Source organism: Drosophila elegans, unplaced genomic scaffold, assembly GCF_018152505.1.
Source record: "Drosophila elegans isolate 14027-0461.03 unplaced genomic scaffold, ASM1815250v1 contig_476, whole genome shotgun sequence".
NCBI lineage: Eukaryota > Metazoa > Arthropoda > Insecta > Diptera > Drosophilidae > Drosophila > Drosophila elegans.
The window spans coordinates 22508563-22761474 of record NW_024545863.1 but is presented as its reverse complement, the minus strand read 5'-3'; the positions used below and the strand labels follow the sequence as shown (position 1 = coordinate 22761474).

The 252912-nt window shown below is 42.1% G+C and overlaps 32 protein-coding genes and 1 long non-coding RNA gene across 78 annotated transcripts in view; 17 read left to right on the top strand and 16 right to left on the bottom strand.

Annotated features, from left to right (window-relative positions):
* Positions 1-42141: 42141 nt before the first annotated feature.
* Positions 42142-54874, bottom strand: LOC108147207 (arrestin domain-containing protein 17). The gene is made up of 3 exons (XM_017273563.2): positions 54347-54874; positions 44222-45595; positions 42142-43596 (listed from the first exon to the last, which is right to left on the bottom strand). Exons 1-3 carry the CDS (start codon positions 54459-54461, stop codon positions 43538-43540), a joined length of 1548 nt encoding a protein of 515 aa, XP_017129052.1. The 5' UTR covers positions 54462-54874; the 3' UTR covers positions 42142-43537.
* LOC108147206 (tetratricopeptide repeat protein 14 homolog) lies at positions 46284-50351 on the top strand. Of its 2 annotated transcripts, XM_017273562.2 has the most exons (8): positions 46284-46980; positions 47047-47258; positions 47433-47644; positions 47711-47929; positions 48029-48495; positions 48574-48871; positions 48954-48962; positions 49115-50351. In XM_017273562.2, exons 1-8 carry the CDS (start codon positions 46713-46715, stop codon positions 50250-50252), a joined length of 2823 nt encoding a protein of 940 aa, XP_017129051.2. In that variant the 5' UTR covers positions 46284-46712; the 3' UTR covers positions 50253-50351. The 2 variants fall into 2 exon arrangements, with proteins under 2 accessions (XP_017129051.2, XP_041565043.1); XM_041709109.1 differs by lacking the exon at positions 48954-48962 and having other exon boundaries at positions 46291-46980.
* LOC108147208 (GTP:AMP phosphotransferase AK3, mitochondrial) lies at positions 47867-53110 on the top strand. 3 transcript variants are annotated; one of them, XM_017273566.2, is made up of 2 exons: positions 47867-47929; positions 52105-53110. In XM_017273566.2, the coding sequence occupies exon 2, from the start codon at positions 52137-52139 to the stop codon at positions 52785-52787; it is 651 nt and encodes a 216-aa protein (XP_017129055.1). In that variant the 5' UTR covers positions 47867-47929; positions 52105-52136; the 3' UTR covers positions 52788-53110. The 3 variants fall into 3 exon arrangements, with proteins under 3 accessions (XP_017129055.1, XP_017129054.1, XP_017129053.1); XM_017273565.2 differs by lacking the exon at positions 47867-47929 and adding an exon at positions 51001-51364; XM_017273564.2 differs by lacking the exon at positions 47867-47929 and adding an exon at positions 51002-51522.
* Positions 54875-55759: 885 nt separating the features above from the next.
* On the top strand, positions 55760-58295 carry LOC108147313 (arrestin domain-containing protein 2). The gene is made up of 4 exons (XM_017273736.2): positions 55760-56028; positions 56674-57041; positions 57098-57632; positions 57696-58295. Exons 1-4 carry the CDS (start codon positions 55914-55916, stop codon positions 58055-58057), a joined length of 1380 nt encoding a protein of 459 aa, XP_017129225.1. The 5' UTR covers positions 55760-55913; the 3' UTR covers positions 58058-58295.
* Positions 58296-58552: 257 nt separating this feature from the next.
* On the top strand, positions 58553-61279 carry LOC108147220 (mitochondrial thiamine pyrophosphate carrier). Of its 3 annotated transcripts, none has more exons than XM_017273598.2 (3): positions 58553-58815; positions 58907-59162; positions 59746-61279. In XM_017273598.2, the coding sequence occupies exon 3, from the start codon at positions 59847-59849 to the stop codon at positions 60843-60845; it is 999 nt and encodes a 332-aa protein (XP_017129087.1). In that variant the 5' UTR covers positions 58553-58815; positions 58907-59162; positions 59746-59846; the 3' UTR covers positions 60846-61279. The 3 variants fall into 3 exon arrangements, with proteins under 3 accessions (XP_017129087.1, XP_017129088.1, XP_017129089.1); XM_017273599.2 differs by having other exon boundaries at positions 58904-59162; XM_017273600.2 differs by having other exon boundaries at positions 58868-59162.
* A 31-nt stretch (positions 61280-61310) lies between these two features.
* LOC108147222 lies at positions 61311-63416 on the top strand. The gene is given in 3 exon segments (XM_017273601.2): positions 61311-62334; positions 62336-62634; positions 63325-63416. Coding segments are annotated over 2 exon segments (861 nt in total). The 5' UTR covers positions 61311-61753; the 3' UTR covers positions 62616-62634; positions 63325-63416.
* On the bottom strand, positions 63401-65570 carry LOC108147219 (sorbitol dehydrogenase). The gene is made up of 6 exons (XM_017273597.2): positions 65434-65570; positions 65338-65371; positions 64139-64608; positions 63851-64069; positions 63670-63791; positions 63401-63610 (listed from the first exon to the last, which is right to left on the bottom strand). Exons 1-6 carry the CDS (start codon positions 65485-65487, stop codon positions 63427-63429), a joined length of 1083 nt encoding a protein of 360 aa, XP_017129086.1. The 5' UTR covers positions 65488-65570; the 3' UTR covers positions 63401-63426.
* An 843-nt stretch (positions 65571-66413) lies between these two features.
* Positions 66414-69860, bottom strand: LOC108147094 (transmembrane protein 169). The gene is made up of 2 exons (XM_041709584.1): positions 69055-69860; positions 66414-68553 (listed from the first exon to the last, which is right to left on the bottom strand). Exons 1-2 carry the CDS (start codon positions 69199-69201, stop codon positions 67393-67395), a joined length of 1308 nt encoding a protein of 435 aa, XP_041565518.1. The 5' UTR covers positions 69202-69860; the 3' UTR covers positions 66414-67392.
* Positions 69861-72265: 2405 nt separating this feature from the next.
* On the bottom strand, positions 72266-79187 carry LOC108147309. The gene is made up of 4 exons (XM_017273733.2): positions 78904-79187; positions 75168-75401; positions 74150-74531; positions 72266-73346 (listed from the first exon to the last, which is right to left on the bottom strand). Exons 1-4 carry the CDS (start codon positions 78942-78944, stop codon positions 72960-72962), a joined length of 1044 nt encoding a protein of 347 aa, XP_017129222.1. The 5' UTR covers positions 78945-79187; the 3' UTR covers positions 72266-72959.
* LOC108147308 lies at positions 76905-79018 on the top strand. The gene is made up of 4 exons (XM_017273732.2): positions 76905-77108; positions 77171-78118; positions 78577-78687; positions 78757-79018. The coding sequence occupies exons 1-4, from the start codon at positions 77011-77013 to the stop codon at positions 78866-78868; spliced, it is 1269 nt and encodes a 422-aa protein (XP_017129221.1). The 5' UTR covers positions 76905-77010; the 3' UTR covers positions 78869-79018.
* A 4117-nt stretch (positions 79188-83304) lies between the features above and the next one.
* LOC108147303 (E3 ubiquitin-protein ligase RING1) lies at positions 83305-84901 on the top strand. Its single transcript, XM_017273727.2, has 2 exons — positions 83305-84677; positions 84731-84901. The coding sequence occupies exons 1-2, from the start codon at positions 83418-83420 to the stop codon at positions 84773-84775; spliced, it is 1305 nt and encodes a 434-aa protein (XP_017129216.1). The 5' UTR covers positions 83305-83417; the 3' UTR covers positions 84776-84901.
* On the bottom strand, positions 84821-85672 carry LOC108147304. The gene is made up of 2 exons (XM_017273728.2): positions 85565-85672; positions 84821-85503 (listed from the first exon to the last, which is right to left on the bottom strand). The coding sequence occupies exons 1-2, from the start codon at positions 85583-85585 to the stop codon at positions 85048-85050; spliced, it is 477 nt and encodes a 158-aa protein (XP_017129217.1). The 5' UTR covers positions 85586-85672; the 3' UTR covers positions 84821-85047.
* A 242-nt stretch (positions 85673-85914) lies between these two features.
* Positions 85915-86942, bottom strand: LOC108147120. Its single transcript, XM_017273412.2, has 2 exons — positions 86780-86942; positions 85915-86720 (listed from the first exon to the last, which is right to left on the bottom strand). Exons 1-2 carry the CDS (start codon positions 86846-86848, stop codon positions 86268-86270), a joined length of 522 nt encoding a protein of 173 aa, XP_017128901.1. The 5' UTR covers positions 86849-86942; the 3' UTR covers positions 85915-86267.
* Positions 86631-87058, top strand: LOC121467573. Its single transcript, XR_005977631.1, has 2 exons — positions 86631-86713; positions 86855-87058. It is a non-coding gene; the product is annotated as an uncharacterized LOC121467573 (long non-coding RNA).
* A 177-nt stretch (positions 87059-87235) lies between these two features.
* Positions 87236-88730, bottom strand: LOC108147307 (hydroxysteroid dehydrogenase-like protein 2). The gene has a single exon (XM_017273731.2). It carries the CDS (start codon positions 88565-88567, stop codon positions 87326-87328), a length of 1242 nt encoding a protein of 413 aa, XP_017129220.1. The 5' UTR covers positions 88568-88730; the 3' UTR covers positions 87236-87325.
* Positions 88731-89326: 596 nt separating this feature from the next.
* Positions 89327-106070, bottom strand: LOC108147217 (protein unc-80 homolog). 15 transcript variants are annotated; one of them, XM_017273592.2, is made up of 31 exons: positions 106017-106070; positions 105005-105259; positions 104360-104386; positions 104042-104062; positions 103655-103987; positions 103297-103596; positions 103101-103238; positions 102725-103038; positions 102473-102672; positions 102232-102413; positions 101939-102051; positions 101728-101745; positions 101317-101461; positions 100743-101178; positions 100463-100660; positions 99785-100127; positions 99014-99119; positions 98326-98955; positions 97036-97768; positions 96593-96730; positions 96231-96529; positions 95994-96172; positions 95361-95934; positions 94711-95268; positions 94347-94650; positions 93338-94287; positions 91633-93096; positions 90741-90909; positions 90622-90678; positions 90017-90564; positions 89327-89751 (listed from the first exon to the last, which is right to left on the bottom strand). In XM_017273592.2, exons 2-31 carry the CDS (start codon positions 105248-105250, stop codon positions 89518-89520), a joined length of 9957 nt encoding a protein of 3318 aa, XP_017129081.1. In that variant the 5' UTR covers positions 105251-105259; positions 106017-106070; the 3' UTR covers positions 89327-89517. The 15 variants fall into 15 exon arrangements, with proteins under 15 accessions (XP_017129081.1, XP_017129082.1, XP_017129071.1 ...); XM_017273593.2 differs by having other exon boundaries at positions 90622-90669; XM_017273582.2 differs by having other exon boundaries at positions 90017-90678.
* A 2310-nt stretch (positions 106071-108380) lies between these two features.
* Positions 108381-110823, top strand: LOC108147298 (myosin light chain alkali). 2 transcript variants are annotated; one of them, XM_017273720.2, is made up of 6 exons: positions 108382-108481; positions 108624-108651; positions 109652-109957; positions 110023-110109; positions 110453-110499; positions 110621-110823. In XM_017273720.2, the coding sequence occupies exons 1-5, from the start codon at positions 108479-108481 to the stop codon at positions 110494-110496; spliced, it is 468 nt and encodes a 155-aa protein (XP_017129209.1). In that variant the 5' UTR covers positions 108382-108478; the 3' UTR covers positions 110497-110499; positions 110621-110823. The 2 variants fall into 2 exon arrangements, with proteins under 2 accessions (XP_017129210.1, XP_017129209.1); XM_017273721.2 differs by lacking the exon at positions 110453-110499 and having other exon boundaries at positions 108381-108481.
* Positions 110824-111873: 1050 nt separating this feature from the next.
* On the top strand, positions 111874-130480 carry LOC108147156 (microtubule-associated protein tau). 18 transcript variants are annotated; one of them, XM_041709365.1, is made up of 10 exons: positions 118847-119023; positions 119849-119954; positions 121310-122000; positions 122575-122618; positions 123660-123849; positions 124378-124580; positions 125197-125382; positions 126178-126195; positions 126598-126756; positions 130053-130480. In XM_041709365.1, exons 2-10 carry the CDS (start codon positions 119937-119939, stop codon positions 130236-130238), a joined length of 1695 nt encoding a protein of 564 aa, XP_041565299.1. In that variant the 5' UTR covers positions 118847-119023; positions 119849-119936; the 3' UTR covers positions 130239-130480. The 18 variants fall into 18 exon arrangements, with proteins under 18 accessions (XP_041565302.1, XP_041565300.1, XP_041565304.1 ...); XM_041709366.1 differs by lacking the exons at positions 118847-119023; positions 119849-119954; positions 121310-122000 and adding an exon at positions 111875-112520; XM_017273476.2 differs by lacking the exons at positions 118847-119023; positions 119849-119954; positions 121310-122000; positions 130053-130480 and adding exons at positions 111876-112520; positions 128898-129725.
* LOC108147161 (40S ribosomal protein S10b) lies at positions 116045-116692 on the bottom strand. The gene has a single exon (XM_017273484.2). It carries the CDS (start codon positions 116609-116611, stop codon positions 116126-116128), a length of 486 nt encoding a protein of 161 aa, XP_017128973.1. The 5' UTR covers positions 116612-116692; the 3' UTR covers positions 116045-116125.
* Positions 130481-130489: 9 nt separating the features above from the next.
* Positions 130490-133687, bottom strand: LOC108147159 (ras-related C3 botulinum toxin substrate 1). Of its 2 annotated transcripts, none has more exons than XM_017273481.1 (5): positions 133451-133687; positions 132302-132457; positions 132001-132233; positions 131767-131927; positions 130490-131705 (listed from the first exon to the last, which is right to left on the bottom strand). In XM_017273481.1, exons 2-5 carry the CDS (start codon positions 132415-132417, stop codon positions 131628-131630), a joined length of 588 nt encoding a protein of 195 aa, XP_017128970.1. In that variant the 5' UTR covers positions 132418-132457; positions 133451-133687; the 3' UTR covers positions 130490-131627. The 2 variants fall into 2 exon arrangements, with proteins under 2 accessions (XP_017128970.1, XP_017128971.1); XM_017273482.1 differs by having other exon boundaries at positions 133460-133687.
* A 311-nt stretch (positions 133688-133998) lies between these two features.
* LOC108147158 (probable enoyl-CoA hydratase) lies at positions 133999-135173 on the top strand. Its single transcript, XM_017273480.1, has 2 exons — positions 133999-134904; positions 134976-135173. Exons 1-2 carry the CDS (start codon positions 134031-134033, stop codon positions 135080-135082), a joined length of 981 nt encoding a protein of 326 aa, XP_017128969.1. The 5' UTR covers positions 133999-134030; the 3' UTR covers positions 135083-135173.
* A 725-nt stretch (positions 135174-135898) lies between these two features.
* Positions 135899-165657, bottom strand: LOC108147154 (tubby-related protein 4). Of its 4 annotated transcripts, none has more exons than XM_017273468.2 (11): positions 165126-165657; positions 157025-157220; positions 141492-141656; positions 140971-141430; positions 140384-140901; positions 139620-139848; positions 139291-139562; positions 137294-139228; positions 136899-137234; positions 136216-136407; positions 135899-136151 (listed from the first exon to the last, which is right to left on the bottom strand). In XM_017273468.2, the coding sequence occupies exons 2-11, from the start codon at positions 157118-157120 to the stop codon at positions 136035-136037; spliced, it is 4320 nt and encodes a 1439-aa protein (XP_017128957.1). In that variant the 5' UTR covers positions 157121-157220; positions 165126-165657; the 3' UTR covers positions 135899-136034. The 4 variants fall into 4 exon arrangements, with proteins under 4 accessions (XP_017128957.1, XP_017128958.1, XP_017128956.1 ...); XM_017273469.2 differs by having other exon boundaries at positions 137294-139225; positions 165126-165656; XM_017273467.2 differs by lacking the exons at positions 157025-157220; positions 165126-165657 and adding an exon at positions 142485-142687 and having other exon boundaries at positions 137294-139225.
* LOC108147157 lies at positions 145153-148239 on the top strand. Its single transcript, XM_017273479.2, has 4 exons — positions 145153-145514; positions 146756-147197; positions 147248-147375; positions 147630-148239. Exons 1-4 carry the CDS (start codon positions 145281-145283, stop codon positions 148110-148112), a joined length of 1287 nt encoding a protein of 428 aa, XP_017128968.1. The 5' UTR covers positions 145153-145280; the 3' UTR covers positions 148113-148239.
* A 454-nt stretch (positions 165658-166111) lies between the features above and the next one.
* On the top strand, positions 166112-176508 carry LOC108147223 (attractin-like protein 1). Its single transcript, XM_017273603.2, has 8 exons — positions 166112-166720; positions 170055-170291; positions 170363-170520; positions 170582-170729; positions 171133-173965; positions 174028-174114; positions 174668-174749; positions 174813-176508. Exons 1-8 carry the CDS (start codon positions 166452-166454, stop codon positions 174968-174970), a joined length of 3972 nt encoding a protein of 1323 aa, XP_017129092.1. The 5' UTR covers positions 166112-166451; the 3' UTR covers positions 174971-176508.
* Positions 176509-178296: 1788 nt separating this feature from the next.
* LOC108147265 lies at positions 178297-189533 on the top strand. Its single transcript, XM_017273670.2, has 6 exons — positions 178297-178636; positions 180969-181117; positions 183695-184770; positions 185145-185583; positions 185649-187304; positions 187984-189533. Exons 2-6 carry the CDS (start codon positions 181021-181023, stop codon positions 189297-189299), a joined length of 4584 nt encoding a protein of 1527 aa, XP_017129159.1. The 5' UTR covers positions 178297-178636; positions 180969-181020; the 3' UTR covers positions 189300-189533.
* A 441-nt stretch (positions 189534-189974) lies between these two features.
* LOC108147268 (G-protein-signaling modulator 2) lies at positions 189975-193900 on the bottom strand. The gene is made up of 2 exons (XM_017273673.2): positions 192352-193900; positions 189975-191765 (listed from the first exon to the last, which is right to left on the bottom strand). Exons 1-2 carry the CDS (start codon positions 193630-193632, stop codon positions 191076-191078), a joined length of 1971 nt encoding a protein of 656 aa, XP_017129162.1. The 5' UTR covers positions 193633-193900; the 3' UTR covers positions 189975-191075.
* Positions 193901-194682: 782 nt separating this feature from the next.
* Positions 194683-213166, top strand: LOC108147185 (serine/threonine-protein phosphatase 2A 56 kDa regulatory subunit epsilon isoform). 3 transcript variants are annotated; one of them, XM_017273531.2, is made up of 10 exons: positions 195539-195795; positions 196402-196540; positions 209621-209885; positions 209953-210743; positions 210822-211021; positions 211093-211287; positions 211349-211539; positions 211610-211943; positions 212074-212303; positions 212366-213166. In XM_017273531.2, the coding sequence occupies exons 4-10, from the start codon at positions 210605-210607 to the stop codon at positions 212649-212651; spliced, it is 1575 nt and encodes a 524-aa protein (XP_017129020.1). In that variant the 5' UTR covers positions 195539-195795; positions 196402-196540; positions 209621-209885; positions 209953-210604; the 3' UTR covers positions 212652-213166. The 3 variants fall into 3 exon arrangements, with proteins under 3 accessions (XP_017129018.1, XP_017129020.1, XP_017129019.1); XM_017273529.2 differs by lacking the exons at positions 195539-195795; positions 196402-196540 and adding an exon at positions 194683-195215; XM_017273530.2 differs by lacking the exon at positions 195539-195795 and having other exon boundaries at positions 195985-196540.
* Positions 213167-218370: 5204 nt separating this feature from the next.
* LOC108147103 (solute carrier family 25 member 45) lies at positions 218371-220870 on the top strand. 2 transcript variants are annotated; one of them, XM_017273391.2, is made up of 5 exons: positions 218371-218527; positions 218815-218927; positions 219263-219503; positions 219563-219677; positions 220394-220870. In XM_017273391.2, the coding sequence occupies exons 1-5, from the start codon at positions 218482-218484 to the stop codon at positions 220788-220790; spliced, it is 912 nt and encodes a 303-aa protein (XP_017128880.1). In that variant the 5' UTR covers positions 218371-218481; the 3' UTR covers positions 220791-220870. The 2 variants fall into 2 exon arrangements, with proteins under 2 accessions (XP_017128880.1, XP_017128881.1); XM_017273392.1 differs by lacking the exon at positions 218371-218527 and having other exon boundaries at positions 218819-218927; positions 219280-219503.
* Positions 220871-222121: 1251 nt separating this feature from the next.
* Positions 222122-233289, top strand: LOC108147260 (kinesin-like protein Klp98A). Of its 2 annotated transcripts, XM_017273657.2 has the most exons (12): positions 222122-222876; positions 225839-226062; positions 228592-228905; positions 228969-229138; positions 229391-229826; positions 229894-230625; positions 230689-230862; positions 231029-231151; positions 231254-231367; positions 231427-232471; positions 232702-232877; positions 232941-233289. In XM_017273657.2, the coding sequence occupies exons 1-12, from the start codon at positions 222830-222832 to the stop codon at positions 233181-233183; spliced, it is 3798 nt and encodes a 1265-aa protein (XP_017129146.1). In that variant the 5' UTR covers positions 222122-222829; the 3' UTR covers positions 233184-233289. The 2 variants fall into 2 exon arrangements, with proteins under 2 accessions (XP_017129146.1, XP_017129147.1); XM_017273658.2 differs by lacking the exon at positions 231029-231151.
* A 1234-nt stretch (positions 233290-234523) lies between these two features.
* Positions 234524-235934, bottom strand: LOC108147092 (putative gustatory receptor 98d). Its single transcript, XM_017273380.1, has 4 exons — positions 235061-235934; positions 234930-235006; positions 234703-234870; positions 234524-234646 (listed from the first exon to the last, which is right to left on the bottom strand). Exons 1-4 carry the CDS (start codon positions 235932-235934, stop codon positions 234524-234526), a joined length of 1242 nt encoding a protein of 413 aa, XP_017128869.1.
* Positions 235935-236322: 388 nt separating this feature from the next.
* LOC108147148 (putative gustatory receptor 98c) lies at positions 236323-237658 on the bottom strand. Its single transcript, XM_017273440.1, has 4 exons — positions 236788-237658; positions 236657-236733; positions 236428-236595; positions 236323-236376 (listed from the first exon to the last, which is right to left on the bottom strand). Exons 1-4 carry the CDS (start codon positions 237656-237658, stop codon positions 236323-236325), a joined length of 1170 nt encoding a protein of 389 aa, XP_017128929.1.
* A 468-nt stretch (positions 237659-238126) lies between these two features.
* LOC108147091 (putative gustatory receptor 98b) lies at positions 238127-239531 on the bottom strand. Its single transcript, XM_017273379.1, has 4 exons — positions 238658-239531; positions 238513-238589; positions 238284-238451; positions 238127-238228 (listed from the first exon to the last, which is right to left on the bottom strand). Exons 1-4 carry the CDS (start codon positions 239529-239531, stop codon positions 238127-238129), a joined length of 1221 nt encoding a protein of 406 aa, XP_017128868.1.
* Positions 239532-249556: 10025 nt separating this feature from the next.
* The window catches only part of LOC108147317 (mediator of RNA polymerase II transcription subunit 15), a 4323-nt gene continuing 967 nt past the window's right edge, over positions 249557-252912 (bottom strand). Inside the window, exons 3-4 of the mRNA XM_017273744.2 lie at positions 252855-252912; positions 249557-252229 (exon numbers count right to left, since the gene is read on the bottom strand). The exon at positions 252855-252912 is cut by the window's right edge and continues 105 nt beyond it. Coding sequence (XP_017129233.1) covers positions 249899-252229; positions 252855-252912 — 2389 coding nt within the window. The 3' untranslated portion in view covers positions 249557-249898. The remainder of the gene's footprint in view (positions 252230-252854) is intronic.

Sequence of the window (252912 nt, the reverse complement as noted above, 5' to 3'; positions counted from 1 at the left end):
CAGACTGGGCAGAGGACGACGGACGAAGGTCGCAGGACGACAGTGCTGCATTTGTAGCTGGGCTCTGGTTTTGACTTTTTTCGTTGCAGTTGGTTTTAATTATGACCAGGCAAATGCTCTCGCCGCCACAGTTGTCCACTGCGGCCGGCCAATGATGTTAATTGGATAGCATGTTGGCTGGGCTGGCCAAAAGAGACGGCCGAAATCCCAAAGAAATTACTGCGGTTGATATACTTTCTGCGGTAATCAGGTGAATATACTGCAGGCAAGGAACATTTTTGTGATTTTGTTTATTAGAAATTTAAAATGACCTTACATATAACAAGAACTATGGGTGTTATACCCTTGCAGGGGTTATTATAATTTCTGTCAGAAGTTGGCAACGCAGTAAGAGAGACATTTCCGAGATTCGACCGTCTGTTCAACCGTTACTGAGCAAACTTGTCTGGTACATTGGATTTTTTAACCATGACCAAAGCAAAGTGATTACTGAACCCTAGTTATTTTCTAGTTTTTTTCCTCCCTTCGATTTCTCAACACCTCTAAACTGTTAGTTGATTTAATTGCGAGGGAATCGAAACTTATTTTCTTTAACCTCGATTTCCCCTGATCGCTGGCCGTCCATCAACGGCCATTCTGCCCCATGGGTACGGTCAAAGTTCAGCCCACGCATAATTAGCAGCTGGCATCAGGGCCACAGTTGGCCAGTTGGCGAGATGGCCAGTTCGGCATCATTAGCAGCCGCAAACGGGGGTCAGCTATTATTATGGCATCAATTTGTGGGCCAGCGTCGGCAGAGAAGAAAAATTAAATGCAACTTTCCCCAGCGACTTGCTGGCAACAATCTAATAACAACATTTTGCCACATGTGGGTCCGTTGCTCCGTCCGTCGTAATTACACGACACTTGACGCCAAGCAATTTGTTAGCGAAAACTGTCGCAACAATAAAAACTACCAGGAATCGAGTCAACAAGGACTCGGAATTAAATAAAACTTAATGACAGTGCGCCGCCGAGCGAGCAAAGAAAAGACAATGGCACGGCGAAGGCCCCGAGGTCCCAAACTAAGACACCAACTCCCCCAGAGCCGGCAGCTCAACTCCAGGCCCCTGGACAGCTGGTGGAGGCCATCGTTACCCCAGTTCCCCCGACCAGGAGTCAAATAAGTTGACAGCCCAGTCGAGACCCGATTGTCAACAGACAGACCCCCAATCGCGTCAAAAGCAGCCCGCAGGCAAAACTGGCCAAAACGGGCAGGGAATCACTATCAGCTCGCAGGGAGCTTTGATTACATGATTAATTTCATTTACTAAAGCCCTGATGACACTTGCTTAAATTTTCACCAGCTAACTGTATGTATTTGTGGAAGTAGAGCGGCAAAAATATAATTTTTTATTTTTTTGTGCAACTTTGTCACAATTAAATCCCTAAAAATGTCAAGTTATTTAGATTTTAGTGCTTTAACATATCTTTGACACGTTAAGTGCCGTCTAACTAAATCCTGTTATCTTATTTTTCAATTGTTTAGTGTACATTTCTGGAATGCTTTCCGTTCGTACAGTAGTTCTGTCTTGCTGAATAATTCCAGCCAAGTTTTGAGCCTGTTTCATTTGGCCTTAAGGACAGACCCATCAGTCTTTGGATTTGTTTTACTCTTGGTTTTTGGGATATTTTTGAAGTTGAACCATAATATCAGCAGAATCTAGAATCTGTAGGAAATAAATATTGTTCTCTTAAATGCAAAAAAACAAAACAATTGAAAAGTGGAATAAAAATGTTTTTTACATTTTTTTAAAGTAAAAAAGTTATAAAAATATTGTTCTTTCTGCAATTTTATTACCTTGTTTTTTAGGGTATCCAAAATAATTTAGTTTTAAGTTGGACAACTAATCCCAAATCCTGATAATTCCAAGCCAGTTGTCAACAAGCCCAAAAGTCAAAAAAGCTTAAATTCCTATTTGTTTTTGTGCTCATTACACTTCTGTGGCGTTCACTGTGATTGACGCTTAATTCACACATGTGGAATGAAATGTAACCCATCCAGACTATCACTAATATTGTATTTCAGTTTTTGCCAAGTGCCCTGGTAGCTGTATTTTTTTTTAGCCATTTTTTCGTTGGCATGCTGTGTTTTTGCTGTTCGTGACGTTGATGAGTTGTTGCTGTCTAAGTGTCAGGAGACGCGGCAAACTTTAAACTACATGCCAACGCCCCGCAGTGAATTGTTGAACGAGTGTGTTCATGGAGCCGAGAGAGCTGTTGGCACAATAATTTTTGCACCCCCGCCAATAGGGGGTTAAATGCATATGAGGAGCGGTGGCAGTACCAACTAATCTAGGATCTAAGCCCACTTTGACAGCACTTCCGCTTCGCCCAATCCACTCGACGGATACAAAGGTGTTTGAGGGCTTTGTCTGAGCGGCGATCGTCTAGACTTTGGCAGTTTTATTTTTCGACCACAACTTACACCTACACCAACGAAAATGTCATCATAACTTATTGACCTACGTTTTTAACATTATCATTCTTAAACGACTTCTTTTTCATACCAATCAACACTTTAAGACATTTTTTTTAACACAAAATAATAGAATACCGATATAAATTACATTTATATTTAAAAAAAACAACTTCTGAACTACCAATCAAGGGATTTGATTGCTTTTATTCGTTGGGACACAAATCAATTAACTTTATTTTTCACAAAAATATAAATGTCAAGCCGGCAGACCCAAAATATTTTTCTCTCTTTCTAAACTTAGTTACGATTATAAAAAATTATTTTTAAAATTATGAAATTTAAGTTGTCTTAAGCTTTTAACTGAACTATCTATTCTTAAATTACATGTTACATTATGGAGTAGGCATACAATTTTTTCTCTGTGCACATTCTCCAATGACAATCCGTGCCAGAAGCCTCAAGTGCGACATAACACCTCGACACTCGTTCCCTGTCAGCGACCAAGTGATAGTGAAATGGAGTGTTGGCCCGGCTATGGGGTATTTTAGGGGATGGCAGACAATAAACTAACACAAAACCCCAAACAAGCAGGCATTCATCATACGAAGGAACTGTCAGCCGCAGGACATTCCAAACTGAGTTTCATTCGCTTTCAAGCCCACATTTTTTCGGGGGGTTAAAAGTGCATTTTGTAAATTGCCAAGTGATTGACACCAACAGCAACAGGAAGTGCGATGTAGGGGGTGGCAATCGAAAGGGTGGCAGGAAAAGGGTCTGGCTATGGGATTAACGGTAGGGGAGAGGCGATAAGCTAAGAGCAGGCCGCACTTAAACTGAACTCAAGCGGCCACTTTGTTGCTCTCGGTCCACTGTCAAGTGTGAAACCGAACAGCCTACGCCTACGAGCAGCAGGAGCAACTTGGCCATCTTGGCCCAACCCCTGAGCTATGTCCTTCTCCCTGCTTGTTGCTGTGAGTGATTGCATTGAGATTAGGCAGGGCAGCAACAGCAGCAGCAACGTCCATTGCAACACGGCAGCTACATCAACAGCAGCAGCAACAGCAGCAACTGGCACTGCAGGAGGGTATCAACTTTCCAATTCCTCATGCAGATAACGTTGCACTTTTGCAAATTCGTGCAGCTGCCTGTTCCTGATCAGAGAGTTCAAGAACCCTTGTTGTCTTTAAAAATGCATTGACTGGGCTCTCTGCTCTGGGTGGGCAACACAGTTTCGATTTCAAATTGGTACACCTTTTTAAAATCAATGGTTAAATATACATAGTTTAAAATGATTTTTTACGAAAACATTTAAACTGGAACATAGTCTGGCACTCCCTAATTCTTGTATATCAGCAAAACTGAATTTTAATCTACCTAAAACTTTTTACAATAAGTTCTGCAGGGTTATGGTAAACAGAACTGGATTAAATCGCATCATGTATGGTACTTTTAGGCCTTGATTTCTAGAACTATAAGGACAGCCCACTCAAGCTCCGCCAAAGACAAGGTGCATTGAACTGCTCGAGTTGAGTTCAGGGCAGGGGTCATTCAATTTGCTCATGCCTTGCATCGAGCCAACTTCATCTCATCCGGACGGAGCTGAGCTGGGCTGCCGGGCAACTGGGTCAACTGTACTCCATTCCATCGACGCGTCTCTGGCTGGCGATGGCAATCACGTCATACCGGCCATCCTGATAACCCTCAGCAGGTGTGCCAATTCTCGCTTATATGCTGCTCAACCCGCTTTACCGCACCGCATCGCATCGCCGATTTAAGGTCCTTGCAAAAATATATAATCAAATATTTATTATAATGGCAAAAGCTGCTCTGAAAAGGGCGAGTACAGAAATGACGACCGAGAATGGCTGAAAGAAATGCGCAGGGGGAAGACGTTGGGTGTGGGGGTGAAGGAAGCTGGGGAAGTAATGTAAGTATAATGAATACTTTCACTTGGTCGCCGAGGTTTCCGCTTCCGCTGCACATGGCGTATGAGCAATGTGACAAATGAAGCAGCACTCATTGAATTATTACAAAAGCCACTCCCACTGCCATTTTTTCTTTTGGGTTCCCTTCCCTTCTCTTATTTTATTTTTGTTGGCAAGAGCGCGAGTTGTCAAGACAGAAACTGGTTACTGAATGTAACTGAAACTGTAACTGTGGCACGTTGTCAAATGAAAAATGAACGCGACAATTATCGTAATTGGCCCGTCCAAAGCAGCCACAAGGCTTTGGTTGCCAAAAAATTCAAGAACACTCTAATATATATAAATATATATATATACATATCTGTATAACTTATAAGTAATAAGCTTTAAAGTCCTTTCCAACGGAAACTAATTAAGTAAGTGGCAAGCTCTGCTCGGTTATTTATGACTTTGATGCGCATATACGCATATATAGATATAGATCGGGCCGTGGGCCAAAACGAATCAGCTATCCAAAATTAACATCAAAGCTGACCACAGGCAAAACCAACTTAAGCAGTGTGGCAAAGCTCCAGCAAACGAAACATTCTTAAAAATGGGAAACTAAAAACTTGACATCCTTCGGGCCAAAGTCGCCTAAAGTACAATACTCCGGCTTTCTTGGCCAGCACTCAGTTGCCAATCCGACTCCCTCCTTCGCCTCCGCCTCCGTTACCGCCTTTTAGCTTCCAGTTGGCACTCTGGCCATGGCATTATATTGTTATTTTATGCACAGACTTTCGAGGGACGGGCGTCTAAGGCTATTTGCCAACTGAAGATACGTTGCAAGCTGCATTCGGGGCTGCCATTAGATGGACCGAATTATTGGACAAAAGCAACCGCAAAAACAAAAGCCAGCTAAAATCTGAAAGTACGGCTAAAATCTAAGAGATTTGTGACCATTTTTGTGCCCTATACTAGCACATGAAATCTCCCGAAGCCTAAAAAGTTAATATGGGCTTTTAAACTAAAAGAGGAAACTATTTTATCATATTTAATTAAATATTTAATATTGTCTTGTGAATTAGTCACATTGCACATTTTTCTGTTAAAAATATAAGAGCAAATGACATTTTAAATAAAAGCTTTTATAGTTTTAGTAATATTTAGTAATATATGGTACATTATTTTATTATCTTATTATACAAATTACTAACAAATTATATTTGTTACTTAATCTATTTCCTTAAAATAATTTTAGATGTCTTGAATTTCTTACTTATTTGATATACTTGTTTGTGCCATCCAACTTTTTTGTGTAGGGTATGCAAAGCCGGCAGAAAAACCAAACTAAAATCCTTTTTGGCTCACTACTGTCAAGGTAACTCTCAGACCCATTCTTGGTCCAATTCCTCGTCCCCAAAGCCACTCACCCACTAACCCACCACCCCCAGGGCGATTGTGCAGTGGTGCAGCTGTTGCAAATTTTTATGGCGCGCGGACACGTTGTGGGCGGTCCAAAATGGGAGGTGGGTGGCATCACTAAAGCTGCGACAACTTTTGCCTTGGCACATAAAAGTACCGCCCTCTTTCTTTATAGAAAGAATAACAGCAACAACAGCAACACCAACAACATCAAAAACAACAGTGACGACAGCGGCAGAAATTGTTAGTTTAAATCGCATATAACTTTAATGCTTTTACCTTTATGTACTGCACTTTTACTACCCAGCGAGCAACAACATCAGCGAAAACTATTGCAGACAATCTTTTTTCGTACTTATTTTTTGTTGCTGCCAAGAAATTCCATTTTGAGTTGGGCAGTTGCCCCGTCGTCGCTCCGCAGTAAGCAGCTTAATTGAAAAATTCTAGAGTTCCTCACTCCGGCATCATAATTGAAAATATTTCTGTGCTGCGGTTGTGGGGCTGAAGAAAAAGTTGAATCCGGGAATCCAAAGCTAAAGCCAAAGACAGAAATGTCAGGACTAAAGCTGAATCTGCAGGTGAAGCCTAAGCTGTCGCAGAGCATTTCTGTTTATATTGTATGGTCATTGGATTTTGCAATGGCTTCAACTCAGTTGGCCTCAAAGGCAAAGGTTTTTTCCTTTGCTTCTTTATGGAGGGAGTGATATTTGGCAGAGACTTTCGGTTTATATATTCATCGACGGAAATTAAAACTTTATTAAACCATTTGAGAGAATTCGTTATTTAGAATATATTTGTTTGCTCAGCAAATAGTTTAAAAGCCAACTTATCCGTGAAACAATTGGAAAAGTCTGGCAGACATTTAACACATGCACCTGCAACTGGAATCTACGTACTCTTAAAACTTTTTCTCTTCAAATCCAAAGGCGAGGGGTTTGTTGGGTGGGCAGAAAATCCCCATATAATTGCTATCCATTTAAGGAACAACAATTTTTCTTTGCCTTTCTTGTTTTTCATATTTATGACTCCGGTCGGGAGCAAAGTCGACCACAAACAAGTTTTAATGCACAACTTTTTAGATTTCCGTCATAATTTCTTGGCCCGCCTGATAAAGATTTCTTCATGTGCATATGTGTGTGTGGGTGTGTGTGTCTATTTGTGTTTGTGAGTGAGCGTGTGAGTGAGCGAGAGGGAAGGCCAGCATTACCACTCTAAAGCACGGCGCATAAAGCATATACTTTAGCCGACAATAAACTCAACTTTATGCACTTTCAATCCCGCCAACTTGTATGCACAGATTTGACTGCCATTCTGCCAAGGAGAATGCGAACGTTAGAGCTTGCCATCTCATTCGCTCTCCGCCCATTCCTATCTGGCCCTCTCGCTTCCGCCTTCTTGGCCGCAGCTTAATGCCCCAGCACAGGATTTTCTTTCTTCATACTCTTCTTAAAGGAGAAGCTGAAGGACTAGGCATGCGTTTTACACAATAAACGTTAACTATACAAATCACCACTATCAAAGATGAACTTTAATCTCATTTCAGCAGAGTGCCTTTACAAAAAAAACAAATATATGTAACAAATTTAAATGCATAAATCGTTTTGTTCTAAAAAAATGTTTTCTAGTTTTAAATAAGCGAATGATATCAAATTTTCTGTTGCCCCTAAATAATGTTATTCATGACACAATGTAAACTCAAATATAAATATTAAGCAAACATAAAAAGGAATTTCTTAATATTATTGAAATTAACATTTTATATTATATATTATAAAACAAGTGTATTAACCCAGCCGCCAGGTTCTTCATAACGAATCCTTCTTGTTTCAAAACCTAATGGAGTTTCCTCTTGCACACACACACGCGCGCAATAAGACCTAACACATGCAAAGTTTTCGTTTTCGTGACGATAAGCAGCACGAGTCGGCGGCTTCCTGGCCAGCAAAATTTATGCATGCCACATAATTTGGCCACTATTATTTCTTTTGCCTCCATGTTATCCTCGACAAGGAAAAAGGGAAGACCCGTTAAATGGAAAACGCAAAACTTATACTAAATTCGAGGGCAATTCAATTAGATGTCGGGCTTTAAAGAAATGGAACTCGCAGCGGGCAAACAAATCACCAAAACAAAATCAAATAACTATAATTCACCTGGGGCTTTATCGCGATTGAGTTGCCAGCGGGAGGCTGGCTGGCAGGCTGACTGCCTGGCTGACTGGCTGGCCAGGAAATGCTTCTGCCTGAGTCGAGAGCACTCCGTCTGATTAATTTATAGAATGTCGCGCGAGTTGAAAAAATATGTGAGCGACTATAAAGAGGAGTCGGCGAAACAATAAGTAGTAAGTGCGAAAGAAAACGGGCCAACGGGATTGAAATTGAGATGGCCATGGAGATGTGGCAGGAAACAGCACTGATGAAGGACAATGGGCGCTGGAGCATCTGCTGCATCCTGCTTTTGCCTCCCAGGAGATGCTCAAGTTGTGATAAACTAATAAAGCGACAAACATTTGCAGGGCAGCAGGATATTTGCTTTTTACAAGGCGGCGTCCATAAAAATTCAAATTGAAAATGAAAAAACTGGAATTTGGAGCGGCCGGCTGATCAAGCCTTCAAGATAACAGCCCGGACCCAAGGAGCTACCCTCATCAGGAGAGGGCCAGTTGTCACAGCCAGCCCACTCAGGTGCTGGATAGCCACCTTGGGGCGTGCAATTTAAACGCCAGTCGCCAGGTAGTTTTTCCTAGCTGGGTAAATATTTAAGGACTGGCGGTGAAAAAGAAAATATATGCTATATATATATATATATATTTTATAAATATATATATATATATATATATATATATATATATATATATTTATATATATATATATATATATATATATATATATATATATATATATATTTATAAAAAAAGAACGGAGCACACGGAAGACGAAGCCTGCGAAAAAGGTGCAAAGTGTCGCCCTCAGCGCTCGGCAATCTGTTTTGCATTAATTCATAAGCCGCTTGCCACCAAAGGGCCAAGGTTTTTCCGCTTCCTGATTTCCCGCTTTTCCAAGCGGCCAAGGAGCCTGTCAATATTTTTTCATGCGGGAGGGTTTTCCTGCGTAACTCTCACTTGCAGTTGGCATAACTTTAATGCCCCACAAGCAACAGCAAAAGCGACGCCGCGCCTGTTTGTACATCATTTGGCTTGCATTAAGCTCTCCAAGCGCCGCGTCCTTGGTCCAAACCGTGTCCTTGTCATCCCATGCCCACTATCTTCACTTTCCCCACTTTCGCCACTCTCCCCACCATCCACATCATCATCTTGCGGCGGTTTCAGCCATTTTAAGTGCAGTCTGCGTGGGCGTGGGGGATTGGCGTAAAAGTTTACTTAGGCTCAATGCTTTTTAAGTAAGTAGCTGCCCGCCAGTTGTTGCTGATTCTGCTGACGGGTGTAGGGCTTTTAGTTGGCCATATTATTTCTGCTTTGCCCCCATCACGCCTGCCGTTTTCTTTATGGCTGATGCTGGGTTGTAGTCTTAATGCCCGGGGCCAACTAGGCGTATGCGTAATATGTTAAGCAGTCGAACAAGTAACTGCGAACTTTGCATTAGCCTTCGGACCACGAATTTTGATTACCCCCTCCCCCGTCCAAAAAACGTAGATTTTGGCCTTTTCTCCTTGTTATTTTATCATTAGTTCCACTATTATGGCGTTATCCCTCGGCACTGTTTGATTTCGAATTTTGGCTTGAAAATGGTTTTAAAAGACATGAATGAAAATGCCAAGTCAATGTAAAGTCAGACATTTGTTTGTTTTTTCTTTTTATAGTACACCTTATTTTTTTAATTTTTTTTCCTTTCGATTTTAGATTAAAACACAACCAGTTCTCATGTATGTTGTAAATACATTTTAAGGGCATACAACATTTAAATTCATATACATTGAATTAAAAGTCGGCCAAGAGAGAAGCAACAATGAATTGGTTAACATCCTTTTTGGTAACATCCTGTTTCTTTATTACTTAACTGCCACACTAATCGCCACGTGTCATCGCTCACAGCTCGCTCATCACTTTTGGTTGGGCCGACGGAACGTCCCAGACTCGCCCGCCGACCACGTCTTTAAGCTCATCCATGGGAAAATCGAAGCTAAGTCAAAATCCAATGTCAAAAACCAGTCATCAAAATTGCTTACATGGCACATTTCTCTTACGGCTGTCTTTAACAGCAACTTATTGTCAATTTGGCGATAGCACACGCACACACATACTCGCATACTCCTGCTGGGGCCACGCACACACTGACACAAACCCAAACTCGACAAGAGGGGCAACAACTGGCTCATCACTTGAGCGGATGTGTTGGCAAATGCAGTGATTTTCAATCTCAATGCGACATTTTGATTATTTCCATGTTAGCGTGTGTGCAAGCAGGAAAAAAATGATGATGCCAAGCAGCAGTAGCAGCGGCAAAGGCAGAAGAAAGCCCAGAATGAGATGGCTCACACACACTACAGCATAGCTCACACACATACTCACTAACACATGCAGCAAGTGTCAGGACTCGAATCGGCGCACGTTTGTCGCACCGGAAACGCCGCTTGTGCAAGACGGAAATTACTTTATGTTACACACAATGTCATCGATGCCGCATAAGCAGACAGCACCAGCAGCCGCAGACTGAGCGAGAATGGGAATCGGGTCGAGGCTTGCAGCAGTACCATAAAAAAAAAATATTATTAATTTTAGCTAAGCATCTATTGATTTTAAACGAATTTTTCCCAAAACAACGAATTTTCCTTAGAGTTTTTGCGGGCGAAACTAAAAAACTAACTCTTTTATAAAGTTTAATATGATACTTTTATATTATTTTTTCGCAGAAGTTTCAAGATTGATAATAGATGACAAATACGTTGTTATTCTGCCAAAATCGATAAAAAAGTTACGTTTTTAATGAAGAGTTCAACATTCCTTATTTTATTTTATCAGAATCATGTATTCTAGCAAGAATTCACGTTTTCTTTGAAATTTTTTTAGGAATTAAAGAAGGTTTGAGCTTACACATTTTAACCATGCTTCGGTTTTGGCTAAAAAGGATTTTGAATGACCAAGGATACCGTGTTTTTTTACAATAACAATCTTCGAAAAATAAGGTTTAGTTTTCGCAACAATTTTTTCTCAGTGCTGGTGCAAAAAAGAGAGACATTTTACCCGTTTCTTTTCCAATTGCAAATTGTGGAGGCTGGGGGTAATGCGGTCTGTAGAAGCTCGACTGCACATCGGCCATTCACTAAAGCACAGCGCGTACAGTCAATCCACAAAAGGGTTCGTCCATCGCGAATGCAAGGCACGCGGCAACTGCTCGCTCGCCCCGCTGAGTGCGTGAGGGTCTCAAATGAATTTAATTAGAAAATTGTGCACAACTTCGGCGAGGCATCCACATCCACATGGCGCCCTCCCGAGATCTCAACTTGGCCAAACAAGCGCGCAACTTGTGGCCAAAAAGGAAGCAAAAAAAAACTTTACTCAGCCCAAGCCACAGGGGAAAAGCCAAAAACTAAGCGAAAAGGAGCGAGGAGAGGGAAAAAAATGATAACCGCATTGGGTATTTTTCTTAATTTGCGCAATAGTTTCCAGAAGAGTGTACGCCAACTTTGGGCCGAGGGTCAGGACTTTTAATTAAATTTCACTTGAAACTGTATTAATTGATAATAATATATATATTATATATTCTTATGAAGTTTAAGCAATAACTTCAGCCTGAATATTCATATTTTGTGGTTTTTGTACACATTTGTAAAATGCATAAAATTTTAATTTAATATTTTGTCAGTGCTTTAAAAAGCCTGTTTTTCAATTCAATTGATACAGCGTATAATAAAAATGTGTTCGCTTTAAATGCAGTATACATATATATACGTTTGCTTAGCCCACGAAAGCAAAACTCAGGCCACGCTCATAAATGCTTCCGATTGTCTCGCACGTTTTGCCCGAGGCGAAAAGTTTGCTTTGATTACAAAATAAATCAGCAGCAATGTGACTTTATAATGCTGTATTGTTGCATTGTTGTTTGCATTCCCACACCCACACAAGAACGCACACACAAAAAACATCGGAGCACACGAACACTTATGCAAATGGAAAGGGGAAAAAAACAGTATATTTGAGGGTGGGGGCGAGAAAGTTGGCGTTGGTTATTTTTTGAACAAATTGATGTTGTGTTTGACAGTTGAAACTTGCAACAAAAACGATGTTAAATAAATAAATACACCCCCGCAAAAAAAACCGTTAGCGAAAAAGCAACGTAAATGTTGGAAAACTTGCTCAGTTAAATGTAAAAGTTGTATTTTTGTTCGCAAATGAATTCCTGCACTTGTAAGGAGTGGGTCTAAACGGGTTCTAAGCCCCCTAAGAGAAGGTGTTGGTTACCATTTGCTGGCCAATATCTCTGACCAAAGTAACAAAGGTTGCCAAATAAGCCAAAGTTGGTTGCAGAACTTGGTTGGCCCTGATAGGGATACATTTTTGTGCACATATCCACTTTGGAGGTGAAGTTGTCTGGTAAACTTTCCCTCCACACAAACCTAATAAAACATTCAGAATGTGTGCGTCATGCGAGCAAAATTTTATGAGCTATGGACAAGCAGTTTTTTGAAAGTTTGAGTTGAAATTTTATGCGAGAAATTTATGATGCCAATGCTGCCATTAATTAAAATATTTTTTTAAGAGTAAATGGCACAAATTTTATACAATTCGATATAATTAGTTATTTAAAGAAGTTGCCAAATAAAAAATGAATTGATCTTAACTTTATCAGCCGTAAAAAAAAACGAAAACTATTTATTTGGACATACAATTTGCCAGCCTATTTGCAGCGCGTGTTTTTCCCAAATGACGTTCACTTCTCTGACAACAAGTAGATATAAAATCCAGCTAAATTAACTAATTTTTTAGCTTAACCCCAAGCCACTGACCAGAGCGGAAGCAGCATCCTTCGAGGGGTGCCACTGGAGTCGACAAAGTTGCCAAAGCGTGAAATTGCAACATCAAAATAGCTTCGACCAGAGCAAAGCCTGGCTATGGAAAAACGAAAAAAAAAATAACAATGTCAAGCTGGGAGCACTAAAACTATAATACAATTTACTAAAAATAACACAAAAGGCTTGGGCGTGTGTGTGTGTGCACAAAAGAGCACTAAATACACACATTCCAGCCCCTGTTATTCCCTCCCCCCTCGCCACGCACACAGATGCCAGAGAGTGTCATATGTAAATTCTCCCCTGACGCCATTGACAAAGACACTTGACTGCACCCCATTCTATCAGAACAGAAAAAAGCAAAGCAAAAAGGAGCAGCAACAGCAATCCCCCAAAGAGTCGCCACTATAAAGTCGATATATACATTTAGGCTCTGGGCAGGGAGCCTCTATAAATTGTAGCATACTTTCGAGCAGACCCGAAACTCTAAAACGCACACACACCAACACACTTGAGTCCCTGGCAAACAAGAAAAAACTTATCTTGTGGACTATCGTGGGCCTGTGTTGGTTTTGCTTCTGCAATGACCCTAATAACTGTCTACGGGCATGTTAAGTGTCAGTGCCGACATGTCCTGTCATGTCTGCACTGGGCCTCTGACCCTCCGCAGGTCCTTCGTCTGCTGGTTTGCTTGTTTTTGTGTATCTGTGTGTGTTTGCGGGTGGGGGCATAATATTGTCTATATTTCTTGTCAGCAAATAAAGCGACAAATAAATAAAGCTGCTAAAAACTGGGACCAATGAAAAATAAGCCAAACAGCCACATGAACACTGCCGATTGCTTAAAGTCGTATTTTTAAACATACTATACGGGTTATATATCCTAATTAAATTATATTTTATTGAAAGGAAAGTAATAAGGCTATTTAAGTTGGAATATCTTTAAGGCTTGCAATTTAAACTTTAAGACAAAAACAAGGGGTTGTTAGATAAACCTTGAAAACAAAATTAGAATCAATAAAAGGTTCAACAGATAACTGCTTACAAAGACATCAAAATATTTAATGTAACTTTACAACTTACTTACATAGACAATAGTAATATCTTAAATTATATATAAGGATATATATATATTATAAACAAAATTGATACATCAAGTGTATACTGGATCAAATACCCTCTAAAAGGGTATGGAAAGAATCCTCCGCTGGGTAAAAAATGTCAAATTGCGCCTAAAAGCAGACCGCAATATTTCGTGGGCTGGAAAAGCGGTGGAAGGGAAAAAGAAAAACTATTGCCTGGCGATCTGCGGTTCTCCCCGTCTCACTCTACCGCTGAGTCTATTCGTCTTTGTCGCACTCCCACGGCCGTGCTTTTCGGTCCGGTTCAGTTGGTTGTTTTTTGTGTTGCTTTTGTGTTTGGCTTGCTCGTTGAACTTTTTCCATTTACTTTGGTTCATGCATTTTTCAAAGCACAAACGGCAAATTGTTTCTTCCCCCGACCCCAAACCGCCTGCCACGCCCACCAAACCCCATATCCCTTGGCCCCGCCCATCGCTGCCTTAAGTGTTATTTATCTTTTGCTCCCACGACAGTACTCTAGTTCGCTCTGAAGCCATGTGTCCCCCGAAACTGGAAAGTCAGCGGTGCTGGCGTTCAGAAAAGGGGTTTTCCGAAAGGGTAAAGAGTAGGAGGATCGGAAACTCGACTGGACCATTGTCCACTTGGCCAAATATTAACTTTGGCCTTTTTGCATTCGTCCCATACCCGTCACCGTAAAATAATTGTCAAAGTTTCCCCAGCCTTTTGTCTTTTTGCTACTCGTATTATTTTTATTCTTCGGAGGATGGCCCCTAATTGTGTTTGCCCTAGTAGGCAATGAAAAGTTAATTGCGAGAAAGGTGAGAGCATAGCTGCATTGCTGCCAGCCCAATGGATTGCATAAAAGTCGAATTCGATGCATTGCCGTTTGTGGCAACCGCAATTGTGCAGAGCTCGCTGTTTAGGGTCTGGAATGCACGGAAAAATATTTATTCTTAAAAATATAATGTTCAAACGTTTGAATTGCAGTTAAATATAGCTGGATTTTGAACAAAAGTTTCTCAGTTGTCACTCCTTTCATTTCTATTTGTCTCTGGATAATTTAGTCTCATCACTAATTTTACTACTATGTGTAATCGTAAATTAAAATACAGTTAAAGAAAGTGGTCAGATAAAATACCTATTTTACCAAGGAAATTTCCATTTAAGGTTGTTCATTCAATGATTGTCCATTTATTCCCGAAGTGTAAGGATGGTTGTTGGGAACCGCATACAGGTTGTGAATCCCAATGCGCCTTGCATTTGCATCGCACAAAACATTTCAATTTCGCTTTTCCTTTTTCCCAGCTCCACTCTGCCCCACCAATTTCCACTCGCATCCCGGTTCGTTTTGTTTGATTTTTAGCGAAAGCCTTATTTAGCTTAGCGCCCCGGTCGCAGTCTCTGTCGCTTTCTGGAAGTTGCATTATTTTAGTGCGAAATAGCCAAAAATGGCGTCTCTAGTCGTGATTTTCAACGCGTATTTCCTATATTTCATGCCGACGTTTCAGGAAGAAAAGTTTTGTCAGCTCCAAATTAATGGCAATCGGTTTAGGAGTGCGTAAACAACTAAAAATTAAATATTTCATTTCAAATGCAATCCGGGTGGAAATGATAGTTATCTGAAAGTAATTGCAGATAATTGAGCAGAATCATAAAATATTTTCTGGTAGCAAAATAACATTCATTGCAAAGGAAATTATTTTTTTTTTTTTGAATGTTATTATTAAATGCTGTGGAGAGAAGTAAACTATTTACTCTAATATATTTTAATTGTTTTATCATAATTGTTTAATTGTTTTATCAATCAACAAAAAAAATAATATTAAGGAGTTTAAAATAAAACTGAAAGTTACTGAAATATGGAATAAATGGAATGGAAATAAATTAAATAAAAAATATTTCGGGAGAAATACAAAACAAAACAAACAAAAATGTAAAAAGTGCGATGCCCTTTTTTTAAGTATTTTTAAATGAATTAATCCATAAAATTGTACCATTTTTTTACCGAGTCTAATAAAAAACAATATCATTCCAATTGCATTTGAGGTAGCTTAGGAGGTGTTTTATTTCAATTCCAATCCAGATTTGAGCGCAACAAAACATTTTCACTTGATTGGCTTCACCGAAGGTAACTTTAAACCTGGTCAAAGAGTGTTCATCTTAATCCGACTGTTTGTGGATAGGGTATTGATATCTAGGTACTGCAACCCTTAGCCCAGAGCATTTACCATTAGGCCTTATGGCCAAAAAGCAGGCTCATATAAAAAGCAAATTACCAACTGCATAACCGAAGCGAGAGGAAAAATAGAGCCAGCAGAAGCCACAAGAAAAATCCAATAAATTTTATTACAACAATGTCATAAAACTTGCTATACCCGTGATAAATATATATATTCTCATGCATGTGGATTTTACAAATATATTGCGTGGCTCACGAATGGAATAGAATGCGAAATATTTTGTAATTTATGCGAAAATACGCATATTTAAGTCAAATGTAAATATTTAAGTTGCATATGAAATTTGAACGTTCTGCATGTCTCCGATAGAGTCAAACATAAATACTGAAAGAGTGGGGGAAAGCGTTTGGTTGAGAGTGCAAGATGGGTTGCTATAAAATTCTAAAACCACAAAAAAGTATCAAAAACGAGCGATAAAAACATATACAAATCCGCATGCATATGTAGGTATGATGGCAGGTTGTAAAACATAGCGATGCGTGATATTTGTATTTATTTTACATATTCCCCGTACCCTTGTCTCTCGCTCTCTTCCTCTCTCTTTCTAGCCAACCAAACCCACAAAGCGCAAACTTAAAAAAGGACGAAATATAATGTCATGTGTGTGGGTAAGGAAGCCAGGCATAAAACATACACACAACCACACACAGAGTTATTCGGAAACACACACTTATAGCAAAAAGTCACAAGGCTACACTTTTGCTAACCTTTGTTTGTCTTTACAGTGTGTGTGCGTGTATAGTACATGTATGCCTATGTTGCGTATGCGTGATTTCGCGCAGAGGTAAGTGTGTGTTGCCTACCCATATGTTTGGTTTATTGGCTAAAACCGTATCGGTGTTTTTATTCAAATACAAAACTTTACTTGTTTTTCTATCACTTGTAATTCAGCATTTCAAATTTTTGACCTCCGTTGTCTCTTTCCGGTGTACTATTCGTTAAGTCTACAATTCGGCCGCAAAAATACTTATTTCAGGCTGCGAAAAAATACTATTACATTAATAGCTCTGATGAATTCAATTTTTATGCTTCGTATGATAGTAGAAATAATAAAATATTAATAAATTGTATTCGAAGACGCCCTCGTTAAGGTGTCATAGAAATGTTTTCAAACTAAATTTTTTTTGGAAATTGTATTGATGTACATAAATATATAAATATTCCAATCGAATTTGATTGAGAGAGAAAGACACACCCCTCAACAATATGTATGCAGTGTATTATGAATTAAATAATTTAAATATAATTTGTTATTTTTAACAAACCCTATGATTAAAAAGGGCAACACATTATTATTCACAGAAAATAGTATCCTGAGCCACATTATGTTTTATTTTTCTACCAAGCTTCTTTTGTTTACCCAAATAAATCCAAATATTTTCAGGATAACAGAAAACATTGCATAGTGTAGACATCCTGGGCCAGTATTTTACATAAACCGACTGCTGATGTCAGTTTAATGCACTTTAGCATATGCCCATGTCTGATGGATGACATTTGGTTCGGTTGACAGCTTCGTTTGTGGGGCTCAACGAAATCATCATTTGTTCAGGATGCTCTGGGGATGCCCCCATAATGGCATCCTTTCAAGCTTCACTGTTGGGTTGGGTTTTGTTCGATTTGGTGCGGCACAAAGCTTAAGTAATTGCTGTTTAGCTGCGTTTATGGGGCGGGTCTAATAAAGACTTCACATCCGAGACATCCGACCTAAAAACAGAAAGCAGGCCCCGGGACCGCCGAACACACAGTTTGTGCAATAGGTTTTAGGGGGTTTCAAGGGGTTTCCATGGAATGGGGGGCTGGGGGCACCCATTGGGCTTGCAATGAAAATAAAGCGTGACCACAGCATCATTTGAAGCTCAAGCGCTGAGCGCCTGCCAAACGTTGTTCAAGAGCCTAACCCAAGCACACACGCACACCCTTTCAGTGTCGTGCGTCTGTGTGCGCATTTCAATAAATCGTACGCTTCTACAATAACACAAAAGCATGCGGCCAAAAGTAGGCAGCCTGCATAGGTTATGCACTGCACAAAATTAAAAAAAAAATTAAAGGTAAAAAAATTGTAGGACTTTGATTTATTTTAATTTAAAATAGAAAAAAGCATTTGAATTGACATATGTTATGTTTATGTTACATTTAATCTTGTCTATAACGAATAAATGGTCTAATAATAGTTAAACTAATTAAAGTGTTTTAATTAATTAATTAAATGCAAAGCAGAACAGCTTAAAAATGTGATAACATTTGCTCATGAAATTATTACAATATTTTCTTCAGTGAATGTGGGGTTGAGATAGGTTTTAGCGCTTTTGGATAGATGGCCGAAACGTGCAGGTAACATGATTTTGAGCGAGCGTTTAAAGGTGCTTGTGCCAGCGGGACTCCCTTCCCTTCCCCATCCCCTTTACTGTCGCTGGGGTCGGTGTTCATAGTCCGAAAATGCAGTTTGCATTTGGCAGCTTAAAGCGATTTTCATAGCAATAACATGGCCCAAAATGCAACTCTGTCAGTGCGTGTTGCGATCCCTCGGTGGGTGTGGTGGTGTGTGTGTGTGTGCCTGTAGCGTGCAAATATGCAGCACGCCCTTCTGCAGTCGGCAACTAACAGGCACAGTTCACGACAGACGGCAACTGAAACACACAGATGGATGGATAGTTAGCCCAACGGTTGGGATATAGATGAAGCCCAGAGATAGATGGGATCCATATTTAGTTGGGCATGGCTGGCATGCATATTGAGTTCATTCGTTCAATCAATATTTAGCCATTGAAATCGCGATTTACGCGCATATTGCGCCAATAACAAATGAAAAGCGCACGGTTCGCGTTTCCATCAACTGCTCCCATCCCCGTCAACAAATTTTCCCATTACCCGCCCCCCCTTTGCTGCGTGAAGATTTATCGATAGCGAAGCGCAGCTTGCGGATCTAGCTACCGATGAGTTTTCCATTTATTCGCTTTCCGTGTTCATTTTTCTTTTATTTGCATGCGGCAAACTGTTTGGCCAGAACCAAATATTTTTTTTCTAGCGATTGTCAGCAATTGAAATTCATAAATCCAATAGACCGAACAATGAGGACTAAGAATATGAATTGTCTGACAATGGCAATTGAAAATTGATAATTAGCAGGGAGGAATCTAGATTCAATTTTAAAACATTTTCTCCTTAAACCTACATAAAACTATTTAGTATTCGAAAAATATTATTAACCTAAAATTGTAATTTCTTGAAATCTAAAAGCAGATATCACTTAAAAATTTAATTTTATAATTTTAATTTCTTATGTTATTCATTCACCATTGTTACAACGTTTAAAATATGATTCATGCATTTGCTCTGCCTTAATACCATTTTTGAAACCAAATTACCGCACATAATTAAAAAAAAATATCTTTCAACTATCAACAAAAATGTATATGGCTATTTTGAACTAATAACTCAATTAATAACTCATTTTGCACCCCGAATGAAACTGCAGCAACTGCACCAGCAACAAAAACTAGCACACAGTCGATGTAATTTGAGCAAAAACAAAAAAATCACTGTTCACACCCCTTTGAAAACTAAAAAAAAACATAGTAGGCGCCCATCATTTAGCCTAGCGAACTTTTATAAAAAGCAAATTAAATGACTTGACAAGCCCACGAAAACCGGACCAAAAGGGAATTAAAAAAAAAATTGTCTGCAATTTGATTACACACAAAAAAAAATGCAGGGACAACAACAAGGACCAGGGGGGAAAGGAAGAGAGGAAGAAGGTTGGGGCTACTGCAGCGACAACATTGTAATTCAATTTCAGGCGCAGGAAGTGCTCAAAAGCAACAAGAACAACAAAAGCCAAAGGGAAGGTAACTAAAAAAAAGTGGTAGCTGCTAATGAAAGTAACGATGTCCGAGATACGGGGAGAAAGTGGAAAAAAAATTGGGAAAAGGCATTGCAATGTATGGCAGGATCACAGAGAAACAGAAAAGCGCAATCGCTCCAAGGGAATTTTACAGAAATTTTAAATTCATTAAAAACGGTCCAGCCAAGCCAAAGATATAGTGAAAATTATAAGAAAAAACTTAAGAAAGACAGATCATGCCAATTGAAAATGTCATTGAACTAAAGCCGGCAGGAAATAAAAGGTAATCAACTAGCCGGCGGTGTATTTAAAGAGCTTAAAAAGCAAACAAATGTTTTAAGTTTGAAAAAATCCTGGTCAACGCTCTTTGCAGAATGATGTTCATACATATTTCTTTGCTTAATACAACTTTATTTGGCTTAGCCCAGTGTACTAAATCTAAATCTAATATCTGAAAGCAAATAAAATTTCTTATAGCCTTAAATTCTTCATTTAATATGATTTTACTTGAATCACTGAGCTTTATTTAACCTTAATTATGCGCAACTGTGAAGTGTCGTTTTGCGCTGTTATTGCTCAAGTGAACTGCAAACAGGCTGTTAAATTTCTTTGCGCAGCTTCCTGCCAAACAGTTGGCTTTTTGACAAACCACCAAATGCCATATGTGCTAAGGCGTCGAAGACGATGAGGATGGGATCCTGAAGAGCTTATGTGCCAGGTGCGGTTTATACGGGGTGCAAAACAACCGACGGGAAGCGGAAATGCGCATTTACACGTAACATTAACTGCTGTCAGCGCGTCGGCCGAAGAACTGAGAACTGAGTGCTGGGAACCAGAAATCGCGAACCACACCCACACACAACAAAGCAAACAAAACCCAGAAAAACAAAAACGCAAAATCAACAAGCAAACTGAAACCAACAGAACAGAAGTTGGGCAGACGGATGCCATATTCCATATGGTAATGGTAAAAGCATTAAGGTGTACGCAGCACCAACCGATCCCGGCCACTATTACTCCTCCTACCATGTACACATGTGAGGCGACGATTTGCGGTGACTATGCCAATGAGATGAAGATGGCTATAGCGCTGAAATTGACGTTGACGCTCGCGATGACTCCTTCAATATTTGCATAAGTCCCTCAAAGCACCGCGCACTTTGGCAGCCAAACATCCATAGCCCAAATGCCTTGCGCCTCATTTGGAGGTACGAGAGATTCTGGGTGGAAATTATCGGTTGATTCAGGGTGCGAATCAGTTGGTTGTGCTATGTAAATGCGGCTGTTTCTTATTCGAAATCGAAGTATTACCATTTCAGTACCTCAATCCAATCCATTACATGTTATTTCATAGCTGATTTATTTGTGGTTGATGAATGAAAAATGTTTCAGGTGTTAGTAATATATTTAATTTAATTAAGATTGTTTTTATATAATAATATCCAGTAAAATGAAAACAATTTATTTGAATAAACACCCAACTAAGAAGCATTTAATCGGACTGAAGGATTCTTACCCAGGCTTTAATTCTATGGTCGGTTCGTCGTTCTTTTCCCCAAGCGCAACTTGTATCCCACACATACATCTCATCGTAAACTCGTACTCTCAGCTGGGATTTTTTTATAAAGTTCCAGGGAAGGGAAAAAATGGAAACGGAGTTTTCGTCCCCTTACATTTTTCAGTTTATCAGCTTTTCCTTTGGTTGATTCGTTCGCAGCTCGGTTGCGTGGTTCGTTCGCCTTTTGCTCATTACAAAGCCAGCTAGACGGGCTATTAATCATGAGCTTATTGAGGCATAAACGCGTTGAGCCACAGTGCCCACGTCTTTTACGGTTTCGCCGCTTTGGAGCTGCTCTTTGCCTTCGCGATTGCTTGTGCTTTTGCTTTTGCCTTTGTCCGCTTGCTTAGCTGCAGTGCTTTAATAAATATTCATTTGATTTAAAAGCTGCAGCAACGTTTAGTAATTGTAGCGCCCACCTGTTTGAAGCCTCAAACTCAAAAGACAAAGGAGTGAGAGTAAAGGAGATACAGGATGCAGAGGAGGACACATCCACTTTGGCAAATTTACATAGCGCCCAAAGCAATGCGACGGTGTGAGTTGGCCCCTGAAACTGGCATTGTCGTGTTGAATATCCCCAAGAAATTCGCTTTTTATCCCAGTCTACACGGACAAAAAGATTTTGCATCTAATATTTAAGATGCTTGTTCAAAATGTTTGCTTTTAACTATTTTAATTGATTAATATCCTAATAGAATCATCTAATTGATCAAACTTTATTACTTGTTTCTGAAAATTTATTTATTTTCTCCTCTATTTTCTCTTCTTTTTGGTTAGAGATGAAAAGGGTTATGCTCTAGAGTCTTATTTTATAATTAGAAATAAGTAAAACAATTTGGCATTGATGGTTGCAGCGATCTGTTAAAAAAAATTGGTTATTGATAGCAGAAAGGAATTCTTCGACATTTTTGTGATCGGAAAACTTTTGTTGGCGTGTGGAAATGGAAAAACGAAAAGAGGAGCCGTTAAAGTATCGCATGACAGCAAGTAGCAAAGCACTCACTCCCACATATGCAGTAGCAATCACTCATGCCGACAGCCTCCGGTCACAAGTAGGCGTGGCAACACAAGGAAGCCGATTCGGGAGCTAGATCTGAATCTTTGGCTGACAAGGTTCGGTGCTTGATAAGTGCCCCCGTTGGGTGCTTTTAACATAAACGCCATGCATTTATGTTTATTCAGGTTTCAGTCGGGGGTGCGTTGGTATGGGTACGTGTGTTTGTGTCAGTGCGAGTGCTTGCATTGGTGTGAGGGTGTGGCAGTGCAAACACACTACCTACTTACGCACACAAACAAACAAGCGTTTGCCATTGTAATGATTTATCGACAATTGTTAGTCCTCGAATCCTGTCGCCAAAGGTAAACGCAAGTCGGCGCTTACCATTAGCAAACCTCACACCCACAAAAAGCACACACAGGAGCATTAAGAAAACCTCAACACCACTCAAGCATTATCATACTAAAGAGCAACAAAAACATATCAAGAAAAAGAGTTTTATTTTAACAAATGAATTTGATTGTTGGGAAAAACAAATCAAGAAGATTATGAGTTAAGAGAGGCAATATTATGACAAATTTCTTTAAACGTTTGGTTAACTTTTTAAAGGCCTACAATGTCTGCAACTAAACTCAAACCAAAACATATGTAAAGATAAAAGAAAAATTAGCTTAATAGTATTTCTGCAGTACATATGCAAATAAATATTTATGTTATTTAAAATGTTTTTACAAACAATTAAATTATCAATATCAATATAAAAACATTCAAAGATTTTTGATCAATAAATATCAGTATTTCAAGTAAAAGAAATATTAGTATAAAGCAGTAATTCATCCACTATTATAAACATTACTCGAGACTGATAAGCTACTTTCATATATTTATAGGAACATAAGAAGAATTCCACTTTATGTCTGTATCCGCCCTCAAAAGAGAACATCTACTTAACGCTTTATATTATCCATTTTGCACTTTTTTATGAACACATAATACGCTGGCGCATAAATCATTAAAACTTGCCACATTACGCATACGCCGCGTTGCAGCAGCCAGCATAAAGTGTCTATAAAAACGCTTAAAATGTGTGAACACAAAAGCTTCAAACTCATGAGGCGAAACTTTGGCATATAAAAATCCTTGTCTTCCCAACTTGGGTGGAGTGTATGTGCGGGCTGCCCGCTAATAGACACCTTTGTAAGGGAAAGTGGGCGGTAAGCAGACTTTGGCTGGGTCTTAATTTTCAATATTTTGTTGCACACTAAAAACTTTTACCCCTCTTTCACACACACAGCAAAAACTTTGCGTGCATAATAACATAATTAATTAATGTGGTGCAAGAGAGCATATACTGGGGGGAAAAAGTGGATGGAGGTATGGGGGAAAAATCTATAGCCTTCTTTAAGACAAGCACTTTAAAATCTGCGGCCATGGGACTTTATATTTATATGACCAGCACTCGCAATTAGTGTGGCCGGCAAAGAGCTTCTTGCTGTCAGGCCTCAGTAAATTTATCGCTTGTTATGTTTAAACTAAAAAAATATAAGCGAGCAGCGAAATTGAAGAGCGGGAAAAGAAGAGAAATATCGCTAGCTGGCCACAGCCATTAATGGCCATTTTGTTAAATATTTTGCGAGCAGACAAAAATATTTGCCAACCCCAAGAAAGCCAAGAAAAGCGAGGTGCTGTGATCTCGAAGGTCCGTGTAAATGGCAGGAATGGCGGGTTGTGGCATGTGTGTGCCGGCTAGATGCTGCCTTTGTATAACTGAGCCATGGTTTAAAGCTGGCCGAACATTATTGCGCCACATTAATCACCGGCAGCGGAAATTTCTGCCTGCCAGGCACTGAAAGCAAAAGTGTTTTACTGGACTCTTTCGAGTGGCAAGTGGAAAATGGCTGTGGAGTCGGGGGAATATAGAGATAGACTAAAAGCATGCCAGCAGCATCTGGGCCAAATGCCAGCACACAAAATTAAAAAGGAATTAAATAAAATTAGCAAAAATGTGCGGCGAATTGATAATAATATTTAATGGCAAGTCAATTTGTTCCGGCCACCGAAACGCACGCACAATTGCGCTGCACACCCACAATTGCCTAAACAACGATTTGCATATGTGTGGCTTTTTTTCCCCGGCATTACGGGTCAAAATAACCCAACTGAACTCAGCTGAACCCCGTTGCAATGTTTGCTTTCAATAATTATGCATGAATTATGCATGGCAAAAGCAAATAGCGATAGGAAACTTCCAGGCGGGGAAAAGGGAAAAATAAAGTGAATTCAATGATACACATAAACTAAGAGAAAGAGTTTGAGATAAGGCTACTTACATTTATATTCCGCTTAAAAGAAAATAATATAATAATATTCTTATTAGCATTCTTTCGAAATATGTTTTTTGAGCTACTTTGTAGACACAGTTGAAATAATGCTAAATCATATTTAAGTATTTCTAAGCCCTAGTAAAATAAACCCAAATTAGTAAAACGACATACAAAGTTTTTTTGGATGGTCGAGAGTTTATAGGGAATTTCTAGATTTTTAACAAATAACAGTTTGAGTCTTAAAATATAATTTCAATCGCTATTTTCAGTGCATTCCAAATTTTCATGATGGTAATGAAATCACTATAAGTTTCATTAAAGGTCCATGATTTTGCCAAAACCCAAAATATGCATTGGCATTGCAACTAGCCCCACTAACACCATCTTTCTAACCGTAGCTGAAAAGAACTAAATTGCTGACCCCCTCATCCGAATAAAATCGTGAACCACACAGGTGCATACCGATGAGCGAATTTTGTTGTGCAATATTATTATGATTATAAAATGCTTGCCAAATAATTTACATTTTGGATTATTTTTGGTGGCCCGTACTCAAACTATGCAATGGAAGCGAAAAAATTTCTCTGCGAAACTTGTTTGCCGATCATTTGGCGTCCATAAAAATTGGGCAAATGTTAACTGTAAATAATCCCACTAAATATATACACGCATAAGTAGGCGGACATGAGCAGTCTGTTGTTATGCTATTGGAAATTCGGTTGGGCAGCTCATTGAATTTAATTGTATAAATGAACAATTGGCCCAGCTCAAGTGGATGTTGCTATGATATGACCCGACACCGACCCAAACCAAAGGTTTCGTAAATTTAATTCAATTTATTATAGTTTATATGGGCATGCACAATGCACGTTATATAGGCATTTGATTTGTCTGTTTGGCGAGCGCTTTGCAATGTGGCAGATAATTAATTTGATTTCGTTTTGTATTACATGTGTAAGCATAATTTTATTTTGAGTGGGCTAAAGCTACAACAAGCTCTCGCAAAGTGTTCTGTGATTGAAGAATCCAATAATACAATTTCAATTTAATGCTCTAAAGCATTATTAAGTTATAGAACTTACAGAAACAATAACAAGAACACTCTCTGTCATAAGTAAAGCATTTAAACTAACGCGTATCGTTGGGATACTGAATAAATTAAAATTTAATTTAAAAATCTATCTTAAATGGCCTTAACTTTTAATTTAAAGATTTTTTAACAAAAATTCAATAAAATCCGCTAATCACAAAGCCAAAAGTCCAATATAAATTGCAAGTTCAGCTGAGCTTGCAATAAAAAGGTTGAAAATATTTATTTTCGCTTTTGAGTATGATGTCGGGCGCCATAATCCCCAGAGCCATTCCTTCCAATCGAATGATAATACTGCAAAATAAATAAAATGGTTAGCTGCAAATCTACACCAACTTTTTTCAGGCCCCCAATGACATTGAAAACGAAAGACCTACTGAAAAACTAACCAGGGCAATGCGAATTCTTTTTGCACACAGCACTGTAAATCAAAAGTGTGTCTGCATCGAGGCGTAGCACACATTTATACATAAATTGTATTTACATTCCTATATCCATGCTAAAAAAAATGGCCAACGCTTGTTGCACTCGTAAGCTGCATATTTATGTATTTATTTGCTGCCAGCAAACAAAGAGCGATTTATTCGTCCTTTTTCGCCTTGCTTTGTGTGAGATTTCATGCGCAGGCATTAAATATTTGGAGATCGGCAAAAAATGGTTGAGTGTCAAGGCTCATTATTGATTATGTATTACTAGCAAAAACAAAAGAGGATTTAACTTGGTCGTCACCCAGCCTTGCTGATGATACCAAACCTTTTTTAATGGTTTATTTATAGTGAGTTGATAAGCTAATATTAATTAATACGGCTTTATTTTTCATATTCATACAATTTAAATTGTGTGGCTAATTGCGGCTAATATTTTATTTATTTAATAGTGTGTCGCTCAACTATAAGCACCTATAGTAAATATAACGAGAGAATAAAAGCCTGTATAAATACATTCTTTTCAAAGAACGTCTAGTTATAATTAAAATAAAATGGTAAATGTTTTGGTGATTTCAAATCTAGAATTTCACAAGATATAAATATTTTACTTAGCCGAAAGCTGCTGAGAGCTAAAAGCTTTTAGCCGAAACTAGTTCAATTTACTGCACCTGCTGCTAGGTTCATTCTTACCCGATATTGTAGCTTTGATTCAATCGGCATACGAGAAACGCGTTAAATGGGAATGTTGTTATTCAATTGCTTGTTGAATGCAGTGACGCGTGAGTAGCTGAGTACGGTGGGCGGTTCGGCGCCACTTGAAATGAGTGGCATGTCGTCCTGGTTTCTGGTAGCGTGCCATGGCTACCGGAGAAAGGCTGAGCCGTAGACGTAGTCGTGATCCGCTGCCCCGCACCCGAACTCGAGACCCGTAATTGTAGCTCGAGCGACATGTTTACGGCGGTGCGTGCAGTCAGCTCGATGCATGTTTATTTCCCACTGCAATTGAATGCTGCATTGAACGTATATATATTATATATGTTACACAGATGCGCTTATACACTAACAAAAAAATCAAGAAATAGATACGCAATGGTATCAATAACTATGGGATTGAGTTTTAATGAAGGCAGCTCTTTAACTTAATAGCATACCTTAAATCAAAATTTGCAACCTTTTTGAATTTATCATAATGCTTAAGTTAAACGGAGAGTTTTTACTAAATCAAGACTATTTAACGCGAAATAAATATAAACATAGTTATAATATGTTTCCGAATTTTTGAAGCTTAAAAATTATTTTACCTTATTCAAGTTCGAGGTTTAAAATATATTTTGAATTATACACGTTCTCAAGAGGCTAATTTTTTAATAGAATATTTTTCCTTAGTGTTTGTGTGGGTACGTTCATACGGGTCATATAATCCCCCATTTTTTACGGCCATTTTATTCCATCAGTCGGAGAAACAAACAGACGTGTTTTTCATAATGCATTTTTAATATAGATACCCTCTGACGACTGTGATTTCGCATTTCTCTTTGCATTTCTTTTTAAAATTCATTTCAATTTCGGTGGGCCTTTTTTACAGCTATTTGTTTACGGTATTTATTTATAAACAATCAGTTGGCCCCATTGAGTCGTAATATACTTTCTTTGCATTGCGCTGGCAAGTGAAAAAAAAATCATTCAAAAGTTTATGGCAACCCCGTATCACTGCAGTTGATTTATGTCCTGTGGGGTGGTAGCCTCTGTTTGATAAGAGCAATATTCGTGCTCGTGGTTTTCTGGAATTGCATTCATTACGCCCACAAAGCCGTTTCAATCATTCACCTATGGAATATTGGATTTGCCTGATTGTGAACGTATCTGCTGTGTTTGTCTCCACAAGGGGATTTAAACTAACTCGACCACAAAGCGACGGCTTTAAATGACCTTTAGCGAAGGCCTAACTGCCCCTCCCCACCACCGAGGACATTAATAATTTTCGCTATTTGCTAACAATATCAAGTGGCAAGTCATTATTCATGGCGAAAAGCACAGCACAATACAGAACAGAACTGAACAGAGCAAAGCGGAGCGAGAAACTAATGACTATGAACAGCCTTGGTCATGGATATTTAGATGGGTGGTTTCGGGCCAGTTCATGCAGAAAATTATATGCATTAAACCCGTGATTATGTTGTCCAGACTGGCTTGCCATTATTGTAACTAGAGAAAAGAAGAAAGCAAGCCAGAAACACAAGAAAGGAAGGCCAACTGCTCACAAATCCAAACGATGAATGCCCTTTTAAAATTTTGAAAACAGTTTTGCATTTAAAAATATGTTATTTCAATGCTTTACAATTCTTTTAAGAAAATTACAAAGTCTGTAAATATATAAATACACACAACTTTTCAAAGAAACTTGTATTAAGTTTATTTTGAATTAATTTTTTTGTTAATATTTAATATATAATATTAATATAAATTAATATTTATATTATAATCAGCGTGTGGATCAAAGATACAAAATTCATGATTACACAGTATAAGGGTATTGTTAACGTGACCATTGTTTGGGGCAATGCAAGTCACCACTGTGGGCGTGGTCTGAACTTGCTCAGGCTTAAGTGAGCCAAATAAGGTCGCCACTTTAATGCGACAAGCGCAGCAGCACAAAAGTTGACCTAAAAAAGGGAGTAAAAAATTCCAAGCGTTGCAGACCAGGCTCAGTTGCTTTATGGAAAGTCATTTTGGTAAAGTTTTGCACGACTCCACCCCGTAACCGTCCATGAGCCTGTCTCTTTTTCTGTGGCTGAGGCAATTATAACACGTCCATATGTTCAAAGTGCCACTAAGAGCTGTGGCTGCTGGGAGCTGGGAGCTAGGTGCATTTACCTTTGCACCCTGCGCTGCGGGTTGCAACTTGCAGCCCGTTAATGTGTTGCACTTAAAATTTATACGCCCAAAAAGGAGCTGGCAGACAACTTTAACTTGTTGTTTTTTCCATCCCTTTCATGGGTGTTGAGGGGGGCAGGTTTTAAAGTACCGTGCACAAACCGCAGGACTTCACACGGGCAATGTGCGCACCGTTTGCCAAACTCGGAGGACATAGCTGCGGTCGACCGCCACAGGTGCAATATATAATTCAACCGCAATTTTAATTATGTTGGTAGAAGCAGGCAGCAGCAGCATAATGGAAAAGGTCTTAAGGGACCACATTGCGTATGCGGAATCTTTAAATTCAATATTTACCAATGTTACTTCTTATACATTTGAGCTGCCATTGTTGAACATTTTATAAATAAATAACCAAATTCTTGTTTTCAGAACAAGCTTAAATAAGTCGAAAGCGTCAGTTGGCAAATGGTCTACATGACGTATGCGCAATCTTTTTAAGTTTATTTTTATTTTAAATAATTTCTTATGCTTGGAAATGTTTTGAGCGCAATTTTAATGATTTTGGCTTTCTCCGGGATTACTATGCACTTGTACAATGTTTAAATTCAATGTTTGCCTACGTAACTCTTGATACTTTCTGAAAACAATGAACTGATTTGTATTCACCTTGCAGGTGAATTTATTGACCTGCACTAAATGGCAGCCAAAGATTTATAGAACTGCATTAAATTTCCATTAACGTTAAAACTAAGCAAATATGTTAGCCGCCTGCCTTTAACGAGGCCCGCTGGAAGCAGCCCTTTGACTGGCAAGGGTAAACAGACACGGACACAGACGGAACTTAGATGCAGATACTAATGCAGTGGCAGTTGCAGATACAGATACAGATACGGATACAGTTGCAGTGGCAAAACAAACTCAAACAATGCACAAAAGCTGAAGAGCAGAGGAGACGGGAGCAGTAAATGAACATGGAATTGTGTGCATCATGGATTCGTTTTTGGCAGTGTGTTTAAAATGTTAATTTGCTTGTTTAACTTCGGTTTGGCTGCTGCATTGTGCAGTCAAATTGGGAAAAACGTAGTTAGATCTGCGCCTCTTCAGCTTCTTTGAGCTGCTCTTAAGCCTCTATTTTATTCCAAGCTTAATGTATTATTTATTTCCTTGCCTAATAAATTGGCAACTATTTATTTTGGATTTCTTTGAATGACTTAATTTAATGCGCTCCAATTTATTTCGTCTGCAACTTGTTTCCAAACTGCACTTTGCCTAATAATAAATGTGACTTGAAAGGTGAAAGAGCCTGCAAGAGCTTTTAGAATTCTTGTCCGCTTAAATTATATTAAAGCTGTTCAAACAAACTGCATAATTTATGATACTTTTTCGGGCCAAAAACTTCACTGACGGGCTTTGTATTTGTGCTTGCATGTATTATAATTAAGAATAATGCGTGAACAAAATTGAAAAATTGAAAACATTTCCTCAGTGATGCGAAAATTGATTTGTAGCCACGACGATTATCTGATACCCTTCTCTCGTGTTAAGCAATCGGATAATCAAACTGAACGAATAAGCGTTGGGCAGGACATTCCACATTTACCAAATCAGAAATCTCCAATTAAATCAATCTAGATGCAGTTGATGCAGCAAATTTTACGCATATCTATTTGATAAAAAATAAAGCCAACAACGGAAACAGGAAAAACAAACACATATGCATGCAAAAAAAAAAGTAAACATACGCAAAAACTGAAGGCTTAAAAAACGTTGCGGCTGAAACGGAATGAAATAATAATGGCCCAAAATAGCTACATAATAAAATTGAAATTAATTAATTAAAAACAAGAACGCGAGATGGCCAACAACAAAGAGGGCACAGCCAGTCAGGGCTGGCACAGAATAAACAATGGCAATTATCATTATCATCAGCATAAATGTAAATTACACTTTTGTGTTTTGGCCAGAAGTAAAAATGGCAAACAACCAAAGGCAAGCCAGGCACGAAGACGGTCCCAAAAAAGTATGCTATAAAACCATGCACTTTACAATTGCACTCAGACGTAGCGAAAATGCGATGGTGGTGGGAAAGTGGGTGGCAGACAATACATAACTGTGAATTTAGATTACTTATGATTATTACGACGGCCGTGTTCCATGCCAAAAACCGTAAAGTTCTCCTTGGCCCGTGCATGTGCAATGAACTATTCCAACAAAGTGCACCTACCGATGGCTCCTTAACGATCTGCTGCTTAGCATACCTCGCTTACGATCGTAAAAAAACAGGCCGGTCGTGTTTTACCGTCGAGTGATCTTTTATTGCCCCACATAAAGCAGCAACACTCGTTCCCCAAATAAGTTAACACTAATGCCCTCCGCAGTTAGGCTAACCTCGCTGGAGTTTATTTCATTTTAAGCATTTCTTACTTTTGATCTAATTGGCACGATAGCGTTGCGAATTGCTGTAAGCTAACTATAGTGTAAGCTTATCAAAAATACTCTTCTAGCGATCCATTTTTCCGGTTAGCAAACAATTGCTGAATATAACATAAGAGCTTAATAATGAAGAACACAATCCGTTACTTCGGTTTATCTATTAAACCAACTGAACAATTCATTGACTGTTTTGTTTGACCTCTGTAAATGTGAAAATAAAATGGAAAAGACTTACAAAGCATATAGAAATTGCAATAATAATTAAAATTTTATTTTCAGTGACAAGTTCATCATATAGCTATTAAAGTCGATTATTCATTTGAATAAACAAACATTCAATGTTGACTTCCCCTTCTCAATCAGCTTCCAAAATTATACCAATTAGATACATTTTGTATATCCACATGAAGCCACACTGTTATAAACGCGAAGAAGGACCTGTAAAAAAAACGTTCTTCCTCCGATATTTATTATTGAAATGTAATTGAGCCGTCCAGTCTCGGGAGCGTCGTTAAGCCAGTCTATACTTATAATTAGCTGCGGTAACTGCTGATGGCCAGTGCCACACCTCCTCCCCCGCCCCCGCCTTCGACCAGCTGCTGCTGTTGGTATCTTCTGGCTGCAGTTTGGGCCGTGGTCAATGTTAAGTTTAATTTAATTGCCCAACAAAAGGCCCAAAGCAACAGCAGGAGATACCCAAACACCCGCCCACTCACCCATTTATCATTATTCATGTGGACCGCACACATTGCCTTATTACCAACACCCACACATTTGTCGACGTTGTTTGTTGCCACATTCGCATCCGAGGGAATATGTGTAAGCCATGTTGTGTTGGCCCGCCACTTCATGTTTGTTCTTCCTCCCCAGCATCCAATCATTCATACACGTTAATAATTGTAAAACGCACACAGAGATACGCGAGTGAGCTTTATTACCACTGCCCTTCGTTTTTGGAGTTTGTCGGCTTAAACGTAACCACACATTTGGGGAAATTATTGTTAATAAGCAGCTGCGTTTGTGCCATTTAAGTTTGCCCCCTTTTAGCCGCAAAAATTCCCAACTGATTCCAATCCGTGTCCCATTTCAATCGATGCCCTTGCCATCGATAAAGTGCAATCCCAAAATCCAATAACGTTTTAAATTGTTCAGTGAGGGCTGACATACCTACTAAAAAAAAAGGCCAAAACGTTGCTGGAATAAGCATTATTTACGAAGAAACTTATATTGATCTCGATTTTAAGAAAAAATTATAATTAAAGTTATTTGTTTATTTTATAAAATATTTATTTAAGTTAAGGAGAAATAATAATTTGATTATGATTAAACTAAACTGCTTTAAAATTCAATTAAATCAAAAGAAAAAAAATCTGTAAAACAAAATACAATCGTTTTGAGAAGCGGTCTAGTTTCCATAATTTAAATACCATTTTTGAAGGGCCCATTATACACATACACATCCCATTCTATCGCATATTGTAGGCAGAGCAAGTCTCGGCAGATGCGTTGTAACTACAATTGAAATATCAAAATGATAATTAGCATAATAATATTGCACTCCAACAAGGGGCACGCACACTCTCACATCCACAGTCACGGCTGCATACAATAGATGCAGAAATAAATGCAAAATGGAAGGGGAAAATGGCACAGAGAGAAAGGAGAAATGTAGAGAAATTTATTACCGCCAACACACGTTGAAGTCCCATAAAGCGCTTTCCCACACTCATACTCACACACACATATACACAATCACTAACGCACACAGATGAAAATCCCCCCTCACGCATAAAACACATTAGCGTTTTGGAATCAACTCATGGGAGCCATGGAAAATAGAGAATTCTCTTGCCGCGAAACTCTTTGGCACAAATTTGAATTTTATTTGCTACTTCCGTGGCTATATTGTTTGACTACTGGCAGGTGGGTGCCACGCCCACTCTATCACCGCCCACCTTAGGCTACGTGGCGATGAATTTCCATATGCATTATTGCCAGCCCAGCGGCATTTCTGCTTTTGCCATTGCCAACTAAAAGTTTTAAATAAGTCAGTCAACTAATGTGCCACAAATTGGCATTAAAATAAGGTAGAACGCACTGAGAAGAAGCCAAAAAACAACTTATGCCAAGAAAATTAAATATGTATTGTTTGGGGCTTTAAGAATAAATATATACCAAGTGTGTTGGGGATTTGGTAGAGATAAGCTCAACTGAATATTTAGTAAATTATCTGAAACACAAATACTCTTCCTCATTTGGGATTTTGAATAAATACCCACATAAACTGACGCGTTCTTAATTGGAAACTTGAAGCAGTTTTATTAAGTTTCTTATCAACCAAGATGAATCCGTGGTTCAACAATGTTCAAAATGTAACCTTTCCAATAAATTGTAGAAATTATACCATTTATCCGTCTAATTCTTTTCGTTGAAATTTCAAATAATCTGAAATTCAAAGCCTTTGTTTCACATCATTTAATGTACAACCTACAATCTATTTAATTGAATGCTCATAAAAAGTACGACAAATTGGGATATTTATACTTCATAACCATTAAAGCAGACGATTGAATGTGAGCATGTGAGAAACAAACTCTAGAAATCTGGAAAGTTTATAAACAAAAATTGTCTAAATTTAGCAGTCATCCTGTTCGAAAACAACTCACGCCATCTGCAAACAACCTGGCCAAATCTGCACTAAATTAAAAAATCGCAGCTTTGTGGAGATTTTTTAATTAAATCCCTGCATATTTGCCTTGTTCATGCATCTGCAGCTAAAGCTCAACTAGAAAACAAAATAAAATAAATTCCAGTTGCAGGCGCGGGGACATTTGGTTTATGGAAATATTTATATGTTTGCCTATATATTTTTATTTCCGTTTTTCAATTTAATAATTGAATTACAATAGATTTGTATGGAGGCATGCAAGCGGGGATTTTAGCATACCCTCGTACATTTATATTTTTAGAGAATAATTTGCATGGCCTGAGCTCTGGATTCGGCTGACAAATTGCTAATTGAAAGAGCCAGGCAACTTTACACGAACGAGGCGTGGCAGCCGCTTCACACACACGCCCCCACACAACATAAACTACTGACGCAAGTACACATAGAACAAATTACTTAAGACTAGAATTGACAATTCAAGGCCAATATAATTTTATTTGAACTTAAACTAATGTTGTGAAACTAAATAATAATAAAAAAATAATATGAATATTATTATATTATTAATAGAAACACAAAAATAAATATCACTGAACTTTAAAATAAGTCTTTTTTATGTGTAAAAATGGTTTGAACTACCAATAACTAAATAGTTATTTAAACAGTAACTCGAAAATACCTTCTTAAAGAGTTAAGCTAGAATATGCAAACTAAATATCAATGAGTATAAGAAAAAATATATAAAGCAGTTAGAAGTGAGAAATATAAATTATTTTAGACGTTCAATGTCAAATCAAAATGTTGTTTTTGTTTAGTGCATAGTTTGCTCCGAATACGCAGTGACCTGTGCGAGTCGCGTTTGTTTGTCCTATTGCAGAACATGTGAGCTTGTGAGCTGCGAGCGCCTAACTCGCAGCGACTCTGTCCTGGACATCGGGATTTGGATTTGATTGTATGGTATGGATTGGAGGGAATGGGAGTGGGAGTGGGATTGGGATTGGATGGTAGGCAAACGGCCTCGGCAAGCTGCCACCCATCCACTCGACACCATCCCCTCAGCAGATGAGCTGATGCAGTGGGTGCCGCCCCTTGGTTCACTGATTTATATGCAAAACGCGACGAGCGGCGAAAAACAGTTTTTCAATTAAATTCGTTTGAGTTGTCGTCGCTGGATTTCAATTCGAAGGCTGTCGTATAATTTATTAGCATTAACATTAACCCCGCCACGACTTGAGCCCACTCCTTGGCACTCGACCCCCGGCCACCGCAGCCTCATCAAATGCGGCTCAATCCAATAACAGAATGTGAAAAGAGAAAAAATGTGACAAATTTGCTTTTCACTTTGCAAAATTAAAAACGCTCACATATAAATATACTCCCACGGAAATAAAGTAAAGCGAAAACAAAAAAAAAGAGGCAAAGAAATTGAAGGAATATTTTTTCATTCATCATCGCAAAATTTGCTTGATGAAGCCAGCGGCAACAGTCGTTTTAGGTGCTCCATTTTATTATTCTTCTTGAGGGTACAGCCATTCCAAAATGAACTTCACAATGCCTTGCTGCTACTAGATTGACTTTAATTTTGTAATATAATTTTCATTTCGTATAAAAATTATTCCGAATTCTATTATCTGTTATAAAACATAAAAGTATTGGTTTTTATCATGAGAAATGAGAATGAGAATTGGTTTTTATCATGCACGCATTTACTATCTTTAAAGATTATTTCTATTTCACTTTTTGTCTTTAAAAAATACTTTAACTCAAGACGGGATAAACGCTGATCGATACATATATTAGGGCATTTAGTTTTCTCGTTCAGCCACTGTGACTTGGCAAACTTGAATCCCAGCCATTCGATATTGATTTACTTAAAAGGCAATATCAGTTTGCAAAGCAGCAACCCTAAGCCTGACCAGCCAACAGAACCCCCAGAAAACCCAAGAAATCCAACAATTGCTCCGCCTCCTTGGAAACATATCGAAAAATGCGAAAATTGTACAATGAAAATTGAAGTGAAATTAAACTAAAGCCCTGGGGCGATAACGACTGGCTTGTCACCCTCAGATTCCCATCCTCATCTCCAGCCCCTCTCCAACCCCCGTCGCCTACCCCCATGTAGAAAGCTACCCCCCTTTACGAACAGACTCGACTTGTTGGCATTCATTTAGCTCTGTGGCCGGCACAACTTTGAGACACTTAAGCGTCGTTGGCCACGCTGACAATGTCTGAATGTTCGAGGGCCAAGAATGTGATGGCCAGGCTTTATGCCTGGTCCTCCAACTTTCCCCTATTCCCCTTCGTCCACCCACACCCCTCGCATACTTTCTAATGAGACAAAAATTGCGATTTGAATGCAAATAACTGCAGGGCTGCTCCAGACGGACAACAATTACATGGCTTCATTGGGCAGAGAGAGTCGAGTAGATAAAGACTGCACTGAAAAACACTCATTTTTAAGCTTAACACATTTTATTTGATGTCATAGATATGATATCTTATACATAGAAATCTAAAAACTGTCAAATTTGCAAAAGGAGTAAAAAATTGGCACTTATAATCATGTTCTCAAACAACTTATTCAGATTAGAATTATTTTATTAGAATTATTTTTTCTTGCTTTATCAGAAAATGTCTTTTTTTTCAGTGTGGATCTTTTCGGAATTCATTTCGTATTGGTGTGAGTGGTCGAAGCTTTTGTCAAGGGCATTAAAATTTGACAAAATGAAATGAACGAAATATTTGGTGTTGGTTTCGAGTTCGGCTACGTCGTGGGCTGGCATTTTAATGAAGTTCTTAAAACTGACGACCACAGAAGGGGGAAACACCGCAGGGGCCAGGTGGGCAACGTCTATTTGCATTTAATTAAATGCCAATAATTGAATCAATGTGCACACGGAATGTGAAAAATCCTTGGCATTGTCATGGCAGACTAATCAACTGCTCCAGTCGGTTAACTTTCGCCCAGCACTGTGAATATTTGTATTTTATTAATTTGGATATTTGCCCAGCAAGGACAGTCTGAACTGGCAACAGCCACAGGAATGCGGCAAGCAAGTCCTTAGACCCACTGGTTTGAGTGGTGGAAATCTATTTGTCCCAGGCTGACATACCGGAACATTCCTATATAATTTGATTTACTTGTTTTTTACATTTCTCGAGACTTACCTTAGTTTCTCGTCCTGTGGCTGAGAAGAAATTCCTAGTTAACCAATTTAGTTGCCGGAAATTTTGCTTAACAAATTTAACGAAATTTAATAAAAAATTTCTACAACATAGTTTGGGTGGGCAAATATTTCTTTTGTGCGTTGACCAAACAAATTAAATGAACTGACATTAAAAGGTATTTGAGCAATATTTTTTTAGCACTGCACCAAACTAAATACTTTTGTTTAATGTTAGGCTTAACATATAACTTTTGTAACATATATTTTATCAATCAAATGAAAAGAAAAACAAACAAATTATTTATTGGCTTTGAAATGCAGTGATTTTCCTTTTATTTTTTTTAAGATAAATATTTTGTTCTCAGTGCCAAATTGATTTTAATTCCATTTCGTTTCCATTTCCTCGTTAAATTTTGCTGGTCAAATCAAATTTTAGCCTGCTATTAATTATATGCATATGTTTTTATTTACTTTTATTACCATTTTCCGTAGTTTTTCCTGTCATAAAAACCAATCAAATATTTATTGCGTTTTTTGCTGCTTTGGCATGATCATGGGGTATGAGATTGGGTTTGTTAGCTTCTTTTGATTTGATTAAATGTTAACATTTTGCACAAGTTAAGTGCACTAAATTCGAACTGGATTGCGGGGAAAAGGAGGCATTTATTACATAAATATTGCAATTGCTTTTTTGCTGAAAATTGTTTTCAGCAAATATCTTTAATTCAATTGAGCGTATAAAATCAACCCTGTCACAGATTAAAGTGTTAATGCATACAAATGTTTTACTTATTTGCATACATTTTCGTTCGCACTGTTTTTATACGTGTTTCTGGTTTAGCGAACAATTTGAATTGAGCCACAGATAGTTTCTGGCATTACAATGCTAAACTGATTATCCAATAGCGAAAACGGTTCGGCCATCATTATAAATTCAATTTAACCAATCAAATGCTCGTAATTTGATTATGTTGATTTTTGCACATTAATTGCATATTTATTGACTGAGCGCACACACAGCTACCAAAATGCACAAAAAGTTTAGCTTTTGTTTATTTGCCGTGTTACATCATCAAAGAAAATGTTTTGCTAGTTCGCGGCCAAAGGTGTTTTAGTTGTCAATTAAAAGACAATGGGGAAATTGATTGAAAGCTTTTAGAGGAGTTGGCAGAACGAAGCTGCTAAAATCTATTCCAGTATTTTTTAGTAACTTCAAAACAATTCAGAAGTTTCGCTTGTTTAGTTCATCTGAAAAGTACAAAAACATGGCAGCCAAACCACAGAATACTCCATGCTTTTTCACACTCAAATGGACTTAATTGCCAAAGTGCTAGTGGACTTGCTTGCATAACAACGACTGCTGCTTAAACGCTCATAAATTGCTCCGCAGCAATGTTCTTTGTTGTGGCCTCCGGCCAATGGAAATTGGCTGAGTTAGCTTAGCTGCTGTGCTCTTAAGGATTTCCTTCTTGGCCACTTCTAGCTCGCCAGCATATCAAATTATATGCACACACACCGCAAGCCTTTGCTGTGGCTTCTTTTGCCAATCGGTCAGTGGAAAAAAAACAATCCGCCCCTCCTCCGGCGGCATCAATCAGCGGGAGCAGCTCAAGTTTAGCTGGAAAAGTCGACTCCACCTCCACTGCCAAATTCCTTTGCCTCTGCCCGCCAGCTGCAGTTCATCTCCAGCACCGCAGTGGGAATTCGATCGCAAGCTGTGCCCGTCCGCAGTTTGTGCGAACGTGACGCAATAACGAAATTAACAAAAATTGCAACATATTGTGTGGTGGCGTACGATTTGAGTGCGATGGACAGTGGGAGAGGGGGGCTGCAATCAAATTGCACAGAAAAATGAACAGCACGTGAAGGCCAACAACTGTGTCAAATTGATATTATAACGAAATCAAGCTGTGGCTACTTCGATGGTACATAAATGCGAGTGGGTTCAGAAAGTACACTCCAGTAAATGTTTATTACCCCATGGAAAATCTTCAAAATAATAATAATAAGCTTTAAGATCTATTTTAAACTCAGACGCCATGAGAAGCTAATAATTTATAAGATTGTACAACTTAACTAAAGTCAAAAAATCTTTTAACAAACAGTTAATTTTTTAATAACCAAATATCAATACATTTTTACAAAAAAAATATATAATTTTAATTTAAAAATCACTAAACGTTCTTATGTATATTTTTAAACTAAAATCTAAAAAAAATGGGTATATAGCGTTAAGTATTTTGGTAGCTTTAAATTAATTTTATTTCACAAACACTTTGTGGTGATTGTACTGCTCCTTAATATACATACAAATTAATCGCAATTATCGCATGACTAGCTTTCCTTCGAGGGAATCCTCCCAAAAAAAACACAGCATAAAACTTCAACTCCTCGAATCCGTCACAGCTTGCTGCCAGGCAACAAAAAAAACTTAAGGAAGCGGCCAGACCAGCTACCACCAAACAAAATATAGTACGGAGTGGAGTGGGGCCGAGAAGGTCACAGTCTTTGGCAACAGTTGCCCCAAAACGAACGCAGAGCTCGTTTCGGGACCATTCACACAAGTAGGCCAAAATCAGCGTGGACGAGGAGCATAAGCCAGCAAACAGTACCCACTGTGACCACTACGGACAGGAAGTCGCACATGTGAGCAAAAGCCAGAAATTGGAGCGACCATTGAATATGATAGAAATAGAAATGGAAATAGAAATAGGTACGTGCGACAATTTCAACGCTTGATTAAATTTCAGTCAGAGTCGAGAGAAGAAGGTTGCGGCGAGAAAAGGTAAAGGAGCAAAAGTGCCACAAGTGTGGGCCAACTTGAAAGACAATCAGGCAGCAATTTAAAACCATTTTCACTGTGGCCAGAACACCCATCCACATCCACACCACCGAAAGCCCCATGAAAGTCGGATGGCACCTGCTGTGCGGCAGTAGCAGTAACTTCTGCTTGATTAGTTTTGATTTGGTTATTTGGCATTAGGCCATGTGCCAGCCTTTTTTAACGTGCTCTTTGGGCTGCCTTCGATTTCCTCTTTTTCTGTCTCCTTGGACAGTGGAATAAACTAATTCCCAGTCACTCGGTGACGCAGATGGCTTGGTGTTTGGACATGTGTGCTTGAGTTTTAATAAAAACTCAATCATTGGGCGACTTACAATGTGTGTCGAAAGTTTTCTGTGGGTCGTAGGGTATCGATATTGCTCGATTGAAAAAAATGGGCCAAGAAATGAGCTATAACATTGTTATTAAAAAATTGTATTTCCCAGCAAAATAATTATAAAAATAAACAAAATCGTAAGTCTTCAAAATATTAATTTTTGCATATAATTCTTTATAAATCTTTTTCTACCAAAATTTAATTGGAGTTTTTATAAATATAGTCAAATTCAAAAAGGTTTTTTTTAAAAAATGGTTACTAATAAATAATATATACATATACTTTTTACTTTTCTTTGCTTACCCAAATTTGATTAAGTTCTTAACCCTCCACAGCATTCACCTTCTTATATCTAAGCACATAAAAATATATATACACAATCTTAAATTACTGCCATTTACGTACGTGTCTATCAATCTGTATCCGTGTTAGAGCTGCGCCAATGGCACACACATGGCGAATACTTAATATCAGTTGGTGGCACGTTCAATGCCGAAAAGCAAAGCCTCAAATTGCACTACTCACGCTTTCGAAATGGTCAACAAATCATTAGCCTTTCACCCCCACTGCAAAGTCAAATAGAAGTTAAACCCAACAGCGATTAAGACATTTAAGTACACAGAAACTGGGGTGAGTTGAGTTCACTTCTAGCACCTCTATAATTTAACGAAATGGAAATGGGGGAGTGAATCGCGCAAATAATAAGGGCCGCGATCGTTTGTCGCGCGTGCTGAAGTCTGCAGAATGCGACAGGCACTACACTTCCGCTAAATGTCGCTATTATTTAACAATTTTGTTTATGTATGCCTTTCATGCGGGCAGCGGCAGCCCGCCATCGCAATGTGGAGTATAATTTATGGTTACTCTGATTCCCCCCGAGGGCCGCTGGGCAAACTAAATTGTCGCCCTCAGCAGCGGCGACTGGAAAAATATGAAAGAAAACAATTACAGCTGACTTAACACTTCCGTTGCTTGTTACAAAAGCCGCACACGTTCACCCTTCACCTCCTGACCACTTTTGCACCATCCCGTCCACTTTCCACCTGCCCAACTGGGCAAATGTAGACACAGGTAGCTGCGTGGGCGACAGCAACGCACTTCCTTTCAAGCATTGAAATTGTAATTTAACACGTACAAGAAGTGTGCTTTTTGAGGGGTTGCTAACTTGTAAAAAGCATGGAGGAGGTAGTAACATGACCTGCTTTAACAGTAGTTTGAATCCCATTTTACCTACAAACATATAGGTTTTACTTAAACACTACGGATTTATAAAGAAGTAATTAAGATAAAGCCCAACAAATTATTTGATTCGGTTTATTCGAAATTGGCGAAATTTATCGTATAAGTCATTGGAAATCGTAATAACACTTTGGAAAAGAAGCAAAATAAGACCACAATTAGGTTTCTTGGTTAAAACTTGGCCAAAAAAAATTTTTGAAAATACCTGGCAATGTTCCTTATCCCGAATTTAATCCTCATAATAGTCTTTCTTTTGGTATTTATATAAACATTTTATTCAGTTATTCCATTATGTAAATTATATTTAAATTTAGTCAACTTGCACTAAATTCGAAAAAAACTAAAAAATTGGTATCCAAAAATAGTGATTTGTAAAGCACCTTAACGAAATCGTTTGATCGTACATAATATGCATTTGTGCGCTTAAAACTAAAAGTTGACATTGCTTCCGAACGATGACTTGTTTATACAATGTGTGTATAAAAATTGTTTATCGGTACATTTGTATTCAACAACGATAACCATTCGATTTACTCATCATACAGAGGCACTAAAGCTTATTGATCAATGATTCTTCTGGCTTGAAAGAACCAATCTATCTTTCAAAATATTTGATTCGTGCTTAAGTACTTAAATGCTAAACATATTATGAAGTGTGAAAAATAAATAGTGTTGTAAGACCTGTTTTGGTATAGAATTTCATTGAGACTAAATCTTTGGAAATGGGGACGTGAACAAATAAGAGATGAAAGATAAATAGGCGGGTTACAAATATGTTTCGAGTTATGGTGAGTAGTGAGATAAATACTCATGAGTCTTTGAGATTTAAAACAAATTTCATTCCTAGAAATGCACATAGTTTGGCTATCTGGGTAAGGGCGGCATTTAAATTATACTCGATATTCAAGACAGACTTTTCAAAGTTAATAATAATAAATTCATTAGACTGAAGAAAATTAATTAATAAGAAAAAATTCGTTTTTATCTAATATAGAATTGGTTCGTATATAATTGGTATTCATATTTGTAGTAGCTTGGTTTCCTTATTGGTTGGTTGTCAATTGGTGGACAAGGCAAATACGCTTACAAGTGGTCATAAGCATTTAACGTTAACTATTAAATTTTTAAATATTTTATTCCAAATATTTAACTCAATCATAAGCAAACGTGTTCTTTTATTATTTTTTTAAAGCTATTTGTGCTTTTGTAGAAAACATTTAAGAACGGACAATGGTGATATGAATTTGTATTGATTAATTTAAAAAGGTGATATATGTATGTGTATTCATACATTTAAAGAAAAAAAAGGTTGTACAACCAGTTGTACATAATTTCCAGAAAGTATTGCACAACTTTTTGAGTTTCAGAACTTGTACCAAAGAAACTATTTGCCTTGTCCAAACCTAACTTTAAAATTAGGTCAAACGAAGACATTAATTTAAATGTGCGTCAAAATATAACTTTCGCATGGAAGATTAAAGCGGAAGAAAACCATATATTAAAGTGTGCGTTTGAGTTGTGCACAAATTGCTTAATATTTGTGTTCGAAGCGAAGGCGGTCTAAGTCATATTTGATATTGTGATACTCTATAACACTATAAAGTAAACCTGAAGCTCTATGTCTAGGCAAAGCTTGGACGTAACTGGGTGGCTGCTCAGGACTGTCTCTCGCACTCCTTACTTTGGAGTTCCCGGAGGTGCGTTGGCCAGGCCGAAGAGCTCTTCATAGGAAGGTGCTGAAATACAGAGATAAGAGCTTGCTAGAAATATTGTTTACCACTTGTTAATTAATAATTAGGTGTATAAAACGAAAATAACCAATGGTCCGGAGCAGACAATATTATTCTAAACACCCTCGTTAAGCATGGGAAAATCGGAGCCTTATTAAAACCGATGATATACAAATAACGTAACTCTAAATTTTTAATTTAATTATAATATTGTAGATATCTAGACCGTCACAAATGAAATGTATGTTTTAATGACATAGCTAGCTATGTATTTGCAATAAAAGAATAGGGATCACATTCCATTTTTGGCACATAAAATCTTTGTACCAGACTCTTAGATTTTCCAATTCTACACTAACCAACAATTTAATAAATATATGGAATAAACGAACTGAACTCGGAGCGTTATTTTCTTACGTCTACTTCATAAAAAATATATAAGGAATTTTAGACAATTCAAACTGCAATTAGAAGCCAATTCTAGTATATTAAATGAATATATTATATAATGTAATACCTTTTGACTGTTGCAGTAAGTTTAGGCTATATGCTTGTATCACAGGGAAACCACAAATAAATAAATATAAATAATAAACCAGGTGGGTAAAATGGAGTTGTCATCGTAACTTACGCAGCTCATGAGCTCCAGGCGCCTGGCGAGGCTGCAGAAACGAAGCTGAGGCCGAGGTGGATGGAAGTTGGCTGTATCCCGGTGCTCCTGCTCCTCCTGGCGGAGCAGATACTCCAGTGGGTGGCGGTGTCAAGGCAAGGAGCGAGTACTGCGGCGACTCCGGCAGCGGGTAGGTGGGAAGGTGCGGCGGCGGATACGACTGCACCATCAATGGACTTGACGAGTAGGGCATGTAGGGCACGTTGGAGCTGCGCAAGCTGGCTCTGGCCGAGGGACTGCCGTACTGCGAGGACTGCGAGCCCGAGGTGTAGGAGAGCTCCATGTTCGCGGCACCAGCGCCGACGGCGGGACTCAGTGTGGCCGCCGAGGAGTCAGAGGTTATCGAGTTGATGGAGCTGCACTCGCTAAACTGCGAGGAGTGGGACGGCGAGCCAATGGAGGAGTCTAGCGAGGGGTAGACGGGCAGGGCAGGCTCGAAGGGATTGCCGGAGCCCGCATCCGGGCCGGGTGGACCATCGTCTGGCCGCGGTGGCGGCGGCGGACGCAGTGAACTCAGCCTGTTGCAAGTGTCCTGAGAGTAGACTTTGAACGGAAGATTTAGTATCAAGTTCTTGAAGAATCCCCGCAGCACCGCCTCCACGCGCAACTCGTAGACGATGGTGATGACGCCGCTCATCTGCTCATCCGTGGGCTGAGCCCCTTCGGGCAGCAGCAGCTCGTGGGCAAAGCTCCGCTCGGTCTTCTTCTGCACCGAACCCGTCTCCTTGGTGGCCACCGCAATGCACTCCACCTTTTGCACCCGCAGCGGCACATGGCTGTAGTAGGTGACGTACTGGAGGACACTGAAGCGCAGCTTCTCCACTGCGGTTGTGCTGTTGTTGATCACAGTGGCGCAGATCCGCAGCGGCTCGCCCCGCACCGCAAAGTCCTCCGGCAGAAGGGCGAGCAAGGTGATCGGCCGTGTGCCGAACAAACTGATCGTCTTGGTCACCTGCTTCTCCAGTGAACTGGGCACACTGCGCTGCGACGGCTGCAGCGGCATGTTCTTCACCACGGTGAACGGAATGGTGTGCCGCTCGTCGAAGGTCCAGGGTCGCTGGATGAGCACGCGCATCTTGTACTTGATGCCGCCATAGCTGCCCTTGAAGCTCGAAGGAAGCTGGCGACCCAGCGCCACCTCGAAGATGAACGTGTGCTCCCCGGGCGAGAGTTCCAGGCCACGCGGCTCGAAATCCGGCAGTGGTGTCTCACTGTGTTCGTACACCTCCTTGCTCGTGTAGAACAGGCTGCGGGAGTACTCGTTGTTGTTCGAGTTCTTGCGCAGGATCTCCATCCACTTGCACTTGCCCTTGCCGGTGACCTGCACCTTGATCGCTGCAACGAGGCGGGAGTTAAAGAGAATTAAAATAGAGTTTAAATTAACGTAAGGTAAGATTTAAGATTTCGCCCAAAAACAAAATATTTGATCAATACTCACTGGTGTTTTTAAAGTCATTTTAAAAGGCAGCCGCTCAATTAGCCACTCTAGACAAGGATATATTTCCTTAGGAGATGGCGTGAACCCGTTTTCAGCCGAGGATGTCAACTAAATCTCTTAGCTGCTTGAGGTTGAGAGCAGCTCGTTGCTCACGATATATCTTAATTCTATTAGGTTATTAGCATATTATGACGACGTGCGACATCTATGGGTTGCATACAGAACCAACAACTTCTACATGTCATTACCGATTAGATCTGAAAACCTGCCAATAGCGGAGACAGCAACCGCGACAATCGATAAGTTATTAGCCTATTATGACGGCGTGCGACACCTTTGGGTGGAACCAACAACTTCTACATGCATTTTACAGAATGACTTTACATCCATTGTAATTTATCGCTTAACTGAAATAGTGTGACCAGTTTGTCATTACACATTAGATATGAAAACATGCAAGTAGCGGAGACACCAACCGCGTCAATCGATAGCTACCGGCTACTTCGATAACATCGATGTTAATATCGGGGTTTTTCCTAACATATATGTTCCTAACATTTCTAAGTAGAGTATAGTTTTGCTAACATTTATCTAACATAGGCAGCGCTGGGGCGGAGGAAGAGCAGAGTAGAGATGGAAAAACATCGATGCTGCACCGCTAAACATTGATGGAACCGATGTTTTGAAAACATCGATGTCTATATCGGTGTTTTTCCACCTCTACTTAGCAGCCCAACAAGAAAATTAATTTCTTTTCAATTAAACTAATTTAATTCTATATTGCTTTGCAAAACAAAACATAAGTGTGCGGTAATTAAGGAATATAGCACGGGTCTTCTGTGTTCCTAGTTCGACGACCACCAAAAGCGAGTTTGCGTTGTCAAACATACCCCAGACCGGTGCCGACATTTCCTTGCCTGATTAAAGTGTGGGGCTTTTTCCACCCGTTCTCTTTGCCCTGTAAAGAGACCTTAACTTGAGATGGTGTAAAGCGGAATTGGCGTCGCTGCAAACATGAATTTCGAGTACATTGGCCATGCGCTGGGCTTCCACGGCCAGCCGCTGCAAAAGATCTGGGACGATGAGCGGGGCATTGACGATTTGAGGCTGATGGGCCTCACCCAGGTGAACTATGGGGTCTACCAGGAGCGCCAGAAGTTCTTCACCTTCCAGGAGCGGGCCAAGCGGCTCAAGATGCACCAGTTTCTGGCGCGGAAGGCCACCGATCTGTACGATCGCAGTCTGGTGGCCAACGTTATGGAGGATTCGGTGCTGGCCCAAGGTTAGGTTACCGGCATGAGTATATATGGGGAGTGGGGCTAACCTCTTTTTTTTAACCTCGTTTTAGGCAACACCTATATGCCGCAGCTGCCGCCCTTCGAGTTCTTTCTCAATGTAAAGGACAAACGCAAGGGTTGGGCCCACCGCCTGGCTGCCCTGAAGCAAGGCGACGTCATCTACACCCAGGTGACACGGCTGGCCAATGGCAACCGGCTGATGGTGAAGCCACTCTGCACCGCTGAGCCCAAGCACGCCTACCTGGCCGACATGCCCATCAAGGTAAAAGCAGGTCCCTCTAAAACCAAACAGACTATACAGACTATATTGATAATACCGGTATAGCACTTTAAACTGTCTCTTATTGAGCAACACACCTACATCAAAATATACCAATATACCAACTTTAAACCTAAGAAAATGTAACTATAAAAGCTAATCTTTGCACCATTGTAGGCCATGATTCTACAGGACTATTGGGGTCCACTGCCCTTGGACAAACAGGGCAATGCGCGCACCTTTGCCCTCAATGACATCCTGCGCTGCGAGATCAACATCATATCTGCGGATACCGAGCGTCTCACTCTAAACATGATTGGCATGTTCAACAAATCGCCGGAATTGAAGTTTGGTTTATGCGACCTTAACGAGTTGCCCAAGTATTATCGGTAATACGGGGAGTTATCGAGGGAAAACCAGCTTCGAACCCTACTTAACCAACGCTTTTCCTTTAGTAAAATCCACAATCTTGAACATCCTTCTGTGAAACACTACGAGGATGAGCTAAACGCTGCCCTGAAGTTCGAAAACCCCAACTACGATTTGCTGTTTCAGCTAAATGGCTTGCAGCCCAATGAGAATCTTTCGCTAATGGGCCATTTGAAGGGCGGATTCCCGGAGGCGGAGAACGCAGCAGAGCTGCGCCAGAAGCAGGCATCCCAATGGGCCTTCCGGTAAGTTTTAATTCAGACTTCAGACTTTAGAGTGTATTCCATTCCATCATTCACACACCCTATTGCACCCAACACCTTCGTTGCTTGGCCGGTGATCAGCTCCGTGGCTGATGGCATCGAACACTTTAAGAACGGCCAACAGGTCGAGGCCTTTCAGTGCCTGAACAAAGCTCTGAACATTGATCCGCGCAATGTTGAGGGTCTGGTGGCCCGCGGTGCCCTCTACGCGAACCGCGGAAACTTCCTCAAGGGGCTGCAAGACTTCGAGAAGGCCCTGCACCTCAACAAGTACCACGTGAACGCGCGCAAGTATATGGGCGAAACGCTGGTGGCCCTGGGTCGCAGCTATGAGGAGGAGAACCGCATTCCCGAGGCGGTCAAGGCATACAGCGACTGTCTGAATCTGCTGCCACAGCACGAGGAGGCGCGTCAGTCCTTGGACGCACTGCAGCGAAGTGGTGACGGTAAGAATAGACTAAGCACCGAGCTTATCAACCTGACCGGTAACCACTCGTCGGACGAATCCAGCTCATCCAGTGCCAGTGAAAGTGAAAGCGAGGATCAGGGTGAGTACATGTCCACTGATTCAGGGTTTATCCCTCTGCGTTCCACCTCTTCAATCGATAACCTATTCCCCATTGTAGCTGGCAAGGCTAAGAGCAACATCAGTCAGCCCTTCTATGCCCAAAACCAGATTCAACCACCGGGGGAGGAAAAGTTGGCCGTCATCGATGCCCAGAAGGCCAATGAATTCCGTCTGGATGACGATGAGACCATGTCCAGTGTGCGGAAGCTCCTACGCGAGGCCAGCAAGCACAAGAAGGCCAAGAAGAAGGGCAAGAAAAAAAAGGACAAGAAGGAGAGGAGAAGGTCCAAGACCAAGTCTGTGGACGAGGATCCCATGGAACTGCTCAAGAAGATGGATTTTCAGGAGGCCTTCAGGTGAGTGTTGCAGCAAAAGATGCTTCCTTGCACAAAAAATATACATTTTCTTGAGATCTCCATGCTTAACCCACTGTGATAGGCAAGACAAGTATGTACCGGGAATTTAGCTTAACACCAAAGCTGTGTTTGCATCTCACATGAAATTAAACAAATTAAAATGTTCAATTTAATTGTGGGGTATAAGTACAGTTAAATCTATGAAAATACGGATTTATTATCCCTGCTTTGTGTTGCTTTTAGGCTTATGAACAGCGCAAGTAACGAGACGGAACTTAAGGCCAAGATCAAAACCTATTTACAAGGAGCCAGCAAAGGAGGAGACTCACCGCCACCTGCTCCGCCGCCGATGAAAAAAACACCAGCTCCATCGAAAAGATCTAACTTTGACACCATGGGACCCAGCACATCGCGTCATGCGGCCGCCGCTTCTGGATTGGGATTCGAACATCCTCTGGCGGCGCCCAAATACCATGAGCAAAAGAAACCGCCGGAGCCGGCGCCCAAGCTCTCTTTTCAGATCAAGAAGCGACCGCTGCAGATGGACAAGCTGGGAATGCTTCGTCTGGCGGCGCCAGCGGAACCCTTGAGAGTTGGTCGGAGCAGCAGCTCGCGCAGCCGGAGTCGGAGTAGAAGTCGCTCGCGAAGTCGCTCGCACCATCGTCGTCGTGGCAGGAATTCGCGCTCGCGGCACCGGAGCAGCCGGCGGCGTGGGTCGCGTTCCGACTCCCGATCCAGGTCGAGAAGCAGGTCGCGATCGCGCCGCCGCCGCAGCTTTTCGCGTTCGCGCAGTTTCTCGCCACGCCGCTATGGCAACCGATTTGTGGTTAGGCGCTACGACAGCCGACGAGATCGCCGTTCGCGATCATTCCATCGCCGCAGGACGCCATCGCCCTTCGTGCCGAGGCGTTCGCCCTCGCCCTTTAAGTCCCGCCGGACGCCCTCTCCGTTTGTGCCGCGACGCACGCCTTCGCCTGCTACCCGCAATCGCCGCTCGCGCAGTCGCTCCCGTTCACGTTCACGTTCCCGCAGCCTGAGTCCGCGCCGCCACCAATCCCGCTACCCACCGAGGGGTAGGGGCCGTGGGCGTGGCTCTGCCGTGCCTAACCGCAGCAAGTACTCCTGGTATAACCATGATACACGCAGCGTTTCCCGCGTTGTGGACACACCAAATGGCAAAGAGGAGAATAACCCATCGACTGCTCCGTCGGAGAAAAGCGTTACAAATGAGGGAAAAGGCAGTGGAAAAGCCGTGGTCGATGCCAAGTCTAGCGCCGAGCAAGTGGACCCAATGATCAAGGAGCGCAAAGAAGGCCTTGTGGAGGCCACCCAGGAGGTCAGGACTAAAATCTTCGACGCCCACACGTACTACGAGTGTTAAGTTTCCTTTTAGCTGATAACATACATTTGATTTTGATATGCTAACTTGTAAGATCGAATGTGTTCTCCAAACACTAAATAAATAAGCTTTCGAAGCGAATTTCAACTTGCATGCATAAATCAATGTAAGCTATGCTGTTTTTTGTACATTTTTTAAAACACAACTCTAAATCGAAAATTTAGATTTTTTTACGGTTTTTTTGTTTTTTTTTTTTTCATTTGGTGAGAATGTTGATGTCTTAAGATTGGTAAGTCTTAAAAAATGTCACTTTAATATTTTACAGGTTGACTTTTTTCTCTGACAATTTATCACTTGTTTTTAGGGGGTACATTTCTTCAGGCAGGCAAGTCGAAATCAATATCAGCAGGATATCAAAACATACTGGAAACAAAATAAAACAAAGCACACAACCTCGGGCCGAAATTAAAAAAAAAAGCTAAAGAAATTGTTATATATATTCAATAACTTGTTTTTAATTTATTTTTAGATCGCCTGTACATTTTACATTGCAGCCGAATAGAATAAAATAATAATAATTTTAAATGTTTTTTCAAGAAAGAAAAATCCAACTATTTTGTATCATTTTTACGTACGGTTCAGGTCTCACCTCTTAATTTAAATTCTATTGATTTATTCTTTAAAAAAATCGTAGCTCATAATTATAACACATGTGAGTAATACTTTTTAAAATAAATAAATCGCTAGCTTTTGAAAAAGCTATCAATGTTGTTGCATAAACCTAAAATAGTTTTAAATTTCAGATACCACACGCTTTGCATATGGAAGATTCTAAATTAAAGTCCAAACTGCAGTTATTCACAATAGACGCGCAGTGAGAGAGAGAAAGCCCCAAAAGTGGGGAGCGCAACTGCCGTGCGAGCAAGAGAGACAGCGGGTGTATCCCCCTTAATTGCCATTTACACTGCACTTTCTGTGCAGAGAGGTAACTCAAAAGAGAAGGCAAACAACCGGCTGTCAGTTGGGGAATTCAAGAAAGAGAGAAAAAGAGAGAGAGGGAAGCCTGGGAGCTAAACAACAAGAGCCAAATATTCACGACAAGATAATGACTTGTTTCATTTGATATTCGCCAGCCGGCAGCAGCAGAACAACAAGTAAAAACATTAGCCGCCGCAGCTGCGGACACTAAATTAGAATACTAACGGCGACAAGTTATCGCACAATTAGTACGCGGGCGAGAATTGTTGCGGAGATACGGCGGACACCCGAAATTTTCCCAAAAAACCGAAGTGCCGCCTAAGTGTTAATTAAGGTGGTTTTACAAGCTGCTAATTTTTACATAACAAAAGACAGAGCCAGTAAAAGTGCAAGGCCAAGTGAACTGCAGAAATGCAGAAGTGCTCAGAAAACACAACACGCGCCACATTGAAACTTATTCTATAATTTTCCGTGTGGACTTTGGACGATAAGCGCGCGACAACAAAAATATCTGGTTATTTGAAGACAAAGAACATAAGGCTGAAAAGCCACGCTTGCCTCCTATGTTTGTTGTTGCCGCTCTCGGGATTGTGTGCGCTACACTCGTTGCCATGTGGCATATTGATTTGCGGGCACAAAAGCTGACAAGTGTTATAAATTTAATATTTGTGTGTTTGGATTTATTGGTTCGAAAACTATAACCTTAAGCGGTTGTGTATCAAACAATTTTAGCGTGCTTGATAATCTTATCTCGCCAATACAGATAGTCGATTGAGGTTAACAACTGAATTTGTATTAAGACTTTTGTATTTTAACCCTAAACAAAAACCTTTAAATATTTATGTTTTTATATAATTTTGTGGTTAAGTTTGTTAAGTTGGGCATAATTGTATAAATCTTAACTTGTATCTTCCAGCTCACAAAACAAAGAGGAAATAGAGCTAAGGCATGTATACGAAAATTTTTCGCACTGTGATAATCGGAGCCCCCGGCTCTGGCAAGGGAACGATTTCGGAGTTGATTGTCAAAACCTATGGCTGCCTTCACATCTCCACCGGCGACATCCTGCGCCAGAACATTGTGAAGAACACGGATCTTGGCAAAAAGGCAAAGCAATACATCGCCGACGGACAACTGGTGCCGGATGAGATCGTAACTAAGACGGTGCTGGCGCGGATAACCGAGGTGGGCAACAAGTCTTACATCCTAGACGGATTCCCGCGAAACATTGCCCAGGCCGAGGCTCTGGCCGCCCGCGAACAGATCGATGCCGTGATCACGCTGAACATTCCACACGATGTGATCATCGACCGGGTCAAAAACCGCTGGATTCACGCGCCCTCTGGCCGTGTATACAACATAGGGTTCCACGATCCCAAAGTGCCTGGCAAAGACGATGTAACGGGTGAATCGCTAACGCAGCGCGAGGACGACAAACCCGATGTGGTGGCCAAGCGGCTGCAGTTGTACGATGAACTGATGAAGCCAGTGATAGCCTGGTACGAAAAGAAGGGACTGGTCGCAACCTTCAAGGGCAATAAGACTAAGGAGATCTGGCCGCGAGTGGAGCTCTTCCTAAGGGATCGTATGAACATGTGATGGGACAGCCCGAAACTCTCCCCATTGTGCACAAACTAACAATAAACTGCTGTGTTCGATTAAGTGGATAACATATTAAAATTTATATTCATATGAGTACGTATGTAATATGTATGTTTGTAGGCCGTGTCCGAGGAGAAAAAGTTTGATTAATGTAAGTGTGAAGCCTTACGATGTGACAGCTGTCGTCATATATTCCCACACAAAGCATTCCCGTCATGAAAATAATGTCTTGCAGCTCTCCCCTTTTTTTTGTATTTTTGTACTTGTAGTCTGTGCTCTGATAATAAATAGCGTTTGTTATAATTGCGCTGATAACGTAACGGCCGACTTTGACTTTGGGGCAGTTAACGGACCACCGTCCATCTATTTTTAGCTTAGTGCGTGAAGTCTACATGTATGGCTTCACCTGATTGTCACCCAAATGCCCCTCGTTTCATAGCGTAGCGCAAAAGTACTTGAAAGATGCGGGATAGTGTGGCGCTCCCTTTAATCTACTCCCGCTCTTGCGCTCTCTCCAACGCACACATGCAACGGACCAGCTGCTGGCCAATTCTCACGCACACCTGCACAATGGCAAATCACAACAGAGAGGTGCTGGTACTACAGTGGAGGGTCATATAATTGGGAATTGGCAGATGGATAAAAAATAAGGTAATCGGTAAGAACAGAACTTTATTATTAAATTGGGGTAGCCCCAAGTGGAATTAGTACCCTATTGGAATTTATTATTAATATTATGTGTGTTTAAATTGTTAATGCTAACGATTATTAAATATTACAAAATTTAAAAAAAATCATCGTCTGTTTTCTGGCCTTTGCTGTGCTGAGAGTGTTCTCTCCCCTCTCTTTCGTTTAGACCTGACTTTGCGCTTGGCCCCATATTATGGCATTTTCGGAACGACAACATAGTGGGCCTCTCCTCACACATGCCATGCCCCCACCCTCTGGTCTTCTCGCTCTCACCCGTGCGATGCGTTTGGCATTTCCTGAAACAAATGCCAGCGCTCGTGAAGAACGAAAGCATATTCAATTGGGATTGCATTGGGGCGGCAATTGAATGCTTATCGATGAATGAAAGGCGAGTGCAGAAGGCAATTGTAGGAATTTGCGGGCAAGAATCTCAGTATCGTGGAGGGTGGGTAAGGGGGCCCCATAAAATGGCCGCTCTGCTTTGTTAACTGATGGAGTTCTTTGTTTCAGCGAATGGGGCCGCAACGAAAGTCCAGTTGGCTATTGGGCAAACAATGAGTTAAAACCCGCTGACAATACAGAAAAAACAACTGCACGCCTTGAGATTGTTGTTAGATAGAAATAAAATCTATTTCTGTTTACATTGGTAATACAAGCACAGGTTTAGGTCAATAATTGTAGGAATGATTTTAATATATCTTGATACACATGTATCATATGTAAAACCATAAAATTAATCATTAAAAAATAACAATCATTTCTTTCTGTGTTTTGAGGCGGTCTGAGTCACGGATGATGCAAGCCGGGCTTTGAAATGGCATTTCCAGGCAAATACGAAAGCCCTGGGTTTGGAATGCACAACTTACCGCGTATTTTAGTGCGCTTGTTTACATTCATCCAAATCTCGCCGCGAATTATGTCGCCAGCGAAGTAAACCCGATCCGCGCTGTCCAGCGTGATTCGCAACCGCTCGCTCTCCATTCCGATTCCGCTGATGATGATGATGATGATTCCTCCGATTTGCCCGCTCTCATCAAACACTTATCCAAAAATAATTTCGTCATCAAAATGCCGCCACATAGAATAGTTGAAATACTGCACCGCTAACTTAAAATATATGCAGACTAGTATAACACAACCACCCGCACTCGGTTAACAATACGATTTACTACAATGACCGCGCCGAGTGGGAGCTTTTTTCGCGCTGGCCAATTCTTCGGCAATCTCTCTAATCTATTTAACTGCAATGGCCCACAACTGTTTGTCGCACACCCTGGCCAATTTAATTCGACTGCTGCCGAACGCTGGCGGGTTGAATAATTAAATTTCTTATTAATTTACGAGATCCCGAGAGTTACGCTTTTGTTGTAGTTGCAGCTCTTTCGATAACTCAGAGAGCGGAGGACCGATAGCAGAAACAGCTGTTGCGCGGAGCTGCCATATTGCCGATGACCAGGCGAAGCGCGTATTTTGCAAAATTTGAATTTGATTGTTGGAAATATATGCCGCTTTAAGGGATGTAAGGCTTTAAAGGCCAAAAAAGGACTACTTTCGTGGTTTCTTAAATATATATATATATATAGATCATCTGTTTTTTTTTCAAAACTTGCTTGTTTTGAAACAATTTCTTTAAATTTCGATTTATACGTATAATTTTATAAAAATTGAAGCTATGGCAGCTAAATGAAATCGTTTTAAAATTAATAAAACTAATGCTTTAAAGAATAAACAAAAAAAAAATGTGCCATTTATTTTTGTTAATTTTCTGATTACTCCCACGGTAGCTATATGCTATAAGCGATATTAATGATGATATTTAAATGAATTAATGAAATGATTAACTTTACGCAAGTGATACAATTAGATGAAGTAAAAACCATATAGATATGCAGTTATCATTTTGATTGATTTAATATTTGCTTAGTAAGTTCTTGTTTTCAGATCTTCATTTCTCGGAGCAAAGAACAGAAAATTAACATTGTTTGTGTCTGCACGGTATACATTAATATGTAAATATATATAAATATATATATTAAAAACAAAAAAAAAAGTGTGCATATTCTAGATAGTGGTTTGATGTTTGATAATGAATGAATGAACAGTATTTGATTCTTTTTAACTAGACGGTTGTAAGAAGCAACACGCAAACATTATGTTATTTGTTATTTTTATTATGTGAGCCTCCCCCTGTTGGCCCCACTTCCTCCTTCTCAGTTACTCTCGCACACGGAAAATCACTTCCAAGTTCGCCAGTGGCTTTTGAGAATTCAGTATTAAGCCAGAGCTGCTCGCGTTCGGTGCTCGCGAGCTGAATTTCCGCTGACCCCCGAACCCAACCACTCCCAACTATTATATCAACAATACAAACCAACAAAGGAACTTGATATCCCGACACCGCCTGACACCGTCGCCAAGGAGCAAATTCTGGAGAAGATGAGCAGCAAGGTGACCTTTGCCTTCGACAGCAACCCCCTGGGGGTCTATCAAGCCGGTCAGCTAATCTCCGGCACTGCGGAACTGGTCACCGAGCGTCCAAAAACCATTCGATGTAGGTGAAAGACACGAGGAAGACGCAGTATTCTAATAGGCCCAATACCATTACGTCATGTCTATACATCCACCATTCAAACTCAGACGCCCATACCCATCCACTTTCGTTGCGTAGTCGCGTCGTCATTAATATTGTTGGTGTACTGTTGTCCGATGCTTTTGTTACTGTTGCCGGTAGATCTGTTTGGGCGAAATGTATTGTGTATATAGTATAATATTATATACAACACACACGTGGCCGCTTGACTGGCTTCGGATATCTGATAGCGATATAAAACTAGTTTTATTTTGAAATTGCGTCCAATAGAAATAGAGATAGATAGAGATAGAATAATTAAGCTAAAAATCATCATGGCTTCAATGTGTTTGAACACATTTTCAAGAAAATTTAATTTTATGAAAGCTGCAAGGGTATATAAACTTCGGCTTTCCGAAATTTGCTTTCTTTCTTGTTTTGTTATGGTAATGATTAAATTTTTTTCGGAATTATTGTTAGTGAATGAACGAAAAGGCTTTGTGTGACTGCCGATCCATTTTCCAATACAATACTACATCCGAGTATATAAAAGGCCTTAGGTCAACTACAATTAAAGTAAATGCATAATTGAATTACATACCCGTAGTACAGATAAATTAATTGCAGCGATCTTTATAACCATAAACGGTTACGGCGAGACGCGATGGCAAGAGAGCGAGGAGCGGGTGGGCGAGGACGGGAAGCCAACCAAGACACTGGTGACATACACCACCACCGAGGTCTACTATAGCACTGACCAGCCGGTGTACGGGCAAGCCGGCGGATCCCAGCTGGAGCTGCCCATGGGCAAGTACGTCTTTCCCTTCCGGACCACTATACCGCCCAATGCGCCCACTTCCTTTAATGGAGCCCACGGTCAGATCAAGCATGAGGTCACCCTGACCATCGATCGCGCCGTGCGCTACAACAATACCTTCAAGCAGTGCTTTTCGGTGATCCTGCCACACGATCTGAACAAGCGTCAGGAGTATAAGGTGGGTAACCCTGTTCCTTTAAGGTTGGATACCCTAATAAAGAAAATATTTTCTAGGAACCCTTAAAGCGTCTGGAGTCAAAGAGCTTTTGGTGGGGCTCGATCTTCGGTGCCCACAAACCTATGATCATGGACGTAAGCACCTCGTACTCAGCCTACGTGCCCGGTCAAAAGATCCACTTCCATCTGGTGCTGGACAACCAGTCGGATGTGCAATGCATGGATGTGAAGGTGCGTCTGCTCAAGAACGTTTCGTATCGGGCCAACTCCTCCGGGGCAAAGGAGCAGCTCAAGGTCACCGAAACCAGGGTGGCGGACAAACATTGCGGTGAGGTGCTGAAGCACAACAAGGCCAAGTTCGACGAGTTCCTGATGGTGCCACCGACCACTCCATCCACACAAAGCGAAAAGGATCCTATTCGGGTCGGCTACACACTCCGTTTTATTGCCAAGACCTTCAAGTTGCATGGAGGCGGGGATCTGGTTGTGGACTTTCCACTAACCATTGGCACAGTGCCGCTGATGGGAAGTGCCGATGATAAGGGTCCAGAGGAGGCGGAGAAATCCTCGCCCAGTGGAAACTCTCATCCAGGTGAGCTTTAATTAAAAACAAGGGACGTGAAAGGGTTGGTAAAAGGTTGTGTCTCCCGCCTAGGTTCTCCCAACTTCCAGGAAGACGTTAGTGACGAACAGTTCGAGTCCAATAGCTTTAAGCCACGATATCCCGTCTACCCCTTCGACGGAAAGCCGGGAACAAATGGAGCCATTGGGGCAGCTAATGCCCCCAGTCTCTATCCCAATGTGGTGGGCGCACCACATGCCACTCCTGTTAAATTTACACCGAATCCTGTGACGACAGCCTCACAGAAATCCCCACCATATCCGACCAATACTCCTGCCGCTGCTGCTGCTCCAGGTGGCAATTTCGAGGTGCTTGGGTTCAGCATACCACCTGACTATAAGCCCACGCCCAGTGCTCCAGCAGATGCTCAATCCGGCGGAATTGGCTGGAAATAGGGACCACTGATAAACCGTTTTGTATTTTACTTTTTAAGCCATTTTAATAAACATAAAAGCGCGCCTAAGTGGCAACGCCATGTTCGTGTCAGCTGCGGATAAATCGCTGTTTAGCTGTTTTATATATAGCTTTTTAAAGCCAAATCTGGCTTTTAATTAATAGTCTATGATTAAAATACATTTAAATTTATTTAAATAAATATGCATTATGCACTAGAGCATAAATTAAGTGTTGCGGGACCAGGGATAATAATAATTTTTGTGATCAGATTTATTAAACAATGACTGCTAAAATCATAAAATGATAAGCAATTTATTTAAAACATTGTGTGGATGAGGGCATTAATAGAATTGATATATCATAATCTCGAAGTCAGCTATTCAAAAGGGGTACTTAGCCTTTTCTGGCTATTGTGGCTAGCTGCTCCATATAACCGATAGTTGTCACTGTATGGAAAGCTCATCTCCAACGACCCAAACAGCTGACTGCGTGCACTTGGCGACGTAACTTGGTTTGTTGTTGTGGTTGGAGTAGAGCAGAGCTCGGCTTGGGAAAACCAGTTTGTGGAAGTGGAAGTGGCCAGGTTGGGCAGCGGATCGCCGCACAACTGCAACGGCATCTCGGCGGCTATTACAATCCCAAACCCCTGGCAAAAAGAAAGTTTTGACGCAATCCACGGGCCGCTGCCTGTAATGAAGAAGCGTCGCAGCCACAGTAACTGCTGCACTCTTCCCGCGAACGGACGCATCGGCTCCAGGTGAGTTCCGACCGCCTCCCGACCTACAGGCAATCATCAACCGAATCTCAAGCGTGTTCCCCCCGCCTTTGTCTCTTTATCTGGCCAGCAGCATCGGTATTTTGGGGCTGGACAACGGTCAGCGGACAACGCACAACGGACAACGAGACATCGAACAACAAAAGCGGTAAAAAGTGAAATCGCTGATAAACCCGAATACCCACCAGACTTTTGTCAATCAATGAATGGCCATTTGAACCTGGAGTCTATTTCGAGAGCTCTGCGAATTTGCCGCGCACTTGGGCATAACAGAGATAATAGTAAAGTAATAGCAAAGGCATCCCCACGCTCCGTTGAGCATGACACTTGTAAGTTCCCCATCATGAAAATGCACTCCTACTATTTCCTAATTCCTGACTACGCATTTTGACACATCAATTTGGCCATCAAGTTGATGAATGCGTAAACAATTCGGAGTTAGCGCCCGGCCGCACCTCTAAAGCACTTTGAATGAAAGCTACAGTCGGGCTTCCCTAACTGAGATTTTCTAAAAATCAAACATATTTGGTCTTACACCTATTTTTAACTACTTTTTTTATGTCAAACAATTTTTGAATCAGCTATATTTTAGTAGCTTTTAGAAATCATTATGAGTAATTATATTCAAAAACATTTAATTATAAATTATTGACCTGACTATAGCTTTTCAAATTCAACGAGAATATATTTATATTATATTGCTATGGAATTTCACAATTATTCACACCTTTGTTCGAACTATTAGGTAGAGGGGAACCCTTCATTTTAAAAAATACAAAGCGTCTCATAAATAACTAATTAATTCTTATTTAAAGTAATTCTGACATTGAATGCCGCAGTTAGTGTTTGCATTTACTGAATTTCGACTGTAATAACGTTGTCTCCGCCTGTCTGGGTTTCTGTGTTTTACAGAAATACCATTGAAGAGTTGGCAGTCGTAGCAATAAAAGTGAAATCCGCACGAGCAAACATACGCACACGAAAAGCAAAACCAAAGCAGCTCCGACGCAGACATGGCGGTAACCACAGGCTCGAGCAGCGAGGCAACCGCAGCCACAGCTCCCGTCCCGCGGCGCAGGCACAGTACGCGGGAGCAGCTTCATCAAATGCTGGCCGGTGGACTGTCGGCGGCCATCACTCGGTCTACCTGCCAACCGCTGGACGTGCTCAAGATCCGTTTCCAGCTGCAGGTGGAACCGCTGGGCAAAAGTCGTTTTAGGGAGGGAGCAGGAGCTTTTACCTCCAAGTACACATCCATCGGTCAGGCGGTGAAGACAATCTATCGGGAGGAGGGGCTGTTGGCCTTCTGGAAGGGCCACAATCCCGCCCAGGTGCTGAGCATCATGTACGGCATCTGCCAGTTCTGGACGTACGAACAGCTGAGCCTGATGGCCAAGCAGACCAATTACCTGGCGGATCACCAGCATCTGTCTAACTTCCTATGTGGAGCTGCGGCCGGAGGAGCAGCGGTGATCATTTCCACGCCGTTGGATGTGATTCGCACTCGGCTGATCGCCCAGGACACTAGTAAAGGATACAGGAACGCAACGAGGGCTGTGTCGGCGATTGTGCGGCACGAGGGCCCACGCGGCATGTACCGCGGTCTGTCCTCCGCCCTGCTGCAAATCACGCCGCTTATGGGCACCAACTTCATGGCCTATCGCCTATTCAGCGACTGGGCTTGTGCTTTCCTGGAGGTCAGCGATCGCAGCCAACTGCCCACGTGGACGCTGCTTGGACTGGGCGCCTCATCGGGCATGCTGTCCAAGACGATCGTGTACCCCTTCGATCTGATCAAGAAACGGCTACAGATCCAGGGATTCGAGTCGAACCGCCAGACCTTCGGACAGACGCTGCAGTGCCACGGAGTCTGGGATTGCATGCGGTTGACCGTGCGCCAGGAGGGCGTGAGGGGCTTGTACAAGGGCGTGGCCCCCACACTCCTCAAGTCAAGCATGACGACAGCCCTGTACTTTAGCATTTACGATAAGCTCAAGCAGGTGCGATTCTAGGTCAGGTTTGGAGTCGGGGTTAATGGCGGCTCAAACCCATTGTGGCACCCGAGGCCCTTGTGCGCCGATTCAGAATCTGCACTGTATTTTCTATTTTTATATATATATTTACCGCAGTGCGTAAATAATATTAAGGCATAGGCTAGCTGTTGATTAGTTTTCGGTTATGCGTACGGGGTTCTGTTTATCTAAGCGCTTTAAACACACACAAAAACAATTAGCACACATGTTAAGTTATATATAAATGTTAGTTTGTAATCCGTTATCCGAGCAGAAGCGTTTCGCTTTTCAGCCAAACTCAAATCATTATTTATGATTATCTTTTGTTAAATTTCCAAACGAAAATGACAGGGCTGTAGCCCCATTACTCGTTAAATTATTTTTATTACACTTAAATATTCAGGGACTTTAATAAAAACTGACTACATCACCGAGTTTAGTTAGTTTTTTTTTTAATAATGGAAGTTTTATGTTTTTGTGGTAAGACATGAATTGCATGTATTTTATTTTATGGCTCATGAATGTATAAACTTTCAATTGGTTTAGTTTAACTCTTAACTTAAACGGAATAAGTCAAATCTGAAATAGTGTTGACTTTAGATTGTTAGAGACTACTAGTTTGAATTTGACTTTAAATTTATCAATACCCGCTTGGTTTAAGTTAATTAAATCAACAGAAATATAGAATATTAATTTGAACAATTGTTTTCTGGTCGCATTCCTACGAAATGTTAAAGTTTTTCTTTGTAGACACCTATGTTAAATTTCAAACCGTAAACAATGTTAAGGAAAGCTCACATTTCTGAGCTTTTTGTGTTGTGAAATTTACCGGGTATCGGCCGTGTATAAAAAGAATTGTATCTCTTTCAAAACAACAAGATAGTTGATAACTGCGATATCTTGAAGAAATGACTCTTGTGAGGACCCTTAGCATTGACAATAACTTCATTCCGTGGCTGTTGTGGAGACCAGCGAGAAAGGCGGGGGAATCACCGCCGGATAATTTCACATTCGATGGGCCACAGGTGGTGGCGTTTCATTTCGCGGCCAATTGGCACGGTGATAACCTGAACAAGTGGAAATCTCTTATCGATGAGGTGGCACAGCAGTTCGCCGGTCGGGTTCTCTTCGGCCTGAGAGACATTTCCAGCATAGCGCAGTTCAATAGTAATTTAAATCCGGAAGACTTTGGCAGCTACAGGAAGGGATTGCCCCCGCGGATCTATGGCAAGGATTGCGAGGGCCGAGTCTACGAAATGCACAAGCTGGTCAGCGCGAAGTACTTGAGAGAATTTTGCGACCAGCTGCTGAAGGAGCAACTCTTCCAGGCCGTGGTCGTGGGCCCCACTGCTGCACAGGATTCAGCGCCAAGGAACTACTTCGAACTCCGGGAGCAGTGCAGCGGCGACATGCTGGTAATGCTCTACGACCCTGCCTGCTACTACTGGCCCATCCAGCAGCGGAAGCTGCGCAAACTGGTCCGCCTTCTCCAGCGAGGATCTGCCCATTATGGTCGTAGACAAGGCGAACCAATACCTGGGCGTGGGCTTCACCCGCTGGCTGCAGATGATCAACTGCCACGGCTCTACCATTTTCTCCTCGCCACGTCGCGATGGCTGGGACATTAAGCTGCAAACGCGGCTGGAGAGCACTCGTGGCTATCTGCGCTACATTGCCCGGAACAGGCAGCCGGAACTGAGGGACTATGACGGCGATGGGGAGCCCAGGGGACCAGAAGAAGCCCTAGAGTTCATTAAATGTTTGTTTTAGACCTAGCCATTTATTAATCGTAAGTCGTAGACAAAATTATTAATACAATTTAAATCCAATAGTTTCATGTATCGAAGGATTTTTTAAGAAACTAGCTTTCCACCTAAATATATTAGTGAAATAAAATAAGACGCAGGCTTTATAATTCAACTAGTGGTCTACATCGGAATGGTAGGAAAGGATAGGATAAATTACATTTTCAAATATATTTTGAGTGCATTTTGAAAAATATATAGAAAATGTTAACTTTTGTAAGAACTAATTTTCAAAGGAAGTTATAATTTTTCTTTGTTTATTCTTATCTTTGAAAAGATAAAAATACATGAATGCTATTTGGATGTACATTAGGGTAGTTAAAAAAAACTACTCTCACTGTTTAATGTGCTAGATTTTGTATTCGAAAACCAATTAATATTTCAAGTTTTAGGCGTTGAACAATACTTTACAAGTATTTACTCAGACGACACTTAATGGTCGTTTCTTAGAATACATTTTTTGATTTAACGCAACAGTACGTACTAGTGTTAACTTTATTTTTTTGGTCCTATTCCTAACAGCTTGGAAGTAAAATATGCTTCTACCTAAAACATTAACTTTAATAGTTATTTTTTGTTTTTTTTTTTTTTATATTCAGAAACATTGAATGTCCCTTATCTTTCTGATAACCATTTTCATATAACAAATTGTATTCAAATCAACTCAATCTCAGGGAATTCAAACTACGTCTGGAATCGCTCTAGACACCCAAAATGTTTACCAAAATTACCGGAAATCAGTACGCTTAGTTCGGTTTGAAGATAAGGCTGTATATTTAGAACTTTACTGGGTTGTTGGCGTCCCTCGGCTGGACGTGGATCATGACCTTGATAGCGCCGCCGGTGCCGCGGCGGGAGGTCTCGAACGCCTGAGCCGTCTCCGAGATGTCGAAGTGGTGCGTCACCAGACGCTTCACATTCACCTTGCCCGAAGCCACCAGAGCCAAAGCGGCGGAATAGCTGAATTTTTGGGAGTAATCAGCAGTTTTAATGACCCCTGAATCCAGCTGATAACTCACTCATTGCAGTAGCGGAAAACTCCGCGGATGTCGATCTCACGTGCCAAGGCGTTGATCAGCGGCAGCTTGACCTCCGGAGCACCCATGCCCACCACCACCACCACACCTCCAGAGCGGGTGGCCTAAAAGAAAGGGTCTTTGGTCCAGGAAAGCCATAATGAGAAATTATAAATCCACTTACAAAGATGGCCAGACGGGCACTGCTCTCGGCTCCGCAGCAATCGATGGACTTGTCCGGAACCTCGCTCATCGTCTGGTGAACCACCTTGACGGTCTCCTCGGCGGACTGATCCCGCTGCAGGAGCAGCGTGTGCGTGGCGCCTAGCTCCTTGGCCACATCCAGTCGCTGCTGCACCAGGTCGGTGATGAGGGTCTCCGAAGCACCCATGGCTTGGGCAGCCTAGTTGGCAAATACAATGCGTTTAACTGCAATACATTTATTTCGTGTCATATTAATAGCCTATCTTACCAGCAGGGTGACTAAACCAATGGGACCGGCGCCAAGGATGAGCACCTTGGAGCCCAGACCGACACCTGCGCGACGACAGGCATGGACTCCTACGGACAGGGGTTCCAGGAGGGCTCCTTCCTCCATGCTGACGTGATCGGGCAGCTTGAAGCAGAAGTCGGCGGCATGCTTGTAGTACCTGGTCAGGTTTCCATCGTAGGGAGGCGTGGCGCAGAAGACCATGTCGGCACACAGGTTGTACTGGCCCTGCTTGCAGTGATCGCAGTAGCGACAGGGCACACCCGGTTCGATGGCCACACGGTCGCCCACCTTCAGGTTGGTCACATTCTTGCCCAGCTTGGCCACCAGTCCAGCGGCTTCGTGGCCAATTATCATCGGCTTGGTCAGCACAAAGTCCCCTATGCGCCCGTGAGCCAGATAGTGAACGTCCGAGCCGCAGATTCCCACACTGTCCATCGCCAGGAGTACCTCTAAAAAGTTAGTTGACATTTTATATATATTTAAGGTCATAAAACATCAGGTAAACTTTTATAAAATACCTTCTTAAACACACCATGTTATATTTTTTTTTTTAAATTTATATTTAAGTTTAAAGTAATTGTAAAATTTGTATAGAAATACCTCAAACTTAAAAATACATTTCCAATTTTTAAACCATAAAAAACCTAACTGATCGGATCAAATATAATAGTAATGTATTTAACTATTTTCTATTATAAAAAACCTTTTTTAATCAAAGCCATTTAAATTGTCAATAGTTATAAAACGTGAAAAGGCTTAATTAAATAGCATTAGATCTTTATAAAAAAATCTGCTGGCTTGAAAATATAAAAATACATAATGCTTTTTTAACATGTTTAATGTGTGTATGCACAGTTGCGGTCTAAATATTAATAATAACAATAATAGTAAAAAGAGTTTAAAAAAATGTATTGATGGCATAGGACGATTTTAATTTTTTTAATTTTTCATAGTGCTTTCTTTTTTTTAAATATACGTTAATAAACAGTTTAAAATTCAAAATTAAAAAAAAAACTTTATCTTTGATACATACGGACTTTTATATATGTCCCATATAGCATGTTTATAATTATATGTATTTTTAGTTGATTCTTTTTTCATTTTATTTTTTCATAAGCTATTAAACTACATACTATTATTTTGACCGCATTTGCAAATAATATACGTTTATTACTTACCATCGTCGGCAATTTCCGGAATCGGGCGTTGCTCCTGCACAAAGTGAATTAGTAGTTGGCAAACATTTGCCTAATTTAGTTCCGGTTTAAACTTACTAGTCGCAGGTCCTCGATTCCGTGGAGAACGGCTGTCAAATTATCTGTTGCCATGATTGTTGCTGATTTTTTCCGTAACACGCCTGCTTGCTTTGAAAGCCGATTTAGAACTGAATTCAGTATCCGATTCGTTTGATATGCTGCGCTCGCAAGTCGGATTTCATAGTGGTGTACTATATAAATAGCTAAGTATTCAAATTAGCTTCTTTACCCATTTTTGCGTGTGTTGGTTTCCTCGACCGGAATACAGTTATAATCGGTTATATAGTCTATGATCTGTGAAAGTTGAGCACAGTTATTATTTTAAAGAAATTTGCACTAAAGACACTTGCAAGAAAATTGTCAATTTTGTCAATGCTAGGCCTATTAAATTACAGTAATTGTCAAGAAAATCGAGCCCCTTTTGTTCATTTTATTTGCTATCGTCTGTAATTCGATGTTGTTACACCACTTACTTAAAAACCCGAGAACATCTGCTTTTTATTTACCACTTTATGTGTGTGGGCGTCTCGAACCGGCAACAACAAAAGTGAAAAAAGCTCCCTTTCTCTCTGTGTTTTCTTCTCTCCGAGACTTTTTGCTTACTTACACTCAGAACTTTTTCAAAACTTTTAGAATCTCAATAGCCATTATGCAGGGGAAAGAAAGACTGGGGGTGAATTACAGGTCATAAAGGTTATACAAAATTAAAAATAAACTAGTTAAAAGTAATAACATGTTTTTTATAATATTTTTTTTAGTCCAACTCAGTGGAATAAAAGTTTTTAGGATTGCTTAATAAGTTTTCCATTTCGAATTATTCTGAAAGTCGGATAGTAATTATTTTACGTTTTTGTGTTAATGTTTAAAAATGGCTTTGCTTTTGAATACTTTTTTTACGAGTGTACACATATATATGTTTCGTTATCTGTATATGTATAAAGAAATCATAAGTAGTAATTAAACAACGCAATAAGACTTTTTATCAGGTTTTTGTTGTTGCTAAATAGTTTTATTGGTTTTATTTCTCTGGCTAATATATTCATTTCAATAAGTGTTTGATATTCGGATTCTTAACATATAGAATTTCTATTTTAAAAACGTTTGCTTATATATGTATATCTATGTGTATATATGTGGGCTTTGCTGCGGTTTTTATTTTTATTGGCGTAGAAATAAAAAATGTTTGCTTAAAACTATGAAAAAGTTTCCATCACGTCGACTGCGCATTTAAATTGGCTGATTTATTTGGTGTTAGTTCATTTTGAAGATAAATGCATAATTCTGTAAATGCTATTTCAGTTCGGTAATATGTTTGTTATATGGTTTTAAATTTGGCTTTGAGTTAGAAAGGAAAGCAAAATTTCAAGTTGCAGGCTAGTGCCCAACTGCAACAGTTAAATGTTTATTTGATAATCTTGCACTTGTCCCAAATAATAGTGGATGGAATAAAGTTCATAAAAATAACTTATACTACTAAATCATATCTAACAAACTACAATTCGGTTAACAATCAAATTATTATATTCCATTGGTTTTTATTTGGCGGACTAAATTGGTTCGTTCGGGGTTTTCCCAAACTGTGGTTTAGACAAAAAATGAGTGTAAATTCCTCTTTGAAAATATAACAATTATCTGTGACATTTACACATTGAGCAATTATTTATAGTGACATTTGCAAGATTATATCTGTTTCGGGCTTCCGAACTTCGAACTTGGGTATTTATAAGCTTTGCGAGTGTTAGATTTTTAGTAACTTAATGTTAGGCTCTCTAGGGTTTGGATTATGTTCTGGCTGCGATATCTAACTGCTGGCTTTTATACTGACTGTGTTTCGGTTCTATAAAGCAGACATACGATTATGTCAATGTGAAAGGAACAAATTTGGCCAAAGGAAACTTAATGTGTTGATCGTACGTTTGTAACTACGTTTTTTCTTTGAATATCACACTTATGGTCGAAAATGCGGGGCCAGGCTGCCTACATGGATAGCTCCTGGCGCGGTTTGTTGATATGCAACCGCTGGGGATCCTGCGGCGCCACACAGATGTCAGTGAGGATGACCACCTCGTAGGGACTGCAGTCGGGCATCCGCAGGAAGCCGCACAGCCAGCCGTAGAAGCCCTTCTCAATGTCCGTGATGTCGTTCACCCAGCTGCTGTACTGCAGGCTCAGCTGGCGCACTCCCGAGTAAATGCCCAGTCCAAAGGTGCACAGCAGGATGGCCAGCGGATAGACGACGAATAGCAGCGGTGTGACCAGGATTTTGTGCAGGTACGTCCTCTCCTCGCAGTAGTAGTTGAACATGTTGTACCAGGTGAGGGTGCCAATGTAGAAGGAGTACACCGCCGAGATGACGGTCACAAAAGGCAGACAGAGCAGCGAGATGAGCAGGATGTGGAGGCCGGTGCCGCAGCTGCAGGTGCAGCACAGGTTGCCGCCCTTCTTCGAATCACTGGCCATGGCATGGGCATTCAGCTGCTCCAGCTCCTCGCGACTGATGTTTATCTGCAGGTCCACGGACTGGCCCTTCTTGCGGCCCCGCTTGATGGTGCCCGTCATGGTCAGGTAGTTGCCGCCCTCGCCCTTGCGCGCCTGCGCCTGGTAGCCCCTCTCCAGACTCTGGTCGTAGTTGTTCAGCACACTGGTCTCCCCGGACTCCAGGTCCTCGTAGTTGGCTATCTCCGGCGAGGAGCGCTGGTTGCGTCCCCGTCCCTGTCCCTGTCCCTGTCCGCCGTGCAAATCGGACGTTCGGATGTTCACCCGCTTTTTGGAGGACGACCGGTTGCTCAGGCAGTCCTGCGACTTGCTCAACTTGGCGTCCAGGCTGCTCTCCGAGTAGCAACAGCTGCTGGGCGTCACCGTGCTGCTCTCGTGCCGTTGCGACGTGGACTTCGTGCCCTGCGAGATGGACTCGATGTTCTGCAGCTCGTTGAGATTGCTGTTCGATCGGGCCGATTTCTGGCTGTGCTGCGTGGAGCTGGCCGAGTGGGTGCTGGCCAGGGTGTCGTGGGCACCACCGGGAACACCCAGCTCCCCGGGCAGCTGGGGCAGCGGCTGTTTGTTCTTGATGATCAGCTTGGACTTGCGCAGCTCCTCTTCGAGGCCTGGATTCGAGGGAGATAGTTTTGGCCGATTTTGCTAGAATAAAAACATGGAAAATGGTTTATACAATATATAAACTGGTGTATTACTCATTAGAACATGAATCAATAGTGTTTGAATCATGTTGTCTTATAATATTTTATGGCTTAAGAAATCGGATTGTTAATTTTAGCCATGATTTAAAGAATATAAACCATATTTATATATTTATTAATCTTTAATCTTAGTAAAAAACGAATAATGGAAAATGTGGCTTAACGAGATAGAAACTAAACCGAAAATTATGTTTTAATGCCAAAAGGCACATAATTATTTTGATCTATAAGCTAAATAATGTGGCTATTTCTATGGAACGTGCAAAATATGAAGAACTGTTGAAATCGCAATCGAGAATCATTTTTTATTAACCGAATCATTAAGACATAAAATTCAGATAATTAAGACTTTGGTAAGTACTGCAGGAACAGTATACTTATAGAATATTTTGTTCGAACAACACTATTGATTCATCTTGGAGACTATTTTCCCATTTCTCACCTGCACACTGACAATGTGGTCCACATAGTTCTGCTTTTTGGCCTCCGACTTGGTTTGTTGACGTTTCCGCGGCGGAATAAAAACAGGGCGTTCCTTGCTGCCCGTGCTCGTGTCTCCACACAAGCCGCTCGATCCCTTGCCCACCATATTATTTGGGTTTTTCTACAGACTATTGGCACAAAGAATTTTATAATTTATTTTTTCCCTGCCCTGTGGCGTTACTCAACGCCCAGTAATGCAAGAAATGCACTTCCGGCCCGCGTCGCTTCGCGACTGTGTTGTTATTGATTTTTCCTGACTGACTGGCGCGTCCTTGTGCCGATTTTGTGTTCAGAGGTGTTTTTTGGGGGCTGCTGTTGCTGCATTTTGGGTTGGGCGGCAATGTTTACAAAAAAGTTGGCGCCTGCGCAGGCGGCAAGTTTATCTTAAAACTGCACTTAATTCAGCAACAATGAAAACTCCTGAATATAGTAAATGCTTCCTTATTTATGAATAGATTTTCTACTAATTAAATTCACAATTTGATTGTATTTGTTACACTTGTCATGATTTTTGGTCTTATAAAAGTTTAAGGAATAACAGTCTATTTTCACCCAAACAGCTGATATGAACAGAACGAAGGTGGCTGCGCTTGTGATTCTGGAGTGACCAAAACAATTTGGACAAACAAGATTTCTCATCTTTAGAGACAATCGCGCCCTTAGCACCGACAATTTATGATTTCAAATATTGCTACGATAAATATATTTTTGTAATTATGTGCTATTTTGTAATCTTGCTGCAAGAATGTTAATATTTTAAATATTAAACTACTTATCTCAAATGTAGCATTGTTATAAACGTCAACTTTAGGTCCAAAATTTATTTAGAGAAAGAAAACTAGCTTGCCTAAATACTGAATTTTATTGCTAACACATTTAAAAACTAAACAATAAATAAATTGCAAGTCGATTTGCATCGAAGTCAAACTGATGAATTTGTTTCTTAGTATATGTTTTCGTAATTTACTTCAACTTTTAAAATTGTAACATTTGTTATTTGGGGCATTTGGGCTGCGCCCAAGATTGCTAAAAAGAGGATTGCTGTTTGTTACCTTCATTTTAAGTAGTTAAGTGATTAACTCCGCCTTATAAAATTAACGCTTTTAAGTAGAGCGAACTAATTGGTGATGGATTCGGTCGGCTTGCTTGAAATTAAAATATAACTTTAAAATGTTGCATACCTTAAAGTTTGAATATTGAAATATTTTAGTAAGCCTGTAACCGTTTAATAAAAATACTTATTAAAAGGGAATCGTATTCGTCGTTTACTCCATTCTCTTACTTATATTATATTAGGTAGTAAAGTATCAAGTATTTTAAATTGACCATATTATTTGCCTTCGGGAACCTTGGGAGGCACTCCAATTAAAGGACCTGGCTTGCGGGTGGCAGCTGCCTCAGGTGGCATTGGATTTGAGAAACCTAGGCTCAGGCTTAGGATTACCAAAATAAAGATTACTGCATTCATTTTGATAAGCCAACTGACAAATGCAGGCTTTTTTTTTGTTCCAAAAAGTGGACCAAATCAATTCGTAAAGGCCATGATTGTAAATTGCTTAATGTCTATGACGAATACAGAATATCATGTGCCTTTCTTCCCCTATTACTACAAATGTCTTGGCACTCAAGTAATATAAGCTCTTCTTAGCTGGCACTTAAAATTATATATTTTTTGTATTGTTACCAATAAAAAAAGGCCAAATCACTTGATTGGGAAAGTGAAGAAAACAGGAAGTGAGCAGCTTAACAAATTATAATGAAATTAGACAAATGAAAAACTTTCCGACCTCATTACTCTTAAACAAAGCCAAAAAACAAGAAGGATTATATAATAAAATTAATGTTAAGGGTACACGCTGGAAAACAGCAGTTACATAAATCAAATGTACGAAAAAAAAAATGATTTGTTTTATTGGTACTCGGCACATATACATACGTGATTTCAATTGCTTATGCCTCGAGTGCAATGCAAATACGATTAGGCGAAATGTTAGTTTAATTAGTAAAAATTTCGAATTACATAATTGCAATTAAGATTGCGTGAGGAACTTGTTCTACAGATCAAGTTGTCCAGTAGTTGCAGATAGAACGCTGAACTGCCGCGCACGCAAACGAGTCTTCTATTTCATTGGTTTGCTTTGGCTTGTCTGGGGTTGAGTAACTTTGGTTTGGTTTGGTTTGGGTTCCTAGGACTCTCGGCTCGGGCAACACTTTGAGATAATTATTTTGATATGACAGGCGGAAATGGCGTTAACAAGTGGCAACAACTGCGACAGCGCACATTCGGCCAAACCAGTGTTATCCGACATGTGATTGCTAGAACGGTTATCTGCATAGACTGCCTACCATTTCCCCTGATGATGGGCATAAAAATTCAATGACCCATCCTCCATCCTCCATCCACCGTTTTCCCTGGCAGTTGAAGGCATTTGTCATAAAAAAGATTTACGTCTCTTTGCCAGCGAAACGACAAGTCATTATATCTACTTAAGCCGCGCACTCAATATGCCACGGATACGGGTGAAAAGTTCAACGCTCGTGAGTCAGCAAAGTCAGAGTCAGAATCGGGAAAATATAAGCCGCGAAAACAATTATGCGCCAGAGTCGCCAAAAAGAAAAATAAAAGGCAAACGAGAAGGGAAGAACATACAAACAACATTATTTATGCGGCAGTTTGGAGGTGCGCCGTCTGTCTGCCCGATTTTTTGTCATTATGGGGCTGTTACTTATGGCGACTTGGCGCTGTCTTACGAATATGTATCTATATCTGTATCTGTATCTGTCTGCGGCTTTATCTGCCAAATGAGAAACTGCGCATGCGCACGCTCGCCCCGCTTCCGTTTGCAAACCCAATCTTCAATCTTCCTATAGGGCTCAGTCAGAACACGCCCGGCTTATAGCCTCTTATATAATTAGCTCTGTTTTTCTTGTTTTGATTTTTTTTTGATTATTTTTTGGCTTGAGTGTTCCGCTGCCTGGGCAGCCAAAGAACTCGGCTTGTGTCTCTGTCGTGACAGCAGCCAAATTTGCCACAGACACTCACATTTTCCTCACTCCCATCCTCCTGACTCGACTTCACCTTTGTCCAAGTCAACAAACTCGCAGCAGACAGTTCCGCCCCCCAATTTGGGCTCTTTGTCTGACTGCCATCCACTTGAAGGGGGTTTGCATTTAAAAATCAGTCAATATTTATTTATCAAAACAAAATCGTTTATGCACTTAAACCTAGCTTGATGTATGATATAATTTATTGCTTGCCGCAGATGCTAAGCAATATGCAGTCTGGGCTGGTCTTAAAGAGGGATAACCTCCGTGGATTTTGGGGTTCACAAATCAAAAATAATATTTTCCAAAGTTTAAGAAAAAAATATAATTTCCATATATGTGCTCATAGTCTGTGTGGACTATTTTTCTCAAAGACCTCGTTTAAAATCAAGAGCAAACCGTTTGGAACACAAAATTTAAATGTTGTCCGTGGGCCTTTTGCAGTATCAACATAGCTTTCAATTTAATAAAGGTTTTAAATTTAATATAGTCTTTGACCCACTTAAGTTTGAATTTTTAGAGATATGAAAATCATAAGATTTATTGAAAAATGTATCGATATGCTTAATCACTTTCAATGCCTCCTTGGACCAGCCCATCTCTGTTATTGTATTCATTGCCGTTTTATAAAAATAGACTTTACCCTCCGCAATTGTTTGACAGTTGCTGCAGAGTTCAGAACTAGGATGGTGTTGCTCGGAATGGTTACTCCAAGCGGAAACTGGACGGAATGGGGGAACCCCCGAAAAGATTGAAAACAGAACGCCCGGCACAACAGTCTTTCGAAGGTATTTTAGATGAGCCCTAGGAGGAGCCCCATTACGAGATGATGTTCTGGTAAAACTGCGGCTTGTTCTGGTGCTCCTTGATGACGTAGAAGCCCTTGGGCTTGCCATTGCCGGCGAAATACTTGTGGAAGCTCTGCTTGCTGACCGCCTGGGCGGGTGCGTAATAAGTGGGCGACTTGGGCTTAAGGGACTTGCGGTACTTGGCCTTCCCACCGCCCGCACTGAAGCCCTTCTCGGCGGTCTCGTTCTCCCAGGGCTGGCGCCAAGTGGGCACACTCTGGATGTCCAGCAGTCTATTCCGATCCGCCGCCGAGACATGGGCGAAGTGGGCCTTCTTCGAGAGGGCCTCCTTCAGGACAGGCAGGTTCCAGTGGTAGATGCGGCCGGGCCGGCCGTTCGAGCTGAAGGGAAACGAGACCTGCAATTGAAAGCGCACTGATTAGACAACATTACCCGTACACTACGACTGGCGTCCCATAAATCAGCCGTGCTCTGGCGTCTAAATCAGGCATTCTCCATGCCATCCTAGGCCCAAACAAATTGCATTTTTAATTGAAGCTTGGACTTGGTTAATGGCCTGCATATTAATTTCTGGTTCAGCGGCCAGACTCCGTGAGAGCGTAATAATTTTCGTGCCACAGCCTGTCCGACATCCACTGACATTGACACTTGCCGCATTAATTCAGCGCCCCAGCTCTATAAAGGCCATGTATTACAGCTCGGAATGTTGTATGTTATTGGGGATCGGTATCGGGATCGGAATCGGTGTCTCTCTGGACTTCCAGATACCCACTGGTTGGCTGGCTGGCTGGCTGGCCATGACGGACCCTATCGACATGCTATTTTTAGCCCAACATACCCATTTCGGGCATTGGGGGTAACACGCATATAAATAGCAACTGCAACTGCAACTGCGAACTGCCACGGCAGCCGGCAGCCGCATGTTTTTCTTGGCCAGAGTCTGTTACCAAGTCTACGAAATGGGTAATCCATTTCGCTGCCACTTCCACTTCTCCTCTCGTGGGCTCTTCTGGCCGTTTTGCAATTTGTTTTATGCGCATGCGCTGGCCGATGCTTATCGCGGTCTAGGCCCAAATACAAACCTGGCCAGATCGCTGGACTACCCGGGTGAGAGCCAGTTTTAGCCATAGCCAGAAGGGGACAGACCAGAGCATTGTGTGTGCTGATGTCTATGGGGTAACCTAATGGAATCCCGTTTACCTTTTTCCCGTTAGCTTTCAACGCCGACGCCTCAGTAACTTGCGATGTTGCTGTTGCTTCTGCTGCTGTTGCTGCTGCTGGCGTGCTTGATGTTGCTCGTGTGTCCGCCACTGATGTTGCTGCCACTGTCATCTTGTTGCTGGGTGCGTTGCCATGTTTCTTGCCAACACCACCACCACCACCACTATTACTACCAATCGACTTGTCCTGCTGGTCCGGCAAGGCATTCTTCGCACCGGGTCCTGCATAGTAGTGCATATTTGGAGGCAATTTGATGATGAACATGTGTGAATCATCGCGCGAGGAATGGCGTCGTGACTCAACCGCCAGTCGCTTCCGGTTGTGGCTGTTGGGCGCCTTTACCTTCATGAAGCCCATCTGGCTGCAATGACCAATAAAGTTTGGGCATGGAATATGCAATAGCGGCGGGTGGAGAAATTCTTAGTGTCTGGTAAACGTTGTAAGCGCTTTCTATGAATATATCATTACATTATTTATGGCTGGCACCGAACACGGGATTTTAATTAAGCCCAAATAAAAGGCGTGCACCTACCCCTCCTGCCTGTCTTACTTAGCAGTGAAAGAAATGAAACCAAAATCTTAAGGTATAATTTAAATTTTTTAATTCTTGAGCTCAAAGATACTTAGCTGATGTTACCTCTTCTTTAAATCTTTCAACTTTATGTTGCCAAAGCCTATTTTTAGGGGTTTTCAATAAAACATTTTCATAAAAATTATTACCAAATAAGGTTTTTATAAATATTTTTAAATACTATCAACAAATTTAAAGGCTGTTTAAGTTTCATAAATGTATAATTTTTGGTATCTATCTCAACCTTTAAAAATCACAAGATATTGGATTAGACTTTTTTATTGCTTTTATGGTACAGCTACAAACTAATTGTATATTTGATGAAGATTTTATAAATATAATTTGTTAGTATCGTACTAAATATAAAAAACATAACAAATTTGAGTAAGAACCCCCGATTTTTTTTTCGCCAGTGTGCTAACTCACCTGAGCAGCTTCTTGTTGAGGCCATGTGCACTTCTGGCCAGTTGTTTGTGCTGTTTGATGGCCGTCAGAGGACCCGTTCCCGATCCCGATCCCGCTACCGCTCCCGATCTTCTGTCCAGCCTCTTGGTCTTGTGGTGCAAGTGGGCCACATCCTTGGCCAAAAGTGGCGCTGCAGTCGCTCCTGATTTGCCGGCTCCCTGGGCCATCGAGGCGAGGCACAGGAGGCAGAAGAACCTGCGGATTCCAAACTGCTTTAATGGCCTTCGTTTTATGCCCCGACATTGCTGGTTTTATGTGCGAAGTTCTATGAGGGATTAGGCTTCCTGTGGTTTGATTGGACCCCACGGCCAGGGTTCAGGGTCGTTCAGGCGGCACTTTGACAGGTGAGATGGCCGAGGTCTTAATTTCGAGCCGTTCTGCTTTTCTTTTATTTTGCCTTTGGGCGGGGCCTGGCTAGTGTGTAAGCCAACTCCTCAACTTTAAATAGATGATGTGCTTGCCCCCCTGTGAAACTGAAAACCACTACCACTACTCGCTGCCGCTGCCGCTGCTCGAGTGTCAAGTAATAATAAGGAAGAAAGCGGAAAACGAAGCAGATAAAAATGCAAATAGGCACGTACAATTACAGGGAAAATCTGGGGGGAAAAGTGCGGATATCATGGGCAAAAGACAAACGCTTCGAGCTGGGAAATTTAAGAGGCATGGGAGCATTAGAACCGACTAGAATGCATATCTCGGAGGGTGTTGCAATCACCGATACCTTGGCTTAAAATGCCACATTAGAAGATCATATTGCTGCACTTTCAGTCGGTCCTGAGGTTCAACTTTGTCAAGCGAAATGCTATTGACCGACTAAGCGTTGGGGTTCTGCATACCTTTAGTACGATAAAAGTAGTACTGCAGCCCTTGGCGGTCTTGCGCTCGTTACAAATTATCATGGAAATTGGCTAAGTTTTATGCAATAAATGTAACCGAAGGCCCGCCGACGTGCCCGGCATTCTGAGCCAAGACTTAGCCCCCGAGCTGCCGAAGTTAATGTATGCAAAGAAGCTGACTGTGAACTGAAAATAAAAGACTAAAAAACCTTAGAAGCCGAGAAGCCGAAGAAGCTGCATAAATTTCGAGTGCAAGACAGCAAGAAAACTCTGCCTGCCGGCGGGATTAGAGGCCAGTCAGGAGCTGATGGACGGGAATGGGGGCCAATCGATTTTGTGGATTGCATACCCATGGGAGCCCAATCGAAAGCGCCCAAATCAACACGTACTTAGCAGTGCCCACCACATGCTTCCATGGTCTGGCGTTTCGAATACTCATGTACATGCCCCATCCTAAGCCACATCCCGATGCAAGCCAAACAAACACCCCGGGCGGGTTGCTCCTACTCCTTTGTGTCCTCTGTGTCTGCGCTGTGGTTTTTGTGGCCATTTTCATGTTAACTCTGTATTGATAAATTGCAGAATAAGTGAATGCATTTTTTTTTTTTTTGTTTTTCTTTTTTTGCCGCTGTTGTTGTCCTGGTCCTGAACATATGCGGCATTTTTGAATTATTAATGAATTGCCGGCACAAAGGAGCCCGGCAGCCATACAACATACATGCACACTTTAGGCAACAGCAGCAACATGAGTTTGCGTGTTTGATTTTTTGAAGACAAAGTTTCGAAAAGGGTTTCGTGTGAAAATTCGGTAAACCCGACACATCGCACCACCTTCGATAATTTTGAACTGCTAGGGCTGAGATTAACAATTCAGAAATTCACACTGGTCTACAGAAACGTTCTTGTCAAAATTGTAAGTGCGTTGTATTAACATTGTGAACAGAAGGTAGCATTGGATAAGTCTTAAAATGCGTATCGATCTGAAGGAACTATTGTTGGTGTCCATGTCCACAACGCCAAATAGTGTCATTCATCTGCACAAGCGATTCAGGTGCGGGAAAATAAGGTGAGTCGGTGAGACTGCAGGTCTGGTTGTTTTTTTCTCAAGTTAATCAGTAAAACCCAAAGTTACTTTGTTCACTGTGAGCTGCAAAGGGGACAGCTGCTCATCCGACAGGTGAAGCGGATCCGACGCACTTCATCCTTGAGCAGTCGGCTGCAGAAGCGTCGCCGTCGCTTGCAGCGTATGTTAAATAAAGGAAGTGAGTTTGGGTCCAAACCCCCACCAGTTATTTTCGAGGATGGCTTTACTCAGACCACAGCCAGTCAAACGCCCCAACGGGAGTGGATCAGCAGCAAGGTGGATACCTCAGATTTGGTGCAAACCATTTCCCAGGATCAGCAGGCACTCAATCCCAGCCACCACACGTTAAGCATAGCAGTGGGAACAAAAGTGGTGCTGGACAGTACTGCCAGCCAAACGGACCACCAAAAGTGCAGTAATATCCAAGTGGATACCTTCGATTTGCTGTTCTTCATTTCCAGGGATCAGCAAACCCTTAATCCCGGCCACCAGTCCCTAAGCAGCCAAACGGAGAATCGGCCTCTGCAGACGCGTACCACCCAGGTGGAGGTAGCAGCCAAGACCAGCACCACCCAGACCCAGCTCGCCAGCTGCTGCCTGGCCACACAAACGGAGCTCCCCTGTACCAATTCCGCTGTCCAGACCGAGATCAACTGCCAGCACACGAACACCCAGACCTTCCACGACGACGAGGAGGAAGTGATGAAGTCCCATCTGCAGCCTCTCTTGCTCATCTACGAATTGATCAAGAACCAGAGCGACCTCATCCAGAACGAAGTTCTGGCGGCCATCAACCAACTGTTCGATCTCACCCTGCTCGGAGTGAACAAGAGGCGACTGGAGGAGGACCTGCCCAGAGAGGCGTCACTGGAACCACTGACACATGTCCCCCTCAACCAGATGGGGGATAACTATCCAAAGGAGAAGCTCATATCGGAGGCGGAACTTCAAAAACTTTTATTAAAGTCGGTCCTTAAATTAAGGACAAAAAGGTAAGAAATCATAATTTAAATTCGAACCTTTGACAACTTTAATTTTGTTCCTAACCACAATCGTACAATCATGAGGCATTCACTTTACTGATTGGAAATGAGAAGACCACAATATTTTCCGGCTTATTATTAGATTTTTGTCTAATATTTATATCAATATATATATATTTATTTAGAAAACACTGCTCAATTTTACATTTAAAATAAGGCATATACCTTTAAATGAATGTATATTTAGATGAATAAAAGAAAATTTAAAGAACTTTAGTCTTCATTTCAATAACTTTAACAGCACCTTAATAGTTTCAACATAAAACCTTGAAAGCGTTATAGCTAAGCAAACCGCCGCAAAGGCAATTTTTTGCTTAATTTTTTAGCGTAACTTTGCCAGACAAATAACAATAAAATGTCTCATCCATGTTGATTTAGCAGCAAACTAAAAAAGCCTCCATCCACAGAATCAGCAAGAGAAAAAGGCTGACCACTGGTCCCTCATGGAACTGTACGATGAAGTGCAAGAAGTGCTACCTGCATGGGCACCGCAGCAGGTTACAAAGGGTGTCCAGCGGGTAGGTGACTCAGTCTTCCATCTCTAGACTCCCAAACTCAGCCATTCTTTAATGCCTTTCCCAACCAAGGAACCAAGAAACTCAAACCGAAGAGGCGCAGACGAAGGACGCGGTGGTTGGGGCAGAAATGGGCACGCAGACGGAAAAGGAGCGGGGACGCTGGACCCTAAAACGCAGCTAAAGGACCCTCAGTCACCCGGTGTCCTTCGAACTTACCCCAGCATCCAGGTCGCCGTTCTCATCCAGGTTGAACTCATATTAACGAACTTGGGGTTTTTTTTATCGTTGGCACTTTTAGCATGTGATTTGTAGTAAATGCAATCGAATCAGAGTCTCAGAGTCTTTTGCTGGTGGCGCCAAATGTTACAAAACTGCATCTAAAGTCGCGTGAGTAACGAGTGAGGTTCGGTATTCGGAGTCGAATTCAAAGTCGCAAGTCAGCCGCAGACACGTCCGCACACGATAAAATCTCGCCAAAGACTGAATGAAGCGGGCCGGTCGTCGTTGGCGTTTATGCCACAGAACAAAACCACCGAGTGGATACGGGTATTTCAGCTGGGTGCTGCACCACGTCATGACTAACCACCGCATTGGTTTGACCCTAGTCTCCTAACTTATAATCATTGTGGTTCTCGGAAAGAAACCTCATCCGAAATCCCATTTGGAAGAGTGTTTTTGAGTTAGTATGCAAATAAAAGTTGCTGGTGTTGTAAAGCCCTAAAACCTACTCTTTATGCTACGCTCTCTACGTATTAAGATTATTAGTGACAATTAGTAAAAATTACATTTAAAAAATATATATCTTAATGATTTATTCAATTCAACTAATTTATAATTGATACCCAGTAATTAAGCCAAGAAATCGCTACTAACAACAAAATATTTATCTTTTTAAATAGAGTTTATGGGGCTAAACACTTTTTTCTTGGTAAAGTACGAAATAGTTATCTTTTAATGGTCCTTAGTACAAGTAGTTCGTAGACTTTAATAAGCCACAACTCCTTCAAGTTTTTTAGTTTTCCTTTAATAAACTCAATAAATGTTTGTTTTAAATTACTTATAGGGTGTACAGTATTCAATGTTTTGTAGAACAATTCTGGTTTCTTTATTCTCTGTCTTTGGCTACTCGTTGAGCGGCTTCGACTTCGAGTTTGGAGTTCGGCTTTTTGTTTACGTTCCCAATCCCCTAACACACACCGCTGCCCCTTTCCAATTCTTACCCATTTTTCCGACGGTATGCAAAAAGCAACAAACAACAATAACAAAAGTCACGCTTAACGACTGTGACGTCGTCGCGACTTGGCCAAGTCCGTACCACTTCTGCTCCCTTTTCCCCTTCTCCCCTCGTTGTGTGGACTATGTCCAGTCTGCAGATCGGGACCGGCTTCTAAAAGGCTGGCCAAATAATAAACATGCAAGTGCCGCATGGCATGGCATAGAAAAGAATAAAGAGTGGCAGCCGAAAAGTCGGAGTTGGGGTGTGAGTGCGAAGACACATCTGTGACATCCCAGAGAACTTGGGCTAAGCCAGGGAGTAGCCTCGTCCACTGATTGATTACCAGGATGGACCATGTTCCATGGTCCATGGGAAACGCCCCCCGTGGAAAAGGGGTTGCAGTTTAATTGAGATTTATTTATGGTATGTGTACTGTGTGCGACGAAAAGACAAAAGAACCCGCCTGGCCCAACCCAAACCAACCCACTGGCCATGCCAATCCCAATTTGAGTCCCAATCCCAGGTCAGGTTCCCATCAGGAGCCACGTCCATAATAACGAGCAAACAATGCGCTGCGTTCCTGGGATCTGGCAATATTTGGACAGTGGGCAATTGAGGAACTCCAATTGTGTGGCTGCCGTTTCAGTGGTTGTTATCGATGATGTTGCCGGGCCACTTCATCGCACTTCACCTCACTTCGCCACCGAAAAAGAGTGGGGCGAACCAACGGTTTGGGTCGAAAATTGGGCGGACGCCGCCTGCTTGTTATTGTCAATTGTTGGCTATGAGTGGCATTGGCATCGATTTTGCTTTTGTTTTTGGCTTTCGAAGTGGCCGTCTTTGTTAAGACAAGTTAACAGATTGCATTTGCAATTCCAGGTGGCGGTGAGTGTGTGTGTATGTGTGAGTGTGTGGGTGACATTCTAACTGTCCGAATCTGGTGGCCTGGAATTCGTAACTCCCATTTTCAAAACCATACCCATCATTGATTTCGAGTTGGGGGCTAAGTGGCATGTTGTGGTTTACTCATACAGCAATTTTGGGCCAGCTCACTTGAACTGGTACACAGACAAGAATTATAATGACTGTAACACCAGTTAGTTTCTTAAATTTATATGTACTTCTGGGAAATAGTAAGTAAGGTAACTTTAAATTTTAGTCCTATAAAAAGGAATTTAAAAAAAAAAAACCTAATTTTTTAGTTAAGACCGCGAGCTTCATAAATCAAAAATCAAAAGTCGAACTGAATGTTTTAAAATAACTTTATTCCATTTTGAACAATGAATGAATGTAGAATAATTCTGTCTGTAAATTCAAAATCAAAACGCCCACCTCGAGTTCAACTCGTTAAGCCCAATTAGGCATTCGCAATTTCAGCTGGATAGCTCGTTCTAGAGCACAACTTTCACTTTAACTGCGAACAATGGCTGACAAATTTGCAGACATCAAGTAACATAAATTGTAAGTAAGACCGCCACAAAATGGCGCAGACAACGGGTAACAAAAACTCCAGGAAAATGGCGCCTTCTTCCTTCCGGTCTGCCGCCGAATTGTGAGTTGCAAAAAAAATAGTCCCTCCCAAAAAAGATTCGAAGAAAAATGGAATAGAGAAACTTTGATTTTAATTTTTTTTGCTTGTTTTTGTGCCAGTCGATATCCCTGGCCTCTTGGCCGTAAACCACCTTCCATAAAGCTGCCATAAAAAAGTGTGCTGGGAGGCAATCATTTCCCAGAAGTACCTGGTATACCTGGTATACCCGGCACCAGGTACTTGCAAATTTCCGCAAGCGGCCGCAAATGATTAATGTCAATAAACGTTGGCCGATGGAAAAGCGCTGGGATCATTCAAGAAAGCAGTTCCAGAGATGGAGAGCCAAGAGCCCGGCAGCATGTGGGTCGTGAACCCGAGAATCGAGGACAGCGGCGATCAGCAAGCGTCGTGTGGGTGCACAAGTTCAAGTGGTGCGGTGGTTCAGGTGGTTCTGGTGGTGCTGTGGGCTCTGCTGGTCAGGTGCAGCGGTGGATAGTCTCGATAAGTTGAAAATTGCCGGGGCATAGGCACACACTATATGTACATATATATGGATGCTGCAATTACTGCCGCCATGAGGCAGCAATTTCAAAGTGAGCGAAAATCTGGCCACGCCTACCGACCACAATAATTAGCTGGGCGTTCTAATGAGGAATTCGAAAGTGGCACCGCCTCCTGCACCTTGGGATATGTCAACTGTTTTTGTTTTCATTTTTTTGTATTTTTTTTTTATTTCTTTTTTTGTTAGCCATGCCAGGCATGTCCAGCAATTTCACCGCTCATTCAAATGGCGGCGGCATTTGCCCAAGGCTTGCATATATGCCACGTCACTCCCGCCGACAATATGTGACAGGTGGTTAGCCAGGGAAAACCTTTTGGCTTGGGAAACTTGGGAGCACGCAATCCACTCCGATCCGATCCAAAAGTAATGGAATGCTCAGCTCTCAAGGGTCATTGTCATCGCATGCAGACTGAAGGAGCCAGTCGGCGGGCCTCTAATTCAATTATCAGACGGACTACATTCAGCATTCTCGGCCCCACACAGCGTCACCAACTGCAGAAAATCCCATTCTGGTGCAATTTAGCTAACGGCGGTTCTGCATTTAAGCCATATTTGGCTGGATCCGGTAAATGCTTTCAGACGCCTTGATTGACAGCCGCAATAAATGGTGGAATTGAGGTGTTGACAGAGTGTCAACCGAAAAGGATCTGGCGGATCCATATTAAACTTAAACACTGGCGTCCACTTGATCGGCAAAGAAACTTAACCCCCAGAAACCAGGAAAACTAGAGCTAAACCGGGCATTGAATTTAAATGTACATTTCTGCCACATTGTTGGAATCTTTAAAAACATTTAAAAAAATCAAAGGCAAATGTTTAGCTTTGTGCATTACCATTTTTTTGTTTATTAGATCTAGCTATTGTTTACAATAAGAAAGCAATGAGCTTAAAAGTGTTCAGTTCTACGTGTGTAAGCTGGTAAGATAATCATTTTTCGTCTTGACAACTAAATTAAAACGTTAATGTTCGAAAATTCTCCTCTCCCTAGAACATTTAAACAAATTATTTTAAAGGTAGCCAATTTCAAATTGTGTTTGAATAAAGCTGCAGTTTGCGTTCACAAATCATAGACAAATTAATATATATTACATATATATATTATATTTTTGTTGAGCTATAATTGGTATTTGTTTTATTTAAACAATAAAATTAATATTTACATTTAATTAAAATTGAGTTAATTTTTTTTTTTATTGGTGTAGCCATCACATTTTGAATTACTTAGAGAACGCGCCAAACCATGTACTAAAATCTAAAATACCGAAAAATACCAATCAAGTAACGATTGTGACATCGTTTGGTGGTGGTTTTATCAAACAACGAAGCAACGGTCACACTGCAAGCCAATTTGGAAAATTTGAGCGAAAATTGTTGGTAAAAAGGGTGTTTGTGTATTGAAAAGCCTCAGAATTGGTGTGAAAATGACGTCGCTGGACCCGGCGCCGAACAAAACGTGGGAGCTGTCGCTGTATGAGCTGCAGCGTAAGCCCCAGGAGGTGATCACGGACAGCACGGAGATCGCGGTGTCCCCGCGAAGCCTCCACAGCGAGCTGATGTGTCCCATCTGCCTGGACATGCTGAAGAAGACGATGACGACGAAGGAATGCCTGCACCGCTTCTGCTCCGACTGCATCGTCACCGCCCTGCGGTCAGGCAACAAGGAGTGCCCCACGTGCAGGAAGAAACTGGTCTCCAAGCGCTCGCTGCGCGCCGATCCCAACTTCGACCTGCTCATATCGAAGATATACCCCAGTCGCGAGGAGTACGAGGCCATCCAGGAGAAGGTGATGGCCAAGTTTAACCAGACGCAGTCGCAGCAGGCGCTGGTCAACTCCATTAACGAGGGCATCAAGCTACAGTCGCAGAACCGGCCACAAAGATTCCGCACCAAGGGTGGTGGGGGTGGAGGCAATGGTAATAGTGCCCCTACCAGTGGCAGTGTGGCGGCTCCTCCTGGTCCTGGTGCTCCCGCTGCTGTGGCCCGCAATGCCTCCAATCAGATGCATGTCCATGACACAGCCTCCAATGATAGCAACAGCAATACCAACAGCATCGATCGCGAGAACCGGGATCCGGGTCATTCGGGCACTTCGGCGGCCTCGGCAATTACGAGCGCCTCCAATGCGGCGCCCTCCTCATCGGCCAATTCGGGCGCCAGCACTTCCGCCACCAGAATGCAGGTGGATGACGCTTCCAATCCGCCATCGATGCGGAGCACACCCTCGCCGGTGCCCTCCAACTCGAGCAGTTCGAAGCCGAAGCGCGCCATGTCGGTGTTGACTTCGGAGCGGTCCGAGGAGTCCGAGTCCGACTCGCAAATGGACTGTCGCACTGAGGGCGACTCCAACATCGACACCGAGGGCGAGGGCAATGGCGAGCTGGGCATCAACGATGAAATTGAGTTGGTGTTTAAGCCCCATCCCACAGAGATGTCCGCGGATAACCAGCTAATACGGGCGCTAAAGGAGAATTGTGTGCGCTACATCAAGACCACAGCCAATGCCACCGTCGATCATCTCAGCAAGTATCTGGCCATGCGGCTCACTCTCGATCTGGGCGCTGATCTACCGGAGGCCTGTCGCCTGCTCAACTTTTGCATCTACGTAGCTCCCCAGCCACAGCAACTGGTCATCCTGAATGGCAACCAGACGTTGCATCAGGTCAACGATAAGTTCTGGAAGGTAAGATGCGCGACAAGTCAGTATTAATTTGGTCTTAATCCCTTTTCTTTTAGGTAAACAAGCCGATGGAAATGTATTATTCGTGGAAGAAAACCTAAGCAGAACGAACGGAAATTAGTATTAGGTCGTTTATTTCAGAACTGGAAATATCTCTATAGCTGTATTGCTTAACAAGTATATAATCATTCATTCTAAAACAAAATATATATGATTGTAAGTAATAAGTTTCTCGTTTGGTTAATTATTGACAAGGATTAACTGCCTAGTGGCTTTATATGTTTTCTATAATTCAGAAGATCGTATTTGTTTGTTTTTTTGTACAACTAAAAATCGGATCTTCTTAAATTTCCCGAAGTAAGCATACAAACGATTATTTTAATTCCTTCGGTACCCGTCCCAGTTTTTCTTCGATGGCTTTTTTGAAGTCGTGAAACTCAGCACTACCCCCAATTTCGTTGCTACATTTGACCTGAATGCAACCAAGGCATCGAGTGATTTCCATTGGGTTGCCACTCAGCACGCATTTGGTCAGATCCTGCTCCAATTCACGGGGTAGGCCCCTGTTGATGAGTTCACTCAAATCGCCCTGAGTAATAATTGGCTGGGACTTTAGCTGAATGCACATCTTGTAGATTTCCAAGTACTGCTCGGTCTCATTCTTGTCACCGGAACGTCTCTCCTTCATGAATTGGCCAAACAGCTTTGCAGCAAGCGGGTCCGACAGGATGTCTTTAACCCTACCAAACAGTCCATGAACACGGAGGACTTCTTCCACAGTCATGTCTGTGCAGCCGCAGAAACACTTTATCATTTCTTGGGCCCTGTCCTAGATTGTGTTGTACATATTCATATAATTACTTATGTTCACGGAATATGTCGTTAACTACCTTGTACGAATAAGAGGCCATCGCGAATATCCTTGATGATGTTAGTCAAAAGCAAAATAATAACTGGTATTCAAAAGAGGCGAGTCTTTCATTTATATATGGGATACACCGTTTTACTTTTTTTGGTAATATTTCGAATGATTACCAACCTATCATGGCTGTAAAATAGGTGACGAATCGCACCAGTTGATTAGGTATACCAGTAGATTAGGTATACTTAACAAAATTTATTTAACATTTTTTGAGAATCGTTCAAAAAATATGATATCCAGTTGTCATATGACATAAAGAGTTAAGAACTTCCCTTCATATAGTCTTCCTGCCGAAAATATATAAAATTTTTGCATGTATTTTGGATGAAGTCATTTATTTCTGACATTACAAAATAAAAACAGGTAAAATAAATTGAAGTAGGTAAAGTTTCTGTTCCGTCTGTGGATTTAATATTAAGAATGTAAATGTTTAGTGAGCCTTGGCTCTAGCACGATTCGTAGGCCACAGTGAAATTAGGAGGACGGTTTCCGCTTCTTTGTCGTTGTATGACTTTGACTAATCTTGGATTCGTGGTAATGAGTGGTGGGGGCTGTCAAGGCACTGGGAAAGGAAAGAGGAGCGAGGTTGAGTGCGTTTATCGAAAGGTAACATCGTGACTTTGGTAGGCGTTGCACAGTGAACACAAAGCTTTAAAATGGCACCGACTATATCATTTCGGCACCCGACGCATCTTATCAACAATGGCGTTCCTAAAGTCTGCGAAATCGCTGCTAGCCTCAATCTCGTTGCGACATTTGCCCTGGATGCGATAAAGACCGGAGTTGATGTCCGTTCGATTGCCGCTGAGCATGCGCCTGGACAGATGCTGCTCCAGATCATAGGGCAGGCCCAGATCGACGAGTTCGTCCACCTCATCCTGGGTGAAGGTGCGCTGCGTCTCCGGCAGGAACTCGGAGCACTTCTCGTAGATGTCCAGGTACTGATCAGCCGCTGTTTTGTCGCCGGACCGCTTCATCTCCAAGAATTTGCGGAACAGTCTGGTGGCCTGCGGATCCAGAAGGGTTTCGTGAACGCTGTTCGTCAAGGAGTAGATCCTTCGAACCTCGGCTGGCGTCATGTCACTGCATCCGCAGAAGCACTTTATCAGCTGCAGGGGTATGTCCTATCAATACGGATGTTGATGATTAAGACACTTCCTGTTAAATTTTAAGAAGTATCTACCTTGAACGGTCTGGAGGCCATGACGACAGACTTTTTCGGGGTCTTTTCTTTAAATATTTTCTTATTCATCGACAGGTGGACACATACATCGTTTATATGCCCGGTTTCTTATATCGCTTAATTTATTTGGTCAACAAAAGTGTGATTGTCTATAGGTTTGCATAAAATGCAAGATGTCTATTTGGTTAAAAGCATCTGGTCAGTCTCAATGTGCTTGAAATCTAGTTACCCGCATTTTTCAAAAGAAAAAATAAATACTTAGCGATACTACTGCTCCAATTTTCAATTTTTTTATTTCAATGGTTCTGAAATAAATAATTCATTAATTTCAGTATGGTATGGGTGGTGTTTTTAAAATAATTATCATTATATCTACTCCTTTTTTGTAACTATAAAAAAAAGTTAACTTTGTTAACTTAACTTAATCGCCAAAAAAACTATTCGAAACAGGTGATATGGAAATTTAAAAGAGTTTCATACTTTATTGGGAAAATATATAAAATCAAACGTTTGTATACAATAGAAAAGTCAGCAACTTGATTGCTCCTACAGCTTCGACTTGAGCGCCTTCATCAGCTTCTCCAGCTTGAGGGCCTTCTGGAAGTCCCCGCTGATCTTCAGCTTGCCGGTCATGTAGGCGGGGGCTGCCTTCAGTTTCCCGGAGAACATGTCGAAGAAGTTGTTCGAATTCATGGTCAGTGTGGCGTCGGGAGCGGCGGGCGGTGTTCCAGATCCGCAAGAGCCGGAGCCGTTCTTCAGGTCCAGGAACCAGGTTCCCTGCTCAGCACCGCTGATGTTGAACTGGAAGACGGCCTGCGTCTTTGAGACGATCTCTGGCGAGAGTAAAGATTCGATTTTCTGGAATAACTGGGGTATCTTTCCGCTCCCTTCAGCTGCTGGAGCAGCAGAAGCACCTCCTGCCGGATCCGCATTCTCAGCCGGGGCTCCCTTCTCCTCCACGAAAAAGTCCACCATCAGTTTGTCGGCATTCTCGCGTATGCAAGCGTAATCCGTGAGATCCGTGATTCCCACCGATTCCAACACTTCGTCGTCCACGAAGAACTGACCGCTGAACTGTCTGGGTTCCCGGCTCAGGATGGCGTAGGCGGCATCGGCCATGATCTCGGGTTTGCGTGACCACTGGGCAGAATCGGGACCGGTGAGCATCTCAATGGCCGCCGTATGGATGGCAGTTCGCGGCCACAGAGCATTGACGGCGATTCCCTGGTCACGGAACTCCTCGGCCATGCCCAGAACACACATGGACATGCCGTATTTTGCCATAGTGTAGGCTACATGTGGGCCAAACCACTTGGACTTCATGCTCAGCGGCGGCGAAATGTTGAGGATGTGGGCGTGGTTGCTCTTCTTGAGGTACGGCAGGCACTCCTTGGACACCAGAAAAGTGCCGCGGGTGTTGATGTTGTGCATCAGGTCGTACCGCTTCATGTCCGTATTCGGTGTGTTGGTCAGCGAGATGGCGCTGGCGTTGTTGATCACGATGTCGATGCCCCCGAACTTGGCCACAGCGGCCTCCACAGCACTGCGCACCTGTTGCTCGTCGCGCACGTCCACCACGCAGGGATGGGCCCTTCCTCCGGCCTTCTCGATCTCCTCGGCGGCCGAGTAGATGGTCCCCGGCAGTTTGGGATGCGGCTCGGCCGTCTTGGCCGCCACCACTATGTTGGCTCCATCGCGGGCCGCCTTTAGGGCAATCTCCTTGCCGATTCCCCGCGATGCTCCCGTGATGAACAGTGTTCGCCCGGCCAATTTTCCTGTGTTAATCATCCTGTCCAAAGTTTATAGACCGATCGCTGTAAGAGATTGAGAGCCACTAGTAACGGTGATAGTGCTTGAAATCAAAGATCCAAGAGAAAGTCCAAAGTGCAGATTCAACCGATTTGATCCATAACAAGTTGGCGACCGAGAGAGAGCGGCATCTTGCTCTCTCCTTTTCGTTGTGGGAACTGGCTCCCATTAGAGATGGACGCGTGTCACTCACGAGCCCAAACTTAAATGTCAAATTTTGAATCTTATATTTAAAATACCTGAACTTAAGTAAATTTATAAATAAATAATGAATAGCATATATAATTAGTGAATGAATTTTTAATACACTGTTTTTGTAAACACGTTTGTGTCACCTTGAGCATATGTTCAAAATATTTTTCATAACAAGCACTTTGTGTATCGTTCTAAGAACACGAGAAGTGCACATCTCCGGATTCGATAACGTGATTACGTTACGTTTCTTCAATCAGCTGATAAATTAAGGTGACCAAGCTAGTAGCAATTTTTTAAATTCAGCGCCTTTCCCAACGGTAAAATTTGGGAAATGGAAATTATCAAATGTTTTATTTACAGTTAGTGCTGATAGGAGTTTTTATATGTACAAACGTTAAATAAATGTTTATATAATAATACCTGTCCAATTTGTACACCGATGTCAAATAAAATAAAACCTTAAAAATTGTTTCCACAGAAAGTCTCTGAAAAAGAATATTTTTGCCCAAAACGTAAGAACAAAATTATCGACTAGAACGGCTACCAAGTACATTTATTAGTTTCTAACATTAACTATCGAATACAAAAATGGCACACAATGGAAAACAACGGTTCGTCTATAAAACTTAACACCCAACAAATACCTTCTGCACACATGACTTTTCCAAATTTCCGTTAATTAGTGGAACCACTTGGTTCTAAAGTTCGTAGGCCCGGTCGCCGTTCTGTGATTGTTAAATGAGCGTGTCCTCGTCCTGACCTTCGAAGACCATTAAAAGCGAGTGCTGCGATGGGGACCGACCCAATGTCAATCCCCCCAGGGATCCATCTGGGGAGAGCAGACCGGTCTGCAGGCTGTTGTTGTCTCGATAGCCGGAAGTAGAGGATGTCTGGGAAACAGAGTCCCAGGATATCTCACCGAGGGTCTTGGCCTGCGCCTGCTGCGGTTGCTCCTCCTGGGAGGTGACCTAAAATAAATATTCACATATGCATTGAAACTGTTATAGGAAAAAACTTTTATTTTCAATAAAAAAAAAATTAATGGTTATTTTTTAAATTTTTTATAAATATCGTAAATCGTAAAAAATGTAACGAAAAATGCTTTTTTTGCTTCTCTTTAAAAAAATAACTTATGTACAATTCTTCCACTGCCCTAAATTTTTTATTTAAGAATTGTATCTCTTGTTCGGGATCCCTGGGTTATAGGGTTAATAGGGTATCCTAAGTACTTACAATGCTGGGTGGTTCCATAGGCGTGAGACGACTGCGCTTCAGCCTGAAGGTCTTCCGACTGGCCGCCTTGGATCGCTGCAGTCGCGACCTTGTGTGATCCCCGGAACTGTCCTCCGCCGGGCTCTCCGGCGACAGCGGAGTGGTCGAGGTCTCGCCGGAGGAGTGTCGGAACTCCACGGACGAGACAAAGCGCAACTTGGGCGGCTGGGCCTTGAAGGGAGCCTGCTGCAACGACTGCGAATGCGAGAGATGCGAGGGCACGGCGGAGGCGGTACCAGAGCCGGCACCGCCCGACCCATGTCCCGATCCGGTCGGCGTGGGCCCCACCAGTGTGGGCGCCGATCCTGCGTCCGCCTCGCCGCTCTGGCTCTCGCTGGTCGTCGTGTGCGGATCTCGGCCCGTGGAGCTGCTGGACAGCGACTCCCGCGGCGGGTGCAGCGTCTGCTGCGACAGCGTATCGCTGGGCGTGCAGATTCCCCCGGATCCGCTGCGCGAGTCGATCGGCACGGCGGAGACGTGGGAGTGCGTTGCCTGTCCCGTGGTGGTCCCTGTGAAGATAGATATGAGTGAAGGTCTTTGCTGCGACTTGTGGGCTTCTGCCGCACTAGTTGCCGCCGGAGTGTCGCTCTTCTTCTGCTCGGAACTCTCGCGATCTGTGAAGACTGAAAAATGAGTGGGTGTGTGTGGAGCGGATTTGGGGGTTGGCTCCGTTCCGGACTCTTACCGTATCGCTTCTCCTCCAGCTCGTCGCGCAGGTCCCGCAGCTCCCGGGCCAGTTCCAGCAGCAGCGCTCCCTTGGACTTGATCCCGCCCTGCGGCGGAGTTCCACGCAAACGCTCCCGGATTATGAACTGCATGTGCCGCTCGTGATCCCCGATTGGTGGCTGCGAGATCTGGAATACGACAATCGTTAGTGATTTTAATTTTGAAAAGTACTTAACTTAGGGGAATATGCATATATAAATAGGTAAATGTGGCCTAGACATTAATAGATAGACTTTGTTTGTCTAGGCTTAAGGCATAATAGTGCATTGTTAGGATTTATTTGAAGAAAAAATTGAGCAAACGCAAGAGTATTTTAAAAATATTATAAGTTTTTCCAGCACTTAATTCAGAAATTTGTATTCTGCTCACAAACTTTGGATTTAGTTGGGGGAGCTTAGAAAAACGTTTACAAGGATACCCGTTGGCGAAAACAGCAAAGTTATAAGAAGGTCCGCTCTCAGCTCATAATATCGTCATCATTTAATTATATATAATCATTACCAAAACGAATTGCACATTTATAAACTTTCTGCAAAGAAGGGGTAAATTGTTTTGGATCACTAAGATTTATATTATACCAAAGAGAAACTTTGCAATTAATCTTTTAAGTATAAATCATGACTTTCTGCAAAGAAGGGATATATTGTTTGGGGTCACCAGGAATAATATTATACCAAAGAGAAATATTAAAATTACTATTTTGAGTATACTTAAATATAATCGAATTGAAATTATATAGCAGCAAGAAACTTTAAGTTGTGTTACCCAACTATGTTGATCAAAGTCGAAGTGAACGTTTAGTTATAAATATTTCAAAGCACAAGTTAGTGAACAAGACCCCCATTTCTTACCTTGTGCAGAATAAAGGGCAGCAGGACAATGTAGAGGGGCGTTCGGTGGGTGACGACGAACTCCATGAAGCTCCAGAGGTCCGGTGCCGCCTCGTTGCGCCTCCCGAGATCCCTCATCACGCGGACAATGCGGGGCCACTCGTTGGAGAGCCGGCTCTCGAAGCAAATGCACACGATGCGCAGGGCGAGGAAGGCAGCCTGGTAGAGGGAGCCGGAGATGCGGGCTGGGCGCTTGGCATCCCGACTGCCGGTGAAGGTGAGTGAGCCGGCGCGTAGGTCGCCGGTTACCCGGTTGATCTGGGACACGGCCTGGCCGGTTCGACCCGCCGGCGGACTCATCGCGTTCAGCACGGCAGTCAGAAGGAAGGACACGTCCGTCATCTTCAATTCGCCCACGTCGGAAACGCCTCGGCCCGAGCAAACCTTCAGACACAGTGGCATTATCAGATGCATTAGAAAGCCCTCGGCCTTTTCCTGCGTGGCGAACTCGGCACTGCCGCCGCAAATCTGGACCAGGGAGAAGCAGTCCACGGGGCTGACCACCTGCAGGGCCACCAGACGCACCACGGCCGAGCAGAAAAAGGCCGGCGGATTCTGAGACATGAGCGCTGCTCCTGCGCTGGAGACGCCCTCGGGGATGCCGGATCCGGGCTCGTTGACGATCAGATTCTGCACCGTGCTGATGAGCGTTTTCATCTGCTGCCAGTGCAGCACGTACGCGTGCCGTATGATCGTCTCGTGGATGCCCTTCAGCAGTCCGGCGGCCGCCTCCCAGTCCGTATTCCTCCTAATCGATGGCTTCTTCGAGATCTTGAGGAACACTTTGTCGATGCGTCGCAGAATGGTGACCAGGGCATTGCGCAGCGTGTCGTTGGACCACTCCGCCCGCGGAAGAACCGCCTGCATATAGCGCTGCAGGCCCCGACAGGCCATGGATTCGGGGTCGTAGGGCGACACCTTCAGCAGCGAGTGAGCAATGTCCGCCAGGCGGATGTGGCACTTGGCGTCCAGGACCTCGGTGGGCTTGGTGTCACTGGGCATCTTCTTGGCCAACTCCGCCAACCGAGCCGTGGACTTGGTGAGGAAATCCGCCACCACCGAGAGTAAAACGTCGCGAGGTCTTCTGTACTCGGTGCGTATCATTTCCGAATCCTCTGCTGAGTCCATCATATTCTTGGTGCGGGCATCGGTCAAATACTTGGGATGCGTCTCCTCCTCAAAGTCCAAGCCAGGCGAACAAGGTGGTCCTCGGCTGCAGTTCCTCTGCGAGGAGCCCTTGTGCTCCGGACTATTTCGATAGGGCCCATTGTAGCTCTTAGCCAGACCTTCGCAGTTGTGCACCATGGTGCGAATGGCCACGGCCAGCTGGAGGATGATGTCGCGCTCGGATTTTCCCTGCAGCGGAATATAGCTGGGCGATTGGATCTGCTGCAGATAGCAGGGCAGAATGGCCTCCAAAATTATCTACAAGAAAAGAATTAGTATGATATGTATCTTACAAAGTGTTAGAAGAAGCATTTAAAGGAATTCTATTCATAAATTCCTAATGTGAAAATATTTTAAACATTCAACATTTCATGTCGGCCTTGCCTAACAAATTTGTTATCCCAACTTAAAATAATTGATATAGTTTCTTAAATATATTTTAGAATTCTATTATTTGGCAGAAGTAAACCTGAAAAAAAATAAATTGGTTTGGACTCACTAGCATTTGATATCCGCGAGTGCTCTCCGCAGAGTATGAGACCACCATTACACACAGAGTGATGCAGTCCAGTACAGTGACATCGTCGTTCTCGTCATGGTAGCAAAAGTCAATGGCCTTCAGTGGCTTGGGCTCCTTGACCAGTTCCGCAATGTTTAGGGGATCCGGCGAGGGGTCTTCCAGACTAAGGAGCAGATTGAACAGACAGCTCGACTGCACTTTGTGGGCCTCACCGTAAGTGCCGTCCTCATCCGTGTCGAGAATGGCCGAAACGGATCCAAACATTTGCAGGATAAATGGTTTCCTGTTTAGCAGGTAAAACTGCTTGACCGCATACTCAATGGTTGTGGTGATCAGCTTGTTGGTCTGATGCAGGGAGTAGACTTGCAACAAAGTGGGCATTATCATAAAGTAACCGTTGGTGGAAAAGATGTTCTTGAAGTTGAAGGCGGCGTTGATGAAGGTGGCCATCACATAGCGCATGATGCACGAATCTTCGGCGTGCAGAATGGAGGCGCCGGAAAGGACGTTCAGAAAGAGTTGGATGTCCGCCGAGTAGGCGAAATTACCAGCCATGGCCTCGAACATGCGTGCGATCAGCCGCACCCACATGAACTTGTGCAGGACGTCCAACCCGAGCAGCACCTTTCCGTACTCGCCACCATGGTGCAGATCCAGATCCACCTCGAGTGCCTTGCGCGGGAAGGAGGGCAGCTTCATCAGCTCCTCGTGCAGGAACACCACTCGCTGCACCACCATGTCCACGTTCTTGAGAATGGCCCAAGTCAAATGCACCTTGCCAATCTCGACAAACTTCTTGGTTAGCTCTTGTTTTTGGAGTGCCAAAAAGGACTCCTCCGGACGCATCAGCATGAGCCTGACCTCCGGGTACTGGGACCTCTTGAAGAAATACAGATCACGGATGTACCAATTGGGATTGAGGATTTTGCCTGGAAGGCGCAAGACCATGAACCAAAACTCAATATTCAGCCGGGACAATAGCACTTACTGCTCTTGTAGTCTACCAAGCAGTAGTGACTGGTATTCTTCTCATCGATGGGGTAGTAATCCAAGGCCTCCTTGAGCAGTTGACAGAAGAGTGTGTCCTCCTGGACTGGAAATTGAGAGGGTATGTTGTAGTCGTCATCTGCTGGACCATGTACCACAATCTTTTTGGCGGCGGGCACATTGGCAGTCAGGAGAATGGACGCATCGCACTGTTCCTTTCGCAGAATCTGCTTAAGATCCTTGAACATAATGCCATGCACTGAGTGCACCACCATCCAAAGTACTGATAAGGCGGAGCCCACAAGCTGGGAAGTAAGAGGTTGTTTAGTAAAATTTGTTTTAACTTTGAAATAATCTACACCAACCTCTTGCTTTAGTTCGTTGGATGATCTCACATAGAACATAATGTATCCAATGATCGAGTTGTAGAGCGCAAACGCCGCCTGTTGCGGCAGACGTGGCACAAATCGGATGAGGTGTCGCAGCAGCTTGAACATCTGATCCTGACGATCACGTGTTAAACGTTCGAAGACGTAGCGCAGAAACAGGGCCGATTCCTCCACCAAGCAAACCCAAATGACCTGGTAGGCAATCTCGTAAACCGCATTACCATCCGATCCGATGGCGGCATCATCTAAACACCCCACGATCTGCATCACGGAGGAGCAAAGAACGGAGGGGAAAAGCGAGTGGGCATGGTGCAGGTGGGAGGACATCCGCGTGCCGTCGAGATCCTCCTCGATCTCGTGGTCCTCCAGCTTCTCCATTCCGGGCTCATGGGAGGCCTGTTGACTAATGGGTATCATGGTGATAAGGAAGCTGTGCCGCTCCGCCCGCTGTTTGTCCCTTTGCTGGCGCAGGGCATTCCGGATGGCCTCTGTCTGCTGCATCTTACGGCTCTTGGTGGCGGTTACCAGGGATCGCTAAAAAATCAAGTCATGTATTATTAAGACCTCAGCCAAGTTCCCCTCCCGACCAGTACATAACCCACAGTCTCAGCAGCCCTCTCACTCACATGTCTATCTTGGTTCAGCGTGACGTCCATGTCCTTTGTCTGCTGCACTGGCATCCAGGGAGGATCCACCACCGGCAGACATTCAATGCCGATCTTCGGCGAGGGCAGTGTGAATTCGATGCCACCCGGTGGCACCTTAAAGGTCACATCGTGGGCATTCTCCTCCATTCGCGGCCAGACATGGAAACGGCACTTCCACAGCACTAGATATCGCTGAATGGCGCCAATCCTTATATCCGGATCCTTGTGCTTCAAAGCCCGCTGCATGATGTCGAAAGCGAAGTTCTGGGACTTCACTGAACCCATCAAGAATACGGCGGCACTCGAGGTAGCCGTGTCGTGGTTCGTCTCCAGCAGAAGTTCCCAGGCGGCGGGCATGGCCTCGATGACCATCTCCTCAGTGAGCACGACAGCACCTTTCAATAATGTGGCCAGCGGAAAGTGGAACAGGTTGCGTATGTGGATGCGGATGAACTTCAGGATGGGCGGTTCCTCCTGCATCTTCTTTTCCTTCTCCTGGCGAAAGGCTTTGGCCAATTTCTCCGCCATTTCCAGGTCGGGATCATCACTAATACTGTTACAATACGATATTAGATTAGATTTATAAGAAGACATTATATGGGTACAACCTACCGATCTTTGCGCGACAAACTATCTTTTCTCTTAGAAGGAGAAGTCTGCGTGGAACTCTGCTCCGAAACTTTGCGTGTGGAGCGTGCTCTTGAAGTGTGTGGCTTACTGGAAGTGATAATTGTTGGTTCCACATTGGGATGATCCGCATCGAAAGTGAATCCAAACTCCTCGCCATAAACCTAGTAAACCAAACTCATTAAGTATTCAGTACATTGCATGTCTTTATAATCAGGTTACCTTTCTTGTGGCCTTAACCAAACGAGTGCAGGAGCGCATGTGTCGCTTATAGCAGAACGGATGGCAATACCCTTTGTGAGTGCAATAGTAGTTGTAGCTGGTCATTAGATCAATAATCGCCTTTAGCCAGGGCATGTTCTTGGCCGTGTCATCGTTTTCGTTGGAGTCAGTAGGTGACTCCGGCTGCTGGTCGTCGCTAAGAATTCCCGGCGATTCCTCGCCGCCACTGATCATGCCCTGTTCCGAGGTGTCACTGCGATCGGAGAGCGAGGACACTTTGCGACGCGATTGCATGTTGACTAAGAGAGTCATGTTATTAATAAATACAAATTTTATTACTTATAGAAGTTCGATTTACTTACAATCAGTTTCGATGTCCTTGCTGTCCTTGGTATTACGACGAAGCTTCAGCGAGCGACGTTTAAAGGATCCTCCCGTTGTAGTGGCTGTTCCACGTCTCAGCAGAAATGGACGCACAGCCGAGGCAGTGGGTCGACGAGCTGGGTAAAAAGAAAAGAACGACATCAAAGTTTTACAAAAATGTATAGTTTAAGAAAATACAAAAACAAAATTAATTTAGAAATTAAAATATTAACCATTTATATGTGAGCTTGGAATGAAACAATAAAATGTATTTAATAAATCTTTTAAAAATATTTGGTGATCTCTGCCTTTTCCCATTTTTTTGTTATGTTCAGGAAATCAGTTAAATTAAATACTTTGCCTTGCTCTAATATTCACAGATATCAATAGAATTTATATTTGGTTTTCAAATAATAGTAATATTGAAAGATTTTCAAATCACCTTCCTCTCCTTCCTTGGTAAGCGTTGTGTTGCTACTGTTTTCCGACTCATTGTCTGGTTCATGCAGCACGAAGGATATCTTCCTTTCCGACTGGCCGGCACCATCGTTTCCAGCCGCTATCGACTGCAGGCTCTGGGCGGAGGTCTGCGAGTGGCCCATGGAGCTGAGGGCCATGGACCAGCGCCGGTTGGCCTCGCGGTACACCTTCTCCCAGGGCGCCGGCTTGTCGCGATGGATCAGCTTGGATGTCTTGGGCAGCATTATGTAGGTATCCCGCAGGAAGGCGGTGATCTCGAACAGCAGCACACAGGCGATCAGTTTCAAGGAGTGCGGACAATCGTTGCCATGCGGATTCACTGACGTTTCGTCCAGGAAGTCCTCCTCCTCGTCCTGCTGCAGTAGCTCACGCTGCTTTTCGGGATCCGTGAGACTCGCATTCACTGCCTCGTACTGCAATCGCTCGGTGAACAGGATCTCCTCGAGCCTGGCGCCCACCATCTCCGCCCACTGATGGAACATTTTTCCAGCAGCTCGTTGCAGAATGTGCGTCCTTCTGGCACTCGTTTGGCTCACCTGCTGTTTCATCTGGTTGAGATTGATGTTGGCCCCGGAGGCCCGGTAGCTGCCCACGTTCTGCTTCATCCAGGCGGGCCACTGACCCTTGTTGCACAGATGGACAAAGTGGGCGCACTCCAGCAGGAAGGTGGCCCGGGCCACAAGAGGAGCTTGGGGCTGTGGGTAAAGATTTGTGGGTTTACTAGGAGAGTAAGTACAAATTGAAATATCAATTTTCAGAACTCAGTATTACATACACTAGTAAAAAAACGTTATAAATCCAAGTATTTATTACTCAATTTAATTATTTTTCACTTCGGTTTTTATCCTTTTGATATACTAATTTTCATTAGACTATTTTCGCAACAGATTTTAATATATGAACATTTTATTTATATGTAAGCCATATAAAACTTTAATTTAATTTTTTTGAACAATTAGGACCAATGTTAAATTTAATACTTTCCATGTTAATTAAAATTTTTTTTCTTTTAATATTGTGACATAAAAAATACATGTCCTTATAGTTTTTAACCTCAACGAAGTCTTCTGTATGATCATTCTTGTTTATGAGATATTTTACTGATGCAAAGTAAGGCACTTTAAAAAATAAGTTGTGAACAAAGCTGTAAATCATGCAAAGCTCGATCTTCTTTTTGTATCTTATCTCCCAACCGAAGGAATCTAATTGTCGGCGAGTCCGCTTTATAATTGGAAGTTGGAAGTATACTGACCAGATCGAGGACGGCTGCCACCAGTTGGGGATCGGGAAAGGAGCCGGGGGCACAGGTCTCCAGCAGGAAGGAGAGTCGCAGCATGCCCACCCGAACCGGTTCGGTGGGCACCAGCTTGCGCTCCTTGAGGATCACCACCTCCGACTCCCGCGGCCCGTGGCCGTCGCACATGTCGGAGGAGCTGCGTCGGCTGAAGTCCGCCGTCTCCTCGATGCCGCCCACCTTCTTCTTGCCCTTCACAATGCCGCCGAAACGGTTCAGCCGCCGCTCGACGCGTCGCTTGGCGCGCTGAATGGACCGCCCAATCGATGGACCATCGCTCGAGCGGCCGCGCTGGATCTTCAGCGAGGCGTGCCGCATGAACGTGGAGGAGATCTCCGGGTTGAGCGACCCGATCTCCAGGTCGATGGACGAGGCCTCCTTGGGCGTGCCGCGGAACCAGCGCACCAAGCCGCTGAGCCGTCCCAGCGAATTGCGTTCCGAGCTGGACGTGGAGTCGGAAAGCAGGGCGCGTTCGCTGTGCCGCGGCGTCAGAGTGGGTCGAACGCCCGTTGTCCTCCGCCGAAAGTTGCTCAGTGGCGACTGGCTGGTCTTGTAGTGCTCCTCGCACGCCTCCGTCTCCAGCAGGCTCTGTAAATAGGACAGGGCGGGGATAAGCTTCAGGTTGGGATCAAGGGAGGCAGCTCACCACGGCGCAGGCGGACGAGGTGCTGCGCTTCTTCAGCAGCAGGCGGCGCTGGGAGCGGTTGTCATCGTTCTGCAGTACCTGGGTCACATTCGCCTGGGGAATGTGTCTGTAACAGGGAATACAATACATAATAAAATTGCATGGTTTGACATTAAAATATTTTAATTAATGTGGAATAAACACGATATTAAATTATGTGATATTTGTTCGAGATGCTTTATAATGGTTTAAATTTAAATTATATTTTCAGCTACAGAAATCAAATTCTAAATTAGTCAAATAAAAATTAAATTATGCTGGCTAAACATAGCGATTCGAATTTTACAAAAAGATTTAAAACTGTCTAGTCTGTTATAAGGGATACGATTTATCAAAAATTCTTTTATTAAATATAAACATATAATCATATTATTCAAATTTAACAACAGCATTAAAGACTGATTAGGTCTGTAATATTATAACTAGAATTTACTTTAACTGTTCTTGAGATAAAATCATTGACATGCATTTAAGAAATAGTTTATATTAAATTATACTTTTAATTATACTTTATTTGTATTAATACTAGGTGTTATTAAAATTCCAGTTTAATGTTTCAACTTTTTCAAAATACAAGTTAGGAATTTAATTCCATAGAACTCTGATTCAAAACAAATGTGATACTTGTCGGTCTTCATTAGAAAGTACCTAACACATAACACTTTTATATTTATATTTTATGTAGATTCATGTTTTTTTTGCAAAATAGCTAAAAATAGCTCTTAAGCTCACCTGATTACTCGAGTGGTCTGCGCCGAAGGTCCCTTCTTGTGAGGCCTAGGTGTGACTGCCAAAATCCCACTGAGGGCCACCAGGCGAAAGGGTCCACCGTGGGCTCCCTTCACATAGGTCACCAGCTGCCGGATGTCGCCATAGAGGGCAATGTTCTCCGGACCCTTCAGATCCTTGCTGGCCTCCACAAAGCGGCTGACCAGCGGCTTGAATACCGCTCCAACCACCTGGGCCTCGGCTCCACCGCTCATGCCGCCGCTAAAATTGGTCGAATAGCCGCCCTGACCTGGTACGCCGCCAATATCGGTGTTAGCATTTTTAAATCCACTCTGACGTTTATGAGCTATTGCATCATTTCATACATACATACATATATATATACAACGTATTGGTGGTGACAGTAAAGAATCGGAAGGGGACAACTCAAAAGCATTAGCAAAAGTCTCGGCATGCAAAATGGTAACACAGAGAACCACAAACAGCATGGGGGATGCGGGAGATTGGCGCCGGATGAGCAAATCAAAAGGCGGAAGGGAAGCCCAACTCAAAATGGCCAATGGAACTCAAGAGTCTGGTTGGAGCGAGTATTAAATGGGGATTTGGTGCGCCTACATTGTATTGGCATCCAAGCCCAGCATTTGCGGTTTGGCGGTGGCTATTAAATGGGTCAACACTTACTTAATGGTGACAGCAGCGAGCTGGGGTCCACGCAGAAGGCCAGGAAGGCGTGGAAGTAGTCAATGAGTTCCGGCAACGGCGACGTCCGAACCATCTCCTGCATGAAGCGCTTAGTCCTTTGACCCGCCTGCCGCAACATGCGGGACAGGATCTTCTGGCACTGGTTGCGCAGGAAGTCGGCGGGTGGACCTCGAACACCTGAAAATAGTTGAAACATAAGACTTAAGTACTTTATAAAAAGTTACCTCTCAAAGAATGAAATGTTCAAATATGAACTTACCATCATTACATCCATGCGGACAGCCCAGGACCTGTAGAGCTCGTCTTGTTATACTCATGGATATCTCGTGAGCATGTTCGCCCAATTTGAGAACACCCATTTCAATTAATAGCTCACAGATGTTTAGACCCGCTTCCAAAACTCGAAGGGAACAAACTTGCGCCGGATCTCGCTTAAAAACATTACTAATAGCCAACAGGATTATCTCGTAGTCAATGCCGCCATCGCGTGTTATATAAAAGGAAGATCCTGGAGCCTCAGACTCATCCACGCCGGTGTAGTCGATGTGGGAGTCCGTATGGGAGCGCAGCATTTGTCCTCGGTATCGAGTAGTTGTGCTGCCCATACCTGTGCTGCCATTACCTCCCCCATTTCCACCCATGCCAGCAATGCTACCGCCATTACTCAAGGCATCCAGCTGGGAGTCAATGGAGCCCTGCAGAAAAATAGTTTAGATGGTTTATAACCAATAATCTTAAATTAAATTAAAGAACGATGGACTATCATATAAAGAGTACCAAAATGATTCAGTTTTTCTGACCCCACATTCATAATAGTATGCGTAATGGCTTACCTGTCGCTTCATGTAATCGGGCGATGGTGTGGGAGTGTGTTCCGTGACCGTAATGATGGGGTTCCGGGGATAGAACGCTGTGGTGCGCTGGCAGGTGGCCTGCGATGGCCTTGGCGCCTTGGGTGGCTCAACGTATCTGTAAAATCTTGTATTTTGTAGGATACGTGCGAGAAAGCGTGTGTGTGGCATTAGTCAAAAAACGGAGTGCGGCAAACTGAAGGATTAGGGGTGTATAGGGGGGATTGGCAAGGGGGTGGTGAGAAAAAAACAGGCTTGGACAGGTGCCAAAAGGAAAGCAGTCTTGGTGGTGGAAGGAGGTTAGACAACTGAGGCTTAGGGCATATAAAGCATAGAGTGTCCTTAGAAATCGAAATAGAAATAATATTTAGTTGCTAGCAGACCGAAACTCACCCGCTATCAAGCAGACAGCTGGTTGATCATATGAGAAAGAAGATCAAGTCATAGGGTATAGAATATAAAGCATATTAGCTCGAGGGCAAGGAATGAGTCACTGAAGAGTGTGTCATTTCGATAACTGTTTGAAAGTGTATATGTTTTTGGTTCTGGTGTCAGAGGCCTGATTAAGAGTCTTTGGTGGGGTTTGCTGGGGATTTCTTTATACCTGAGACTGGGCATGGATTTGCCCTTAATCAAGTTGCTGGCTGGTTCGCGGCTTATCATCGAGGCAGATCGAGATAGCTTCTTCTCACCCGTATCCAGGCTGCGATGGTATTCCTGGCAGATGTAATAAGACATAATTATAAGTATGGAATTGAAGAACTGGTACGCCAATATAACATTAAAATCTCAAGCCAAACAAACACCATTCAAAATGGAAGATTTATATGGGGATTATAAACGGGAGCCAGGCAGAAACACTTAAGAACAGTAAACATAAGTTTTTGCTCCGCTTACTGCATGTTGCAGTGGTGTCTTGCCATTGGCTGAGTTTGTGTCGAGCCCTACTTTTTCCAAATTCTTCTCCGATTTCGAGAACATTTTAGTCTCTACAAAGGCCCGTAGATCGGCCATTTTAACGCGTTTCTTCTTCTCGCTGCCACGTCTTTCTGTAGTACTTGGGGCACTTTGAGGTTCCTCTGTAGATTGGTACAGTATTTTAGAAATGGTAATTAAGGAAATAAAACCTATAGCTCACCTGCAACACAGACTGGCACAGTTGGCGATTGATCTGGTATTTCAATGTAGTCCTTGACCACAGAGCTTCCCGGACTATCGCGACTATTGCTGCCGGGTCCTTGGTACAGTGATATCTCGATTTGTGGAATGGGCAGGGAATTGGAGCGCTTGCGGGGTTGATTTAAAGTGATGGCCGCCTCTTCGCCAATGTCACTCAGTCTGTGGGGTAAAAGTAAGTTATTTACTTTGATTTTTTGCTTTTAATACTCACCGATTATATAGGTATTGCAAGCTCCAGAAGATGCCCTCCTCCTGCCAGTGGGAAATGAAGAGACATCGAAGGACAGCCACATCCAAGAAAGTAGCCGCCGACACATCTGCCTTGATACTTTCTGACTTATCCGAATCGGTCTCTTTTTCAATGGAGGCACTTCGCTTCTCCTTCATCGAAGCACCACGCATTAGTTCCTGCTGGTCAAACTCGAACTTGGTGGAGGGCACTTTATCCTTATCGCGGGAGTTCATTGACTGGCGACTTCCACGTCGGCTCTGGGATTGCTGCTGTTGCAGCAGACTGGCATCGGCCTGGTACATCAGATATATTGTTAATATTGACAAGAAAGGATTATACCAGCTCAATGTCTCACCGTAAAGAACGAGTTATCCATAAGTTGTGGCGCCGAAGGCAGCCTAAATATGACTACACGTTCATCTTCCACGCTGGAGGCCTCCTCAGGTATGGTTTCGGGAAAGGCAAATTCCTTTGGAGAAGAAACCCAAGAGCCCTGGTTTTAAACCAAGCCATTTAATTTAAGGACCTCTTTGGCGTAACCCACAACGAACCTCCTCATCCTGCCTTCCATAATCGGAGATACCACTCTGGGGGGAATCCGCTTTCGGGGACATGGCATCCGCACTCAGGGAGTGCTTACGGGCAGGAAAAACATCCGTAGAACCCTTTGGGGTGGGAGCACACAGAAGATTACGAGCCTTGGGCTTAACAGGAGCCGTAAAACATGGTGCTCCTGGAGCTCGATTATCCCACATGCCCTGCCACAGTTTTATGCCATTCTCCAAACGGAAGTTCTGGAAGTCCGATTCCTTCAGGTGGTGTATAATGGGTGCAAAGAGATACACAAAGAGCTGGAAAACAGAGATGGTAAGATACAAAGAATTAGGGCTTAGCAGTCTATCAGCTCACCGTAATAGTAGGCACAGAAAACAAGTACTGATCTATGGACTTGGATTTGGGCTCTGCTGCATCACCCAATCCCAGATCCTCGCCTCCCTCATCATCGGCGCATTCCTCGGCGGCGTAGAGAAGGATCCACTGCATGGTGTAGAGCAGCTTGGTTTCCACGGGTCCGATGGCCTGCATGTCCTTGACGCGATTGTAAAGTAGAGCAGCACAGGCGTGCATAACGTGTGGTAGAGCTCCTTGAAGCAGGCGCCATCGGGGAATGACACCCAAGCCCTTTGTGAGGGGTGGTGATAATCCAAACTGGATGTTTTGCACAAGCACTTTCTCAAAGGACTACCAAATGGAGTTAATAAATATCTTATTTCATAAACGTAATATTAGACTTACCTTGCAGGCTTCCTTCGACTCCTGAACATGGAAAAGTGGGCGGAAAAAAGTAAAAATTTATAGTAAGGTTGTTGAAGAAAACCTAGGTTAAAGCTAACAACATTACAGCAAAAAATGGGATCTTAAGACAAAAAACAAATCTTAAACATAGGCACATAAAACACCTAACATCTACAATATAAAAGGGAAACTAAAAAGTTTGGTGACCTCAATGTACAGTACACACTTTCAGTTCTAATTGCCAACTAATACATTGAGGTGACAGACTTTAGCGACTAGAAAAAAGGGTTATGACTACCACAAACATTTATAACTTACATGGTGTCCCGGTGCATGTTGACAAAACTACATTCAGATTCAGACAAATTGCGAAAAATTTTACAATGTTAATTTGTACAGTTTGTTATTGTTATGGTTGTTTTAGTTGGTTTGTGTTAAAAGCATACTGAATGAAATAAACACAAGCGCAGGAAAAGTTTTTGGGGTAAGTAAATAAATTAAATAAAAACATTTCCTGGCTTGGTATATGTATATACGAAGGACAGGTCTGTTGTTCAGTTTGAGGAAGGTGGCTGTGTTAGTAGTTGTTATAGGAAAATAAATCGAATGCAGGAAAGTATAAAAACATCAAACATCAAAGTCAATTTTGGGTTTTGGCTTCCAATTTTCCATGAATTTAGCTGAGAGAAATCAAAAGTAGAAGACATTGAACACCACTTATTTGTTTTTTTTTACTGGTGTCGAATTTTTTGTGCCAATCTGAATACCAATAGTTTGGGCTTTGGTATGATACACAGTCCAGCCTTACAACAAACACGCATAGCGAATATACAGCACCCAATTTATAGGGGAAATGTTTCCTTGTTTTCGGCCATCAAAGCATTCTTTACTTCTTTTTTTTTGGTATTTGGCAACCGCGATTTGAATTTCATTTTCGTTGGCCAGCCACGTAGCCAAACTCACCAGACAGGTAGACTCGTGCAGTTTGCCCAACCTGGGCCGGATGAAGGGCGCTATTTGGCGCCACAGGAATGTTTGCACGGACACCGGTAATCCGAGGTCCTGCAGCCCGCTATCCTGGTCAAAGTCAAAGTCATCGTTGTTGTTATTCGCCGCATGGCTGTTGTTGTTTGTCTGCAGGTTGTTGTTGTTGGTGGTGTTGCTTGGGTTTGCAGTTGTTGTCCCCGTTGCCGCGGCTTGGGTCACCATGGTGGCCAGCTGCAATGAATGGCAAGGACACAAATCAAATGGCGTGTGCAACAGCTGGTGGTCGAGTCGTGTCGAGTCGAGTCGAGTCTAGTCATTCATGAAATCCAAAAGGGGGGCATTAGCATATATGTATAGTATATACAACATTCAACAGGTGTTTGCGTGCGCAGGCTCGTCGCGCTGCCTTCCTTTGCTCCTGTTGATTTCGGGCTTTCGACAGTGTCGACTAGGTCAGTGCCACATTCATAAGGCCGCACTCCCCCGCCCAAAAAGTAGCCGAGATTTCGGTCCTGGGACGCTGCGCAGAACGCAGACTCCGCAGCAGCGGCGAGAACGAGGCGACTGGGTTATAGATACAGAACTGGGTTTCTGGTATACATGCTAATTTGGGGCAAAAATTTTCACAGACTTATATAACCCAAGTGGGGATTGTAGAAAATTTCGCTTTTTCCCCCAATTAATTGCTGTCCCGCTGTCAATTATTTGGCACTTAGCACACACTCAAATCAAACGCGGCCATTTGTACCAACATTTCGCTTGATTGGTGCCGCACCCATCGGCCATCGCTTCTGGCCAGCAGAGTTCTTCACGTTACTTAGCTGGGCTGGGCTGGACTGAGCTATCGGACGTTCACTAATTGCAGACCCATTTTTGTGATGGCGCCCGAGCAGGGTCTCTGAAGCACTTTTGTTTGATTTCAATATGCTTATTTTTTCAATCTTTTTTTTTCTGCAGCCCAGTTATTATGGTTTTTGCAAGGACTTACCTTGATTTGCGCGTGGCCAGTTTTGGATAACGTTTACTGCTGGAGCGTTCGGATGCAACTGAGACAAGCGTCGTTAACTGACGAGCTCTGAGCTCCCTGTCGTTGTTATCCTCGCTGCCGCCCTCGTCTCGCAATTCGCCATCGTTTCCAATGCCGACAGCAGCAGGCCAGCAGTGCGTATACAGGATATTTCGTTGGTGGAGCAAAACAAACAAAGAGAGAAGGCATATACACCCACACTCCATATAAAGTATACGCACTGGCCGGGCAAAAGGGCTGCTCTCCGCATAGTGGGTGTCCTGGCACTTATTATCGAATGATATAGGACGCATTCCGATTAGGACACCCTGTTTCTGAAGCACACTTATCAATGATAACAAATGCCGGAGGGTGGATATTGCGTATACGCTGTGGGGCGGCCATTAAATTCCTTTTGTCTGCCGGTTTTAAGGGTGCGTCTGCAAATAAATGCTGAAATTATAGCCTTACATAAGTCACTGCCTTGTTGTACCTAAGTGGAAATTAATGTCTCTGTCCACTTATATTTGTTAAGTATGCTCACTTCGCTGGAAACTTGTTTAATAACATTTTACTAAATTATAGGCTATGCTGCATTTGGTTTGACAGGAAAGAATCGAATGATAAAGAATCATATCATTAATTACAATTTTAAAATTCAAACCTAAAAGCTTACAATTAATTTAATACTTTATAAGACTAAACAGTTTTGTTGGTGATATAACATAATTTACAATTTCAACTGCTGGACCATGAAGTTTTACTGACAAGCTTTAATTTAATAATCTTATTTTAAAATCAAATCTGACAAAAATTGCTTGCAAAATTAATGCACATTGTTCCCAAATGTTTTCCCATCTCCCCGAGCGATTTATCAATGACTTGCGCACTTATATCTGCGCAGATTCACTGCAGCAATCGACTGCTGATAACAGCTGTTCAATTAAGGACCAAATCGGCCTAAATATCCTTGCAACAATTGCTCCTCTGACAACAGGTTGCCCCCGGGTGTAAACAATAACAATGCCAGGGAGGCTGCGCGGTTAAAAGCCGAGTGGATGGCTCTATTGACAGAGAGGAAGCAAAACAGTCAAGAGAACGAGCACCAGCCGGAAGTTGGCAACACAGCTGGGCTCGAATAACTGGGTCAAAGAAGGGCCTGTCTGATGGGCACGTACATTTACATATAGTGCCAAGGGCAAGGACATGGACTCAGTGATGCCAATGGCCTGTGTGGGAGGCAGCCAGCCAGGCAATTGAATGCTTAATTGCCATTTCCTTGCCAGATTTGCCGCCTTTTAAGCACCTCTTTTTACCCTTCAGTCTTGATCGGGCATTATATGGCTTTTTTTGTACCTATATACCTACGCAAATAACACGAATAACTATTTGTTGCTGTACATTTTTGCTCTGAATACGCTTCGTGTATCTGTGTCATAGTTTTTATAAATAGCACGCATTAAAATGTTGTAGAGACGGCACACAAAAAGGCGCCTGAGGGGCCAGTAATGCGCCTTCTATGTAGATGAGATGCGAATGAGGAATATAACTTTTGGAAGATGTATTTTATATGTATATGTATAAATATTGAAAAGGCTTTCAGGTGTTTTTCGGCCGACAAACAAGAAGTCGGGCATTTAATACCACCACCAACGACCGGCTGACAAAACATTTCGAGTGATAACACGCTAGACCAGAGGAATACGCTCGAAAAATACACGTACGCAGCGCGGGGCTTGCCAAAAAGACGATCAGGGTCGATGAGTGTATAAATATATACATATATATCTGCCAAAATACATAGTAAATGGCATCTAAATTTCCCCCGATGGCCCCTCCATGGAGGAAACAAACTATTGCGCAGCGCTTAACAATAAAATCTATGTTGCCCTGAAAATATTATCTGCAAAATCATCTGTAACATCGAATGATATTCAACACTATCCGGCTGGGAATGCCACAAGCGATTATTATTTTGCCTTCACGAAAAAATAAAATAGAAATTCAAACAGAAAATAACCGAAAAAAAACAAAATGTTATAAATAGCCCGGTTAGAGAGCACAACAAATGGCTCTGGCTCCAAAGGAGAGCCCAAATATCTGGTGGACGATGGACGATGGCCGATGGGATCTCGCGAGAGTGTGGCATTCGAAAGTCTGAAAAGTTCCCAAGATGAAAGTAAATTCTTGGCATCGTACATGGTCTATATGCTATGGTGTGTGTATAGCCTTGCGCAGGAGAAGAGCGAGCGTTTCGTCATCCATTCGTATTTGAATCTGTATTCGGGTCTGTATTAGATTCTGCAGCTGTGTCTGTGTGCTTCGGCGGTCGGCTGGTTGGCTTTCACCTCAGAATTACCTTGCCGTGCTGCCGCTGACGAATAACGTTCAGTCGAGACCGAGCTCATCCGCGATACAGTTGATTTTCGCATCAAACAGACAAAATGGTGAGTGAACATCGGCCAAGGAATTTTCTCACACATCTTCCTCGAATATCCAGTGATTTCTATATGCAGCAGTTAAAAAACCACAAATTTTCACACTCGAATTAATGCAAAATTCTCCAATCTTTTTCGATTCCGTTGACAGGCTGATGTTCCAAAGCGTGAAGTTGAAAGTAAGTTGAAAACCGCACGAAAAGGATTATCTTTAACCTCAAACGAAATCCATCAAAGATAAACCAATAAATGTACAATAAATCAACGAGGATATAGAAGTAAGCCCAGCCAAAGGACTAAAAACCAATAAATATGGGGATACCAGAAAAGTAAAAATCGATTACATAATGTGCGCGTGTGAGATACACAACAAAAAAGTACACAAAAAAGTCGGTGAACATATTTCGTAATCACTTGGAATATATTGCATACATATACGCGTGCCTATATATAACGTTATGCGGAAAATTTTCATTAAGGAATGCCTATATGCATCGCTGATCTATTTTCATCGATCGACAGATGAACGATGAACTAGAAACGATAACGGGAACGGGAAAAGGTTGCCAACACAATTCCGGTAGAAAATCTAGTGCAAAGTTATAGAAAACCCGCGGAAAACAATGGAAATCGTGTGTATATGTCGGGAAACCGAACTCGCGCATTCGTCTACGAGCCGAAATGCTGGTCGTCTAGAGATCTAATTTTGGCCAAGTTATTTCTTGGGATTTATTTTCGATCAAACGCACAGAAAGAGAGGAGAAAAATGCGCTGATGTGTGTATATATGCCTATACACTGTGTATATAGCGTAGACGAGGGCGAAGGCGTTCGGTTCGGGTGTCGGATTACGTATACGTAGTGTGTTCTTCGGGTTGGCAATGCTCCCAGATCCCGATCCCCACTCACGCATACACTCACACGCGGCCAGTAACTAATGCCCAGCCATGTCAAGATTTTCATGATGACCAAAAATGTGCGTACCAGAAATTTCAGGGTTACCACATCGACCCCATTTTCAAAAAAAAAAAAAAGGGTGCCACCCGCTATCTAAAGTATTTTTAAATCAACTAATGCAATCGCAACAATGAATGAAATAAAATAAAATAAACAACAATTTGATGCGATTTACCTTCGGTTACAAGGATATACAAATGCTAATTGAGTTCCTTTCGTGCAGATGTCGAATTCGTTTTCGAAGTCATGGGCTCCGCCGGCGAGGGCATTGATGCCGTCGATCTAGGTGATGCCCTCCGCGCCCTGAACTTGAACCCCACCTTGGCGCTGATCGAGAAGATGGGCGGCACCAAGAAGCGCAACGAGAAGAAGATCAAGATGGATGAGTTCCTGCCCATCTACTCACAGGTGAAGAAGGAGAAGGAGCAGGGCTGCTATGAGGACTTCATTGAGTGCTTGAAGCTCTACGACAAGGAGGAGAACGGCACCATGATGCTGGCTGAGCTGCAGCACGCCCTGCTGGCGCTTGGTAAGTTTTCCCTTGAGTTCCTAATCCACAAACTCCACTTAAACGGCGTTTTTTCCTGCCAATAGGTGAGAGCCTGGATGACGAGCAGGTGGAGACTCTGTTCGCCGACTGCATGGACCCCGAGGACGAAGAAGGATTTATCCCCTACTCTCGTAAGTATTCGTCCCTTGGGCAAGACAGAACCTTTTGTTTTTATATATGTACGATTTGTAAACGCCGTCTGTCTATTCCACATGTCACTCTTTGTCTGCGCACAAACCAAAAATCCCAACCACTCTGCACTGTGCACTTTGTACCACCATCACAACCTGAAAAAAAAAACCCCCAAAAAATATATGTATGCGTATCCATGTTTGCGTGTCAAAATCCTCAACCATTACACTTGAAAAAAAAAAAAACAAAACAAAACCAACTCCCGAATGTCAATCGAATGGTCTCTGCACGGTGATTGCGTCCTGTTTTCCCGCCGTTTGTCGTCGATCGAAAAAAAAACAGAGTTCGTCCAGCGCCTGATGAGCGATCCAGTCGTCTTCGACTAAACAGTAAGTAGGGATTGAGCCCAGGCCCTCCGCCTTGATGTCTTAATGTCTGGATGTCTAATTGTCCATTTCTTGTTGAAAGGTCTTGTACTAATATTGACTTTTCTCAACCTCTATTCCACAGCATTCCTCGCCAGAATGTGTGATAGACCAGATCAGCTAAAATAGTTGAAAACAACAGCTACAAACCAACTACAACAACACCAACAAACTTTTAGCGACAACCATTCTCCATAGATGTTATATTCATCGCTAACTCTCTCTATCTCTCTCTCGTATATTATTTTAATTAAAAATTACTTCTGCTACTACAACTGCAAAATTGAACTTCAAGATAATATTATTTTTTAAAAAATAAAAAAATTTAAATTATAAAATAACGGAAAAAAACTGAAAAAAATTCAAAGTTTCGTGCCCATTATTTTGTTATTAATTTTTTTGTTGGTTTACCAAAAAGCAAAGCAATGATTATTTTATATGAGATGAAAATAAACCAAATAGCAAATAAAAATAATGTTTAGGCAAATTCAAGATCCGAAAACGCCAAAAAAAAGGCAGTAGCCAAGTCACGAAATGTGTTACTTGTTGCCTCTTAGCCTTCTCAGTTTACCATGTGAATGTGTGAAAGTGAAATAAGTCAAATGTATTTAAATAAACACTAAGAATAATTGTGCAGCCGAAAGGTGTTGCACAATCAATGAAATAAGCCGTGAAGAGGGGGGATCGGAAGATGAGGTCATTCATTTGAAACGACCTTCTAGCGGTATCCAATAATTTATAGAGGTTTTTGCTTGCTTAGCCTTAATAATCATCAATAATGAGGTTGTTTTGTATAAGAGCACCAATTTTTAAAAGACTCATGTACAGGTGCTATATATATCCTTCTTGTTTAGCATATTATTAAGCCATAACATATATATCCCAAAAGTTTCTATAAAACGCATCGTGCAATAAAAAAAGCACTCTGTAGTCGATATCGGAACCTATAGATATTTTCGGCTCAGGCTGAACTAATTTAGACGGGACACCAACCATTACAATACATTAAGCAACACATACAGCTGAGTTTATTCAAATTAAAGTTGTGTTGTTAAAAGCAATAATAAATACATAGGCATTAGACATTAAACACATTTTAAATTCTCCAATAACAGCTGGTGTAGGACAAATTATAATTTTTAATTAGGTATACTCAAAAATGTATTTTTGTTTTGAATACTGAGTGGTAAAAGAGTAATCCAAACAATTTAAAATTATCAAGTAAAGCACTGAAAAGATTTTCCTTTTTAGTAAATCCATTCCACCCCTGAGTACCGTGTACTAAAAAGCTCGTGACCGGAAAAAGCTTAACGGCGCGCGCCGCCTGCGAACGTTAGTTAGGAATGAAAATCAGTTGAAAACGAGATAACAAACCCAAAAGATACAAAACAACCGACCGAGCGGGTGCTGTCTCGCCGTTTTACAAAATTTGCACTTACAAAATTTAAAATAAATTAGCCAGTGAGTGCCAGTGCAGTGAGTGAGCGTGAGTGCAGAAATATTGTTAGCATTGTTGCCATCGCAAAGTATATATTTGTGAGCAATTTTCGGCCAAATAATCCAGTACGATTATTGCATAGTGCAAAAGTGAGAAGGACTTGCCCAAAGATACACACACAAGAAAATACCGACAGATCCTTTGAGTTTTCCCGTGAGTGCAACAAATACAGACACGGTACGGTACACACAGATACACGCACTCACACATACTCGCTCGACTTTCAATATGGCGGATGTCCTGGAGAAAAGCTCCCTGCTGGATGCTGTGCCAGCACTAGGCGACCCCCATCCCCACCCACCGCTGCCCCACCAGCAGTTGCAGTTGCAACAGGAAGCTGTAGCAGTAGCAGTTGCAACAGCACCACCACCACAGCAGCAGCAGCAACAACAACAACAACAACAACAACCACCACCACCACCACCGCAACAGCAACAACAACAACAACAGAAGCCTGCAACTGCGAGGGCTAATCAGGATCAAAAAGGTAAGGGAGAGTTACCATATACTATGTATGTAGCATATACACCTTCACTTACCAAGTAAAAGTGACTTCATAGCGCATTACGCATACGCCGGGTGTGTAACTTAGAAAATCAATTAGGAAAGTTCAAGGCACGCCTGCATTGGCGATGTCTCAATTAGGAAAATTGTTCGGCCGGCACTCCCCAGGACATCATTGATGGTTATGCCAATGGGACATGCACACCCGATTCACGACCTCATGCGCCCGCCACATTATGCAAATAGTTTTGGTGCCGTTTGATCTGTTTGAACAACGGCTTAGACCCGCAAGTTTACGGCTTTTGGGCCTGTCTGAAGAGGCCTCGACTGCCGGCAGGATGTGGATGTGGCTTCATTGTGCCACCAGCTCTCTTCATTCGGTTTAATGACCTGCAACTGTGGCATGACACCACCACCCACACTGCGGCCGAGTGCAGCTTTTAATTGCGCTTAATGCCCGGTGCCTTCAGTCCAGACCGTTGCATTGTCTGGGCCCCAGTGTGTATCTATCAGATACAGATACAGATATAGATATAGCCTACTGCGATAAAAGTTATCAGCAATTCGAGCTCGTGCTGATGCGGCAGCTGCACTCAGAAAAAGAGTGTCCCTGTTGTTCAGGCCCTTGCCTTTTTCTTTTTCTTCCGAAGCCCCTTAAAGCTATGTAAGTCATGCCGTAAATTTCCATAAACTACACAAATTATTATTTTATTTATTTTAATAGAAATTAAATAAACACTTTGTGGAAATGGTTTTGGAAATAAGAATTCCATAATTAAATAAGTGTAAAATATATAATTTACCTAAAACATTTCCATAAAGTATTTGTTCTATTTCCGCTGGTTAAGTGTAAGCCAGAGTTCTTTAAGCGAAGCTTCATTTTATACTTACTAAGCTAAAAATTCTGAGTTAACTTTCTAAAAAATGTTAAATATTAATACATTAATAATATTTCATAAATATGTATATATTTTCGTTGTTCACATTTATTGAAAATTGTATTGTAAATATAAACCTACCTAGCAGCTAGAAAAATTGATTTTATAATAACAACTTTATAGCGAATTTCCGAAATTTAGATTTTCTGTTTTTTGAGTGTGCTGCTGTTGTGGTTACTCTGCAGCTGACCTCGTTTTAAATCAAGCCGTGTGTACCTTCAATAGGGGTCGTTCGGCTTTGCGGAATTCACTAAAATCACTCGGTTAAATTCTATAATGTATGGGTTAGGGTATCTCCCTCACGACTTGCATCCATTTCAGCGTTTCCCTAAAACAGTTGACTTCATTAGGCCTGTGTGATGTGTGTGCAGCGACAAAGATACACCCCAGCCTCGGGTGATGATTAAATAAAGTGTTCAAGTCAAGAGCAAACCGGCTCTGCTAAACAAAAACAATAACAATGCGGCGGTGCTGTTGGTATTGTTTAGCTTTAGCGCGAATAATAAAAGTAAAAATATAGTTGTTGATTACTATCAGCGCTCTCATCCACATGAAGTCACCCGATCTATATCACCTAGATTATAAATGGCACTCGCTCGTGTTTTGTGTTGATAAGCTGATGGAAAAGGCTTTCTACCTGAATGACAAGTTCGCACTTTCTTTGCCAATCATATATTTTCTAATACTAATACTCAACGTGTGACGTAATGGTGCTCCATTGAGAACAAACCAATCTCTTTGCTCTAGGTGCGCTCACCGAATTTATAAATAGCCAAGATTTGTTGCAATTTCTGTCCCCTATTTCCAAGTGGCTTTTCAATTATCACAAAACGCTGCCAGCTGAGCGACACGTTCGTTTCTCATTTGCATTTGGCGCTGCAATTGATTTTCCCTCCAAGTTTTCTTCTCTTTGGCTTTGGCTTTTATATTGGGGGCGTGCTCTAGTTTCTCGTAGATGCCTTTTTTTCCTAACAGAAAGCTTTAAAAACTCTGGTAATTGTTAAGGTTTCCGCTTTGAGAAACAATTACCGAATATTTGGAGCCATATTTGTGCGTCGCGCCTTAATACAGAACTTTTCAAGCAAGACGAATGTGGATTTCGGGTTTTGATTTTGTGACATTGGGATACGCATGGCCTGTCCATATGGTCTTTATGATTAATTAATTAGTCGATAAATCGATTTGAGAATTTGTAGCTACGGACGATATAGAGAAGAGCTTGCCTTATGGCTAATTTGTCGACTAGGTGCAACGATTAGCATTCACATGGCGCACAATGAGCGTTCATTAGGTTGTTTTTGTGCCCGGGCCTGTGACATATTAATGCATTGTATAACTGTTTGGATGCATCTCCAGAAATGCGGCACAGTTCGGGGGGGCTTGATTAATTAATTACAAAATGAAAAGTTTGATCAATAAAGTTGGCAACAAAAAATTAATAAAGCTCCTGAGGACTGCTTCTGCTGGTTGGGTGTTTGCTTAATTGTTTTCCCGCGAACAAAGTGTCGCTAGACACGCGACATGCAAATCCCTTTCGGTCCGTGTTGCCCTCTAATTAAAGCCACAAAAGAGTTGTCAAATGGCTTCGGCGCGAACATCGCCCCCCTTTGCAGAGCTGGCATTTCCAATTCCAGTTCAATTAACTCGGGGGACCTGCTTTGATTTCGATTTACTTGCCTGATTTTCCACGATTATATGGACACACATTTCGCTGCACTTTCGCCAGTTGGGGAGTCTTCAGTTGGGTGGGTTACCCAATCCCAAAGCCATCCCAGTGGCTAATACCTCTTTGGACAGACGCCGCATAATTTGTTGTTCTGGTTGAAGTTGTAGCCACGTCCATATTTGGCCTGCCAGCCCGTTTTGGCTGACATATCGTGCGTGCTGCTGCCGCACTGTGACAACAACTGTCACATTTTGTGGAAGCCAATCAATAATCGAAGTGCGTCAAAAATACAAATGTTAAAGTTACCAAACCACCAGCCAGCCAGCCCGACCATAAATACAGCCATGTTCGACACGAAATCCGCGCCACCAGAGGTCCTAGTCGATAGAGCCATAAATTTGGCGCTTGATTAATTGATAATGTGTCTCTGAGGGGGGATGAAACTTTTGTATTCAACTTGGTTTTAAGAGAATAAACTGTATTACATAATTTGTATGCTTCTATGTTGTCTCTACAGTGTTTTTAGAATGTTGCCTTAATATCTTAAGGCATTGTTATTCATTCTTTCCACTACATGATCATATTATTTCAATTGAATTTTTGTTTGAAAAACCAACACTCTTAACTACTTATTTTTCATCGAAAAAATCATGGACTTGCCATTCTCAATAAAGTATGGCTGTCTCTAGAAATATCTACAAGTTTATCTATTCTATTATTTTAGTTTAATTTTAAATTGAAAATCCTCTTAAAGAGTTCGATTGTCACCCAAAATGACTTATTACTAGCTGTCTCTAGAAATATCTAAAAGTTTGAAGATGAAAATGAATCAATAACTCCAAAATATTTTTTTCTGGCCAATAACCTAAGGCTAGGCTTAAGTTTGCCTAAAAAGACATTCACTTATGTTGTTTTTAAGGGAAATATTTAATTCCACGTTGTTTTATTTAGAGAGTTAGTTAAACTTGAACTCCATTTGCTAGTTTAGTAGCGGGATCCACGACCAAAGCCTCCGCGGAACTCGAGATCCCTAGAGCCGGGGCCCACGTCGCCCGCCTTGTCCAATCCGCCATCGCCAGGATTGCGTCTGTAGTTCGAGCGGTCCTGGTCGGTCTTGGAGGGACCGCCTCCGAATCCTCGAGGTCCTCCAGCTCCTCCACGTGGACGCACCGCATCGGAGCGAGCAGGACGGGTCAGGGTGGTGGGCACAATCTCCGGGGGCAGGTGCAAGTAGTTGCGCAGCTCCTCGATTCCCTCGTTGGTCAGACACCAGTAGTAGTGCCTCCAGGCGAACTGCTCCGTGACCAGGCCACGCGAATGCAGCGACTGCATCGTCTTGATGACTTGCAGATTTGGGATCGATGCCAGATCGGGATGCTTCAGGACGCGAGTGTCCTTCTTGGCCACAAGTACACCCTCCTTAAAGAGGTACTCATAAATGGCAACTCGATTAGCCTTTGGAATAAACATGATGGACTCTTTGATTAAAATCAGAAAAATGCCTTAAAATGAACTTAATACGTTGAAAACGCAAAACGAAAAGAAAGGGATATAGGTAATGTGACCAACCGCACTTATAAAATATTTCTAAAGCTTTAAAAAGTGTTGGAAACTTCTCCGTGAGATTTCCGTATTTTTTACTTTCGATTTTTAGAAAGATCCTGCCCAATAAATTTAAACCTAATTGGTATTTCAGTTATAAGATTTAAAATCGAAGCAATCAGAAGACTATAATTTTCGTTTTAGTTATGCATTGAATATTTAAAAAAAGATAAAAAAATACTAGTCTAGATTGTTTATTAACGTTTAAATGTCTTGGTCCAAATAAATTTTAATTTGATTTTTTCTGGATAGTTTCTGGAGAGCGAAACATTTCCCATTTTAAGAGATCTAAGCAAAGTGTTGTGAGGATTGGCCTTTTTTTCCCAATATGTCGCTGCACCTTGCTTTATATTATCTGCGTTTTACGCCTCCACACTCCGGCGGAGCTGTGATTCATCTTTTGCGTCGCAGGACATTCTGGCCAAACATGCGCAGTTCGAGCGACCGCAAGCCACATGAGGAGTTCCTCCCTCACAGGAATGCTGAATAGAATAATCAATGGGCGAAACGCAGACACAAATTGACCAAGGGAAGCCAACCAAAAGGGATGGCATGCCGATAGACACAACGTGAGCCCACCCCGACCGGCGGCATCCCCCTAAATAAGCAAAACAAACGCCGGGAAGAAAGGAAAACGAAAGCAATTTGGGGGTGGCAAAGCAAAGTGACAACAAAAAGCAGTCGACCTTGCTTTGCGTGCGTTTCCGATTAATTGCACTCGCTTTACATAACGTTTTAGCAGTTTCTAATTATTTAAAATGTTCTCTTAATCCAATTTAGGGTTCTTCTAGAAACACTTTTCAAATTATTCGGCTTCTTTAAAAGTGCTGACCAAGACTATGTTACTATCTTGGCATAAACTTTTCAAGCTTATTTAAGTTTGGAAAGACAATATATCATAAAAATTATTAATCTAAAGTGACTAGGCGCCAAACGCCACCAGTGCTGCCAATCAATGGTTGTAGTATTAACTTAACAATGGCTTATGTATTCGCTTAACTTAGACACCAACCACGCGGCGCTTTGGTAAAAAAGTGAGGCGAATTGGTTATAAAGTGCGGCGAAATAAAATAAAAACAAATTCGTTACATTTTAACTTATCAATATAAACAAATAAGGAAAATAAGTAAAATAAGACTTTTGTTTCTCAAAAAAACCTATTAAAAAAGGTTGCATTAAATTAAATTTTATTTAAATTTAGTAGCATGAACTCTTATTTAGGAATTTAAAAGTAATTTAAAATGTTTCTTACTTTCTCAGTGATAAAAATCAAATATTCTCTTATTTTTGGTTTGTATGCATATTTGTCGGATAAAATTTCGTTTGTAATAAACTCAAAATGGCTTTACTAATTGGTATGTTAAAAGAATATAAAAATCTAAGGGCATTGTAAGTATCAGCCCCCAAAAAATCTGACTAGCCTAGTAAGCCCCCATAACCTTGACAATCGAACTAGGGTAAAGAACCAACCAGACTACACTGTGTCTAAGGATTTATCCCTAGCCACCCTCATGTCGGTTGGGATCGTCGCTGGTTCACTTTTATGTCTACGCATTGGAGCCGGAATCTTGCGTGCTGGCTGCTTGTAAATAGACAACAATTAGGGGAACCTATGACAACAACACCTGGATAATGGGAAGGCCGTAATAAATATTTGCGGTGCGTGGCAAGCGGTGCAAGTTCCCTTGACTCGTATGTGTGTGTGCTCGATTGCCGTTAGCAAAAGCATTACGGCCGGAGAACTGCACAAATGCGCGCCAAATGCCTCCCCCCAGGGCCCATTAAATTAATCAAGTCAAATGAAATCTGCATATAAAATCAACGGAGCCCCCCTTATTTCTCATTGCTGGCGTGTTGAATTTGCATTTTTCCCCGGCGCCCCACTAATAAGTTTGTATGTCAATAGAATAAGCCAGGCGACGACCAAAGCGGCGGGCTGCTCCAACCAAAAATATCCTGCTCTTTGAACTGCGCAAGGACACATTCTGTTTATGCGCCCCGAGAAGTTTACGAGCAGCTACGCTCCGTCAGTCCAAGTTGGCGAATCAAAACAAATTCTAAGTATTGTAATTCGAAATTTTTCAAAGCAAATAAAAGCAGTCGAGTTTTAACACTCGCGCCAAACACAACGCAGTTCAGAGCCGACGTCGCGTAGTGGTCTACAACTGATCAAATAGTTAAATAAATAAACTAAAAACAAACTATTCATAAGTATATATAACAAATATAAATTAATAATCATTTAAGGCGCAATTTATCGAGAGAGTGGCTAGTTCATAGGTAAATTCTACACACACACACACACACACACATATATATATATAATTGTGGCCAACGCAAAGTGCAAAGTGCATTAGCCTTCTCAGACTGTACAAGTGGCCAAGTTATTGCCCTCTGGCTAGGAAAATCGATACAAATGCACGGCGCTTGTTTTATGGCCAACTGCAACAATTGATAGTGGTCTGTATGTGTGATAAAAATCGCTACTGCAGTGGCAGGCAAGCGGGAAATTCAATTGCCGAAGGACCAACTTTAGTTAGCAAAATATTCCTGGTTAGGCAGGCTTTGTCTGCCTTGCGAAGAGAGGGTGAATCTAATTGAAAAGCGGCAGCAGGAGCGCTTAGGAAACTTTTGTGGTTTATGCATTGCACCTGTACCTGTGCAACTGTTGGCTTTCAACTGCCTACGACCAACCAACCAACCAACCAACCAAGCACTACCAATGATAATCAATTTGGCCAAGACCATTTGGCCACAAATGACAGTTGTCGTTGTTGCGGTTGACATGAACATTGTGTGGAATTTCGGTTTATGTCACAAATCATTGTGGCCCTAATTTGCAGTTGCTGCTTCGGTCGGGCCTCCTTTATATTTTTCATATTATTTTTTTTGCTGCCAGGAAGTTGGCGATTTCGACTCTGACTCGGCACAAGTCGCAGTTGGGCCTTTAGTTGCCAGTCGGGTGTGGCACGTGCTGAGGTTACAGCTCCTCCAGCAGCAGCAGCAGTTTTAAAAGAGTCCTGACCGTGCAATTTTATCGATTCGCCCCGTCAAATGTAACACACCAAAACTAAATGCAAAAGTTTTCGGCTCTTTCGCATAAAGTTAATTGCCAGGCAGTGCCGAGAACCAGAACACCAGTCCACACAGTCTATAGTCTATAGTCCACATTCGAAGAGTACCCCACTCTGATATGAGTGATACCGATGCGGTGAGTTGTGGTTCAAGTACCCTCACATTTATTTTTTAGAGCTGCACTCAAAGCACCAAATTGCCCATGCACAAATGATTTACGAGCATAATTTGAATATGTCGGCCATGTTAATGGGTGTATTATGCCGTCGACCTTGCAAATACCCCATTGCATATACCTCATTGTCAGTCAGCCGCAAGGAGCAAAGCGAACAGAAAACCCTTTGCGAAACAAATCAAACAGCGATTTCTTGTGGCCCGTCGATTTTGGGCCTTAGAACTGCCGAAACTTTTGTTGAATCAATAAGCCACAAAAACAATTTGGGTCATGTTACAGCTGGCAACCGAATTTCATGACAAAATTCCCTAATGGTAACCAAAGAGCGGCGGCGGCCCGAAAGCCGTAGACGCCGAAAATACCAAAACCAAAACAATAAAATGTAAACAAATGCAGAAAGAGCCATCAAATTTGAAAGCACCCACTCAATGGCAACTATATTGATACCTCTGTTCCGATGATACACGAGCACTTGGCACCCCCACACAGTCGGTGGGTGAATCCACAGCGATATATGGCCATACATATGCAAATGATATGGGCCAGTCAGTTTGGAACTGTATGTACTGTATATGGCATTGGCCACCAAAAGCTGCCTTTCGAGCCCTGCCACGTATTGGGTTACCCGACACTTGCACATTTCTGCACCGACACCGCAGGCGAGAAGTCCTAGCTCCAGGATGTACGGCACGGCAAAGGAGCGATCGAGCCAGCAGGTTTCCCAGGAGGATTACCCACTGCAGCAGCAGCAGCGTGGTCAGTCCAAGTCAGAGTATCTTCCTGCAGATCGCTCTAATTACGGTTTGGAGTCGGAAGCTGTAGATCGCCCCAAACAGCAGTTAAGATCACAGCCTGCTCAGGAGGCAACTGATTCAGCTGTAGACCGAAGCAAACCACAGCTAGGAACTCAGCCAAACAGCAGTACTACCCTAGACTCTGTGCCAACAGATCGCTCTAGGCAGCAGTTAAGAACTCAACAGAATCCAGAGTACCTGAGCAATGTGGGAGCTTCCTACGAGGCAGCCAGAGGTGATCAGCCCTCCCTGAACCGCAATCAACAGCAGCCATTGAGATCCCAGCCAGCTGCAGATTACTCCAGCAATAGTTTCGTAACTGAGAGACAGCAGCGTCCTCAGCCAACCACAATTGACTACACCGGCTACAATGCACCATTGCCACCGCAACCACCACAACCCAAAGATCGCACATTTTCACGCAGCAACTCCAAGCCCACCATCTCACCCCAACCCAAGCTCCAAAGTAAACCCAATCCCGAGTATGTGCGACCACCACAGAACTTTGTCTTGCCGCCGCAGATGCGTCCTGCCGTGGGGCCACCACAGCCGCGTCCTCCGTTCGCCGGAGCCAGACCGATGGTCGGGATGGTGGGACCACGTCCGCCCATGCCACCCAATATGGGGGCCCGGCCACCGCCCCTGCGCACCACAGACAGCAAGAGCAACTTGCTAATGGGTCCGCCAATGCGACCGGGAATGCCACCGCAGCTGAATATGCAGCAGGCTCGTCTGCCCAACTCTGGCGGACCACTGAGTCCGCCAGGACAGGGGCCGCCCAGGCCACCTGGTGGATTTCCCTGGAATCCTGCCGGGGCTCCGGGAATGCCACCGGGCGCCAGACCGCCCCAGAATATGACGCGACCACCGCCACCCACATTTGCCCGCCCGCCGCCGGGTCAACCGCTGCAGGCCCCCTTCCGACCGTCCTTCAACCAGCCGCCCATGCAACCGCAACCGCTACCACAACAACTGCAGCAGCAGCAACAGCAACAGCAACACTTGCAACAGCAACCACCACCACAGCAACTACGCCCACTTTCGGCACACAACAACGATGACGACGATGACGTGGTCATGGGTCCTGCGGTGACCCCGCTCAAGACCTTCAACGCGAGGCCAGATCCCATGGGCGAGCCCCTGCTGGAGGACATTGAGCCGCCCTTCGAGACCAGCCCGCCGGCGGGAGATGCCCGGAAGGGACCTGGATTTAGTAAGACCCCGTGTGAAACTGTTACCATTAGTAAAGCCATTTTGGAGTTTGTTGCTCAAACATATATTATACGGTTAACCAATTTCGAAAAGTTATTTTCTGCGCTACAGCTAAGGTATTTTTCAGATTTTTAAACAAGTGTTTGTTGAACATTCCTTTGAACATAAATTAACCATCAAATTAACCTTCCTTGAAATGGAATAAATTTATAACTTCTAAAAAGTTTAGCATGTATATTTCAAAAGTATAAACAAGGCTTCAGAAGCAAAAGCGAATTTGAGAAAACATAACTTCTAGAGCTCCATATTAGTGAAATTTCGTCTTTTTATTCCCAATCAATTTTGAATCATAATGAAACATTTATGTCTATTTTATAGTTTTTTTAAAACTACCCAAAGTTTTATTATGAAATTTATATTTTACGACGAAAAGGTTATGAACCTTAATTTCTTAATAATAAAAAGTATTCTGATGAATGTAGAGCTAATATACCTACCTACTAGAAAATAGAATTAAGTTATTACAGTACCAGACTTTATATGTAACTAATTTGTTTGTCATCAATTTTTTTCAGAGGGTGACAATGACAGCGGCGTGGATGAGTCCACTCAGGAGAAGGTGAGTTCAGATCGTCTTTGAACTAGTTAACTAGTTGGCCATAAGTTGTTACTACCGCTGCGTCTCCGTTAATTGAGAGGAAATTAACTGGAACTGGCAACAAATTAATTTAATTCCGTTGACCGTCTCTGTCTGCCTGCCGCTGAGTTGAGTTCTCAAATCATAAATATCTGTAAAAGGCCGCGGCAGCCAGCGGGTGAGCTGCGATCTACGAGCCACGAGCTCCACGGTCCATTAGAGACCATATAGCATATAGCAAATGGAACATAGTCTGCGACAGTTCCGTCGCTCAGTAAGTTCAGTTCCCAAGTTGGCCCGTGTGTTCGTGTGCAGACGCCAAAGTTCAGACTAAGTTTTGTGTTGGCAGACGGCAGTTGGCGCGTCGGAAAAACCCGCAGAAAGTGCGACAAAAGTCGAACAAGCAGACTGCTCCTAAACATATATACCATATATATATATTGCATATATACATGCAGTACGTGAGTTTCACAGGTGCGAGTAAAAGAAAGGGGCAAGTATTGCCAAAAGCCACAAAAGAAATACACACGAAAAGCGATTTATATGCCTGGTGATATCTGCGAACAGATAAGTGCCAAACACGAAACCGTTTTTGGGGAATCGGGCCGGGAGTTTTTGGGGGCAAATCATAGCACATAGCTTACATATATCTGACTGAGCAGGAGTTGTTGTCTCTATAAATACCCGTCCATATGCAAAAACGACACGAAGCGGCGACAATCGATAAAACAATGCATAAACTATAAGTCCTTCGTACCGAGGCATCGACAGCGGCAGGCGTACGGCCAGCCATAAATGCCATTGGCATTACGTTGACAGCTCCGGAAAGCCCAGTAGTGTTGAGAGCCAGTCGTAAATAGTTAATAAGCCACTCGGGCATAGCCAAAGGCACAGGCACAGCCAGAACCAGGATGCATCTCGTCATAATGGCCGATTCGACCTACTTGCTAGTAATTCGCATCGTGTTCATTTGGAAGTTCATCAGTTTTTTAAGCCCTTTTATGTGATTGCTCTTCACGGCAGGATCGCAACGGACCCATCTCGCCCAGTTCGCCGGTCAAGACGCCCACATCGACCTCATCGAAGCCGGACAAGTCGGGCACGTCGCGCCCACCGAGTGCCACGCCCTCGAACAAATCAGCACCCAAGTCGCGCAGCGCCTCCAAGAATCGCTTGCTCCTCAAGACCCCAGAACCCGAGCCAGCCAAGAAAGGTAACTTTGGTTGAACCACTACAGCTCCAATCCCTAAAAACAACAAGTTAAAAAACAATGCGGACTATTAATATGGATATAGGTCTTAGAATCAAGTCGTTTTCAATACTTTAAAATCAAATGTTAATTTCGAGCCCTGAAAAATAACCATCAAAAACAAAAACTGTGGTTAAGAAAATTTAATTTTTGGTTTTAATGAAAAGGAATATTAAAATTAAATTATATAATAAAATAACTTCATTAGCTTTAGTGTAATATTGTAGTAGACACTTTGAAGTCATTAAATTGCACATAAAAAACCTGTTTTTATTAGGTTATTAATCTTATAGATTTACTTTATGAGTTTTAGGATCTAATTAATTATCATATTATAATATGCGACAAAAAGGCGATCACAATTGTTCAGAAATCAAATCAATTGATTCCAAAGACTTATGTGGATAGAAGAAATACAAAAAGAGTGTTATTACTATAAGTATCTTTTATATTTCGAGATATGTAATACTTGCTTCTCTTGTGTCCCACCAGTTCCAATGAACAAGGTACAAGTCGGACATGCGCCTTCGCCCAACCTGAAGGCTGTGCGCTCCAAAATCGGTTCCCTGGACAATGCCACCTATAAGCCGGGTGGCGGCCACGTGAAGATCGAGTCCAAGAAGATTGACATCAAGGCGGCACCGCGCATCGAGGCCAAGAACGACAAGTACATGCCAAAGGGCGGCGAGAAGAAGGTATGCTTGTTGCTTGTTGTCCATCTGTCGGACGGAGGTTTTATCCACGGGCGGGACCGGTGTATCCATACAGTGCATATTTTCTGGGCTAGCCCGGGATCATAAATCTTTGTAAATTTCTCTCATCTACAAATGGCTTTTACAAATGTGCAGAGAAAAGCTCTCTGACCAAAGAAACGTAAAGTATAGTCGCGTAATGTAAAGTAAACTATTGGCAAAACTAAAATGCAATTTCACGGTCGATTTGCGATTTGAGATATATGCCCATTATAGATGGGCAGTCGGCAGCACGGTATCTTGTATCTTGTATCTCGTAATTCGTATCTTGTTGTAGGAAATGCAATTACCAATCCGCAGCGACACTTAGCAGCATAATTCCGTTGCCTTATGTAGCGTATTCCAAACCCATCCGCATCCGCATCCGCACTGGATGTGCCATAGTTGGGTGCGACTCTGACATTGACGCGGAGCCATCATCCCATCCGATCGATTCTAACTTTGGCTTATAATTGTTTACCTACCTTGTATCTATTTACAAACTTACGACCATCGAATCCGCACACACTCGCACCACCAATTACCACCAAAAAAAACCAAAAACACTGCAAATCCGTAGATAGTTACAACCAAGTTGCAGTGGAATGCGAAGTCGAAAATCGGTTCGCTGGAGAACGCCGCCCACAAGCCAGGAGGTGGGGACAAGAAGATCGAGACCCTGAAGATGGACTTCAAGGACAAGGCCAAGCCGAAGGTGGGCTCCACCTCCAATGTGAAACATCAGCCAGGTGGCGGTGATATCAAGGTATTTAGTTCCTCTTTCCATTCGTGACCTTTCACCCCCCAAAACCGATTTCATGTTTGAGTTTGACCCAGAGACGTGAACGAGTTCATATACTGTATATTGATTTTTGTAGTGGTTAAGTATGATTTCCGATTGCTGTTGGCTTTTGTTGGTTTTTGGATGTTCCACTTAAGTTACCAACTGGCATGGGCATGGGCATGGGCCGCATCTGTTCTATCTATATGTTTCTCTCAGTGCATGAACTGCAATGTTCTCTTAGTTTTAAACAGCATGCTGTCACGTTTGCCGACCTCCCCTCGAAGGTTATCAAAATCAAACCATTTAGAAAATAAAACTAAAACCAACTAACACCCAGAACACCCAACATACCAAAACCTTAAACCGCTTTCCAGAACTACGATAGGAAGATGAACATCATCTATGGCGAGGGCTCGAAAATAGTCAGCCATTGCGCCAATAACAAGCGCCTGGATCAGAATTTGTATAATGAGGAGGAGTAGTGATTTAGTTTGGGTAGGTAACACCCGTCAGATGTACATATACCCGAATCGAATTTTGGTGCTAAAACAAAAAACCCACACACCTAGCTTAGTTTTTGGGTCAGCATTGTAAATATCCAGTATTCTCGAGGAGAGCATTCTGTTTAGTTCCTAACCATACCGAAAACCACTCTGAATAATTGAGAATAACTTATTGTTTTTCCATCCTTATTTTAACGAACCGAAACATGTTTAAACCATATTTGGGAAAATGTATTTTGTTTTTAACTAAACCATTAAAACCACGAATTCAAAGGATAACAACCCCAAGGATGTAAGTAGTCGTGATAACTCTTTTTCCTCTGTGTACTAAGTGTGCTTTTGTATGAGACCCTAGATGCATCATATATTTCCTATTTTTTTTGGTATTTTTGGAACACCTAAGCATTCACTTTTTGAGATCCCCAATGCACCACACTCTGTAGCGTATTGTTTAAACCGTTTACCCTTTATTGTTATCCATCTGTTATGTTATGTGCTCTGCTGTTTCAGTGTGCGAAAATTCCAAATTTCAGTTGTGTCCTCGATTGGCCGTTGTCGTTCGTGTGTCCTTAATAACCCACCCGCAAAGTCGAAAACCTAATCGAAATTGCCCATTGCATAGCCGAAAATAAATCCAAAATACGATCTTGCTAATTGTTTTCTGTACGTTGCCGGTGCCGGTGCTACTTTTCAGATCCAAACGCAAAAACTAGAAATTAAGGCACAAAGCAAAGTTGGCTCTTTGGATAATGTAAAGCACAAGCCCGGTGGCGGTGAGAAGAAGATTTTCGATGATAAGGATTATTTGAAAAATGTTGAACACTCTGTTGCACTGACAACACCACCAACACAGGTAAACTACGTGTACATAAGCTCAATGTAGTTACGTATGAAAGCTAGAGTTAAACCTTAACCCTGATTTATTATTAGCATTTTAATTTCCTTACGAAAGCAACTAAAAGTAATCAGTACAAGTATTTTACATACATATATATATATATATATTAAGGATATCCCTTTTTGTGTTTACGTCGAGAAATTCATTTTTTATGTATATTTGTAATTGTAATTGATTGTGTTGCATTTATGATTAACACTTTATAATTTACAATCAGCAACTAACAGAGCACCACACACCCCCCAAAAAAAAAGGCCCACACAACAACCAACCACCCACAGACACCCACCCAACCTGAACCGCTTTCAGAGAACTCCCACCAAAAGATCAATCCGTTCATGGGGAAATTGTATTCAGTAAGAACTAACATTTGGACAAAGTATTTTGGCACTCTAACTCTTAGGTCTTGAAATGTATGGGCGGGCATTTAATATGTTTTAATTTTGGAGGTGCCATAGAGATTATTGTGGCACCTAAAAGTATTTGTTATCGTTGGTTTAGTTGTTCAATAATATTGTTTCCTTGGTTTGGTTACTATTGGTTTACTTTACATTTAAAAATGAATTTCTTTCAAACTCAAACTGAGATTCATTGGCAAAAGCGCTTTCCATCCATGTGTTCCCGAAGTGTTTGAAGTTTTTACACGCAATTCTCCTAACTATTCTCTTCTCTTTCTTTCTCTGTTCCCCCTCGCTCGCTCTCTGCCACCCCGCCGGCTAATTGTAGTTTGCGGCTCAAGGGCGCTTGATTGCCACGATCCACCTAGAATTCGGTCTATGTAACTCAGACTGTGTGTGTAACAATATATTTGAGTCGCTTTTTAAATGAACTCCCTAGCTTTAACTAAGACATCCATCAACTACTGTACTGTACCTTATGCCAAACGATTTAACTGATGCAGGACTCAACCGAAAGAAACTAAACTAAACTAAACTAAACACAACCCGAACTCAACTAGAAAAGCTCAAACCGAAAATCTCGAATGAGTTTGCAAGAGTTTCTATTTTAAATTGTAACCGATATATATGTTTATGCATTCTTCAATGGTTTAGTCCTTGAAAGGTGTATAGATACTGTAAGCTGACCTGCCCCTGAGCAATTCGCCACAGAAAAGGATGAAATTTAATCTGAACCCTAGGACACTGCTCTTGGGCAAGGACAGTACTGCCCAACCAGAGGGCCCGATGTTTGTTAACTCCTTTAGTATGTAGCGAATATCCTTTAACAAAGTATTATTTATGGCAGACGGTCAACAACCTTACACTACTTAGGATAGTACAAATTTTTAACAATATACTGATCCGCAATTGCTCAAAGTGCCCAGAAACCCAGACTACGACCACACAAAACGGTTTAGCAGAAGGCTGCCCAGCATTTAAGTCATCTTACAACAGTGCTTTGCTCTCTCACACTAAAACAAAATACCACTCAATCATTGACCCCATACTCACATAAATTTTTAATTACGATTAATTATGAATTATTAAATGTTCTTCATTTCTGTGTTTAATGCCTCTTTTTCGTTTATTTTAGGAATATATATACAATTTTTATTAGGCTAGTCGTACGAAACTAAGTGCATTAAATTCGAAATTCGTATACACGTTACGTCCATTAGAGTTATTTATCGCCTATTACTATATAACTACTACATCATATACTCGAAATCCGAATGCGATGCGGTTTTAACCAAATATAGAAACATTCGATCCGATCCGATCCAATTCAATTCGATTCGGTTTGATCAAGCAAGCCCCGTAAGTTAATGTTCGTTGCGAGTTCTTCTAAGATGTGTCCGTTTCGTATATAGATAGTTATATATACCTAAATATTTAACAGTGCTGTGATAGACTAACCGAACCGAACCGAAGCTAATTTTCCAGACGAGATCTGCATCCATACCATACTATATAGAGCCCCGAAACGGTTTCATGGGCATTTGCTTGCGACTCCCTCGTTTACTCCACCGCTCCATTACAACCAACCAACTCATGACTCTAACTTCTAACAAGGCTTTTGGTTTACCTTTTATTAGATTACCTTATGATTTGTGCAATCGATACGCATTCACGTTTATATTTTTATCTTGAACGCAGAGTCCACTACCATCCATGACGGCTTCTGGCGCTGATGAAAATTTAAATCAACAAAGCTAAATGCCCGAAATGCATGTCGAGCTGAATCTTTCTTTGCAATCTAAGATCGAAAGTGAAAAATGAACTTTGAACCAGCTAATTTGAAATGTACTATCTAAGCAAAAGCCACACAAAGCAAAACGAGAGTTATGCGATAATTCCCACACACCCTCACAAGCCAGTTAAAAAAAAAGATCAGAGCAATTCGATAGAGGTGCAAGCACGCAATGAGATGCAGATACTCAAAAAATCTACACAAGCACCCACATAGAAGCGGTATTTGGTATACAAAACGAAAGTATATTTGACTAGTTGAGCAATGCACTCTTTATCATCAGATACAAGACATAAATTATATATCTCAATGTATTACCAGAACTTCATACATATATACATACATACAAATAAAAAAATATATATACATAAAAGTATCTAAATATTTAAGCAAATTATACAAGAATCGTACGAATAAACGGTGTGCTTAGTTGAAAATGTTACACTTGACGTCTAAATGTTAAACGACTAAGATAATGCGACCCATTGATTTGTATACACTTTAGATACTTTTGCGACGAACAAAAGCAAACGACACCAAACAGAACCGAACCTAACCGAACCGAACCGAACAGTTAAATCCACGTATAAGCATATTTTTACTATTAATTTGTATCTTATTAGTCAAGCGCATCATTCTCACGATTTATTTACACCCTGTTACAAAATGTAAGAACAATGGCAAAATTTAAACATAATAAAACAAACAAAAAAAACGTTTTTTCATTTACCAAATCTTGGCGTTGTTGCACTTAGTTTTTGAATTTCAACAGCCACTTATCGTAACCGTATTGAGATAGACAAAAAGCAAATTTTGGAGATACTCGAGTATCTTATTTGGCAAACCACGCCCACGCCGCAAGCGTTCCAACAAAGCCACGCACGAGCACACATCCTCTTCTACCTCATTGGATGCATTGGTAATCGAAACAAATAAATTTGATCAAGCAAATTAAGTAAGTCTCCATCTCAATCGAGCTATGACAACTATTTTTGCATCTCTCCCACTTGGCAATGTAAATCGTTGTTGTTTGCTAAGAACTCTCTTTCGCATCCCCGCAGTATTGGAAGGCGCCGCGCATCCAACGGGCCACCACACTCACCTCGTCCATGTCCCTGCCGGCGGAGTGCCTGGTCCTCTCCGTGTCCATGCCCTCGCTCAACTCGGAGCCCAAGCGTCCCAAGAGTGCGGGTCCCAAGAAGAAGCCCGGCCAGGCCGTCCACACAAAGCCATTCCGCCTGTATTGAGCTGAGATGACTTCCGCCTAGTCTTCGGCAGTCCACGGAGCTGCTCCACATGTTGCACGAGACGTCACCCAATCGAAGCACAAGTTGATATCTAGGCACGCACTTCTAAAAAAAAAAAAAAAAAAAAACATACATACGCAGAATACATTTTATCAAACCGTTGATTGTTTAGAACCGAAAAACGAAACGTGGCATTTACAACAAAATAAACGACTAACTGAGAGGCAAAGTTAAGCACAAAATGCAGCCGGTTTTTGTTTCTTTAAATAATTACAGTATATATTTTCGTAAGTATTAAATCAGTTTTACAGCTGCTACATCTCTGGAGCCAAACGGCCTTCGTTTACGTTTCATTTACATAAGACTTGCGTTAGAATTATTTATATATGTATAATTAGTACAAAAATTGTCCTGGGATTTCGTTACGTCTCAACTTTATCAGCTTGCTCTTTGTATTTTTTGGAAAATTGTGTGATTTTCTTGGTTTCTTTAGGTTTTTTATTCGTTTTGATTCTTGTTTCTTCGTTTATTCGAGTCGCGTCACATTTAAATGCAGCTGGTTGCCCTTCCATTTACATAATCCTTTTGCTATACCTACGCCGTAAAAGTTGTTTATACAATTCGTTTTAAAGTTAGGGTAATAAATAAGTCATTATAAAATAATAAACAACAGTTGTTACATTTTCAAAAGACATTGACAAATGAGCTTCAAGTGATTATGATAATGATTCGAGGGTCGAGTTAGATTAAAAAAAAATGCGCATGCTTGAATATTATAAAAGGTGGCTTTCTCTAAGAGCTTGTCGTCAAGTGAATTGGCCTGGTTTCAGTTTTGGTAAGCTTCAGCTCATGGCTACATAACTATAATACATTTAATGGGAAATTAGGAAAAGCTAGATGCTCGTGATATGCGAAACCAATTTTTAGCTGCGAGTTGGCTGCGGTTCATATAATTTTCTCTTTTTGCTTGATACTATTAGTACAATACATTCGATTCAATTGACTAGATTTCTACATATGTAGCTGCATTAGATTTATGATTTCTCTGTGGTTCCGAGTTTGTTAACGATGTGGTTTCAGTTTTTGCGGGAGGGAGTCATGGTGTGCCGAAAGACCGCAACGATCCGCAAAAGAATCTTTAAAACCAACGAGAGAATTCACACGAATTCTGATGGCAATATCCATCGTTGCTATAGAGTTTTTTACGGGGACCGTTTAGGGCTTGTTGCATTACGAGAAATTTGAAACTTTTATAAATAAATTTATGTTATTGATTTGTTCGATGCGGGCGCTGCATGAGTGTCTATGTGTGCCGGACGTCGCGCCGGTGTACGTGTCGCTTCCGAGGAATCTTTTTACTCTGTCAAAGCCAATAACATGCTACCTTATTTACATAACTAAACACTTTCGCTGGCGTCGTTTTAGCGGCTCTGGTCTGAGCACCGCGCGCACCGCTTCCTCGAACACCTGAATGCAATCGGAGTGGGGGAATTAGTGAGAGGTGGGTGTGCCAGCTGCGATGACTTACCGGCTTGAGGCCGCGCTGCGTTAAGGCGGAGCATTCCATGTATTTCACAGCGCGTATCTTGTTCGCCAGCTTCTGACCCTGCTCGCGCTTCAGCGGCGTCAGCCCCTGCTCGGCCAGACCGCTGAGTGTCTCTCGATCTTCGCGCAAATCGATTTTAGTGCCTGCAATATGACCAAAAAAAAAAATATATATATGTACTCCCCCTTCGGTGGCTTCACATCGCTGGCAACTTACCAACTAAAATGATGGGCGCGTCGGGGCAGTGGTGCTTTATCTCCGGATACCATTTCGAGGTGACGTTTTCGAAGGACGAGGGACTCGCCACGCTGTAACATATCAGGAAAACGTCTGTCTGCGGGTAGGAGAGCGGTCTCAGGCGGTCATAGTCCTCTTGACCCGCCGTATCCCACAGTCCCAGCGAGACCTGTATTGTGTCCACTTGCATGGGCGCCGAGTAGTTGTCGAAGCTGTGAAGATATCATAATAAAAATTAGATATTGATCTGGGTTGTGGGAGAGAGGAGGCAGATACTCACACTGTGGGCACATATTCGCCGGGAAAGCAGTCTGTCGTGTAGGAGATTAGCATGCAGGTCTTTCCGACAGTGCCGTCGCCAACAACAACACATTTTATGGGCCTTCCGGTTGACATCGTGAGTGCTGAGTGTGCCGCTAGCTATATACTGTATGTGCTGTGGGCAAAAATACGATGGAAGATGAATGTCTTCGCCAGCTTAATTCAATTAATTAAGTTCTACTCGAGGCAATAAACTCGGCAGCCCCAACTGACCGCACATTTGTATACAGTCTAGCTTCCTTTAAATGATCGGCCATTTGTTTGTAGTTAAATATATATTTATATTTCCTATATAAATTTTAAATTATTTGTCAACGGGCAATCGGATCTTCTTTAATTAAGAGGGTAAGTAAACAAGCCATAAATATAAAAATATTTGGTCTTCAGCATAAATTCAATGCAAAAATAAAAAAATTTGGTAATAATAAGTTATCCGACATTTAAAGGAGTATAAAATACATTTTTGTTTAACATATCCTATGTATGTGACAATTACAGGACAAACTTATTTAGATAGAAATTCTGTTTAAGAACTTTTGAAAAGAAATTAGTATGAAACCTAGCAAAAAATGCTATTGGCACTCAGTTTTGTGAAGTATTCGAGTTAGGGGAGTTACACTGTATATAGTTTAATGCGAGGGTCTCTGGTATATCTTTGGGATGATCAAAGGCAGGGCTCTCGAAAGGTGTGTTCCGGCCGCAAAAAAGAAACCAACCACAGGCAGGCCCATAAAGCATAATAAAACGAGAATCTCATTTCGGTTGCGGTGGCACTTTGTTTTCGCAAATAAAATTTTCAAAAATAGATCATGATGGGCGACACAGACTGCGGCACAAAAAACAACTAAATAAATGGGAACAGCGGACCAAATGGCGACCGCCCCTCCAGTGGCGCAGTGGGCGGGGCCGGACGAATGTTGTGGTGACGCGGAAGCCACCGGCAGACGCACAAAACCCGACCGAAAATAGACACAATTAAGTTCTCATAACCGATTCAATTAAAGTTGCGCCACATGCAACGAGAGGGCGTGGCAGGGGCCAGAGGGGTTGGAGAGTCCGGAAAATCTTTTGTTATGGCACAATATCGAATGGGGAAATATTGTTTTACCGTTTTCACCTCCTCTATCCTTTTCCTTTGTCTGGCAGGCGGCGACTGTTTTGTACTTTGCTTATATCACTGTGCGTTTCGTTGTTTCCGCTTTGTTTCGGAGCGCCGGCTCATGCAGCACGGCCAAATAATAGAATTGCACTATTTACTTGCGATTTTTACTTATAAATATCTGTTTGGGGAACAAACGCAGCGTTTCGAGCAATTTTTTATCTTTTTGTTTCCACACAAACACACACCCACCTTTTTTGACAGCTCGGCGTCTCTCTCGCTCTCTCGCGGCTGACAAGCAGTGTTCGAAAGGGCCGTGCAGAAAAACGTTAATTTTACGTTGCACAACACTACTCATGGGTGTAGACTGAGCTGGGATGAGTATTAAGAGATATATAAAATAATATTTGCTATATCCGTAATAAAAAAAAACGTTTATCTTAAGAGAAATATAAAATACAAACTAAGGAGATTTCTACTGTTAAGCTGCATATGTATTTATTCCCCTAAATATGTGTCCCTTTTAAAAACTGCTGCTGACTACGCCACTGGCACCCTTTATCACAGCTGTTGTTCTTTGGGCGGCGTAATGAGCAGATTTGTTTGTAAACTATTGAACTGTTTAAGCCAAACAAATTCGGGTTGCAGATACCTTTCCTTGTCGGCTTTTAGAAATCGAGAAAGTGCATCTCAAGATGGGGCTCCCGCCCGTACAGTGCTGGTCGAAAAAGATTCTCATATAACTTTAATAGGCCTAAATCGCGAGCAGCAGCGAAATTCCATTGATGCCAACACTGCGGAGCAATTAACAGAAGCCATCAGCCAATTCGAAGAGGATGACAGTTCCCCTGTGGGCGTACTCTATGGCATAGGTGGCTCCTTCTCCGCCGGCTATGATTTGCAGGAACTGGAGGCAGAAACACAGCGCGGCAGCCTCAACTTTCTGTTGCGTCACGAGGGCTCCATTGGACCAACTAGGCGGCATCTTCGGAAGCCAATTGTCTGCGGTATCAGCGGATTCTGTGTGGCTGGAGGAGTGGAACTAGCCCTTATGTGTGATCTGCGGGTGATGGAAGACACTGCCGTATTGGGATTTTTCAATCGACGGCTGGGAGTCCCTCTGAGCGATGGAGGAACTGTTCGATTGGCCGCTGCAGTGGGTTATTCCAACGCCTTGGACATCATTGAAACAGGAAGACGCATCTACGCCGGGGAAGCCAGGCGCATTGGCTTGGTGAACCGCGTTGTGGCCACGGGCACAGCTCTGGGACAAGCAGTCAATCTGGCCTTCTCGATAGCCAAATTTCCCATGGCTTCGTTGATGCACGACAGAAATGCTCTGCTGGAGAATGCCAATGCCTACAACAAACCGGGTTTCCATGTGGCCAGTTACAACGAGATCATGAACGTCACCTCAGACATGATAACAGACATGCAACAGGGCGTAAAGCGCTTCAAGAATTGTGAGTATAATCTTGAGTATCACCCCCGTGGATACCACTTCAATTCATTAATATAATACTTCTTTTTGTAGCTGAGATAAAGGGCGCTAAAACCGATTCGTGGCACATCAAGGAAAAAAGCATTCCAGATTGGGAAAAAGCCGAGATTGAGATCGAAAGGAAAAATCAAAACACATGACAGAGCACCCTTTGATTTCCCACTGTAATCTCCTGGTTAGTTGCAATTATTGATTGTTATTTATAAAACGAAAGCCTTTATTCACGTAAAATACATTTATTTAATGATTTATGTAGTTGACCGCCTAAATCGTTTACGACTCGTGCTTATTTCCATATTCACAACAATTACAATAACGAATTTTCCTTGAAATTAAGCCTAACTACCAAAAAGAGTTGAGAGGAAAAGCACAAAGTTCTGTATTCCTTGCTGTCGATCGATTCAACATTCACAATTAGTTTACACATATAAAAAATATGCTAGCGTCAAGTAATCGGACTTGTCGTCTTACTTACAATGAATTTTTCGAGTGCTGGGCCAAGCGGTTTGCTGGTTTCGCCAATAGATCTTAAAGTCTAAAAGTTAACGAAAGGAGTTTATTGCACTTAAATCGAGTAAAGCGAGAAACCAAGCTCTTTGCAAAAAAGGCTGCTCTTGTAAAAACAAGTGTTAAAAACTGACTGATCGTTAATCGTGCTATAGTAGTTTGATTTAAAATACTCGTAATTCATCGTCTACGCCTAACATTTACACTCGGCTACACTTAATCCAAAAAATTTGTCATACAAATATTGCACAAAAATGGATCGGACTGTGAGTTTGCACACCCATGTGCTCGCACTCGTATTTCATTGTGCTGCACATGGCAAAACCTTCAATCAAGTGGTGGTACGTGTTCACATACATAATCACTAAAGTACGGTATTCGGAAACCTAAAGACCACAATACATATACAATATATACAAATGAAAAGACAATTTTCGCTAATCGTCCGTCCCACCGTATCTGGTATAAAAAATATATATAGCGTAGGCCAAAAAAGCAATTGCTGCATTCAGCTGGCGACATTTTTGAGGAGCCATGCACGTCGAAGATGCGATGCGACACGAAATCTGATCCCTCGATCCCCGATTACTTAAGTCGCTGGGTCACATTGGCCAGGGCCACGGCAAAGGCCTGGAGGGCGGAGAAAGGATACTGGAAATCCAATGTGTAAGCGTTGCCATCAATGCGTCCGAATTGCATAACCTTTTGGGGGAGTTGGGATATTAATTATGTAGACTTTAACATCTATTTGAGATGCTGCACTCACCTGCTTGCCTCGAAACTCGATTTGAAAGTTCTTGGCCGACTCTTGAGTAACGCGACCACCAAAGTCCAGCTGGTACACCTGGCTCATCTCATTCCACATGGGCGCCTTATTGTGCATCACAAACTCACGGCGCACTGGCGCCGGATTGGCGCAGCTGGCACTGCCATTTGGTTCGATTTTGCCACGCTTCAGCTGAGGATAAAAATTTTTCCATAAAAATAATACAATTTGTACTTTAAAATTTCAACCAATTGTTACAATGTTTTTTTTAATTGAATATAATTTATAGGAACAAAAAAATAATTAATAATAATAATAATTAAAAAAATAATTAAAAATAAAATAAATTTTTTCGAAAAGGGTTAGATCAAACGACTAAAATAGCTCTCAGTTTGTTTGCATAAACTTCGAGATATAGTAATGGTTAACTTATTTAAATGAAACGTTGAAATTTTGTTAAAATTTATTAGCGATATCTTTTAGCTGTCATTTGAAAGTTTAACAAATTCAACGGAAAATTAAAATAGCTTCATTGTTTTTGAATCGAACTATAGTTTTTTTATAGATCATTTCATTTTTGTAATAGCAGCAAGGTTATATAATCTTTGGCTTGGGAAAGTTGTCTTCCTTTCTTGGTTTAAAGTCTGTCGAGTCAGAATAAAAATCCTTTAACTTTGACCCACCTTTTGACGCAGTTGGGCCTTTTGGAAGGTCTCCAGGTCGCGATACTGCTTGCTGTTGCCGGCGTTGTTGCTCTCCTCGCCAGAGCCATTGGTCTGGTTGCCCTCATCATCAGAGCTCTCGATTATACTCTGCTTCTTGCGCTGACGGCGGTTCAAAAGCGGTGAATTCAAAATGTGGCGAATGGGGGAGTTGCTCTGCTGCCGCTTGTTCTTTTTGCTGGCAGCCGGCGACGCTGGAGAACTACGTGGCAGTCGCTGTGGGGTGGATGGAGGCGTCAGGCGACCCTCGTCGAGGTCACGAAGACGGCTTATTATGTTCTCCAAGGTGGTAAGGGCCTGAATGTTTAACCATATAATTTTATAATTTTTTTTTTTAATCTATATAATCTACGTACCTGAGTGTGCAGAGAAACTGATGCCTTGGCCTCCACTGGTGTGGCCTCCACAGTGCCACAAGCTGCTCCCGTAATCTCTGGCTGCTGTTGCCTCTCCAAAGTGCTGGCGTTACTGGAGCCGTTCACTTGCGACTGGGTTGGCTGTTCTTTGCGCCTCCAGCGAACCTCGGACAGCTGCTTTACAAAGCTAAATCCATTGTCCTGCTTCCTCCCCAGCAGCGGAGTGGAGTTTTCGGTGCCAGCCGTCTCCTTGCTGCGTCCGATTCCAAAGCGATGCTTTCTCGTAAAGAGTGGCGAGTCCGTGAAGCTGGTAATGACATCGAAGCGTTTCTTGGGCACTGGCTTGGCCTGCACGCTGGCCACCGGAGACTCCTTGGCCGGATCCACCGTGGACGTGGCTACTACAGACGTAATCTCATCCAGAACGGGAACCGCCGAGGGCTGGCATCGCTTGCAGGCACTGCTGGGATTCATGTTGTTGCGGCACTTGAAGCACAGTGTGTTGGCCGCACTGCTGCAGGCGCTGCTGTCGGAGATCTCCTGCAGCTTGCGCACCACCTGTTCGTGCTCCTTGCTGGACAGCTTTGTCTGCAAGGACAGCAGGTCACAGGAGTCCAGACTCTTGGATTTCCCAGTCTGCTGCAGTTTGTGCCGCCGCGCATCCTCCTGCTGCTGCCGTTTCCTGCGGTTCCTGCGCTTGTCCACCAGTATCAGGCGCTTGTTGGGGGCATCTTTGCGCAGGGCAGACAGTGCCTCGTCGGAGGGCGTGATGGCCACCGAATCCAGATAGCCCACGCTGCAACTGCGTGTGATGGAGTCGGGCAAGGCCGGAGCTATCGACACCACCGTTGGAGTGCGCTTCATGCTGCTGCTGCACGGCGTGGGCGCTGGCGACTGCGTCTCCTCATCGATGTACAGCATTTCACGACGCTTGGCCGTGGAGGATGTGGTGGGTGCCATGCACTTTACCCGCGCATCCATGCGCTCCAGATTCAGGTTGAGATTCAGCGGCACCGGATTGACATGACTGTTGGCCGAGCGCACTGGCTCCGACATCAGGGCATTCTTCACCTGGACCACATTGTTGGCATAGTCCGCATTGCTCGAGTAAGACATCAGGGTGGTCTGCCCAGCGGCGGGCACAGCCGGACGCTCGAAGATGATGTCCGAGGGAGCCACTGCATTCTTGGGACTCTGCAGCGTGGGCACTGCTCCATCGCAGTACAACGGCGAGATGGCATGACGCGACTGGCAGCTGGAATTTGAGCTGGAGCGGCTGTAGCTGTTCTTAAAACTGCTGATGGTCTTGGGCCGTGTAATGGTTTTACTGCTGCTGGGCCCCGAACACGAACCATTCGAGGGAGCCTGGTGCAGCAGGACAGTGGTGGACTGGCAGGCAGCAGCTCCCGCCTCCTGCGATTCATTGGATGAATCATCATCGTAGCTCTCGGCTCGCGCCAGAGGACTTAAACCCGCCGAAGAGCCGGACCCCCTTTCTACGCCATTCACAGTCAAGGAGTTCTTGTGCCGTGCCAGGATTCGATTTGGACGTGGAGACATGGGTGCTATCAAGGGAGCAGACGCGCCATCGGTGAGGCGACGCTGCGGTATTATCGGAGGCTTCAGGGAAGCCCCATCCTGAGCGGTGATCACATTGACCAGCGGCACTGCATCGTGGTGATTGCCCTGGTGGTGCTGGTGATGCTCGTCCTCGTCCTCGGAGAATATGTTCGGATTGAAGCTGGGATCGGGACCAGGTGGAAAATCGTCGCGCAGCTCGGTGATGACCAGCGTCATTTGGCGCGGCTGCAAATGCAGTAGGGACGTCTTATAAGTTACTTGGCCTAAGTTGGCTGGGACGGTTTTGGCAAGTCCATGGATCTTGAACTTGGTTCCCCATATGTTGGATGTCACCTCCACCAGCTTGACTTCCTGCTTGAGAAAACGAAAGGAATCAGTGATGGCGTGGATCTTCTCTGGCAGAGAATGACACCTACCTCCGGCAGTGTGTCCACATATGCCAGTTCATCCAGGCTATCGGGATCGTTGGCTCCTCCGCCGCCGGAACTACTCAACCGATCGCCCGCTTGGTGGCGTCTCTTGGGTCGCACTCGCTTCTTGCGAGGAGTTCGCGGCGAGCCAAAGCGAGATCTCTCCTCGTAGTCACTGTCCGAGGAGTCAGTGCGTCCACTGTTGCCCGTGGTGGTGGACTGGCTGGAGCCCGACGAGCTCTTTGCCTCGGCGGAGTATTGAAAGTACAAGGGGGCATCTAAAACAGGTTTTTACATTTAATTGTATTGCACCTTTATTTACTTTAGATACCCACCATTAACCTGGGGATCGAAGATAACGAACTCGGGACGAATCTTGGAGGTGCGTTTGCCCTTGAGCAGTGGTACCAGTCCGCCCAGGTACTCCAGATAGAGCGTGTAGCATGTGCCGGAGCTCAGGTTGGAGTCGTCGTCGTGCCGGATCATGGTGCAGTGCAGCCGGGTGGAGCAGAGCGGTGGTCGCGAAACAAAATCACGGAGCGACTTTAGGTCAGGTACACAGCACTACCAAAAAAGAAATTGCAAATATCATTAATTAATAAATCCTTTATTATTTTTGGTATCTAAGCATATGTGTATACTTAATTTTCGTTTCTAAACCGTGGTATTTTAAATAATAACACAAAAAATGATAGAAGAAAAATATTTTTCTTCAATTTATAAACGCTGTCAAGTATTGAAATCTTTAAATTGTGCCGCGACTTTCGAATTAAAAATGCGTATTTTTATTCTTCTACGTAAGTTTAGAATGCATAAAAGACCAAGAAGATTTTTTTTTGCAAAAAGCTAGTCTCTTTAAAATACGTTGACTATTTATCAATAAAATAATATACAACTTGATTCATAAACTAAAAATATTACAAGTACCAGAGCTGATAGCCTAGTTTATCATTATCAATTACAGATGAGCCTGCGCTAAACTATTGTGGCTTTCTGATATATTAACTGTTCTTCTGTTATATCATTTAAAAAAAATTAATTTAAAATCTATTTTTTAAAAGAGCACACAAAGTTTCGATGATAAAACCATATGACTTACTCTTATCGTTTGAGCAAACAGATTGCCAATGAGAGACTTAATCCTAGAAGGCAACGGCAGCAGTGGCAGCAGCGACTCGGATCCGACGCTCGCCTGGATCTCCAGCCGGCAGAGGAGCTGCAGGGAGGCCACCCGCCTGGAGACCCAGGCGATGTGAACCTGCGTCCCCGTGGCGATGAACAGCCGCTTGTCGTTGTGGCCCCAGGTGATGGCCGAAACGGTGGCACTGGTGCAGGGAATGTGTGCCTGATACAGGCACGTGCCCGTCTCCGTATAGAACTTGACCAGATTCGTGTAGCTGCTGGGCGTGGCCATGTCCTCTGGCTTGCTGCCATCCAGTCCGGTGCGAAGGGTTCCGGCGACGGCCAGCAGCTCGCGGGAGTTGCTCCACTCCATGACCATGCCGAGGGCGCCGTTAAGGCATGTGTTGATATGTGCGGGTGAGACGTCGTCGAACGACTTTAGCAAGTAGATGTATCCGTTCTGGAAGCTGACTGCCAGGACAAAGGAGCGTTTGGCTAATGGAATGCAAATAATTAAGGAATTTAGAGCTTTATTCATTGAAACTACTTAGGCAGATCACTCACCCGCATTGGTTACACCGGGCTCCGCCTCCTCGCCCTCCTCCATCTTGAACTTCTCGCAGGACCAGGCCATCGAGGTGATGGGCACATCGTTGGACAGCTGCACCTGCGACACCATCGCTCCGTGCACATCCATCACAATCACCTGGCCCTGGGTGGTGCCGAAGTACACCTGCTGGTCGTCGGGCGTCCAAATGCCGCAGGTGATTGTGGACTCCAGGTTGAGCATGGAGGACCAATACCGCTGGCCGGCCACGGATCCCACCAGAACGAAGCCATCCTGGTAGCAGATCAAGGCCATGCGACCATCGTGCGACCAGGAGAAGTGCGTGACCGGCGTATTCCGGTCGTTGATCAGCTCGATGGACCAGCGGCCCTCGTACTTGATCCACACAAAGATGATGCCCGAGCTGTCGCAGGAGGCCAGTTTCTGGTACGGCTCGTTCCATTTGACCAGGATGACCTGCCGGGAAAATAAAGGCACTAAATCCTTTTCTGTTAGGCGATCTATCCATGCAACTTACATCCGATCTGTGTCCGCGCAGGTTGTAGTTAGTCCTCAGCGGATAGTCCATGTTCTTGCGGCAATGCGAGGTCGTAAAGGTCACGCCCACAATGCCGCGCACATTGCCCGTGGCCAGCCATCCCTCCTGGTAGTAGTTGGTGCGGTTCAGCTTCCAGCCCTCGTCCTGCAAAAAGGAGCAAAAAAGGAAACCCGGTTAAAAAAGGATGTCCACGGCTGGTTGGCAGGTCGCCTAAGCAGTCGTCAATTGTGAGTCAAGTGCCCGTTTGCTGGCTTGTAAAATGGATTACCGCAGGCTCAACGCCCGGCCCTGGCCCATTCACACATTTCCACCCATCGACATCGACATCGACAGCCGGCCAGTTGGCTTGGCAAATATGCTCCACTTTGTGACTGCATCTCTTATTCTTTGAGCCGCTCAACCTGCCAGCTGCCTCTTTCACAGCCCGGGGCAAAGCATTTTCACATTTTCACTCAATTCTTCGGGTTCCTAGCAACCAGCAGGTTGATGAGGGTATGCCCACCATGGAGATTGGATAAGATATTTTACTGGATTTACAGCATCTTCTCTATTTAGCTTCATTAGGAGATTTATTCAACAAACTTGATAATAATTAGCAAAGTGCTTTGGTACTTCCTACATTTAATACTTTTATAATTACTGTAGAATATGTTGAAGAGATAAGATACTCCTAAATTCCATATTTAGTTTTGTTTTTTAAAAGTATGTCTGCTAAAGTTTGTAGAAATGTTTTTTAATTGCATATTGTTTCAATCCATATGGCTGTAATGTCAATTTTTGAAAGCAACTTTGAACAACTTGTGCAATCAAAACTAACAATCAACACGTACCGCAAAGGCAAAGGTAAATGAAAACTAGCGCTGCATTCCCTTTTGAGGAAGAATTGAAAGCAATTATGCCATCCAATTAACATTTCAAAAGCTTCCCTCAGTCGTCATCAGTCAGTCGAGCATTCATTCAACAACTTTTTACTTGGTTTGTTTGCCCGCTGCGTTGCCTTTCTCCCAGCGGGCTTTCTTTGGCACACAAACTCTTTGCCAGTTTATCAACTGCAGCAGCAGCTGCTGCACTGTGGCACTCAGCCGCAGTTCCAACCGGCAGCATCTCCTTCTCCTCTTGTTTTAAAATTTGATTTGATTGTGGCCGACTACCACCCACCACCCTCGACAATCCCAATTGATTGTTTTTTTCGTTATGGACTGGGCTGGGCTGCTTACAAAAGCTAAGCCTACATTTCGGCGCGCGCTTTTGACTCGGCGATAGGCGGCAGGAGCAACGAAAAATATTTCATTTTAAACCGAAAATTTCGGGCGCTTTCAGCATTCTGGCTAATCCCCCGCTAAGCCAAATTGCCACTTTTGGCGCCCAAATCCAATTTGCGTGGGGCATAAATTAAATTGCCGCCGCAGAGGCAAATACAAAAATGACAACAAAATTTGTAATTTCCGCTTCGGAGCGTTGTCGTAGTGGACCTTGCCGGGCGTCAGCGTCAGTCAAGTTAATTGCTTTATTGGCCTGATTGATTGGTGTGCATATGCTGATGTCCTTGCTGATTCAATTACATAATTGGACGCACACACTAGCAACCACTACCAGCAGCAGCCAGGGCGCAAATGTCGTTGAGGCCATCGAATGGCTCACTGCCTCGTTATGGCACAATCGAGAAAACGCCTCACTGCCAACAATTATGGGCTGGCATTCGGCATTTCTTTGTGGAGTGTTATTAACCTTTCACTGGGCCACTTGAACCGGATCTGGCCGCTGCGCTTGGCCAAAATAGATGCACTTGGAGCCACTCGAGAGCATTGGGAATTTCGCATTCAGATGTGCATGTTCGAAGGCACTTCAATTTAATAAGTATATCACGAACCAATAAATTGCTACAATGCTATCGGTAGAGCGCAAAAGGCAATTCGCTTGAAAAACACTGGGGAAAAGTCGGAGGCATTTGAATTAGTCAAAGTTTGCTTTAAGCATTCCAAATGGTTTAAATTTCCGTTTTCACTTTGGCTAATGTAATTTTCCTTAAACGCAGTAATTTCATTTGATACACACCAAGCATCAGCAGTAGCAACAGCAGCAGCATTAGCAGCAGCAGCAACAGCAACTAGCAACATCAGCAACATCAATGTCAAAGTTGCGACATCAAGGCAACGACGTTGACAGCCTCGCACTTTGGCCATGTCTTTTGCTCCTGCCTCAAAATGTTTAAGTGGCTACTTGTAACTTGTTAACCGTTTGGCGACGTTGACATCCTGCCTGCTGCATTCGCTTTGAAAATTACCTGAAAATCACTCGGTTTCCCCAGCAATATTTAAATTCGTTGCGCAAAACGTTATGGTGCATTCTGGCCCAAAACCAGCGGCAGATGCCTGCCTGCGATTATGCTGCAGTTGTGGCCGCAACAACATCGCCTCCATAAATTATGTTGCAGCCATTTGGCACACGAATCTGAATTGCGTTTTTGTGCTGCTCCATTTCGCAAACACACAGCAGCATACGCATTTAATTAAAAAAGGCCATTTTTAAGGCAAGCACCTGACTGACAGACTGACTGACCCCCTACATTTTTCCCCACTTGTGCACATTAACCATAATTGCAATTCATTATGCATGCCAATGGCAACCCGCGTCGCATTCGCATCCGCTTCATTATCCTCATGAACACGGCACTAATGGCCAAAACTGCGGCTAAACGGACAACTAATGCTAATAAGCATTTAATAAATGAAATATTTGGCTCAACGCTTTACAAGTGGCCATTAGAACATCAAAATGCTGTCATTTACCAGCCAAAATAACGTTAATAAGTTTAAAACGATAAGGTAGTTAAAGGGTCCTTTAACTTAAATTATTGTCAATATCGACTTAGTAATTATTTAGTAAAACCGTATGCTTTTAAGCTGAATTGGCAACAATGCTTTTTAATATATTTGCTACATTTATATTAACTTAATCATTTTATTTATTTTTTTTGTATTGGGGTCGTTTGTCGGCATAGTTTTGAAGTAAATTTAAGACGCCACTTTCTCCAAACACACACAAAAGGATCGACTGAGCACACTGACTTTTTTTTAAGTCCTAACAACCTTAAAACATTTTTTAAGTACTGCTTAATAAACTTAAAGATATATTTTTTTGAACAAAACATTTCAAATAAAGAAAAACCTACAGACAATCTATCAAATTATTGGATTTCAACACAAGCCTTGAATAGCTGGTATTTCATACAATTACTAAAAAACCTTGAATGAATTTTAGATCCCCCCTTGATAAAGTCAAAGAACTCTTAGGCAAAACAGTCCCCATATATATATATATATATAGAATCCAATCTATATATACGTTTCAATGAGCTTTTTTTGGGCCTTTTTGCAGTTAATTTTAAACGCCATCCCGAAGGTTGATGGGCTTATTTTCGGGGTCGTTGACAAAGAGTTCAAAGCATCGCCTGGAAAGCTATCAAATCCATTCGGGTCAAGTGCAGAAACAAATACAAACAACTTGGAAAAAAAAGAGAACTGCTCGATTGGCAAAGAGTTTCGAGAGCATTTCAATTTTTAGCTACTCGACTCGCAATCATTTTCTCTCGGCGACCCAAAGTGAAATTACGAAAAATAGCGACGATCCATCAGCACTTGGACTCAGTTGCCAAAGTTCTTTTGCGCGGCGCGTTCGAAGATCTCTCGGTTCCGTACGGTTATTTCTGAAAATGTTCCACATTCACTAAGTACCAAATTGAAAACAAAATCAAAAACCAACGCTGAAATGTACGCAAATTTGTTTTGGTCGGGGCTAATTGCCTGCCTAGTTTTGGCAAGAAGTGGGCTGTGTTTTGAGGCAAAACGCTTCTTTGGAGTGGGTGAGAGGATCAATGGAGACCAGCTCCTGGTCAAGGATGTGCTCCACTCTCGTCCAGCCGGTGTCGATGAGCTGCCCCGTGTGACGTTCACCTATGAAATTCAGGAGCCGATAACCTGCGTCGAAATCGTGTCGGAGGAAGTGAGTTTAAGCATCAAAAGTTTTGTTTATTGAATTGAGTATTTAAAATTGATTATAAAACTCTTCAACGATTTTTTTCCGAGCACAACATTTTTTTTAACCTTTAAATTGTTATACAAAATTTTATATATATTTTTAAAGCTTTTCTCTTTTTAAAAATCATAATTTTCATAAAAAAAATTAAAACATTTAAAAGCATTTTATCCGGCTTATCAAAACATTTTTTAGTTAATTTGTTTTAGCTATTTACCTATTTTATTTTTGGTTCACATTTTAGAAGTAAAAAAAAAAGTAATTTGTGTTTTAACAATCACCTTACATTTGATTTACTAAATTTTGTTACAGTTATTACTTATACGAACATAAAAAAACAAAAACGCAAATTGGCTAAAGCAAAACATGACTAAAACAAATATTTTGGCTTCATTAAGTCCGAAATTCTGTATTTTGGGTTGTGAACAAGTGAGCGATATGCACGGATATTATGTGGCTGGGCATTTGTCGCTGACCCCTTGTTGTGTTTTATTTTGCACATGCCCGTACCGAAAATAGAAACAGAAACTGACATTTCTTTTTTTTTTCGTCACAGCAGCCGACAACAAGTTTGGCCCATAGATGTATTTTTATATCCAGTGCGTTTGGGGCTGGCGGGCCTGTGTGTGTTTACTCTATCTAGTCGCCTAAATATTTTCATATTTTTTGTTTATTTTTTTTCCCTAAAATATGATTGGGTTATGGGCTTGCACAAGTGAGGCACGTAAAAGTTTGAGTGTTTCTTATTTATCGACATCTGGGTCGATAATTGAAAGTAAAATTAATGCAAATATTGTATAAGAAAATCGAATATTTCGAAGCCAATAATAATAAAATAGCGTGAGCAAATGTGGCAATTTGGCAAAGCCGACAAGCTTAATGGGCGAAGGAAGTGGAGGAAGGAGGAAACTGAACCGAGAACGAAAACGAATATTTAATATTTGTAGAATATCACGAAAGAAAATTTTGCTAAATGCAATTTCAATCTTAGCATTTTTGAAGGCAATTATGACGCGGGATTTTACCCAGAAAATATACAACTTTGGCAAAGTACATCAATGTCTGTTCACGAATCTGATTGTCAGCCCAAGTAAACATCTTGGGGAATGTGGCAATCGCTGATGGATGTTGCCGTAATGGTCACGCCTGATTGGGTCTGTTCAAATTGGAGGGGATTCGTTCTTATTTGGTTTTCCTTCGCATTTCAGAACATTTCGGCGGAGGTGAAATTCAGCTTGGTGAATCGCCTGGTTGTGGGCATGGTCCAATTGGCGGGCACTAATCAAAGCGATGACCCCACCCGAGAAGTAGCCACCGTTCCACCAACCGTCAACTTCGATGTGATCATCATGGTGTACGGCCTCAATGAGACCGCACTTAACTTTGATCAATCTCTGATCATCAATCGGGATCAACAATACGAGGGTGAGATGCAACCCTATGAGGAAATCTTCTCCGAACCGGATCAATACGTCGAGGTTTTCGACAACAACAGACGCGATGCCCTGGAGGTCGACGAGGAGATTGAGAATCTTAGCGAAGAGGATGACGAAGATGACGAGGATGACGAAACCTTCACGGAAGTTCCAACCCTACCAGATAATTTTGATAAACCGGACAAGATTATTGAAGTTGGAAACAGGCAGGATGGTAAGTTCAGAACGATATTGTTTGATTTAAACTAAAATTCCAGCTCTTAGGTGATCAACTTCTATATGAAAGCTATCAAACTTCGCCCGATGTATCGCAAAAACCCACTAACAACTCGGTGGTTTTCTACTATATCGACAACAACTCTATAACATATGTTAAGTTTGTTATTTTGGATGTAAGTATTATTTATCAATATTCAATATCTTTAAGATATATAAATTGGTATAATGTAGTGTAGTTTTATAAATATATTACAAGCCGTTTTTTTCTTTATAAAAAGAAGTACAAAAATTTAAAAGCTGTGGAAAGGTAAAATATTTAAAAACATGTAGATTTTACTTAAAATTTATATTTTCAAATAACTTATTCATAGCAATTTGAATTGTGATATTGGAATATTAACGGATAGCTATATTTCTACATTTCCAGCACCATGCCGACAGAAACATCTCGGATGCGGATTACATAGCCCCCGTGGCGGAGTACAGCCACTTTTCGAGGGGCACCCTTAAAGCCGTTGTTACGGACTTTCACTCCTTGAGCATATTTGTCCAGATGTACATCTACGGTTTCCGAGGTCGCGTGACGCCCGCCAACTATGTGCCCTTCCTGCCGCCGCCTGATTGGCAACGGAACCTGGACCTGGAGACCCGCACTCCCGGCCTGGAGAAGAAGACTCCGCACCTAACGCCGCTGCAGACGATGCAGCTGCTCCTGCTGACCGGACAACGGACCACTCCGCCACCAGGAGCCTTCAACGATAGCGGCGAGGAGCACGAGGAACAGCGGAGCATCCGGCCGGAGGAGATGGTGTTCGAGCAGATCGAGGATGAGCAGAACTCGGCCCTGCGTCAGATGGACCGGGGATTGGGGGCCTTGCTGGGCCTGCTCCTACTGATCCTGCACAACTAGAATAGTTGGCGGAGGGGGCGTCATTAGTTAATCCATGGAAAGCTTTATGAGTAGTCTTTAGTCCAACATTCTGTGTATCGTATTTTACCAAATAAACTTTTGGCCTAAGCCAGGGCACACATACAAACACACACACTCTTCCGCAAATTGAAAAAGTTGCGGCGAAAAGTAGGTCATGGCGTTGGCTTGGCCCCTGGCCGCTGACCCCCAACCCCAATCCCTCACTCAACCGCACCCACAAACACTCTCACATGCGCCACCCGTTAGCCCATAAACCAACTCCCTTGGCAAATTATCTGCGTCGGCGGTGGTTGATTTGGCCCGGCTGACAAAGGGAAAGGCGGAAAAACGGAGAAATGGAATAACGGAAAAAGTGGGAATCCAACTGACGACAGCGGCAGTCTTCCAAACCCAACCCAACCCAACCACCCACACGCCTTGGCGAATGTGTTTATTTGCTCGGACATTAAGTCAGACCCAAAAGTGTCCTTTGCCTTGGCAATTTATGTGCCTTGTATTTTGTTTCAACGCAGCCGAAAGAAAATAGCAAAATTGGAGAAGGGCAAATAAAACGTTGTAAATTCGAGAGTCGAAAAATCAAGAGTTCCACATACCAAATAATCCTTAAAGCGTTTCCAAATGTTTCCTAGGGGCTCCCGCTCCCCACATTCATATGACTTGTTCGCCCAGCGGTTGTCAAAGAAATCTAATAACTCTTATTTCAATTTCCGGCTAGCTACATTTACGTACATGTGCCAGTCCTGCGGCTGCAATGCCATTTCGTCCTTTGTTCCCTGTCGTTTGCAGATGGCAAGAAATACTTTCAAAACATTGTACAAAATACGTAATGCTACCTGGGAGTCTGCAGGAGGAGCAGTAAAAATGTCACAGCCACACAGGGAGACCAAGACGGAACCAAAGCGCCATAATGGCTTTCGGGAGGGAACAGGGTAGGACTGTCCAGCACAAAGGACATGTGAGTGAATGACTGCACCGGAGTTGGAGAGCTTCGCAGATTGGAATTTTACCGCAGCGTTGCACCCTAGGGCTTGGCCCACCCAACAATATTTATGTTTAATTTACAACTGAAATTTAACAATTTTTGCAACACTTGCCGGGGTTCCCACCGACAGAAAGTTTTGCAGTTTAAGGAAAAGCCGGCGCGTGGTGCCAGCTTGGGCGGAATTGAAAATTTCTTTTTATGCGTGGAAACGCTTGCAAAAGTTTTTATGCTCAGACATATAATTTTGGTATTATACGAGTGTATGTATATCATACACTGCGAAAAGCAAATATATCTAGGAATTTTGTATAATAAATCAATTATTAATTATTCTTAAATATGTGTTCTTGAAAGGGTTATTTAGTTTATACGCCAGTTTATCTACTATACAGACTTAGATTTATTATATTAAAAAAAAGAAAAGCTTTTTTGAAAAGATCCGGGATACAGAAACGACTTGTGTTTTGATTTAATTTATAAAAAAAAATAGCGTTTCGTAAGTATTAAAACTATATTATATATGGTTTTCTGCATACTCACCATTATAAATTTATTCAAAACCATTGTTATCTCTTTAGCACCACCCACTAATTAAATAAATATTATCATAATATATAAAGTTTATTATTACTAATTATATGTAATGTTCATTAAGTTAAAGTCTTGTTTAAGAGTTCTTCTTGTCAAATCCAAACCTTGACTATGCTCTGTAATCGGATAAATTACTATTTAACATTATAACAATCTTTTTTTTCTTAAGATTTTCATCACAGTGCTTGTAAGTGTGGTTGTGCAACAAGGCGTGGCATTGTAAACAATATGGATAAGCAGCGCACAAGTGTCGTCCGCCTCCAAGCCACTCTGCCCCCGGATCGCCGAGCACCAGGCCACATGGACTCAAGTCAATCCAAGGCGAAGCCATGCGCACCCAACCCAATCCAATCGCAATCCCAATGCCATGTCCCAGAGCAAACCAACCCAGAGCAAACCAACGCCATAAGGGGTGACGTGAGCTTTTGTCAATAACTTAATAACTTAAAATATGGTTTAATGCTCACGTAACAACATTTTGCCACTTGTGCCAAGCGCACGTAGGTGTGAAAGGCTTGTTTGGGCTGGTGGGAGGGTTATGGGGATTTCCGAAGAAGGTTGCTTAAGGTCTCATCACACTACCATCACCCCTTCTTCTTCTGCCAGTCAAAGCCAAGGAAATCCACCGACCAGGGAGACCAGACAATGCCAATGGCAATGCGAATGGGAATGGGAATGGCAACTTTTATGGGTGTGCGGCAAATGGTTTTGGTTCCTATGGCTTACAAGTGTATACACAGGATATAGTCGTACAATGGCGATATAGCCGCATTCGCCTCCTGGCCGTGCGCACGTGCTCCACCTTTTGATCCTTTTTAATGCCACAGCCCAAAAAGCGGTATCGATTTTTTTTCTTGTATGTTATTTTTTTGCCACTGCCACTGACACTGCCGCCGCAGATGCCCAAGTCGGCATGCATATGTGGACGCATTTAAAATAATTAAAATTACAGCACGTTTCAGAGCTGCGAGCTTACAAATAAATATTGCAATGATTTTTAAGTAAATGTGATAAAACATCGGGGTTAACTGGTTTTTTGCTAAAAGATAAATAAGAGATCTTAAAGTTTTTTAAAATGTGTTCTTTTCAATATATAACTTGAATAAATGAATTATATATAATTACAAAAAGTCCTCTGAATTTTTAGGTGTCAAATTTTTTATTCAAAGTTTATGAATATTCAATAGCATATTTTGCATCCCCAGACTGACTTATGGTCCTGAAGCGCACTGTATCTTCCTATACTCGCCATTACCACAATTTGGTGGGGACAGTCGCTCCACTGCATCCTTTCGGCTCCAAATGCACATAATATATTCCCTCTGTTTTTGTGTGTTGAAGACAAAACTCAACTCATTAGCGTGTGGAAGAGGCTGCGGAATGGGGGGTGAATCACAATGGGGGCACGGGGCGTGGCATGTGGCACATGTCTGGCTCACTGGTTTCTGCATTTGAATTTGCATTTTATTAAATTTCAAAAGCTCTTTTCACATGCCCCTATAAGCGGCATTCCCCGACCACTCGAGGGCACACCTGAAGCCACCATTGTTAGACAGGTGGATGGGTGGCAAAGTGGGGCCACGAGGGTGGTACCGAGTGCAAAAGGTTGAGCATTGCATATTTATGCACTTAATAACGCATTTTAGCATACTCAAGTGCAACTCATCTTTTGTTACATCTCCCAGTGCAAAGAGGGTGTGGCAGTGGTTGGGTGCGAAAAACAGTCGGAATATGAGTGGAATTCAGGCGAAACAAAGCCAAATGAGATTTTTCCGTGAAAACAGGCCAAATGCTGCCTGTGTGAGTTGACAATTGGAGCATGAGCGTTACTGACATGTTCATATCCAGAATGCATTCTCATATTACATGAATGCTTCCAGAATAATTAAGGGAATTCGTACACTAAAAACAACAACAAATTAATTTTCAAAAGATTAACTCTGCGCGATACAAAAATATTGGTGACAGATTTTTGTAATCAACTTGTATTGGTTTAAGAAGGCCTTATACAAAGGAATTTTAAGTTACATTAAAATAAATCATGTATTTAAAAACATCCAAATTAGCATCATCACATTTTTTTATGAACATATTGAAAAAAGGAATAATTTTGCCTTGTACTTTTTGTAAGCGTCGGCAACATCTAGAAATCTACTAAAATTCCTTTCAGGAAAATATTTATTCCACTTTTTGGAAATAAAAAATGTTTTCCAAAGTAAAAACCAAAAAATCCCTACAAAGTCGAGAAGCCTTTCAACTAAAATCAGAGCCCCGAGGACCACAATCAACTTTGGTTTTTGCACTTCTGGCAAGCGTCACTGGCAGCAATCTAGGATTATGCAATAACAATGACCAGGCGGTTGCATAATTGATTGATTGAATTCGTATGCAACAATTGGACAGAGATGGTTGGGCATTGAGTGGCTGGCCGAGTGTTGGTTTTGCTGTTGGGTTAGTCTTTGTGTCCAACCATTGTTGGCAAGTGGCAGAGGCGCAAAACACAAAACACAAAAACCGCATTTCCTGGCGAAGGACTCGATCGAAGGCAGTGCAAACAAACAAACAACGAAATGCTGGACAAAGCAATCAATGACACAACTGAAAGCCACAACGTCACCCAAGTGTGAATAGCCAAGTGGGGATGATTGAGCAGCTCTACACTCCAAGAAAAATAGTTGGATGGATGTTATTAGTTTTTAATGCAAAATTAACGAAGCAACGGTACACAATTTATTTAATAAATGGAAAGCATAATTAGTTATAGGTAAATGTGATAAGATTTATGATAACGGTTTCGGAATAATAAAAAAGCTATCAATACACATGTCCAAAAATAATACAATATATCTACATATTTCCCTTTAAACCAAATTTATTAAAATCTAAACGTGTGCTAAAGATGAAAATATGGTCTCAAATTTACTTCTTTTATTAAACATTAAAATTAATATAATTAACTAGGATATATCGGTTTTAAATGTTTCTGTGTTATTTTACATAAATAAGATACAAAATATGAATTTTTTCTTTGTGTAACCAAGAGCCATCGCTCAAGACATGTGCGGAGTACTGTGGCACATTAAATTACAGTTTTCAGAGCCAAGAACAAACAATCGAAAGTGCAGACGCGCCTTCTGCAAAGGATATGAATGTGGCTGGGTCGATGGTTCGCAATCGCATGGCACAAAGGAAAAGCGGCGCCAATCGGGAATCCCCGAGCCACGATGTCCTTGGCCAAGGCGCTTTCTAATTGAAACTGTCAGCGACAGAGGCCTGGTCGTAAATCAGGGCCGGCACGAAAACTAAGTCAAGTCTGTTCCGAGATGTTGCCGCTGCCTAAACAATTAAAAAGTTTTCAATTAACTCGCAGCTACGAAATTGGCACTTGTAATCGGCACCTGTTCAACAAGCGTAACAAACAAAGGCCTGCGGATATTTTCCAGGGGATCTGCGATGTTTTCGGGGGTTTCTGTTCCTGTTTAAATAAGCTTAGATGAGTCTGGTTGGGGGTGTGTATGGGTGTGTGGGTGGGCCAGCACTACCACCAGCAGGCACGTAATACATTTATTACGCGTGAGCACGCTGTCCTCTGATGAAAATCTAGCTGTGTGTGTAAATGAGTTTCCAACATTTCGTTGCATAATTTCAGGGTGGCAAAAAATTTAGGCTTTAAAGAGCAAAATGCTAATTCCGATGCTTTAGACTGTGATGGTAGAAATATAATCCGTTCTACAAATTGTACCCTTACTTTTGTTTGGCTAGAAAATTAACTTTTTTATGATATTTATAAAAATCAACTGAATAGTAAAGGGGACAGAATAAATAATATTATTCAAACATTCTATGTATATAATATCTACTTGTTTTTTTAAAACGAAAAGAAACACGTTTGTATAATAAATACATATTTAGTTTCATTATAATGTAAATACTACATAACATAGGTTAAAGTACCTTCATCACTCGGCTGCATAAACCCTTTTCCAGGGATTGTATAAAAGCGGAAAGTGGAAAGGTGGCGAAAGCTGGTCATTATCCAGATCCGGTAGAAATTAACTTAGAGCACGCACAGCCAGCAGAAAATGCGCGACTAAGAGCATAATGGTCTGCTGCACATAATTAGCCAGTGGCTGTCGGAGGGCTATTCAAGTGTTTTTGTGGTGGTCACTGACCACCAACGACACTCAACTGTCGCCCCCGCTCAGAGATTGAAAAGAACTCAATTATTTTTTACTGCGCGTAATTAAAACTTAGCAGCAACACACGAAAGGGAAAAGGGCGGGGGGATCCTGGATTGTCCTGTGTCAGTGGCACTGGCAAATATTAATGATGTTAAGCCCTCCCACAACTGCTAATGATGCTTTGGCTGCTGCTACCGCCACTAATTCCAACGTTCGTCGACTTCATCAACAGTTGCCAAGTTAATTACGCTAAGTGAACCATTCCAGCTGAAAGCCAACGGCTCCAGCCTCATCTTCAGCGTCAGTAAGCGTCTTCAACTTTGCAACGAGTGGAAATTGTTATTCTTTTTTCATTATTAAAAGTTTTACAGGACGAGGCAAGTTCATAAAAATGCGGCTTACTCCTGAGCTTGCCATAAATATGCAAAATATATTCCCATTTGCAGCTGGCAATTTAAAAGCCTCTTGGGCCAATATATGTAAAAGACCCTACCAGTGCCCCGAAAATTTTCAAACATACGAAAAGAACTCAAGTAAATAAGTAGACTCAAGTCCATTAAAGATGCATTACCCTTTGCTGCCTAAAATATTTCTTTGGTAAGTCGAAGCAGATAAATTCCATCACTACATTTTTTCTTTAAAGATTCGATAATATCTTTATTTTAATATAGCTTTCCTTAAGTCTACTTTACAGTCGCCAAGAACAGTGTGTTCCCTAAAAGTCCCAGATTCTTTTCACTCCTTCTTATCGTTTCATTATTTAGATATCATTAGATATCATTTGTTGTGGATTCTGCATAAGGACTGGGGAAATTATGATTTTTAACCCAGGGATTTCCCTTCAAAATAGCGACATGTGTGTCATATGCCAGAGAGCTGGCTATTAAATTACATTTTATGATTTCATTTTGTGTCCTTGGCCTCCAGCATGTCAATTTGCTGCGTCAATTTATGCGAAAATCCCGCTACATTTGTTCAACCCCTAGAGGAATAAAGAAGATAAGAGGATTCCTAGAATTCCATGCAGTCCAGTTTTTGTTTTAAGGTCTTTCCGCCGATCCACTAAAAAGCGCACAAACAGAGACCCAATAAATCAACACGCTACGCCGACGATGACGCACTCCATCATCAATATGCTATTAATGGCAGTGCAGTTGTTAAAATATTATGATACCAAGAAAAATTTGACTTCCTTTTTGTGTGAGCATGGGGGCTGGTGGCTGGGTACTTAAAAAATCACTTCATAGTATTTTCTCGCCTGTTTTAATACGCATTTTCTCGCTGGGATGATTTATGCGAGGCGGAAATGGAAATGAGGATAACTCCCCAGTGGGTTCGAATTCCAATTGAGTGGGGGGGGGAACTTCCTGCTTAACGCTCGTAAACTGCTCAAAGGCGTAACAAGAAATTAAGCTTGTGGCTTAACGCACTTGCAACAAAAATGGAAACGCAATCGGAATGGAAATGGAAAAGGAAATGGGTTTGTTTGGTTTCGTTCACTGGGTGGGTGGGGGTTCGATGATAAGGGTTCGGGGGAATGGATAGACACGCGTCCTTCACAAACCTCGACACGTGTCTGTTGAAACAGAAACACGTTTTGGACAAACCACTGGCAAAAATAAGTGCTTTGAAGCTGAGTAGCAAGCAAATTTAAAAATCTTTTAAAAAACCGAAATTGAATTAAGAAATTTGCAAAAATTTCGAAACTTTAACGCAAGAGAAGCGCATTTATTTATGAAGTTATTTAGTCCTAGCAAATTTTAGTGTATCTCCCATTCTTATTGGTTTAAATTCAATTTCATCTAAGAACCACTATATGAAAGTGAATTTAAACAACTAAAATGAATGTTTTTTTAAGTGCACCCGTTTGTGTTGAAAACGAAATTGAAAACTGTTAAATAAATCGCAAACGAGTTTATTGCTCGAGTGGTGTGCATCGCGGCACAAAGGGGAGGTCGAGATAACCAGCATAACCAACACATTTCACCCAGCCAACTATACCACTCAACCATCTCATCCAACTCATCCAGCATATCCTGATCCGAAAAAGACCCCAGACGGACGGAGGATCCACTTGAGGCTGCGTGGGCCGCATTCACTTAACTTTAATTTTGCACTACAAAACACAAGAGGAGAGGGTCGAAAGGAGAAGTAAGGGAGCAAAGGAGTCGAGACAGACGTGATTGGATTTTTATATTCAATATAAAAAGGGATTATATGGCATTTGTTGCGCAAGCATTGAAAGTTCATAATGATTGGAAAAGTTAGGGCCACTCAATCATCGGACCTCGTGTTCCGTTTGAGCTTTGGCTTACACGTGGCATGTAAAATCAATTTTTCCAGCCCGAAATGAGTGCAACGTGGCCAGCGACACCGGCCAAGTCCTTCGCAGGTGTATTAATAGCTCCTGCTGGGAGCTCAAGCACTTCCGCTGTGAAAATACCCACAGCCGTATGAAGATTATCTAGATTATGCAAAGATGCCATGAAATATCCAAGCAGAAGCCACTTTCCAATTTAAGAGCTGACCAGCCCCTTATCCCATCAATTCTGGCTAATGGCCTACGGTCAGTCTTAATAGTTTCGCCTGACAGTTTAAAGTGTCCGACAGTTTAATGGACCTTGTCCAGTATTTATTGTATTAATATTGCACGGACAGCGTTTCCACAAATGAGAAGGGAAAAGTGTGTCGACACACTTAGAAAACTTAAGGTTCCGGAAATTGCCATTAATTTTATTTTCAAAAAATTTGTCTATAGACTAAAGAATAAAATTTGGTTTTTAATAAGAATAAAGAAAATTAATGAGGGAGAGTCATTTGAGTTTTAAAAAAAATATATTCTTCTTGTTCATAGACTTAAAAATAAAATATATTATTTAAGAAACTATGTGAATATAGAAGTCATTAAACAAAAACTGTTTTATGTGGAATAAGCTAGATTGAATACACAGGTTTTCAAGCTTTAATATTGTATTCAAGTGCCCTGCTGTTCCTTCATCAATTGTTGGACAATTGATGAATTATTAATGCATATTTGCTAAGTGTAAAATTTTTTAATTTTCAAGGTGTTTTTTTTAGTGCATTATTGGTAACCCCCTTAATGCGGGTCTGTCAATCGTTAATGACTGTGTACTTACCTCGGGTATATCATCTGGCACCTTTCCCATCCAGGACAAAGAGAGTATCGTGCAGTCGCATTTTGTGTTGATGTTGCGCTCGAAGTGTAAATGCATTTTATGGCCCAAAAGCGAAGGCCAACCAACTATTTCCTCAAGTTGTGGTTTTTACTGTAGCTATAGCTGCTCAACGCCGATTTAAGCCACACACATGTTGCTAAAATAGAGTGGAGAAATAAAGGAGGCGGGGATGAGTTTCATTATCGTTTAGTATCACATGCCAATAACTAATTTACGATGAAAGCCAAATGGAGTAGATGTTGTTGATTTTGTTGTTGGTGGTCGTGTTGCCAATGTTGTTATTATTATTCTGGTTACTGCTGCTGGTACCTTATCAGGCTTAAACACACACACACTCCCGCTCTGCCTTGCGGGTCATTGGTTGTGCTTTGTACGGGGATTTATCGGTGGGTGGAACGATGTTCCGGCATATGTTCGCCGTGCTCCCCCTAAAGTGAAATCGACTTCATCGTGCTCCTTCAAGGGTTGACAAATTGCGCCATGCAAGCTCACAAGAAACACACACCCACGTACACGACATAATTTGAAGCATGCTTTTCAGGGCACACTAATTGGTATTAGTGAGTAAGTGGATATGTGTCCTATCGGACTCTGCACCGCCTTTCACCAGGATAACCCACTCACACACACACGCACACCGCTCATAAAAATCCATTTAACGAAATGGCATACATATAAAAACATCTACTTGCTCGCAGACTTTGAAAACTTGTTTGCGGAAGTCGAATGCCTCGATGGCTAAAGTTTGAATTGGTTAATTTTGTTACTCTTGGTCTTTCAAGGAAAGTTGGCAAGCATGATAAGCTCAATATAATGAGTTAAAAATGTTTAACTTGGTTTCAAAACTCAACATTTTAAATGGTTCAGTCAGGCTACACTTATTTAAGTCAAGGTATTGCAAAATGTATCCATTCCATATTTAAATTTGTTTCTGCATTAACAGATGCTTTAGTAGCTTTTTAAAAACCAAACTTTTCAGCTCAACAAATATATACAAAAACTTGTTTAAATTGAAACAGAAATTTTCAATCTGCTGGAAACACAATATAGCAAGTGGTAAAAGCTCAAACGATGTCAAAACTTCTCCGTCACTTTCGCGACGCCACTCATTTAAATTATTTAAAAAGTTTTTAGGCAAAAAGTCGAGTTGAATAGTCGAGCCGGGCTAAGCGCTCTGGGCAAAGGAAAACAATCCCTCGCTGAGCAGAGCGAAGGAGAGTCCTCCAGTATGAGAATGTTTCAAATTATTCTTGAATAATTGATATGGCTTGCTGCTGTCTGTTGTCTCGTTTGATGACTGCCTGCCTAGCCGGCTTCTCGTTCTCTGCCGAGCGTTTGTTTTGTGTAATTTGGTCCAGGCAGGATGGCTTTACAGGGAGAAAAATTTTTAATAATAAAACAGAGCCCTCAAAAGATCTTTAAATTAATTGATGTAAAACATTTCAGCGTAATAACTTAAGTCTTGTTAATTGCAACACTGTTTAACTCCTAGCTTTGTGAATATATAGGTATAAACACTTAAATATTATTTCTATTGATATAGCTCATTTAATATTACTAAGGTTTCTTCTCTTAGTATATAAGTTACAATTTTCAAAGTTTTTACCCAATTCCCGTGTTTTTTCCGGTGTATCAGAACAATGCCGGTGGCTAGAAGAACTTATAGATGAAAAGGGAAAGAGGGTTGCCCGACCTGTGGCAAAAGCACATACGCATTTGCTTCAATTATGTTGTGCACATTGTCTGATTGAATTTGACATGTGATATACCATTTTTGATTGCGTATACGCCCCGAGGGCGAGCCGTCATCAAAACCGGTCAGCTTACAACGAACGAGGCTGTCTGAAAGCCAACTAATGGAATCTTTCGGGAGGATTGCCACTTGCCTGCTTAAATATTGATAAAAAGCCAACTACAACTCGTTACAAATTGAAGAGTCCTTTGAATTCCATTTCAATAAGACAGACAGACAGCAAAAAATAAAAAAAAATATACATAAAAAAAACGAGGGAGGAATGCATTCTCGAGTAGTTCACGAGATGAATGATTGCACATCCACCGTGGGGCACATTCCGAACGTGTTACTTTCGCCACTCTGACGCACTCACCCGCTTTCCAGCTGCCAGACAGCCATTGTTCGGCTGCTTTCAAATTGTTCAACGTGCCGCATTTGGCAGCCAACCTGCACATTTCCACCCACCAATCCTCCAACCCGCCAAATGCCAGCCTTTCGGCGCTTTCATGCGACTGCGACACTGAGCACTTTTAAGCGGTTCATGGCCATAACGCGGCAGAGTAACGAAAATAGCTGAGGCGGCGTCGGAAAAGCTGTCGAAATGCCAGTCAGACTCGGTCTCGAGCGGAAAACTCCGGGCAGGTGTGCACTTTTAGCTGTGCAACGGACACGACAACCTGGCCCAGACATCATGAAATATGCATTTAACCATCAACAATGGCAACCAGCCTTGGTAATGGCCCGGAGCCAAACTGGCGAATAAATAAAGCCAAATAACTTTGTACAAGATTACTTAATCCATTGCAAATACAATTGTTATTGATACAATTTGCTGCAATCAAAGGCCAACAAAAGCTTTGTGTAAATGTATCAATTAAACAATTGAATCAATATTCATCAAATTGCTTTCAAAATTTCAATTTGTTTAACAGGAATTTGATTTGTATTTATGCCAATACTTTTATTGCTTCTCGAAACAACCCTCTCAGAACATTATACGTATTCCGAGAATACAGGATTTGGTTCAGCTCTGCTATTAAAAGTTAATTATGTGGAAAGAAGCAAAGGCGGAACACACATAGCTGGTCACAAAGTAAACTTTAGTTTCCTGTTAGTTGGTTCTCGTTCTCGTTCTCGTTCTCTATCTCTTTCTGTTGCAATTAGGCTGCCGAAAATAGATTGCGTATACGCTCCATGGTACACAGTTTGCTGTAAGGCGCTTAACTATTATGTAGTCGTATAACTGGTGTTGTTACTGCTAGCTGAAATTTTTGCGGGTGAAACTTTTGCTCTTTTCGCTGGATCGCATAATTTTTGGCATTTGGTAACTATCCTTACATTGGTAACATATGTTCAAATATTAATAATTCAGCACCTATTTTCCAAACGAAGAATCCAACAGCTTGAACGAAATCTTTTGATTTGACTAGTCACGAATGCAGCGTAAACTTTTTAATTTGGCTTTTAATATGGGTACAAATGAATATCATGTCCTTTAAAATAAAGCCACCAAATTTTTACATTGCATTATCATTTTTTGTTTAAATTAATATCGTAGTCCAAACCGAATTTATTTTATTGAAGTATCTTAGCCACGTTTTTGTTTAAAATTAAAATTTAAATAAAAATTGAGTCGACAGAATAATTGGGTTATTTAAAATGCTATCAGTGTAACCCAATTAATTATTACTGCTTTAAGTTAATTCCAGCTTATATTTGCAAATTGCAAATTTACATATTCTTTCAACTGTATGTAATGCATAAATGTGTATTCACTTAATGCCGCTAAAATCCTGATTTACTTTTTTATCCTTCGCGCATGTCCCTCCATTATGTCTGCGAATTAATTGTGGCAATTTGCTTTTGATCCTTGGGGCACAGGACGGAATTTGAATGAACGCAATTATTTTATTTTCATCATGCTTTTCATCTACCTAACGAGCTGGCATTGTTCATATTTTCTTTTTCCTGTCGCGGTTATTGCTGTCAGCGGTCCTGGAATGCCCTTGAACCGCTTGAAACTAGCCCAGCTCGCTGCTCCTTTGCACATAGTATAATATAGTGTAATGGAAGTGCAGCGGTGCATGCAACAAGACTGAAAACAACAAGAACCACACTACAAAGTCGAGTGGAAGGAACGAACCACTTTGAGCTCAATTCGGAATTTGTGTGCGTTGTCCTCGACTTGAAAGTTTCGTGACGTTGGCCACAGGAAAATATATGCACATAAAGCATTTGCATGACGACATGTATCGGGAAGGTATTTATGCCAGCCTTTGCTTTCTAGTTTAATATATATGGAATGGAAAGGCCGCTCGTAAATCAAAAGCCTTGGGTAAGACAATTTACTATTTTCAAAAACTTTTAATTACGGATTTATTTTACTGCTTTTCCTATTCACTTGTGTTTTTAATGATAGTTGAATTCAAAGTAACATGTTTTTTTAGATTGATATGTCATAATTTCAAGCCAATTTTTATTTATACAACTTGAACTGTTATCTAGGAATATTTTTTTATTTCGATAATTTATATTTTTCAGATTGTTTATAGCAAAATATAAACGAAACGGTCACTGAATTATACTTAACAAATTATGTACATGAGGATTTTTTTAACAATAAGGACCAAAAATAATTTAAGTAACTGAAAAAAATATTTTCGGTACTGATTTAGCACCGAAGGATGTTGTTTAAATCAATTTAAACCAATTATTTTTATTTTAAAGTATGGTAAGATGTAGTTCTAAATTAAAAAAAATTAAATCTACCATTTTCCTGTTGGATAAACCAATTAAATGTGTTAATAAATATATTATCATGTTTTTAGTTTATTTTAAGTAAGTTTATATTTTTGAAAAACAATGCTACATTCAAATATTTCAATGTTTAATTTTACTATGGGGTTTTTTCTCTAGGTGTAACAACTTATATAAATCACACATGTAACTCACATTACGTTTTCAAACCTTTAAGCTCTAATTTAAGATTAACCACATTTGTGAAAAGATATCTAATCCTGGCTTTCATTTTAAGTTTTCCCTAATTATGTGTCCGCTGTGTTGTGTGCCGCTTGCCAGGCAACCGGTGGGATTGGAACAAGTTCAAAGCCCACGTAGCTCTCTCCAATTTTTCTTCCCCTATGGAGTGCGCCGGTCGCCCCAGTAATTGCTGGGAGCTCAGTTTCCACTGCCCATGGGGCATTCGCTTTAATTAGCCACACGCCAGCAAGCACAAGAAATACGTTTGAAAAGGAAAAATCATTAAAAACTGTTAAACAACAAAAGGCGACACCGAACATGCATGCATTTAATTGGCAAGGTTTTTCCAGGCAACCACTACCTTTTTCCTTAACACTTTCTTTAAAATAAAGCTGGAGGAGCTTCGGAAAAAACCAGAAGACTAGAAAAAGCAATAAAATTTTGCATAAATGACGAAATAAATGACAGCCAAGAAAAGCAACATTGACAAATACACACCCTGTGGGAGGGGAATTTTCCTCCTGTTTTGTCAGCTCTTTGGGTGCCGGCTACATCGAATGTCTTTCTATGTGTACACTGAGCTTTAATGGTGGAAAACCATTGGGGAAAACACTAGGGAAATGCCATATAAAAGCTGACGCTGGGCTCTTTTCCCAGCTACCCTCCGTTGTTCGAGCTTGTTTATTGACTTTCTGCAGGGTTTGGGGCAGTTGGCAGTTGGGGGTGTGTCGTATAATTTGTTTCTACTTTAACATAACCCACCCCATCCCCCCCCCTTTTTCTATAGAATGTTGGGGAAAATTGTGCGCCTCAGTGGCGCTACAGTTACCCAAATGTATCTGGTTTTTTTGTTGTTGCCGGGTGCGTTTTTCTTTCTTCTTGACAATATAAACAATTTTTCCATTATTTCTGTTCGCTGCTACAGCTACTGCTGCTTCAGTTATGCAAAATAATCAACATGGCAGAGGTATTCAGATATTGGCAAGGCAAGGAATAACACAAACAATAACAATCAAGGAAAAAACAAAAGCAAAACCAAAGCCGCCGCCTGTAGTCAATGGCGTAAATATTGGCAAAACATTCGGAAAAAACCGCAAATCGAGCAAACTGCACTTGAACTTGCCACAAAGACCAGCCACATCGTCCTCCCACTGTCAGCTCGAATTATATAATGCAAATCGCGATAAATACAGTCGAACTTCTGTAGTTTGAGCCTCGACTTGCTAAATTAATGACTTATTTAATCAGTTTTAACTTTTAAATAACCAAATTCAAGTTTTTAAACATTTAGATTTCTTTTGTTTAAACATACACTTATTGATTTTGTGCTCTAATGAAAGTAAATCTAAAACGAGAAGGTATTTTTACTTGGGAACATCCGAAAGTGAAAACAGCTACAGTCCTCTAAATTTTCGATTCCGCGCATTTTTAAATAAAACAAAGGGATTAACTTTTTTAAGCTGAATACTTGGTCACACAAAATCAACAGCCTCATATGTATAAAATTGGTAAAATAATGCAAATTTTTATTTCAAAATGTTTACAAATTAATTTAAGACGAAAGAGTTTTAAATTTTTTTTTTAAAGTTTTCTGCGGAAAGCATTGGTTTTATATACAACACGCATCTACAAGCCTTATGTGACTGATTCTTTTTTTGATTTTTAAATTTTTACTTTTTCACTTTTATCACTTTTTAAACAAAAAGTTTTCAAAGTATATTTAACAAATTAACTTAAGCAAATCGAAAATTTTTAAAAATATATATTTAAACAAAACGAATTACAAAAATACGACATAGCGATATTGGCCTGTATTTGCGAAATACTGGGGCCGGAGCAACTGAAACGCAGCGAAATAAGACAAAATGTAATGACCTTGGCAGCCAAGCTAACACACATTGGCCCACACCCCCAGACACCCCCGCATTCAAGCACACACAAACTTAAAAATAATTTCTCAAAGAGAAGCGCCAAGAACAAAAACAAGAAAAAGACATTGGCGGTCATGCGTTGGCGTCGCTGCCTCAGTAGCAGTCGGCGTCGGCAGAGGCATCTAAATTATGCAAACTGAAATTGCGGAACATCACACACACCCAATTTATTCCGTCCAGCTGACGCCGCAATGCAAATGTAACGGTTAATGCTATAAGGCTAAAATGCTTATCACTTCGACTGACCAACTAACGGAATTTCATTTTCTGCACGCTTTTTCCACGGGCTTTTTATAGACGTGTGCTCCAGATTGCCACTTCTCCGACCAAACTTTTCCCGCCGGAGTCGTTTCATGATTACAGAAAGAAAAATTAATATATGAAGATTTTTAGGAAACTAAACTCAAAATTAATAAAAACTATTCAATCTTTGCTTTGATTTAGTAGATTTTTCTAAAATAATAATTATTTACTCAAAAATAAAAAAAAAATTTAACGGGAAAGGTTGGTCTATGGTCTAAGGTCTTCTTTGCCGGGTGACGCCTGAGAACATAGAATGCATCTCTATTTAACATATTACATATGTAATATTAAACTTGATGTAAAATCAAGATTTTTTTTCTGTGTAGGGAAAACATAACACACCCGTGGTATCCACTGTGAAAGCCAATGCCGATCGATTTTCACTGTCATTGGTTGTTTGATGCGGATTAATCGAAAACGTGCGTGGGCAGCTCACTCAACTGAAACTAGAAACGATACCGAATCGCTGGAAATTTAAGTCGTGTAAGCTAAGCAAATATGGCTGATAAAAAACGTTTAACCAAGGTAAAAACAAAGGTAACATGGCATTGGGCAGAGCACCTTTAATTAGCCCAGAATTCAGGGAGTTGTTGCGGTGCCCAAGGTGTTGTGCTTATGTGGCCACAACAAAAACTCACCCATATACGGGAGAATAAGCCTAATTTAGATATACTTGAAACTTTACAAAATTACCATGTTAAGGGCAACGGTGTACATAATATTACTTAATAGTTTAATAGATTTCCAATCATCAACTCACATTCCAAAAAATTGGTTTATGAAATGATCCGAATTTTGGAATAAATTTAACTTTTATGGCATTTTATGTTACTCTAAAGATTTGCCAGTAATGTTTTGGAATTTTAAGGTTGTTTAAGCATTGCTAAAATAACTTAAGAACTTGAAAATTAAAGTTTAAGTAACGATTTTTTTATAATAAATATTTGTTATACCTAAGTCTGTTTGATTTAGGCAGGTCGGCCTGTAGTACAGACACTCGCAGTGTCCATGGCTTTAGGGCCAATCCACCACCGAGTGAGAGAGGCTAAAAGGATGTTTTTCAGCCAGGGGACAACGGAATTCCGCAACTCACCTGTAAAGTGCCTCCCACGTCTCTGCTGCTCCTGTTCTTGGAGCTCCTCGAAAATGCTACCGTTGAAAGTACTGCTATTCGAACAGGCTGATCCAATCAAATTACAGCTTTTCAACCGAAAAATTGTTGCACCGCCAACGACTCGAGTGTGTTTTGCAACTGTTTTGGGGCAGACGTTCCCGTTACTTTTTCCCGTTTTCCTGTTATTTTCCTTTTTTATCTTCTCCTCTCACACACACTCACGGGCAGGACACACAGCCATATGCAAACGGAACGCACATGCAGCGCGGTTAAAATACCGTTAGCACACACTGCTTGCAGAGACGCCCGAACGTGGACTGTCTGAGAATTTCGATTCCGGAAAGTTTACAGGGGCCCCACATAGGATAAGGGGGGCGCCCGGAGCGCGCCTGCGCACTGGATACTCCATCCGCATAGTTATTATCAACGTAACTGTCAAACTGACGGAATTTACGCGTTCCGGTTGTTGTTAACGTGTATTGATTTTCTAGTAACGGGGGGTCCAACCACTATTTTGTGTTTAATATATGTGCTTTTTCTTAAAAACATAACATTTTACACATTTTTAGGTTTTTAAAAATACTACTTTACTTTATACAATTATTTATAGTTTTAAATAAATAAATATTGCAGCGGTGCTAACAGAAAGCTGTAACTGTAACTTGGCTGTTATAGTTGTAACGCCTGCGAGGGATGCACTGCTTGCCATAAAAATGTATCGATTGGATATGTATCGCCTGCCCAGATAGCAAGCAGGGATACGAAAAATATCTCATCGATATTTTTGTTCGAAAAACCTAAAATCACATCAAGATTTTATTGTATTTTTTAATATCACAATGACAATTAATTTATCGTTATAAGGACCAAATCTAATCTTATATTTATGAGTTGAAAAATTTTTTTTTTATCGATATTGATATTGACTTGACAGCCCTGGTGGCTAGTGCTTTGCAACGCCAAAGCAGTGCAGCGCTATGCAGCACTGGACGCCCAGCAGATTTCTCGTTTCTCTGATAAATTGTCAATAACTTTGCCCGTCGTTGGATGCAGGTTGATTCCTTTTGCCAATATTATTTGTTGTGCAGCCCACGCGTTCGTGTGTGTGAGTGAGTGTGTGCCGTGTATGTGTGCGGGGCCTTGGACTGCCCCCAAATTGCAAAGATTGCAAAAGGCCACGGAAAAAACGGGCCCAAAGGAAAGGAAAATTGTGCAATAGTCGCGAAAATCGAAGGACTCGCAGCAGGACGACGACGATGTGAAGCTGCAGGCGGGCGGTGGTCTCCTAAAATCAAGTGTGAAATCATGTGCCTGGCGGAGCAACCACTGAAGCAACCAAGCCGGAGCAGCACCTCACCCACATTCAATGCGAAGTACAGGCGAAAATGCCTGCTCCTCCTGACGCTGCTCCTCTTCCACGGCTGCTTCAGCGGACTGCACCGCGCCAGCGCCTTCAACTGCACCGCCCACGGCGGCCGCTGCCAGAACGACGGCCAGTGCCAGGAGGATGGCCAGTGCCTCTGCGCCGACGGCTGGCAGGGACCGGAGTGCCAGTTCTGCGGGGGGAAAGTCCGGTAAGTAATGGTCATATGCCTACAAAGATAAGGTTAAATGGGCACCGTAGAACTCCTTTAACTCGAACATTACAAAGTGGATCACATAATTGGTGCCCGTCATTACACAGAGAAAAATGATCAGGTTTAATAGATACAGGAGATCTTGTTTATCTATTAAACTATTGAACACAGTGCCATTAGCTACAATAAAGACACAAATAATCAGGAAAAATAGAAACAGAGACTTCAAACCAAAAATATCTACATATGAATAAAGGCTATTCCAAATGATAGTCAAAAGCAAAGTCGGTTGGAAGTTAAAAACAACGATTTATGTGGCTAGTTTGATGGGAACATAAAGTAAAGTATAATAATTTAGTTCATATACTGGTGATGTATACATAATTTTAAATAGTGTCTAATAACAATGGGACCTGTTTAGATTCAGCCATATTTTTCTAAAATTGTAATTCAATTGATAAATATAACATCGAAATGATATTTTTGACTTATCAAAATGAAATGCTGGTAAATGGTCGTAAGCTCATCAATATCATATACATTTTTCTTTCTGTTTAGTTGTGGTCCCCTAGTGATTCACTCCACGTTATTCAATCAGAACTCCTCTACCTTTTTTGGCCCGGCCTATTTGTGTCAGGCAACGGTTCAGTTTCATCTGGTCGGACGGGTTCTTGGCCGGGTTTATCTCAACTCTCCACCCTCCCCATCTCCCATTTCTCCCGTTCTCTTTCTCCCATTCTCTCTCTAAACATTCTTTCACCTGCTTTCAGCTTTCTACGCCTCCCCTGACGTTTTCAATATGCGGATTATTCAATTAGTTCGGTTTGACTTTGAACTTGTCCGGGGCAGAGGTTTTTTTTTGGGTGCCATATGAGCTTCTTTGGCTGATGCTTAGATTGAAAAGAGAAAAATAAAGCTAAACTAGTCTAGAAATAAGCCTCTAACAATCTCACAACTTTAAGATCTTAAATTTTTGTTACCCATAAATTCAGTTATTATTCATCAGATATTAGTATTTTATATGAGTCTACAACAAAATCGATTATCTTGTACTATTTTATTTGCTTAGCCGGAACTATAGATTTGTGCTAGATATGTAGTTTGCCAGAATTGTTTATTGATATGTTTTTGCCACATTTCCACACTCTTATTTCAGATCTAATTTTATTCGCCAAACAATAAGATAACAGTTTTTTGCTAGTCATAAAATGATATTTAAATATGGTGGTCAAACAGAAGTTGTTGTTTTTTCATGCGTGCAGTTTGTGGGATATGCGGCCAGGCCAGTTTAACCGAACGCTGACGCTGGCGTCATAATGCTTATGAAATGGTTTGTTTATGTTTCTTAACAACGGCTATTTGCTCGCCAAGCCCGATAAGCGAGTGTGTTCTATCTTGACATTAATTAAGCCCCTCATCTGCCGTGATGGGAGCTGGAATTTGCGCACTCAAGCATTGAGGTTGTCGTTTCACCTGCCCGAGACCATCGAAACCAGTTCGGCGGTGCGTCTGTAGACCCCTGATCCCGACCTGCGGTTCAGCGGTGGATCGCAGCTTTTGGCGGGCCATAAATTCCGAAGCTACATGCTCGTCCGTTCAATTTAACCAGTGATAAGGGGACAAGTGATTCTTCTTATCAGCTGTGTGCGCCCGCTTATCACCTGTGAATTTCACGATTCTAGTCCAGACCCACCCGCTGCCTGTTTGTTTGCGTACGACTCAGCAATTCAAACGACCTTACAGAGCCGACATTTTGCCGGCTTTCTATGCAAAAACAGGGCAAAACCAAACCAGTTTTGGTTTCCCTCACTTTGATTGCATTCCAAACCATTGGCCACATGAGGAGGACGTCTATTCACCTACTTCGGCTACCGATCCCCCCAGTTTCATCTCCAGGTTCCTTTTTTTTTTGTATCTCCAAAGCTGTGCGTAAGCTTAGCAGTCGACTGCACAGAGTGACTCACCGGCTGCCAATGAGTGTGTAAATATATCTTTGCCCAACATTGATTTTTCGTGGCTATCGCTTGAAATGGCAACAGGCACGGACTGCATCCCGGCTGGACGATTGTTTACGTAAAGTTTAGAACTGCCCGAGACACAACGCCCACACGAGGCAGTCTTTAACAGACGCGGTTGCAACAATAGAACCCTCTCGCCTTATCACTAAAAAGAAACCAAGCTACCTGACAATAATCACAAACTTATTTAAAGATGCGTTTAGCAAAAAATGTATGTCAAAAAGTTTCAAAACCTACCAAAATACAATGTCTTTTTTAGTGATTTTACACAGCTATAAATATTCATTAAAAGAAAGGAAATAATGTTTAATGAACAGCTCTATTTCATATTTCTCAGAAGCAATAATAATATTAAATAATAAATTAAAGGTTGACATTTCTAAAGTGTTGACCGCAACTGTTTGTGTGCTATATGCAGTACTTATCGGCACTTGCTCAGTGTAACGTGAGTCGCATTTAGAATGCGGAAGGCTACCAATTCCACTTTCTCCGAGTACTCTGGCTATTTGAGTTAATGCTTTTAACTAGTACAAATAAACAACTTGAACGAGGCTCCAAAAGTTTCCTTCAAAATGATAAACAATAACATTATACAATTTTTTCACATACGAACTAAAATGTTAGGTGTTTCTTTCGCTAGACCTCTCAATTGAAAAGTTTAAAGATCAACTATTCAGGCCATTACTGGCAAATACAGGCTAAATTTTAATTGTCATATTTTTAGAGCACTGCGCTTTGTACTCCACACAGCTGTAAATTGAAATCAGAGCGACTAAAACAGGGGAAAGCAGTTATTTATAAGCGGATGTGCACACAAAACACTAAGAAAACAACAAGACAGACAAAGGAAGACTTTGGCAGGCGACTGCCGGATACCCTTATCGAGTTTCAAGCTCTCAAGTTGTCACATTCCGTTTAAGACTGTCTTGCGGACATATTTCCACTCGTAATCCCCCGTGTGCAGAACAAAAGCCACGGCTCACAAATGCCCAAAGGGTGGACGACGAGCGTCGACTTTGTGAGGCTGCCGCGAGTCAACAGTTGAACGGCTTCAGCTCGGTCACACATTGATATATGTAGTAAACTACTCTCCATCATACCATGCACACTCTCCCCATATCAACTGTAGATTGCAATTGCACTGGCCGGCAAATTCAATTATCTGCTCACAGCATCGGGCTATTGGCATTTGCATACGTGCATGTGCAATGAGCGCACTGCACTATCTATCGCTAAATCGATAGAGGAATTGATTTATTTCGCCACCTCGAAGCTAATGGCTTCGCCATCTCCCCTTTCTCCGTATCTTCCAGCATGTACCACCCCATGGGCACGATTCACGACGGCTGGGGCAACTATTCGGTGAGTGTCAAGTGCAGCTGGCTAATCGATGCCCGGCATCCGCACTGGAACCGCCGACATAACACCAACCCGTCGCGAACCGCCAACATACGGATCCACCTGCGAGAGTTCGCCACGGAGTGTGGCTGGGATCACCTGTACATATACGATGGCGACAGCGTGGACTCGCCCCTGCTGGCGGTGTTCAGGTGAGTTTCTTTCCTTGCTTCCCATGTGGATTTATTATAGCTTACCATTCCCATACCCATCTTCCCTTTAGTGGCCTCATGTACCGGGGGAACTTCTCCATTCGTCGCGTGCCACAGGTGATTGCGAGATCCGGCACAGCCCTGGTGCACTTCTTCAGTGATGATGCCTACAACATGTCCGGCTTCAACCTCACCTACAAGATGAACGGCTGTCCCTCGGATAGCGATGGTAGGCTCTTCATTTATCCCTGTTTTAAAGGAGAACTCAAAAGGTGTCCTTACCATTTCAGAGGTGGAGTGCTCTGGCCATGGCAAGTGCCGCGATGGCGACTGCGTCTGTGATCCCATGTTCAGGGGTGAAGCCTGCAACATTGCCGCCTGTCCCAACAACTGCTTGGAGTCCAAAAACCAGGGCCATTGCCGACTCGACCAGGAACGGTTAGTTGGGTTCTGCACTCATTCGCTAATCATAAAAAAGTAGTAGCCGATTTTCATTTGTTGAAAGCAAACAACGTTTAAGATCTTGAGTTTAGGCTTCATATTTATATAAAGATTTGTTTTTTAGAACTCATAAGATTACTATGTGATACAAAACTTTCCAGTCCTTTAAAGATAACAACTTATAACTATACTTATAACCGAAATTATATGATTATCTTTCCATTTTTCCACTTTAAATGATGTCTCTACTAAACTTGGCGCCACTTGTCTAGTTTTAGAATCCAATTATTTTCCAGAATTGCTTATTTAAGTGTAGACTTAGCGAGGCTAAATCCAGTCTTTAGTAAAAAGGCCAATTACAAGCATTTTGTCACTCATAAAACCTTGCAATTTCTTGCAGCTGCTCCTGTTACGAGGGATTCGCAGGCGACGACTGCAGTCAGATCAGCGCCCATGGCGCCTGGTCCACGGTTCATCCGAAGCACTCGCCGGCGCCAGCGGGAAGCGCCTCCCATGGCGCCACCGTCTGGCGCGACACACTGCACATTGTGGGCGGCGAATCTTACGGACGGGGCGAGCTAATGAGCACCTATGACTTCAACGGCAACGTGTGGGAGACCGTGCATGCGGAGGATGGCGGCGATGTGCCCGACAAGCGATACGGTGCCTCCACGGTGATGTACGGCGACAAAATCTTCATGTACGGCGGCGTGGTCAAAGGCCAGGGCATCACCAACGAGCTGTGGGCCTTCGACGTCTCGGCGCGAACGTGGGCAAACATCTCGGTGCGACCGGATTCCTTGTGCAATGCGACGACTGGAGGAACCACCGCGATGTGCGGACCACTGCATGTGGTGGGTCACACGGCAACGCTGGTGCCCGGTTACGGGGACAAGAACAACTACCAGTACATGGTGGTCATCTTCGGCCATTCGCCGAACTACGGCTACCTCAACACGGTGCAGGAGTTCAACTTTGGGTCACGCGAGTGGCGCATCGTTCCCACCACCGGATACGTGGTGAAGGGCGGCTACGGACACAGTGCCGCCTACGACTTCCTCACGGAGAAGGTGTACGTCTACGGGGGAATAGTCTCCGAGAGCGAGTCTAGTCAGGTGCTTAGCCCGAGGCTGTATGCCTATGAGCCGGCCACAAGGATCTGGAGCCTGTTATCGGCGGCGCCAAGTGCTCGACTGCTCCACACGGCCAACTTTGTGAACCAGGGCCTAATGATGGTCTTCGGTGGAAACACGCACAACGATACCTCCCAGAGCTACGGAGCGAAGTGCTACAGCCAGGACCTGCTCGTCTACGACGTGTACTGCGACTCGTGGCACTATCATCCGATGCCGGGCCACCTGCAGGCGGATCTGGCCCGCTTCGGCCACAGTTCGGTGGTGTTCAAGGAGTCGCTGTACATCTACGGCGGCTTCAATGGCCAGCTGCTGAGCGACATGCTGCGCTACCAGCCGGGCTACTGCAGCTACTACACCAAGCAGGAGAAGTGCACTTCGGCTCGACCCGGAGTGAAGTGCATCTGGGATGTGCAGAAGATGCGCTGTATTGCCATCACGCAGGTTCAGCGGTCGGCCATTTACGGGCGAGAGCAGTACGACTACGTGGCCTGTCCGTCGAAGAGCCGACTTACGCTTACCTCGGAGCTGCTGCACGATGTCCACCGCTGCCAGGAGCTGGCCAACTGTCAGTCGTGCGTGTCCACCGCCTTTGGCTGCACCTACTGCGGCAACGGAGTGTGCAGCAAGGAGCGGTGTCGGGAAACCACCTCGATGGCGTCCGTGTTCTTCGAGTCGTCCACGCAGCAGGCGGTGTCCACGGCAAGTCCGCCGCTGAATGCCAAGCACCTGGACTCGTGCCCCATCACCGAGGATTACCTGGTGTACTCCGTGTGCGAACAGCTGCACAACTGTCGCGCTTGTTCCGCCAACCTGGCCTGTCGCTGGGACTCGGAGCAGAATCGCTGTCGCAGTTACTCTTCCGCCGGTGGAATAGCCGTCAACCGGACGCAGGATGAGGTGGCCTGTACGCCGGCCTGCGCCACATTGACCAATTGCCAGAACTGCACGGAGGACGAGTGCATCTGGTGCCAGAACGAGCAGCGGTGCGTGGACCGCAATGCCTACACGGCCAGTTTTCCGTACGGCCAGTGCCGGGAGTGGACCACCTTTACGGCCAAGTGCCGCTCCGCTCCGATGCAATCGACGGCGCTGACTGTGGGCAGCACCACGGCGCTGTCGAGTGCGCAGTGTGGCTTCTACAACAGCTGCCAGATGTGCCTGGATGATCCGGCCTGCGGATGGTGCGACAATGGCTCCAATACGGGTCTGGGCCGGTGCGTTGTCGGCGGAGCACTGGCGCCCTACGATGAGACGGAGTGTGCGCTGAAGCACTGGTTCTTCACGTCCTGCCCTCGGTGCAATTGCAACGGGCACTCGTACTGCAATGACCAACAGCACTGCGAGCAGCCGTGCAACAACCTGACGACAGGAGTGCACTGCGAGAAGTGCCGCACTGGCTACTGGGGCAATCCCATCAACGGCGGCAAGTGTCAGCGCTGCGATTGCAATGGCCAGGGCGTTTACTGTCATCCGGACACCGGCAAGTGCTATTGCACCACCAAGGGCATTGTGGGCGATCACTGCGAGAAGTGTGACTCGCAGAACCATTACCACGGCGATCCACTGAAAGGTTCCTGCTACTACGAGCTGACCATCGATTACCAGTTCACGTTTAATCTGTCCAAGAAGGAGGACCGTCACTTCACGCAGATCAACTTCCGGAATTCGCCGGGCAAGCCGGAGATTGATGCTGACTTCACAATTACCTGCAGCGTTCCGGCCAAAATGGACATCTCCGTGAAGAGGGCCGGCTCGCCGGACATGCTCATCCTGGTGGGGGTCAATTGCTCAACGTTCCGGCACCGCTTCCCCAAGACAGACTACCAGTTCGGGCACTCGCCCGACGACAACAGCTCCCTGACCACCTTCTACGTGTTCGTGCACGACTTCCAGCCCCCCATCTGGATACAGATCGCCTTCTCGCAGTATCCCAAGCTCAACCTGCAGCAGTTCTTCATCACCTTCTCCTCATGCTTCCTGCTGCTGCTGCTCATGGCCGCCGTCCTGTGGAAGATCAAGCAGAAGTACGACATGTTCCGGCGACGCCAGCGGCTGTTCGTCGAAATGGAACAGATGGCGAGTCGACCGTTCTCCCAGGTTCGTACTAAGGAAGATGGATTGATTAAAATGATCTTGATCCACATTCGATTTTCCCGCAGGTACTGGTCGATATCGAAAACCGCGAAAGTATTGATCTGAGTCTGACGCTGGAGGGCATTGGCCATCTGTCCAAGAAACGCAAAAAGGTGGGCGAGTCAATCAATCAAATCTCTAGATTCTTTGTACCGGCTTAACGGATTGTAACCATACAGGAAAATAGACCAAATTATGGCTCTCGAACTGGCCATCATTTTTATAAAAGATTCTTAATACTTTATTCAAAATCTATATTTTCGTTGTCATAAATCACTGAACAAGTGTATTTAGTGATTCAATTATTTAAACAAATAATTTTAAAATAATAATTAAAATATTTAAACACGTATTAATCAAATACTTTGCTGCATGGTTTGCATCACTTGCATTTTTTTCAATTTAAATTGTATTTTACGTGTAATAAGTTACATAAAATAAAGTTCTTAAAGAACTTTGACTGCTTTATATATTTTTATAGTATTTCGGCAACGACATTTATTCTAAGTAAAACTACTAACTTAAACAAATTATAAAAAATGCTTTCATTGTGACGTAGAAAAATCACTATATCTATTGTAAAGAATACACATTTAACTATTGCATCTGCACATTTTTATGGAAAACCTCTGATAAAATGTTAATTAAATATGTTTATTTTCTCAGGAATGCCCCAGTCCCATTGCATTGGAGCCTTGCAGCGGAAATCGAGCCGCTGTGCTCTCGCTTCTAGTCCGGCTGCCCACGGGTAAGGATAGATATTGATCTCAACCCGCGAATATTTGTCACTTATTCTACTCTCCACCCACAGGTGGCCTTTCGCAAGCGCCGTCTGGACAGTCCGCTGGTCTGGCCGTGGCCAGCGCCTTAGTCACGCTCGGCAATCCGCGTCGTCCGTCGATCGAGCAGCATCCCAAGGAGCCAAAGTCGAAGCGCAAGCAGAGCCAGCACCCAGACAGTTGTACATAATAACCGTAACACTATGCTTACCTACATAAAGTAATAATGATAACGATAATGATAATAATTATGATAATATGTAACTAGCGAATAGGTACGAGTATATAGTATATATTTGCCCCGACTTTCTTCTACTAACCACACACACACACACACCCACACACACAAAAGGCAAGCTAGCAAGTTGATAATCCGCAGTTATTATTACTTTAATGCATTATAGACTAGTAACGAAACAAAACGAAACGCGAAAGAAAGAAAAAAAAACAAACAAATAATAATAATTTTTAGCAAAAGGACATATTTATATACGGTTATATACAATTTGATATAGTTGATAGGTCGAGTAGCGTTGCAATAGTTATAAATGTTTAATTTATTATTTATACCGCGTATGTGGGCTAAGTTTGATGGCAAATGCTGTATTCAAATTATTAATGTATTTTTTTTACTTAATCACATAGCCTAAGCGTGTTGTTAGAATTTATTTATGCAAATTTTGTGCGCTGCCTCGGCAGTAGCTGCACCAAAAGCCGCGATAGTGTCAGAGACAGAAACAAATCGGAAACGGAAACAGAGTCGCACGAGAAGCAAAAAGACATTCAAATGATTTTAACAAAAAAGTGATGAACAAAACCAGATGACAGACAAAAGCGATAGATACGTGTACAAGCCAGAGGAGCGAGGTGAAGGAGAAATGCAATACTGTGTTCAATAATAGAAATATTTCTGTTTTTAATATCCGTGCAAATATTTACAACGCCAGACATGAATGAGTGGATCAAGACATAGACCGAAGAGAACAAAACAATGCAAGTGTAAATAAAATACGTAAATTATAAACGCTATTTAGATAGTAGTTATACATAAACAAATAGCTCTTGATATGAGAATGCGCCTATAACAAATCAAACGATTAAAATTGTACATGCAATCTAGATGAGATCCAACATTTACCAAAATTCTAATTAAATCACAAACTAATCGTAAGGTTTCCTCTTGGCAACAGAAACAAACAAAGGAACAAACAGTTGACTACAGAGCAGTAACCACTAACACAGTTAATTAACTCGATAATTCAAACTAAGACAAGTCACACCAATTTACTAGACGCACTCTCTGTAATACAAATCCAGGAATGGAACAACCTCTAGAATCAAACGACACTCGTCTTAAACCTTAACTAATACCTAGAGAACTTCTAAGTAACACAACTCTTCAAAGTACACGATCGCTTCGGGTTTAGCGTTAGCATACATACAATTGTAAATCGATTTAATTTTTTTAACAATCTAAGGAAGTCCATCTATGAAATTTAATTTCAATTGTAAAATGCGTTTAGAGACATACACGTAAAGAATATATATAAAGATTAAAGTACTTGCCAACCCAGTTCCAAACACCAGAAGAAATTGACAAACCCTTCGAAGACTTGTTTGTTATCCCAGAATTTAAAGACCACTGACAGCAACAGCAGCAGCAAGATATACATAGATAAAGAATCATATATTAGTTTATTAACCAATAAAAAGACACTCCAAATGTAAGCAATGTAAAGTGGTTTGTTTTCATTGCTCCCCCCACAGACCATTCACTCACCGCGTACCCCATGCATTTCACAGAACTTTCACTTTCGGCAGCCGGCGGTTGGGAGGGCGCAAAAGTCGGGGGCGTGGCTGCATGGTCTGATAAACCGGGTAAGTGTGAGCTGTTTATTCAGGTCGAGGTTCGATTGGAGTAATTGCGGGGTTCCGTAGAAGCTCTCTTTCACGTACACGGATGTTGTGATTGGGCTGGCCCTTTCCTGCTTCTTTCTTTTCTTTTCGTTTCATTTTTTCCCCCTTTCTCCATATATTTATTCGAACATCTTTGGCAATTTGTGTGGCTTTTGTGTCACGATATCTCCAAGCACCGCATTTAATTTAATGATGACGATTTTATTAATGAAATTAAAGAAGAAAGCCGACAGCAGCGAACGATGGCAAAAGCGTGCGAAATCCGAAACGAAGCGGAAGTGCCCACCAGAGATCTCTGTCAAAACATCCATCAGAGGGATTTATCGCCCTTGGTTGCCTGCATTGACGTATTCAATATTTAAGCATACACATTCGCATTCATTTCTGTGCATACCCAAGTTGAGTCAGCCGATGTGCGGGTAAGCTAACTCGGTTTTACCCACCGCTAAAGCTAATTCTGGCCCACGAAGGCCAACACGCACTAGGTTAAGTGAACTATTGCGCTCCATAACAATTAATAATCAGCATTAACCGATCGTTATGAATCAACGGTGGAATGCCCGAAGTTCAAGCCAGAACCAAAACCGACAGTGGAGTGGAATTGGAGCATGAATAAGTGTCCACACATGGGAGGAACCCATAAAACTTAACCAGCTACGCAGCATATTTCAAAATCCCCCTTTAACAACAGCATAACAGCTTTACGAGTGCCAGACAAAGGGACACACATTAATGGCTTTGTTGTTTTTGTAAAATACACAAAAAAATATTTACAATTTTACCATATATTTTTTTTTTTTGGTTTAAATATAAATACTTTTTTAACTGTGGGTAATAAATAATTGATATTTTTGACCCTGTTCTAAATTCGACCGTATTAGCTTTTCATCTTCCCCAATTTCGTTCAGACTATGTTCACGTTTCCAAAAAACTATAAACCTAGTTAGTTATTTACGTGTTTCCTTTAGTCAGAAACATATATTGGATCTGTGGGAACATGTTCGATTAAAATTATACAACGAAGCTTCAGAAAAAAAAGAAAAACTTTATTTTAAATTTACTGATACTGGTAAAATGGATTTTAATAGATTTTGCAACAAAAGAATTCTTTTAAGCATTAAAAAGGCCAATATTCCTTACCAAAACCTACTTTATTTTCGATTAATAAACAATAATCTCTTACGAAAATATTATTTAACGAACCATTGTTCGTTTGCAGTAAAATATATGTTAAGAACCGATCAAGTAATAAATGTTTAAAAAAGAACAAGTGTTCTCTTAAAATATTATGTTAAAAGGTCCCAAAAATACAAAAAAAAATGTTATGTATTACGTCAAACAAAGTGATAAATTAAAACGTTGTTTAAGGGGCTATACTATTGAATAGTTAGTAGCTTTTTTCAAATACCCCGACCTTGCAGCTGCGCATAACCCCCCAATGCGTCAGAGGCCTTTGAAGTGAGTTAGAGCTCGGCTTGTTTTGGTTTTTGGCAGTTCGTGTCGCACCGCGACATGTTCGATCGAACCAACTGAAGCGTCTTGGCCAACTGGGGAGCTACTAGGCCATCGCGGAGTCTTGCAAAAGCTCAAATGCGCAACGCCCGCCGTTGAGGTTGCACGCGAATTTGAATTACCGCCGCGGATCAAAAAGAAAAACGTTAAGTCGCGAGAGAGTTGGCGAAGTGATCGGAGTGAAAACCGAATTTGGCGCAGCGTTTCAGCTAAAAAGTCTATCTGTGTGCGCCCAGTGAAATTCAGTGAAAATTTGCTAATTTCATAGCACCGGCCAGCTGTGCACCTGGATTAAAGCACATACCGCTGTGGATTGAAACTGAAAACGAAACCAAATCCCAAACCCAAGCCAATCAAATAGTTTCACTTTTTATTGGATTAGCCGCCGCGGCAGCAGCAGCGGCAGTAACTCATCTCAATTAAACAGGTTTGTTGAGCAATCGAGGGTGTGGAGTCCGCGGCTAATTGAAATTGAAACCAAAACCGAGCTTTAAGTGCGGCTCGTAAACATGTCAAAGGTGGGCAGTCAAATGTCGTTTCTTTTCCAAACCAGCAACTCAATCATTTAATGAGCTGAGCCTACGGTAATTGAAAACTCAAGGTGAACTTTTGGCATTTACGATCGAACGATCGCTTCTCGATTCTCCGAAAACTGGAATAACCAAGTAAACAAGTGGCTCGCATTCTGTACAAATATTATTTTTTGCTCGTTTCGAAATTATGTCAGAGTACTGGGGTACTTTAGTCCCCTCAAAAGTTCGACATGCGCAATTTAAACGGCTCTAAAAACGAGCGAGCCAAAGAAGAAACGACATTAACTGCGCCAGTCCAAGTCGAACCGTTAGGCGTAAGCCGAAAAAACCATTTCGCAAGTGTGGTCTAACTGAAGTTAACTGTAGCTGCAACTCAAAAAAAAAGAAACACAAAGTTGGCAATAAGCCAGCCGCCAAGGGAAAGAGCCAAAAATACCTGTATGAGTCGCTTTTGGACTTTAAAGTGGAACACTTGGAGTGCTAGGTTCCCAGGGGAGATGGGCCAAAAGTTCAACACTCGCTTGATCCAATTATAGATAGTTTCCAGTGGGCCCTTCAGGTGGTAAACTTTGGCTTATCTGCATAAGATACAGCTTAAACAGCTTAGAAAAGGCTCAGAAAAAGTGAAAAAGTTCAAGGGAAAAGATTCATCAGTATTATAGAGTCTTAATACTGATGAATCTCAAATGTTGAATTTTTATCCAAATAAGACATTTTACAAGTACCATAAATTTTTTTTTTTTTTATTTTGTAACCAAATTCTGAAAATTGTATTTTAAACCTTTAGGAACCCAAGATTTTCACAGTTTATTTTTTGAGTGGAACGGCTGGGGAGTGGGTTATAGGTTGAGTACTTGCACTCGCATGATCGGATTATAGGCATTATGAGTTGAAGTGCTCCAAAGGCAAAGCTGCCATGAAATCCCTTCGGTTATGCAGTGCCTCCCTTCTCACCCAGCCGACTGACATGTGGCCTCATTTCACCAATCATTTAACTTTACACTCTAGTAACTGTCGGCCAAGCATGTCAGGCAGGGTCAAGACTGCCATCGTAGGTCGCCCATCTGCAGTACCCACAACCCATTAGCCACACTTGACTCCCTTTGGCCCACAGTCAATGACAAACAATAGAGATAGAGATAGAGCCGAGAGCTAAATGTTGAGGTTTTTTGCAGCTTTTTAGCTTTTTGCAGGCGAGGTGAAATCTTTGGCAGGCGGCGCGCCCAAGTTTTTGGCCCAAGTTCAAGTCAGCAGGCTTTCATTTCGGCTTGGTTGCAATGAAAATGGCACTCCAAAGTAAACTGGCCTGGTTTTTCAGAACCATGCAACAGCCAAAAAGCATACACATTTTTGTTTTTCGGTTTTTTTGTTTGTTTTTGTAGCCGCCAGTTCCGTGTTGAAATTTCATTGTGGATCGACCAGGTGTTGGCCATTTTTCATGTTTGGCCAATTGCAAATGCGGCCACTCGCTATTGAGAAAATGATTCACACAGTTTTCACCCAAAACGAACAAAAACGCCAAAGCCAAACTCCTATGAAGGAAACAATTAAATCAAAAGACTTAGGCCACAAACTTTTTTGTTAAGATGCTCATTTAAAACTTTTGACCACTGCGGAAAAGATGCGTTATATTATTACCTAACCATAATGAGGGAAAATCCTCGGTGTCATTAAAGTGGTCAGGGAGTTAACCCGTAGCTGAACCATTTTCAATGGACCGGAAAACGCAAGCTCACACACACGCACAAGACGCAAAAGTGAATTTTTTATAAGTATTGTAGAGAAGACAAAAAATAAATAAAAATAAATGATGTATAAAGTTGACTGGTTGTTGCTGGCTGTATGTTTCTTTGGTTGTTTTGCCAAAGTGAAAGCGCAGCGACGTCAACGTCAGCGGCGATGTCTGCGCAGATTAATCACCCGGCCGTAAAGCGAAGACAGTTGGGCTCCTAAAAAAAACAGATCTACTATTTGGATGGGTTCGTGACCCTATCGAGTTGCTCTCCATTTTCATATGTTACGCAACCAAATCGCTTTGAATTCTTTGCCGCGCCCCGGAAAGCAGATGCAAATGTATGCCCAGCCGATGATGATAGTGAAAGTGTCTAGCTGAAATTTGAATCTCACGGTTTGCTCGTGTGACGTCAAATGCCCAAGCTTAGCAACCACATTACTCACGCACTCACACACACACTCTCTCTGTGTTTTTTTTTCGATTTTTTGCAGCCGCAGCAGCTGAAAACAGGAAATTTTTTTGGCAACTCTTGGATGCCCGAAAATGGCACACTATGATCAACGTTGGCTGAAACTCTTCTCCGGCTGCCTTTTCCTCTTTTTGCTGGCTCTGCAGGTTTCGGAGGCCAAGCGATCAAATGGTGAGTGCACAAAAAAAAAATATTAAATAAATAATAACAAAAACTATGAAAAATTAGCAATTCATCCGGAAAGCTTATTCAAATCGGAATATTTGTATTTAATTGTTTCCAATTCTTTATGTTTCTTCTCGTTATTGAGATATATCGTTTAATGAAAATTATGCCTATTAATCTAAGACATTTTAACAACTATTAGTATACCATAACTTTGGTTCTTTCATAAAATATCATACCTGGAAAAAACCGTAGATAATTTCTTAGCTTTTGTGGCTGTGTAATGCCAAAAAGGCAGGGCGAATTGCAAGTCAATGACTTCTTGAGCCAGAACTTAATGTTTTTGCTTTGGTCTTTTTGGGCAGAAAGCAGTCATTGAACCCGCCACCAGCGAATGTGGACCATTATGTGGCTCATTAAGTGCCAAGATGCAGCTGCATAATTAACGTGACGTGCGGATATTCGTGTAGAACTCACAGAGTCTGGGTGGTGTGAAAAATGGCACGCCATCATTAAAAAGCGCTTAGCTGTAGAATACGCCAGCCACCGTTAAGAGACCCCGCCAAAGAGCTAGAGCAAAAGGGAAACAAAGCCAGCCAGCCAGTCAGCCAGCCAGCCGGCTTCCAAATGCAGCGGACACTGTGTCAGTCGGTCAGAAGAGGTCCCAGACCCAGACCCAGGCCCAGTCCTAACTTCCACTCACAATAGGCCAACAGTTCTCTAGGTACTTACCAGTTTGCCGCTTTGATTTCGTTTTCGTTACGGTTCTGTTTTATACTCGTTTTTGTTTTCCGTTTTTCGCTTCTTTTTTTTACATTTTTTTTTTTGCCGAGCGGAAGCCGAACGAAAGACTCAAGCGACAAACTCGATTTGGCCGGGGAGGCGAGAATAAAAGTCGCCTGCAAATGACGTCTAGTGGCCGTTGTTTTACTGCCTGATTATATTCATCATTGGCCAGCTTTAATGGCCAGCTGCCCGACGGCTTTTGCTTTGTTGTTGTTGCTAGCTTCATTCACGACAGAAACTGAAAGCCATTTTCATTTCTTTCTTTTTTTTTTCGTTGCTGTCTCTTGTCCAAACGGCAAATACAAATTGATGGCCAACTCGAGCTCGAGGCGCTGCCAAAAAAAAAACTTTCATTCAATTTCTAGCGAAAACTCCAGAAAAATAAAACCAACGGCCACAAAGAAAGGCAGTGAAAAGTAAATAAAAATAAATAAATATTTCGGATGAGCCGAAGCGGATGTGCGGCAAAAAAAAAAGAAATCTTCAGAGATAAGTTCAGCGATTACTCAGCGGCTGCACCACCGAAACTTACTTTAAAAGCATATGCTTATGTACCTTAAATGGTCGTTATTCGGATCATGTTTCAGATGAAAAAGGAACTAATATGGCAAACATGATATCATGATGAACGTGTTTAAAATAATCAAAACTCAAAGAAATATTAAACGGGATCAATATGGAATAAACTAAGATTTTATTGAATTTCGTTAAAAAATAAACCTTCGTTTATATGGCTTTCTTTCATATAGTTATGTACAATATAAAACAGTTGTCTATTTGCTTTTTTATTTTAAACGAAAAAAGTTATATTTTGTAAATGCTTTTTTTTTAATTTTAAAAGCAGGGCAAAGTTTTCGATTTTTCCTTCGTTGCACATACGTTTTCAGTACTCCAAATACCAGTTGACAGTTGCATAATGACTGATGCATTAAAAATATATATCGAAAGTGCATAGGAAGTGACCAGCAATAACGACTGCAATTGACGCAACTAAAGCTCAGAGCTGTCGCAACCCCGAAGGCAGTGTTGCGTGCTGGACAACAACAAATAAAATCGGGGGAATCGGGGGCGGCATGAGGTAATGGGGGGCGGGATGATCACTCACTTTAATTGCATAACCCAGTCGAGACAATGGAATGGCTCTTCCCAAAGCAGAATGCTCATAGCATCCCCAGCCAAATCCGTGGCCATTTGAAGCGAATTGCTTATACGCCTCGTGGACAAGCTGTGCGCATACAAAACGCTTACTTCAAACCTGGCCCTGGGACGGCCAAACAACAACTGCGAACGGGGCTGGCACTGTAACAACAATTTCAGCAATGCCGCCGTCGGCCACTCCATTTTGTATTTTTAATTTCAATTTTGCAGTTTTCATAGACGATGGGTTTTTTTTTGTTCAGCGCACGCGTCACGTCTTAAAAAAATAAAAGTGAAATTGTCGTAGCTGGGATTCGGCGGTTGAATAACACGAAAGTATGTCAGACACTTTTCCCCCCCTCACTAAAAAGTAAAACAGAAAACAATATCATATATATATTTTTATTGGCTTCTAAAATGGCAAAGCCCTTTAATTTGAATAAAAACCTAAAAGGATACAATAAAATAATGTACTTTTAAAAAATACTATATAGTGTTTAAACATATAAGTAGAAGTTTCATAAATATTTATCAATCCACAATGTATTCATTAATTTTCCCAACTTCTTTTGTGAAATTTGTCGGTTTTAAATAAGTTAAGTTTCTATTTTCTCTTTAAATAAATAAATAATTTTAATGATTTTTATTCTCGTTTTATAGCTAATCTTACAGCCTGCCAGCACTTAAGACGCTCGGAGACGAGAAGAGCGAAATTGCTGCAATCCGGATTTGAAGGACCATCCGTTCGGGTGCCACGCTGCCAGAAGAATGGTGACTTTGACAGCATCCAATGCGAGGATGAAAAAGCTGGCCGGGATTGCTGGTGTGTGGACGACTACGGTGTGGAATTGCCCGGCAGTCGTAATGAGACGCGTTCGGGGGTGACCTGCTCGGAGCCGAAGCATTGTGCCGCCTCCGCCTGTCGCATGTTCTGTCCCTCGGGATTCGCCCGTGATCCTGCCACTGGCTGCTCCGTCTGCCGTTGCCGGGATCCCTGCGATGGTCTGGAGTGCCCGCGCGGGCAGTCCTGCCAGCTGCAGGAGGTGCAGTGCAAATCAGAGCCATGTCCGCCACTGCCCACCTGCAAGAAGGCCCGATCTCTGGCCAATCTTTGCCCAGCTGGACTACCACTGGCCATCGACGACACAGTGAGGCCCTTCCTTTGTGGTCAGGATGCGGGCAAGCCGCAGTGTCCTCCTCTCTACCAATGTCTGGTGGAATCCGGCAACGATTACGGGGTGTGCTGCCCCAGTGCACTGACCTTCCAGAAACCCGGAATCTGTCCGGCACCGGAGCAGACGCAGTACACCGAACGGACTGGCTACATGTGTGGTGCGCCCTGCTCCCACGATTTGGAGTGCCGCAACCTGGAGAAGTGCTGCTTGACCAAGGGATGTCAGTTCAACTGCCAGCAGCCGGGGAACGTCACGGGCTGCCATCAGGCCAAGGCCTTGGCGGACATCCTGTCGATCAATGAGCGCGAGGGACGCGGCTATGTGCCCGAGTGCAATGGACCTGGTGGCCAGTTCTCGCCGAAACAGTGCTCCCGGAATGGACTGGTCTGCTGGTGCGTGGATCCCCGCACCGGACACAAGATTAAGGAAACTATGGGTGCTGCACAAAATGTAAACTGTGAGGGTTGGGAGAACATGATCAGCAGATCATATGCCCGCAGTTTCCAGATGGAGCAGTGCGATACCAATATTTGTGCAGCTGTCTGCGAGTACGGATTTAAGGTAAGTGATTATAGTAAATTTACTCCATTTAAATATTTTCCCATTGATTTTCATCCAATGCGGCTGTTTGTTATTTTAAATATGAAAATATTCAAATTTTTATAATTGATTTTATTATCTAATGAACATTTAAACCGTATAAAGATTAAATAAAATATATTAACATCAAATAGAAGTTACTTTAAATCTTATATTTTCTACATTAATTAAAGTACAGGTATATTATTATATCATGCAATTTAATACGCATTGTATTTAAAATGATAACTTAATATTTTATTTAAATATTAAGTATTCAATTTTGACTTCAATATTCAGATATTTATGTTTACTTGGATCTTTAATTAACCTAATCTTAAACTTTTATTTAACAGAACGATCACAATGGCTGTCCCACGTGCGAATGCTCCGAGCCCTGCGATGGCTTCAAGTGCTCCATCGGCTCCCATTGCGAGGTGGCCACCGATCCGCTGTGTGAATCTGGTTCCTCGCTCTGCGCCTCGTGGCCCGTCTGCAAGCCCGACCTGGTCTACTCCAATCCCTGTGACGTGGGCACCCCACTTTCGGACTCCGCCACCGGCGAGGTGATGTACTGCTATGAGGAGCGGCAGGGACGCAGCTTCCAGCCAACGGCCTTCTTCGAAACGGAACCGGAGTCGCAGTCCAAGCAGGGTCGCTCCATGAGCAATCGCATCATGTGTCCGGAGCAGTACAAGTGCACCAAACTGCACCGCGAAGCGGAAAATGTGTGCTGTCCAGTGCCGGAAAAGGACACTCCTGCCGAGGAGTCAATGGGATCGCATCAGCAAACTAGTGAGTTCTATCTCTACCTTGTGTTACATTATATTATAAGTATTTAACAAATACGTTCTGTATAGTGTGCGAGTATTTGAGGGACTTCTCGGAGCGCATGGAGGGCACTGAAGAGGGCATGCAGCTGGCGGTTCCTTCGCCCCGATGCACCGCCGATGGGGACTACGAGGGTCGCCAGTGCCAGCTGAAGAAGATTCGGGTGACGCGCGCCGAGCAGCGCAAGATTCTGGAGGAGAACACCATACGGCGCATGAGGATGCTGCTCGCCAGCGCTGCTCCAAGTGTGCCGAAACGATCTCGTCGAGACTCGGAACGCCTCAAGCTCTATCGCGTGGAGGATAGTGCCTTGAAGGTCCAGGTGGCTGCTCCCGTGATGGGACGCAGTGCCAAGGTGATCGACATGGGTGCGGATCGTCAGCAGGGATTGGGTCAGCTCTTCGAGACGGAGTTCAAGAAGGTGGCTTCGGCCTCCAAGCGGCCGCCGGAGAACGAGGATGAGCTGGTCGAAATGGAAGTGGAGCAGTGCTGGTGCGTGGACAGCTTTGGCACAGAGATTCCCCGAACGCGGGGCTACAATGTCAGCGAGGACGCCTGCCGAAGTTTGCGCGACGACCTGGACTGCCTGGATCTCACCTGCAGAATGGGTTGCGAGTATGGCTTCGCCCTGGATCCGGATACCCGTTGTCCGGCCTGTCAGTGTCGTGATCCCTGCGATGGGGTGACCTGTGGCTCCGGCAAGGAGTGCCGCGTGGTCGACGTGAGCTGCGAGGGTGAGTACTGCCCTCCAGTGCCGGCCTGCCTGCCGCGAAAGCCGGGACAGTGTCCCTATCTGGTGCCCCCGGGTCCGGACAACCTGGATGCCAACACCTGTGCCTATGAGTGCCGCACCGATGCCCACTGCGAGGGGGCCCGACGCTGCTGTTCCAATGGCTGTGGCACCCAGTGCGTGGACCCCCAGCTGAAGACAGCCTGCCAGCATCTGCAGGCCATCCAACTGCACCAGAGCTCCGAGCTGGGCATTCCCGCCCGTCAAATGGCAGTGGCCCAGTGTGACGCCAGGAATGGCAAGTGGGAGCAGGTGCAGTGCTCGCCGGATGGTCACTGCTGGTGTGTGGATGACCAGGGTAGAATCCTGCCCGGCACTAGGGTGAGCTCTCCTGAAACACCCAAATGCCAGGAGAACTCCAGTTTCGCCTGCCCACGGACGAACTGCAGCCTGCAGTGCGAAAGTGGCCACCAAATGGACGCCAATGGATGTCCCACCTGCCAGTGCAGAAACTACTGCCACGAGGTGAGCTGCTCACCGCACGAGGAGTGCCAACTGATCCACGTGGAGTGTGTGGACAGCCCGTGTCCCAAGATGCCCATCTGTGTGCCGCGACGCGCCTCCGTCTGTCCCGAGGGCAATCCCCTCCAGCAGGGCGACCTGGACCTGAGCTGTGGCCCCCACAACGAGCACGAGGCCTGTCCCACCACCCACTCCTGCCAGCTGAATCCGGTCAGCAATCGCGGCGTCTGCTGCTCCAAGACCCGCGACGCCTGCTTCGAGTCCATGGACAACGGTTGTCTGGCCGGTGGCAAGTCGGAGCGCAATAGCACTCGCTACCGGTTCAGTCCCAGGGCCAATAAGTGCCTGGCCGTGGTCATCGACTCCGAGGCACCCGCCTGCCAGACCAAAAACCTCTTCCACAACGAACTGGCCTGCAACTCCGTGTGTCCAGGTGAGATTTCCGGTTCTTCTTAGACTTCAAATTCGATCTACTTACTTTTTGCTTACCTAAATATCTCCGAAAATGTGGAAAACTTATATATACTTTAAAATATGCTGAAAAATATTTATATATATTAAATTATGCACCTTTTAGGTTATTTTATAACTTTCTTTCAAGAAAAAAATTTATAAACTTTAAATGACCAATTTTTTATGTTTTTAGTCAATTTTGTACAAGCTGAAAGATATTAATGTATTTTAAATAATGCATTTTTTAGTCTTTTCGACAAGCGTACTCAAATATTTCTTAAAAGTATAGAATGTTTATACAATTTGGTACAATAAAAATATTTTTGGGCTAAATTGTTAAAAAAAGGTTTAGATATGATGTTTAAGGATAAGCATTAGGCTTAAAAAGTTTATGAAAGTTTGCAACATTTTACTGGCAAATAAACATACGTTCCTAATTTTTATTTTTATTTTTATATTAATTTGTAATAATACCTGAGCAACTTCTTAATAATTTATTTTATTTTATTTAAGTTACATTTTATTTTAGTTTAGGATGAACTAAACTTTTTTTCAAAAATAATATGAGAAACTTAAAAAACTTTAACTGAAAAAAATTTGTATATTTTGTTATATTTTCTAAATTTTAAATATACCTAATTTATTTCATTTCGTTATAGTTCTAACCCAGTGCGAACGCCTGAAGCTTAAGAACAGCCTGGCTGCCCAGCGCACGGGCCACTCGTCGGTGTGGTTCCAGCCACGATGCGATCCCGTCACCGGCCACTGGAGCCCGGTGCAGTGTCTGGGCAAGCAGCCCCAACCGGCGGACAGGCACACGGAGATTGTGAGCCGGGCGTTTGCCGCCGAGCCCGCCTCCGCCGCCGCCGCCGGAGAGGAATCGCCCGGAGTTTGCTGGTGTGCGGACAAGAAGGGAGCTCCGCTGAAGGGCACCCTCACGCGGGAGAGCGAGCCCATCTGCAACAGTCGGCAGGCGCGGAATCGCAAGAATTTCGAGGCCGGAGATCCGCTGATGGAGCAACTGATTGCCCAGCTGACGCAACTGAACGATGTGGCCAGCGAGGCTGTGGACTTCGATGAGCTGGAGGCCAGAATTCTGCCGGCCACCGCCAGTGCGGCGGAGTCCAGTGTGACGGAGCGGGTGCTGGAGCTGGCCAACTCCCTGCTGGACTCGCAGCTGTCCGTGGAGCAGGCCACGCTGAAGCCCATGGAGCTGAAGACCACCCGGTGTCGGGCTCTGGCTGCCACGGCTCCATTTCCGGTCAGTTGCGACGAGGCGGGTGCCTTCCGGCCGCTCCAGTGCAATGGAAGGAGCTGCTGGTGCGTGGATGCGGCCGGCAACCAACTGCAGGCCACGCATATCTTCGGGGCCGGAGATCGGCGCTGCAACCATGTGCCCATCGAGGCGGTGGCCATCGAACTGCACCTGACCAACAGCAGTGGCCGGAGTGTGAGGAACGCCTACGACACCATCCGGCGGGAGCTGCAGCAGCTGCTCGGCGGCGAGTCCGTGGAGAATCTGCGCGTGCAGGAGAACTTCGACGGATCGGCCATCGTCCGGTTCGAGCTGCACAACGAGGCCAAGGTGGACATGGCCTTTGCCATCGAGGCGGCCATTTCATCGGGTGATCTCCGCCTGGCCGGCGGTCACTTCCGGCCCGATCTGACCCGCTCCCACTTTGTGCACCGCAGTGCCCAGGTACCGGTGGCCCAGGCGGCCACCGCCCAGGACGAGTCCATCCAGCTGGTGCTGTTCATCATGGCCACCAGCTCTGCCTTTCTGGTCAGCATATTTGTGGTCTATGTCATGCTGAAGCGGGGCCGCAGCCTCAAGGCCGTGCCCTCGTATGCGAAGGGTGGCGCTGGGAGTGGTGGTGGCGACAAGGCCGTGGACTACTCCGCACCCATCTTCGTGCTGGCCGCCAGCGACATGGACGCCCAACCCCTGGACAGCATCAAGGGGCTCAAGGCGTAGAGGCCTTTGTTGAGTTATCTAAATCAATTTGTAAATAAACGAGAGCAAATTTAAGACCTACTTTTAGGGGGGAGGAGGAGTTCCACGACAAAGGTCAGAGGCCTCGATTCCGCCCCAACTAAGCCAAAAGGGGCGTGCGACTAGAGGGGCCCCCACCATCGCATACCTATCGCATATCGCATATGTTCTAGCACCCTAAGACGATTAATTTATGAATAAAGCTTTAAAATCGAATACAATTTGGCATTTTTTAAGGGGAAAAGTTTACAAAAATTTAACTTTAATTCAACATTATTAAGCAGCTGGTGTGATTAATGTTTTTCAAGTCCTTCAACAATACAAAGAAAAACAAAGTAAGCCTCTTGTTCTAAAGAATTCGCTATTTGTGGTTCGACCTAACGGAAAAGACTAGTCGCAACTGAATATTTCGGGTTCTAAAGACTACAATTATAGACTTTTAAAAGCAAGCAAGCAAGAATTTCACTGCATTTAAAAAAAATTTTAACAATTTTTCAAAAACCATTATTATGATTACATTATTTTTATAAATTAATCATCACTACTAAATAATATTAAAAAAAAAAAAATTATTTTTATAACCATATTGTTGAAAAAAAACAAAAAGAAGTCTTATAGAATCTGTTGATAGACTCCCTATAATTTAAAACAACCGTCTTTGTCAGCAAACAGTTTTTGATTTTAATATTTATTAATACATGACATAATTGTCCGCCTGTATGGTATGTTTTACGGATGTATATCATAATGACCGACCGATCGATCGCTATCATTACGAATAGCTTCATGAGCGCACCTCATTCCTTTCCTTTCGTGCTGCATTAACGTATAACATTAATAAATTTTGGCTTCATTTCATGCAACTCGAACTCAGTTTTGTGTTTTTGTTTTGTGTATATATATTGAGTAGAACATTCCCCGCGAATCGGTCAATTGCTAGACATTGGTATAACTATATATTGTTCATATGTATCTTGTATATGTGTACGTATGGATGTGTATATCGTATGCTAATTGCTAACAAAAGCGCCGGCCCACAAATGGAAATCCGAGCAGCTCTTCTTTGTGTCTTGTTAATATCCTAAAAAAAATTGTAAGTGGCTTAAAAAGTATGCTCAGAGTTAACGATAGATAGAAAAATGCAATACTCATGGATACAATTGGAACGATTTGTAGATTTTCGATTTGGAAAATGCATTGCTTATATGTAGGGTGGTTTGTTAGACTTTAAACTTAGTAATTAGTTGAATGCGTTTAGAGAATGTAAGATCGTTGATCGTAGAGAAGACTTGGTTCCGTCTATTGAGCAAATTGGATTAGTATGCCATCGGCTTAAGCTACTTGTTGCACATGCAATTCAAACGTTAATATCGTAAAACTCTAGTGCAGATTGTTCAATATCATGGCCAACTCCAAGAGGAGTGTGTAATGAGTCATGACTGGATGATTCAGTGCATCCAATGGAAGTTTCTCGCCATCTGCTCGTGTGTACGGGGCCGTATACTCCCCTAATATTTGGTTACGTGGTTAGTTACTATTCATAAATTAATGCTTTTCATGTAAGTGAGTGTGCGTGTGTGTGTGTATATATAAATCTTGTAAAATAACTAAATGTTTAGTCGCCGATAGCCAAAAACGACTCAATAAAATGACCGCAAAATGTACGTATAACAAAATGAACGAGGAGAGCTGCGGCCAGGGATGGATTGTTAGGATTGTTTTGGTTGGACTCCTTCTGTTCTGGACTCTAGCTACTTTCTACTTTCCAGCTCCGCCAGCCGAGCCATTGTTGTTGCTCCGGCTGTTGTTGTTGTTGTTGGCATTGCGGAACGGAATCGATGCGCGCTGATCCTCCATGCGACCGCTCTGCACCTTCATGATCAGCGAGAAAAAGTCTTCGTCGGGCACGGTGGCACCGCGTCCCGTCTGTCCGCGTGCCGCCCCAGCCACAGCTGCCTCTGGCACTGATCGCGGTGGTGGCTCCGCCTCCGCATCCATGGTGACATTGGGGCGTGGCAACTCGGATCGCTGCTCCTCCAGCCGCGAGCCTTGGCAGCGCATCAGCATGTCGAGGAAGTCGTCGTCCGGCTGCTGCGTGGTGGTGGCACTCCTGGCCAGCGGCCCATGACCGATGGGCGCCGCATTGGCCGACGAGGGCGACTTCAGGCCAGGCAGATTGGTGGGATCCACGAACAGTGAGTTCTGCTGCACCAGCGGCTTGCGGGTGGCACCAGTGGCCACCGCCGGAGCGCCGGCTGGCATCACCTTGATCGAACAGCGCTGGTCGTCCATGCGCTTCGACTGCGACCGCGACAGCATCTCGAAGAAGTCGTCATCTTTGGCTTTTCCGGTGGCCAACGCGCGACGTTTCTCCTCCTGCATGCGCTTGCCGTCCGGCGTGATCTTGATCAGGTCCAGCTGCTCCATGCTCTGGCGACGAACGCGCACCTGAGGGTAAACAATAAACAGCAATTAATGTGGTTATGACTCTGGGTTTCACTCTCACAGCATGTGATTTTTGTGTTGGTTTTCCCTTCATCTAAATATTTACCCAACCATTAGTTTTCAAACACTGCTAACAGCAGGTGTCCATAAACAAAACGTACAAGATTCTCTTTTAAAAATGGAAAAATTGAAAGATTTATGCTATGACTGAAAAGTTAGGGTCTTTTGGAATATTAAATAAGTAAATTAGGGCAAGCATAAATTATAGTTTTTGTTTTTTAAACCTATTATGTTACAAAAGAACTCAATTATTGTTAATTGAAAAGAAACAAAGTAGCTGTTGTATATAGATTAGGTTACCAGGGCAAACAAAATGGTTTACCTCTGCAATTCTTTGAAAACTATGTATTTTGATTAAAGTTATAATTTATTTGATTGAGCTTTCAATATTTCCAGATTTCCGTTAACTGACCAATTAATACAGACAAATGTAATCAACTGGACTATTCAAATTAACCTTTTTAATAGATAGATCAACCATCAAATACAGAGATTTGAAATCCAATGTATCCAAGTAAATTTTACTCACCATTCTTCCCTGCGAGTTCTCTGATTCGTCCGACTGGTGTCCACTGGCCGAGTGATCCGATGCGGAGGATCGTGCCTCCTCCTCGGTGGGCGATGGCTCCGACTCGGGCAATCCCAGCAGCTTCCGCAGATCCGAGATGTTCACCCTGGCCGTGCTCTCGCCCACGGGATCGTGCAGCTCCTTGGCCAGCTGCAGGTGCTGCTCCGCATAGCGCAGCGCTCGCTCGTGTCCGCCGATGGCAGAGTGGGCGTTGCCCAGCGACCAGCAGGCCCTGGCCTCGCCAATCCGGTCGCCCAGCTCCTGGGCAATGGCCAGGTGCCGATTGTGGTACTCGATGGCAGTGTTGAACTCGTGCAGCAGCGTGTACGTGTTGCCCAGGCTGTAGCAGCTCTGGGCCTCGACCTCCCGCTCGCCAAGCTCCACGGCCAGGGTCAGGGTGCGCTTGTAGTGCTCGGCGGCATCCTCGAATTGGCCCAGGAAGATGTGCGAGTTGCCCAGATTGCTGTTGGCCCTGCGCTCGGCAGCCCGGTCGCCGAACTCCCTGGCAATGCGCAGTCGCTCCTGGTGGTGCTCGATGGCCGCCTGGAAGTCTCCCAGCAGGTAGTAGGTGTTGCCCAGATTGCCGCACGCCCGTCCCTGGGCACCGCGATCGCCCAGATCCCGCATGAGCTTCAGGTTCTCCTGGTAGAATTCCACGGCCCGGGTGAGGGCCTCCTTGACGTCGTCACCGAATTTCCCGGGGTTTCGCTGACCCAAATGCTTGCCCTTGGCGTGGTACACATTGCCCAGGTTGTAGAGGGCCCGACCCTCGGATAGGCGATCGCCCAGCTGACGGGCCAGGGTCAGATGGCGTTCGCAACAGATGGCCGCCTCGTCGAAGCGTCCCATGACCTTCAGGGTGTTGCCCAGGTTCCCCGATGACTTGGCCTCGCCCAGGCGGTCGTTCATGCTCTTGGCCAGCGTGAGATCGTGCTTGTGGTACTGCATCGCCTTGTTGTAGTCGCCCAGGTAGAAGTAGGCGTTGCCCAGCTGCGAGTAAATGGCGGACAGAGTGCGGAGGTCCTCGGTTCCGGCCTGAATGGCCGCCTGGAAGAAGGCCACGCCCGCCCGGCAGTCGCCCGCCTTGCACAGCCGTTCGCCCTCGAGCGCCAGCTCCAGGCACATGCTGGATCCGCCGTCGGATCCGGAGCCCTGCTGCGAGTTGCCGTCGTGGGAGTTGGCCCCACCCGTGCCCAAGCCCAGGCTGGACACATTCTCCGCCGATGCGGACAGCGAGGACATTCTGCTGCGACGAAGTCTCGCCTTTTTGTCGCGATGCTCCTTTTGGGGATGCTCGAAAAACTGGGAGTTGTCCACTTTGCGTCGATGTGGCTTGGGGGCGACTGCAAGGGGTCTTTTTGCCTTCGGCCTATCTTTCGACACTTGGCTGCTGGCTTTTTATGGGTTGCGGCAGGTGAAATTTCAACAATTAGGTGTTCTTTTGTACCGTTTTTCTTACTAATTAGTCTGCGTTTCTGATTCACGGCCAGTGTGACCAGAGCGAGCAGGCGGAAAATAGTATGTTAGTAATGTTAGTAAGGGCAGACACCACTGTACAGTTAAAATTTAATTTTGTGTCAATTTGCCGTTGGCAAGAATTTAAAATAAATTATAAAATTATCTTATTAAAGTTTGGAGACAATTTAAAATTCTGACAAATTTTGTAGTTTTAAAATCTAATTGTTTAAAAGGATTTGTGAAAAACATTTCAATAAGCCGTCGAAAGTTAACATGGTCCCCCGTGCTGTTAACGCCCAGCGATACGCTTACCAACACTAGACCCACCGACTGAACGTGCATAGGCCGCTGTATCGATGTTTTCAATGTTTTTGGTGGGAAACATCGAAGTTTGAAATAAAATTTTGTTCTTACTTACTTTTACTTTTTTTTAAGTGGTTCCAAGCAATCCCGACTCTTCCCAACTTTCATCTGAATTTGACGGTACAAAAAGGTTAGCGGTTACACAGGCTTTTAAACGTTAAATTAAAATTTAATTGTTAATGTGTTAATCCCGCCATTTTTAACGTTTAAAGGCTTGCAGTTCTTTGCCGTAAATGCTAAAAAAATATTTTTTATCATTTTGAGTGAAGTGCGCAAGAACTGGAGTGGGAAGTTAACATTGTGCGAAATCGTGAAAAATGGTGCGATAAATATCGTTGGATATGGAAGAACACCGATTTTTAAAAATCGACTGGACAATTTATGACACCGATGTTGGTATCGATGTTTTCCCACCTCTACATTCAAAGATGGCGTCACTTTCTACGGTGTCTGTGTGAACGATTCTAGTTGCCGCTGGAAAAAATTCATAATTATCGCATAAAACGCACCTGCCGGCCGCCCAAATCGATCGAAAAGCCCACGTCCCCCACTGCGGCGCGATCTGCGAGTGAAATTGTGGCAGTGTGTGCACGGTAAATCGCCGAAAAGCGCAGCGCAAAAATTGCGAATCGGGAATCCGGATTTGAGGTGTGTGTGTGTGCGCTGCGTCGCTTTTTTTGTGTGCCCTTCGCCGTTTTCGCTGCATTCGCCAACTCAGTGTAAAGCAGACATTGTGCTAAATTACATAAATTTCAGACACTCTGAATAAACAGGCGAAAAGCGAGAAAAGGAAAATTCTACCACTCAGGGAGAGAGCGACAGAGAGAGCATCATTCAGAGCGAGCGAGAGGTCGATAACGATTGCCTTGTTTGTTATCGCCTCGATAGCAACAAAAAAAAGCGGCGTCCTTTCAGTATGACCCTGCTGCGGACCAACGGATTTCTCACCTGCAGTGTGACCGTGTGAGAGAGGGCCTGGAGAGAGCGCAACAACAGTTTTTGTGGTGAGTGTAGGCGGCGCAACTGAAAACGAAACTCACCACGCTCTCACCCAGAAATCTGGCACAGTGGTATCAAAATTTAAGCGAAATGAGTAATCGAAATAGGTGATTTCGAGTGCGAAATCAAACTTGAGTTTAGGGAAAAAAAAGTCAGTCAGATAAGCAACAATAACAATAGACAACACATACACCTTGAAGCTCTACTCATTTCTCTGGCTCATTTGTGTGTGTGCCGTTTCTCACGTATAGTATATACACATGTGGAAAAGAGAGAGCAAGCCGAAAAGAGAGCAAGAGTCGGGCGAAGGAAAAAAAATATCGTCACAATTGCCGTATGCCGCCTTGCTCGTCGGTTGGGTGCAAAAGATAAAGAAATTTATATACGCGCTTGATATAGAACGCTGTCGGTTTTTAAATTATTCTGCAGACCCGAAAAAATTGCAACTAAACAAAGCCCTCGTCGAGTGTAAAAAATTCAAGCCAATTTCCAAGGCGAATGCAAATTTTTCAAGTGCGCAGTAAGCGGCTAAATCCCCAGACGCAATTCGGAGTTCCCCAAAAGTTTTAATAAATAAATAAATATGTAATTACCCTCGCCAGCGGACAACCACATACACACTCATTCGTTTGGATTTCGTATGCATATATATTTTTTACTTATATTATTTTTAGAATATCGATTTTGTTGCCGCGTGCGTGTGTGTGTAAGTGGTTGTGTCTCTCTCGCACCGAGTGTGTGTGTGTGAAACATACATATTTATGATAAGTGTGTGTGTCAAGCAGTAAAATGTGTTAAGAATTATGTTCATATAGACACAAGTTACCTAATCTTACTGCAAAAAAATAAAGGAAAAAAGAGAATAATAGAAGAAAGGAATCAACAAACCGAAGTGAAGCGAAAAAAAGAGCAAAAACCATCAAAACAGCTGCGCTCTCTCACCTTTAACTCATCTTCTTCGTCTCTCTCTTCCCATTCAAATATACATTCTCCCATTTTCCCCATTCCCTACTCTCACACATGCAATTGTAAAAGATCTTTGTGTTTTTTACCGCATTTACATGTGTTGACCCCACTTGGACCCCGCCTCGTCTCCAACCTCCCGCCCCCTCGCGATGCATTGTGCAAAATTCTCTCGTGAACTACAGTTTTAATTCAATTATGTCAACTGCTATATACACACAACCACAGTGAAAACCCAGTAAGCAACGCAATAAGTATCTCTGGATTTCCGTGACGTAGACAAATGGGAGAGATATCGCTGAGAAACTGAGAAACCGATAAACAAAATCTGAGAAACCGAGAATCAAAAACTGAGAAACCGAAAAAGGTATGCCAAAACCAACGGAAGTTGGCCCACAACAAATTCGATTCAAATCGAAACCATTTTAGGCCAAAAGCTCGCTCCATTTCCGTTCAATGTTTAACCCTTCTATTGCTCACGTGACAAATTCGTAACCAAACAAATAGGGTCAAGTCTTAAAATTTGCTAAGATGAACTACAGAATCATAAACGTGCACTCAAAATTCCATTACCCAAAACAATATTTTCCGAATTGTTTGAGCAATAGAATAGTTTAGTTGTGTACCTATGCGCCCCAACATGTTATGAACATAATCTTTGAGACTTGAACATGAGTTAAAGGAATGTGTGTTATTCTGAATCTATTATATCAAAACATAGTACTTTCAATTTTGTTTTTAAGTATTGAAAGAAAAATTACATATTCAATTATATTGTGAGTTTTTAATAGTGGCTTTATTACGTTTCATTCTTAACCAATTTTCAGTTTAACCAAATATTAAAAAAACCTTGCATTTTGTCACCAAATTATATTACCGTTCATTATTATCTATGATTTTATTTTAAAAAACCCATACAACCTTTACAATTCTTTGACACTAAACGTCAATGAAATTTCTAAATAAACGATTTCGTAAAGGGTTAAGACAACCGAAGCTCAAACAAAGAACTGGTTCTAATTTATTGAGTGATTGCTGGGCGGCGGGGATGAAGGGGTTAAGTGGTGAGAGGAGGCAGGGGCCAAACCTGCTCGGCAAATTAACAAGTTCCAATTGATACATTACATACGTGTGGGGACACACGAAATTCGTCGAGCCTGCTCGAAATTAGCATAAATGTGTCAAAATGGTAAATCATTTCGGGTTCGGGCTCTCGCACTTACTTTTTTGACAGCCAGGTGCCCTGGAATCAAGCCATAATAAATCGGTGCACAAATCAGTTTAATTTCAATAATCTATAAGGTAGCCAATCACGCCCAGCGGAGAGTTCCCAAATCAAACGTGACTTGTGTGCATTTAAATGGTGAAGAAAACAAAATCACAGCTCGTAGAGCACTTCACTTTTCAGCGATATTTCCAGTTTCTAGCAGGCGATCGTTTTGTTGTTTGTCCAAGCGGTTTTGTCACCAACCGCCATTAACTGCTTTTCGCGTGTTTGTGTTGGTAAAGCACTGCTGGCCCACTGCGATTCGGCAGTTAACTTGACTTTGACGTCACAGGTTTGCCAAAAAAGGCTTGCACTTGAAAGAAAGATGCAGCGTAGAATTCATACTTCAAGTAAAATTTCGCAAGTGTTATGTAAACATATCATTATCATTAGCAGGTTGCGAAATGATAAATTTTTGTACTTGCTTTAGATGGAACCACTTAAAAAAGTTGTTGTATAAGCTAGAAGATTTTTGTTGATATATCTATTTTGTGCGGTATAGGCGTTTCGCTCTCGTTTTTGTTGTTTGGATTTGAATCCACAACAACTGACAAGATAAACAATTGTTCCCATTCTGTTTTCCTAATAACATTAACAGGTTTATTTGAGAGCTATTAACCTTTTTAACCTCTCGCATTGTTTATTTTAAAACTTAGCTTCATCATACTAATAACAATGGCACTCAGATTGGTAATACTAGCTTATACATGTAGATATTTAGCTCTATTTTTTAATGACCGATTTCTCTCGTTTTCAGTCTATTTCCTTGGAGGATTTTTTCTGAAATATTTTAACGAGTTAACCAAGGCAGTCAACCCAAATAAGTGCCATGCCAGCGCGTGTGCAACAATTTGTATGCTCACTTATTGTCTGGCCACTGGAGTTTTCACAATGAAGAGGAGAATGTAATGCTACCATAAAATGCCTCCGCATACAAATGTGCGCGTATGAAGCGCTCCTCCGTATATATCCCAGTGTCGGCTGAAAGACGAGCACTATTATAAAATTACCAAGCCTCTGGGGTATACTTCACCCTCCCCGGACGACCTGCTTTGCGACTGTTCACCTTTTTGCTGGCGATAAACGCACATTCTCCCGGCAGCCGATGTTAATTTTGATGCAGCTTTAACTTTTCTGCTTAGCCGCAGAAGTTAAAGAGCGTGCTCAGAGTCAATTTGCCTTTGCCTTTTCTGTGTAAGTTGACTCTTTCTCCGCCGATTTTCCTCTGCCAGCTGAGGCTTGGTAACCTCTTAATGACCACAAACACACTCGCTTCTGCACATTTCTGGCTGTCTGTCTTGACATAACTGACCTCACTTTTAGCAGTCTTATGTGTACGATGTGGTGGGCTGTTTTCCCTCACATTTTCTCCACCTCGTTATGTACGGATTGTTATTGCCTATGCCTGTCTCTTTTGAAACAGTTTCCCTAATTTCACACGGAAAAAAATTATAGATGATGGCCCTTTAGATTGGCATTTCTATAAGCAAAATTCTTGACAAGTTTTTAAAAAATTTCTGTATAATAATAAAGTTTTAAATAAAACTGATGTTATTCTTTTTCACGAGATGAGACCCGTAAAACTTTCATTCTCTAAAGAAATTCCCTCTTGCTTGAAGCTCACACACTTTCCTGGCTGCTCTAAAAATAAAGCACAGACCCATATTTCTTTCAACTCAGTTCTCATTGAATTGATTTACTCTATCTCGTCGTAAACAAAGGTATAAAATTGCAGCCAACTCCGATGATTCTCATTGTGTCGAATCCCTTCCCATGCATATCCGGTGAAAATATCTGTAAAACGTAAAACTCTCGACAAAATTTTCGACAATTTTTTTTTTTTTGCCCCACCGTCGTCCTCAAGTTTTTTTGTTTGACTTGAAAATATTTTCGTTATTTGCAATGGCAAGCCCGCCCGAAGCGAAACTACAGACTGGCCAAAGCTTTTTGTTTGATTATTTGTTTGTTTGTTCTATTGGCAATTGAGAATCGGCTGCAATGGAAAAAAATCAATTTTATTTGCTAGTTTGTTAGGCGAATGTATACGAGTATTTGTACAATTTTCGAAGCCAATGGTGGATAGAATATGTGTATTTGTGGGGGTATAACCTGCTGTACTCCAATGTAAACATCTTTCGCACACCGCAAATTAACGACCGTCTGAGTGGAGGGCAAATGTTTTTCTCATTATAATTAGACGATTGTGCCCCTCTGTCTGACTAGCTGACTTCTGCACTCTGCAGAAACGTTTACTGGGCTGAGCCCCAGTTTACGCCTTTGTTTTGCAAAATGTTTGCATATTTTTTACTTCGCACGCATCGCTAACGAGAGGAGCAATCAGCTGTAGCTGCCAGAAATGCACAAAAAAAAAAGACGCGAAATGAAACTATAAAAAGTCGATTAGACAAACTAAAGCTGGAATACGCTGCATTTGATCAGTAGAATTTTACTAAAATATGTTAGTTATTAGGTTGTACATTTCATTAAGAATTTTACGTTTTGTATTTGTGAATGTGAGCTCAGCTATTAAGTCATAGGATGGTTTATTATATTCAACAACACATTTTTCTATACAACTGTGAACCAAAGAACAATGTTGCATTTACGTCACAATTTTACCAGTGTATTTATTTTTCTTGGAGAAAAACACTGGCCAAATATTGATTTTTTGATTGCGGATGTGCCGGTGTTTCTATCTGCTTTAATTGATGATAAGAACAACCCGTTTTATTACTATCAGCAGGCTGACAGGTTCCCGTCAAATAGCCAAACTTTTAAAGATAAATGCAAGCAACAAATAAAATATTTTAAACCACATTTACTTACACGAAAATATATGGCATTCAAACATATTATTTAGAGAACTATATTTTTTAGTTCTGCTTTAATAAGTAGATTTTGTAATGGTCGATTTGCCAATTTTTGGCATTGTTTTATGACCTCATGCCGTTGAACAAACACATAATAATTTGACAATTTTAATCAGCTTACGATTTAATCGATATTGTTATTCATTGCAAACCTTGCTGCGAAAGTGTATGTGGTCAGCCAGAGTAGTCCATTAAGAAACATCTATATTTATTTGGCAGTCTAGCAGTCTTTACAAATATTTTCACATTTTATGTCAAAAGTTTTTGTTTCTTTTCTGCTCGCTGTGCCTTTCCTTTGCGTTTGCGGCTATTAATGACGTTTTTCATCGTACTGAATATAATTTTAGATGCGGGAAATTCGGTGCGAGTGAAAAATCTTTTTGCTGATATTTTTACAGCCAGCAGAGTGGCAGGGGGCCTTAAATAAATTTCCGTTTTAGCCATTTTCCATTTTCAGTGCAGTTTGGAGCGTAGACAATTTATTTTCAATAATATTCTTCATTTAATTTGTGTGTATTTATAGAAAAGTAAAATTGGGAAAATTCTTTAGCATGAAATCATTTGACCTTGAATTTCAGTAAAGTTCCCTATTTCAAACCAAATGGGCTCTATTATTAATCCAATATTTGAATGTTATGACCAAAGTGTCGTCATGGACAAAATCAATAAACAGCACTCTGAAAGCGGGGCGTCAGCTGCATCAATTAAATAAAATCGCATTTCACAATTAATAATTAACACTTGCGGTGCGCTGCCGTCACCACACAAACAATAAAAGATAGAGCATTTGAAGGAATTCCTCAGCAGGTGGCAAGCTTTTTCCTATCTTATCTCTTTCACCCTGAGATACATTTTCTCGTCTTTTGTTTCCACATTTTGCGCCGCTCGCTGTTTATGCGACATTTTTGTGCTGATTTTGATTAGGCGGCAGTCACGCCCACCTATACTCACTCGCCAGCCGCTTATCACAGCTCAAATCGCTTAATTAAAAAACACAAAGTGAAAAAAATAACAAAGAGAGAGGTGCGAGAAAAGGCTGGGCAGAGCAGAGCACTTTTCAATAGAAAATTTTCCATGCTTTGGCATTGAAATTGTAGTGGCATATATATTTTACTAAGTATCACATACGCAAATCTGAACACCAAACCTGTATATAAATATATATATAGAAATGCCTCTGTAGGTGGTGACGCTATAGGTAGGGGTATATTTCATTGAACTGAACGGCGTCTGGCGCGTGTTCTACAGCGAAATTTGCATTCTTTCAGTCTTATGTTTCATTTGGCTGTTTTCTTTTTTAATTAGTCAAAGGCTGTCGCATTCGCCGTGTGTCTTGGTCTTAATTATTTAATTAAATTGAGGAAACTGTTGTGACTGCTGGTGTCTGTCTCTCTCTTTGAGCTCCTCCACCTCTCTTTGCGCTTTGTTGGGTCTGTTTTCGTGCTTTAGGATTTCGTCATATGGTTTTGTTGCTCTTGACTGCTTTGGGCCCCTTATTTAATAACAATTCATAGAGCAAAGCCGAAACCAAAACAGTAATCCCCGCCTCGAACATAACACTTGTCGCTGATGCAATTAGTTGTGGGCTTGTGTATATTGTCAACTAATTTCGTGGCACTTTCTCTCTACCACCTATGCAATAGGTTTAATTAAATCTTACATAAAAACCAGAAGCACATGGTTAGTGCAGGGCTAGAAGTTGTGACAGATGTGGTAATTAAATTATAAGCGATCAGAGATGAGGTAGCTTGTTAATTAGAATCCCCACATTCGGTAGAAGATAATTTGTTAGATAAACTTTTTCATGCTCATGATACTTCAATCGAATTAATAAAAGGCATTAAAAGATATATAAAACAGAACCCAGCAAGTTATAGTCAATTTACATTTATTTTTGATTGGTATTAATGAATTTTGGTTGTAATAATTGCCTAATTCATTATTTATTCTACCCCATAATTTCTTTGTTTTTTACTTCACCTTGACTTTATTCAGCAAGTCCAAGAAATTCCAAGCCCACGAAACAAATAACAGCCTTTCTTCTACCAGAATTTTTCTATAAGCATTTGTTTAATTAAATACCAAGAACTTTTTCCTTTTACATAAGGGTCTCCTAGCGGAAATTCGCTTTTAGAAAATATAAAGCCCTTTTCCCTTGGTATACTAACTTGAAAGAATACTTGCCGCTTCATCCATTTTGCATTAAAGACAAGTCCTTGGCAAATGCATTGCACAAACACGTGCTTACACCCCACGCACTCGGTTAATAAATGCTCGAATGCGCAAAAGGAAAATATTGTGCACATTTTGCAACCCATAACTGCTGACGTACACTCTACGCTGGGTACACCAAAAATAGAAGTATAAAGTCGCGTCTATTTTTGTGACCCATAAGTGCTGGTTTTCCCACCTTTCTCCACTTTTCCTTTTGTCTTCGTGTCAATGTCGCATTGCGTGAGTTGGTTTCATTTGAACTTTGGCGAGGGGTTTTCACCATAAGAGGGGTTGGCGCCTCATTTCAATGAAATAACTTGGCAGAGCTGGGGCGATAGTGTGTGGCCAGCTAAGTGGGCTATCAATAAATTGAATCATGCTGTCAATTGAAATTAATAAAGTGCATGGGGAGCTGTTAATGTCGGGGGAAAGGCCTTGAACGTGGCTTTATGGCTTTAAAGTATGTGTGTGCGTCTGTTTAACCGATAAGAAAAGCTCCTCATTCAGCTACTCATTCATGCTGATGCATCTGTCTGATGCATTTTATTTTGCTGAGCTTTATTAGCTGACATTGGCAAATCTAAACCCTTTTTAGCCAAAGCTCATCTGTTATCTCTGCCACGCACTCGCACCCGCTCTCTTTCTCTATTTTTTGCGGACTCAACAAACATCAATCGATAGTTTGGCTTGCCATTGTGTTTGCCTGCCATCCAACTTGTCCGGACAACAACTTTTTCAATCGAGTTGCCAACTTTGTCTTCTGGCCAGCGTTTTTCCTCGCCTCCGGGATGTTTTCTAATTTAATTTATTACTGTTTCTGTTCATCTTTCGCTTGTTAAGTGTCTTGAATGTTTAATAACGTTTTACATGCTATAACAAGTTGTTCCGATTTACGCAGTTACTATTTTCCCAAAGTGACCCAATTCCCTTGGAAAATTCTTCTAATTTCGTTAGCTCTGGCCAAAAACTCTGTACATGCGGTGTGTATCCTGCGCAAAATTCAACCAAAACAAATCAAAAATGCAGCCCAGAAAAATGTCGAGTGGAGAAGCAGCGACTCTACCATAAAAAAGAATGAACAACAGCAGTCGTAGCAAAACCAGACCCTCGACGCTGACCACCCACTCGTGACATTTACAATTGCGTTTTCTTTTTTTTTTTTGGCGTTTGTCCACTGTTAAAAAAAGAAACCTTTCGAAATAAGTAATAAACATTTTTGGGTTTTGGGAAAAGTCAATCCCAAACTATGTACGTTAAAATTTCCATTTCTTTCTGAGAGCATTTCCGTTTCTTAAGGTTTATTTGATTTTGCAATTATTTTTCGATATTTAAAGAATTTTCTGTTAACTTAGCTTTATTTGAAATTTCATTTAATTTACACTTTTAGAAGCTAAAAACAAAAACAAAGTTTTTAATTTTTATTAAAATGACTTGCACATGAGGCATTGATTAATTTATCAGACTTTGCTTGAATGTAATTTTCATAAATAGAAATACTGACTCATTGAATTCCTAATTTCCATTTTCCAAAATAGAAAACTCTCAGGTACAATTTTGGTTGTTTTCAATGTGAACATATAAAAATACGCATAGCATGCGTCACTATTGACAGATAAATAATTTTCTTGATAAAAGTGTGGAAGATTTAATGTAGAATTGATAGTTATATTGAGTTGTTGATTGTTATAATGATAATATCAATTGTGTATTTATAAATCAATTTTTATACATAATATATACATTTTAAGTATACATATGTTTTTCAGTGTACGACTGTTGATGATGGTCGTCGTGGCTGCCTTGAGGGCACACGCTGAGCGGACCAAGTGCTTACATTGTGCAAACTTTCGCTTCTTTTGCAGCTGATGCTACTGCTGTTGCGGCTTAGTTGATGTTGTTGGCACGGCTGTTGATGTTGCTGATGGGGCTGGGGCATGAAATCTTATAAAACTTATTGTTCCATTTCCTTTCACTTTATGTAAATTAAACAGTGCATTATTCTTGTATATGCGCGAACGGGGAGAAACGCGAGTGTGTCGTCGGGGGTGGTGTTGGAGTGCGAGATACATGCAGATATTTGCATTTCGCACTTGGCACATGTGCTGTGCCAAGTTCTCTTTTTTGTTCTCCTGTTCTGCGTGTTGTTTGCGTTCCGTTTAACGAGGCAAAAGGGACGGAAAAGCTGTTGCATATGTAAACTTAATGGCTCCGCGCTGATTTGATTGATGCCATGGTATCAATTCAGGGACAGTGTGTATCCATTGCAATAAGGTCAAGGCTAAGCCCTTAAGCTCTTATTTTTACAGAAAATACGCAATGGATATTGTCAGCGGGCGATGATAGTAACCTATTTGGGCGAAATGGCAATATCACTTTTTGATTAAGCTATTAAGGTTAAGTGGGAAAACTTGGTTCAAGACTGTTTATTATTTAAAATCATATATTCCTGTGCAATTGGGGCAAGTCCACAGCAACAGGCTTTCATTGATGATTACAGTACCGAAATCAATTTCATGCTGGCAGCTTTGATGATTTCCCAAGTAAACGGGCACGCAATGAAACGCAGTTTATAATTTTTGCCACTAAACTCCGTGGCGGCCAAGTGCATGCCAGTAATTTGATGAATTCGGCGCGTTTTCATCTCTAGCATTTTCACTGTCATGCCTTGCTGGAGACGACTGGCTGAGTCTGAGATGGAGAAGATGGAGAATTCTCACCGACCATGAACTCATCTCTGGTGCGTTGCACAAAAGGATTTTGCCAAGTGCCCCATGTGTGTGAATGTTTTCGAGGAGGAGCATTCATGGACGCCGTTTACTGCGTAGTTTTTCCACTACAGTTTTTCCCCGCTTGAAAACCTCCGCATCGTCGTCTGCAGCCCCCAATTCCTTAGACACGTTTCAAGTACATAGCGAAAACGAAAACAGTGCGCATTATTTTCACACTGGAGAGGAATGTGACGAGAGAGAAAGTGGCAAAAGGGAAATTCTGCTTATCATCGTGTCACTTTGCATTACATAAAACAAAAAAGTGTGAGAAAACCCTCTGAGAAATGAGAACTTGTAAACTACTAGACATAGGTATGTGGGTGAATTACAATCAAAGAAATCGGGGTTTTTAATTGACAGCTCAGTGTCAATAACTAAAAAATATCAACAAATATTTGCAAGATTACTCAATGCAGTGGAATGGGGAAGTACGAAAAAGAAAGCTTCAAAACAAGGCAATGAAAATGGATGGGGGCTTCCCTAGAAGGCATCGTTTATGACAAACTAAACTAAATTCACAATTACAGTATTGGTTGCATTACCAGTAATTTGAATTTTTCTCAATTAACTAATAATTTAGCTAAACTAGTTTATTTTAATATGCGTTTAATTAAAACTAAAAATATTAAGACATTAATCTTCTTGAAAAGTTAGGATTTGGCAAAAGTTTAATGTCAGTTCAAAAATTGCTCTCATCTTGAATATTTTTTTTTAGCTTATTGATTATAGCTGGGAAACCAATAGACATGCGTCAAATGCATATTTTCGACGGAGGAGGGCAGAACGAGCTATAGTTAATATGGTTAGAACTGGCTGGTAATCACGAATGGCAAATAAAAGTTTATCAACAATATTAATAGTAATTAAAATTCTTATAGTGAAGATAGTGTGGTATTTTCTTCAATACTAATTTGCTACAAATAAAATGAAAATAAAATTGTTTAAAAGACAGGGTCAAATTTTTTTAAGTAAACAAATATTTTAGGTTAATCGGTTAAAACGGAAAAGCTGCTTCGATAAAGTAATTCAAACACCGCAATCGATAATATCGAACTTACTGTCGAAGCTTGGCCACCTCTTTTGTGCACGGGCATTTGGGGTGGGAAAATAATTTTCCCCAATGAGTGGGCGAAGGCTGCCAACTGTCGACTGGCGCTTAGTCATTAGATGACCACAACGATGACTGTGTTTTAGTGGATGGGCGGCGAAAATCTTATAAATGCCAGCAAAAAACAACAGGCAAACAAAGCAAAGCAAAAGAAAACAAAACAGCAGAGGAGAACCAAAGTGAATAGACGCGGCCACAAAGCGGACTTGTCTCATTATTTTGTGAGCCGCCCTGGCTATTTGTTATTGTTTTCTACGATGATATGCTGGGGAATTTCGCTTCCACTGCCGAGTAAATAATGTCATAAGGTCACACGCACAGGCACACATTAAAGGGGGAATACGCGGGCCTAATGGTCAGCCATTGTTGCTGCCCTTGTTGTTTTTGGTCATTTGTCTTGGGACTCTGGGCTGGGCACCGTTGATGGTTTTATATAAAATAGCATAATAAATGGCCACCCCAGGCCCAGTCCTCTAGATTCGATATCGCAGCCATATTAAATGTCACCCCGACGTTGACGTTATTTGCTTGCAGGTCCCGTCCCATTACGAAGGTGATTGAAACAAATTAAAGCGAAAAAACAGTGCAGAAATTCAATTATTAACAGGGCAACGCGTTGAAAAGCTTTGACCACCGTCCCTCAACGTGGAAAATGGTTAAAAAACTGCCTCCTGTCGAAGGCAGCTGTGTAAACTTTTCACTCTCCACTCGCACCCACTATCTCTCTCTCTCTGTCTCTCTCTATCTCTCTTACACTTTTTACCTTTTTGTGAGTTCCGGCTGGGTAACACACACATGCGTATTATGGTTTGCCAGACAGTGAGAAAAAATCAACAAAAGTGGGTTAGAAACTAGGTTAAATTGTCACATACTTTAATCTTTATAAATTTCTACAATAAAAATTTAAGTTAAACATGATGGCTTGGGCAAAGTTATGATTTGACCCTAACTAAAAACAGTAAAGGTAACAGAAATCAAATTTAAATTTATGCGATTTTTTACTTTTAATATTCTTATAATTTCGGAAAACTAAAATTGTATATTTGACCATAGTTTTCCTACAAATTGGATTGTTGTTGTTTACTGTTTTTGTTTTAATGTTAATACAAGTAACAATACTCAAATTAGCTTGTATATCAAGCCTTTCAAAAAACCTTTAAAAAATAGTTTTTAATTAATTAAAATGATGTTTTTTTTCTCCGTGCAAAGGACGCCCACGCGTCTCAATTTCCATTTCCACCGGCAGGCAGCTGGCCCAAGCGAAGTTGATCGAATTTACCTGTTTGTCACACATACGCCTTGTGGTCCCAGTTAATTTCTGGGTCTTTTATTTTCTGTTCTCTTGCATGTGGGTGTCGCTGTGTGTGCGACATGTTTAACATGTTTTCGCTTGGCAATCGACGGTGGGCAGTCGGCTTGACTTTGTGCATTTGTGCAAATTTGTGTGCCTAACTGGAAATACTGGACCAGTTCCGCAATGTCCTCGAAGTGAAAACTATGCAGCAGCCACACACATGTGGCATTTTCCTGCCTCAGCCAGCCATTTCCCTCAAATTGAAGTTGATTTCTCCCCCTTGAAACAAGCCATGCAAACGAATGAGTTTTCCCAGTTTGTGCGCGTCCTTCGTTTGGCTTCATTTCCGTTCAAGACGACAGTGGCATCTTGTTTCCCGTTTAAAGAAGGCTATGACTGCTTTTCATTTAATTTAGACGCCATGCTAATTTTAATTTAACAGTGGTCGTCCAGAAACAAGCCACAACAAGTTGACCACATTTGTGGAGTCTGCCAGACCCAAACGTCCAGCTTAAATGTACTTTTAGTTTTCGTGGTTTGCCGGGGAAAGTTTAGCTGGTGGGAATGGAATTCAGTACTCAACAATTGCTATACACCAATCAATCAATCAGGAGACAGATTGCAATTGCAAAACTTGCACAACTTGGACATTTTGCCTTCGTTGTTTACACAAAAAATGAGTATATCAATTTCAAGCAATAATACGTTTTTCTGATAAGAGAAACGTGTATTTGGTTCGAAAGCATTAATGGTCTTTGTTTCGAAACAATATCAACACTATAGGTTCATGTACAGCACGTTCCAATAGTCAAGATTTATTTAAACTTGCATTCGTTTTTAGATGCTTGTTCACCTTAGTTCTTAAGAATTTGTATGTTATGTAGTACATACTTTGTTATTAATATAAGATCTCACTGTAACATAGGTAGCTTATTCTAGTAACAGTAGGTTATAAAAGAAATACAATAACTAGGCATTTTTTTACTCAATAAAACATTTAAAAACAAGAAGGAAAGTAAACTTCGGCATGCCGAAGTTCATATACCCTTGCAGCTATTGCATGAATTAAATACTTTTGAAAACATTTAAATTATGATTTACCTGTGTATATGTTGTAAAACATTGAAGCTATGATGCTTTACAGCTCAATTATTAGATAGTTATTTTATATATTTTTATTATTTCTATGGGAGCTATATGCTATAGACGTCCGATTTTGATAAAATTTAAACCATAATTCTGAAATAATTAAACATTGCTATATGTCGAAGAACTAAACAAAAAATTAAAAAACAGAAAAGTTATAATTTTTTTTCATTTATTTTTCCGATTGTTCCTATGGGAGCTATATGCTATAGTCGTCCGATCCGGCTCGTTCCGACTTATATACTACCTGCAATAGAAAGACAACTTTTGGGAAAGTTTCATGCAGATAGCTTTAAAACTGAGAGACTAGTTTGCATATAAACGGACGGACAGACGGACAGACGGACGGACAGACGGACATGGCTAGATCGACTCTACTAGTGATGCTGATCAAGAATATATATACCTTATAGGGTCGGAAACGTCTCCTTCACTGCGTTGCAAACTTCTGACTGAAATTATAATACCCTCTGCAAGGGTATAAAAATACGATTTTGGGTGTAAATGCTCACCTTGGTTTTCAGTGTTGCCACAGTCCTCGTTATTTATCAGCTATCTGTGTTATCTCGTAACAAAGAAATCACAGGCAAAGCCATTATCTCCGAAGGCACACACACAAATGCACCTGCAAAGCCTACGATTAGATACACCTGAATGTTTCATTTTTATCAGACTATGGGGCTTTTTCGTGGCTTTCACTGCGATGTCAATTTTTGAGTAATTTTCACCGATAAAGAACTATCTACTTGACGAATCCCATATTTTTCTATTTGCTTGCAGTGCATGTGATGCCAAATATCCATCAGCGAACGCGGAGTACTATGTGAATGCAGCAATCAGCAGTTAGCCAGCAGCAGCTCTCTCTCTCTCTCTCAGTTAACCAAATTAACCAATTGATGTGCCATTCAGGAGCAGCAGCGCAGAAACAGGATACGAGCAACGTAGAAGCTAAGCGAGAGTATTATCAAGAGTCAGGCGCATCGCAAATGCAACAATCCCTCCAGTAAACAATACAAAATCCAACAAACAAGAAGCGAAGAAACAGGTGAGTGGCTGATAAATTGGCCTGACGAAGTCACCGTGAACTAATTGATTGCCCCACTTTATTCCAGTGTACATACAACTGTAACGAATTTAAAATCCAAGCAAGCGGTTAGCGGTTCTACGGAGTAACAAATTTCACATCCCCCGAGTCCTCGTCCGATAAATGCCAAGATAAGTCGCTACCGCTTTAACACCGCCATCAACATTACCCAGCAACAGAAGCTGATCCAGCAACTCCAGCAGCAGCAGCAGCAGGCGATTGCTTTTAAGGGGAAGAAAAACAAGCAGAAATTGCAGTTGCAGCAGCCGTTGCAGTTGCAGATTGGTCAGGAAACAAACGGAGGAGTAGGAGGAGCCGTTAGAACCGGAGCAGCAGAGCTGTTGGGCTTAACCAGAGGTGCCGATAACAATTGCAAGACGCCAAACTCAACCGCAAAAGTCGCCAACATAACACATAAAATTTTCGGTTGGCTACGCAAATCACGCAACAAACGGCCAGTCGAGATCCTCAACAGCGATTTCGGCGAAGACGGCGACGAGGGCGTTGGCGAGGGCAAAGGCCAAGGCGCAGGCGAGGGAGGAGGAGCAGCTGCCAGTACAGCTGGCGGTGCAGCCGATCAATTTTCAGTGGCAAGCGTTAAAAACAAAGCCGGCAAGCTGAATACCACACAGACAGCCACGGAGACCGCCATCGATTCAAACGAACCCAAATCTGAAAAGATGTCATCGGGCACGTTTGTGGATCGAATCGACCCGTTCGCCAAACGTTCGCTCAAGAAGAAGGGAAAAAAGAGTCAAGGTTCCTCGCGCTACAGAAATTCTCAGGATGTTGAGCTGCAGCAATTGCCGCCGTTAAAAGGTTAATATTCATTTGGGAATTTCACAAACATTATGGGCTACTAAAAATGTTATTACACCTCTCATTTCTTGCCAACAGCCGATTGCTCCAGCCTAGAACAGGAGGAGCTGTTTATACGGAAGCTGCGCCAGTGTTGCGTGTCCTTTGACTTTATGGATCCCGTCACGGATTTGAAGGGCAAGGAAATCAAGCGGGCCGCACTCAATGACCTTTCCACCTATATAACACATGGGCGCGGTGTGCTTACGGAACCGGTTTACCCGGAAATAATACGCATGGTAAGCATCCGGACTACCACAACACATTTTCTATTCATATTTACTTAACAATCATTTAATGCTTTTGCCAGATTTCATGCAACCTATTTCGCACGTTGCCGCCCAGTGAGAATCCCGATTTCGATCCCGAGGAGGATGATCCAACATTGGAGGCTTCCTGGCCACACCTGCAGCTGGTGTACGAGGTCTTCTTGCGGTTCCTGGAGTCGCAGGACTTCCAAGCGACCATCGGCAAACGTGTGATCGATCAAAAATTCGTATTGCAGGTGAGTCTAAAAATTAAGCGGCTTTAAGTTTAATTTTTTACTCAAACTGGTTTTTCAATAGCTGTTGGAACTGTTCGATTCGGAGGATCCACGGGAGCGTGACTTTCTGAAGACGGTATTGCATCGCATCTACGGAAAATTCTTGGGACTGCGAGCTTTTATTCGAAAACAGATCAACAATATATTCTTGCGATTTATCTACGAGACGGAGCACTTTAATGGAGTCGGTGAGCTTTTGGAAATACTGGGCAGGTATGTTTAACTGTGTGAAATAACCTTTTGCTTGGCTAAATGTTAATGTGTTCTTTGTTTTACCAATCAGTATCATCAATGGATTCGCCTTGCCTCTGAAGGCCGAACACAAGCAGTTTCTGGTTAAGGTCCTATTGCCGCTGCACAAAGTCAAATGCCTGTCGCTCTACCATGCTCAGCTGGCGTATTGCATTGTACAATTCCTAGAGAAGGATCCATTCCTTACCGAACCGGTGGTGCGCGGCCTGTTGAAGTTCTGGCCCAAGACGTGTTCCCAGAAGGAGGTCATGTTCCTGGGCGAGATTGAGGAGATCCTCGACGTGATCGATCCGCCGCAGTTTGTCAAGATCCAGGAGCCGTTGTTCCGCCAGATTGCCAAATGCGTGTCGAGTCCACATTTTCAGGTGCTTACACTACAGAAGAAATTTAAAAAGAACAATAAGGCATAACTTAACTGAAAACATACATTGTTTTCCAACCATTTACCATGAGTGCTATTAAAAGTGTTTAAAATTCTGGTTTTTCTTTCTTCAGGTTGCTGAGCGGGCTCTTTATCTGTGGAACAATGAGTACGCCATGTCGCTGATCGAGGAAAACAATGCGGTCATTATGCCCATCATGTTCCCGGCCCTTTACCGCATCAGCAAGGAGCACTGGAATCAAACCATCGTGGCGCTCGTCTACAATGTATTGAAGACGTTCATGGAGATGAATTCGAAGCTGTTCGACGAGCTGACCTCCAGTTACAAGGCGGAGCGGCAAAAGTAAGTTCGGAACCGGAACAGATGATGGACAATGCATAACCTGCTTCTTAACCACCTTTTAGGGAGAAGAAACGTGAGCGTGACCGCGAGGAGCTGTGGAAAAAACTGCACGAACTCGAATCCAATCGTTCTAGTGGGCGCACCGCCGGCGGCAGCGCTACGACATCGAACAGCGCAGCTCCCGCGGCGTCAACGTCCCTGCAGCCACCCAGCACCGCTGGCCTGAACTCTCATCAGCAGCAGTCGAATAGCAGCAGCAGCGGTAGCCTGTCCAGCGGCGGTGCTGGCGTCGACAATAATCCTGCGACCACAAATGCGAAAATCAAACAGGATAAGGCGGACAACTAAGCAAGCAACGCGAGGCGCGCCCGAAACTAACAATAAAACCAACATCAGTAAAAGCGTAAGCGTAACGCGTTATCCGATATCCGTTATCCGTAAACGGCAGAGACAACAACCACATCTAAAGGAGAAATAAATAGTTATACTAAACCACACATATGCTAAACTTTAAAATCAGAAAATATAAAACTAAAATGTATACTCGATTGACAAGACACCAACCAAGCAGACCCGCAGGACGCTTGGCCGGCTGTTGAAGGAGGTAGAACCGAAATCTGGAGCGGGAGCTGAATCAGATCCCTGAGCGTGTGTGTGTGTGTGTGCCGTACGGTAGCGGCATAAAAGAAATCTTTATAAATAATGTATCTTACAACTACAGCTACACACACACACACACTCACACACACACACACACGTGCGCGACACGTATAAATATATATTACAAAAGAAGAAAAATAATTATTAATTACGTTTAAGCGAAAACAAGTTGAATAAAGAGAAAACATGTTAGTAAGTGAAAAGCAGACGAGCGATAACTATAACGGATTGACGATTGTTGAAGCGCATTGAATATTATTAACTAAACATATTGCTAACTAGATCCTAGCATAGATCAGCCATCCTATCCCATCCACGAACACAACAACAACAACAACATCCTACTCACCAGAATGTTCACTTGCAATTATATTTGCGTTCATTTGAAATGTGTAAAATAGTTGAAACTGCACTGCATCCTAAGATTTTGATTTAACTAATTGCTCCATAGAACGGCGTGTCTTAGTCCAGATTTCCCACTGAATTGTATCACTAACCATACAACATATAGACTGGTCATTTCATACGACGCATTTGGACACAAAAATTCGGACCGCGGAAGGTCCACCGCTCTCACAGCAGCAGGTCCATGCACTTCGTGTGCGTTCGGGTTTTTTACTCTCTCATTCTTATTCTCATTTTTATGCTCGCGCACTCATTGCACGAGTTCAGTCGTTCAGTCGCAGAGAGGCGCTTTTTGAAGAAGGCTGTCCTGCGCTTGAATTCGTCTTTGTATGTATGCGTGATCATGCATTCTCATACACGGGAGCATGTGTGCGTTTATTTCATTTCGGCGCATCAAGAATATTTTGTCTTTTGCCACTTTTCAAACTTGGTACCCTAAGAATATGGGCGTATTTACTATTGGGTTATAATATAAATATTAATATTATATGTTATAATATATTTTTTTAATATTTCAGCATACATTCTATTTTTGTTTACAAATTCAAATCAGTGGTAGCAGTAAAATGTTTTACATATATGTATGTATTCGAATTTATAGAAATCAGTCCACTGAGATGGGAACAGGGCATATCGCAGTCGTGTCACTTGAAACACCGACTGCTCTTCAGTGGTTGAGAAAACTTCAAACTAAATAAATTCTTGTCGATGTTTTGCGAGCGGTTGGTGCCTGCATACCCTACCGACGATTGCTTTTCAGGGGAGCGGGCTTTTAGGACACTTGTTTTAAATGTTATGTTTAGTGATCTTTGATTGATTTATTTTTTAATGATTTGCAGTTTTATTTTAATTGTCTTTAAACAAGTAATAAATAATAAAATACTTTTTATATTTTTGAAAATGTAAATGGAACAAATATAAAAATCCACATTTTTTTAATGATAATAATTTATTTTAATGATTATAATTTTAGATTTTAATTGTACCAATATCTTGAATTTTAACGAATTCTTTAAAGACAATTAAAATAACACTGCGAATCATTAAAAAATAAATCAATCAAAGATCACTAAACATAACATTTAAAACAAGTGTCCTAAAAGCCCGCTCCCCTGAAAAGCAATCGTCGGTAGGGTATGCAGGCACCAACCGCTCGCAAAACATCGACAAGAATTTATTTAGTTTGAAGTTTTCTCAACCACTGAAGAGCAGTCGGTGTTTCAAGTGACACGACTGCGATATGCCCTGTTCCCATCTCAGTGGACTGATTTCTATAAATTCGAATACATACATATATGTAAAACATTTTACTGCTACCACTGATTTGAATTTGTAAACAAAAATAGAATGTATGCTGAAATATTAAAAAAATATATTATAACATATAATATTAATATTTATATTATAACCCAATAGTAAATACGCCCATATTCTTAGGGTACCAAGTTTGAAAAGTGGCAAAAGACAAAATATTCTTGATGCGCCGAAATGAAATAAACGCACACATGCTCCCGTGTATGAGAATGCATGATCACGCATACATACAAAGACGAATTCAAGCGCAGGACAGCCTTCTTCAAAAAGCGCCTCTCTGCGACTGAACGACTGAACTCGTGCAATGAGTGCGCGAGCATAAAAATGAGAATAAGAATGAGAGAGTAAAAAACCCGAACGCACACGAAGTGCATGGACCTGCTGCTGTGAGAGCGGTGGACCTTCCGCGGTCCGAATTTTTGTGTCCAAATGCGTCGTATGAAATGACCAGTCTATATGTTGTATGGTTAGTGATTGTATATAAGATAACCGAGAACTGTGCTCCCCCTTACCCCCAGAATGAAACTTTGTTACTTAGCTTTAAGTGTTGCACACTCCGTCAAGACTTCTCGAAAACAGAAATTCCAACAATTCCCGCTAAACGCCTGCGCATCTGCATTCGAGCATAAAGACAAGATATACAAAAGAAAAGCCAAGTTTTAGTACATTGTTGAAGTTGCTGCTGCTAAACGGGCCAGGATAGACAGGGAGCCGGCGAATCTATAAATAATTAAGGATACAATTAAATACCATACCATAACGTACGATAAACGCTGATCTATATAAATGTATTTAAGTGTGCGGAAAATACAAAAATATATCTCCAAGCTGAGGAGTAGGCGCATGCGCGGTTATCAAAATGTACTCGGCAGAAAATGAATACAAAATATTGAGCATTGTAAAAAAGGTTAAGCTAGAGAAACCAACACCCAAGCAAACGATAGTATATAGAACACCGTTTTGGAAAATTCAGCTTGGCATAGTCTCTCTCCGCACGATAATTGGCATCTAGCGAAACATTTCCACAGTCCACTCCAGGCTCGATGCATCTAAACACACTATGAATCCTTTGCATATATGTATGTATATCTCTGCGGAAAGCGGTCCGGTGTCTCTATCCCCAAAAAGTTTGCAGATTCCTTTCAGTCTCTTCTCGATTTAATTAATTTATTTTCAATCCTCACGGAAATGCGCACAAGTGTCATTCAATTTGCCAAACAATACTTTCAATTGTAAATAATGTAGCTAAGAGTAAATGGGTAATACTTTGGACCGCTTTCCCAGCATCTCACACTCACACTTAGTCGCACTCATAGTAAGAAAATATATTCATATATTTATATATGAAAAATACTATGCATATGTATGTTTGTTCACTCAACTCTCACGCCCATTACAAAGTATAGAAGCATGCATTATAGGAGCAAAAACTAGGAGCAGAGGCGGCGATAGGGAAGCAAACGAGGACGAGATGAAAATGTCCACTAATGAATGTCTCTCATTGAGTGAAATCGCTAAAGTTCATATAATATTAGAGATAATTGTGTCTGTGAATCGTGAGTTATTATACACATATATGTAAACATATATTGCAAAACAAAACGGAAAAAGAGAAAAAACCATAAAAAAATCTAAACGAAATGTAAAAGTTAGCGTTATTATTAAATATGTTTGTAAAACGTCAACAATATGCAACTAAACAAGTGCGAGCGAGAAGCGGATTAAAGTGCATCAACTAACGAGTCATCGGCTAGAAGAGAGAGTATATTTCGAAAACAAAAATTGAACCTATGGCCTAAATACTAAGCAACGTGTGTAAGAAAGTTTTGCATCTTTATATTAGCGTGTAATTAAACAAAACAAATAGCTAAAGAAAGCCCAAGCCTAAACAGCAACTACAACTAGAGCTACTACAAAGAACCCGCGAGTATCATGCCCCCATTGAGAAGCAATAGCGGTCAGATCAGATTCAAATATACCAAGAACACCAACAGAAAAACTAAGTAAAACAAAACTAAAAACATAAATCAGGCCTGTAGAATGTTAGAAGTTGAGGGCAGAAGTTCTTGACCTGTTTGTTATGCCAATCCCGTAACACCAAAATTCTATTCCTAACTAACAGATCCACAACACACGAATAGGACCCATCTCTAGTTAACGTTGATGTTCGCATAGGATGCCAATCAGTGACAAAAAAAACATATTCAAATAATGCAAATGTAAAAAACGAAACAAGATATTAAGTAACAACAAAAATAAAGTAAATAAAAATGTTGAATGCAATGCCTAATAAACGATAAATATTTAAGTCAAGTGGTTTAATGATTACTGTCTCTTCTTTTTTGTTTGTTTTGTGATCAACACTTCTGTTGCACTCTGAGTTAACCTGTTTAGTCCGCTTTCAACTTATATGGTGACTTTAACTATAGTTTCTATTATTGTATTTATATGTATAAACAAATCGAGCATGTTAAATCGTAACTGCAAAAGCTGCTTAGAGCCAGCTAAGCAAAGAAGTATAAGTAAAAGCAAAACTCGTTAAGTACTTTTAGAGACAAAACCTTGTACTAAGAAATGTACTAAAATAAAGTCGCATTAACAACGTTGCATCAAAAAACAAACAAAAAAAAATAAAATTAAGTGCCGAAAAACGGAAAAAGCTAACAAAAAAACAACAACAATAAGAGCAAAAATAGTTAAAGCGCTTAAACAATATATATACTATGGATACTAACAATGAAAAGAGAAAGCAGCCGATGGAAAAGGATAAATATATATGTGAATTATGTATTTTCTTATGTTCTAGACTTGTAAAAAAAACCTATCGTATATGACACACGCTATTATTATGTATAACTTTGATTTCTTGTTCTATAGGACGGTGTGCGAGGATTTCGATTGTTTTCTTGGGTTAAAGGCACACTGCAGCACACTCACCCACACACCATACACCACAACACACCCACTCATACTCACTCACACACACACAACTAAACAAAATCTTATGCTGAGAGTAAATATAAAGAGTAAATTATAATTACACAAACATAAATGGAAATAAATATATATAGGTATATACATGCATATATATATATACAAAATATATATACAAGAGCATCGGAAAACAAAGGTTTAGTTGATTGCTTTCGAATCCAGGCAGAAAAATGTGAAAAAATTAACTAAATGCGAGAGGCAGCAGAAAAATAATGAAATTGCATGGCGCAGACGAAAACAAATACTTAGCTGCAAGCAGAATTAACCAAAAATATTAAAAACCAAGTAAAACATGAAAACACACAAACTGAATGAATGAAATGAGTACGAGCAAACGGAGAGAAAAGAAGCAAAGAGATCAATCAACAATAAAAAATTAATAAATACAAAATAACACACAAAATTTGTTTGATTTACCATTTCAAGCTGCAAGAAATGAAAAAAATGGAAATTCTTCAACTAAAGGGTGAACTTAAACTTAGAGATCTATTATTGGTTGTATGACTGTATCTTCCATTTATTTTATCGCATTTAAAACCTCAAAAATGCTATACGAAAATATCTTAACTCATATAAACTAAGAGAATGAATAATCGTTTGAAAAGTAAATCCGGTTAGTAAGCATTTTCTAGCAGTCAGCTTCTGTTGGCCGAAAAGCTGTCAAATGCATGGAGCTTTGCCTGAAAACCACAAAAGCTGAGCGGTGCAGTTGGTTCGCTGCCGTCGTCGGGTGCAGTTGGAAAATCGCGAGAAAAATCAATTTTTGAAAATTCCACCCTCGCCGTATATTGTCCCGTGATCCTCCATGAAGTGGGAGAACTATTGCGACTTTGTGGCCGGGTGTTTTGGCGGTGAGTGGAAAGCTCCAGCTGGGGATCGTCTAGCACTGGCATCCCATAATGGGAATACTCTAGGAATGACGCAATGCAGAACCAGATGATAGGCCACTTGTTGAGAGGAACAGCCGCAGCGGAAAACGGGCGCCATGGTCAAGTTCACGTGCAGCGCCCCTGATCCCCGATCGTATTCTCGCGCCGCCATCGCATTCTTGGCAGGCGGCTTTCAGCCGTTCAACATGTGTCCAACATTGTGGCTAAAATTTTTAATTAATTTATGCTTTACTCATTAATTTATTCAGGTGCTTGCGGGGTGCTGGTGGCCCATCCACTCGACACAATAAAAGTATGGCAACAGGCTTCTAATTCCTCCGTTGTGACAGCCATTCAACAGATCTACAGCCGCAACAATGGGGTAAGATAAAAGGGTACTTAGTAATTTCGTCTAGTCAGGGTTTTAGAAAAAAAAGGATTGAACTGGCTAATTAAAAAACCATATAAATTATATGTTTTTTGATAGAGAAATAGATTTTTGTAAGACAGTATTCTATGAGTAACCTGATTTGATTAATAAAAAAAAATAAGCAAAAAATTTCATAAACTAATTTAAAACTTTTATTATAACGATATTTTATTTGCTTTTAATACTGGTAGTCAATGTTGAATATTTGTTTTGACCCGATGACTAGACGTAATCCTTTAGATGGTGCGACTGGGTGTTGTAGGTTTAATCGGTCAGCACAACTTTAGGTGAATGGCTTCTACAGGGGCATGTTCTTTCCCTTCATCTCGACCGGAGCGATCAACTCGCTGCTCTTCGGCATCTATGGCAACCACCTGCGGCAGCTGAGGAAGGTGTGCCACAGTGATTACCAGCGGGAGCAGCTGGAGTACCACAACATGTTCCTGGCGGGATCGGTGGCCGGATTCGTGCAGTCCTTCATCGCCTGCCCCATGGAGCTGATCAAAGTGCGCCTGCAGACAGCAACATGTAGGTTTTACTCAGTTGTTCTATTTTAAAATTAAAACCTTATGTGCAAATGTTCACAGATTACAATGACTACCTCTATGGCCAGCGACGGACTGCCTATGGCACTTTTAAAAGGATACTCAAGACTGATGGGATCTCCGGACTTTATCGCGGCCTTTTGCCCATGATGTGCCGGTGAGTATTGTTTATTAATTTATAAAATTAACATTACATTTTTGCTTTTTATTTTTTTTTGCATTTAATTTAAATAACAGAATTATGTTTGCATTTTTGCAAATTATTTTTCTAGTAAAGTTATAGGCCTTATGCCTTGAATATTGTAAGGTCGAATACCCTTTATACATAACTGTGCATTGCTTATCATAATTTTTTTAGTACTTTAAAGGCAAATCAGAAGACCAGAAGTCAAATCAGTAGAATGAATCCAATAATATAGTAGTTTTAGGTCTGCAATACATGTAAAAAAGCAAAAGAATTTTAAGTTTTCAGCTTAATGCAATAGGCTAACATTTTTTATAACCGTTTTTTAATTAGAATTTTGTTCAGAAGAAAACAAACATTTTTTAATTAATTAATTAATTAATTAATTAAGTAAAACGTATTCCAGACCATGCAATTTTTTTCAAAAATTTTTTTTGGATTGCCTTAAGATTAGGATTGCCTGGTGAAATAATTTTTTTTATACAAATTTTTACCGCCCTAATGATTTTTGATCGACCCCTCATGTACATACGTCCTTTCTAAAATCCCTGTCTCAAACAAATAAATTGGAAATTTAACAAACTTCCCTGTTGTAGAATATATTAAGTTTAATTCTTCAAACCTACAGAGCAAGAAAATATTTTACATTTTATAAAGACTCCTAATGTTTATTTTTATTTTCTTTACAGCGATGTTCTGCCTTATGGAATCTATATGCTGGCCTATCGCCAGGGCGTTGACTATATGGACAGGCGGGATTTCGTGCGCCGGAGACGTAGTCAGTCGGACGGATCGAGTGTAAACCTGCTGGTGACGACATTGGCCGGCGCTTGGGCGGGAGTCATCTCGTGGGTGTGTGTCATTCCGTTCGACGTGGTCAAGACGCTGATGCAGGCGGACGAGAACCATAAGTACCGGGGCATCTTCCACTGCGTGAGGGTGCAGTACAGGGCATATGGCTGGAGGAGCATCTTCCGGGGCAGCTGGATGCTGGTGGCACGGGCGGTTCCATTTAATGCCGCCACCTTTCTGGGATACGAGTACGCCTTGGAGTGGTGCCAGAGATGGAACGGTTCCTATGTATGAACCAGCAAGTCTGACGGTGATAAATGACCTTAGCTATGACCTTGTGTGCTAGTGTACATTAAAATCTACTAATGAAATAATTGTTGCTATATTATACCAATTTAATAACATCTAGCTTTAATAGCTTACCTTTTTATTAATTGTATCTTTTTATATTTTTGTATTATATATGAAGAGCACAACAATTTTAAAAGCTACCAAATAAGATTTACCATTCAATTATAATAATAATTCAAAAAAGATCCACGCAGTGACACTCATCTAAAAAAAAGAGTTGTAAATTGTAAAAAGATTAAATGGGATCTCAAAAGAATAATTTCAGTTGAAATTAGGTCTATCTTGTTCTAAATTTCTTTAAAAGTTCCACCGTGATTAAGTTCGCTTTATATGGCCTTGTAATTTCAGATATTTGCTTGATCAAATATTTGTCTATTATAATAGATTTTGAGTACATTTTGTATCATTTGTAGCACATTTTTTCTCAAATTAAGAATATATTCTCAGTTGAAGTATTTTTTCTTAAAATAAGTACAAATATTCTTAATGTGAGTTTTTGGGCAAAATCAGTACTCAAAATCCTCATCCTCAAGTTGAGAATTCAACTTCTCAATTTCTGAACGTCAGAATTTTCTCTGTGTACAAAAGGTACTTATTGGAAATAGCTGGTTGGGGCAAACTGAAAATAACAGAACCAGTCAAGTCCTGCGGAAGTCCTCCATCATGGAAGTGATTGAAGTATTTTAAAATCTCGCTGGAGTCCCAAATGTGTGCTGGAGTTCAGTTCGGAAGGGACACCTGTATGGGCGACTCCGGCGGTCCGTTGATGGCCACCATGGGAAAAACCTTAGGAGAATTCGTGTATTTATTTGGTATTACATCCTACGCAATGTTCGAAAATACGTTATTTCCAATTTGAAACCTAGAATAGTGCTGTGAAATGGCTTGCAGCTTAATGTAAAGTAAGAAAGGTGAAAGTCAAAACTAACTCCATAGGTAGCAAAGACATACTCCGCAGTTATTAAAGTTTTAGAAAGGAGAAAACATTGTCGGATCCCTGCTATAAACTTAAACTTTTTATGTTAATCGTTTTGCTAACATTTTTGGTAAAAATGTTAGGAAAACCATTAACATAAAAAGGTGAGGTAAAATGGTAAATATGTTAGCAAAACCATTAACATAAAAAGGTGAGGAAATCGACGAGCTAACATTGGGCAGCGCTACGGCAGAGAAAGAGCAGAGTAGAGATAGAAAAACATCGATGACGCCCCGCTAAGCATCGATATTACCGACTTCTTAAAAAGCATCGATCATATCGATATTGGCATCGATTTTTGTCCATCCCTATCAATGAACAACAACACAACGTCGCGTTGCGCTTGCTAAGAAAAAAGATTAAACAAAAAAATAATATTTTAACATTCAGCCTCTCTTCTTTTTTAATAACTTATTGCGTTGCGGCGAAGTGCGTTTAATGATCCGTGCCAAGTGAATATTCATGAATACATATGGCCAAGTGCAAAATCAAAGCAAAAAATCGCAGTTGCGATGAGCAGCTCCGAAAAATGCCAGCGATGTTGTGCAAGTGAATTAATGTCGAATTGCGCACAATTATTATTGTTTTTATTGGTGGTAGTATGTGCAGTTGTTTGTGGCGGCGCGAAAAGTTCGCAAAGTTTGCTGATTTTGCGGACAGAAGGTGGCAATCGATTGAAATAACGGTGTACAAGAAGACGAAGAGAAAAACAAACTGAAAATCAGAGCAAACAGCAGCAAACAGAACGGGGAAAAACGCAACAGAGTGAATTGTTCCAAGTGACACCCCCATATCTTCCATATTCCCCATTTTTATCCCCTGAAATTGCCTCAAAAAAATCAAATTACGTGGCAAGTGGTTAGGCAAGAAGCAACAACAAACCTGCTTTTTGGTTCCATTCTTTTATTTGGTTTACTGTACGTGCTTAAAACGCCCCCCATTCCGCACCACCACCCACCATCCAGATAAAGGAGTACAAGAATCCCGGAGAGCCACCACCACCGAAATGTCGTCACTCAAGGTCGCCGTGAGGGTTCGCCCCTTCAACTCCCGGTAAGCCCAGATACTCTATAACTATTTATAGATACAGCTGCGGTCAAAATAATAGCACAATTGTAAATTAATAGTTTAATTGTATCTTAAATCAAGGTTGAAAACAAAGCAGTTTAAGATAAACCTATGCCTTTAATAAGTCATACCCTGACCTTCGTTGCAAGAGAATCCATTATTCAAAAAAGCACTGAAACAGAAGTCTATCACAAAGTAATTTTATATGGTTAAAAAAAAATACTTCCATTTGAGTAACTCTATATATATTTACTTTATTCGTTAGTCAGTACATGTTAATTACACTTGAATCCAAACAATTTTGTACTGTGCAATTATTATGACCTCAATTATAAGTAAGAAAATGTTTGTGTAGTTCTCGTGATAAGGCGGATAAAATGTGTAACGCCCCTCAATGAACTTTGGGAATCTGTTGCGCATTTTACTGGCCCCAAAAAATGAAAACGTATTTCTGGAAAATCCACGCTTTCGGTTAACAAATTTCGGCACAAAGAAAACCCCTTGAAATTAAAACATAAAAAGTACTAAGTAGAGGGTCTAGCCGAATGTGCCTACTTAAAACCACATTAAACGTAGTTGGTTTTTTACCAACCTCGTCTACGATCGCTAACTGTGTTTGTTGCTGTGTTTTTGTGTCTTTATCTTGTAAATCTGGCGGAGCGGTCATTGCTTTTGGCACAGTTACTTGCAAATAAAGCTGAATCGAAACAAAAGCATGCGAAAGAAAGACAAACGCACAGAGAAGTTGGCAGAACTGCCAGACAAAGAAAGATATATCTCCCGGTAATGATGTCATTCATCTCGGGGTTCGATATAACCTATACAAACAAGCTATCTGGGCTTTGTGTTTACGGCTTGCCGTGTGTTAATTGTGCATGAAATAAAACAACATCATCAGCGGCAAATGCTGTAATTATAATAGCAAAAAACTAGAGCTAACTCCTGCTGAGTTGTGACATCATCGTTTTGCCTCAAACTTATGCAAAGCAACCACTTATAAAAACAGATCATACTCGATAAGATGAACCAAGAAAGATCAGGTGAATTTATTGGCAAAAACAAAAACAGGAACCTATTTTACTCAATGATTATATAAAACTTAAAACAACTTTATTTAGAGGTGTCACTGTAACCTAAAATGTTCGACACCTTTAGTTCTCAGATTTATAATATTAATTTAAATTATAGGCTTTATATTGTTAAAGAAAGATACATTAATTACTATATGCTATCATTAATATTAGGGCTTTTCAATTTTGACTATTCTTTTACTTATTGGTTTATATTTGTCTTAATTTTTATTTATTTTTTAAAACACATTAAGAGCATTCTCCGAGATTTTACTGTACATATTTTTGCCACCTAGCTTGGCCTCCGGACGGAAATTTTTAGCACATATTTCCACGGCTCCTCTGTGGACATGCAAGACTGACTGCCCGTAGTAGCCTCCATGCGAAAACAAAAGCAGAAATCTACTATAATTACGTATAAGTATGTTTATATGCACTGCACCCAAAAAAGCAAACCAAATTAATTTTGATTTTAGCACGAAACTTGCCGTACAAGTTCCATATCTCACTGTGAGCTCCCATGAGTCAGACCAGCGAAATTTGTTGGTGCCCCGCATAAACGTTTAATTGAGGAATGAATCAACGCAAAAAAGAATTTTCCGCCGGAGGAAGGAGGCAGTTAAATGAGGCGATAGCTCACCAAACATAGCCGTTCTATTCCGTAATCTCCAACTGGATGTCTGCTCTTTCATCGGGCCAAAGATTAACGAATTAAAGCCACTCAAACGCAATGAGCACTGAGCCGACTTGAGTGCAGCATGGCGAAGTGGAGCGGCGTAATCATGCCAGTCCATGGAAAAGAGGGGAATGACCTAAAATTGTCGCTCGAAATGGGACAAGGCACTACTGCAGTTGTGATATATATATATTTTTTTAAACCAAATCATTTAATTCACTTTACTTAAAAAAAAAAACATTAAAGATAACATAACTTAACGTTTTATTCTGTAACTTTCAGATTGCCTAAAATTTCATTTACAAAAAAACTAAAGAAAAAAGACCTTTGCAAAGAAATCTGAAATAAGCAAGGGTGATTCAGTTTTTTATGTTCTTAATAAATTTCCCTGAAATGGTTTTCAAAAACCAATTGCTTTCTACAATTTCACCGATTTCTCACAACTGGTTATTTAACTGTGCTAAACAAAGACAGTCAATAAAATTCTTAAAACAATCATGTGATCTATCTCTGCATATAAAAGTTATAAGGTGGAGTCTATAAAGATATACGTAAATAAAATTTCCCTGAATTGGGTGCCATCAAAAATCGTCTGTTTATTTAGATGCGCCTTGTGTGTTTTTTTTCCAGTTGGATTCGGTTCCCGCGTATGGGTGCCCCTATGAACTCCAGTCAACCGGTTCGGTTCCATCTTTGAACGAATGTTCTATGCCCAGATGCGAGTTTTTCCATCTCTTTTATTTGCGCCGCTTTTCCTTTTGATGTTGCAATCATGTCATTCAGTTTATTATTTTATCCAAACCGGATTTTCTTTGATAATTTGTAGCTAGCTTTACGTCGCCTGATCACAGGGCAAACATGTCAATTGGATTGCATGGGGCATTCTATTTCTCGTCTATTTCCATTCGCTTTCCCCGAGTAACGCCCCCTGACTTTTCGCCATTTGTTCGGGTCATGCAAAAATCGTTAATAGGAATATTTATGAGCAAGCTGGTGCGGCCTATTTATATTCCAACACGAAAGGCCCCAAGGGGCGGGCTAAAGAGGTGTTTGAGAAAAAATCCAACGTTTTTATTACATAAAACTTTAACAATAGGCTAGCTCGACGGCTGTCAGCCAGAGCCCCAGTATTTGCGAATAGCTTAGTCAACTTTCATGAACAAGAAATTAATAACATTGTCATTTACACTTCCCTTTGCAGTGAGCTTGACATGGACGCCCAGCTCATCATGGAGATGGAGAACAAGAAGACGCGTCTTCTGAAGCCCCGTCTGCAGTCAATTCGCGATGCCGGCCGGGATAATCATCATGACTTCACCTTTGACTACTCATACTGGTCATTCGACGCGGAGGATCCACACTTTGCCACCCAGGAGCAGGTGTACAGCGATCTCGGAAACGACGTTGTCGATTGTGCCTACGAAGGTGAGCCAAGGGCTAATGGGTCACACCATTCGATTACACAATAGTGACGCATTAACCCCCAGCTAATTGAGCGAGGTTTAGTCTAGGCATTCGCTTTGGGGCCGTCACCCACGTTTGAAATGCACCGGGAATACTTTTAGAACCCCGAAGTATCTAAAAAACACCTCTCAAAATCGTTTGAGCTTAAGAATTCGCGATATTCTTTGCTACAACCAAAAAAGTACCGTTCTGTAAATTAACTTATATTTAACAAAATTAGTTTGATAGAAAAGATTTAGTTTATTTTTACTGTGTACATTTTCCATTAGCCCCACACTGAGAGCACCTTTCTTTAATTCTGTTTTCTTGCACTCACGGTTTTGTTTACATTTTCCCTGTACGTCTGCTTATTGGCTTTGATATTGTGTTTTCCCTCTCGTTTCCCCAAATATTTTCTGCTTTGTAAACAACATTACGGCTCTAAAAATAAAAGCAGCACTACTTGCTTCAGCTTGAAACGCTCTGCTGGCGACTAATTAATAAATGAATGTGAGTTTGTATGCAAGTAGGTGCAGCAAGCGATAATCATGCGAATTTCCTGCTACCGGATAGATGACCGCCGATCGATAGGTTTTTAGAACCGGCAGAAATACCGGGATGACTTGTTTAAAGGGCTCATATGTTGATTAATATTCGTTTCAACAAGTTAGCTGTCTGTTCATTTTAATTAAACTCTGAACTAAAAATCTCTTCAGTAGCTGGGGTATCTAAGACTTCGTGTAGCTTTAAAATTGTTTTCTTTTCATTGCATTAGCTAGGCAAGAAAGAAAGGCAAACAAAACTTTCGCCCACAACTCAAGATGCCAAGCGAAATGGAACAGCTGTTTTTTTGCTTCGCATTGTTTTGGCACGCTTTCAATATCAAATTACGACAAGCCAAGATTGGCAAAGTGGCAGCGGGAATGCGAGTACGAATGTGAATGACAAACAGATAACATGAATTCGCTATGCAGATAGACCAAGGCACTGCAAAACGAGCCATAAACAATGAGGAGTGCAGTGGCGTCCAACTGGCTGGCTGAGTTTATGAGTTTAAGCCGTTTGGAGTGCTAGTGCACAGAGCAAATAAAATTAGGTATTTCAAACTACTTGATTTTAAATGTTTTAAAAGAGGCAAACAAAAATTAGGCAGTTACAACGGATTTACAAAAATTAGAATTAAAAAAAGCTAAAAATTACTTTAAAACCTTTTTTCTTTGGATATTAAACGGTATAACTTAACTAATGAAGTGATATTTAACAGATACATATGCTAAAAAATTAAACCCAAAAGTTTCATAATTTAAATTACTATACAGAAACGTAATGTTAAAATAAAATAGTAAAAAATCTAAAATTTTTAATAAATATGAGTATTAATTGTATTTGGTTAGCTTCAATGACCTGATTTCCTTCTGTGTTTCTTACTAAACGGCAGACAAATTTTCCTAAGCTTTTGAGCATTGACGGTAATTGTTGTTCAACCACCTGTGCGGTCTCCAATGACGTCGAATGCTAAAGCAAATCGTATCTCACACCTGTCGACCATCGAGATTGTCCAACGAGCTGCTGAAACGTTTGAGCCGCCCATCCTCCAATCTCTACTATGTGTAATTCGAGCTGAAGCCGCTGGATCCGATGGCTTTAATTGCTGCTGGCTAGGCGCCAACGATGATGTCGCAATTGGCGCTAGTTGGCGCTAGTCAAAGTTTTAGATAGGTCATCTTTGAGTCATCACTTTTATTAAATAAATTTATTGTTTATTTCTTATCTGACTGGCAAAAAGTCGCCTATCGATTTTCCTTCTCTGCCAGGTTAAGTGTCACTGCAAATAGTTCTATTCTGAGGCAGTAAATGCCACTTGAAACTGATAACAGTTTAAGTGCAGGTATAAAATGAATCAATGAGTTGAAGATATCAATATTTACCGAAGCAAAACCTGTTATTTTAAGAGCTACCTTTTGAATTACTTATAGAGAAGTACCACTTTAATTGTAAGGAAGCCTTTTGAATTTTATATAAATACATATGTAAATAAATAAGTGTTTTATTGAGCGAAATAAACCTAAAATATATACCCTAACAACTGGAAAATATAGTTTTTGAGTATATTTCGCAGTTAAGCGAAATATGTTTATTAAACCCCATAAATGGTGGCAAAATTGGTTAAATTTGATTTACCTTAATTTTATGATGTTTCACCGGTGACGATGCATTCTCATTACTCAGTCACGAAGTGTTTGCCTCACTTTTGGGAGGTTCAGCAATTGCGGCACACTCTTCGTGACTGGCAATTAACTTTGAATAGCATGATGCGCTTGAGTGGCAACCGCCCAACAATCACTTAGCTTTGGTTCTGGGCACCTTTTACAGATAAACTAAATAGCTTAGAGGCCAATCGCTATAAATAATCTTCGCCATATTAACATACATATATAAAATAGTACATATTTTAAGAGTTAAAAATATGGCTATAATGTGAATTGGTTATGATATTTCTATTTTTTCCAGGCTACAATGCGTGTGTGTTTGCCTACGGACAAACAGGCTCCGGCAAGACTTTCACCATGATGGGCACACCGAACAATCCTGGCCTGATACCCCGCATCTGTGAGGAACTATTCACACGCATGCGTGTGGGCCAGGAATCGGGCACCGGCTATAGGACACATGCCAGCTATCTGGAGATCTACAATGAGAGGGTCAAGGATTTGCTGGCGGCACAAAGCACTGGCCATGGTCTAAGGGTTCGAGAACATCGTAGCCTGGGTCCTTATGTGGAGAACCTGTCCCAGCACGCCGTCTCCGACTTTGATGAGATTCAGGTGAGCTGCCGGCATTTTCTGCATCTGAGCACATTAAGAAATCCTTGGCTTAACCCCATTTAGGAATGCATTGCCCGGGGAAATGCGCAACGCACCACGGCCAGCACCAACATGAACGATACGAGCAGCCGCAGTCACGCCATCTTCACGATCACATTTGTGCAGGCGGTTTTCATGAATGACATGCCAAGCGAGACAGTCTCGAAGATCCATTTGGTCGATTTGGCAGGCAGGTGCGTAAGCGTAAAAGTAAACGTAAGCGGAGCATGAAGCTCTGCTCTAAAAAGTAAAATCACATAAGGGAAAAAATACATTTAGTCATATTATTTATTGTGAAAAACAAGTCTTATGTTTATACAACTATATACACAATTCATAAGATTTAGCTTAGTGTTACAAAAAGTTTCCTGATTTTAAATGGGCTTTTTTTAGCTGTGTTGCAATGTTTTCATGTTTATGTTTTCCTCTTTAATTGCAACTTTCAGCGAGCGTGCCAATGCAACGGGGGCAACGGGTCAGCGCTTGAAGGAGGGCGCCCACATCAACAAATCGCTGGTGACTCTGGGTAGCGTGATCTCGGCTCTGGCAGAGCAGACGAGTGGCGGTCATAACAGCAGCAGTTCCGCACTGGCCACCACCCCGAATGGGGCCAGCAAGCGGGTGCTCTACATTCCGTATCGCGACTCCATCCTCACGTGGCTGCTGAAGGACAGCTTGGGCGGCAACAGCAAGACCATCATGATTGCGGCTCTTTCGCCGGCAGATTGCAACTACAGCGAAACCCTCAGCACTCTGCGGTATGCGAATCGGGCCAAGAACATCATCAACAAGCCGACGGTTAACGAGGACACCAATGTCAAACTGATCCGGGAGCTCAGGGAGGAGATCAACAAGCTCAAGTCCATGTTGTCGGGCGATATTGTAAGTAGTTGACTTTAAAAGGTTTGTGTAGTCATAGAATTGAATATTGATTGCCCTATTCCTTTAGCACTCCCTGCAACCGTCGCTCAAGGTGTTGGCCGATCTCCAAAAGAAGGAGGCGCAAGAGAAAGTACTCACCGAGGAATGGACGGAGAAGTGGAAGGTGGCCCAGTCCATTTTGCAGGAGCAAAAGAGCCTGGGTCTTCGCAAATCGGGCGTGGGCGTGGTTCTCGACTCAGAGATGCCGCATCTAATTGGCATCCACAACGACGTGACCACCGGAGTGACGCTGTACAGTCTGAAGGAGGGCGAGACGCGAATTGGCAGCGAGGATGCGGATGTGGCGCAGGACATTGAGTTGGCCGGCGATGGCATACGGGCGCAGCACTGCAGCATTGTGCTGAAGGGTGGTGTGGTCACGCTTCACCCCTGGCCATTGGCCCAGTGCTGGGTGAACGCCCACCTAATTGACGAACCCAAGCAGATCTCGCAGGGCGATATTATACTGCTGGGCCGAACCAACATCTTTCGCTTTAACAATCCCGCCGAGGCGGCAAAGCTGAGGAAGGACTTAAGTCGCTCGCAGCTGGACATGTCGCGGCTGTCGCTGATCACCTCGTCTAAGGAAAACCTGCTGGCCTGCAGCATATACTCGGATGAGGATGGGGCATCTCCCTACAAACGTCCAGAACGCCAGTACTATCCTCAGCGGCCCATGTCGCGAGACGATCCCGAAATGCAGGATGAGAATCGAAAAATTCTTGATACCATCGAGAATGCCCTAAAGCAGCTCAATGTGGTAAATGGCTATATGCATCATGTAGTTGGTTTCAGTATTAAACATACATTTTTCATTGTTCAGGAACGCGTCCAAATGCACGACCAATACAAGACCAAAGTGCGTAAGCTGACCGAAGAGCTGATTCGCCTGGAGCAGCAGGAAATGGATGGCTTGCAGGTTTTGAATTGCCGGGAACAGGAGCTGATCGCTCGCAAGGACATGCTGCTGTGGGAGAAGAACAACGAGAAGGTTCAAGTGAGTCCATCCGATCTGTTCCACGCGATTGCATGTCACCATTACTTCTTCTTGATATGAATGGATTGATCGTTGTGCTTGCTATATTGCCTGTTGTCTTTTATTGTTTTCCTTGTTTTGGCTTTATGTTCCTTACGATTTTCTGTTCGTTCCATTTTCGTTTTAGATCGACATTGTATGTAGACAAATTTCAGCGTTTCAGACGCAGCTCGACTCTAAGAAACGAGATTTCTCTGAGTATGTAGCGAAAGAATTGCAGGAACTGCAAGATTGTGGCAAACTGGACGAGGTTTGTTTGTTTGTTTAGAATTTCTTTGCCTAGAGTTTGGATTAGATGATAATACCCATTCATAACAACTTATGATTGACAAACGAATTTCTGTATTCACAGATGGGCATGAAGATCGAAGAGGGCACTCCTCTGAACGATGAGCTGCTTTTGCAGGTGTCAGACTCATTGGATTTGTTTGCAGCGCAGTTTATAAAGGACACTGTGCGTCGAAATGTATGTTCAATTAATAGTCATTCAAGAATCGTTGCCATTAATAAATTCAAACCATTTAGAATGAGGAAATCCGCAAATTGGACGAACAAATAGCCGAAAAGGAGCGAATACTCAACGCAAGCACCACAAAAATAGCCAAGGTCGATGAGACCATGCTGGAGATCCAGGCCCAGCTGGAGCGCCTGCGTCTGGAACGCGCCGAAAGCGAGGCTGAGGCACAGGCGATGCGCGCCAGGAAACAGAACATGAAGCTGCAGTTGGGCAACAAGTCCATGTCCACCTCGACCAGCACAAACGAGGCCGACGATGTGTCCAAGTCGGACACGTACGAAACCTGTGATACCTTCCACACCGCCCAGTCCAACCTGTCGCTCGTCTCATCGCCCACCATCACGGAGGGCCAGCAGTCGCCGCTCAGCAATTGTTCCTGCGACGCAGAGGACGAGGCAGAGGACACGCGCAAGGATGACCTCTCGGGCAGCAGCGAGGAAACCTCACGCACCTGTACCGCTGGTCCCAGCAGTGGAAGTGGAAGTGGCAGCGTGGGCATCGGTACTTCTGACTCTGCGCCCAGTGCCACGCCCAGTTCGCAGGCCATCATGAGCGACAGCGGTGTCTGCCTGGATACGCGTAACCAGGCGCTACTCCAAAACGGACATCTCAACAACTATAAACAAGGGGTGCGAACCAGTGACGAGGACACCGGCTCCTGCTCCTCCTGCGAACTCGGACGGCACTCGGATGTAACCCGCCCATATTGTCCGCTTCACTCGCTGCGACGAAAGATTGCTGCTCAAAAGGCACTCATCATGAAGAACCTGGAAACGGACTTGAACAAGGTCCAGTTGGATGAGCACATTGCAGATCTGCAGGATCTGCAGCGACGCTACATACAAATGGAGCAGGAGATGCTGCAATCGGTGCAGGACTTGGAGGCGCATGCCCAGTGTTGTGCCGACGAGCGGTCCGGCATGGAGCGACAATACGAGCTGGCCAGCTCCATCATGCGCTCTAGTGTGATGAGTCCCACCAGCATGGAAGAGTCCACCTCACAGATCTATTCGCCCAGCATGACAAGATCCTGTCCATCCATGCGCGAGTTTCGTAAGTATTTTGTGGGAAGTTTATACCCTTACCCTTGAATATTTTTCTTTAAACAATGGCCATATTCGTAATTGGATCTTTGTTAGAACAAGATTTGAAGTTAACCATTTTCAAAATTATTTATTTGTTTTATAATTTTGTAAACGATTGGTTTTATGTTCTTTTATCTAATCTTGGATATGAAAGTTTAAGAATGACCATTTCATTAACTAATTTTGCATCTTTTGCAGCTGAGGGCGAACACTTCATTACCATCCCGAGTTTTGTGATGCGGGGCGCCGGCAAGCAAACGCACTACGAATACGAGGTTCGCATCGCTCTACCCGATGGCAAGCTGAACATTCTGCGGCGATACAGTCGCTTCAGGGAGCTTCACCTGTGCATGAAGCACTGCTACGGGGCCAAGGTAAGATACCTGGTAAAAGAAACCTTTTTTTTATCACCAAGTAAATGAATTATTTCTCCCCAGATCTCTGCACTGCCCTTTCCGCGACGGGAGCTCTTCGCTTCGAACAGCGAACCGGTGGCCAAACATCGACGCCGTCTGCTGGAGCTGTATTTGCGACGCCTGTTCGTCGTCTGCTCGAAGATTCCGCAGTGCCCGATCTACGAGGGTCCCGGCGGACCGGGCCTCACTCGCGCCTCCCTCGTCCAGCTGTCGTCTTTTTTCAAGAAGGGCCTGTTCGAGAACGGCAAGCACGGGACGGGATAATAGTTAACCTACTGCTGAATTATCTCCTGCCTACAGTGTGTCTTTTAATTTACTTGTACTACCTGTTAAGCTATATGAACGACAACATGGACCTGTTTTGATTGGCCAGCCAGAAATACTGCGTAGATTATAGTATAGCTGTAAGCCCCGATAGCTATGTAAGACCACCAGTGTCCTTTCTCACACCCGAGCATATATGCGACCATTTTTATACCCATTGTTATCAACTGAATCGGAGCTTTATATTGAAATCACTGAAAATGTAACTGCCAGTGGCGACGTTGCAATCTCTGATTTGTTCTACACCAAGTGCAAATATGTAATCTATCTGTTAGCATCCAGTTGAAGGTTTGTTTAGACGGTTTGTTGGTGTTGGCGATCAGTTTTAATTAGTTAATTATTCTCATTACTAGTTAAATATACGCATACAGGTGTACAACTTCCAAAAGTTTATTCCAGTTATTTAGTCTGTGATCACCAACTGAAGTTATAGAACAGAATCCAAGCAAATGAACGTAACTGAACATTTCACGAGCGAGTAATCCAACTGACAACTCCGCAGTCTACAATCTCTTAGGCTTAAGCTAATTGTACAAAATCAAACACTGATGGGTCTAGGTGGGCAGATGTTTAGCAGTAGGTATTAGGTTCACTAGCCACTAAGTTTTAGGTTTAAGTCGATGCGTCGCAATTACAGTAAACTAATTATGAGTACAATTTCTGAAAATGTAACAACATGAAATGTTCAATGTAAAAAGCATAGACTAAGCTTAATTTTAGCAATATGCTAGTTATGAATGGTGAAATGGGGCGATTGGGCGATCGGTGGATCGATGGCAATAAGTGAAACAATAACAGTATAGTTATAGTCAAACCTGATAGCTCCGCCCACTCAACCGGAAGTCCCTCAGGGGCAGGCCGATGCCGATTTGGCAACAGAGTTGATGCTGTCTTACAAAAAAAAAAAATACGTAAAAAAATACAATTTAATCCAAAACTAATGTTGTTTATTGCATGTATCAAATGGGTTTCATCAAGCAAAGTTGGAAGTGGTAAAATGTTCTGGCCACCACTGTATGTTTGTAAGGTTTCTAAATTATACATGGTGTATTTTTACTAAACCTTATTTTACATGTATTTTACTTTTCCAGATGCTTAAAATCGTGTTGTAAGTTCCATATTTTTATGGTAAGTCAAAATTTATTTTAACACTTATGGGTTTCGTCGCCAGGTGTCGCTATTGCAAGTTGTAGATTTAATCTTACTGATGACTTTTTGTAGATATTTTGTTCGAATATAAATGTTGTGCTTAAGTTTTTATGTCACGGTGCTTAAGAAATTCACAAGCTCAACATTCCTGTTGTCATTTCGCTAATATTAATATTTTCTCGATATTTCATTTCCATAACTGGAATTTTGAATTGTACTAAAATAATGATATAGCCGAATATAGTGACCACCATCTAAAATAAAGAAGCTGGATATAAAATTTTAATTGATGGGTCATTCTTTGTTATACCCCTCCAAAATACTTGAGGTTGATATTGAAGAACCCGCCGCAGTTGAATTGGAGCTTAAGGTGTTGCATTTGCAATGAGTATTCCCTTAGGCCCATTTTTAGCATTGAATAATTTTCGGCTGTAGGGAAGCAACCCATTTGCTGAAGAATGCGTGGGATGCTATTGTACTAAAAGATTTAAATAAGATTTAATTATTAAAAATATGTGAATATTTGATCATCCGTACCGCTTTAATGCAGAGCTCACTGTAAAAGCAGGACAAATATATGGTGATCAATAGTAAAAAACAAGTACCGACTCGCACTGTAAAAAATAAACAAGAAAGTCAAATTATCTGCACTCCTGAGAAATACTTACTATACTGGCAGCAATCGCGTGGATTGATAGACTTGATGAGAGCCCAGTTGACGATGTGCAGGATAGTCAGTCCGTTGTATACAAATAATTCCATCATGGAGATGGTGAAATACGTGGCAATCTCACCCACTAGTTTCCATATGCGGCCAACCATCAGCTGATTCCGTTTGAGAGCCACACAAAGCTCCTGAATCCTATCCCTGCAATCGCAGTCCTCAAGTTCAACATAGATCTGGTCGAGAGTATGGCGCACTCGGAGAATCAGCTCGTAGACTAGCAGTACGAACAAGCAATACTCCGAACCTTTAAACTGGTGCATTACCAGAATGAATTCGGTGAATACTTTATTGGCCCAGTGGAGGTGGGGTCCTAGACCCGCAAGCGTAAAACGTGGTACAAGGGCCACGAGCACTACCATCCATAATGCCACTGCAAAGGCCAATCGGAACCGTAAGCTCCACCAGTTTCTCCGTCCACTTAAATCTCTCCAAGCATTGTCTATCTGATCCTCCAGTTCCGCAATTTCCTCATAGATATGTCGGAGGCGGCCAAAGTTTAGCAGCATGTTGAGTTGGTTACAAGAAGTTATGGCCACGACAAGAATCTTCTGCGTGCTTCCCATTACTTTGCTAAAATCCTCCGTGTGGAACTGATGTAGATCCCGGTTTAAGGCGATGATGTTCGCGTAGCACTCGTAGATGACCAACAGAAGGATTGCAATTGAAAAGCACGAGTATCCTGCCACCAAGCAGCCCCTACGTCGCCTGTGCAATGTCCTGGCGAAAAAAAGGGGCGGAGGAGTAAGTCCGAATATGGAAAATACGTGCAGATATGGTCGAGCTGTGGTCAGCAGACTTCTGCGATGCACTTCCATGTCCGCCAAGGTCTCAAGAGGTACTGGTAACTGATGTAAACTTGCTTTTAAATTACTTTGCGTACCTTTTTCATTAATTACTATGATTAGATGATAAGCTTTCCATCAGATACAAACTAGTTCTTTAGTATTTTTCTAACGTGACTTCATTATATTGAATATAAAGTATGGGTTGATCTAAGAAACGTAATCTGAATGGGATCGTAAAAAAGAGCATCTCTTAAACTCTTATCCCAAATCAATAAGAATCAAGTGAAACGTTTTAAAACTTGTTGTTAAAAAATTATAAAAAAATAACCTTTGACCACTAATTTCAAAGGTTATATTTTTTTAATTTTATATCTAATATATTTTATAATATTACGTATATTTTCAATTTCGGTGAAACCTAAATTTTGAACTGTACTAGAATAATGAGATAGCCGAGTAAAACGACAGCCATCTGAAACAAAGGCGGTGAGTAGAAAGTTATAATCGACAATGCATGTTTTACCCCTCCAAAGTACTTAAGATTAATGTCGAATAAGCCTCCGCAGGTGAAGATTAGCTTCAGGTGTTGCATTTGCAAGGAGTATTCCCTTAGGCCCATTTTAAGCATTGGCAATTTTTCAGCTGTGGACAAGCAACCGATTTTGTGAATAACATGTAAGATGCTATTGTACTGAAAGGTTTTGGTAATACACATTTAAATATAAAACTTCTCTAGGACTTGGCATACTTACAGCATTAATGCAGCGCTCACTATATAAGCATACCAGTAATAGATTGACCGATAGTAAAAGACTAGATCCGAATCGCTCTGTAAGAAGGATAAATATATTGAAATGCTGTAGGACTTTTGGAGTTTACCTACTATGTTGGTAGCCATCGATCGGATTGATAGATCTTATGATAGCCCAGTTGACCATGTGCAGAATGGTCAGTCCATTGTATAGAATCACCAGTGGCAGGGAGAGGGTGAAATAACAGCCAATCTCTCCCACCAAGCTCCAAATTCGCCCAACCAACAGTTGGTTCCGCTTCAGAGCCACGCACAGTTCCTGAATCCTATCCCTGCAATCGCAGTCCTCCAGTTCGTCATGAATCTGGTCGAGGACATGGCACACTCGGAGAACCAGCTCGTAGACCAGAAGTACGAACAAGCAATACTCGGGACCTTTGAGTTGAAGCATTATCAGGATGATTTGTGTGAGTACTTGATTTGCCCAGTGGAAGGACCCAATGCGTCCATGGGTAAAGCGAGGTAGAAGACCCACGAGCAGCACGATCCACAATCCCACGCAAACGGCCAATCGCAATCGTAAGCTCCACCAGTGTCTCCGCCTACTGAAGTCCTTTGCCGCATTGTCTATCTCCATTTCCAGATCGGCAATGTCCTCATAGATACGTCTAAGGCGACGAAAGTTCAGCAGCATGTTAAGATGATTGAAAAAAGCCATTGCCACCACGAGAAATTTCTGTGTTCGTCCCATTACTTTGGAAAAGTCCTGTACTTGGAACTGATGCAGGTCCTGGTGAAAGGCCCCAATGTTTACATAGCACTCATAGACGACCGTCAGAAGGATTCCAACTGCAAAGCTGCCGTATCCTGCCATCAAGCAGCACCTACGCCGCCTGTGCAATGTCCTGGCGAAAAAAAGAGGCGGAGGAGTGAGACCGAATACGGATAGAACTTGCAGATAGGGACGAGCTGATGTCAGCAGACGACTGCGATGTGTTTCCATGTCCCTCGAGGTGCTCAAAGCTACTGACAAACCCTGAGAACTTCCGGGGTCAACTGGTAAACACTAAGTAATTACTTAGATAGGACTATCATGATTTTTTGCTTGGCGTTATTTCACTACAAATAAAGCTCCTCCTAAGGTCAAACACTGATTTTGCTTAGATTAATAGTATAATTTTGAAAAGCACTTTTTTTCTGTTTATTAAACTATGTTTTTAGAAGTGTGTTATTAAACAATAGAATGGTTCTTTCTTTTTATTTATTTTCTTAATTAGATATGATAATGGGTATTTTTGCCCATATTTGTTTTTTACAAATATAGTCCCTTTTTGAGTGGAAAGAGTTTGTTTTTATTGTATAATTAATTAGATATTTTATGTTTATTTATATTTATTTTTAAGCTATGATGACTTTGCATTAATCGTTAGATATTTAAATTTAAATAAAAATACTTTGAATTCATTTTGTTTTAGATGCTACTGTTTGGGCTTGCCTTAAATTTGGTCTCAGCAATTCCCTGGACTTTGAATTGTATGAGAATTATGGAATAACCCAATATCGTAACCAACACCTGTAAATAAATACCAATGAGCAACCAATTATGAGCAAAAGTGTAGATTTCGTACCCCGCCAAAGTATTTTAGGTTGATGTCGAAAAATCCTCCGCAGGTGAAGCGGAGTTTCAGATGTTGCATCTGCAAGGAGTATTCCCTTAATCCCCTGGTTAGCAGGGGAAATTCAGATGATGCAGACAGGCTACGAATTTGATGGAGGATGCGTGGGAAACTGTTGTACTGCATGTATTTAATATTAAATATATATTTGAAATTGATACGTATTTTCTGGTCAACTTACAGCATCGATGCACCGCTGACTTAGAAGGCAAGCCAACAGAAGATTTATTAGGAGCAACATGCAAGTTCCGAATCGGTCTGGAAAATGTTTATTTACAATAAGATTATTGTGATTTTACAAAATTAGTTTTTTTTTATTTACAAACCATAGCGACAGCAGTCTTCGTCGAGGAATGTATTGATATATGCCCAATTGACCACATGCAGAATGGTGAGTCCATTATAGATAAACAGCAGCGTCATGGGCAGAGCGAAGTAGCTGGCCAGTTCGCCCTCCAGTCTCCAAACGCGGCCAACAAGTAGCTGATTTCTCTTAAGAGCGACACACAGAGCCTGAAGCATGTCCTGGTGATTGCAATCCTGCAGTTCCACCTGCAGTTGAAGAAGGGTGTTGCGCAATCGCAGAACCAGTTCGTGGACCAGCAAAACAAACACACAATATTCCAGGCTCTTGAGCTGCTGCATCACAATTACAAGCTCGGTGAGAATTTTGCTCGGCCAACTGACGTAGGGGCCCATGGACAGGAGTGTGAATCGAGGCATGACACCCACCAGCAGGATCAGCCATAGACCCACAATGCAAGCCAAGCGGAAGCGGAAACTGAAGCGTTGCCCTTGTCCAGCGAAACACTGCGAGGCGTCGTCAATATCCTTCTCTAGATTTGCAATGTCCTCGTAGATTCCGCCAAGGCGTCGATAGTTAAACAGCATGTTTAGTTGATTGGCAATGGCTATTACGGAAAACAGGCTCTTCTGAATGCTACCCATTACTCTGGTAAAGTCGGCCACATTGTAGTCCAAGACTTCCTCGTTTATGGCGACAATGTTTATGTAGGAGGCGGCGAAGACAAACACAAGGATGGAAACTGCATAGCAGACGAATCCGGCCATCAAGTACCTTTTAGGGCCTTTTCGTGTGGTACTATCAAAACTTTGGGGCGGTGGCGTCTGGACAAACACGGAAAAGATCTGAAGATACGGAAGAGCTGTGGCCAGCAGGCGGCTCTTTTTTGCAACCATTTTAGGTGAGTTCTGAAAACGTAATGAAAAGAACACGTTACGAAAAGATGTCCCATAACAAATGCTGGGAGTATCCTTGTACCTTGTATCCTTGTGAAAAAGTCAGTACCTTTGGCTTATTTTACATTGCATGTTTTAACAAGAAAGGAAGCCAAGGAAGTTTATATACCACTGCAACATTTTTTTTTAATTCTAAAATTGAAAAGTTATATTTTAAAAATTATAATTTTTTTTTATATTCGTTTCTTTTTATGGGAGCTAAATATGTATATATAAAAAAATAAGAAACAGCAAAGTTATAATATTTTCTCATTTTGTTTTCCGATTGTTCTCCAGGGAGCTCTATGCTATAGTCGTCCGATCGTGCTCGTTCCCACTTATGCTGATCAAAATAGGTATATCTACTTTATAGGGTCGGAGGTGTCTACTTCACTGCGTTGCAAACATCTGACTGAAGTTATAATATCCTCTGCAAGGATATAAAAACATAAAACTATATTATCAGAAATCGACTTGAACTGTGAATCTAATTAGGAATTAATGAGGAAATAGTCAATATTTTGTATATTATTAAAAATACCTTCTAATCCAACTGGTCTAAATTAATTGTGTACCTTTCCCATCACTGCCTCTTCGCTTACCTAATTATTCAATAAACCAGGCAAGCACATTTCACTAATTAGCTAGATAAGATGTTCCATTAACCACTAGGGGTTGCTTTTCGGGGGGCCTGTTGCCAACTGTTCCCCTGGACGATTTCTATCACGCTGCCTGGGCAATTTCCACGTCATAACGCTGGCAATATCCATTTACCATACCATGCAAATGTGGGCTAAATTGTTTTTGTTTTTGGCCAGCAATCAGCATTGTCTTTCGACGACTGCATGTGGATCCACACATTTCCATCTCTCCATCTGTCGCTTTCAATTGCTCCATTTTCTTGCTTCATTTTCCATTTTGTGCACATAATTGCACTTCTTGTGAGTCAAAGTGGGCAAACAACCAACCTCACCGACATCCACTCTCAAGCTGGTGCTCCTTCTGCACAAGCTAAATCAAACGAAAACACCCAACCACCCCCTCAACATCAGATCCCGTTCAATCCCTAACCGCCTGCTAATCCCGTGCTGGAATTTCCCTGGGATCCACATGCACACACGAGGATTCGGATCCCGATCCGGATGGAGGTTGCCGGCGCGACGGCAAGACATTGACGGGATTAAGTGTCCTTTTTAATTTTAAACTACTTCACTTCACTATGCTCAGTCAATGAGTGCGCTCCCTCTGAGTCCCTCTTTTATATCCACCACTCGGCTCGGCTTCTCCCCTTTTTATTTTTTATTACTTTGGCCCTGTATGTTACTCTTTCGAGTCCTTTTCTTTTAAGCTTGATTAAGCACTTTGTGTAACTCTATGACATGGACATGCATTTGCATGCTGGACGCCGTGCCAATGGCATTTTTAATTTGCCATAGCAACATATCCTGATCCTGCTCCACTTCAAACCAGTGCTGCTCTAATAGCCTATTGCACGAAAAAATAAAATTTCACCAATAATTCAATAATATTAATACAATTTTAGTATTAAGAGTCGAAATTATATAAATGTGTAATGTATATGCTATAATATATAATATATATTTGTAAAATTACTATTACTTTGTAAAATGTACGTTTGATTTTCATGAACTATCTTGGTAAGTAGGTTTGGCTACACACATTTTTTATTTTTTTAATTATAAATATTTGCACCAACTTTTAGTGAATTTTATAAAATTATTTTTAAGGTAAAAAAAGATTAAATGTAATAACTGATATTTTATCAAACGTTTCCGAGAGTTCCAAAAAAAGCCCAAGTTGCCATCAGTGTCAGGACACTCAGCTTGGAGAGCAGGGCAAATTGCATGCATTAGCATTGGTACTGAGGGACGATGGGCCGATAAAGTGGGTGGTGATGGGAATCCCGCCCAGTGGGTTGCGATGGAGGAGCTGGCTTCTCATTTATTATGCAGGGCTTCGAAGTAACAATGACTTTGGATTATTGCTTCCTCCCTGCCGCAGCAAACAATTGAAATACAATAAAATTATATAATTTTTAACAAGCCACAGGAAAACGGAAGTGCTTGTCCATACCCACACCGGCATACAGATACAGGCGCCGGCAGATTTACATGGCCTTAATAGCCAATCTCTGGCATTGGCGCACTGATAGTCGGTATAAAAAGCGCTTTTTCCACTACATTTTATCATTCTTATTACAAATGTATTGTATATTGTTTAAATTGCATTTAACTTAAATAAAAAAACGAATTATATATATTGATATATTTTATTCGCAAAGGTAAATAAATCCACATAAAGGAATGGTTGGCTGTGTGCGAGTGTCTGCGAGCAATAAACAAATACAATTTTATTATTTATTATTTATGTATTCATGGCCATTAAACGGATATCCGTTGCCGTGGTGCATTAAATTGCACTGCCGCCCAACCGCCCCACTCATCACCTACTTCACCCCTTACCTTTGTTGTGACCTACAAGGACTCTCGCCCTCTCCATTTTTTCAATACATAAAGCGGATCACGTGTCGCGGTCACGGAGTCAGCTTTAATGCACCTTTAGTTCTTGTTCTGTGAGAGATAACTTATAAGATTCGAACTACTGGAACAGAAGATTAGTTGGCTATAGAGAAGATTAAAACTAAATAATACTGTGTGCTTGTGCGCACAAAAAAAACCTTTACTATCTACAAAAAGGTCAGAAGACGTCTATAGAAGATGAAGCCCAACTGTTTGGAGTGTTTATTAAATTGAATATGTATGGTTTTTAGCATCTTAGTTTTGTGAGCCTGCCCAATTTTATTTTGCAATAAGCCGCTCGAATCATATGCATCATAAGTGGTCTCTTAAAATTGTGTGTATTGGTGTGTCGAGTTTGTCAAGTAGTTTTAAATAACTGTGTGCTTAATTCTCTAATAGTTTGCAAAATTAACAAACAAAGAAAACTTACCAAGTGCTTTTAATGCTATGTGTGTTTTAAGTAAGTCAATTAGATATCCAGTTAGGCAAGCACTCGTGTTTAATATTCTTTACCGAAAAATGCTTAGTTGTTTCTTGCTTTCCAACATGCACGTTTGGAATTCCATTTCTCCTCTATGCTATATATATTATTTTACGATTAATAATCTTGGGTAAGATAAATTCCTTTCTGCACAGAAAATGAAGAGAAAAATATGTTTCTTATTTTTCTTAAAACCCAAAGTTGTTAAAGTTGTTTCCCAAACGCCTCTTCAATCTCAGTAAAGTAAAGTAAAATTGAAAAGCCAGGAATTCATAAACGCTTACTGTGTGATTTAGTAAAATCTCCAATTAAAATTTATCCACAACTTAATAACTGCTGAAGCATGTGATAAGCTTCCGTCGGGCCATAAGTATTTCGTTATCTGCCGAGCAATCGTTTGGCAGGATGCGATACAAGTTTAAGGAAGTATCAATTGGGGGGGATAAAGGCTTGGCGATACAAAGACACGGAGCTCTCCTTTCTCCGATTTCCATTTCTCCGGATTGTGGTTGGCGGTTTTAGTTGACTTGGCACTGGCAAACAGCTGAAAGTGTATCTTCGGCTTTCAATATGTAATCAATGCTTTCGAATAACTTTCCCATTCGCAGCAAGGCTTTTGTCTTGTGCAAATCAGGAGACGGAGCACCGGCGTTTGGAGTTGGGTAATGGCATCACCTAAGCCAACCTATCCATGCGAAGAAACCATGCGAACCTGGGAGTCGACTGAAGTATGGAGATATTGGCACACAGACTCGGAGCTGGCGTGTGTGGCCTGCCTGGGGCGCACAAAAGGGATTTCAATAATACGCGCACAATCTGTGCTGAAAGCTTAAACAATAAAAGTGAAAATTCCGCCAGAGCTTCTAGATACAAGGGAAAAGGATATTATTGGGATGTGTGATCCTAACACTGCAAAAATGCAGATAAATCTGAAATCAAAAATGAATTTAAAATTATTATGCGAATTGCTGATTGCCTTTCTATTAAAAAACATTTGGTAGCTTAAAACATAAGTTTTTATAACCAAAGAAACTTATTTAACTTAACTTTCAAGATATTTCGGTCATTTGATAAAATGTTCTAAATTCAATAAAGATCCAGTTCTTATTAAATACAATTTACTTGTCATATATATATTTAATATTATTTATATTATTATGCGAATTGGCATGGAGTCAAGCTATAATTTGAGCATACCACGCGATTTGAAAATTGTCTAACCACCCCAAACCAAATCACGAGGCTCACGAACTTGAAACTTATTCATCGCTAGGATAACTTTTAGTTGTGGTTGAACAGGACAATGCGACATGTGTAGCCGTGTATCTGGGCATCCGTGCAGTCGAGTCTCCCAGTATCTTCCATACTGCCAACCAGCCAGCAAGCCAGACAATGCAGATTAGCTCCGAAACGGAGGGGCCCATCCAGCACTCGAGACCTTCGTGAGAGACAAAAGCACTTGGCCGGGATTTTAATGAATAACAACATGAAGAAGTACGGACTGGGTAACAAGAGCAGGAGCAGGAGCTGGAGATGGCATCCACATCAATTACATTGCGGTTGGCTGCCATTGCCAGGGACACTCTAACAATCGAGGGCCAGGAGCACGTTCGCATATGAATATGAAATGCCGAAGTACATGGCTACGGCCATATCGATGAAAATCAATTTCACTGTCATTCGGGAATCGGAACAGAATCGGAATCGGAATCTCTCAATTGGTCGAAGCAGCTCGAAGATAATTCTGTGTTTGTGGCACTGAATTGTCAATATCAGCTCAAGTTGATATTGCCCCATTATCTGTGCAATTTGGAACACAACTCGGCGAGTACTGCAACTGTCGGTTTTGGATGATTCCCAGCAAATCAGCTACCTTTTTGACCTCTTTGCCTGCGGCCTATTGGGCAAATTAGTTTTGTCTGATTGCAAATTGTACAGGGAGGTTGCTGCTGCTGTTGCTGTTCCTCCGCCTTCATGACAGGACGTAAATTCAATGTGTATGATGCAATACATGGCTTCGTTCGTTTTAAACCAGGCCCACACACGGACTCAACCACCCTGCTGATTTATGTTTATGGGCTTGGCAAATATTTGCGGCACTTCAAAAGCATTATGATGATTATTAGCATTGTTTGCCATCGTAGTAAAACTGTCATACGTGTCTGGCTGACTGTTGCCCAACATTTGCACTCGAACAATATAGAAAAAGAGAGCATCGCCAACTGGAGCTCCAACTGTAGCTATAAATGTAGCTGTAACGGACAAACGTGAAACGTGACCGACGTGATGTTTATGCGAAAACATTCCCCCATCATCTGAATAAGTGCGATTGCTAGTGCGAGCAGCGGCATTAGCATCCGAGATCGGGATAAATGTACATAGCTGCAGAGGCATGCACATCATCATCGAATACCACTTGTCCTAAAAACGGAAATTGACTAATCGCCAAAGTAAGGCGCAACTTTGGGGAGACGCGTTAAAAGTGAACACGAATCGATGGCAGCGTTTGTCATCGCTTGCTGAAAGGATTTAAGACACCAGGGGAAATGATGCTTCAACACAGAAAAAAATTGTAAGCGCTGAACACCCAATTTTCAGGGTTGTGGAAGCTATCAAATTGTAAAACCTTGTCAATGGACCTCATTTGTCTAATTATTCTCCTTCTTTATAGCCTCACAATAAAAATTTATGATTTCGTAAAGTTATTGTTTTCTTTGCAAGTTCACTTCTATAATTAATTAATTCAAGAATTATAATTAATTCACTTTTATAATTATTACAGAGTATTATGAAAATTTTTAAATAGAAATTACTCATACCCTTTTAGATGAAATATATGTATTTTATTTTAAATGTAGGTAGATTTTTGGAAAGGAGACTTGCATCTCTACAGCCATCCAGTCCTAAAAGACTGAACAGCCAAAGTTCGGCATTGTAATACTTATTGAGTTGTAAAGTCTCGTTTTTTTAAATGAATCCCTTTCTTTTAGGCCTCAAAATAAATGTTTAATAATAAATACTTTATATAACCGTTTAGAGGTAACATAACCTATTTTGATTTAATTTAGGTTGGTTCTTAAAGAGAAGATTGTCATTTCAACTGCCATTCAAACCTTGAATTTCCTATTAACTTAAAAGTACACGATTTATGTACTGGTTTTGGGCAGTGGCTTTATGTATATCACTGGCAGTGTCTGCTCTCTGAGCCAATAGTCGCACCCAGAAGACAACTGCGTGACAATGCCTGGCCCCAGTTCGGGTCCAAAAGTAGAAATGGCTGGAAAACTTTGTGCCCCCCACCGAAAAAAGACAGCTCTGGAGGAACTTGACACGCATATGGCTGCACCTACAAGGACAACGAAAACGACACGGAGCACGGAGAACGGAAAACGGAGACAGCAGGAATCGCACCCTCGTCGCAGACGCCGCCATTTTCAGTGTAAATATTTAAACAATAATAAGTTGGCGGAAAAACGTGGGGTAGACTCTTATGTTGCCAGCGCGGCAAAGTGAGGCAAACTTTTGTTATCTTTTCACCATGAAAATAGCACGAAATTGAACAGAAAAACGCCGGCGGAGTCAGACGGTATATCAGGTTGAGAGGTGGTGGGTGGCTGGCTGGGTGGGCTGAGTTGGTTGGGTTGGGCGGGTGACAGGTGACAGGTGGCATGGGAGGCTACACATCGACGGGATTCGACAGACAGTCGGGCTGAAAGCATTGCACGTGCACTAATCATCACGGATGGCGGGCTCTTGGGGATTTTGGCTGGTGTATCACCTTTCATGTTTTCAATTAGCGTTAATGTCAGTGCAGCGCCCGATGAGCTGGATATATTGGCTGAAAACTATCTGTATTGGCACATGTTTTGTGTTTTATTTATGAAACCCTTCCAAACCAAATAAAGACTTGTTGGTTGACAAGCAGACAATAGAACATCATATCACCATTAAATTTCTGCATTTTTGGAGTGGAGTTTTAAGTATCTGGAAAGTATCATGAGCACGAAATTAGTCAGAAATATTATGAGTTAATGGGGGATACATTATACAAATTACTCAATAGAATTAGGAAATACAAATATAAAATATGCAAAAATGACTCCGGAAATGATAAACAAACTTTGTCTTACACTATTTGGTTAAGAAAATATATAGTTTAATACAATGCTGTTTGAGACGTGGGAAATTGCAGTTTTCAAAAGTTACTTCAACTCGAAATTAATTTCCGACAGGTTCAATCCATCATTTGTGCCCCCCCACCGCAAAAGCCAACTCCTATATTCATACCATAACTGCTCTATAAATATTATCCGGCAAAGTCTTACCTTTACCCCGAAAATGTCATTTGCATAACCGTCAATCATACGCCACGTATGGTGGCTCTTGGTGTTCCACCTTGTTTGTTTCTGCTTCACTGAGTGTGCACACACAAGATGCACAACCACCGCACAGCCATCGAACCGCCAGAACCCTAACCCACCATATGTTCGATGGCATTGGAAATTTTGCTCCTCGATTTGCGTTTGCGTTTTATTTTGAAATTGAATTTCAGCACTGATTATATTTTTTCCTTCTTTGGTTGGGTTTTAGGGGGTCCTGGGATACTGGGGTACTGTGAAACTGGGAAACTGGAACCCCGGGGATGCATTGATTGGGGGCGGGGTTCCCCGTTGTTTGCGTTTTCCGGCTGCCGGGGGTGCATAAATAAGCGCCACTCAATTATGCAGACTGCGGGCGAAGGAGCTATAATCCTTTATCCTTCTACCTGCGACGTGTCGATTTGATTTGCTTTGCAATTTATTTTTGAATTGCGCTGACAAGGACACACTTCGCGCATATGGTATTTATATAATATAAGACTTTCTTTGACAAACCGCTTGATAAGCTTTATGTAGTGGGGCGGAGAAAAACCCTCTCACCATTTTGGCCAATTTCGCAATTTAATATCGACATATTTACCTTCACACTTCAACTGCTTGGCTTTAATTTCAAAAGGTATGCCTTTATTGGTAATTTTTTATTTGCTGTAAATTGAGCTCGCAATTAGCAGCTTGATAAGAAATTGGGGGTTTTTCCTTTGGCTTATTTTTTTGTCGTCATTAGCTGGCATTTAAAACCTTTTTTACCGATGGAGAGAGAGGGTTTGGGTCAATGCAAATATTTCATTTGAAGTGACACAACGTTGAAAATTTGTCTGAATTCGCCCAGACTGAGGGCATTTAAATGTGGCCCATTACATTTTATATAGCCATTTGCCTTTGAGGTTTTGTGAGTAGCATTTAATTGCGAATTTCTGTTGGAAAAGTTCCATTTCACTCCGTCCTGGCCCCTCAACCTTTGCCCCGCTCGATTTTCTTACTTCATTCATTTCGGTTTACTTTCTCGCTTGTACGGCTTCAAATGTTCAACTCATTAAAAAGTGAAACAAAAATGGATTCGATGACAGCGGGGGCGGGATGTTAGTCTATTTACTCGACACTGCAGCCGTTTCCGAGCAGTCATTGGCTTTAAATACGGAAATATGCGAAGGGAAGCTTGTGTGAAGTGTGGCGAACTCCCAATGGTTTATTAAATATTTAATGACTCAACCACAATAATTGATTGACATTTGATTTAACTGTTTGATGTGCTCGAGCGTTGACATTCCGACAGCCCAATTATACGTATTAATTACATTTTTACTGCTGTCTGTTCGATGCAGAAATTAATTAAAATTAAGCCGGGGCAGAAATAAGAACAAACAAAAAGTGCCTTTAGGTGTAATTAAAAAACTTCATAAAATTATTTTTAAAATGGAATAAAAGACTTCTGGCGGAAAAAACGTTCGAAATACCATAACAAATTCATGCAAATGAGTGATGATCGCATTGATGACGGTGAAATTCGCAAAACGAAAGAAAAATGTCCTTCGGACACTCAAGCTGATGGAAAAATGTCAGCAACAGTTGGAGCCGCTAGTCGAAAATGAAATTGAAAATGAAAATATAAGCGCTTTCACTGCCTTAACTGTGAATCAAATTAAAATTGGGAAAGCGCTGGAAAATACAATGTGTATATATAATACATATATATTCTTATGCAACAATGTATGTATATGCTGGCATGATTTCAATTAAGTTTGCCATTGTTGACCAAGTAAGCAGCCTCTGCCACCCTGCAAGTCAGTGGATGAGCAGATGACCAGATGACCGGGATGCTCCTGCTCATATCGGGAATCAGCATATTTGCTGGACGTGGCTTTAACCGCCTGGCCGCACATAATTAGTGTCATTGGCAGCGATGCCAGCGAGTGTTGGTCAGCAAATATACATAGCTGGCGAAAGGTAATTTGGAGGCCCATGGCAAAGACAATTGCACTTTTGATAAATTGCCGCCTGGCAGCAACAGCTGCTGATCTTATTACCGATGACGTTAATGAAATATTTCCCAGCCCATTCACGGGGGCGTATGTGAGTCGAGTATTAATTCTGAATATTACGTATACGCACTGTTAACAGCAGAAGTGTGTCGAGGCTAAATGTTGGCGCTTAACAGAAATGACTGAAATACCCAAGTTAACACTCTTAGTTCATAACAGCGATTTTTCGCTAAAATAAAATTATTTTTTTTTAATATCCCAACTTTGTTATGTAGTAAAATCAAATTAAATTTCAAAATAGTAAACTTCCGATTTTGCGTGGGTATGTAGAATAGTCAATGGCTAGTACAATAAATTGCCTTGTTAATTTTAGTTATGCAAATAATTCTACCATAAAAATATGTATGATTTTCTTTAAATTGACTTAAATTGATTGACTCTGTGCCAGACCAATTATACATATCAATTACATTTTAAAAACAAAATTAATTTGTATAATTAAATCTTTTGGTGATAAATTCTTTGCAATAATTTATATATCTTAGTATTGATGTATAACTTATTGCCTAAATTTATTACCTGTAAAGTTTTCACAATGAAAATGGAATTTTGCGTATTATATTTATTTTATTTAGCTTATTCGTTTTATTTGACATGCAACTGAGAATATTAAATAAGACGAGCATTATAAGTTTGTCGTCACCTTAGTAAGCAACAACTCCTGTGTGGCTTGTGGCTTGCCATTTTCCGCAAACAATTTCATTTTAGCTATTGCTCTTTTTATTCTCCTCTCTGTTTTCTCACCGTTTCCTGGATTGTTCAGAATACTTTTCCGAATCCATTGGCAACAAATCGAATCGGTCGTTCACTTTAAAATTGGGGCATGAGGTGGGTGATCGGTTACCCCAAATGGCAACAAATTAGAGCTCGAACGGTTTGCCGCATTGTTCTAATTCTTCGCCTCGCTGCCGGTTGAAAAATCGAAATCACTCTCGCTGCCGCCCACGGGGGGCGTGGCCGAGTTGGGGGCGGAGGATGCGGTGGGTCCTGGATTTGCGGCCTGGATCGGGGTCGGTTTCACGCTTGAGCTATCATCCGTTTCGCTGCTGTCAACGAAATTAACGCGCTTCTTTTTCTTTAGCTGCTGTTGCTGCTGCTGCTGCGCATCATTAGGCGCCGCTTGTTTGTCTGTCGTGGAGAGTATTGACGTGGGTTTGAGGGGTTTATTGGTGACTGGTGGTTCCGGTGGTGCAGCAGCCGCCACAGCCGGACTTTCTGCCCCTTCCGGTGCTGCTATTTCGCCCACTGGATACGCTTCCTGCTGCTGCTGCTCCTGCATCAATTGCTCCTGTGCCGGCAACTCTTCGTGCTGCTCTTGCTGCTGCTGTTGCTGTAGCTGTTGCTGCTGCTGATCCGGTTGCTGTTCGTAGGCACTGTAGTCATAATTCTGCACCGCACCGGCATCGTAATCCTGGCCAGCGTAGCTGCCATCCGGCGCATATTGAGTGGCATTGGGATCGGCTATATACTGCCCCGTTGCCTCGTCGTATATGTAGCCCGGATAGGCATTGGGATCATAGCCGGATTCATATTGGCCAGCCTCGTAGTTGCCGTAATCAATATTGGAGTACTCCTGCGGCAGAACCTCTGCACCACTGGCATCGTCCGGTGCCTCCGTGGTGCCTGCCATTTCGGGAGGAACCTCGCCAACTGCCCCCGCATCCGCTGCGTACGGCTGATAGTCTGTGGGATTTCCGATTTCGCTGTAAAGCGGCTCCGCTTTTGCGTTTGTTGGCTGGCCGGCGGAATCGATGCTGGCATAGATGGGCTCACTGACATCGCCGTAACTGCTGGCATCGTATTGCCCGTAACCGGCAGACTCCGGCTTCGGTTGCTGCTGTTGCTGCTGCTGCTGCTGCTGCTTTTCCACCTCCTGGAGTTCCTCCGGCGATGTGTTGGTTACCATAGTTTCGAAAAATCCCTGCGTAGGTGTGTCCACCTCGCCTGCTGTCGCAGTAGCTCCTCCTGCACCTCCACCTCCACCTGATCCGCCCCCTGTCAAACGTTCGCCATAAATGGCATTTTCAATATTCTCAATCGACACACCAGCTGTGAGCTCATGACTCCTGGGCGGCGACAATTGATTACCCCTTGCCAGCTGCTCATCAACCGCAGCCGCTGCCTTTTCCAGGGCCGCCCGGCTGGCTTTGACTTCGTCCAGCAAATCGTTGCTGATGCCAACTTTGCCACCAGCCGCTGATCCCTGCTCACCGGAACGCACGTTCAAGGGGCGTTTGTCTTTGCGTGTGCCATCCTGCCAGGACTCATCGATTTTGAGCTCACCAAAGTATGCTTCAAAGTCGTGGGGCTGCTGATGTTGCTGCTGTGGCTGTTGATATTGCTGCTGTACCTCTTGATGTTGCTGCTGTTCGGGCTGCTGGCGTATCTGGTGCTCCTGCTGCTGCTGCTGCTGTTGCTGCTGCTGGTCTGGCCAACGTCGCTGGCCGTTATGCTCATTATGCCCAACAACAGTTGGTGATTTTTCATACTCGACTTTAGTCACGCGTGAATTTGTCCAGGCATCCAGGTCGCCGGTTTCCCTTTGCGGTTGCCCGCCCACATCCTGGCCAGAAGTTGTTCCCGCTCCTGCCGTCGGCAGCTCAGTTAACGTCAGCGAGGGCGAGGACGACGTCTTTGGCAATTTATCAAATGTCAACGAGGATGTGGCCAGCGTCGAAGAAGTGCTGCTAAGTTTCCGGGCACCCTTCTCCTGGCTGGAAGACACCGTGGATGTGGGTGTCGCTTCTGGGGGCATCCTTCCACTGCCACTCCCACAGCCACTGCCACTGCCACCCAGATCCGCCTGATAATCACCTGTCAGGAGAGGATGCATGCGCTCCGGTAAATCGGCATTCTCATTATCAAAGGCGCGCAGGGTGGCGCGCAAATCGAACAGGTTCGAGGTGCCCAGAGGAGCTGCAGTTCCGCCAAAGAGCTCCGGATAGTAAACAGGATGGCCAGCTGCATTGGTATGGGGGGCAGGTGGAACAGGACTTGCTGCGGCAAACTGGGGCGTCAACAGCATGCCCGCCTGCGTGGGCGTGGCCATGGCAAACGTCCACGGCTGAGGCGTCGGCTGCGGATTGGTCGCCTGCGGCTGCGGTTGCACCAGCACCGGAATCACTCCGCCCGCGGTTGCCGGCGCCGATGCCGTCGTCTGCTGGATGCATCGCATTGTTTGATTCTGCACCAATTTCGCAAAGTACATTTGGTACTGCAGCTGTTCGCAAGGGCAAAAGAAAGGGGAACTATAGATTAGCTTTTTGGTTTGTGCGCTCAAAAGCAAGAAAAGAAGTAATCTTCGGCAAGCCGAAGTGATGCTGACCAAGAATATATTTTTCTACTCTATTGCGTTGGTAATTTTTTACAGAAACCATAGTACATAGTACTTTTAAAAATGCATTCGTAAGTTTAAACAAATAAAAAATCAACACATACAAGCTAGTGTATTTTTTTAAATGGTATTTTATATTGAATTTAATCAATGTTTTACTTTACTCTTTTAAATTCATGTAGAGAAAAGAATCTGTAAAATAATAAGTATTTGCAATATTAACATAAGAAATTAAAATAATAATGGCAAAACAACATTTGTTTCTACGGGTTTTTATTTCAAGTATGAAGTATTATTCAGTGTGTAAAAGAATCGTTAAAAACTCCATTAAAACCCAAATTTATAGTTAATATACATAGTTAAAGTTCGAGTTTAGAACATTTTTTTATGAAAAATATTATTAATAATTCAATCTTTCAAAGCGATACCTTCATGTTTCTAAAATTCTTGGCTTCTGTTTTCACAGAATTCTGGGAGCTGAAGGCAAGTTGTTGAGTGTGGGATGACTTACCTTCATCATTTTAAGCCGCTCGCTTCGCTGCGACATGGCAGCCGTTTGCTCGTCGATG

Coding starts and splice junctions, on each gene's coding strand:
- LOC108147206 (XM_017273562.2), top strand. CDS start 46,713: ATGAATTTCGAGTACATTGGCCATGCGCTGGGCTTCCACGGCCAGCCG. Junction 46,981..47,046: donor GGATTCGGTGCTGGCCCAAG/GTTAGGTTACCG, acceptor ACCTCGTTTTAG/GCAACACCTATATGCCGCAG. Junction 47,645..47,710: donor GAGTTGCCCAAGTATTATCG/GTAATACGGGGA, acceptor CTTTTCCTTTAG/TAAAATCCACAATCTTGAAC.
- LOC108147208 (XM_017273566.2), top strand. CDS start 52,137: ATGTATACGAAAATTTTTCGCACTGTGATAATCGGAGCCCCCGGCTCT.
- LOC108147207 (XM_017273563.2), bottom strand. CDS start 54,461: ATGGAGAGCGAGCGGTTGCGAATCACGCTGGACAGCGCGGATCGGGTT. Junction 45,596..54,346: donor CAAGCGCACTAAAATACGCG/GTAAGTTGTGCA, acceptor GCCTCGTTGCAG/CGATCAAGGTGCAGGTCACC. Junction 43,597..44,221: donor GCCTGGAGCTCATGAGCTGC/GTAAGTTACGAT, acceptor TCTGTATTTCAG/CACCTTCCTATGAAGAGCTC.
- LOC108147313 (XM_017273736.2), top strand. CDS start 55,914: ATGAGCAGCAAGGTGACCTTTGCCTTCGACAGCAACCCCCTGGGGGTC. Junction 56,029..56,673: donor GCGTCCAAAAACCATTCGAT/GTAGGTGAAAGA, acceptor AATTAATTGCAG/CGATCTTTATAACCATAAAC. Junction 57,042..57,097: donor ACAAGCGTCAGGAGTATAAG/GTGGGTAACCCT, acceptor AATATTTTCTAG/GAACCCTTAAAGCGTCTGGA.
- LOC108147220 (XM_017273598.2), top strand. CDS start 59,847: ATGGCGGTAACCACAGGCTCGAGCAGCGAGGCAACCGCAGCCACAGCT.
- LOC108147219 (XM_017273597.2), bottom strand. CDS start 65,487: ATGGCAACAGATAATTTGACAGCCGTTCTCCACGGAATCGAGGACCTG. Junction 64,070..64,138: donor TTGGTTTAGTCACCCTGCTG/GTAAGATAGGCT, acceptor TTTGCCAACTAG/GCTGCCCAAGCCATGGGTGC. Junction 63,792..63,850: donor GTGCCCGTCTGGCCATCTTT/GTAAGTGGATTT, acceptor CCTTTCTTTTAG/GCCACCCGCTCTGGAGGTGT.
- LOC108147094 (XM_041709584.1), bottom strand. CDS start 69,201: ATGGTGGGCAAGGGATCGAGCGGCTTGTGTGGAGACACGAGCACGGGC. Junction 68,554..69,054: donor ACCACATTGTCAGTGTGCAG/GTGAGAAATGGG, acceptor TTTTTATTCTAG/CAAAATCGGCCAAAACTATC.
- LOC108147308 (XM_017273732.2), top strand. CDS start 77,011: ATGCGTATCGATCTGAAGGAACTATTGTTGGTGTCCATGTCCACAACG. Junction 78,119..78,576: donor CTTAAATTAAGGACAAAAAG/GTAAGAAATCAT, acceptor CTCCATCCACAG/AATCAGCAAGAGAAAAAGGC. Junction 78,688..78,756: donor TTACAAAGGGTGTCCAGCGG/GTAGGTGACTCA, acceptor TTCCCAACCAAG/GAACCAAGAAACTCAAACCG.
- LOC108147309 (XM_017273733.2), bottom strand. CDS start 78,944: ATGAGTTCAACCTGGATGAGAACGGCGACCTGGATGCTGGG. Junction 74,532..75,167: donor CTCAACAAGAAGCTGCTCAG/GTGAGTTAGCAC, acceptor TGGTCATTGCAG/CCAGATGGGCTTCATGAAGG. Junction 73,347..74,149: donor TGAAAGCTAACGGGAAAAAG/GTAAACGGGATT, acceptor TTTCAATTGCAG/GTCTCGTTTCCCTTCAGCTC.
- LOC108147303 (XM_017273727.2), top strand. CDS start 83,418: ATGACGTCGCTGGACCCGGCGCCGAACAAAACGTGGGAGCTGTCGCTG. Junction 84,678..84,730: donor TCAACGATAAGTTCTGGAAG/GTAAGATGCGCG, acceptor CTTTTCTTTTAG/GTAAACAAGCCGATGGAAAT.
- LOC108147304 (XM_017273728.2), bottom strand. CDS start 85,585: ATGGCCTCTTATTCGTACAAG. Junction 85,504..85,564: donor TGGCCTCTTATTCGTACAAG/GTAGTTAACGAC, acceptor AACACAATCTAG/GACAGGGCCCAAGAAATGAT.
- LOC108147120 (XM_017273412.2), bottom strand. CDS start 86,848: ATGAATAAGAAAATATTTAAAGAAAAGACCCCGAAAAAGTCTGTCGTC. Junction 86,721..86,779: donor TGGCCTCCAGACCGTTCAAG/GTAGATACTTCT, acceptor CCGTATTGATAG/GACATACCCCTGCAGCTGAT.
- LOC108147307 (XM_017273731.2), bottom strand. CDS start 88,567: ATGATTAACACAGGAAAATTGGCCGGGCGAACACTGTTCATCACGGGA.
- LOC108147217 (XM_017273582.2), bottom strand. CDS start 105,250: ATGGTGACCCAAGCCGCGGCAACGGGGACAACAACTGCAAACCCAAGC. Junction 103,597..103,654: donor TTTCTGTGCCTACTATTACG/GTGAGCTGATAG, acceptor TCTGTTTTCCAG/CTCTTTGTGTATCTCTTTGC. Junction 94,651..94,710: donor CCAACGAACTAAAGCAAGAG/GTTGGTGTAGAT, acceptor CTTACTTCCCAG/CTTGTGGGCTCCGCCTTATC.
- LOC108147298 (XM_017273721.2), top strand. Junction 108,652..109,651: donor TCCAAAGCGTGAAGTTGAAA/GTAAGTTGAAAA, acceptor CCTTTCGTGCAG/ATGTCGAATTCGTTTTCGAA. Junction 109,958..110,022: donor GCACGCCCTGCTGGCGCTTG/GTAAGTTTTCCC, acceptor TCCTGCCAATAG/GTGAGAGCCTGGATGACGAG.
- LOC108147161 (XM_017273484.2), bottom strand. CDS start 116,611: ATGTTTATTCCAAAGGCTAATCGAGTTGCCATTTATGAGTACCTCTTT.
- LOC108147156 (XM_041709361.1), top strand. CDS start 120,566: ATGGCATTGGCCACCAAAAGCTGCCTTTCGAGCCCTGCCACGTATTGG. Junction 122,619..123,659: donor ATGAGTCCACTCAGGAGAAG/GTGAGTTCAGAT, acceptor TCTTCACGGCAG/GATCGCAACGGACCCATCTC. Junction 126,757..130,052: donor TGACAACACCACCAACACAG/GTAAACTACGTG, acceptor GCATCCCCGCAG/TATTGGAAGGCGCCGCGCAT.
- LOC108147159 (XM_017273481.1), bottom strand. CDS start 132,417: ATGTCAACCGGAAGGCCCATAAAATGTGTTGTTGTTGGCGACGGCACT. Junction 132,234..132,301: donor GGCGAATATGTGCCCACAGT/GTGAGTATCTGC, acceptor ATATCTTCACAG/CTTCGACAACTACTCGGCGC. Junction 131,706..131,766: donor CGCAGCGCGGCCTCAAGCCG/GTAAGTCATCGC, acceptor GATTGCATTCAG/GTGTTCGAGGAAGCGGTGCG.
- LOC108147158 (XM_017273480.1), top strand. CDS start 134,031: ATGAGCAGATTTGTTTGTAAACTATTGAACTGTTTAAGCCAAACAAAT. Junction 134,905..134,975: donor CGTAAAGCGCTTCAAGAATT/GTGAGTATAATC, acceptor TTCTTTTTGTAG/CTGAGATAAAGGGCGCTAAA.
- LOC108147154 (XM_017273467.2), bottom strand. CDS start 142,616: ATGCTGCCGGTTGGAACTGCGGCTGAGTGCCACAGTGCAGCAGCTGCT. Junction 139,849..140,383: donor TGTTTGCTCAAACGATAAGA/GTAAGTCATATG, acceptor CTTTTTTGGTAG/TGCTGTGTACCTGACCTAAA. Junction 139,226..139,290: donor ATGTGGACACACTGCCGGAG/GTAGGTGTCATT, acceptor TTTCTCAAGCAG/GAAGTCAAGCTGGTGGAGGT.
- LOC108147157 (XM_017273479.2), top strand. CDS start 145,281: ATGTACGCAAATTTGTTTTGGTCGGGGCTAATTGCCTGCCTAGTTTTG. Junction 145,515..146,755: donor TCGAAATCGTGTCGGAGGAA/GTGAGTTTAAGC, acceptor TTCGCATTTCAG/AACATTTCGGCGGAGGTGAA. Junction 147,198..147,247: donor AGTTGGAAACAGGCAGGATG/GTAAGTTCAGAA, acceptor TCCAGCTCTTAG/GTGATCAACTTCTATATGAA.
- LOC108147223 (XM_017273603.2), top strand. CDS start 166,452: ATGTGCCTGGCGGAGCAACCACTGAAGCAACCAAGCCGGAGCAGCACC. Junction 166,721..170,054: donor TTCTGCGGGGGGAAAGTCCG/GTAAGTAATGGT, acceptor CGTATCTTCCAG/CATGTACCACCCCATGGGCA. Junction 170,521..170,581: donor CTGTCCCTCGGATAGCGATG/GTAGGCTCTTCA, acceptor TTACCATTTCAG/AGGTGGAGTGCTCTGGCCAT.
- LOC108147265 (XM_017273670.2), top strand. CDS start 181,021: ATGGCACACTATGATCAACGTTGGCTGAAACTCTTCTCCGGCTGCCTT. Junction 184,771..185,144: donor TCTGCGAGTACGGATTTAAG/GTAAGTGATTAT, acceptor TTTATTTAACAG/AACGATCACAATGGCTGTCC. Junction 187,305..187,983: donor CTGCAACTCCGTGTGTCCAG/GTGAGATTTCCG, acceptor ATTTCGTTATAG/TTCTAACCCAGTGCGAACGC.
- LOC108147268 (XM_017273673.2), bottom strand. CDS start 193,632: ATGTCCTCGCTGTCCGCATCGGCGGAGAATGTGTCCAGCCTGGGCTTG. Junction 191,766..192,351: donor AGAACTCGCAGGGAAGAATG/GTGAGTAAAATT, acceptor GTTTACCCTCAG/GTGCGCGTTCGTCGCCAGAG.
- LOC108147185 (XM_017273529.2), top strand. CDS start 210,605: ATGTCATCGGGCACGTTTGTGGATCGAATCGACCCGTTCGCCAAACGT. Junction 211,944..212,073: donor TGTCGAGTCCACATTTTCAG/GTGCTTACACTA, acceptor TTCTTTCTTCAG/GTTGCTGAGCGGGCTCTTTA. Junction 212,304..212,365: donor TACAAGGCGGAGCGGCAAAA/GTAAGTTCGGAA, acceptor ACCACCTTTTAG/GGAGAAGAAACGTGAGCGTG.
- LOC108147103 (XM_017273391.2), top strand. CDS start 218,482: ATGAAGTGGGAGAACTATTGCGACTTTGTGGCCGGGTGTTTTGGCG. Junction 218,928..219,262: donor TCTACAGCCGCAACAATGGG/GTAAGATAAAAG, acceptor GCACAACTTTAG/GTGAATGGCTTCTACAGGGG. Junction 219,504..219,562: donor GCGCCTGCAGACAGCAACAT/GTAGGTTTTACT, acceptor AAATGTTCACAG/ATTACAATGACTACCTCTAT.
- LOC108147260 (XM_017273657.2), top strand. CDS start 222,830: ATGTCGTCACTCAAGGTCGCCGTGAGGGTTCGCCCCTTCAACTCCCG. Junction 226,063..228,591: donor TGTCGATTGTGCCTACGAAG/GTGAGCCAAGGG, acceptor TATTTTTTCCAG/GCTACAATGCGTGTGTGTTT. Junction 228,906..228,968: donor CCGACTTTGATGAGATTCAG/GTGAGCTGCCGG, acceptor AACCCCATTTAG/GAATGCATTGCCCGGGGAAA.
- LOC108147092 (XM_017273380.1), bottom strand. CDS start 235,934: ATGGAAGTGCATCGCAGAAGTCTGCTGACCACAGCTCGACCATATCTG. Junction 235,007..235,060: donor ACGCGATTGCTGCCAGTATA/GTAAGTATTTCT, acceptor TATTTTTTACAG/TGCGAGTCGGTACTTGTTTT. Junction 234,871..234,929: donor GTGAGCTCTGCATTAAAGCG/GTACGGATGATC, acceptor TAAATCTTTTAG/TACAATAGCATCCCACGCAT.
- LOC108147148 (XM_017273440.1), bottom strand. CDS start 237,658: ATGGAAACACATCGCAGTCGTCTGCTGACATCAGCTCGTCCCTATCTG. Junction 236,734..236,787: donor GATCGATGGCTACCAACATA/GTAGGTAAACTC, acceptor TCCTTCTTACAG/AGCGATTCGGATCTAGTCTT. Junction 236,377..236,427: donor ATCTTAAGTACTTTGGAGGG/GTAAAACATGCA, acceptor CCTTTGTTTCAG/ATGGCTGTCGTTTTACTCGG.
- LOC108147091 (XM_017273379.1), bottom strand. CDS start 239,531: ATGGTTGCAAAAAAGAGCCGCCTGCTGGCCACAGCTCTTCCGTATCTT. Junction 238,452..238,512: donor GTCAGCGGTGCATCGATGCT/GTAAGTTGACCA, acceptor AAATACATGCAG/TACAACAGTTTCCCACGCAT. Junction 238,229..238,283: donor ACCTAAAATACTTTGGCGGG/GTACGAAATCTA, acceptor ATTTATTTACAG/GTGTTGGTTACGATATTGGG.